Source organism: Anabrus simplex, chromosome 10 (assembly GCF_040414725.1).
Source record: "Anabrus simplex isolate iqAnaSimp1 chromosome 10, ASM4041472v1, whole genome shotgun sequence".
Classification (NCBI taxonomy): Eukaryota; Metazoa; Arthropoda; class Insecta; order Orthoptera; family Tettigoniidae; genus Anabrus; species Anabrus simplex.
This window is the reverse complement of record NC_090274.1, coordinates 20,963,688-21,252,045: the sequence shown is the minus strand read 5'-3', so window position 1 is coordinate 21,252,045 and position 288,358 is coordinate 20,963,688. Positions and strand designations below refer to the sequence as shown.

Sequence of the window (288,358 nt, the reverse complement as noted above, 5' to 3'; positions counted from 1 at the left end):
ATTTTCTGGTTTGTGACGAAGCCACGCTGTGACGAAACCGTAGGTGATATGAAACAATTCAGGTCAAATCGGGAATCACTAAGAACAAAATCATAAGAATCACCTATTAACGTTAATTTTTTTGTTGATCTGTGTAAACAATATACATTAAATTGCACAAACATTGGACATCGCAGGAGGCGACTTTCTTTCAAAATCCTCCGGTTTGAAATGGGTTGAATATATTGTGTAGGTAGTAGAATCGCAAGTATTATCTCTTCGGCCACAAGCTATACACAATTTACTGCAAAAAAAACTCACATCTCGAGAATGTATCAAATTAAGTATTTATTTGCCAGCCAATTGTATGCAGCTGATTTGTGAGTATTTTGGCAACACAGAGGAGATTAATATAAATATGTTGGGTATTTATTTTGTAAACTGAATTATTAACATGGTGAACTTAAAAAAAATATTTTGTATATTCCACATAATTGTCAGGTTAGCTTTTGTATTTATATGTAAGCACAAACACTTGTATGTTCAAGTGTCTATTAAATTTCAGAATTAATGTAAAACATAAATATCCTGTTTTATTCCTCAAGGGTACTTCATTGTGTTTCAAACCTGTATTTGTCAGATAATTTGTTTTAATTCTGTAAATTCGAAGCATATTTGAAATCTTTTATTAATTCGCAAGGTTAGACTACTATCATTTTTCAATTATACTTCCCATGAAACTAAATTTAATTCTCACCTTAGGTAAAATATTCACCTTGACTTCAATGGTTGTATTTTCGATTAGTTTCGTGGTAATAAATCAGCAATCTCGACCTATAGAAAATATTTTTGATCCTCATCATTCAGGATGGAACTTAGGGGTCTAAGTTAATGTACTCACTCTCACTTTTATTATTCTTATTCTTAATCTTTCTTTCTTAATCCGTTCACCGTCTAGTGTTGTTTTCCCTCGGATTCATCGAGAGATCCCACCTCTACCGCTTGAAGGGTAGTGGCCCGAATTGTGAGACCTTTGGTCGCGAATACAACAGGGAAGGAAGACCAGTACCTCACCCACGCCGCACCTGCTATACTGAATAAGTTGGGGTAATGGGAAGATTGGACGTTATATACAAGGAAGAGGGAAGGAAGCGGCCGTGGCCTTAAAATGGGTACCATCTCGGCATTTGCCTGGATGAGAATTGGGACACCACGGATTACCACTTCGAGGATGGCTGAGGTGGGATTCGAACACCCCTACTCTGAGCCTGAGTGGAACACGTTCCAGCCCTTGTACCACTTTTCAAATTTCATGAACAGTTTAGTATTACCTATAAATGAATCAAGAGCTGATCAATGCAGAATTGTGTCAGACACACATTTCTCCTCTTGCATGGTGTCGATCACAGAGATTTTCACGAGCAGTGCACGTTATATGTATGTTCAGTCCGTCAGCGATTCCGCTGGTGGGATCCTCAACAGCTCTGCCATCAGCTGTCATAGATGGCCTAGGCATCACTGAAGAGGCGTATTAGGGAAATGAGGTTGTTTCCCGTTGCTCTCCTCACTGAGCCAGACGTTGCTATTACATATCAGTCTGCCAAGCCCACTGGAATGCATCCACCAACCGACCCTATGAGCAACATTTTCACACCATTCATAGTAGGGACTGGCTGCATAAGGATTGGCATTACTAGCATCGCTCATACCTCAGTCACATTCACATTGTCAAAGCTAAGGATAAGACAGAGACAGATTTATGAAAGTAACAAAATTGCTCTAGCCTATACCAGAAGACATAGTGCACTGTAAACACTAGGTCCTGCCAGCAAAGGCATAGTGTACGTTGGGCGAATGGATATAAGATTTTGTGATTCAATCCGTGTATCTTGTAACGAGGTATTGTAAATGGATTCTGTCAATTGCTTCCCGATCAAAGAAATGGTGGCCTAGAAGTCGTTCCATTTCTGTCTTCTTCCCGTAATGACCATGCAGTAGTTCTCGAAAAGGGGGTTTGAATTGAAGTGGTAGCTGGAAGTGTAGTTCTTCCAAAAGCATCGGTTCCCTGCATAGTTTCACATTAGCCTAAGTAACATGTAGACATGGTGAAGGACAGCGCCATTTACATAAAATTCGCCTTAACGTTTTTCACTATCCTTCATATTGGACTTTATTATCTGTTTCTATATGACCTGAAGGTCACAGCTAATCACTGGCTGTAGCTTAATCATGAATACATCGATTGTTGTAATCACAAACAAGATAATTTGAGCAGGTGTTGAATGGTGGAAATTCCTAGCACCGACGCATTGTGAAAGTGGTTCACTGGGAAGCAAGGTTCACGCTTAGGTATTTAAATCTGTTTACTGCCATCAGTAGACACTGGATTCTTAGGTAGTAATAGGTTACAATGCAAACTAATTTGATTATTAGAAACTGTGCTCTATCCCATCAATAATGTAGCGAGAGTAACAAATTCTAGGAGTTCTGATGGGCCGTACCCCTAATGTTCATGCAAAACTCAAAGCATAACCGTTGTGCAGTCTAGAGCAGGGCCTCTCAAACGCTAAAAATCTCACGCGTGCAAACCTAGGCGCAGAGGTTCTGTGCACTGTGCATCGCGCCAGCGTTTTGTCTCGCGACAACACTCGGCTAAGCTCGGCTCAACTCGGCGCGGATGGTGGAGCCCTGCAGAGCGAGTGAGGAAGGGAGGGAAATGGTGAAGCGAGAGAGAGAGAGAGAGAGAGAGAGAGAGAGAGGCGTTGGGAAAGTGATGACAAAGCAATTGCTCAAAATCGAGGAGTGCGAGATCTGCACTCTGGTCAACCTGGCGAAGACTTCTTATCCACTTTGCGCCACGCAATGCACCGGTACATGCCCCCTGAGAGGCCCTGGGTTAGAGTATACTTGTTACCTGCTTCAGCAAGTTTACATTCTAATCTACCCGTATTTATGGCTAAACTCCCGGCTCTACACATCAGTTCTTCTTCTTCAGCGGCAGAGTATATTAGCATAAAAATTATTATTTACATAGAAATTGACAAAGAGAGCGAGAATGTGGAAGAAACATTAAAGCAACTGACAAATAATTTCATCAGAACAGTCCAAGGCCACATGAAGTTGAAAGTTTGAATTTCGAATTTCGAATATTCGACACAGCTCATATAGCCTGGTAATCATACTCCAGTTCTAAAAGTGCAGCAGTACATTCAGACGCATGTGGACCACACTTGTTGAGCAGAGTGTATAATCGATCATGTTTGAATACGCAATTTATGATATGTTTAATGAAATGGGGTCGATAGCGTGACGGCTAACAAGCTTCCCTTCAACTGGTATTAGCGGTTCGTGAATATAAAGGAACTGGCTACAAGTACTTCATGCAGACTATTATGGTCGATAAAGGGAAAAAAATTAAATGGCGTATGGATTTTAGTGCCGGGACTGTCCGAGGACAAGTTCTTTTCATTTGACTCCCGTAAGCGACCTGCGCGTCGTGACGAGGATGAAATGATGATAAAGACGACACACACATCCAGTCCCTGTGACAGCGAAATTAACTAATGAATAAAATTACCGACGCTACCGGGAATCGAACCTGAAACTCCTGTGACCAAAGGCCATCACATTAATCATTTAGCCATGGAGCCGGGCGGTCGGTTAAGGAAGTGAAAGCAGTGTCACCACCGTGTGGTATGCGGCAATTTTAAGGTGAGAAAATTACTAAATCGGTCACATGTTTTATTATTTACGCCAAATCTCCATGATAGGAATATACGCAGTTGATTGAAGAAGTCAGAAAGTTCGTAAAAAGATTATGATGCTTGTTTAAAGGGGAATAACATCTATATTATCGGCTCTTAATGGTACGAAGTGGAAAAAAATGATATGATAATTAAAATTTTAAAATGTATCCCTTGACTAGAATTTAAAACAAACGATGATGAAAAATTATGAGTTTTAAATAATCAGTGAATATAATTCGCATTGTCTTATTTTCTAATGAAATAATTAAAAAATCGATTATGATAGAATAAGGCAATGATATATATTATTGTAATTAATATTAAAACACATTAAAATATACAAACAGACAAAAACAGAGTCAATAGGATAAAACGTATCAAACAATAATATAAAGATTAACTACGTTTATATGCTAAAAACAGCCCACTATCCCTCATAAAACGGATGACGAGGTCTCCTGACTGCTCGTCATCTCGTAGGATGAGGGAAATGCTACTCAGGAGTTTTAGACTACGGCGCAGATCGTTTAAGCCCACGCAATCCGTAAGGAAATGTACCAGGCTAAGAGGACCGCCACAAGTACGCACAGGGTGGGGGCGGGGGGGGGACTTCACCCTTCAGTACGTACGAGTGGGTCACTATAAATTGGCCGATCCGAAGACGACATACTACCACTTCTTCCCTCCGAAAAGCCCGAAGGGAAGTCCTCCATACCTTCGTAGTTCCTTTTAGCGCTCTCAGCTTATTTGGCAGAGTGGTGGCCTGCCACTCCATCTCCCAATGGGACACAACAAAATGCCACAGCTGAGAGCGAAAATCGCTGGCTGGAACTTTGTAATGCATCGGATCCATGTAACAGCCTACGTGGCAGCCGTATCACCTAACTCATTTCCCACATAAACGTGATTCTGGCACCGGCATCCGAACACCCGACCCGCAGTTCCTGGATCCGCTGCACCAGAGGGTTCCGAGGGAAACATACATCAATATATTTTAGAAATAATATTGCATATAATAAAATAATTGTAACGTTCCATTCATATTAAATTTCTAGACATAGATAACTTTTGACATTTTGACATTTTTTGTCATTTGTGACAAAAATAGGAAGGAAAAAATGGTACAGCTGATATTTTCTGTGGAACTGAAGTAGTACGCACTTTCTTCTATACCACGAATGTTCGATAAATGGAGGTATATTTAGCCTCCACGATCATTTCGAGATATCGAAGTGCGACTATATTCATGCTTTATTTCTTCGAAGCGTATGTCCTATTCACTTATATTATGCAGAATAATGTTCTATGATCTCTAGGAGAAGGTAGTGTTGGTCTGAAAATCTGTAGTTTTAATACCTAACTAACATTGGATAGTTTAAATCTGAAATCACCCACTGTAAATCCCACCATCTTTCGAAACTTTGCTTTGTCGAGGGTAGAAATAAGAAATCATCGGAATTCTCCTCCATATCGTCCTGCACATCCCATCCAACAGCGGCTGCTCTACAGCAAGAACTTGTATATGTCACATTGTTGCAATGGCTGGTGAATTGCTCGCTTATGAAGTGAAACCTCGCTTTGTAAGAGCAGCTCACCATCAGTTCACTTTCAGTTTAAGACAGAGGTCTGTCGTTACCCGTAACTATCTACATTCTTTGAAGGGTGACAAGTTGTTACCGCTCTCCAGACCTGAATTCTACTTAATTGCTATAATCTTACTCACTCCCTTAAACTTTATATACCACAATGTACCCCTTCAAAATCGAGACGAGAGTATTCCATTTATTTCATTCTGTAACATTACTAAGAAACTTGGAGTATTTGGCAAATAATTTGAAATCCGTGTCACATAATTAATTAAAGGTACAAGAAACGTAGCTGATGTGCACCGCAACACTGCCTGTTGGCACTCCTGGCGGTTGCCAGCCTAAACTGCGACACCGAAGAAAATATTGAGACAGACAAGTGACGAATTATGTTGTTCGTAGTAGACGCTATCATGGAGTCAGCATCAAACCGACTGTGGTGTTGCTCATTTCATGAGACATAGGAAAGAGAGCTGAAACTTTAATTCTTGTTCCCGGCCTTTTGAATTATCTTGCTTTGGGATGGGTTGCTCCGCTTATACATATAATTATTTTCATTGGTAAATATTATTTGTCCTGTGACAGTAATGTTTGGTCCATGGATCGAAACCACGCTCTGCTACCAAAAATTGATACTTAACCTACAGCTATTACTTTACGCACTCTTTTTTTAGAAATCGTCTCTGATTGATTGAACTCAGATTCGAACTAATGTAGAAACGGAGAAAGGTATTATGAATCACTGAACACAGTTAACCTTGATGAATTGTTCCAGGCCCTAACGTTACGCCTCTGGGTGGTGATTACATAAAATACCACTGGCCCGACGAAGCCATGTGCAGATTTAGCAACACCGCCTCGTTAAGCGCATTTGAATATTCACCCGCGAACCGATCTGACTGTCTAACACCAGCGGCTGATAAAATGACAATCGGGCGAGATACCTATGTATTATTTTCAAATTACCTACCACTATGCAGCAAGAAATTCTGCAACGAATGATACCCGGAAAGACAGGTGATGGCAACAGGAGACGAACCTCTACCGGGCGACTTGGTCGTGCGGTTAGCGGCGCGCAGCTATGAGCATGCATCCGGGAGATAGTGGGTTCGAACCCAATTGTCGTCAGCCCAAAAGACTGTTTTCCGTGGTTTCCCATTTTCACGACAGGCAAATGCTGGAGCTGTACCTTAATTAAGGCCACGTCTGCTTCCTTCCCACTCCTAGGCCTTTCCTTTCCAATCGTCGCCATAAGACGTATCTGTGTCGGTGCGACGTCAAAACAAATTTTTAAACAAACAATCAAACAAAAAAGACGAATATCCTAGCAAAAACAACTTCAGCGACAGGACTCAAGACATTGGCAGACTTATTCCAAGCGACTCGCAAGAGACAAAACACAGCCATGATGGCTGCCGACATCCGGAACGGACAGGAACTAGAAGAAAATAAAAATAAATAAGAAAAGAATAAAAATGAAAGATGATTGACGATAGTGAAGAGGAAGAAGAATAATAATTTGTGTTAATGCACTTTACCCGATTGAAATTCTACTCCTGAGACTTATCAAGAACACGCTATTTCTTAAAAATCAGTAATCAAAATTCCTGGTACGAATATTTAGTTATCACAAGTGAGTAGAGCCGAAAAAATCTTATAGGGCGGGGTGAAAAATGTCAAAAACTGGCTTAATGTTTTTTATCGCTAATCCACCCTATTCGGAATCATTACGACACTATGCGTGCCATAGCCTACATAACAGCGCGTCGTAGTTATACTCAATATAAATGCCTGTATTGGAGAAAACCGCTATCCATTGCGACATGAGATGTGTCTGCTGATAATTTGCGTACTTCAATTACCTTTACGCCGTCCGCCCTATCATCATTCCTTGGGGTGATGTTTTTTTCATTTCCAAAGTGTATGTGGCGTAGGTAATATGCCCAAAGCTATACCACTACATATGCATCAGGACTTAATTACTAATGAACAATGATGTTGAAAATGGATTAATTTAGAAAACAGTACGTCTTTTTTAAGCTTAATTACAATTCTAGCTGTTTCCTGTCCTATTTTATAGGAGAAATTACCTCACAATTCTGAGTTACAACTCAGACTAATGATCACCAACGGGCACATGAAATGTCCCGAGGACGTTATTTCTATAATTAAATGTTTAAGTTTTAATGACTGGTTGTTCTAATTTCATTTTTATTCTATGACAAAAATGATAGGGATTTCTAGTTTTTGAATTTATCTAACGAGGGAATCCACCAAGCATAACAACGCGATTTGCCAGAGCTTCGATCGATGAAAGAGGATCGAAATAAGTGAACACATGTTTCGTCTTATCCGTAGACACTCGAACGTTTCCGAGAAAATAACGGGCGTAGTTCCCGACGTGCTTTACGTAACTTTTAGAACACAACAAGTTCAACTGACGCACTGGCGCAGTGGCTATCTCCGCAGATTTACAATTTTGCACCCATGCTCAAACTCAGATTATTTATTTATTTATTTATTTATATATATATATATATATTTATTTATTTATTTATTTATTTATCTTCTTATGTCCATTCGCCCATTACTACACGAATGTTCCTTATAAAGTTAGTGGATACAAGGGCGTTATGTTGATTGTAAAATTAGAACTGGATTTCAAAATAAGTGTTATGTATTTATTATATTTATGGGATTACAATGTTTTGTAACTTGATTCTTATATTTACGCTTCAGGGAGATGCGGTCCATTTCATCAGATGATACCGATCGCAGAAACAATCGAAATATAGAAATTTCTCACATCCCTAGCACCTACTCCTAGTCCTTTCCTATCGCATCGTACAATATATATCTGTGTTGATGTGACGTAAAACAAATTTAAATTTTAAAAAGGTAATGGTCAGTGGCTCAAACTCTCGGACACGTGTCTGTTTATTTTTGACTCATTTAATCTCAAAATGTTTGAACGACATCAGCGGTTCGTTAGCTGTGGCCTTTGGATCAATGGATTCATGCAAATCCTTAAATCACTTTCATGGGTTTCCTCACAGTGTTTTGGAACAGAAAACAAGTGAACAACGTACTGTAATAATATTGCACCTCAGGATGACGACATGAATAGAGGTACGTTGTCTAACACCTCTTTCTTTTCTCCTACAGTTTGTTCCACGTCGCTCCGTCACAGACAGGTTATATGACGATCATGGGGTAGGAAAGGGCTAGAAAAGGGAAGGAAGCGATCATGTACAGCACCATCATTTTCCTGATACGAACATGGGAAAGCGCGTACTCACTCTCTCTCGGTCTCGTCTAACATTTCAAGGTGGAGACTTCAATGCGCGTTTGTGTCAAAGGTCGACCAATTATTATGTAGAGACGTGCCCATTTTTATTTTCTTTTAGTATAATAATTGAATAGGATACAATAGAACAGAATACCCCCATCCCTTTGTTCTGGTCACCTGACAATGGGGAGAGGCCATTCCTATATTGCAATTCAGTTTTTGTACATTCATGTGATCTTCTTTGATACATTTTGTAAACTTTTATCTGTTACTACATTAAACTGTACTTAAACTCAATTTTCTTTGTTACCACTACTATGTAGAGTATGTCTACAATTATTTAACACGTATATAGAAGAAGCCATAAAGGATTGTTTGGGTGCTAACATGATGACGAGGATGCTTGTTGTTTAAATGGGAGTATCATCTAGGTAATCGGCCCATAATGGTACAAAATGAGACGAAATATAATAATTTAAGAAACCAAAATCATCCAATGACCAGAATACAAAACGTGATGACGAAGAATGAATGAGTAAACATTAATTAATGAGTGGATCCGACCCGCAATACCCCACATTCTCAAACTATCGTAAAGCAATAGTATTACTGATCAAGGGACTGCTTTTAAAGCACAATCCTGAATCTATGATGCTTGTCTAAAGGGGTCCAAAATCCAGCTCATCGGCCCCACTTCGCTAGTAAAGTGAAACCATGGCATTTTGTCATATTGCGGTACTAATCAAAAGTGAAGTAGACTCACGGTATACCACACATTATGGTACTACTCACAGGTAATGTAATACGCTCATGTGTATTCCTCACATTGCGGCGCCACTTGCAGGCTACGCAAACCTATGGTGTTCATCACATAGGTCTACTTATCCCAGGCAACGCCCAGACCCGTGTTGTTTCTCACATAATGGTACTAATTACAGACAACGTAAGCCCGTGGTGTTCCGCATCTAGTGATACTAATCACGGGTACTGTAAATCCCACCATGATTCACACTCTGTTACTAATACTCACAAACCTATTGTGTACCTAACATAGTGGTACCACTCCCCGCGTGATTGTACAAATTACTAGGAATCGCATGATTCTAATTCGGTCATCCCTTGGTCGCCCCTTTTAGTCGCTTTTTACGACAGACAGGATATAACGTGGGTGTATTCTTCGCCTGCGTCCACCAACCGGGGGGTGTTTGGCTACTAATAATCATGACATACATCTCAATGGGATATAGATGATATAGCACTGATAACTTAAATGAAAAGGATATGGAAAATGCACTAAATCACATGAACGAATTGATGAAGAATAAGTGGGGCATGAGAATAAACAAAAGTAACACCCTGTACAAGGGATACTTACCAAATTGCCAATATGCTGATGGATGGAGTGAAACTAGGTCAAGTAAGGGAATTCAAATATCTAAGAAGTCTGATAATATCTGAAGAAACATGTACGAGAGAAGTAAACGTCTAGATTGCACAGGCGAAGAGAGCTTTCTCAAGAAAAGTAATGTTTACTAACATCTAAGAGCATCTGCATTGCGGTATGAGGATACCTTGTATTTGTAAGCTATGCTAAGAAGCATGGGCCCTGCAAAAAGTGGAAGTGATGAAACTGAAGGCCTTTGAGATGTGGTGCTGGCGTCACGAATACCTTGGACTGATAAGAATCACAAACGAGAACGGTCTCAAAAGAGCAAATGAGACACGTTCCTTTGTTGAAACCTTGAACAAAAGAAGAAATAACTTCGTTTCCCAACTCCTTCGTCATTCTGACTGTTTGAAGGGAAAATGGAAGGTAGAAGGACAAAAGGAAGACCTACAGTGCAATTTATACATGATATTAAAGGCAGGAACACCTACTGGCACTTGAAGCTGCTGGCCAAAGAATGAATATGCTTGGAAGACATGCATGGCACCCACCAAACTTAGGATTGACGAGAATAAGAAAAAGAGCTCTACTACTACTACTACTACTACTACTACTACTACTACTACTACTACTAATAATAATAATAATAATAATAATAATAATAATAATAATATTTGTTTTACGTCCCACTAACTACTCTTTTACGGTTTTCGGAGACGCCGAGGTGTCGGAATTTAGTCCCGCAGGAGTTCTTTTACGTGCCAGTAAATCTACCGACACGAGGCTGACGTATTTGAACACCTTCAAATACCACCGGACTGAGCCAGGATTGAACCTGCCAAGTTGGGGTCAGAAGGCCAGCGCCTCAACCGTCTGAGCCACTCAGCCCGGCAAAAGAGCTCTACTAGTGATTATTAGTTTGTTTCTGGGTGTTCAACAGAGTTATATATTCTAGGACAAGCATGTATCCCACCCTTATTTGATTTATTTAGTGCTAGTTTTGCTGGCTGAAATTACCTTCGCTCACATACTTTTCAGAAAACAAACATTTTGCTGTCCTTCCCGGTGCAATGCACTCATTATTTCTGTTACCGAGTTTTGGTGGTAGGTAGAGGTGTAAGAAGGTGCGGGCGTGAATGGGTCTCAAACTACGGAATCAAAGTTAATGTAAAAGTTAACAAGGTTATATTTCCTTTTCAATATTAAGTAATAACAAAGAACAGGTACTTAGTAGCCGAAACACAATTTGAAATGTACAATTACAGGGATTACAGAGTTTGGGCTTCGAGCCCTGAGTTCACAATTTTTGAGCAACTAGCCCAACTTTCCGATATACAAATTTTAACAAAGGGGCAGAAGACCCCAATCAAACCCTGGAGCACTTGCTCCAAATTACACAGAAAAGCCTCCGCGAGGCATACAACACTCCGTTTCCAAAAGAGCCACACACTCTTTAATTTAAGCCTCTCCTAGGCCACACCAAACTCCACCTTCAAGTTGTCCTCAACGGACATAAACACAGGGGTAAAATACCCAATCTACTGAGGTCTATTAAATGAAAAGCAGGTTAATTGAATGACCTCTAAAACAATTTGAGAGGAGGCGAACTTGCACTCCTAATACACTTTGATTTTAAAACCTACTTTGGCACTAGGCCGTTATTACAAGGGCTAATCCCATACTACAGAGGTGACTTAATAGCAATTTACATTACATTACGGAAGAATTGGTTGAGAGAATAAGTTCACCTCAAGACGATGTGAGTGGGAGCTCGAGAGGGTTAAGCACTCTCTATCCCGATATGTCGTTTTAAAATAGAATAGATACCAGTAGTTTTTACATTTTAGGAAAAGGTTACATGGTTGAACGCTTAGAACCCGCCCCGAAAGTTAAACTGCTGAGCAAGAAAAGAAAAAATTTATTAATCGGCCATTACCTTATTGTTGACCGCCGCCGAGGAAAGAGGCGCTTCCCGCCTCCTGCTATGTACTTAATACACTGAAAGATGGAACAGAAGTGGCTCGGAGACCCTAAAATCAGCAGTTTATATACTCTCGCGGAAGTTTCTAGGCGTTAGGGGAATGAAAACACCCGCCCACAATGTTTTTATTGGATAGGACCCCGCAACAGATACAAGTTGGGGGAAGATACACCAGATTGGTCAGAAATTACTAAAAGAAATTCGGGATTGGATAAATCTAAAACAAGGGGAAAAAGAGGGGTATACAGCCAACTTAAACAATAACAGAAAGAAATTTAACAAGAAACAAACTTTTGAAATAAAATTTTCTCCAACAAAATAGTTCTTTGACTCCGCACTAGGGTGCGCTATTGTTGATCTTCAGTAGTGTCCTCTAGAAGAGAAAGTTCACACTTCTTACTTCAAGCGAAACAAAAACACATCAAAAGTGATACAGTTCAAAAACTCAAAATTTTCCACGTGGTGACATCTTCTGAGAAAGTAGAGAATTAATAGAGTAGATAAAGTTCAACCTTCCTCCAGAAGAGGAGTTTCAACTGGCGCAACTTTTAAATAAACGGTGTAGAGGTGTACCGCCCGGTACAATTTCAATACATTTTTAAATTGAATGGACTTCTCTCTTTCTACCTTTACTTATATTCATTACCCAGATAGTTAACCCTAAGCGAATCAGTCTTCCTAAATGCTCTCAATTGATGAGCCTCTTAGATTGACTCACTACAGAATATATACCGATTTTCATCATGTTTCTCTCTTAGAAACTTATTCTTGTATTTGCCTGTTAACCACCACACCATTCCTCTAACTTCCTCATTCGTAAGCCTTTCTTTCTCAATTGACAACGTTTGGATAATTTCGCAGAATTCTACAGAATTCTAATGCCTAACGGGATTCTCAATCTATATAAAGCTCAAAGCACGGAAATTAATATTAATGGTACTACAAGAGGACCAAAAATTAGAAGAGTAGTACGACAAGGCTGTCAACATATCTCTTTACCCTGTGCATAGAAAATGCAATTAGAGAAATGAAGGGGTGAATTTTAATGGTATTCAGGTGCACAGTATCCGCTTCGGAGTTTATATTCCTATCTTAGCTTATTTTGAAGAGCATACGAGTAAGATGCCAAGAACATCCTGCAAATGCTTAGAAAAACTTATACTAAAATAAATATAAATAAAGTTCATGATAGTAGAAAAAAAGAAGCCTACTTGTAGAAAAAACTTAAAATTAAATAACAAAAAACAAGTCACCTATTTCGGTTTTGTAATTACCTATGATAAAAGGTCTCTTTCAGAAATCAATAAAAGCTAAAGAAGCCTTCCGGAATAAAAAAAAACGTATTGCTAAACAATCATCTCAGTTTGGAGACCAGTAAATTATTTTTCAAGACCTTTGTTTGGAGTGGCCAGCCCCGTGGTGTAGGGGTAGCGTACCTGCCTCTTACCCGGAGGCCCCGGGTTCGATTCCCGGCCAGGTCAGGGATTTTTACCTGGACCTGAGGGCTGGTTCGAGGTCCACTCAGCCTACGTGATTAGAATTGAGGAGCTATCTGACGGTGAGGTAGCGGCCCCGGTCTAGAAAGCCAAGAATAACGGCCGAGAGGATTCGTCGTGCTGACCACACAACACCTCGTAATCTGCAGGCCTTCGGGCTGAGCAGCGGTCGCTTGGTAGGCCATGGCCCTTCAAGGGCTGTAGTGCCATGGGGTTTGGTTTGGTTTGGTTTGTTTGGAGTGTGCTACTCTATGAATGCGAAACCTGGACATTAGGAAAACAGGAAGAAAAAACTTTAGGCAGCAGAAATGTGGTTTTGTAGAAGAACTACAAAACAAATTGGATGGATATGAACTTAAAGAACGTGAAGAAGGATCGGTGTTTATTAAATACAATGAAGAAGAGGAACGCAAAGTTCCTTGGATACGAAATGAGATATGACTCTTCTCCAAACTATCATTGAGAAGGAGACCCCAGCGACGACCAAGGATATCATACATCAGGAACTGGCAAGTGGTTCATATAGCAACATGAAGAGGCTATCAGAAGAGATGTGGCTACAGCAACAAGGCATTGCCTTTAGTAGATGATGGTGAAGAATGGGCTTCTGAGCCAGGAGTGTCCGAGAAAATCCTCGGTTCGCCAATTCTCTAGGTGCTTTTCTGGTACACCCCATTAGTGCGAGCTAAATGCACCGCTGTGTGAGGGTATTGTCTGTAAGTGTAATTGTACAGGATGAAGTAAGCGGCCGTGGTTTCGAGAAAGGTAGCCTTCTGATAATTTGACTGGAGCTGAAAACCATTTCGGCCGACGGCGGGGCTCGAACCTAGTTGTCTTCCCAGTACGCAGCTATGAACCATACCTGGTCGTACCCAAGCTAACATGATCGGTGTGCCGAATTTAGCACAGTGATGGAGAGAACAGCCTCTCACCTTTAAGTGCTCAGGCCGAGCGCTTCATGCGGGCACATCGATCTCTCATTCAGCTAGTAGCCGGATGACGGACGTTGTCAAACAAGAACGTCCGCCGTCCGAGATTATCCCCAGCTATGAGTCTGAGCAAACAGTTGTTAGTTTGGCTTTATTAGCGTGACGATGGTACACTGTGTTCCAAAGACGGGTGAGAATCTCGCAGATAGTTTGCTGGGATTTAACACACATACCACGAGACGCAGATCCAAATTATTTTCAGTTTATGCGACGACTCCTTGAAAGTGAAGTCACCAAACCGAGAAGTAGTATGTTTTACTATCCTATACATTTACTGAAATAGACCGATTATTTACTGTTCATCTAGAGTTCTCTCGTGTTTCACTTTTTCACTCGACTTAAGTTTTCACTCACGATCGTAACTAGAGCCCGTAGTTCTAGGTAGTATTAAGTTAGAACGAAAACTTACTGAAGCGAGAAACAAGTATAGCCTAACCTGCACAGCGATCATGCTATGAGTTTTGCATGAACATCAGTGTTACAGCCCATGAAATATTATAGTTACTCTTGCTACATTACGGAAGAGCAGGCTGGACAACACTTCCTAATAACCAAATTAGTTTACATTCTAACCTATTACTGTCTAAACATCCGGGGTACAATCATAACACACTGAAACACACACTCATTCGGACGATCACTCTGCACACCAGCGTCTCAAAATCCTGTACCCGATATGCCTTCTCACAGGGCAACACTGACAGAAGGGCAAACCTTGTCGATCTCCACCTAGCCGTCTGACGGACTCGCTTCCAGTGAATGACTCGACACGGACTTGCGACTGACGCACTGAAGAGGGACTCTCTCCAGAATGAATCCAGTCAGAGTGGTATGCGTTAGTTGCCCGCTTTATAACGGCCTATAGTGATTCTTGTAGTTCCTAATTTGAAATCAGTCTTGGTGTCGGGTCCTGTCTTAATCAATGCAGCTCGGAGTTTTAGGCAGAATTAGTTTAGACTGTAAATTTCATGAGGCGACTAACAAGTACACTCTAGTCTGCACAACGACTGTGTTATGAGGTTTGCATAAATCTTACGATTACTGACAATTAGAGACCCTAGAATTTGCGTTACTCTCGCCGCAGTACGAAAAAGCGGTCTATAAGACATTTCTTAATAACCAAAATAGTTTGCAACCTAACCTATTCCTGCCTAAAATCTAGTGTCTATTAAATCAACTTCCTACTTCTTCTAGGAACTTCCTTGTCGCAGACCTCAAAAATTCGCCGGTGCTATTGTTTCCTCGCTGCTGGCTTCATCCACGTTGTCATTGCTGCGCTCGTCTCTCGCAGGCATTTTTTCCTGCCGCCCCTAAATGTATGCAAACCTCATATCACAATCGTTCTGCGGGCAGAGCTACGGACGTGAAAATGGGAGTTTGTGGTGTGAATCATACTGGTGTTCGCTTGCACATTTTAGTTTTTTACTTACAATATGTTCAACACGTACAATATGTACGAAACGGGATGTAATATGTTTGAAGTTTATTTCTATTAGAGTATACTTGTTAGTCGCCTCAGTAATTTGCCATTCTAAACTATTCCTGCCTAGATATCCGGGCTGTACTGATTATGAAAAGACCAGGCACCCAGAATGATCCCCAATTAGAAACTACAAGACGTGTGATCCCGTATTTCTCTGCGTACAAGATTCGTTGCTTAATTCACGCGAAATATAACACGTTTATTCGTACTGTTACACGTTGGTCAATACATATAATTCCATCTTGTGGAGAGCTGACCACAGCTATGATAAGGTGGTTCTGTTTCCATGGTTACGAACTCTGCAATTCAACTACCTTAGGCCGACTACCTACTCTCATACGTGACCTAGTTCTCAAGTTACAGAATTTGAATTCGTTTAAAGCCATAAACTGTGTTCTTCTTGCATAATGCATGGATGAGTGGACTTTGTTTGCAAACTGCCTTGCTTTCAGGACATAACATACACGTTACATTACATTAGGTGTATAGGAACAATTTGAAATTGTACTGATGTATCAATTAACGAAGACACTTTGGTGACATATTACCGTTTTATACGAAGAAGCAGACTTGTGCAACACAAATAAAATATTCATTATTGAAGCTCTTTTACTCTGTACAAAATGAACATTTACTTACTTCTTTCTCTGAATGTAGATTAAATCCGTAATTTGAATAATCTTGAGGACGCCTTGGAAAAATGATACATACACACAAATCTAACATAATATGTACAATAAGTTTCTCATTGCCAGAACACAATCCAAATCAATATCCCTATAATTGACTGCCTAAGTTTATCATGAGGAGATTTCTAGCAGAAGACTATGCAAGTTTACAATCTTAACATGATTGATGTCAGTAAAGAAAAAATATCAAGTGATAGAGCCTTGCAAAGCAGATAGGTTGAGGCTAGGGAGTGAAACTTCCGGGCTAGGGTTAGTCCACCAGTTCGGTGCACATTTTCAAGTGGCGTGACCTCCGTGCCTGACTTGCGGTGTAGGCTTAGTCGTTGGACAGCTGCTATAAATTTGGTAATGTCTCTTAAATTATAGCAACCAAATATAGTTGTGAACTTAATTTTCAATCGAGTGGGCGCAGTCGTCGAATCGCTGTGTACAGACATCCATTTGCATCCAGCCATCACAATGCAATAGGGTAAATGGGGGTATTGATTAGTCGTAACGGGAATATTAGCCGTAAACACTCAATGGCCCGTTCAGCGCGAGTTAGCCAGTCCATTCAACAGTGACGTGAGGGACCTCTAGTGGAGAGGGCACGAACTATATTGTGAGTGGAACGAGTGACACAAATTAATGGCCACAATCAGACGCCTCTTCGAATGCAGTTCAACTGCATTCATTTATTCTTCTTCTTCTTATTATTATTATTATGATAGTCAACATTAACACATCTAATGTGAACTGACAAATGTTATTGCTTAATTCATCAAATGTTTTTTTTTAAATGATCAAGTTATAATGGTCGTTTAGGCGTTGATTCTGTAGTAGATCTGATACCGTGGTTATCTGGTTCGAGGTTCGATGGTGGAAAAATAAATCCTCAGACTGATAGCCGATAGTGTAGGAGAGACGTTGGTAAATGATTTTTAATCAGAAGACTGTGTGCCGAAAGCCAGGCTTTAATCCGAAGCCATCCGCAGTGTACATATGGAGTGAGGGCGTATGACGCTATGTATGGTGATGTGTCATTCGGTTGGGGATGTGAAGCCTTGGACCTTTGGTGTTCCTCAACAGGACTAAGTTATACGCCGACATCGGATTTCACCCTCTCTCTATCTTATTAGCCAACGGCCGTAGCAGCGTTGAAACACCGGATCCCGTGAGATCTCCGAAGTTAAGCAACATTGGGCGTGGTCAGGAGTTGGATGGGTTGCCACGAGCTGTTGGTGGTGGTAAGGGAATGGAGGAGCGGAAAGGAACTGGCTACTCTACCGCACGTAAACTCTGGCTCAGGAACACCTCTGCGGAGGTTCGGACCTGCCTTCGGGCAGAATAACCCTTACCTAACCTATCTTATTATCACGATCATCAACATTACTCGCTCAGAGGCGCAGGTCACCCAAGGTAGTCAAATAGAAAGACCTAGAAAAGGCCTCTCCGAAAGCAACACAACATCAATCAATAAATCAATCAATGGTAAAATAATACTGTAACAGCACAGATGCATGGCGTTCAAGATATCACCGAGGTACCAGTTGTATGCATAAGTCTTTTCCGGTATCAGTAACAGATGGCACCAGCGAATAGTACGCATAGTACGAATTTGAGTCCGCCAAATATTAGCGTCTGTGTTGTATCGTTCAGTGATCATGTCTACCATTGTTCTTGGAAAAGAAAATTTGCGGCACTCACTTGCTTTTCTTATATAAAGGCTGTGAAAAGTCATCGTTTGCTGTTAAAAACATGTTGTGAACGCGGTCTATCGATTAGAACATGTGAGACATCGTTTAAACATGGTGATTTCAATGTGAAAGGCAGTGCGTGCTCTGGTAGACCACAAAAGTGCGAAGACGAACAATTCCAGACGAAACCGTTAATGCACAACGCTATCGCCAACAAAAGATTAATTTAAATCACGTATTGATCGAAAGATGACCGGAATGGGCCAGAAGACATGGTCAAGTGAGTTTGTATCACACAGAAAAACCAATAAAAGACACATTGACATCGCTTGGATTCGACATCCTTCCGCACCCGCCGTACTTCCCTGACCTGGCACCATCTAATCACCTCTTTGCATTAATGGGGCACGCGCTCGCAGGGCAGCAATTCAGCAATTTCGCGGTAGTTGGAAAATGGCTCGACGAATGGTTTTCCGCAAAAGACAAGCAGTTTTTCCGGCTTGGTATTTATAACTTACCTGAAGGATGGGGGAAGTGTGTAGAAACCGATAGCCAGTATTAAAAATGAAATTCCCTTGAAAATTACGTAATTTATTTACCACAAAACCGGCATACACCTGATATTTGCACTTTGGTGCAATGAAGAGACACTTACAGCAGTTAAATTTCATATAACAGTTCATAATGTAAAAAAATCGACCGTTTTAAATATATTTACGGCTACTGAAAATATGTCAACTACAAAACTGTGTCTTCCGGAAGCTCAGTCTTATGGCTCTACATGCCACTGACCGGGCTCGAAATCCGTTACCCACGAACGTTTACGTCTTCATATACTACACTTGATCTTTATTATGTTCCACAATTACTTCTAAGCAAGTCATATTCCGACTTGTTTAAACAGAGCAGTGTTGTTATTCCTACCAATGCACGAGGCTATTTGAGATTCCCAGTGTGATGGGATCAGATACCAAGAAAAATGAATTATCTACAATCCGTAGAAAAATCGCCCTTCTGTGACAAGGAACGGAAGCAATATTCCGGAAAATCCGAGGCATGGTTGCAGTTTGTCCTCTCTCCTTTTCAGTGTTTATATAGAACATACGCTAACGGGAATTGAAGAGGATTTCGATGATGAAGATGATGATGCTTGTTGTTTAAAGGGCCTAACATCTAGGTCATCGGCCCCTAATGGTACGAAATGTAATGACAAATTAGAAGTCCAAAATCCTCCACTGACCGAAATTCAAAACGTGACAGCGAAGAGTGAATGTATGAATATGAATTTACAACAATTAGTGGACCCGTACCGCAATGCCACACATTCAGAGAAACTGACGTAAAACAATAGTATTACTGACCAAGGGACTGCTTCTAAAGCATAATATTGAATCAGTGATGCTTGTACTCTAACGGAGTCCAAAATCCAAGTCATCAGAACCTCATAATGGTACTTATCTCTAGTGAAGTAGAAGCATGGTGTTTGTCAAGTTGCGGTACTAATCAAAAGTAGCGTAGACTCACGGTATTCCACGCATTATGGTACTACGCACAGGTAATGAAATTCGCACATTTAATACAAACCTATGGTGTTCCGTACACTGCGGCGCCATTTACAGGCAGCGCAAACCTATGGTGTTCAGCATATACGTGTACTAATCACAGGTAATGTGAAAGCCGGCAACGCACTCTGTTGCTATAATCACAAATCTATTTTGCACTTAACATTGTGGTATACGCGCAAGTAAAAGCCACCCATGGTGTTCCCCGCGTGGTGGTATTAATCACAAGTAATTTGCTAGTGGCTTTACGTCGCACCGACACAGATAGGTCTTATGGCGACGATGGGAGAGGAAAGGCCCACAAGTTGGAAGGAAGCGGCCGTGGCCTTAATCAAGGTACAGCCCCACCATTTGCCTGGTGTGAAAATGGGAACCCACGGAAAACCATCTTCAGGACTGGCGACAGTGGGATTCGAACCCACTATCTCCCGGATGCAAGCGCACAGCCGCGCGCCTCTAACCGCACGGCCAACTCGTCCGGTCACACAAGTAGTTTCATGGTTCTAATACAATCATCCCTTGGTCGCCCCTTTTATTCTTACGACAGGCAAGAGATACCGTGGGTTTATTCTTCGTCTGCGTCCCCCACCCACAGGGGGTTGTGTGTTTGGTCCGTGAGACGTAATTTATTTTCCTCAAGTCCGCCGGCAAACCGGTTATGACCCCCCCCCCCGTCCGCCACCTGTGACGCGCCACGTGGGAGTATCACCTCTCTCCCCCCTGCTACGCCAGCGTAGTAGGATCGTGGAAGAGAAATTCGGAACTGAATCAGAATCCAAGGAGAGGAAATCAGAAATCTGAGATTTGCCTCTGGCATTGTTACTTTATTTGAGTCTGTAGAATATGTGCTAAATGATACGGACACAAACTTTAAACAGGAGTAAAAGATGAAAACAAATATTATAAAACATAAATATAAGAGTACTGTCAAACGAAGTCAGGTGATGCAGGAAATATTAGATTAGGAAATGAAGTATGAAAGGAAATAGATTATTATTATTACTTGGGTAGTAGATAACTAATGATGGAAGAAGAAAGGAAGACATGAAATGCCGGCCAGCACAATCGAGGAAAGCCTTTCTTAAGAACTTTTCTCACTTCGAAAACTGATATAGGATGGTTTGAAAAATTTCGTCTCGCGCGTGGCGATGTATGGAAGTGAAACATGGACAATACTTAGTTCAGAAAGAAAATAATCAATGTATAGGATGAAAATTATAGATTTCCATTTATTTACTACAAACAGAGAACTAGACTTAATTTGAGACACTGTGTTAGTTAACTTTGTTTATTAATCTCAGATAAATTTCTCACACAGTCTCTCGTTCCACTCACACAGATACCTTGCCGGAAGCACACAACGAGGAACTGCTATTGATTTATTGATTGATTGATTGATGTTTGTTGTTTAAAGGGGCCTAACATCGAGGTCATCGGCCCCTAATGGTACGAAATGAGACGAAATGAGATGACAAATTAAAAGTCCAAAATCCTCCACTGACCAGAATTCAAAGCGTGAGGACCAAGAATGAATGGATGGATGGATATGAATTTAAATCGATCAGCGGAATCGACCCACAGTGCCTCACAAACACAGAAGTCGGCACAAAGCAATACTAGTACTGACCTAGGGACTGCCTCTATAGCACGATACTGAAAAGATGATGCTTGTAGTCGAAAGGAGTCCAAAATCCAGGTCATCGGCCCCTCATATCGTTAGGAAAGTAGAACCATGGTATTTGTCATGTTGCGGTACTAATCAAGAGTAGCGTAGACTCGCGGTATTTCACACATTATGGTACTACTCAGAGGTAATGAAATTCGCACATGTACACATGTATTACAGACCTACTGTGTTTCGCACATTGCGGCACCATTGTCAGACAACGCAAACCTATGGTGTTCATCACGTAAGTGTACTAACCACAGGGACTCGTACTATCCCGTGGTGTTCCTTATATAGTGAGTACTACTCACAGGCAAGCCAGAACTATGGGTTCCCCCATCCCATGGTGTCGCACATATAGTGCTACTAATCACAAACGTAGAGTGTACCTAACATAGTGGTACTACCCGCAAGGTAAAGCGACCCATGGTGTTCCCCGCGTGGCGGTACTAATCACGAGTAGTTTTATGGTTCTAATTTGATCATCCCTTGGTCGCGCCATTAGTCGCCTCTTACGACCGGCAGGGGAAAACGTGGGTGTATTCTTCGTCTGCGTCCCCCACCCACAGGGGGGTGGAACTGCTACTAAGAGTATTTAAATGTACTCTTTTATACAGTATCATATGATTTTGAGGAGAGTATTCCATTATCCGGAAGCGGTGACAGTGAATGAACGATGATATATGGTTGTTCGGTGGACAGGTATTTCTAGGAGTGACATTGAACGATTGTTATGGACATGTAAAGAAGGTAGGTGACGAAAATTTCTGGAGAGATGGTCAGGAATGTCTTTCTAATGCCCCTGGCAGACAGAAGTATTTCCATGTAGTTTACGCCTGTCTTCTAATCTTGGCCAAGACAGTTGTTTGTAGTAGGGAGAAGCTCGAGCGTATTGTTTAAAACTTTATTCATTTGCTTTACTCGTATCTAACAACATATTTTCGTCGCACGAATTCCATTTCCTGTTCGATATCGTATGGGAGATTGTGGTCTGTCTTCTTTATTGAGACAGTTCTCAAATCTATGACGTGTGAAGATTCGTCCCATTAGCATATGTCACTTCCGAGTGTCGCAGTGCGGACTATAATTGGCAAAAGGTCAGAACCACAAAACACTTTCAACTTTATCACCATATGATATTAACGCTTTTCGATCTGTGCAAGACATTGTAGGAAGCGCAAACGTTGTGGTCACTTGTTCATAAACTTCAGAAAATTGGTCGCATTGCCCTACAGTAACAAAAACTCCTCCATATGGATTTACAGTTTTATGCGTTTGCTGTGGTAAGATAAGATTAAAATGACAGATTTATATAATACTATTTGATGAAAATGAGGGGCACCAACAGTGAGAAGCATGTGTAGTGTGGGGTGCAGTTATTTCAGGAATATTGGGATCACAAAGTACATCCAGCCTCGAGCCAAGTGAATAAGTGAATTGGCCTTACGAGATTAAAATCTAATCGGTAAGACAGTATCAGAACACTGAATATTCCGCCACGGAGTCAGAAGTTGTCAAGATTGGAAACTACCGACGATCACCTTAAAGATTATCAACGGTTGGAGTTTTCCTTCGCTTTTACGTAGATTATGGTTTAGAAAACGTAGTACGGCCAAAGCTGGTCTGAATAGCTCAGAGGATAGATCGCTGGTCTACGGAACTCTAGTTGGCGGGTTCAATACCCTCAGTTCTGTGGTATATGAAGGTAAACACAAGATTTACAAATAAAATCTCCTACAAACACTTTCCACTTCCAATATATTATTCTACACCTGTGTCATAGATATTAGAGGATGACTTTGTCAGCAAACAGTAGTGAAATTTTAGACATTAACACTGGAAATCTTATTCCGTGTCCTACAAAGAAGAACATTTATTGCGACCAAATGAATTACAAGATGTCAATGCATACAGGGATGATTATTACAAAACTTGAAAAATACCTCAGGAAAGCGGCCATTTCCAGATGTTTGTAAACTAATCTTTAAAAGGTTAACCATCACAAACACGTTGCCCATCAAAACTCCTTCCACTCCCACTTGTGACACCGCTAACATCGGTAAACTGTAAACTGAGCCGTCTTTGCTCGTAATGTTAGCTTTAAAAACCGAATGAATCTGTAAACACAATTCGTTCTGTGTGGAACCAACCCAATGACTACAAACACATACAGCCCCATTGCTAATATACTTCTGAATATTTCCCTTTCCATCAGCGCACCAATGATCGTGTTTATTTTTCCACAAATGTTTATTTGAATATGCTTGTTGACAGACGAGGGCAGTACCAACGAGTTTTAAAGGGGAAGCATGTTAAAGAAAAATGTTTTATGAATAACAGAGTGGGAAAACTGTGTTTCCAATTCAGTTCGTTTCTATTCTATATTGGAACAACATAGACTTCATGCATTTTTGTATGGTTTCTATGGTCCTCTATCCTGTAAGAAAGTTCTGCTGAGAGCCTTACTTACATATTGGGAGTTGGAGTGCTTCTACGGATGACGGACGCCATTTCTTTCGTTTTTTTTTCTACTTGCTTTACGTCGCAGCGACACAGATAGGTCTTATTGCGACGATGGGACAGGGAAGGGATAGGAGTGGGAAGGAAGCGGACGTGGCCTTAATAAAGGTACAGCCTCAGCATTTGCCTGGTGTGAAAAGGGGATACCGCGGAAAACCATCTTCAGGGCTGCCGACAGTGGGGTTAGAACCCACTATCTCCCGAATACTGGATACTGGCCGCACTTAAGATATTTCTTCCCTGCCAGGGATAAAGAGTATAAGACAAAAGTAGCTCCATTTCAGAATATAATGATGTCTGTCATTTAAAGGGTCCTAAAAACTAGGTCATGGGCCCCTAATGGTATGAGGGGCAAAGAAATGAAACGATAATTAAAACTTCAAAATATATCCACTGACTGAAATATAAAATGAATGATGGTGGAAAAATGACAATGAATGCAAAACAATCAGTGGATCCAATTCAAAAAGCCTCATATTCTTATATGATGCTTGTTGTCCAAAAGGGTCCAAATCCAGATCACCCGCCCCTCATTGGTACTGATGATTTTGTTTGTTGTTTAAAGGGGCCTAACATCTAGGTCATCGGCCCCTAATGGTACGAAATGAGACGAAATGGATTGACAAATTAAAAGTACAAAATCCTCCACTGACCAGAATTCGAAAACGTGAGGACGAAGCATGAATGGATGGATGTGAATTTAAAACAATCAGTGGATCCGACCCACAATGTCTCGCATTCACAGAAACTGACGGGCAATAATTGTATTACTTTCCGAGGGACTGCATCTATAGCATAATACTGAATCTATGAGGCTTTTAGTCTAAAGGGGTCCAAAATCCAAGTCATCAGTCCCTCATAATGGTATTTATCGCTAGAAAAGTTGATCCATGGTATTTGTCATGTTGCGTTACTAATCAACAGTAGTGTAGCCTCGCGGCTTTCCATAAAGTTTGGTACTACTCACAGGTAATGAAATTCGCACATGGAATACAGACCTATGGAGTTTCGCACATTTCGGCGCCATTTACAGGCAACGCAAACCTATGCTGTTCATCACATATGTGTACTAACCACAGGGACCCGCACAATCTCGTGGTGTTCCTCATATAGTGGGTAGTAATCATAGGCAAGCCAGAAACATGGTGTCGCTCCTAAAGTGGTACTAATCACAGGTACTGGAGAAGCCGACAACGCACTCTGTTGCTACTAATCACAAACCTGTTTGGTACCTAACATAGTGGTACTACGCGCGAGTAAAAGCGATCCATGGCGTTCCCCGCGTGGTGGTACTAATCAAAAGTAGTTTCATGGTTCTAATCAATCATCTCTTGCTCGCCCCTTTTAGTCGCCTCTTACGACAAGCAGGGGATATCGTGGATGTATTCCTCGTCTGCGTCACCCAACTACAGTAGGCTGTGTGTTTCCCTCAAGTCCACCAGCAAGCCGGTTAGGACTCCCCTATCAGCCACCTGGGACGCACCACGTGGGATTATCACCTCTCCCCCTGCTACGCGAGCGTAATTTGTTCGTGGCCTCATAGATACTAATCACTGGTAAAGCAGAACCATGGTGTTCCTCACATAAAATCGCTACTCACAGTCAACGCAGACCCATAGTTGTACCAACCACGGGCAATGCACAATCCCGTTGTGTTTCGCACTTTGTAATATTAATCACAGGCAACGTAGAACCATGGTGTTCCTCATATAATGGTACCACTCACAGCTAACGCAGACGCGTTCTGAACACAGGGGAACCAACGCAATCCAGCGTGGCGCACGGCAGCTCCTCCCACACGAACGACAGTTCGTGATGCCGCGCGCCCACTCCCCTGCCAATAGACACGATGGTACAATCGCGATCAGAAGAATTATGGGTGGGAATGAAAACAGGTAACTTTTGGGTGGAGATTTTGGCCAACCCTGAGGATGAAGTGGAAGTAAGCGAGGCAACGACACATGTGTTCGTCTTCCAGGAGATGTGGCTTGTGATGTTTAAGCACTCACAGGTCACTCCCAGCACCATTATCTCGGGAACTGGTTAAGATGTTTATATGGTTAAACATTTTGGCTATACTGACCTTTCCTAATCAAGCTGCAATTTAATTCTCAAGAAATGTGCCCCAGTACGTATGGCATGTAGGTGTTTGATCAGCGCTGACAATAACTCCCTAGTAACGGTTTTTCAAACACCCTTGCATCTCCCATGATCATAATTATTTAATGCCAGGTTATTTATACTTTGACCGAGCTCGATAGCTTCAGTCGCTTAAGTGCGGCCAGTATCCAGTATTCGGGAGATAGTGGGTTCAAACCCCACTGTTGGCAGCCCTGAAGATGATTTTCCGTGGTTTCCCATTTTCACAGCAGGCAAATGCTGGGGCTGTACCTTAATTAAGACCACGGCCGCTTCCTTCCCACTCCTAGCCCTTCCCTGTCCCATCGTCGCCATAAGACCTATCTGTGTCGGTGCGACGTAAAGCCACTAGCAAATAAGAAGAAAATTTATACTTTGGTTGTTGAGGATAAAATATGATATCGCATTATAATTATTGTTTTAAGTAAAACTAGTGGACTGTTTATGATTATACTCTACTTCCCTTTTTTTTAAAAATGGGATAATTTTCGAGCGCAGGAATCGTTCATTTTATTTATTTATTTATTTATTTATTTATTTATTTATTTATTTATTTTCTTACAAAATGCACCCCTTTGTTTCTTTCAGGACAGTTTATTATGATATTACGAGAATAACTTACTTTTCTTCATTACAGCTCACCTATAATTATTCACATTTTTGAGATTGTGAAGAATTTTCATTTACAAGGCTTTGTAAATGGAAGCATTGTCTCTCGCTTTTCACATGTCAATTGTCTCATTTACATAATTTTATTAAGAGAAAATGATGGTATAATATTTCAGTAAAAGGGTAAGCTGTAGGTCATTAAATGAAACCGTTCTCTTCTTTCATCTTAATAATCTTGCGTTCCAATTTTATATCCAAGTACATTTCAGTGCAAAGTATATTACCTCTTCTTTTTACAGTGCTTGCAAGAGTATTAAAGTAGTTTAGTAGGGCCTATATTGACGAAAATAAGGGTCATTATTTCTTACAATGGTTGAGCGCGAAGCGATTTGATAATAAAGTCATGGTCGAGACCGCTAACTTCTCAGCCAGACTTCGCACACAAAAATTACAAAGAAACTAGAGAATTTGACCCTCAATGAGTTGGCATACACAGTACGTCTGTTACCTTGAAAGAGCCGTGTGGTTCTTCCTCTGAATCCCCTCTCTCTTCATTATCGAGCCAGGAGAATGCTCTCTCCACCTCCCCTCTCTCTTCAGAAGTGTGATTGTGTTGTGCGTCTAATAAATGTGACCAATGAGAGAGGGTGTGTAAGCAGGTACTGTGCTGTACTTATTTCTTACCTGAAATGAATATTTCTGGCCACGAGATACAAAAGATGTCGTGTATACTAATCACAGGCAATGCCCATAGCCATGGCTCACTTAATGATACTATTCACAAGTGATCTTATAGTTGAAATTCCTTCTCGATTGCCCCTCTTATGGCAGGCAGGGGATAGCGTGGGTGTATTCTTCATTTGAATACCCCACCCAAGGGGTTTTCAGAACATAGGTTTGAAGTTTTAAAAGCAGATTCAGTGCCTGGTGTGAAAATGGAAAACAACGGAATACCATCTTCAGGGGTGAGGCAGTGGGGTTCGATCCCATTATCTTCCGAATACAAGGCCGCAAACCAAACAGCCAAGTCGGTCAGTGACTATAACTGAACTCTGATTTATAAACGGCCAGCGCTGGCATGCGACGTTGACGGCTGAAGATCTACCGGCACCTTTCATGAACGTATCGGAGATGGTCTTATCACTGATTAGAAGCCATAAGACTGGAAGCCAAATTCTGTGATATGGTTCATTATTGGTCGCCGTCGCCCATACGTACTAAGACCCGGAAACCACTCTCGTCCGGCTCCATGGCTGAATGGTTAGCGTGCTGGCCTTTGGTCCAGAGGGTCCAAATTCGATTCCCGTCCGCGTCGGGTATTTTAATCTTAATTGGTTAATTCCAATGGTTCCGGGGGCTGGATGTGTGCGGCGTAATCTGCATTAGAAATCATCCTAGGTAGGGCCTTCATCTTCAGAGACATGCAGTTCGCCTAATAGGCCGTCTACTATAAAAAGACCTGCACCAGGCCTCTCCGGAGGCCAAACGCCATCATTATTGTTCCTACCTGCAACCATACGCTCCTGGAATTCTCTTCTATTTAGAGGGAGATGTTGTAAATGGTACATAGTATTCATTAATTAGTATATAATGTAATATTTCTTTATAGTTACTCTCAAAAATTTACCTTTTGTTTATAAGTATTTCTAAGTTCAATTTGATAATTAATTATATGTAATTAAGAAAGTTAAAGACTGTAGTTTGTATAGTATAGCACATATAAGATAATATATTATACTCGAGTCGAAAACATACAAATTTATAGTTAACGTAAAAGTACACAACATAACATGTGAGATCATATTACTAATGCCCAGTATTTTGCAATATTCAATACACTCTGAGTGGCTTGCAGGACATCATCGTCTGTGCAAGATGTTCGGCACAGAGGGGACTTTGTCTATTCTTATCCACATTTAGACCTTGTATCACTTGTGCTGAACCACCATTTCCTCAAGTTATCCCTCAATCTTCCCACTTCTGACCGTAGGCTGTTCAGAGACACCCATACCAGCCAGCTTTCACTATGTCCAGGTGGTAACTGATCTGCTGCTGGCATCCATTCTTGGAAGTGAGGGGTGTTCTTCTTCCACAGCTCCAGTCTTGCGTCGTGTGATGAGACAGTAAGAACTTATTGTAAATGTCCTCAGGAAGGTCTTCCAGGATCTCAGCATTTGCTAAGGACTATGCCCATGTAGCGCTGTTTGTGTTCCACTTTACGCCTCTCCCTGTTGGCAGCTCTTCTATCCGCACACAGGATGGCGCTATTGCAGCTTTAAGGAACCTGTAATCAATCTACAAGTTTCATTGTGAGCCACATCTACCTGTCTGGCATGAGACGAATTGTACCAGACTAGGGAAGCATATTCGGCAACAGAAAAACACAGTGCCACTGCTAAAGTTCGGATTGTTTGAGGATGAGAACACCATTGTTACCGTGCCAGTTTGCGAGTAAGATGGTTTCGTGCTGAGATTTTCATTATTACTAATACAATGGGTCTTGAACGTAAGAGCTTTATGCAGGCTCACCCCCAGTTTTTTTGGAGTTTGACAGTGCTGCAATTGGATACCTGACCATTCTAGACGTAACTCACGATAAGGTTCCCCATTCTTTAAATGGAAGGCACATACTTGTGTCTTAGAAGGATTGGGTCTAGTAACTTGACAGATTACTAAGAGCAGCTGTCAGATTTCTCTCCGAGGATTCAAAACTTGAGCCTTAAGCGCTAGATCATGTGCATATAAGAAGCTTCTTGTGTTTGACATAACAACAGGCTTCATCGCCTGAGCCACGCCACATGAAATAAATAAATTATAAGAAATGTTAATACATGAAAATAATATTTAGAAAAGTGTACTCCTGAATGACAATACGCATGCGCACGAACAATGGGGTGTTTAAAGGAGAGATCGGCCCAGTGCTTTTGTAACTATTCAAATGTTTTTCGGTATATATACCAGTTCTAGGGCTACTTATTGTAACATTGCTGACATACACATCATAACAGGTTCCACTTGAATGCTATCCATCGTAAAAGCAGTGCAGATGAGTGTGAGAGAGGGCCTATAGTCTTAACTTCACAACGAACAAACGTGTTTATCTATTTATCTATCTATTTATGGATAATTCATTAAAATAAGCAGCTGATCATATTTTAGCTTACAAACAACATCAGAAGAGAGACGATTCTTTCCTCCGGACTGGTATAACAGTACGTCGCAACTCAGAGTTAAATAGAAAGGAAGATGTCTTCGAAAATGGGACAGAGTAAATGCTCAAGGACATTCTTTGCATATGCTCACTGAACATAATCGCTAATCGAAACCCTTTCAGTACATGCCTTCCTTACTTCCTTTCCTCCTCTTCCGCTTCGAGGAACAATAACGGAAAAGAATCCGATTACATTTCCCATCCTCTTTGCTCGCATTCTTGTTCGCGACAGACAAAAGCTGCATCCTCTGGCTATAAACACAAATTGCATACTCGAGTAAAAATATTCTTTTTTTAAGAATTGTTCCTGCGTGTGCAGTAAAGAAAACTTATCAGGTGTAAGATACTGCAGCAGGTGGGAGTTACGTATCAATTGGAGCTCGATAGCTGCAGTCGCTTCAGTGCGGCCAGTATCCAGTAATCGGGAGATAGTGGGTTCGAACTCCACTGTCGGCAGTCCTGAAGATGGTTTTCCGTGGTTTCCCATTTTCACACCAGGCAAACACTGGGGCTGTACCTTAAGTAAGACCACGGCCGCTTCCTTCCAATTCCTAGGTGTTTCCTGTACCATCGTCGCCATAAGACCTATCTCTGTCGGTGCGACGTAAAGCAAATAACAAAAAAAGAGTTATATAAATAAATATGAATGTATGTATGAAAACTTGATTTACAAGACCCCTGTGGAATCTGAGGAAGAGTGCGGCGGATGTTGGAGGGCCAGGTATTGATGATCGTGGTACGAGAACATGATATATAGGTACCGTCCGTGTCTGTGTTGATGTCGGTGGTCGTCACATCGAGCCCCGCCTGTAGTTGGACCCAGACGACAAGCAGCAGAAGTCGGACAGAGTGCCGAAAATGCGGGAGCTGTGAAAGTGTGCCGTGGTGGGGTTTTGCGGGTTGCGGGAAGACGGTACGTTTCCGGACACAAATTCCTATGATAAAAACCGTCTTGGTCCCCGCTGCTTGCCCTCAAAGTATGTATGACCAGGAGTATACATTACAGCCTTCTAGACCAGGGTCAGCCAACTGCGTGTACGTGTGATGTCAGGTAACACGTCACACACTCTGCTCGGGCAGCGAAACGAGGTACTTAGTACTGTAACTGAGAAGTGACGGCTAGAGGGGCGAGGGGAATCACACCGTCATTCGTAGGGGGAGGCCCAAGGTCTGCAGGTACAATGCGGTATCTGTAGTACATATTTCTCTCTACATATTTTATTGTAACGTGACTTTGTTATGAAGTAGCATAAGAGTTATAAAGCAACTTTATTTCTACACATACAAACTAAACATTTAGCTGTAGCATTGCTATCATTTTCAACAAATAAATATAGATCTTCCCATAAAGATAAAATGATCGGAGGGGTAGGTAGCTTGTCGCACCGTGATGTGCCCGGTTCATCCATACGTACTGTAACACTACGTGTGGCACTGCACGTGTTTGCTACAAAGCGAGACTGTCTCTTCGTATCACTCTTCGACAACGTCTCCCCACCTTCTGCGCTCATACGTCACATGTGCTCTCCGACGTCACACGGGCCCTCTTACACCACACGCCAGCCAGTTGACTGACCCTGTTCTAGACGTATCCTGGGTAACGTTCCATAAAGAAAATATGCGTATTCTCTGTTTACCATGATAGTTACTTCAAAATGTAGGCATGACGGGATAATCGCACCGGATATTTAACTTTTAATGGCACTTCGGATGCTATTCCTTCAGTGAAAATTTATGAACTCTTAGTCAATGAGTTCTATTATAAAATTAATATTATTATATTATTTTATCCTTTTTGAGGGTACGTTGAATCAATGTGTGTTGTTCTTTCCTTAGTACCCAGTACTTCTCCATTCTTTCTGATCTTCGTTTCTTCTCGTCTTCCGAGATAACAAGTTTGGCTTTTATCCTGGAACCTTATACTTTCGTCTTTAGTTATTACTTTATCTGTTCGATCGAATAGTGAATTTTCTGTAATTTTTAATTCTAAAAGGTATTTTCAGTTTCTTTAAACCAGTTCGGTTTGGTTTTGCGCATATGGAAGAAGTTTGTTTGCTTAATCTATTAGAGTTAATTCTGAGAAAATTACCCTAAACATTTATCGTTTTCTGCATAATATCTGAGAGCTATTCAATTTTCTTGCAGAGTGTTTCATTCTTGTTATCATGAAATTTTGGTCTTACCTTTCTTAAAACTGTCTTTCCTTTTAGCTGAATTTTCTCCATCCGGGCGTTGAAATTCATGTTTCTGCTTCGTATAGTGCTTCTGGCTTAATCACTGTTTTTTTAATATTTAATTTTGCACCCCCATGGAAGGGATTTCTTCTTGTATGTATCCCTTGTTAGTTGGAAGGCCAGTTCAAGTTTATATTTCCTGGATTCCATTGCCTTGCATTCCACAGCATTCCAACTAATCCATTCTGCGAGATATTGGAATTATTTTACGCTTCCAATTTTTTGTTTTTGGAATTTACAGTTTGTTGATCTTCATAATTTTGTTTCTTCCAAAGGGATGCAGCGACCTTGTTTCTCTGGATGAAAAATTAAAATGTAAATAAAAAACTGATATTTTCTATTCATTTCCTGTACATGTCCCCTTTCAAAGAGATGATGATGATGATAATTGTTGTTTTAAGGGGCCTAACATCTAGGTCATCGGCCCCTGATGGTACGAAATGAGACTAAATGCAATGACAAAATAAAAATCCAAAATCCTCCACTGACCAAAGCGTGAGGAAGAAAAATGAACGGATGGATATGAAGTTAAAACAATCAGTGGAGACGACCCGCAATGCCTCACTCTCAGAAACTGACGGCAAACAATAGTAATACTGACCAAGAGACTGCTTCTATATCTCAATACTGAATCGATGATGCTTGCAAGCTAAAGGGGTCCAAATTTTGGTCATCGGCCTCTCATAATGGTACTTATCGCTTGGAAAGTAGAACCATGGTATTTGACATGGTGCGGTACTAATCAAAAGCATCGTAGACTCGCGGTATTCCACACATTATGGTACTACTCACAGGTAATGAAATTCGCACATGTAACACAGACCTATGGTGTTTCACACATAGCGGCGCCATTTAGAGGCAGCGCAAACCTATGGTTTTCATCACATAAGTGTACTAACCACAGGGACTCCTACTATCCCCTGGTGTTCCTTATGAAGTGCTACTAATCAAAAACCTATTTGGTACTTAACATAGTGGTATTACGCGCAAGTAATAGCGACCCGTGGTGTTCCCCGCGTGGTAGTACTAATCACAAGTAGTTTCATGGTTCTAATCCAATCATCCCTTGGTCGCCCCTTTTAGTCGCCTCTTATGACAGACAGGGGATACCGTGGGTGTATTCTTCGTCTGCGTACCCCACCCACAGGGGGTTGTGTGTATGGTCCGCGAGAGGTATTTTATTTCCCTCAAGTCCGTCCCCCCTATCCGCCACCTGGGACGCGCCACGTGGGAGTATCACCTCTCCTCCTGCTACGCCAGCGTAGTAGGTTCGTGGCTTTCAAAGAGAGAAGGACATCTTTGCACCTTCGTTCACTGCCGCCTCGTCTACTACACCGTAGCATAGCTACTGCGAATATACTTGTTCTTGTTAAATGTTGTTTCTTTAGACATCACTGGCGTTCTATTTTACATTTAATATAAATAATATAAGGCAAATAAGCAAGCTGGAACCATATAAACAATACACTGGACCTTCTCAAGGGACTGATGGACTGAACGAATGATTGATACCCTGAAAGCTACCTACCGTACAGGCGGGTGTTCAAGTAAGATCAGTTGAGCCATAAATTTGGCGCAAGCTGGACCAAACATGACTGTAACTTAAGCATGAAATTGCCAGTACATCATTTCAGACTGTGTGTGTAATTTATGGCCAGGAGATGGCGACTGGCGAAATTATGTTGCAAATCGTCAACCGGCACAGTCAGGATTGCCCAGTGGAACCATGGATAGGGAGTTCAATATACATCAGTGAGACTTTTATACAATTTCTTCGATCTGTTTACAAATACAATAGGGCTGTTATTCTTAGAAGAGCTCTCAAATAGTTGAGCTTACAGTGGAAATCAAGTTCCCACTGACCATAGAATTGCTTACACGTACTACGTCAGAATTCACTACTATGTTTTGTTTATTTTTTTAAATATTCTCTTTGGAAGCTAAATACTTGAGTAGTGATTGAGACAGAGTAGTCATTTCTCGTAGAGAAGGGAAAGATACTTCCAGGATATTTAACGGAGCAGTAGAAGAGACAAAGTGGTCAGTTGTAAGTCTGATAATCTTTTTCCTAATAGATCAGTCGAAATTAACCCCAAAACTGCCAGATATTGCGCTTGCGATGCATAGTACATGCATTTAAGACAAAGCTTGAAGTCTTTCATCACACATTCCTCACTAGCCGCACATGACTCAGGCTAGGTCAGAGTAGGTATAAAGTGAGCTACCCTTTCCTGATCACCCTGTGGTCTCATTTGCGATGTATCTTCGCGTTCAGCCGTTGTTGTTGTTGTTGTTGTTGTTGTTGTTGTTAGTTTCTGTGAATACATTTCGTTGTCTTTCGACCGGGTATTGAGTTTATTTTTATATTGTTTCTTTTGAAATGCAATTATGGGATGCAGCACTTCTGGAGACCTATTAGGGCTGAGAACTGCTCGGGGCCTGACGGAAGTGTGGGCAGCTGGGAACCCTTTTTTTTTTTTCACAACTGGCTTTACGTCGCAGCGACACACATAGGTCTTATGGCGACGAGGGGATAGGAAAGGCCTTGACCTTAATTAAGGTACATCCCCAACGTTTGCATGGTGAGAAATGGGAAACCACGGAAAACCATCTTCAGGGCTGCCGACAGTGGGCTTTAAACCCACTATCTCACGGATGAAAGCTCACAGCTGCTCGCCCCTAACCGCACGGCCAACTCGCCCGGTCGAAGCTTCTAATTATTTTCTGTTTTTGTTTCTGTGTTTTGAGTGTTTTGTATATAGTAATTTAAAAAAATGAGTATTTCTTATCCTGAATGGTGTGTTTGAAAATATGAAAAACAGAAACTTATTTAGTTTTCCAAAATGTTGATCATATTCTTTGCTCTGGCTTGGCTGAATTGTTAAAGACCCGTTAGTATAAAATGGTTTTAATCTAGAAATGAAAAAATGAAAACCTACAACCTGGTTGTCCAGTCTTTGACCGGGTCAGGGATGTAATGAATGAACCATATATAGACTGTTGTTACAATGGGGTCGCCACTCCCAAGGTGATTATTAATGACTGAAAAATGTGATGAAATGATAATGGAGAGTGTTCCTGGAATGAAGACAGGGAAAACCGGAGTACCGGAGAAAAACCTGTCCCGCCTCCACTTTGTCCAGCGCAAATCTCACATGGAGGGACCAGGATTTGAACCACGGTATCCAGCGGTGAGAGGCCGACACGCTGCCGTCTGAGCCACGCAGGCTCTAAATCTAGATATAATAATGTTTATTTATGTATTTGGTAAATGACAGTGAGCCGTCAAAACGTACAAAGTACGTTCATTAATAAATTGCAATTATTTGATAGTTTTATCACAGATGTTCTGCATTCGCTGGGCGGTCACTCATTGCCGAGATCCAGGTGTTGTTCGTGTCGTGACACGGCGTCGTAAAGTCGCTTAGAGTATGCGACGCTCTCCTTCTTAGACGCAATCCGCAGCTCAAAGAGTCAGGTAATCTGCTCTTATTCGACCGGTGAGTAAAGAATCGTGTTCCAAGTGCTCAAGGAAGGACAAAGCGAGATGTTTCTACACAGACAGAAAGAGACGTCTGTGTTCACACAGGAAATCTCAGACGCACTTTCATTAATGAAACACTACCTACATTACCTTCAGACATATGTGAACCGCACCACCTTAATCTACAAATATTGTTTGTGAGTTGACAGCCAGTAAGTTTCCCAGCACAGTTAACAATTTAACTCTGGTTTGATGGCTGTATCATTGAAAAGATATTTGAGAAGTGTTGCAGGTGCAAAAACTAATCTTGAGGCAAAACTACCTATTGTTTTCTGTAGTTACTTCACTACCAAGAATATGAGAAATCTCTGACATCCCAAATCCCCATGAATAGAAAGGTGTCAAGATTTAAAACTGACCATCCTATCCCACTTATAATAAACTACAGGGTGCCCCAAAAGTGTATTAACATTGGACGAGATAATACTTCATAGAATATTGGAAGTAGAAAGGTAATAATTGACACACCTTTTTGGCATGACATGGGACTTTATTGATATCAAAATAAAAGTACACAAAACGAACAGAAGATGACGCTACATACGACAAATAATAATAATAATAATAATAATAATAATAATAATAATAATAATAATAATAATAATAATAATAATAATAATAATAATAATAATAATAATAATAATGGCGTTTGGCCTCCGGAGAGGTCTGGTGCAGGTCTTTTTCTAGTAGACTGCCTATTAGACGACCTGCATGTCTGTCAAGATGAGGGGCCTACCTACGATGATTTCTAATGTTGAATACGCCACACACAACCAGCCCCCAAGCCATTGGAATTAACCAATTAAGACTCCTGTACGATATAAAAGGAGCTGTTGTGAGAGAGGGCGTCAGATGCGTCTGAAATCGCGGCATGTCCATGTAGGTCCAATCGAACCCAGGACCCTCTGAACTGAAGGCCAGTACTCTGACCATTCCGCCAACGAGTCGGGCATTAACATAATAATCAAGGTTTAGCAAAGGCGATGTTCTTTATAACACTTGCTCAAAATGTCGGCCGTCATTCATCAACAATACCTGTAGTCGAGGGACAAGATTGTGAACAGCACTGTGCAGCATATCACAAGGTATGGTGAGAAATTGCCGTCAGATGTTGTCTTTTAGCATCCCTTATGAGGTGGAACGATCGCGATAGACTTGCAACTTCAGGTAACACCACAACCAATAATCACACGGATTGAGGTCAGGAGACTCAGGAGGCCAAACATTACATGCTGTGATTGTAGACTCATCTGACGCCCTCTCTTACGACAGCTCCTTTTATATCGTACACGAGTCTCATGCGGCATCACAGATGTGTTGCTGTCCAGCGCCATCTGTTGGTCATTTTGTGCACTCGTTGTCAGTGTTAACAAAACCCCACTTCATGACAGACATGATTGGCCATTTGTACTTGACGTTCTGCTTTCCAGCGCCATCTGTTGGTCATTTTGTGCACTCGCTGTCAGTGTCAACCAAACTCCATTTCATGTCGGACATGTGTGGCCATTTGTACTTGACGTGTTGCTGTCCAGCGCCATCTGTTGGTAATTATGTGTACTTCATTTTGGTGTCAATAACAACTCCATGTCATGTGTGTGTTAATTATTACCTCTCTACTTCCAGTATTCCGTGAAGTATTGCCTCGTCAAATGTTAACGGACTTTTGGGGCACCCAGTACATTTAGAAATCTGCTGAGCGTAGGTCCAAGACTTGTAAATTGTTTCAAAACAGAACCGTTCTTAGAATTCATTTCAATATATCGTAGTCAGGGGAGCTGCCCACCTGGTGGCCTGACTATTAAGGCGTCTAGTCTATATGGTCTGACACCGTGGTTAGCCGGTTCGAGTCCCGTTGATCGAAAAGAATATTTCACCATCAGAATCGTGCTAAAATCATGGATTATATTCCAACCCTCAGTGCAGTGCTCACATAGAGTCAGGGTATTTGACGGAGTTGATGGTGATTCGTCCCTGGGGTGGGGACGTAAAGCATTGAGCAGACCCTTGGTGATATTCGCCACCCTGTTTCGCCCCTTCCCTTGCTACTATCATATATCACGCCATTAATTTCATCTCATTACCCCCGTGATGACGACGCCAGGAAGGGCATCCGGTCGTAGAAACTTGTCACGTCACATCATAACCGACCCCGCAGAGAAATGGAACAAAGGTTTGGGTTACACATAGTAGCCAGGAGAACATAAGGATAGCCCGGCTGCCAGGCGAGTGTTGTAGCTCGCTTAGCGACCTTGAGGGGTCATGTGTAATTTCACATTAGACCGGATGCCCTTCCTGACACCAACCTCAGTTGAGGAGGTAATGAAATGAATGTGAATGAAACTAGATAAGGAGGTGGAAGGAATCGCTTGTGGCATATTCATATGAACTATCCCGGCATTTGCCTGAAAGTGAAAAGGGAAACACCGGGCGAGTTAGCCGTGCGGTTAGGGGCGCTAGGCTGTGAGCATGCATCTGGTAGATAGTGGGTTCGAATCCCACTGTCGGCAGCCCTGAAGATGGTTTTCCGTGGTTTCCCATTTTCACACCACGCAAATGCTGGGACTGTACCTTAATGAAGGCCAGGACAGCTTCTTTCCCACTCCTACGCCTTTCCTGTCCCATCGTCGCCATAAGACCTATCTGTGTCAGTTCAACGTAAAGCAACTAGCAAAAAAAAAAGGGAAACCATAGACAATCATTGCCAGGACAGCCTACGTTCAACATCCGGGATAAAGGCATAAGAGTGTAAGCTTAACCTAACAGACTTCAAGTTCGACACCCGGACTAACTGCACAAAATTGCAGCCCGGGTATTTAACGTGAGTCTTTTATGTTAAGCTTGTATTCTTAGGCTTCGAACTAGGGTCTGTACGGTTATTATCCTTAGGCCTGGGGTCGAATGCGAGGTATGTAAGGATAAGCCTAGACGCATAGCCAGCATAAGGTCAAGCGAGGTTAAGAGCGCGCTCTTAGCCAACCACCCTACTTTTCAAATGAAGCCATGTAAGGTTAAGCATGCACTCTTAGTCAGTACATTCCGTGAAGCGGAGGTCTCTCTCCCAGGGGCGTGTGGAGGTGCGATGCCAGGACCGTCCAAAATTATACTACTGAGATGATACACACAAACAATTGAAGTCCGATATCCACGTATCTTCACGGGCAATGGTATTAGAGAAAATAGCATCAATCACTTTAACGAAGTGCCAGTTTCAATCCAATGATCGATCTATAAATGATAATACCATTCATTACGACTTACCTAAATATAAGTGTGTAAGGAAACAGCTTACCTGAAACAGATAAAATTATTGCTATTATTATTATTATTATTATTATTATTATTATTATTTTAATTATCTAATTACTTAAATATAATAGGTGTGATTTCATTTTTATTTATTTTACGCCGTACTCTGTACACTCCTACTGATTGCTACCTCCAGAAATACGAGGGTCAAGTCATAAGTCATGGCAACTACTTTTTCTTCTCGCGAACAGGAGACAACACCGAAAATCTAAGATATGCATTTGGAAATATAGGGCATGTACTTATGCATAGTACATGAAGACAAATTCTGACCAGGAGATTCTCGTAGGAAAGTGATAGAACACAGGCCATTGGTAAACATTGTTTTATTATGGTATAGACAGAAAATACACACGACCGGGCGAGTTGACCGTGCGCGTAGAGGCGCGCGGCTGTGAGCTTGCATCCGGAAGATCGTGGGTTCGAGCCCCACTGTCGGCAGCCCTGAAGATGGTTTTCCGTGTTTTCCCATTTTCACACCAGGCAAATGCTGGGGCTGTACCTTAATTATGACCACGGCCACTTTCTTTCAACTCCTAGGCCTTTCCTATCAATCGTCACCATAAGACCCATCTGTGTCGGTGCGACGTAAAGCAACTAGCAAAAAAACAACAAAAAACACACGACTACGTACAAAGGATAGGTCTCCACTGGATACAGACCTTCGAAATAATCACCCGAGGTTTCCACTGTGCGTTGCTAGCGGTGGGGCGGGCGCTGAATACCATTCACTGCATGTGTATCGCTAACGTGTTGACATCTCTCTCCGAAATGCTGTTACGATGTCCTCCTTGTTAGCAAATCGCAGCTCTGCATGGCGATGGCGTGCATTTCTGCCGTGGAGAACTGCTAATTTATTATACGATCGTTGCTCCTGCTTGTTGACTTCCAATTGTGACCCTCTCACTCACACACTGAACTTAGGGGTATGCTTAGACCCACACTGTTGTTTACATACACCATCTAGTGGCATCATACGCAAGTAGATACCGTACGTCTCCAAATGCATATCTGAGATTTTCCGTGTTGTCACCTGTTCGCGAGTAAAAATATAGTTGCCATGACTTATGACTCGACCTACTTACAACTTAACAGAAATAGACATTATTAGACATATGTTGGACGCGAGGGGTTCCATTGCAAAGTAATTAATTGGTAGGCACCATCAGACGTCACCGAATCCCTATCAACCGTTTACCTGTTCATTCGTTAAATGATTTCAAAAAGCTTGATAAATTACTATAATCCCGAGCTCTTCTTCCTATAAACGAATGTATGCCAAAATGTTTCCTCTTGAATTCCAATTTTATTTTCATATTATCATCTTTCGTACAATTAAAAGCTCCGCTCAAACTTATTCCCCTAATCATGTCATTCTACGTCATCGCACCACTGAAGGGTCGTAACGTACTGTTTAGTCTCCTTACTCCCAAGTCTTCCCAGCCCGAAGTCTATAAACGTTTTTGTAACACTACTCCTTTGTCGGAAATCTCCCAGAAACAGTCGTGCTGCTTTCCTTTGGATCTTTTCCGATTCACATATCAAGAAACCCTGGTGTGGGTCTTGTTGATTTAGTTGTAGTTGTTGCAGGGTAATTTTTTAAACTTATTTTATTACTGTATCACCTGTAATGTTAAGCTAGAAGTAATCTAAACTTATAGTATGATGAGCCGCAGTGTTAAGCACTGAAAATACTTAAGTTATCTGTGAATTTGTATATGATGATACAGGATTTAGAATCTTAAACTAGTACTATTCCTTGTAATATTTTCTCTCCATGGAATTACTTGTTGTACTTTTGTTATTATTGTTGTAGGGTAATTCTATTTTAATTTTACTCTACTACCACACTGCTGCAAGTGACCAGTGCCACCGGGATATTTTCCAATTACGATGTATTTCTTAACAAGAACAATAATAATTAAAAATACACTGGAACGATGCTTTAATTGGAATCCTACCAGAGATTTACACGGTATAACCTTTACATCCTGACTAAAAACCCCTATATACCCTTCGTAACTATACGAAGAAACGTGCAGAGTGTATTTACGATATTGTTGAGGCGAATTACCCCGTGATTTCCAAGTAATAAATAATGAAACAAACATCAGTTGGGGAGTACGCACTCTAAATGGATGCATCTCCATCTTATTACACCACCTCTACGCTCTTGTCACATAGTTTTCTGGACGAACACACTTCACATTATACGATTTTACCTGCAGTGTCACCAGGAATAAAGTGATGGAGTTAAGAACCTCTGACACGGAACAAGTAACAATGCTGTTATCGGTGAGGACAACAGATATGCTTCCAAAATAAATAAAAGGGATGCAATTTGTTAAACAAGATTCCCAAACCAAGAAAGTTAATTTAACAAGCAGGCATACGGGCTTGGAAACAAGGAAGGCTTTACAAAATTCCTTCGTTTGGACTTCTTCATTGCCGTGAAAGCTTTAGCTCGGCCTGACGCAGTAGAAATGTCGATATTGAGTAGGTTCAGCGGAACGAGCTGCAATTAAAAGAAATGAAATTATTCAAATCACGAATTATGATCAAAGGTATTATTATCATCATTATGATTAATTCTTAGAAGAGGCGAATGAAAAACGGACACTCATTAAACGGAGGAAAATAAAATTTGTATTTTATATTTTCACAATGCATATTAAAAACATGAAAAGTTCCGTATTCACAGATCCCAGGATACTTTTATGAAACACAACATACATACTAATCGTTGGGAAATGAAAACATTACATTAATTGTGGAAATTGCCTCTAGTCGTCGACCGCGCATGAGTATGCGGCTATGAAGCTGCTTCGGTAGTACAACTTCGTATCATAGTCGAATTATGTTCCGATAGTGTGTTGCTACCTGGTATTTTTTAATTAACCGCAAACACTGTGGAATGTGTTCCAACACTCTGCTAACGTTTGTAATACGTTGAAGCAGATATATAAGCACTAGAATTCAGCACCGTACGGCGTACCTCGCTCGTCTTCAAAGTGATACACCGAAGACTTGGTAGAGTACAGATACAAAGAAATGAAAATAGGGGATAAAGTTTGCAGTGAGAAGACTTCTAGGCCTTTAGTTACCGAGGATGATGATTATGACTAGGGCCCGGATTTTTATGCAGTAACCGTTTAGATTGCAAATTAATTTGGTTAGTAGGAAGTGTCGGCCACCCGCTCTTCCATAATGTAGCAAGAGTAACATAAATTATAGGGGTTTTGATGGGCCGTAACCCTATTGTTTATGCAAACCCCGTAGCATAGTCGTTGTGAAGGTAGACTATACTTGTTACTCGCTTCAGGAAGTTTGCATTGTAACCTATTACTGCATAAACATCCGGGCCCTAATTATGACGATTATAATTATGAAGTGGTTATTATTATTATTATTATTATTATTATTATTATTATTATTATTATTATTAATGATCTCTTATTATCATTATAAAGCAATGGATAACGTTTACATACACTACCTCTCGACTTCGTTGAAATTAGATTGCCACAAACTAAAACGCAGTAGGCAAAACTACAGCCAACTGCGCTGCGCATCCACTAGTCATAAAATCTATCGACGAACATTTAACAGAGTGCCACAATAAACTCGTTAACGATCAGACTGTAACAACACTGTATATCGCTGTGTAATATCCCAGGAGCAATTTGCGATTTATAGCGTTGTATTAAAGTCATTTTCATGGCAGCAAGATATAAAATTCGGATCTGGCTGCCTGACCCGCATTATGCTTTACCGTTCAATGTTTACTTGTAATGATTCTATTGTATGAATTATGAAGTAATCTATATTCCACATATTTTAAGAGAACAGTAAAAATTGGAAACTAAATGCTGTATTATACTCCCCATATATAGTTGCTGGATTCTTTCCCACGTCGAATATTCCAAGGCTGCTTCTCCAGAGTGAAAGAAAGAAGAGACAAGGGTTGGGGGAACCAATCATTACCCCCTGAATGTCACCACCCACTGGACGTAGAGGTCGTGTTGAGTTATGGTTAGCTGAATATGTTGTATGTTTACGCAGTTTCATATTCTCTTTACGAATGGTTTGAGGTAGTAGCAACGCAGACAGGTCATTTGTTGACGATAGGAAAGGTCTTACACTTGAAAGGAAGTAACCATGGCTTTAATTAAGGTACAGCCTATAACGTACTATCAAAGCCAAAGACAACATAGGGACAGGTAATGAAAGTAACGTTTTGTTATTATGCCACTTTATAATGCCGGTAGACCACAGACTGCTTTAATAGTTAATTTTTGAGCATTTAAAATTTTCCCCAAGTGCCAGTGGAAGATGTTGACACAGTCATTATTATTAATGGAGAATGCCTTAGCAATATTCGATATGGGGATGTTACACTAGTGTTTGCAAATAGTAGGGAGGGCTTGTAGATAGTAAGAGTTATCGAGAGACAAGGCAGAATTATGGGCACTCGATCAACATATAAAAGACAAATATCTGACAGTTTCGTCATCCTCCTATGTCAAGTTATGTATTCAGTACTAGGTGATACCCGACGAGCGCTGCTACACGTAATAAATAAAGTAAGTAAAGGTGTATTCTGCCCGAAGGCAGGTCCGAACCTCCCCAGAGGTGTGTCTAAGCCGGAGTTTACGTACGGTAGGATGGCCAGTTCCTTTTCGCTCCTCCATTCCCTTAGGCCCACCAACAGCGTGTGGCAACCCACCCAGATCTTTACCACGCCCTATGTTGCTTAACTGCGGAGATATCACGGGATTCGGTTTTTCAACACGGCTGTGGCCGTTGGCTAATAAATAAAAGGTGGGTTTTAATTAATTATTCTTAATGCCATTTTTATTAACATTTATCTTCATAATTTTTGGTTATTTTGTTTTGTATACATTGTTTTTACATTTTCTTATGATTTCACTAAGAAAACGAATACAGTAAATATGTTTTATTTTTTAGATGTCTATAAATTGGATCAAACTGTTTCTATTTGCTTACAAAATTGGTGATTTATTTGGTGCGAAAATGAACAGATTCGTTGGCAATGAGTTGCCTAGTTACATGAACGTACAACCGGAACACGGATTGCTATTTCCAAATAACAGGCAGTGAGTTGCCTAGTTACGAGAACCTCGTAGCAAGAAGGTAGTTCATAAAATATGGTGGCGTGTTCCCATCCTCCTATATACAACATTTCTTACCGGACTATCATAATACAGTCCGACTCGTTGGCTGAATTGTCAGTGCACTGGCCTTCCCTTCAAAGGGTCCCGGGTTCGATTCCAATGGCTCGGGGATGGGTGTGTGTGGCGTTTTCAGAATTAGAAATCATCTTAGGTAGGGCCCTCCCCTTCACAGAAATGCAGGTCGCCTGACAGGCCGCCTATGAGAAAAAGACCCCCACCAGGCCTCGCCTAGTGACGATCTATCCATCAAGGCCGATTCAAATCTTGATGCGGCTTTGTGATTAAACACATATATTTCCGTTCACTTTTCAAAAAATGCAAGATTTTTTCCTGTACCACTGAGACGATTTGGAAGATATTGGTACAAACCGCACCTTTTAACACCCTCTGTTTTAAGAGCTTGGGTTTTGTGAAACATACGCCTTAGCGTTATATACATATATAAAAACTGCATGCTTCTGCAGTGGGTGGCAGGGTTTTACGTTGTATACAGACGTGGATTAAGACAATCACTATCACCCACTCTCCGAGCTAGAGGAATCAACAAAACTCCTCGACCTGGCCAGGAATCAAAGCCGGGAACCTCTGAACCGAAAGCCACCATCTTGACCATTCAGTCAAGGAGATGAATTCTGTAACCGATGATATATGTAGTGTATTTGTGCGGAACTTTGATGCACTTAATAATAATAATAATAATAATAATAATAATAATAATAATAATAATAATAATAATAATAATAATAATAATAATAATAATAATAATAATAATAATATGGTTATTAGAAGTGTCATCTAACACACTCTTCCGTGATGTAGGCAGGGTAACAAATTCTATGGGTTCTGATGGGCCGAACCCCTACCGTTTATGCAAAAACTAAAAAGATAACATGTGCCCCTAATGTATATGCAAATTTCATAGGATAATCGTTGTGCAAGCTGCAGTATACGTGTTACTCGCTTCTATAAGCAGGCATTATTACCTATTACTGCACAAACATCTGAGTTCTAATAATAAATTTTATTTATTCATTCGTATTAGATTGCGCTGACTATTTAAAAGGAAACTCATACATATTTCATTATATCGATAGTCTTATTCTTCTTCTTCATGTGCCATGTCCTCGCAGAGCGTTGGCGTTCAGTATCATGATCTGTTGTTTGTTCATAGCTGTTCTGAACAGAGTAAGCTTTGTCACCACAAACCACTGGCTGAAGTTGCCGAGCCATGATATCCGGACCACGTTTTCCATTAATTTTCCCTTGGAGTATCACTTACAGAAGGCGGTATTTACTCTTCCGCATCATATGACCAAATAATTCTACCTTCCTTCTCTTGATGGTAGTGATAATTTCTGGTTCTTTGTTCATACGATGCAAAACGTCTATATTGGTCCAAGGTATCTTCAGCATCCTTCGGTACGTCCACATTTCAAATGCTTGCAAATTCTTGCACATGGTCTCAGTTAGTGTACATGCCTCAACGCCGTATAACAGAATGCTGAAAACATAGCACCGGAGTAGTCGTGTCCATAACGTCCTGGAAAGGTAACGGCGTGTCAGAAGCTTTCTGAGTCTCTGAAAAGAAGTTCTGTCCTGGCCAATTCTGCATCGGAACTCATGAGCAAGGTCCCAGTCATCATTGATCTGTCATCCCAGGTATCTAAACGTTGCCACTCTTGCGGTCTAGTCATTTGCTGCTGCGAGATTACCTCGAATGGCATCTTCTTTTCTACTTATAACCATCCACTTGGTCTTCTTTACATTAAACCCCAAGCCCATGGCGCTGCTGTAGATCATGGAGATTGGTTGCAAGTAGCACAGTGTCATCAGCATACGTGATGTTATTTATGATGAAACCATCAACCACAACTCCTTGAGTCTTTCCGTAAAGGTAGTCTTATACAAACTTCCAATTCATCTAAATATATTTCTAGTATTTGCTACTTGAAATGCTCACTATAATGTTGATAACGATAAAGAAGTTGATTCTAATTTGCCGAAGTGGTGTCGAATGTAATGGATTACAATCGGCAGCCATGTCCATACTATTTTACAGTATCATAATTCGATCGATCATCCATCAGTGATGGAGAGGCATTGCCGAACCTTCTTCAGAATAAAACAACATGAATAGGGGAATCCTTTCAAGAGATTTAATTACATTTATGTCAAATATTTAACTAATGAATCAATGACCAATTCGGTAAAGAATATTACGATGATCAACCAATCTAAGCCGGCTATCGACACAACGTCATCGTTTTGCTTCCATGACCTACATTTTATTACATCTAAGTACATTTCTTTTTATGTAAATTCGCCAGAAAAGATTAGCTTATGTGGCAGCGTGCCGAGTTCCGTGGTTCAAATCGCCATCACTACATGTGAGATTTGTGCTGGACAAAGTGAAGGTGGTACAGTCTTTCTCCGGGTACTCCGGTTTTCTCTGTCATCTTTCATTAGAGCAATACTCTTCAATACAATTTCATCTGTCAGTCATTACTCATTGACCCACAGGAGTGCGACAGGATTCGGCAGCCGTCACAATTCCTATCCTCGCCGCTAGATAGGGGCTTCGTTCTCTCCATTCCTGACCAGGTCGAATGACTTGGAAGAAGTTGTGAAATTTCATTTTCACCAACACAGCACAGTGAAGAAATCGTATTTTCTTTCGTCTAAAATCAATTGTCTTCAATAATAAATTATTTGTCTACAGAACGCACAGTCAACTTACCATTACACTGCCATATCGGTAAGCCTGCGGTCAGAATACTTCAAATGTAAAAATTAAACCGTATGTTTCTGTGCTGAAAGTGCAATTCTCTAAACGAATCAAATAATTGTGTTCTTTATTTTTTTCTACAGTAGTTCACTTTTATTACCATTACTTGAATTTAAAAATCAACAGCATGTTTCCAGTCATTTCACCGGATCAGGAATGGACTGAATGAAGCCCCATCTAGCGGCGAGGATAGGAACTGTGCCGGCTGCCCAAGCCTGTCGCACTCCTGTGGGGCAATGATTAATGAATGACAGATGAAATGAAGTGATAATGGAGATTGTTGCTGGAATGAAAGACGACTGTGAAAACTGGAGTGCCCGTAGAAAAACCTGTCCTGCCTCCACCTTATCCTGCACAAATCTCACATGGAGTGACCGGGATTTGAACCACGGAACCCAGTGGTGTGAGACTGACGCATTGCCACCTGAACCATTACTTGACCTCGGATGTTTATGCAGTAGTGTGTTTGTGTTACAATGTAAACTAATTTGGTTATTAGGAGGTGTCGCCTAGCCCGTTCTTCCGTAATGTAGCGAGGTCAACATAAATTCCAGGGGTTGTATTGCGCCATACCCCTACTGCTTATGCAAAACTCATTGCATAATGCAGTTTAGGGTGTACTTGTTATTCTCTTCAATAAATTTGCATACTAACCTGATACTGCCTTAAAAAAATGCGAGCTTTAACCATTACTTACTTAACTTTATATTTCTTCCTAAAGGCTCCAAATATATAAATAATCCAAACTCATCTTTTTTAAGGATAAATTCTGAAGATGTCGTTATATTAATATAGTTAAATGATACAGACAGTGAAATTATATTGACCGTGACATTCTGCAATGAGTTCTTACAAGATGCAAATGCTGAAAATGATCAAGCATTAAAAGTGAGTCACAATATACCTCTGTGAAATCTGAGCACAGGAGGGAACAGAGTTAACTCCGCACAAATAAGCAATTAATACGGCGACTACGAGTGTCTGGAGAGAGCTAGGAACACTGGCGCTTGTAATTGGACTTTCTCTACAGGAGCCAGTCCCCCGCTGCAGGGATTACTCTTAATTCGGTGTCGCGAGAGAACGGAGACTGAAAGAAAATACCATTCAATGGACATTTAATGCCTCATCTATATTAAGAGAGTTTTGTTCTATACATAAAGTGCTTTAGCAGTTCGCAGTTTCTTTTGAAGACGCTCAGGTGTCGCTTTACTACACCGACAGAAGAATATAACATATAGGACGTTCACTCTCCCGTCTTGCATCCGGGAAATAGTCGGTTCGAGCCCCACTATCGGCAGCCCTGAAGATGGTTTTCCGTGGTTTCCCATTTTCACTTCTCTAAATCTTCACGAACTTCCGTCGTTGTCTTCTTGTTCCGCAGGTAGTCGAATAACTGTTTGGTTAGTCGGCTTTTGTCCATTCTGTACAAATGTCCGAGAATTATAACCTTATCTTTTTCATGGTGTCCGAAATTTTCTCCACATTTTTGTAGATTTCATTGTTGTTCCGAAGTTTCTAGCTGGTTTCAGTCTGGATTGGGCCCAAGATTTTCCGTACTATTCTTCTTTCTAGGAACTCCATCTTCTCTAATTTGTAATTCTTCGAGAGGCATTCGTTGGCATAGAGACGTTCTGTTTTCACTACAGTGTTTAATGCCTTATTTTGGCATCCATGTGATGCATTTCTTGTTGTATAAGTTTTTATTCAGTCTATAAGCTCTCTCCATTTTTGAGATACGATCACCTATAACAGTTTTCTCTAGCCCGTTCCCTTATTACATGATTTCACCAAGGTATTTCAGCTTTTTATACCTCTGAATCCGTCCAATCTTTGTTTCAAGGAATTGTGGTCCATGTGTGTCGTTCATCATGAAGTTGGTCTTCTCTTTCGAGATCCTAAATCCCATATTGCTAGCAGTATTTTCTATGGGTTGATCCGTATGGCGGCTTCCCGTAGGTTTTCGGAAAGTAGCTGTTATTATTATTACTATTGTTTTGCTTTTGTCGAACATGGACCACCTTAATTGGAATTCAGCTTCATACGTTTCTTCCTCGTCCAGTACTCCATCCCTTCAGTCTGCTATCACCTTTCTTTTGTCGATGGTGCTTGGGTACGGGATATAACGTTTTTCTTGAAACTTCTTGCTCCTCGACTTGTAAGCATCCTTTTTTCTGAATTCTGTTCCTTGCATTCCAATTTCTTCCAGGTCCTTCCTCACCTCGTTATACCAGCACACCACAATTTTCCTGATCTCAAAAATTCTTATTATCTGATTGGTTAGTCTTCACGGGTTCATTCTGTAGAAATGTCCGAAAATGATTGATCTTTTTCGGACGGTATCTGAGATTTAATTATTAGTTTTCCTCCTTTCTGTATAATCCATCCTCTATTCTTTGGGGTCCCAGTATCTCCCTGAGAATCTTTCTCCCTACCAATTCAAACTTCTTCACCAATCCTGATTTTATCAGATTCGAACATTCAGGTGCATATAAAGCCTCCGGACGGATGAGTGTCTCGTAGTGTCTAAGTTTTGCATTGAGCGAGATAATCTTCTTGTTGTACGTGTTCATTGTTAGTTTATATGCCAAGTTCATCTTGTTGATTCTCGATAACAGTGTCTGTAATCATACTAGTAGTAGTGGTTATACAGTGTTATTTTACGTTCCAACGACTGATTTTACGATTTTCGGTGACGTTGTGTTGCCGGAATTTTGTCTTAAAGGTGCCCTTTTACGTGTCGGTAAATCTACTTACACAAGGATGACGTATTTATCACCTTCAAATACAATTCGGCGCAGGCGGGACCGATCCCCGACAGCTTCAGCTCAGAAGGCCAACGCCCTACCGCCTGAATTACTCATCCCGGCAAATATTAAAGTATTTCATGATAATAATAATAATAATAATAATAATAATAATAATAATAATAATAATTCACTTGACACAGCCATAATCCAAATAAATCAACTTCAAATGCAAGCAAGTAAGGCAGGTCTCCAGATTTTATTATTATTATTATTATTATTATTATTATTATTATTATTATTATTATTATTATTATTATTATTATTATTACTATTATTATTATCAACAAATTCATCGCCATTGGGAAAATACCCCCGTGTCAATGATCACCTAGAGTAGTGTGATAATAAAATAAAATTAAAACATAATTTGAAAAACTGCAATTCATAAACTCAAGATAGTTCCCAGAAATCTAGAAGCCAATCAGGGCAAAATAAAACGGGCAGAGAAATGCAAAGTACCTGGAAGAACAATTAGAAGCCAAATAAAGGGATATTCTAAGAAAGACTATAGGCCTAACAAAAGAAAATGGAGAATACATGAGAAGACACAATCATGAACTATATCTGCATATGGAGAAAATGACGAGACACTATTAGGAAAAGCAGCATTTTTTCTATGGTCATTTAATACAAATGAGACCAGAAATATTGTCCACACGATTATTTGCCTACTTTCTCAATAAGAAAATTTAAGAGGTCTCGTTCATCGAGGTGGAAAAGAATTTACAAAAACTGGGATCTTACGTGATGGTATCTTGCAACGTGAGCCTCTAAAGAAGAAACTTGATGGTCTACAGAGTTTTCGAACGAAATCTAAAATGAAGACAGGAAAGACTTGGAGAGACGAACGGAAGAAAGCTCACCGAAGAAGGATGCACGAGTAGGCTACTGGGCGGGTGCTAAATCTCAAAACAAAAAAACGTTGAAATAGCGTGGTCCATAACTATTCGAAATGAAAGAATAAATAATCTTGACTCATGCAGGACTCTTTTCAGTTAGATTTGTAGTATGTTTAGGCAGAAAGATACCGATATTATTTTATCAAAACAGATAAGTAGAGATGTGGTACGGTCGGTATTAACCATATCAGTACTTAAATTTTATGCATTTAACATTAAAAATGTAAAAAAAGAATATTTCTAAATCTGAGCATGTAATTACTCTCTCCGCCACGATCGTCAGGCTTCACGTTTGAAATATATTTTTCGTATGTCTTTATGGATACCATTACCTACGGATACTTTAAGGTTCTAAAAGGTCAGAGTTAAACTGATAGTCGTTTTTCTGTAGAGATGATCAAATATATATTTGTTCAACTTTATATCACCACATGAATTAATTAGTTCACATACTGCAACAAATGCACATTCTTGTAAACAATGCGGCGATATAAATACTTGCCCAGTAAGAAACAAGGAAAGGAAATTGTGATGATGATGCTTGTTTAAATGGGCCTAATATCTAGGTAATCGGTCCCTAACGGTACGAGGGGAAGAAAATTACATTATAATTAAAATTGTAAAATGTATCCACTGCTTAGAATTTAAAACAAGCTATGTTGAAAAATGGTTAGTTTAAAATACTCAGTTGATCTTATTCTTATTTTCTGATAAAATGATAAAAAATATGTATTACGGTAGATTAAGACATTGCCTTGGAATACAGTAATATATATTATTCAAATTAATATTTTTTAAACACATTAAAATATAAAAACACCAAGTAAAACAGAGTCAATAGAATAAAACTTAGTAAATACTAATATAAAGACTAATAGTAAATACAACGTTTATATATGATAAAACCGCCCACTATCCTTCATAAAACGGATGACGAGTTTTGCTGACTACTCGTCATCTCCTAGGATAACTGAGATGGTACTCGGGAGTTTTAGACTACGGCGCAGATCGGCCAGGTCCATACAATCCTTAAGGATATGTACCACGGTGAGATGACCACCGCAAGTACACACCGGAGGGGTTAGGGTGTTCTTCCTTACGAAAATATCAATGAATTGTCATAGACACTAGGTAATCGCCAGATAGAGACCATGTGCAATGTGTACACCTTAATTTTGTCTCTTGCAGGGTATTGTTACCAGGGGCCAGCATATGTCGTAAAGTATTGTTCAGAAAGTAGGACAGTAACTCAACAAGGAGAATATAATCAACTGAGCTCGCAATACCTAGGACCGAAAAATGTGTTCATAAAAATGGACATCATGTCTCAAAGAGGATATGGAGTGAAAACCCAGGTAACAAATTCTGAAAATTTACGAAGCGTTGGTTCGTTTATGTTAGGACATTTTAAAGTAATCTTGTTTCATAGCAAAGCAGGACAAAATATTTGGGGTGCACTTTACGATGTATCGTAAATGAAGAGAATGCCCTTTGTTGTCCGAACTACTTCCCTACACAATGACAAACATTCAAGCTGGGGTATCAGCCCTAAGCTGGGTCTCATCTCCACTATAAATGAAGTATTGAAAGGCAAGTGCTGTTGCTAGGTAGCTGGATACTAATGAAGTCGTCGTACGCCATGGGGAGAGGACAAAAACAAGAGATTGTTATCCGATCTACAGAATGACTCTGTTAGTTGAGAAACTCACGCAATAGCCTCTTATCACACTCATCAATCACAACAGATTCATAAACACTCGTCAATTAAATGTGCGAGCTGTAATCGTGGTAAAACACACGGTCTATATGCTTCCTTCATCAATGATTCACGAGTGCGTGTATGAGAACACATTTTACAGACACGGACGGGCACAAACGGAACAAATGCTAAATGGGAAGCATTACTCTTTTATATGAAAATCCCTTTCTTTTATTGTGAATAATGTCTCAAGTTCCTTTGCCAGACTGATCAGTGAATAGCAGAGAATTATTCCAGCTAACAATATAGAATTAAGCTCCTTTTCCTTATCATTTCTGCCTTACAACTATGCCCGCCGACAATCTAAAATGGCATCAATTCCGCGTGCATCATATTTTAGACTTTCTTTCTTTCTTTCTTTCTTTCTTTCTTTCTTTCTTTCTTTCTTTCTTTCAATCCGTATACCCTTTAGAGTTTGTTTTTCCGTCGGACTGAGCGAGAGATACCAACTCTACCGCCTCTAGGACAGTGTCCTGTAGCGTGAGACTTCGGGTCGGGGATACAATTAGAGAGGAGGGCAAATAACTCACTTGCTATGCTGAACAGGGGCCATATGGTGAGGGGGATGGGAACATCGGAAGGGAATAGGCAAGGAAAAGTGAAAGAGGCGGCCGTGACATTAAGTTAGGTAATATCCCGGCATTTTCCTGGAGGAGAAATGGGAAACTACGGAAAACCACTTCGAAGATGGATGAGGTGGGAATGGAACCACACTCTGCTCGGTTGACCTCGCGAGGCTGAGCACACCCAGTTCCAGCTCTCATACCACCTTTAAAATTTCGTGTCAGAGCTGGGAATCGAACCCGGAACTCCGGGAATGGCAGATAATCATATATACTAACCTCTACACCCCATAGGCATATATGTTTTATACACTTAGGGAAATAATCACAATTATTTTTATTTTTATAGTGGTTCGACGTTGCACTAACACATTGAATGTTTTGGACGACGACGACGACGCAATGATGGAGAAGGGCTAGGATTAGGAAGGTCTTAGTCTTAATTAAGGTACAGCCCCAACGTTTGTCCGGTGTGAATATGGAAAATGATGGAACATCATCTTCAGAGCTGCCGACGGTAGGGTGTGAACGCACCGCCTCCCATATGTAAGCTTGAAGTTACGCGGCCAACTCGCTCTTCATCGATCATTGTTGACAATCAAAGTTGTTTAGAATAAGCCAGATTTAGTTTTACATCATACAGCACCTATCTGCACATTGACCTGACTCAAGTCTCGAAATGGCACATCCGTCTCATCGACGTGTGTTCCCCCACCAGCTTACAAGCTGACACCTCAATATGTCAAAGAAAATACTCTGCTTTCTCTCCCAGTTTTTCAAACTTGTGAACTCTATGGGTGGGGGAAAAGAGAAAAATCGTCGGCTCGTTTCTTTTCCTTTTAACATTAAACTCTGATTTATGACTGCTGATCTTCAATGATCCCTGAATTCATTGCAAAGTTTGGGTTTATGCAGCTATCTTTTTTTTTTTTTTTTGAAACATAATGTATAGCTGTGATTACTACCACCGAGAATGCTTGCCACTATAGCGAACCGTCTTTATTGCCAATTCAGCCATATATCAGATACAAGCTCCATCTACACAAAGTACTTCAGAGATTCCGCGTTTCCAATCTTGAAGTATAAAGTAGTTTGGATCCATGCTGACTGATCATTTGAGGGATTACTTGAGTGTAGACAACCGGAAACACATCCGCGTTTGTCAGTGTCGCCATTCCCCCTGTCGAAAAACGGACAGGGTGTGCAGCACCTTGTCTTCATTTCATGGTGAGAAAATAGCAAGAGAAGCCAGTGATATGTTCTGACCTTAGATCTCTTTTGAACAACATAAGCTGTCTTCAAGATTTCCAAGATTAAAGTTATGTCAATAAGGAAGATACATAAGTGAACTGAATTCCAGGTTGGAAATACAAAACAGAACAGGTAATGGTAAAAGAAACTGAATTAAGTTGCAGCAAAGCTAATACAGGTGAGCTGAGAGTTGCGCTCAACATTATTCAGTATGAAGGAAGTCAGCTCCTGGACGATACTATATTTACACCAGTCTTTTTCCAGACCAGCTTTGCTTTACGCGAATGAAATCTGGAAGGAAACAGGATAGCTTATTCATAAGTTAGAAGTAACAGACATGAAATTAATAAGAATTGATGCTAATACAAGAAGGTGGGAACAATGCCAAGAGGACATTCAGAATGAGGAGGTAAAGTCTAGTTTATGTATGTAGCTTCGATGGTCGTGTCATACGAGGCGAATGGAGGAGAATAATGGACTTTATTATGGAGGTAAGGAAAGTAGAAGTGGACTAGGACGACGATGGTTAGACTCGGTTTCTAATGATTTAAGTATAATAAGTATGGAAGTAAACGAAGCTACAAAGATAGTTAAAACAGAGGTTAGTGGAGGCATTTAATAAATTCACAGCGGCTGGTAGACTAAGTGGTATGTTCCGAGCTGCCACTGGAGAGATGGCGTTGAATGAAATTAGTAGACAAAGGTTCAATTTAGTTTTTACGGTAGGAGTAGGAAAGATCACAATAGTCTCCTTTTCGTACCGCTTTCTCGCACACCCGTGGGGTCGTAGGTGCGAAATGCGTCGCGCATGTGGATTTGGCCCTGTTTTACGGCCGGATGACCTTCCTGATGCTAACTCTATGTGGAGGGATGTGAGCACTATTGCGTGTTTCTCTGGTGGTTGGTAGTGTGGTACGTTGTCTGAATATGACGAGGAGAGTGTTGGGACGGACACATACACCCGAGTCCCCGAGCCCAAAGAATTACTCAGAAGCGATTAAAACCCCGACCCGGCCAGAAATCGAACTCGGTACCCACTGAACCGAAGGCCAGTACGCTGATCATTCAGGCAACGAGTCAAAGAAGTAGGAAATATCATAATATGAAGATTAAGTTGGGATCCTAGAAACTGGGGATATTATTCGTTTATAGAAAGAGGGATGAGGAATTGGAATAATTTACAAGGGGAAATGCGCGACAAATTTTCAACTTCTTTCAAATAATTTAAGAAAAGTCAGACTGACAGACAATATGCTACCTGAACGACTGCAGATCATTGGTGATTGATTGATTGATTGATTGATTGATTGATTGATTGATTGATTGATATTTGTCTTGACGCCTTTTTATCATCGGTATTGAATCTCTGTCTCTCTCTCTCTGTCTCTCTCTCTCTCTCTCTCTCTCTCTCTCTCTCTCTCTCTCTCTCTCTCTCGCTAGTCATCAGCTGTAAGGCTGGATGGCAGCAGCTCTCCATTCTTTACGTTTCACTGCCTTCCTTTTCAGTGCATAGTAGAAATCGCATTTCATGCCATCTAATATTTGTGTCTAATCTTGGTCGTCCTCTATACTTTTCTCTCTCTACGGAACCCTCTATTATTTTCTTCAATAGAACATAATGTCTATGCATATGGCCTATTAGATGATCCCACCGTGCTTTTATTTGTGTCATAAAACATCTTCTCTTTTCTAAACCCCTCTTCATTCGTGTACATTGATTACTGGACGGAATTTTTCCTACACTCTGTATAAAGGTATAAAACTCTCTCAATGTGAAGCCTTCAATTCCTGTATTTTCTGTTACCCTAAATTATCAATTGTCCGCTAGATACCAAAGGAATTTTTCGAAGATCATGTGAGCTGATTTTGATGTATTGTGCTCGCAGCATGGATTCAACAAACCAAGTTCTCCAACTTTCAGTTTCAAAAGTTCGCAACAAGAAAGGCGACTCTTGTTACTCTTTAGAACTTTTACAGTAGTACTTTCCAAGTTTCATTCCTTTGAAGTAAGATGATATCCTAGCAGCAACTTTACTAACAATCTAACAATGGCAATTATTTGTACTTTAAAAGTATAAATCCTAGCAGTTAAAGGCATGTTATTGATGATATTAACAGTATTGATTACGTATGATATCTGCTTCACAATATTGAGTATACAAAAGTGCCGGATGAGAGAGCAAGGTAAGGAGAATGAAACAAACTGCATAACCGAATACGTGAGTCAGTCGTCTAAACGAACTATGGCGCGCGATGTTCTGGCAGGTCGGCTCGAATTTTAGAACCAATGGAGATGAGTGTAAAGTAATACTATCCGTATATATAACAGCAAGTCGGTCTGGAGCGATGTATAAGAAAATTTATAAAAATTTAAATAGACGTGAATTGATGAGGTACTTCCATAAATCTCAGAAATTTGACTTAGTACCGGAGGAGCTGATGACCCCAAGATTCCTAGAAAAATCGAAATTCTCAAAATTGCCTGAAGGGGCACGCTGGGAGGCCTCAAATGTTGGGCTCAGCATGAGAACGCAGTCGTATAATTTATACAAAGCGACAACCTGTAAGTTTCGTTGGCTTAAAAAAATTTCAGAAATTTTTAAATTTTCATCCCCCCTTTCCCCAAATCAAGATGGCGGCGCAAACTTCCAGACGAGGTAGAAATTTGAAATTTGGAGAAATTATAGCATTTAGCCCCTAACCGACGGAAAAATTCCAAGATGTTCAAATTTTTCACTTCTTATCCCCAAAGATATCGAGATATAGAGGCAATTTTAATGACAGTTCAGACATTCTTTTGAGGTATTTTTTGACTAAACGATAAGTCTATCACAACACAGATGTCCCAGTCTCTGTTCAATTTGGAGTGATCTACAGCTTTGGACCTATGCCTCTTCGTTGTATCTCTTTCCCTTATACCTTAGATTTGGCCGTATTTCTGGATTGTTCGTATATTTGGTGATTTTTACACGCATATTTCATTGTTTGACACACTTATAGGAAAGGGTCATCAAGTTTGGTGCGTGCATTGTCACAATAAAGGGCCATGTGTGAACTAAACTTCATGATTCTAGCTTATACATAAGTATTTAAAAGTAATGTGAAGCGTTAAAACTCTACCCAAAATTTCACCCTATTCAAATTTTCGGACAGAGTTTACCCCCTAAATATGGGAGACACGAGGAAATGCTTTAGTAATAAACATGTAGAAGGACAAAAGGGGCGTCTGATAGCGCAAACTGTTTGTTAATATCATATGACGTTTAGGAGTTGTGAATCTGTGGCGTTTAGGAGTTTTGAATCTCGAAGTGGAGGTCTGCACATTTAAACATGCTTATGCTTATCCGTCATCTACACAGTATACACTAGAGTCCCGTTAAACCGAACCCCGTTAATCCGAAAGTCGGGTTAATCCGAACTGAAATACTCAATTTAAAAAATTCTCCTTATTGAAATGAAAGAAAATATTATAGAATGAAGATTGCATTGTATTAGTCATATTTTACTAGAATAACTTAATGTAAACATAATTACACATCATAAACCATCAATCACTGGTCGTTTATCTTTACACAGTATGTTAGTTTCTTGTGCAGTAGTAATTGGGACCTACTCGAAGATGCAGTGTTAAACCAGCGTCTCATAAACATCACATCAGTGGGGGTAGCAGCGGTGTGTTACTCGACGTAGCGTACGGCAAGTTCTAAGGTGGCCGCGGCATCTGAATGTGACACTAGTTGTTCATTGTGGTCTTCTTCGTCGTCACTCTGTTCCTCATCAACTCCAGATTCTTTCTCCACCATAGCTACAATTTCCAGGACTGTTTATAATTGATGACAGTCAGCTTCCATCCACTCGCTAATGTCATTTTCATTGTCGTTTTCTCCTCTACGGGTTCTTAACTACCCTACTGTAATTTTATACAGTATTTTATTAATGCAACTGCTAAAGAATGTACATTTCAAATTACAGCATGTGCTGTACTGTATTGTAGAAAATATTTTCCTCAGACGTTTTAGGAGCTGGCCTTCCGACCCCAACTTGGCACGTTCGATCCTGGCGCAGTCCGGTCGTATTTGAAGATGCTCAAATACGCCAGCCTTATGTAAGTAGATTTACTGGCACGTAAAAGGACTCTTGCAGGAGAAAACCCTGGCACCTAGGCTTCTCCGGAAACCGTAAAAGTAGTAATAATATTATTTGTAGAAAATATTTTCCGGTTATTCCGAACAGACTCTGGTCCCAATTAGTTCGGATTAACGAGACTCTACTGTATATAAAAGCAAGTCGGTCTGGAGAGATGTATATATAATTATACTGTATAAAAATGAAAATATACGTTTATTAATGAGGCACTTCCAGAAATCTCAGAAATTTGAAACTTGGTACGGGAGAAGCTGATAACCCCATGATCCCTAGAAAAATCAAAAATTCTCAGAATTCCCTGAAGGGGCACGCTGGAGTGCTTCAGATTTTAGACTTAGCATAAGAACGCAGCTATTCAGTGCTATGCTATGCAACTTAATACCATCTCGCTCACAACGTGTACACTAGAATTCCGCATACAATGCAGAATTCCGTAGCGAAGCACGGGCACATCAGCTAGTAACGAATATAAATGAAATACAGAAGCCTTCGTGGCTCGGGTGGCAGCGTGTCGGCCTCTCACCACTGGGTTCCGTGGTACAAATCCCAGTCACCCCATGTGAGATTTGTGCTGGACAAAGCGGAGGCGGGACAGGCTTTCCTGCGGGTACTCCGGTTTTCCCTGTCATATTTTATTCCAGCAACACTGTCGAATATCATTTCATTTCATCTGTCAGTCAATCACTGCCCCAGAGAAGTGCGACACACTTCGGCAGCCGGCACAATTCCTATCTTCACCGCTAGATGGGGGCTTCATCATTCCATTCTTGACCCGGGCAAATGACTGGAAATAGGCTGTGGATTTTCATTTTCTGACGTATCCATTTTCAAAGTTGAAGTCTCTGACACCGCTTTGTCTATTTAATGACAATTAGAAAATCGAACAAGTTATTTTAAATATCTTTTTATAACTCAGAAAGGAAATTTGTAATTTACTTATCATTTTAGGTCGAATAATTAAATTGAAGTTGTTTACTAAGTTATGGAGATATAGCTAGAATATCAGAAATAATTTATCTTTATGATGTCTGTCTCTATGCTTGCCTGTTTAAACTTCTGGTCTAATTCCATAAAAATTTACACAATCATTCCCAGAGGAAACTGTCGCATGACTACGTTTTGTTTCAAAATATGAACTAAAACGTGTATTTTTGAAATTGTAAAACGCCAGGTGATGGCTAAAATGAAGATGATATTGTTTTTATCCGTCAATTTTGTCATTACAGCTGGACGAAATGAGCTTAAATGTGGTTTGCATAGGTCTCATATTTATTTCAAGCACAGGTCTATTCTAACTGTGCAATAATAATTTGATAATTATGTTTTACATGAGGAAATCAATTTTAAACTTGTATTTTTGCACTCTATATTGTGTTCCCCTTATTCATTCAGTAGAATGAATAGAAGATCTGATTCCGTTAAGTTGCAGTTACTTACTTATGCATGTTCTCTACTCTAAAATCCAAAATAAAGGTCATATTTTAAGCTCTACCACAAAAGAAAGCTTAGCGGGTTCACTTAAAATTCAATTTTCTCCAGAAAATTCCTAGACATTTTCATCGTAATGGTAATAGCTCCCGCAGAAATTACCCTCGGTAAGTTTTCAAGGAAGTATTCCCGAGCGCTCTCCACCCGAGCAGTTCTCGGCTAAGTTTTAGCCGTTTATTGGTACGTCCAGTTTATTCACTAGAAGAATATACAGTTTATACGTCGACCACGGGTTACTTCTGCTAATAAATAATCAGCAGTATGGTCTCGTGGTACGAGCCAAGCCTTTCTGAGATTGCCCCATAGTTAAACATATTAATATGCGTCAAAATTTCAGCTGTATCTAAATGTTTACGGCAGCCGTATTGTCCCTGTCTCATCGTACCAGGAAAGCTATCTGAATTTAAGTGACGTTAAAATGCTCACAAAGTAAACAAAAATGCGCATTTCTCTTCCTTCAGCCAAGCAACTCTATGCTGGAAACATCCTAGGGATATGAGCTACGAATTTTAGGTAAATAGAATATAATAAAGTATGGCAATCTCTATTTATTTTCGTAGATTACAAGCCTTTTCTTAATCATTATTATCCGGTCGATTAGATTAGCAGTTTACCTTTTTCTACCACTACGAGCGCTAATGTGAGTTATTATAGTTTTGTTTAAGCCCTTATAACTACATTCTGCATGGAATATTTAAAAAAATCAAATTAAAGCTTCAGGGTATTGAACCAAGGAACACATTACAGAAAGAATTATGTAAATACGTTAATTTTGCTAGAAGTTTAATAAAAACGAGTAATGAAACAAGAGATTTTAGGTCCTTTTCCGGAACTGCATTCAGGCCGGAAGTGATTTTCAAAATTTATTTTTAGAATCACAATTTGAAACCTTTCGTATTCCTGTAGCCTTTAAACTTCCAGCACAATTGAGGAAATTCCTTAATTTTTCGTTACTAAGAAATGTTTTCAACATTTTTTAAAACAAGAAAGGAAGGACTGTAACCACTTCCACAATCACCTTTGGAATTTATGGCATCCAAGTGAAGCTAGCCGAACACTACGGTATAAAGGGTTGCATAACCGACAAGGATTGAATGGATCCACATTTAATCTCCAATTTTCGATTAGTTAAAAGCATTCGAACAAGAATGTTGAATTACCCACATTTTTATTACTTCACCACAAAAATTATTACTGATCACGCTTACAGAAGTGGATTTGACTCACCTGCCACGCGAAATTTATAAAATGTACAGCCTCCCCCCCCCCTCTCCCCAGTGTGCCATGAGGAGGCTTTTAAGGGAGAACGGAAACGAGTGCTCTCCATTAAATGTAATTATGATACATTATCTCAACAGCAGGAGGGTGCTATTTCCGCGAGGCCGGAATAAAAATATCCTTTCAATTAATTCCATTAAGTTTCAGTGTTAATGTCCATAATACGTTTAAAAACAAAAAAGTACAACTCTTGAAAAAATGAACAGCCGATATTTCCATTATGGCGGACGTTAACACATTGGAATGTCGCGGGACAGCAATATGAAACTTAAGGCTAAGGTACTCTACCATCCCTCCAAATGTACGGAGTGTTTCCTGTGATAATACAAATATTCGCATGGTCTCATACCAAATTTACACAGGATGCAGGACACTGAGTTTGAAATGAATGACACAAAAGAAATGTCAAAATAAGAGGAGTTAGGTAAGGATGTCCTTTTTCTCTCCCTCTCCCTCTCTCTCTCTGTCATCTCCTCAATATGTTCACAATGTAGAAAGGGAGAACGAAACGTGATAACACTTCACGGAAAGGAATTAGGAGTATATTACTTTCGCTACCTAGGGATCACCTTATAGGAATATCCGCGACAGAACAGCTGCTGCTATACGAGGAATATATAGTACAATGGACCTTCGAAAACTCTCACTAACAACATAAATGGAAATATTCAGGGCAAAAAATAATGCCGATAGTTACATACGAGATTGGGCCAATATGGGAAAATCTTAAAACGTCAGAACTTACAGAAATAGACTCTGTCAAAGAAAGATATCTAAAGCTAACCTTGGGTATACCAAAATCAGCACATTCACGATTAGACTACGAGCTAGCAAAGGGAGACTTCTTTAGAGGGGACAAAAAAGAAGTTACTACCATCTACACCGCAGACAACAGAACATATCCTACAGAGATCCGAAATTATTGACGAATTCTACGCATCGGATGCATGATAAAAGTTGCATGGGTCTCAACCAGGAATTACGAAGCGTCATCACAGGAATGGTTGTGCACGTGTTTTACCGCATGTTCTGTGAGAATCCATACTTGCATCAAACGAACGAAAAATGTATTTGCAAATTATGACAAAGAAAATGTGAAAGATATCATCTTGAAAAGTGCAAACATCGTACAAAGTCTTTGAATGAATACAATAAAGGAAAGTACTGAACCTCCATAAACACCTCTTGTGTAGCTATTAAGCTGCAAGAAGAGTAGTATTATTCAACATATTCATTGAAAAAGTCCTCACAGTCTGGGATTAAAATTAATGGTAAACAAGTACATTCTATAAGATATGCAGATGATATTGCCATACTAGCAGCAACAGACAAAAGTATGAAGAGAATGATCAACATACTAGTAGAAACTTTGGGAAAATGGAATTTAAAAATGAAGGCAAGGATAAAAAGAACATGACAGTGCGTAAATCCAAGAAAACACCTATAACAAACATCAAAATTGGCCCTAAAAATAGTGAACAAGTGAAACAGTTTTGTTACCTAGGAACCATAATCGCGAGTGATAATCCGACCATGTCAGATGTCACGAAAAGAATAGCAGTGGCAAAGGGAGCCTTCGAAGATAATTAACATCTGCAGGACTACAAACATTCAGATATTCAAACTCGGAATCCCTTTGCAAAAACCTTTGTACGGTTGCGATAGCTGGACATTGGGAGAGCAAAAAAAGGTAAGACTAGAGGCAATTGAAATGTGGATCTGGAGAAGAAAGCAAAGGATAAGTTGGACTGAAATGAAGAGCAATTCCTTGGAGAGAGAGGAGAAAAACGGTATCTTGTAACTGAAATTGAAAACCGGAAAATAAAGTTTATTGGTCACAATCTGTGGTATGGGGAGTTCCTTTGTAACAACAGTGAAGGAAGAATTGCCGGGAAAAGAGGAAGAGGACGAACCAGAGCGCATTATTTGAAGAACCTGCTTCTAAGTTTGAACTACAAGGCCTACACTGAGTTGAAAAGAATGGCTCAAGATAGACACCTATGACTGCGGCGACAAGCCTTAGCCTTTAGAAGATTATGGCCTCATTTACTCTGCGCTAACATTTTTGCCTATTGACTGTCTGCAATTAAATTCCAATGATTAGTTTTGATCCTTTATATAGCAAAGAAACCTGAAGTTCTTAATTTGTTGGAAAAGTACCAAACTTATCACCATACAACATTAACAGGTCGACAGCGAACGGCATGGGAGTGTAGTGTGAATTCGCGAATACGATGACCACAGACAAGCTTGAGACCAAGGCCATGCGGTCAATATGCCAAACCTGTACTAACAATTCACAGAGAGAGATGTACAATACTAAAAGGTAAATTACTTGAAAGCAAATTCAATCTTTCATTTAAGGTACTAATTCGACAAGCAAGCTCGTCAATGGTAAACGGGCTGAAAATTCAGGTTTTAAGCACCAGGAGAGAAATCCTCTCAGTTTCAATTAATGTGTTGAAGGGGTGTCAGTAACTCATGGGGACCACTGTAAGTGCCTAGAAGTACAAGGGCATATCTTCATTGTGGTAATCACATAAACGTTATTGTAAATGAACGTTACAGATTTCTTCATAGTTATAACGGGCACTTAGGGATTGTTGTAAAGATGTAAATGTAAGGGCGTGTAAGTCACTGAAAAGACTGCAGTCAGAGAATGGTTCTAGAGTATAGCACCCTCACCATGATTACTTGATTTGAGAACTAGAATAGATCCAAAAGAAAGTAGCACGATTTGTTCAAGGTGATTGTCGTCAAACGCACAGGGTTAAGAAAATGTTGCAAACATTGGGCTGGGAAGACTTGGGAGTAATGAGACGAGCTGCTCGACTAAGCGGTATGTTCCTAGCTATCGGTAGTGGGATGACTTGGAACGAATTAAGTAGACTAATAAGCTTGAACGGAGGTTTTGAAAGTAGGAATGATCATAACATGAAAGTCAAGTTGAAATTCAAGAGTATGAATTGGGGGGAAAATACTCGTTTATAAGAAGAGGAATAATGGATTGGAATAATTTACCAATGTAGATGTTTTGAAAATTTCCAATTTCTTTGATGTTATTTAAGAAAAGTCTAGGTATACACACAATAGGGTGTCTGCTGTGAGGGCGACAGCACTAAGTGGCTGACTGATGATACTTCCCTGGTCATGCCACCTAAGGAAGGTAAAAAATAACGAGTGTTAACGTCACATGCAAGCTATTTGAATCGATTTATTGATGAAAGAGGCATTACTGTATCAGTTCCTTTGCACAGGCCAAAGTAAAGTGCAGTTTTTACCGATATGTCAGCATCATTTTCTGTACGACTGTGTCTCTATGGAAGCTACTAACTTATAAATTGTGCTGAGATATGAAATTAAGGGCACTAATATTGCATTTGGATGCGAGAGAAGGTGATTCTTACAGGGTTTATGGTGTTGCAGCACAGTGGCAAATTATCTCACTACTCATTTTGCCTAATATGCCACCATTTGAAACGCGGTCCGTTTTTGTGGGCATGAAGTGGAGAATGAACCCTTTTTTTCTGATATTTAATAGTTCAAAACATTTGTAAGTTTTGAAACTCCGAGTCTGATATTGTATTAATGATACAACGAGGAAATAGGGAAATTTCAAATTGTCAATGTAATTGTCACTCTGCGGGAAGCTACTCCATCTACTTACAGTTAATCAGTACTAATATTTACTTACAGAGTCCGGATTTTTAGGCAGTAACAGGCTGAAATGCAAAGTTAGTGAAGGAAGTAACAAGTATAGTCTAACCTGCGCAACGGTTATGCTATGAGGTTTGCATGAACAGTAGGGGTACAACCCATCAGAAACCCTAGCAGTTATATTACTCTCTATCCATTACGGAAGTACGGGCTAGACAACATTTCTTAACACCCAAATTAGTTTCCATCCTAATCTATTACTGGCTAAAACTCTTGGATCTATACAATTCTAGGCATACACGTTTCCGCTTGTTTACCGGACTCTTCAGCGCGTAATCATTTTGCTCAACAACCAATACAATAGTGCATTGCAGCCGTATATTAAAGATAAACCACTTTTCCCTAAGCTAAAATCAAATGATCATAAGTACGTCTCCCGGTCATGGCTATTCATCAACGGCTGATTATTTCAGATGGCAACCTGCCATAAGACATAACCTGCACGGTTGCTAGGTAACATTGTCTGACCGCCCATCCATACCTTATACCTTACTGCCTGCACGGTTGCTATTGTTACATTTTCGTCACACATTTTGTCGCGTCACTTTATATGAATTTAAGGATGACCCTCTACCGTAAGACATATATATGTCAACAACCAAATCAAAGAAATCTGAAATTACGTGTATTAATTTTATACCACGCTATTTTATGTATCATAGAGATATTCTATTTTGGTACTTGTTGATCATGCACTGAAGAAGTTTAAAACAATGTGAAACCTGTCTTCTTTTGCTACCGCATTTTTCCCATACCTGTGGGGTCGCGGGTGAGAACTGCGTCGCACACGTCAATTTGACGCTGTTTACGGCCGGATGCCCTTCCTGACACCAACCCTATATGGAGGGACGTAATCACTATTGAGTATTACTGTGCTGGTTGGTAGTATGGTGTGTTGTCTGATTAGGAAGAGGTGAGTGTTGGGATATACACGAACACCCAGTCCCGAAGCCGGAAGAATTAATCAGAGGCGATTAAAATCCCTGATACGGCCGGGAATCGAACCCGGGACCCTCTGAAACCGAAGGGAAGTACGCTGACCATTCAGCCAACGAGTCGGACAAGGTGAAACCTGTCTGCTTCATTAAATAATGTTTAAATAGTATTTATTAGCTGTAGGAATATTCTTTGTCTAAGAAAAGCTTAAACAATCCTCGCTAGTTTTATATTATTAGTCTTTATTTGTTTCTTTCCTTAATTAAATTTTCGTCATTTGTATGCACGTCTGTAAATTGGTGGGAGTGATATCGTAAATAAAGTATACATCTGAAGTCTAGAAATGTTATCCACCATTAATGTATTGTACAGTGGGAGGGTTCAACCCAACCTCATTCAGGTATTAGCTCCTGTAAACGTTCCAGGAAGGAACAACACGTGTATCCTCCTCTCGTATGGTCCTGCAGTATCGTAAACATAATTCTCTCTGAATTGCTTGTAATTACAACAGTCCTTGCTTTAACTCCTAATGTCCGTATTTATTGCGTTTGTTGTTTAGCACCGTGAGAAGGAGAGCGTGTGTTTACTGAGCGGGCAGTAGGAGATGAAATTTATATTTCCTCGCCTCCTTTTTAATGAATAAACGGAATGAGTTGGGACAAACAATATGTGCCTCATTGTACACAAAGTAGTATCGTCTTCCCTGGTTACTAGAATGATAACTCCGCCGCTAGCAGACAGCATGTATTTTCGAGCGCCAATCTCAAGTCTAGATGAAGGAGGCTGTTAGACGTCAGTCATCACAATAATTCGGACCAGATTTCCTATCCTATCATCCCATCACCCGAAGATATTCTTAACTTTATTTAACACATTTGTGAGGTCCAGGCTAGACTACGGCTCTATTAAGTGCAACCCAGAGACCAACAAGAACATCGTTCTTTCGAAAGCGCTGAAACCGACGTATAAAGTCGCAAGCAATTACCGAGCATTCATAAATTACTCAACTATACTTAAGAATCATGGTGTTAATAGATTGAGAAATTGCAAATATTGACCTGTATAAAATAATTAATCATACATTTTATGATTCAAGTATGTTGCAGTTAATATCTTTCTATCCAGCACAGAAACCAAGTCGTCCTAGAAACATCTTCAATATTTCAAAGGTTAAATCTGAAATGTATAAGAATTCCCCAATACCAGAGCAATGAGACTGTATAAAAACATTCATTACAACGTTGACATCATTAGTATGACCAAAGCTACATTCATTTCGTCATGTAACACTGTAATTGTCAGCATAACTGAAGAGTTATGAAGAAATTTAAGAATAAGCATAAGTATAAACGTTGTAAATCTTATTATTCAATTTATTACATTCCAAGTGAAATATCCTGTTTTATTAATTGTTTTTGTATTATATTAAAACTTAATTACTATTTATTAGTCTTGTAATGTAATATTAATAACATTATCCTTAATGATTCTTATATAAGTGTGACTCGTGTGTCACTGACAACTTAAGAATATTCTAGCTAATGTTTTAACTCTAAATACTTTAACAATTGTCATGATCATTATAACTGGGATTCGTAACCTCATATAATCACAAAAAACTAATAGTTGACACGGAGAAGGGAAATTACGCTAATGCTGGATGCCGAATGCTGGGGAATATTGCTCCTCAGCGTAACCTATTGATTATTAATCTACGATTTAAAATCAAGCCTCTTTTCAGCATCATCACAGCCAAATAATTTATTAAGCGTTGTAAAGTTCGTGATCAAGAGCAGTTTATTTACTACGGAGCCTTGTTTTCAATCGTAGAATGATGTCAGTTTACAAATACGATCAAAAGCGAAAGGATGTTGATGGGGTGACAATTCAGGGAACGTGTTGTGACAAACAAACCCTGTGGTGGAAGTTAAAGAAAAATTCTTTCATGTAATGTATCCAGACCAGGACTGAAAATGACTTACTTATGAGCTCATCTCACCCGTCAAACGAACGGTTGTAGATGCCAAGCCTCAGTATTGCAATGAAATACTAGAGCGTCTAGGTAAACCTGAAGGGAGAAATTAAGTGTAATTGTTAGCATTATTTTGTCATCGTGGAGCGATGAACATCAAGCATATTCTTGGATGTGAAGATATTTAGTTCTTCTGGGTTTAACGGTACATTTATTGTACATTCTGTACTGTTTTCCGACGTTTCCAACACATTGCACTAATCATCGTCAAGGTTACTGAAATACCGTGGTAATCCTGCTCCCAGGCAGCTATATCAACTACGAGTGTGGTCATTGTGCTTCGCGTTTAAATAGCCTTCTCGCTCTCTCTCTCTCCCTCTCTCTCTCTGGATGAGGTAAGATCCGCTGGGCGTTTCGAAAAGTCTGGAACGTGTATGTCACTTGCCAGGTAGCTGGGAATTGCTAGTGCAGTTACGTAACTTGATTTGTCCTATATGCTCATGCTGTTACCTGCGTTTTGTAATCAATGAATAATAGGCATGCAGGAATTGCCGATTTTGTATTCTTACTGTACATTCACATTGTTCGGGCTTTTCTTAATTTCGATAGCCTCTCTGCTTTTTCCTCCAAGATTTCAGGGTTTAGCTGCTAATATCTTGGTTCTGTCAAATTAAATTCCGTGTCTTGTTTCGCATGAATGCTTGGATACAGCTGAAATAGCGCTTTCTTGGTTCTTGCTATGACGGATACGTTCTTTAAGTGGGGTAGAAATCAGATGTTCCTGACTGTTGGCAGATGACGTGAGAACTTCCGGAGTGGTTTATAGATAGTCATTAGTTCATATTTGTTTAGTATCGTATCGTATCTTACCAATCCTTCTCTGTTCTCTTCCACGGCGGTCTTTACTTTGTATTCTGATAATTTTCTGAAAACTCGTCTGATGTTTGAGTAGCTATTTCTCCTTAGGGTTCCCGTGAAGTGTTTCTTCTCTTCTTGAAGGTCTTCTACGTCCTATATCGCTATGGCCCTATCAACAAGTGATTCTAGACAAGCCTGTTTTAGCGATGGGTGGTGGTGAGATATTTTGTTCACAAGAAAGGTGAAAATGATAGCCTCCTGCTAAAATCAAAGGATACACGCCAGTGTTGGGGTGATCACTTATCTACGATTTGCAACGAAGAATTTTAGCATGTAATAATTCCTTTTGGACATCTAATTTATGGTCCAGCACCGCCTATTACAACTGTTGATGTCATAACCACTGTAACTTCTTACGCCACGTTACCAATTACATTTAGAAGCACCAATAGAATTGTAAAAGAATTATTCTTATTTTTCTTTTTCCTCCTTTTTATTCTTACTATTCTTATCATCGTAACACAGATAGAAGTACAGGTTATCTCGATCACAAAGTCTTGTTCTGAAATCTATAACAAACACAGTCGCTCTACGAATCGATAGGGAAATCCTCCCACGCGGATGGAACGCAAAGGGAAATTATATTTCAATAGAAACTGAAACACAGCATGGCCTGGAGTAGACGGTAGCTGTACTATTAAAAATTCACAGAATTGTTTCTTATTCAACAAGATCATCCGTCTAGACTAATTCGATCAGAACACGATTCTATTCTACGTGAAAGTATAGAGAATAATTTCGTAAGCAGATGTCTTTATAAATTTTGGTCTTATGAAATATTTAGTGTCGTGTATTTGTTATTTGCCTTACAAAATATGTCAAAGCAAGTATCAAAGGAATCAGGGAGTATGTAACTTTCTCCCAAAAATGCCTGCTCATGGTTTGTAATCGCCATGATGTTACAGAAATATAAGCTCCTATTACCGTGAAAAATATTACTTGGAGGGCACATAAATCAGCTTGCATTGTAATCCACACAGCAGGAATATTCAGCCTAAGGATGCCACAACCCGCTCTTCAGCAGCGATAACACACTGTCCTTGCCCTGGAATGGCTAGGGGTTAAACCGGCAACTTGTCCGTCCACGCTGTTAAGTGGATAAGCCTACCTTTCAGGCGTTATAAATGACGATACGAAAAGACGAAAGTCATTATAATAGATAATCTGAATTAATAAACAGATAAAAACTGTGGATCTCTCTCCACGCACCCTATGTTTTGTCAAATTTCTTTCCAAAATTCGGCAGATAATGTTTGTGACATTTCAAAAAAATCGAAATTTTTAAAATTCTATATATCTCATACTATTTTCTGCAATGGTACTAATACCTATTACCGATAAGTTCGGAAATATTAGGCATATAAATACATCAATTTTCGCAATATTTTATTGCAGTGGTCATGTAATCGTTGATTCAACTAATGAACAAATGGGTAAGTTACAACGAACCATGGACTCCTGCATTAGATTAACATTATTTACCGGGCGAGTTGGCTGTGCGGTTGGGGACGCGCAGGTGTGAGCTCGCATCCGAGAGATACTGGGTCTGGACGCCACTGTCGGTAGCCCTAAGGATGGTTTTCACACCAGGCAAATGCTGAGGCTGTACCTTAATTAAAGCCACGGCTGTTTCCTTCCCACTGGTAGACCTTTCTTATACCATCGTCATCATAAGACCTACGGTACTTGTGTCTGTGTGACGCAAAGCCAGTTGAAAACAAAAATTAATCTGCTACGATAATCAGGTCACAACATACTATGTGAAATGTGCCTTCCAAAATCTCAACAGTAACTGAGAAATCTTCGTATAGCCTTCTTCGTGTTCAGATCCCTAACTGAGAGATATACCAATTACTTGTCCTCTTATCACCAGAAAAATACACGCCCTATTACGACCCTTTCAAAAGACACGCACCAGTAAACTAATACTTCGTTATCGTAGAAATTCTAAAGATCAACAAATAATGCAGACTATACAGGAAGAAAATAAGAAATAACCGTCTCATAATATTTGAATTCGAGTCTCTAGCTCACAAGGAGTAAAATACAATTCAACCAACGCTATTCAAAAGAGACTAAACAGATTAATACAGGGATAATGGCCTGGTGTTAATTCCAACCAAGGTAGTATTATTCAATGGAAACACATTGCAGTATCTCTGCAGCAATTCTGACTAGCCCCAGTTATGATAATGGCGGGTCACTTGCCTTCAATTGTTCATGTATTGTGACGGCAGCCAGATTGTAGAACTTCATTCAGAACAACATTCTCAAACTGAATTATTTACAGAGTCTCTTTTAGATAGTAAGCAGGTTCAGGATATAGAAAGTAAATGGGTGGCATACAGGGATGCTGTAGTAGAAACAGCAAGGGAATGCCTAGGAACAACTGTGTGTAAAGATGGGAAAAGGCGAACATCTTGGTGGAATGATGAAGTGAGAGCAGCCTGTAAACGTAAAAAGAAGGCTTAACAGAAATGGCTCCAGACAAGGGCCGAGGCAGACAGGGATTTGTACGTAGATGAAAGAAACAGAGCGAAACAAATAGTTGTTGAATCCAAAAAGAAGTCATGGGGAGATTTTGGTAATAACCTGGAAAGGCTAGGTCAAGCAGCAGGGAAACCTTTCTGGACAGTAATAAAAAATCTTAGGAAGGGAGGGAAAAAGGAAATGAACAGTGTTTTGAGTAATTCAGGTGAACTCATAACAGATCCCAGGGAATCACTGGAGAGGTGGAGGGAATATTTTGAACATCTTCTCAATGTAAAAGGAAATCATCATGGTGGTGTTGCAAACAGTCAAGCTCATGGGGAGGAGGAAAATGATGTTGGTGAAATTATGCTTGAGGAAGTGGAAAGGATAGTAAATAAACTCCATTGTCATAAGGCAGCAGGAATAGATGAAATTAGACCTGAAATGGTGAAGTATAGTGAGAAGGCAGGGATGAAATGGCTTCATAGAGTAGTCAAATTAGCGTGGAATGTTGGTAAGGTACCTTCAGATTGGACAAAAGCAGTAATTTCACCTATCTATAAGCAAGGGAACAGGAAGGATTGCAACAACTATCGAGGTATCTCATTGATTAGTATACCAGGCAAAGTATTCACAGGCATCTTGGAAGGGAGGGTGCGATCAGTCGTTGAGAGGAAGTTGGATGAAAACCAGTGTGGTTTCAGACCACAGAGAGGCTGTCAGGATCAGATTTTCAGTATGCGCCAGGTAATTGAAAAATGCTACGAGAGGAATAGGCAGTTATGTTTATGTTTCGTAGATCTAGAGAAAGCATATGACAGGGTACCGAGGGAAAAGATGTTCGCCATACTGGGGGACTATGGAATTAAAGGTAGATTATTAAAATCAATCAAAGGCATTTATGTTGACAATTGGGCTTCAGTGAGAATTGATGGTAGAATGAGTTCTTGGTTCAGGGTACTTACAGGAGTTAGACAAGGCTGTAATCTTTCACCTTTGCTGTTTGTAGTTTACATGGATCATCTGCTGAAAGGTATAAAATGGCAGGGAGGGATTCAGTTAGGTGGAAATGTAGTAAGCAGTTTGGCCTATGCTGACGACTTGGTCTTAATGGCAGACTGTGCCGAAAGCCTGCATTCTATCATCTTGGAACTTGAAAATAGGTGCAATGAGTATGGTATGAAAATTAGCCTCTCGAAGACTAAATTGATGTCAGTAGGTAAGAAATCCAACAGAATTGAATGTCAGATTGGTGATACAAAGCTAGAACAGGTCGATAATTTCAAGTATTTAGGTTGTGTGTTTTCCCAGGATGGTAATATAGTAAGTGAGATTGAACCAAGGTGTAGTAAAGCTAATGCAGTGAGCTCGTAGTTGCGATCAGCAGTATTCTGTAAGAAGGAAGTCAGCTCCCAGACGAAACTATCTTTACATCGGTCTGTTTTCAGACCAACTTTGCTTTATGGGAGTGAAAGCTGGGTGGACTCAGGATATCTTATTCATAAGTTAGAAGTAACATACATGAAAGTAGCAAGAATGATTGCTGGTACAAACAGGTGGGAACAATGGCAGGAGGGGACTCAGAATGAAGAGATAAAGGCTAATTTAGGAATGAACTCGATGGATGAAGCTGTACGCATAAACCGGCTTCGGTGGTGGGGTCATGTGAGGCGAATGGAGGAGGATAGGTTACCTAGGAGAATAATGGACTCTGTTATGGAGGGTAAGAGAAGTAGAGGGAGACCAAGACGACGATGGTTAGACTCTGTTTCTAACGATTTAAAGATAAGAGGTATAGAACTAAATGAGGCCACAACACTAGTTGCAAATCGAGGATTGTGGCGACGTTTAGTAAATTCTCAGAGGCTTGCAGACTGAACGCTGAAAGGCATAACAGTCTATAATGATAATGTATGTATGTATGTATGTATGTATGTATGTATGTATGTATGTATGTATGTATGTATGTATGTATGTATGTCTCTTTAGAGTTTTCATGTAGGGCTGAATAGCTCAGACGGTGGGGCGCTGGCCTTCTGATCCAAACTTGGCACTTGCTCATTCCGGTGAAAGTTTGAAGGTGCTCAAATACGTCAGCGTCGTGTCAGTAGATTTAATGGCAAATAGAAGAACTCCTGTGGGGCGGGAAAATATTTCGTAACCTCGGCGTTACGGAAAACCGCCAAAATAATTTATCGGGCCGTAGAAATCAATAATAATATTATTATTTTAAGTTTTCATACAGAAAGTACCTCTTATACGCCTAAACCATTAGAAGTGAATCGTTACGATGCAGCGGCGGGGAGTGTGTGAATTGGGTAATTACATTTCATAAATATTAGTTAATACGTATTTTATCTTCTGGTATGAATATATTACTGTAACGTCCTTCTTGTCTTATTATGTAAAATGTGGTATTATTCAAATTATTTTTCTCAATATTCAAAGATTTTTATTTATTATCGTAAAGAGATACGTGTAAGAGAGTCGTAACTTCGATAATACCAACGACAAGTAAATGAAGGTACAATATTTACTGGTCCAACAATATATGCAACCACCCATAAATCAGTATATTGGAAATTAGGAAATAGGAGGTTAGTATCGCGCAATATAAAATATTAATGTTTTCTAAGGTAGAAATCCTGCGAGTAGTCAAATTTATCTTATTATGAGAGTTCTGACTGAATTCATGACATTTATCAGCAAAACAGGAAGAGGATGCCCCATCTCTTTAAAACTAAGAAACAATTATCCTGAGATTTATTTCCGGAGATAAACACCGAGAGAAAAATTATAGGCTCATAAGTAATTTCAGATGTGCTGACGGTGCGAACTGTATGTAGGCAAAAGCGAAATATCTTCCATTTCCACCTCCATAAGTATCACTTTTGAAATCCACATAAAACAACCTAAATACAAAAATAATCTGTACTGTAAATGACAAGCACGTCTGGCTGACAATGACTGGAGCTCCTCTACCGGCAAGGGACTACAGGGAAGTCATCATGTGATGATGTGATGTTTGTTTCTGTTTTGTAACATCGCAGTATGGACATTTTCAAGAAATGCTTACTTTCGGCTCTCCACCTGTTTTCGTGCAGAAATACTCCTCTGTGCGTCAGCAGTCCTGAAGATGCTTTTCCGTGGTTTCCCATTTACACACCACACAAATACTGGGGCTGTACTTTAATTAAAGCCACGATTACTACCGCATTCCCTACTTCGCCGAAAATCTTCGGATATGACAATGCCACGTTAAACAAGTAGCCAGAAAATAGATCGGTCAATGTTCATCATTCCCATAATATTTTCCAGGGAGCGGACATTAATGCCATGATGATATTCCATTAACAATTCACTTGACGTTACACCTGATGTAGCCCACATCTAAGTTCTGTATATGGGAAGTAGCATACGTCGTAGACACCATGAAATAGTGTACCCCGTATATTTATGCAACTTTTTAAACAGGAACGTTTTGTGGCCTGGGCGACTCTTAGAATCGAATCTGTTTTAGCATACAATTCGTTCCCTGTATCACAGAATGCCCGCTCTCAGGTGTGGAGAGTAATAATAGGAGAATGCAGTACTGAGCAAAGAACTTCCGAGTCTCGCTATACTCCACTTGATCCGCTGCAATTCATTAAGCTCCTTGTTTTAACCGCTAAACAACGTCATTAGTGCTAGGATTTCTCCCTGCTCGCTGTAACAAAGACTTCATTTTTCTCGGCTACGTAATTTAAAAACAGAGCACGTTTCAAAGCGGAAATGTCCCCAAGTCATGGTAAAAAGGAACAAGAATAAATGACACATTTCAAATTAAGCCTATGATCTAACAGGCAACACGCACATCTCCCGGTACAGTGAGTGGCCTATATATTAGGGAGAGGAGCAGTATTAATTAAAGGAAGGAAAGCGGATGTACTTTTTATTATTATGCAGAATAAAGGTAAGTCAGCGAAATAAATTTTACTCTTTACGTGTGTTTCTTTAACAGCCACCTTGCATCTGAATAGGTCAATGGTAGAACATTAGTAATATTCTTGATGGGAGAGTAACTGTAAGTGATAGTGGTACAGTGTTTGAATTTATAGTTTCCCAAGGATAGTCACACGAGGGATTAAAATGAAATTAGACAAGGAATGAGTTCTAAATTCCACTCAGATCTAATTTTCTGCGTGAAGAGCCGTGTTGTAGAAATACATTTTATCCAAATAAATTTACTCATGTTAGTTGTTAAATAGTTTTGCTCCGGTATTCGAGAGATAGTAGGTTCGAACCCCACTATCGGCAGCCCTGAAGATGGTTTTTCGTGGTTTCCCCATTTTCACACCAGGCGAATGCTGGGGTTGTACCTTAATTAAGGCCACGGCCGCTTCCTTCCCACTCCTAGCCCTTTCCTGTCCCATCGTCGCCATAAGACCTATCTGTGTCGGTGCGACGTAAAGCAACTAGCAAAAAAAAAGTTTTGTTGAAGTACGAACAACAACAAAGTTGGGATCATATAGAACAAGATGTCACAAGAAAATAGCACAGGAACCCAGACATGGATCTGGAAACTTTTACATGAGACGCAATAATTGAAGGCGTCTACCTCTTTATTATGTATTTTTCAAAATAGGAATTATTTGTTACTTCATTGGTACGTAAGAGTTCACTGAGTTTTGGTGTTACGGGGTACAAATGCTCACCAATATGTAGGAAACAGAAGTTGATTTGGATGTAGGAGCTATTTGCATGTAAGTATATTATGTTAATTGCAAGCAGAATTATTGTTATCTTGTGTCAAGGAAAAAGTAAAGGACATTAAAAGCGTTAAAGCTCAGAATTTCAAAATTCAGCATTGCATGTAAAATCCAAATTCAAATCATGAAATGAATAATGAACGTTGGAAAAAATGTTAACATAAAATGGTTGGGCAGGGTACTGTTTTGTAATATATCAGAAAAATTTGTGTGATATTTATTAACTCTAGACAGAGAAAAACAAGAAGGATAGTCATCGTGCAGACGCAGGTTTATAATAAGATTTTCCAAACATTGTGTTTTGTCGTTCCGTAAAAATTTTTACTAACACTTAAGAAAGAAATTGTGAGAATATTAATGGTAATTGGTGTTTTTTAAATTCGAATTTTAAATAGTATTCGCATGAAATGGATAGAAAATACAGGTAAATATTTAGTGCGGTAAGATAAATAGTTTCTAACTTTTCTACTTCAATCACAGTTATCATTAATGCGATATAAGTTTCCTATACAATATCGTTCACTTCACACCATCCTGTCAACTTTCCCACGACTATGAAGCGCCAGATGCTTTTGTCTGAATTATAGTTTAGACTGATTCCCAGTAGCTAGTTTTGCGTGACTATTATCCAGGCAATTTCTCAACGCAAAATCTTGTTAGAAAATTAGGATGCGGTAGAGTGTAGAACTGCAGATTCGAATCTAGCGGGATAAAACCCCGAATATAAAGTCGTATTCTTAAAGTGAGAGGAATGGGGGAGAGAGTCATTCGACACTCCATATCGTACTATGTCGGCATGTGAAAGATTTTTGGTGGCGCATCTGCTGTTTACTTAAAACTGAGGCACAGAGCCCCAGTAGAGATCCAGTTAACCCTGCTCTATGGTAGAGTGAATCAGAGCGTGAAAATAGACGCACAGACAACCTAAATGGCGCTAAAATTTCTACAAATGGTAGCCGAGGCCATATTATTATTATTATTATTATTATTATTATTATTATTATTATTATTATTATTATTAGACTATGCAGCACCGGGCGAGTTGGCCGTGCGCGTAGAGGCGCGCGGCTGTGAGCTTGCATCCGGGAGATCGTGGGTTCGAATCCCACTCTTGGCAGCCCTGAAGATGGTTTTCCGTGGTTTCCCATTTTCACACCAAGCAAATGCTGGGGCTGTACCTTAATGAAGGCCACGGCTACTTCCTTCCAACTACTAGGCCTTTCCTATCCCATTGTCGCCATAAGACCTATCCGTGTCGGTGCGACGTAAAGCCCGTAGCAAAAAAAAAGACTATGCAGCCAGTGTCGTTGCATTCTCTCCCTGCCAGTCAGTCTCCTTTCTGCTGCCCAACCGCTGTTCCGGTGCTCTTCTTCGCAAAAGCCTGTGAAGTTATTGATCTGGTGTCGGTACTTGCTTCTGTTAACAATGTCTTCACGACTTAGTCCAGTTTTGTTACATGTGTTAGGTCTACTATCGAGTATGGTAACAATTTTCTTAGTCAGCCTCTTTTCATCCATAGACGACGATGATGATTATGATGCTTGTTGTTTAAAGGGGCCTAACATCGAGGTCATCGGCCCCTAATCTTACGAAATGAGAAGAAATGTTATGACATTTTAAAAATGCATAATCCTCCACTGAGCAGAATTCGAAAACGTAAGGTCGAACAGTGAATGGATGGATGGATGTATGTATGTTGGGTATTCAGCCCAAAGGCTGGTTTGATCCTCTGCAGCTCCGCCAACAGCTGTCATAAATAGCCTAGGCGTCACTGAAGAGGCTTAATAGGGAAATGAGGAGTGGGGTAGTTTCCCGTTGCTTTCCTCACCGATCCAGCCGTTGCTATTACATATCAGTCTGCCAAGCCCACTGAAATGCATGCACCAACCAATCCTATGAGCGATATGAAGTTAAAATAATCAGTGGATCCGACCAGCAATGCCCCACATTCCCAGAAACTAGCGTTAAACAATAGTATTACTAACCAACGGACTGCTTATAAAGCACAATACAGAAACGATTACGCTTGTAGTCGAAACGGGTCCAAAATCCAGGTCATCGGCCTCTCATAATGATCGCTAGGAAAATAGAACAATGCTATTTGTCATGTTGCGGTACTAATCAAAAGTAGCGTAGACTCGCGGTATTCCACACATTGTGGTACTACTCACAGGTAATGAAATTCGCACATGTAAACGCAGCCCTATGTTGTTTCGCACACTGCGGCGCTATATACAGGCAACGCAAACCTATGGCGTTCCTCAAATAAGTGGACTAACTACAGGGATCCGCACTATCCAGTGGTGTTCCTCACATAGTGGGTACTAAGCATAGGCAAGGCAGAACCATGGTGTCGCGCATATAGGGATACGAATCACAGGTATTCTAAAATGCATCCTCAGCCACACACTGTCGCTACTAATCACAAACCTATTGTGTACCTAGCATAATGATACTACGCGCAAGTAAAAGCGACCCATGGTGTTCCCTGCGTGATGGTACTAATTACCAGTAGTATCATGGTTCTAATTTGATCATCCCTTGGTCGCCCCTTTTAGTCGCCTGTTACGACAGGCAGGAGATACCGTGGGTGTATTCTTCGTCTGCGTCCCCCACCCACAGGGGGTTGTGCGTTTGTTCCGCGAGAGGTATTTTATTTCCCTCAAGTTCACCGGCAAGCCGATTAGGATCCCCCTATCTGCCACTTGGGACGCGCCACGTGGGAGTATCACCTCTCCCCCTGCTACGCCAGCGTAGTAGGTTCGTGGGTGGACATAGAACTTGAGCCGTCGCTTCTAGATAGATTCCATCAGTCGTTCCGTTTTCTAATATATTTTTTCTCATCCTCGCAACCTCCATTGTCAAGCCACAATTTTTAGGTCCCATTATCTTTCGAAAGATCTTCCTCTGAAAATTCTCAGCTTCTCTCAGACCATAGAAATATATTTTGAATATGAGAAGTAATTTATGAAATGCTGAATGACAGATGAAAACTTGTATTAACATTAATTTGATCACCAAAATTCTGTACAGAAGTATAGAGGTTCTACTGAAAAAAAGGGCGAGGCCCTACTACATATTACATTTTTCCCATATCTAGCGAATCAAACTCATTGCAATTTCAGAAATGTACATACTGGTTATTATGTTATGTTATTTAAACACAAACCCACGGGAAGTTTGACAATGTGGTCATGGCCTGTAGATATCCAGTTTCCCGTATTTATTTATTTACTTTTTATTTATTTATTTAACGCATGGTAAATATTTCATTACCATATCATTCAAAAATATCTATCTACTCCATCATATAACAATTAAATTATTACTGGAATTTAAACTGAAAAAAGTACTAAGTTAAAAGTAAATGTGTAAATTACAAACTTACTCGGATTCTTTCTGTTGTTAACAAGAATTCAATTAGATCATCTGGAATCGAGCTTGAAGGACACGACTGAATAATGTGCTGAATTGTTTCCCTACCTCTAAAATGGTCAAAGTTTGGTGGTGTTGTATGTCCCTATATATGCAAATTCCCTCCGTATCTGCCTTAGTTTATGCTATTACTATGAAAATCAGACTAGTATAGGCATTTTCTTCCACTAACAGTGGATTGGTTGTGATAATTATGTTCCTTGGACACGTAATGAGACATGACTCTTCTCCAAACAATCACTGAAGGTAAAGTACTGGGAACGAGACGCAAGTGACGACCAGGGACATCATACATCAGAAACTCTGTCGGTGAACTGTCATATGGTTCATATAGCAACATGAAGAGGCTAGCAGATGATCGTCAGATGTGGCTACAGCGACAAGGCATTGCCTTTAGTAGACGACGATGATGATGATGACCAGTGGAATGGTTGTCATAAATTACTTGATTATCCCACGCTATAATGAATATTCCTTTGTTTTCGTTATTTAATTTTGTGACAGGAGTCACGGATATTTTACCTTTACTACTAACCCTACTTACTTGGGGACAGGACTGGTGAGAAAGCAGGGTGCGCTGCATTAGCTGACTCTCAAGGCTGTTGTTCTGCATTCCATTCTCAACAATATCCCGATATATTTTTATTAGTACCTGCATATTATTGTAGGAAGGGTATTGAGCTTCCAGTCAAGTCTACAATTAATCCCAACTGCAGTTCTCAACCCAAATGAGGGGGAAACTAGGGTATAAATAAGTGAATGGTAGGCAAGTATTGAGGTTTGGAAATTACACCAATAAAACGACAGGCAATGGAATTCGAACCCAGGTCATTTCTCAGTTGTCCTCGAAATTGAGAATTTGTCTCCATGTGTCTCTCGTACATCGGTTTATAACCTCTGCAATTGAAGAAAAATTGATCGCACCTACAATTCAGAAATTATAACATAATTATTTTGAATATTCTAGTATGATCAATAAACCCCAGAGTTTTAGACAGTAATAGGTTAGAAATCAAATTCATTTGGTTAGTAGGAAATATCGTCTAACCCGTTCATCCGTAATGTAGCGAGAGTAGCAAATTCTAGGGATTTTGATGGGCCAAACCCCTAAGGTTGTGGACGATTATGATAATTGTTCATCGTTTCAGTAAGTTTAAATGCCTAAAACTCCGTGCTCTAATGATCAATATTATTTTTGCTACGTTTTTGTAAGATGAGAGTGAATTAAATCTATACTTTCATTAACTTTGTTTTATTCAAAATAAATAAAATAGATTTAATTATATTAGATTTTAAAAAGTCTCATTAATCAGTATATGTCCATAAATATTTTTTCTACAAATGACACGATTTCCATGTAGAATAGGCAGAATAATTCAAGGAGAGGTATGTAAAATATTGGGTATTACTTTTTAAAATTATAAATAACTCTTTCACATGGGTCAATAACGACCCACTCAACACACAGGTTATCATTAAACACACATCAATGAGCGATTTTCATTAAGTTAATTAAGTAATCAATTAGTTCATTCGTCTCTTGTGAATTTTCGGATATAAATTACAATCGCTGCTATTATTGAATAACGGTTAAAATCACTGTAGGTTCTCGTTGGAGGTACAGTACATCACTCAAGGTATAGTTGGAAGTATTATTCATGCCGAGGCACCTCTCAAATCTTGAAGACTTTCGTGGTTTTGGTTTGACTTTTATAATATTTGACAGTTATATATTCAGCTTCGTGAACAAATGTCCAACGTGCGCGTCGTTTCACATTTGGAGTTCAAGGATGGTTAGATCTGAGCAAAGCCGTTCCGATTCTCCTAAACGAGAAGCAGTACTGCGTCTAAACTTAAGGGAGCCACTATTAATGCCGCATGATCTTGAGGAAATAGGAGCATTCTTCACTACAGCATCCAGAAACCATAACATGACAGATGTACCATCTTTTACCCCTGATTGAAATTCGATAGGTTGAAACGTTAGCATCCAGCTCATCGACACTACCAATGAAAAAAACATTATTTGTATTTCGCGTCATTCAATGACGATCTGCTCCAATTAGCCTCTGTATCCTCATTCCTCCTCAGATTTAAAACAATTTCTGCTCGAGCCAGGGGTGGCGAACCTACGACATGCATCACGTCAGACAACATACATATTTGAATGTTTTTAACCTGGGATATTTCAATATTACGCGTTAATAAGGAAGTATGTATCAATTATATGGCCCTATTTTTTACAAATTTTATTAGGTTAAAGCAAAAATTTACCTGTGTTTTAAAATAAATTCTCGGTGTTTGCAAAATACAATCATGAAACATTCAACGGAATACCTATTTATTTATTTATTTATCTATTTATTTATTTATTTATTTATTTATTTATTTATTTATTTATTTATTTATTTATTTATTTATTTATTTATTTATTTATTTATTTATTTATTTAGCATATGGCCCATACAATCAAATAAGTTATATATATATTTACGTAACAAGAAAACAATTAACAAAGAAAAGGCTCCTTACAACTGAATGTCAAAATCATTGATCCACTGTATTTCTTCTGGAGTTGCCATCAGAAAATCCACTTTGCTGCCTGTGTACGCCCGCGTTTCAATATGGTGTATGGTTTGTCGTGCAGCTCCACAACCACACGCGGGTGTCGGAATCTTGTTCCATTTAAGGGGATACGGAGCCGCCTATCTTACCAATGTTAAATTTGTTTCATTCATGTTCCTTTTTCTCAGGATCTAATCAAGTCATGAAAATGAAATTTATGTCACATTTGTTCAAAGCTTATTTGACATACTGACGGAGCGTTTTTGTAATTGGACTTAACGGGACTTAGATTGATATTTTTTAAACAGTCAATAAATATAATATTTTTTACTAAAAACAGCCAAATCTCAAACATTTTTATATAAATCAGGAAATCCCTCCGTTAAAATGTTAACCAATATGAGACAAACTAATGATAAAAATTACACATCTCTGTGATAAATAGTCACCTAGGAAAAGGAACATACATTTGAAAAAAATTCGAAACTGAGAAAACTGCAGTTAAAACTTTCCACACATATGATTTTCTCATTGTTAGTGCAAGTTTAAATTAAAATTGTGGCAACGTTTAATTGTTAAACTATAATGTATTATACATCATTTTAAAGAGCAGACTTCAGAGATTCATAAAATATAAAAAAATATAAAAAATTATATTTTTGACCATTTTAACCGTTCCGTATCCCCTTGAACAACATGCCTCTGCATCTGCCATGGCGTGTTCTTATTCTGTTCAGAGCAGTCCATCTTGGGGGTTTATGTTGCTCACGTCCGTAGGTTTAACCTCAAAATACCCTACACGTGCTTAGTGAGCAGCACTATATATTTGGTAGCCAGTCTATCACTGCGATCGCCTGGCAATTACATACAACGACATATCGAATACCTAAATGAACTGAAATGAGGGGGTTTTATGACGATTTTAAAGGAAAATAACCGGTGACACACTGGATAGTAAAAAGAAATAAACAAGACCTTCAAATGACACGCTAGTGCGTAAAGGTTTGCCATCCCTGTGCTAGAGCCTCTGGCTCAACTCACTGTCTGGGTAATTTCAGTCATCCTCTCTTTGTGCATTCCAACTTTATCTTCACAGAATTCGTCTACTTGCATCATGAGATGTGTGCTGCGGGTCAGTATTTCTTCAACAATACTATCACATAGCAGATTTCGCAGGAGCGATGTCGATACACGCCAGTCTCTCCTACATTATCCTCCGATGTAATACTTTCCAATTCCTCAAGAATTTGGAATAAGGTGAGATTATTTTGACCAAAGAAACATTGGATATTTTATTAGGACTGCATTCATAACAGAAGGCGTTTCAATGTTTAAATTGATTGATAAATAACATTATTTTGAATGATTTCAAGTTAATGTTAATTTTTCTGCTTAGCGCTGATTGTGCTCAGTCGGTAGTTAGTGACCTACTTGAAGTTCGACTCTAGATTTACAGCGTACATTGAGTATGTTTTAAAAATCCGATCAATATATTAAAAGGGGCTGCTTGGCCGAGGCGGTGAAGGTGTGTTCGGTTCTCCTGGAAGGAAATTGATTCTATTCCCGGTCAGGAAATGGAAACATTTAAGGAACGAGTTTTCCACTTCCGGAGGTAGACATGAGCCTGAGGTTCACTCAGCCTACATAACAAATGAGTAGCAGGTTAATTCCTGGAAGCAAAGGCGGCCGGGCGTAGGGCTAACCACTCTACCCCCACCAAGTACCGAGGTTACGGATTATATAAGCCTTTACCTTCCACCCTTGAATGTCCTGTATGGAGTTGTCCAAGATCCTGGATGTATTACCATCAGTATTGTCAGATTCACGCTTAAACATTAATGTTACTAACACCAGGATATTATTTGTGATTAAACATCCTGAACGAATTCACGCGAACATCAAGCTTACTGACAAGATAGTGGAACTAGTCACAAGTTTCCCTTAGCTAGGAAGCGTGATCGCCAGTGAACAGGTGCAGCAAAGAGATTAAAAGGCGAATAGTGCTTGACAAACAGGTGTTTATTAATAAGAAAAATATTTTAATCAGTGCAAATTTAGATTTTTAAATTAGGACGCAATTTGTGATTTATTTTGTATGGGTGTGCGAATCTTGGACAATCAGAGATTAGGATTGGAAACAACTGAAGCATTTGAGATGTGGGCCTGGAGACGAATGCTAAGCATTAAATAGGTCATCGGCCCCTGATGGTACGAAATGAGACGAAGTGCAATGAAAAAATAAAATCCAAAATCCTCCACTGACCAGAATTCAAAGCGTGAGGACGAAAAATGAACGGATGGATATGAATTTAAAACAATCAGTGGAGCCGACCCGTAATGCCTCAGTATCAGAAACTGACGGAAAACAATAGTAATACTGACCAACGGACTGCTTATAGAGCTCAATACTGAATCGGTGATGCTTGCAAGCTAAAGGGGTCCAAAATATAGGTTATCGGCCTCTCATAATGGTACTTATGACTTGGAAAGTAGAACCATGGTATTTGTCATGGTGCAGTACTAATCAAAAGTATCGTAGACTCGCGGTATTCCACACATGTAATACAGACCTATGTTGTTCCGCACATAGCGGCGCCATTTACAGGCAACGCAAACCTATGGTTTTCATCACATAAGTGAACTAACCACAGGGACTCGTACTATCCCGTGGTGTTACTTATATGGTGGGTACTAATCATAGTCAAGCCAGAACCCTGGTGTCGCTCATATAGTGCTACTAATCACAGGTACGGTAAAAGCCTGACCGCGCGGTGCTCCTGATTGCTATTAATCAAAAACCTATTTGGTACCTAACAAAGTGGTACTACGCGCAAGTAATAGCGACCCATGGTGTTCCCCGCGTGGTGGTACTAATCACAAGTAGTTTCATGGTTCTAATCCAATCATCCCTTAGTCGCCCCTTTTAGTCACCTCTTACGATTGGCAGAGGATACCGTGGGTGTATTCTTCGTCTGCGTCCCCCACCCACAGGGGGGTTGTGTGTTTGGTCCGCGAGAGGTATTTTATTTCCCTCAAGTCCACCGGCAAGCCGGTTAGGACTCCCATATGCGCCACCTGGGACCCGCCAAGTGGGAGTATTACCTTTTCCCCTGCTACGCCAGCGCAGTAGGTTCGTGGAAACAGAAAAGGGAAGAGAGAACTGATGCTAACGACGCAATGGAGAAGAGGCAAATTCACTGGGCATATCTTGCGACATAGCAGCTTCCTTACCAGTGGGCAAGAAATGTTGAGGACAGTAATGAATGGTTGCGAGGCATTGCCTTCGAACACTGATGATGATATCTTACATAAACAAAGTTGTTTTCAGAAAGTATGAGTGGTTAAGAACATTCATTAATAATGCAGTATCACCAGATTCAAATCAAGTCCAAACAAAAGCGTCAAGAATAAGAATAGTTGTGCCTACGAGTCCAGTGACGAATTTCATCAGGAAAGAAAATGTTATGAACACACTATTGTTAATGAAATTTGATTTTTAATTATATCATTGAAGTTAATGGGTCGACAAAGACCCACTGGACATAGAGTTTGTATTTAATTTCAAGTATAAATATTCATGTTGCTAGGAGCATGCATATGATTCTATTTTTTTCAGTTTGTTCAAATTACAAACCGCGGTGTATAAATCATTGCACAGATTTCAGTGAAAATTCATGGTCAACTTTCCTCTTTGTCATTAATTTCACGTTTATGCTCATCATCTCATTAAAAATGTATCCGTAACTGATTCTGTGTTGTAAGAAGGATAAATGATAACGGAAGCAAAAATTATAACACAATTAAAAAATTCTGTAAAGATTCTTCCTCTTCTTTTCCTACCCGTTTTTCCCACACTTGTGGGGTCTCGGTTGCGAACTGCGTCGCACATGTGGATTTGGCGCTGTTTTACGGAGTGTTGGGGCGGACACAAACACCAAGTCCCAGAGAAGCAATTAAAATCCCCGACCCGGCCGAAAATCGAACCTGGGACCCTCTAAACCGAAGTCCAATACGCTGACCATTCAGCGAACGAATCGGACAATGATGTAAAGATAATTTCCAATATTATATGTAGCCACCTAGGCAGGAGCGAGTAATTCTAACCCACCAATACAGGCAGTATTCTTACAGAGATAGGTAGAAAAATAAATCGATAGACTAGATCGATACATGAATCGATAGATAGAATAATGAAGTGTATATTATTTCTGTTCGGTGACTCATTTACTTGTAAGTATTGTAGGATTGAAGAGAATGACATTGCAAGGATGTTTTTCAGTTTTATGCTTAAAATTAAATTAGAATCATATTACGTTCTGATATAAATAAATGATATAATTATCACTAGTTTATATTTCAAACACAGTATTTAAATTATTCCTTACAAGTGAGTTAAGTATTCCATTAGTCAATCAAATAAAATTATTGAACAAAACGTTTATCTCTTTGAACAAGGAATGGTAGAAAAATAAGTATATTCTACATTTATGTTTACTGTTTTTGAAATCAAGTTGAAAAAGTTATAAATGGCTCAAACAAATCTACGCCCAAGTTTCATACAAGAAGAGCTTTGTAGCCAATGGTTTTATTGTTTTATGTTTTGCACTCCAACTAAGCCTCATTCATAAAAAAATGGAAGCATGTTTTGAGGTACTCCACACTCTTTAGGCATTGGTGTACTTCATGCATTTCTTCCCTCTCTCTTAAATGAACACATATTGCACTTATTGTGAAAATAAATAAAAAATATATATTTCCAGGTTACTCGATTTTACCACGTGGTTACGATGTAACTAGAGGTTATTCTGTAATACTGAAGCATGCTATAACAAGATCTTCAGCTTATCATACGAGTTATGTTAGAATATTCCACCCTGTGGAGAGCCAGGTACCATAATATCTCTCCTATTCACACCACTGGTAGGACACTATAACCCTCGAACAAAATCTCAAGGTCTTGAAGCCTCTAAGACGATAACGCCTAGAGAGTTGGCATAAATCACAGGGAATTCAGAGTGACTGTACTCCGTCTTGCTCAATACCTTCAACAGAAAGTTTCTGTGGGTTGTATAGACTTGAAAACTTCCAACGTTACCACTACGAGTGAATGGCATCTATGCCTTACTTTCTTAACCATGCAGATTCAGTGTACTTCTATCAAACGATTCAAATCTGTTTGCAATTATAAATTGGTTTATACGTGTTTGTAGACTTCTTGCGATTCAGTAATTAACATGTGAACGAAGTAAAACGAAAATATGCATGAATAGCAGTTTTTGGACATGCTGATGTGTCACTGACATCTGTGCAATTTTTAGGCAGCTAACTCATACTCTGTTGCTCCGTCTGAATTGCCAAGAACCGGCAAAATATTCAGCCGAACAGCGCTCGACCACTTATGGATATGTGATATACAAAATATAAATTACTACCAAGAGAACTATTGTTAAGAACAGAATGTTAAACAGAAATGAGGCGCGTTAATAGCATGATAAAACACAGACGTTTTATGCACCACGCACAGTAAACACGCACCTTGAAGGCACATAGTTCTTCATAGTTTTCCTCACTTGTTCGAAAGCAATATTTCGCATGTACTTCGAACTTGGGATATTTCTCCATTGTGTTGTGAACCACGAATAATTAAACATGTCACTGAACAGTGGGGAAGGAATTTGAAAATGAATGAAGAATTGCATTTTCAATAGGCTCTTTCTCTGATAAAAAAACCAGGTAGATGTCTTCACAATGAGGCATACTGTATGTTGAACGGCGATAAAGCCTTCCATTACCGGAAAAATAACTCATCCAAAGGCTGTTTTTTCCCTGTAGAGCCGGGAGAAATTTGGAGAATTTCTATTCTGTTACCTGGAGGAATGTCTCCAAGACAGCTTTTATCACTAGAAGTAGTCCAGGAATCATTTGTCTTCCCTGAATGGTGAGAAGGTCGCCGCTAGATGGGGCTACATTCATTCCATCCCTGATCCGCTCAAATGACTTGGAAACAGGCTGTGGATTTTTTTCGAATAGTAAGAAGGCTTCTTTAAACCAATACTTCAATTCCATTTTCTCCCACATTCTCTGATTTAGTGGCTGTTACAATTATTTTCAGGAGAATGTATTACTTATGCACTCGGACCGAAAGTTCCAGTTGCCTCCTGCAGCATAATAAATAATTTCTGGTAGAGAGTACCGGCTGTACTAACTGTAGGTATAACCGTGTACTGACTGATAAACGGTTTTGTATGTTTCTTTCCAACAAACGATGGAGTCCTTTTTGGCCTTTTGCGCATGAAACCAATCTACTCTGTATTGTGTATTGAGGAAAGGCTCTAGCTGTTACCATAAATTCATTTTCAGCTTTATCTTTTTGCTTTTCTTGCAGATACGCACGGAAAAACTATTTCGCGATTTTTCTACCTTTGAATGTGTTCTTTTCCTTGAAATGACCCTACCAACCAGTAGATGCACTGAAATTACTTCGTCCTGTTAAATTCTCTTGAAATCTCAATTGAGGTTGGTGTCAGGAAGGGCATCTGGCCGTAAATGCATAGGATTCAAATTCATGTCACCTCATCCCCGAACTCGTATCGAGAAACGAGAATAAAGGATATATTAAGGAAATCATTTTTATCCTTACGTAACGCCAAATTTCATCAAAATATATCAGCTTGTTAGGAAACAAATTCTAGCCTGAAAGGGTTGAGTAATACGCATCATCTTCTTCAGATACTACCGGTCATTTTCTGGAGTGTGTTCGAAGTCACGACAAGAGACTTTAATGAAAGAAGAGTTGCAGACAATGAAACAGCTGGCGATAAGAGGCCACACCCAGTCTCACAATGTAGATACTGCCTGTCCCTCACGTAGCAGTGGGTACATTAACAGTCAGTTTTACGAGTTCGACTGTGCCGGTAATAAAACGGCACTTCATCAGTCGAAGAGCTCGAGGCCCATTACTGACAGGTTGCCATTCACGTTCACACTCTTCACCTCCATCTCCCCAATCACAGGTAAGTGCTCCGTGAATAGAAAGAACGAATTGTTTAATTTTTCTAGTAGTAATTATGAGACACCAGAATTTTAGGTAGTAGTAGGTTAAAATGGTTACAGGAAGTGTGTCTGTCATACAGCCCACCTGCTCTTCTGTAATGTAGGGAGAATAACATAAGTTTTAGGGGTTGTGATGGGCCATACCCTTAATTTACTCATGCCTTCTATGTTAATTTGAAGGACTCTTAACACAGGGCCCAAGGGTTTGGTTTATTGGCTCTGAAAAGAGCTTCTGTGAGCTGTCATTTGTTTGTGTACCATTGGTCAGGCGATCTCAAGAGACAGTCTGACCGCCAAGTGCTGATGTTTAGTTCAGTAATGGAAATTTAATTCCAACTACCTTAGCAGGAGTTTATTTGTGCTTCTGACGGGGTTGTACAATGATTGGGCAGTTTAGATTTTAGTTTGTGATCTGTTCCTGAGATTGGTTGATCGTTTGAAGTATTATATTGTTTGTTATATTTTTTAATGTTTGTATGTAGAGTTATGTACTAGCCATAAAATAAATCTATATATATAAAATAAGAGTTTTGTCTGTACATTGCTCAGAATTTGAAAATAATGGTATTTCTGTATCGATTATGTCCACAGTAACAAGAAAATGCAGTTTTTACTTTTCCGTAATGTCTGTCTGTCTGTCTGTCTGTCTGTCTGTCTGTCTGTCTGTCTGTCTGTCTCTCTGTCTGTATGTATGTATGTACACGCATCACGGAAAAACGGCTGTATAAAATTTAATAAAAACCGGTATGTAAAGTCGCTTGGTGAGCCGCTACAATCTAGGCTATAAATCATTTTATTCACGTTGAGTGAACTGGTAGTTTAGGGGAAGGCCTAAAATTATTTCTCAAATTTTTATATTATTAGTGGTCATATCGATAAATACTACATAACTAAAGTTATATAGAATTAAACTTCCGATCATTTACGCCTTATCTATTTTTACCGTACCGACTATGATAACACAGATATTCATGAATTTGGATTTTTGTTGCTAAGTCCATATCAACGCCGAGCCCCGAGAAAATGGGTAAACAGAATTTAATGAACATCCGTATATAGAGTCAGCGAATAAGAAACTACAGTTTAAACTATAAACAATGTTATTCACCTTGGGTGAAATGGTAGTTTAGGGGAGGACACCTAAAATTTAATTTTTAAATACCTATGTTCTTGGTCCTATGGAAAAGTACTACATAACAAAAGTTACAGGGAATACAATTTCCTATCACTTATGTTTTATTCAGTTTTACCGTACCGACTATGATAAGAGTGGTATTTCAGGACCGGAAGACAATTAATAATGTGAAGGCCTACAACGTCGAAAGCGCGTAACATTGATCAACAATAACATTACACTGACCGTTGTTTGTTGACATGTTATTTGTCTCTTATGCTGACATTCAACGCCGATAGATGGGATTACTGCTGCACACCGGGTATAACAGCCTAACTGAGTACTGGCGGGAAATAGCTGAGGAGTTAGATAACTTTCTTCTTTAGCATGCCAGTCCTCTGGTTCATACATTTTCTGATACTGCTGGTACGTAACACACTGGTTCATCATAGTATTCCAGCTATTCGATACCTACTTTGACGCGCAGTTTTGAATGAGCACTGTGCGCACTTAAGTCAGAGGCTCAGTTAGTAGTAGTAGTAGTAGTAGTATTATGAACTGGTCTAGAATTACAATTTAGGCTTATTCCAAATTATAGTACCACAATTCAATAAATAACTCAAAAATCAACCCTGAAAAGAGACGTTTCTTAAGAAAAGCTTCTTCCTCTTCACTTTTATTAAATCTACATTCATTTTATTCCAAATTAGCAGCGGAGATGTGGTTTCTTCTCTGGCTTGGAGGAAAAATTGCCTCCACGTCTGATAGTTCTTCCCCGCCCCCCCGCCCCAGTGTAGTGAATTGAGATTTTCCGACTCATCGGTTACTCCCAGGAAACAGATAAGTAAACAGGCGTAGTTTTTGCCCTGGGACTATCCACTATTCGAACCCCCCCCATCGGAAAAAGGACGAAGATTGTTCACGGATCACGGATGTCTGCGACTTGGTGATTCCAGCTCTGTAGCTTTGGACTGTTAGTTCGGCAGCGTAGTACTGTTCGTTAAAAGTGAGAAAATGTGTGTTTTTTCATTTGATCGAGTATTTCATATGAAAGCATTGCTTTTAATCGCGCCATTCCTAATGACGTCATTGTAATGACTCATGTTCATTTCAGTTGGGAAAACCACTAAGAGAGTCTTTCTGAGAATCTATAAAGACAGGCGGAGAGTGAGTGACTGCCATTATAATGAAAACTCCCCAACTTGATTGTGACTGACGGTAGGCAAGCTGGCCTACCATTACAATGAAATTTCCCTAACCCAGTCTTCATACGAGAACAGACGTTGGTGACTTCCCCGTCGTGTTTCTACGGCAACGTTAAGAGCTAAGTAAATACAATCTTGCTCACAACGTTTACACTACCTAACCTAGAATTCTGTATACAATTTAGAATTCCGTAGCGAAGCACGGGTACATAAATAAATAAATAAATAAATAAATAAATAAATAAATAAATAAATAAATAAATAAATAAATAAATAAATAAATAAATAAATAAATAAATAAATAAATAAATAAATAAATAAATAAATAAATAAATAAATAAATAAATAAATAAATAAATAAATAAATAAATAAATAAATAAATAAATAAATAAATAAATAAATAAATAAATAAATAAATAAATAAATAAATAAATAAATAAATAAATAAATAAATAAATAAATAAATAAATAAATAAATAAATAAATAAATAAATAAATAAATAAATAAATAAATAAATAAATAAATAAATAAATAAATAAATAAATAAATAAATAAATAAATAAATAAATAAATAAATAAATAAATAAATAAATAAATAAATAAATAAATAAATAAATAAATAAATAAATAAATAAATAAATAAATAAATAAATAAATAAATAAATAAATAAATAAATAAATAAATAAATAAATAAATAAATAAATAAATAAATAAATAAATAAATAAATAAATAAATAAATAAATAAATAAATAAATAAATAAATAAATAAATAAATAAATAAATAAATAAATAAATAAATAAATAAATAAATAAATAAATAAATAAATAAATAAATAAATAAATAAATAAATAAATAAATAAATAAATAAATAAATAAATAAATAAATAAATAAATAAATAAATAAATAAATAAATAAATAAATAAATAAATAAATAAATAAATAAATAAATAAATAAATAAATAAATAAATAAATAAATAAATAAATAAATAAATAAATAAATAAATAAATAAATAAATAAATAAATAAATAAATAAATAAATAAATAAATAAATAAATAAATAAATAAATAAATAAATAAATAAATAAATAAATAAATAAATAAATAAATAAATAAATAAATAAATAAATAAATAAATAAATAAATAAATAAATAAATAAATAAATAAATAAATAAATAAATAAATAAATAAATAAATAAATAAATAAATAAATAAATAAATAAATAAATAAATAAATAAATAAATAAATAAATAAATAAATAAATAAATAAATAAATAAATAAATAAATAAATAAATAAATAAATAAATAAATAAATAAATAAATAAATAAATAAATAAATAAATAAATAAATAAATAAATAAATAAATAAATAAATAAATAAATAAATAAATAAATAAATAAATAAATAAATAAATAAATAAATAAATAAATAAATAAATAAATAAATAAATAAATAAATAAATAAATAAATAAATAAATAAATAAATAAATAAATACCCTTAATGCCTATGCAAAACTCATAGCATGTCCGTTGTGCAGGTTAGAGCATACTTATTACTCGCTTCAGTAAGTTTGCCTAAAGATCCGGACTCTACCAATGTAATGGACTCCAGACATCCTGTGCATGAGTTTCGTATACACCTACTTACTATGTCTTCAGTATCTTAAAAAATAAACGTAGCTTTCCGTGCTATAAGTTAATGATTATAATATTAACCTGCATTTTTTTCAGTTTGTCAACATGTTGTACACATTCGAGGCATATTTACATGACCGCCAATTTGTATCCTTAGTAACTCTCATGCCCAACACGAGCAGCAGCTCGACTGACTGGGAATGGCTCAATTAGATGTTGGCTGGTGGTCACGGGTATTTGGAGCTATACTGCCCGCACTGCATCCCAAAACTGCTTGAGTGTGAATTACCGATGATCTATAGAGCTAGCACGAAAAATAGTTCAAGTCTGGTGAATAATGCGGCCATGGAAAGTGCTCGGAATTTTTTTATCGCGCTCCTCCTACCACTGTCAGACATTTAGGTCGTGTGGCATGTCGCATTGTCTAGCTGCGGTAACAATTAGACTACATGTTTGTACATGGTCTGCAAGAATAGACTCTTAAACAAAAATCTCATGTGTGTATTTCGAATGGATAAATGGTCCAGGATAATGCCACGAAAGCCATTATCGAAATCATAATTCTACAGCCACGACGCGGTGTTGCCTAGCAACAGTACCTTGAGACTTCACAGACCATGGATCTGTATGTCATGGCCAATCATCACAGCCTGTACGGTTGCTAGGTAACATCACCTCACACATTTTATTGAAAGACATATCCCAAGCATGGGATGGAATATCAGACTGGTTTGAAAAAATGAGGGAAGTCCAGCACGGAAGTGCCTTGTCACTATTCCTATTCATCATTATCACGGATCGGATCATAATATCCATCAAAGGACAGAACACTATTATTTACATTTTATGTCTCATTTGGGAAGAAATGAAGCAAACGAACAGTTATAACTAAATGTTTGGAGTGACAAATTTAAGGATTATGAACTAAAAGTCTGGACAACACAAACCGATGAAATAACTATCAACATGTAAGGCATAGATACAAAAAAATTCTAGGGGGAACTGGGTTATAATCTTTTTATAACTGAAAATACCTTGAAAATATCACTTCCAACGATAACACAATAAAACATGAAATACTTAAGAGGACTTAAAATGCTCCTCAGTTTTATTTTCAAGAGAGAAATATACTGCGGGAGGATAAAATGCCACATAAAAGAAAACTGCCCATGCATCTTTTCTACTCCATTCCAATTCTAACCTATGGACTTGAAACACGTAGGCTACACAAAAAAGGTTAGTCCAAAAATCAAACCACATAGCGTAACAGCCCCGAAGGGCTATGGCCTACCGATCGACCACTGCTCAGCCCGAAGGCGTGCAGATCATAACGTGACACGTGGTCAGTACGCCGAATCCCCTTGCAGTAACTTTTGGCTTTAGAGGTCGAGGCCGTAATCTCGGCCTCAGATAGCTCCTCTATTGTAATCACATGCTGAGTGGACCTCGAACCAACCCAGCTAAATAATAATCACTAACCCGTTCTGGAACTGAACCCGAGTTCGGGCAAGAGACAGCCACGCTAATAGCAAAATCCGGTTAACAAATGAAATTCATCAGAACAATGAAGCGAAGGACCAATAAAGGTAGGAATAAGAATGAAGCAAAGAGGAAGGAGGCTGCCATCAAAATACCTGGTACCGAGCTTTTAGGAAGACGCAAGCTACAGTGGTTTGGATATGTAATGGTGATGGGCAGAAGGAGAACAGCAATAAATTACTTTGACAGAGAATTTGGAAGGAAGAGACAAATAGGGAGGCCAAGCAATTGTGGATACACACAATGAAATCGGAGGTCGGCAAAAGGAATATCAAATGGGAGAACAGATACCATATTCTGACAGCAACATGTGAGGAGCGCTTGTACACATATGCAGAGAAATGGTGTTCCGATGTAAACAAAGCACGGCGTCCCCTTTCACCTCCTCGCAGGTAGACCGCCCGCTACAAGACTGTTGCGATTGAAATTAACACAGTGGTGGATGCATCACATTAGCGCTCGTAGTAGTAGAAAAAGGCAAAATGCTAATCTAATTGACCTAATAAGGATGATTAAGAAAAGAATTATAATTTTTAGGAATAAATGTAGAAGATATTCTCATAGATTATTACATTTTATTTACCTAACATTCGTAGCTCATATCCCAAGGATATTTTCAACATTCCAACATTGTGTTGCCTGCCTAAAGGGCTAGAATTGTGAAATTTTTGATAATCCTTCGTATACCCACATCGTCGGTTTAAGTCACACGATTCCCTTCATGGAATTCGCGCTGCCGACAGGAAATGTAGGAAGTGATTACAATATTCCGATTCCACTATGTCTTAAGCTACCGAATTTTGGCACAGTATGATAGAAAATAAATATTTTAATTGAATATCTGAAGTGTGTTTATTAATATATCTGGAAGGTCATAACAAGGCACAATGATGCTGAACGTGAATGCCAGTTCTCCGTTACATCGGCTGGCAAATTGACAGCGTAATGGTCGGTCTCTAATCTCGGAGGCTCAGCGCCGTGAATTAGTGCGACTCTTGGCCTCGCTCACAGAGGTCGGTACAGAATTTACTGAACTGTAGCCATAACTCAACCGAGAACAGGTGCTTTGTTTAGGGACAGGGATATCTCCAAGTCTGAACGTATAACACATTCTCAGAAGGACCGCCATTTATCTGAACAATACTAAAATACACTTATTCATGTCTGTAAAGTGTAAAAAGCTAGTTCTTTTACTCTGCGTACTCTAGAAAGTTTGTGAGATAGCCATATGTACCAGTTATGAACCCCTATAAGGATTCATTCACTGGTTGGCGTAAGGATTTATTCGTTCCCGCAAGTTAATACATTAATTATATACTGTACTACTCAGTGTAATGAAAATGTTGCAAACTTTAGAATGGGAAGACTTAGGAGTAAGGAGAATAGGTGCTTGACTAAGCATTCGCAACCATCACTGGAGAAATGGCATAAAATGACATCAGTAGACGAATAAGTCTGAGTGGATATTTTAAACTTAGGAAAGATAAAATGGAGATAAATATGGATATCAAGAGGACAAACTGAGGACCCGTGCTACTAGTGCGACAGGCTTCGGCAGCCGGCACATTTCCTATACTCGCCGCTAGATGGGGCTTCATTCATTCCATTCCTGACCCGGTCGAATGACTGGAAACCAGCTGTGGATTTTCATTTTTATTTACACCCGTGCTGCTACACAGAATTTCTTATAAGTAAGTTAGATAACACGTATTTTCATGCCTGTCATAGCCATATTGTTTTACCTGCCCTTTTAACGTGGTTTTATGAACGTTTTAAAACAGGTGCATAATAATATTATATAATATTTATATTAATTATATATTATATAATAACATTCATTTATAGGAAGGGGAATTAGGGATTGCATAACTTACCAAGGGAGATGTTCAATAAATTTCCTATTTCTTTGAAATCATTTAAGAAAAGGCTAGGAAAACAACAGATAGGGAATGTCCCACCTGGGCGACTGCCCTAAATGCAGATAAGTATTCATTGATTGAACTGATTCATTCGTAATTTAGTTTACAATACATCTTTGCATTCAATATTGTCTGTGCTTCGACCATTCGGTCGTATCTGGATCTTAACATTTCCATTTGCCCGAGATAGTGCAACAACCAATTGGCCTTGGATGAATACTGTGTCGGATAATTAGACTGCACACTTCCTCAAACGTTTGTTCCTGCGTTTTATTAATGGTCATACAGAGGGCTAGTCGACTTGATACCTTCCAGTCTGTGCTTACACAGAATGTTTCCTCTTAACTGCATGTAACTTATTAGGAACGTTCTGCCATCTGTTGAGTAAATTCAGAAGCTGGGGAAGGTCAGAGAATCAAAGACTATCTAGCAAAGTAGTGTGTTAGTCGCTTAGCAACCAGCTAAGTACCGAATGTATTGTGGGTTAGGCTAATCCTTCGCCTGCAATTGTTGGAGTGATCATTTGATGATTTGATCTTTAAAATATATTTTCGTTGATATTTAATAAAATGCAAGATTTTCCTCCAGTATTGAGATGATTTAGGAGATTTTGGTACAAACCGCATTGGTTTACTACCTTGAGTTTTGTGAAATAGACACGTTAGCGTTTTATACAGATAGATAGGAAGATAAATTAAAGAATTGTGTAATTTATCAAAAGAAATGTTCTATAAATTTCAAATTTTTCTGACATAATTTCAGAAAATGCTAGGCAAACTAATGACAGGGACTCTGCCACTAAGGCGACAGTTCTAAATGCAGATCAATAACGATGGATTGATTAAATCGATCACCGTTGTGTAGGAATATAAAGAAACCAGGAAATAAAGGTTTGCAGGCCAGTCAAGGGATTTTAATTCTGGACAACCGGCTGGAATGCTCTTCATTCAGCTTTGAGAAGCTAACTGATAAGAGATGTAGTGGAATCGGTCAGGAAATCCAAGTAATACGGATGAGGATGTTTCTAATTTTGTATAAAGTTTGTTTTACGTCGTACCGACACAGATAGGTATTATGGTGACGATTGGACAGGTATGTCAAGTAGTGGCAAGCAAGGGACCGTAGCCTTAATTGAGGTGCAGTCCCAGCATTTGCCGGGTGTGAAAATGGGAGACTGGGGAAAACCATCTTTAGGGCTGCCGACAATGGAGCTCGTACCCACTATCTCCCGAATGCAAGATCATAGCTGCGCGCCCCTAACCAAACGGCCACCTCGCGCGGTTTTACTGCTATTATTATAATTATTATCATCGATAATATATACGGTATTTACGCGAATAAACCCCGCCACCAAATAATCCCCGCACCCTAAGATTAGGAAGGCTGATTTTGAAAAAATGCCAACATTGACGCTTCGTGCCTCAATTTTTTTTAATGCGGGTATTATTCGCGTAAATACGATATACATATATATATGACAAACTGCTTTACGTCGCACAGACACAGATAGGTATTATGGACACGATGGGATGTGAAAGGGCTAGGAGTGGAAAGGAAGCGGCGGAGGCGTAGTGTGAAAATGGGAAACTACGAAAATCCGTCCTCATGGCTGCCGACATCAGGATTCGTGGCCCGATCCTAACCAAATGGCCATGTTGCTCGGTTATTTTACTGTGCGATGCTCAGCCGAAATATTATAATAAAAATGGAACTTAAAATATATTTCAGATTGGTTTAGCAGATCTCCACTGAGCAATGTTTTCTTTAAAGAAGACAACTAGTGATCTATTTGACTAATCGCATTAGCCTGAGAGAGCTGTGCAATTCACTAACTAGCTATGCGCATGGGTCGTAATGAAGTGATACCTCTTCAATTAACAACAACACAGTGGATTAATTTACTCTGCCTCTGAGTGGGGAGATACACATAGTATTACACATACCGTAGGAGCAAAACGAACAAAATTATTATTAAGCCAGTATGAAATGGGCTGAAGTGAGAATTGATGGTGGAATTATTTCTTGGCTTTAGGCTCTTAAAGGGGTTTGACAAGGGTGTACACCTTTGTTGTCCCTAGTTTACATGGATCATCTGCTGAAAGGCATTAAAGGGTTCCAGTGTCATGTATCTTTCCCAAGCAAATTTTACAAAGTTCATTGCACTTTTTCTCATAAACCAAGCATGGTGAATTTATATAAAACTACGGTTGGCCCATGATAATACTTTAACACAGGGATTTCTAAAATGTATCAATTCGTTTCCCAGAATTTTTTGTCTCAGAATTACTCCATTGTTTTGAACCTTGTAAGGTGCTCTCCATTCCATAATTAACTAAGTACGAGGTGTAATACAATATCCCTATGTTAAAATAGTCACAGACATGTACTTTCAAAGATGTAATAAAGCAAAGTCAGGCCATAAAGGCCCTTGGAGGAGTGGAAGGTAAAGGCTTCCACCATTGTTAACCTCGGCTCGTGATGGGGTAGAGTGGTTAGCTCTACGCCCGGTCGCCTTTGCGCCCAGGAATTAACCTGGTACTCATTGTTGGTGTAGGCTGAGTGAACCTCAGGGCCATATGCACCTCCGGAAGTGGAAATCTCGTTTCTGAAATTTTACGACTTCCTGACGGGGATTCGAACCCACGTCCTTCCGGCCGAACCGAGCACGCCTTTACCGCCTCGGCCAGGCAGCCCCTTCAAAGATGTAATAATTTAAGCAAATTCATGTAACTAGTTTTCAAGAAAAGGTAAAAAGTCTCAAATAATGAACATACAGGAAACTGCTGTCAAAGATTCAGTGCATTCCAGCACCATAACTTGGATCATCTGGATCGTACTTCTAAGATTTTTCAGACATTCTCTTTAGTTTTCTTCTCTTTCTTCCTGCATTTTATTTAACTTCCTTGAATGCTTCTTCTCGCCGCCTCTGTGGTGTAGTGGTTAGCGTGATTCCCGGCTCTGCCACGAAATTTGAAAAGTGGTACGAGGGCTGGAACGGGGTCCACTCAGCCTCGGGAGGTCCACTGAGTAGAGGTGGGTTCGATTCCCACCTCAGCCATCCTGGAAGTGGTTTTCCGTGGTTTCCCACTTCACCTCCAGGCGAATGCCGGGATGGTACCTAACTTACGGCCACGGCCGCTTCATTCCCTCATCCTTGCCTATCCCTTCCAATCTTCCCATCCCCCTCCAAGGCCCCTGTTCACCATGGCAGGTGAGGCCGCCTGGGCGAGGTACTGGTCATACTCCCCAGTTGTATCCCCCGACCAAGAGTCTGAAGCTCCAGAACACTGTCCTTGAGGCGGTAGAGGTGGGATCCCTTGCTGAGTCCGAGGGAAAAGCCGAACCTGGAGGGTAAACCGATGATGATGATGATGATGATGAATGCTTCTTCTCACACCCTTTTACGGTGTGATATTCGATGGTGTGAAGATTGCCACGCCCACACACGCATCCTTATAAATAATTTATTATGGGTATTTAAAGGTAACAAAGCTGTATGTGTTATACACCAAATTAAGGAGGACAACTCAAAGGTCACGATTCAGCACATTAAGTGGCAGAGAGGGATTCAGTTAGCATTTTAGCTTATGCTGACGAATTTGTCTTAATGGCAGATGGTGCCGAAATCCTGCAGTCTAATATCTTGGAGCTTGAAAATAGGTGCAGGGTTTATGGCATAAAAAGGTTTTTTTTTTTTTTGGAAGCACTAGAAGGAAAAGAGAAGGGCATCGTTTTTAACTTAATCACAATAAATAATCTGCACTGTTCTGCTTGTAACAAGTCCTGAAACTGTGCTGACGTTACTAAAATGTGAGGTCGAACACAGTAGTGCAGCAGGTCTGCGTTTAAACACGAAAAAGACCAAAGTAATGGTCATAAGCTAACATATCATTCAACCTGTTAACTTGATAAAAGCTGGCTTATCACTGGAGCAAGTCCAGCGCTTTAAGTATCTCGGCAGCGTAGTGAAACAATGCAGCTCAAATTAGACCCTGGATTGTACAGTCAAAAACTGCATTCAAGAGAACGAGCAAACTTCTCTGTAAAAGGGTATTTAAGATCAATCTCCGTCTTCTTCGATATTACGTAATTTCTGTCTTACCTTATGGTGCTGCGACTTGTGCGCTAACAGAGGACACCACCAAAAACACTTCGATCCTTTGAGATGTGGTGTTACCATCGCCTGCTCAGAATATCACAGGTTGACAGAATACGTAACGCTGAAATACTCCAACGCCTGGACAAAGACCTAGAGGTAGTGCACAACATCAAAAAGGAAGAAACTTTAGTACTTCGGTCAAATCATTCGAAATGATAAATATTGACTCCTTCAGCTTATCTTGCAAGGTAAAAATGAAGGAATTGAAGATTGGGGATACAAAGCTGGAACAGGTATTTAGGATGTGTGTGCTCCCAGGACCGTAGCATAGTGAGTGCGATTGCATGAAGCTTTAGTAAAGCCAATGCAGTGAGCTCGCAGTTGCTTTCAACAGGAAGTCAGCTCCCGGGAGAAACTATCTTTACACTGGTCTGTTTTCAGGTCAACTTTACGTGAGTGAAAGTTGGGTGGACTCAGGACATCACATTCATAAGTTAGAAGTAACAGACATGAAATTAGCGGGATGATCGCTGGTACGAACAGGAGGGAAACAAAGCCTGGAGGGTACTCGAAATGAGGAGATAAAGGTTAAGTTAGAAATGAACTCGATTGAGGAAACTGTACCCATAAACTGGCTTTGGTGGTGGGATCATGTGAGGAGAATGGAGGAGGATAGGTTACCTAGGAATATAATGAACTCGATCATGAAGGGTAAGATAAGTAGAGGGAGACCAAGAAGTTTATGGTTAAGACTCAGTTTCTACAGATTTAAAACTGTATAGATCTAAACGAGGCCACAGAACTAGTTACAAATAGAGGATTATGGCAGTGATTAGTAAATTCACGGAGTCTTGCAGACTGAACGATCAATGTATAATGTCTATAATGAAGATTTATGTATATATGTGTGTGTAAAATAGGCTATTGACAAGAAAATATTACTAGCCTATCCCAGGACAGATGACAGTTGCAGAATATTTAGCAGCTGGATGTCATGAAGACTGGTCTGTCTGGACGGAGGTCAGGAGTGGACAGATCAAATGTCAACCTAGCAAGATGGGGCTATATCCATGCTAGCGACATCAAATGGGACTGTCGCGAAGAACAAACTATGCAACACATGCTCTAACGTTTATCGTTTCCATCTTACTGCACAGAAGATGTTTTTCAACAGAATGCACTTGTTGTTGACAGGTTCTGGTCGATATTGGTGTGAAGCGCTTTGATTTTTATCTGAGTTATAGTTTGTTATATAGTTTAGATGATGATGATGATGATGATTATTATTATTATTATTATTATTATTATTATTATTATTATTATTATTATTCTTTAATGGGCCCCTAATGATACGCAAGGAGACGAAATGGAATGACAAATTAAAAGACCAAAATCCTCCACTGACCAGAATTCAGAACGTGAAGATGAAGAATGAATGGATTGTCATGAATTTAAAGCAATCAATGGATTCGACCCGCAATGTCTCGCATTCACAGAAACTGACGTAAAACAACAGTATTACTGAACAAGGGACTGCGTCTATAGCATAATACTGAATCGATGATGCTTGTAGTCTAAAGGAGTCCAAAATCCAAGTCATCGGCCCCTCATAATGGTACTTATCGCTAGGAAAGTAGAACCATGGTATTCGTCATGTTGCGGTACTAATCAAAAGTAGCGTAGACTCGCGGCATTCCAAACAGTATGGTACTACTCACAGGTAATGAAATTCACACATGGAATACAGACCTATGGTGTTTCGCACATTGCGGCGCCATTTACATGCAACGCAAACCTATGGTGTTCCTCACACACGTGTGCTAACCACAGGGACTATACCGTGGTGTTCCTCACATAGTGGATACTAATCATAGGCAAGCCAGAACCATGGTGTGGCTCCTAAAGTGGTACTAATCACAAGTAGTTTCATGGTTCTAATACAATCATCCATTGGTTGCCCCTTTTTAGTCACCTCATACGACAGGCAGGGGATACCGTGGGTGTATTCTTCGTCTGCGTCCCTCACCCAAAGGGAGTGTATAGTTTAGGATACATATTTAAACTGTGTAAATGATATTCATGATACGATGTTAATAATAATAATAATAACAACAACAATAATAATCGTTTTGTCAACTGACATTTCCATCATGCTAACATGATCATAGTGGGGAGATCAATCTAAGTCGGTCTCAGAGTTAAAACTAAGACTTAGAGGTTGCTTCAAGATGTTTCCTGAGTGTTATTTTACGGCTTAAAGCTAACAATAGGCGAAAAAAGAAAATACTAAATCTCGCAGTATCTCTAAAAATTTACAACTGGCCTACAGAAATAAACAGAGATCTTCAGGAAATTGGTACAAATGAATAAATCTTGCAAGACAGGAAATAAATTCAGAAATCTCATAAACTAACACAAATTTGACGGTCAACCGAAAAGACAAGCTACAGGATGGACGGAAGAACGCAAAAAGCAACACAGTGAAAGGATGAAGAGATTTTGGGAAGAGAAGAAGAAACGTTGTGCTAAATAAGTTCACATGCGCTCCTTAGCTGGGCATTTCCAATCAAAATAATACTACTACTACTACTACTACTACTACTACTACTACTACTACTAATAATAATAATAACTAGAAGACCCGAGCTGCTCCATAGCATTCGTAGCAGCATGTAAGTTGTTAGGAACGCTGTGCCATCTGTTGAATATATTTGGAAGCTGGTAAAGATTAGGAAATCAAAGAGTATCTAGCATTGAATAGTATTCTTCCGTGATCAGAAGAAGTGTATACTCTCTGGCATACCAGGTAGTAATCAAACATGACTGCACGCAATGACATTACTAAGGATGAAAATCACATTGTCAGAATATTAATGAAAGTTGCAGTCGCTTAGCAACCTACCTGCTGAGTACAGAATATCTTGCGGGTTAGGGTACCCCTTCCCCTGCAATTATTAGAGTGATTATTTTATGATTTCGTTTAATGATTACTCACAGTTGGCTGAACGTAGAGACCTCTTAATGTATCATGATTCCCCGGCAGGTAATTTCGGAGGGAATATAACAAAAATTGGTCAAATAGAAAGGACGGGAGGATTTATCAAACTGTTTCTTGTGAATTCTTAATGCATGTTATTATTATTATTATTATTATTATTATTATTATCATTATTATTATTATTATTATTATTATTAACAAATACATTGCAAATGGGAAATATCCCGATGGCAATGGTCATTTACAGAAATGTAATAATAAAGTAAAGTTAACATAATTACCAAAAAACAACAAACAAACAAACAAACAAACAAACAAACAAGAGTACAACAAACAAATCCATGGAAAGAAAATATTACAAGAATTACTACTTGTTTAACATTCTAAATTCAGTTATTTTAAATCCAGTTAATAATAATAATAATAATAATAATAATAATAATAATAATAATAATAATGTTTTTGCTAGTTGCTTTACGTCGCACCGACACAGATAGGCCTTATGGTGACGATGGGGCAGGAAATGCATAGGAATAGGAAAGAAGTGACCGTGGCCTTAATTAAGGTACAACCCTAGCATTTGACTGGCGTGAAAATGGTAAACCACGGAAAACCATCTTCAGGGCTGCCGAAAGTAGGGTTCGAACCCACTATCTCCCGGATGCGAGCTCACAGCTGCGCGCTCCTAACCGCACGGCCAATTCACCCGGTAATAACAATAATATAGTCGAATTGAACCTTTTCATGTAGCATCTCTCATCGCATAATGAAAAGCGTGCCTAGTAAGTATACTTCAGACAGCTTTACAATGGCTAGCCCAGTGTTACTACTGCTATTATCGACCTGGACCATGTTGTGTTACAAGGCAAACTTTACCTGCATTATGTACATGCCCTCGGACCTGCTGTTGTATTGCGCCGGGAGAGCATCGGCGCTCGACGATACAATCAACCTTAACAGCATACTGTTACATCTAATAATGTAGTGGAGATAGAAAATATGTAGTCATATTTAAGGTACCAGCGTTCTTGGGGTCACTGCCGTATGGAAAATCCCTTGTTTTAATGTTGACTGGTCCAAACCTTTTGAGATTCCGAAGGTTATTTTGAATCATGAAGACGACACATACACACAGACCCCGTGCCATAGAAATTAACCGATTATGGTTAAAATTCCCGACCCTGCCAGGAATCGAACCCGGGACCCCTGTGACCAAAGGCCAGAACGCTAACCATTTAGCCATGGAGCCGAACAGTATATGCAGTGAGAGCCTCCGTGGCTCAGGCCGCAGCGCGCCAGCCTCTCACCGCTGGGTACCGTGGTTCAAATCCCGGTCACTCTATGTGAGAATTGTGCTGGACAAAGCGGAGACGGGACAGGATTTTCTCCGAGTACTCCAGTTTTCCCTGTCATCCATTCCAGCAAAACCGTCCAACATCATTTCATCCGTCATTCATTAATCATTGCCCCAGCAGAGTGCGACAGGCTTCGGCAGGCGGCACAATTCCTACCCTCGCCGCTAGATGGCGGCTTCATTCATTGCATTCCTGACACGTTCGAATGACTGGAAACAGGCTGTGGATTTTCAATAATATCCAGTGCTTAACATTACGGCTTAAAATACTATAGATAGAGCTTAATACTCGCTTAACATTACAACTACCCAACAACACCGCTACAACAACTAGAGTACAACAAGCAATTCCATGGAAAGAAAATACCACAATAAATACTAATAGTTTAACATTTGAAATCCAGCATAATATACTTTCTTAACTGTATTATTTTCGTCCTTAATTACGCCGTATGTACGCGAGTGCTACAAACTACTGGATGTATTTCCACCAAGACTCATATTTAGAATACACCTGTCCTTGATAGGTTTTAGGGCAAATATTGTTTCTAAATCCCTGAACTGACTGGGGGTTTATACGAAACCGAAACAGTGATTTTGCACTTCCACAAAATATACACAACCAACGTTAATTTAAATCTACCTGCCTTGGTAGAAATTAATTTCTAAACCTTTTTTCTCATGTGCATCATTTCGATACGAGGATTAATAAGGGAGATATCATTAACGGACCGTTTGTTTGTACAAGTCCCATCGGACTTAACTCACGAATTCACACACAACTTGTAACCAACCTGCAGGTTTCATTGAGAGCCGTCTGGCATAAGCTGAACTGTACCTGACTGGGGGGAGCATATTCAGTAGCAGAAAAAGACCGTTCCATTGTTTAAGCTCGGATTGCTTGAGGGTAATAATAAAGCTGAAAGTACAATTCAAAGTAGCCGTTGACGTCGCCGGAAAATTACGTCACAAAAAGTTACCGGCAAAGTATCCAGCTGGACTGACTCCAATTACAAAGCGTTACAGCACATCGCACTATTTTCTGGACTAACAAGGAGAGAGAACGAACTACAGCACATCTTAATTCAAATAAATTCTAATTTTTAAGTATAAACAAAATTTAGACATTAGAAATCCTACATTTCTAAAACATTTTCATCAATTAAAAAAGTGTGATTTGATAGAATCTGATGATCTTTTAAGAACAAAACATGTCATCTTTTGTTTAATATGCCATTTTTGCAGGTATGTTATGGCTGTGATATTTAGTGTTCGACGTACTATTTTTTTTTTTGCTAGGGGCTTTACGTCGCACCGACACAGATAGGTCTTATGGCGACGATGGGATAAGAAAGGCCTAGGAGTTGGAAGGAAGCGGCCGTGGCCTTAATTAAGGTACAGCCCCAGCATTTGCCTGGTGTGAAAATGGGAAACCACGGAAAACCATTTTCAGGGCTGCCGATAGTGGGATTCGAACCTACTATCTCCCGGATGCAAGCTCACAGCCGCGCGCTTCTACGCGCACGGCCAACTCGCCCGGTCGACGTACTATAAAAGTTTAAGTTACACCAACTGAGTTGACACTAACAAATATTACTGCCTTTTTAACGAGTGACATTTTTACGTGAATGTTAATAGTTTCAAAATTTCATACTAAATTCACAGAAACTTCACGCTGAATTTGATGAAAATGTTCCTTGGTAGACTTGAACAAGACGAACATTAAATCGAATTAGGAATTTGGAATATTACACAGGTGCAGGAGGAGGAGAAGGAAGAAATATTTCCTTCACTCCTGCTGAAGCACTTTAATGCGCTAATGTGATTTCATGAGGAATCTTCTTAGCACCCACCACTCGTCCTCAACAAGATTACGCCGAGCACACCTCCAGTAATCGTTCTACTAACGCGATGATAAATTGTGAGTTAATGCCAGCCTCAGGCTACAATGTGATGGAGAAATTTAAAGTTGTTAAAACTAAACTATGTGATTACGGGAAACTGTGTAAGGAACGGGCACACACTTGATAACTACAAAATGGATAAGTTATTCTCTTGTTGTGATATGAATAAATAAACAAATACAGTATATATCCCTTCTCCTATCCTTTGCTTACCCGCTGCGCCGAATTAAGCTTGAAAGTATCACGCACTTAAAATATTTTTCTTAGATATCCTACGCATTTACGTTATGACGGATAGAGTTTCCCATACTAAAAATAAATGTCTAGGCTACGACCTCAGCCATCCTTGAAGTGGTTTTCCGTAGCTTCACACTTCTCCTCCAGGGAAATGCCGGGATGGTACCTACCTTAAGACCATGGTCGCTTTCTTCTACCCCTCCTATCTCTTCAAATATTCCCATCCTCCCACAAGGCTCCTGATCAGCATAGCAGATGAGGCTGCCTGAGTGAGGAACTGGTCCTTCGTCGTAGTTGTATACTCGACATAAAGTCTCTCGCTCCAGAACAGTGTCATTGAGGTGGCAGAGGTAGGATACCTCAGTCCTAGTCCTTCAGGCAAGCAAACAATGTTGTAAGCATCCTAGGGATATGAGCTACGAATGTTATGCAAATGAAATATAATAAATTTTCTGAATATATTCTTTATTTATTCCTAAAAATACAATGATTTCCCTTAATCATAGCTATCCGGCCGATTAGATTAGCAGCTTTCTATTACTGTGAGTGCTGATAGGCGTTAATGCAGATTTTCACTTAAGCCCTTATAAATACACCCGGTGTGTACATTTTTCAAAAGTAAAGAATCGCATGAGGGTATTGAATCTCACACATTACAGTAGTAATTATGTAAATAAGTTCATTTGGCTAGGATTTGAATAAAAAAAAGAAAACTAGTAAAGAAACAAGCTCTTTTAGGCTCTGTTCCCGGAACTGCATTTAGGTCGGACGTGATTTCCGAAATTTATTTGTTGAATTTGGTAGAGCTATCTAAGACTGAGAATTTGCAATCTTTCCAGGCCAACTTTTGGCACAATTGAGGAAACTACTTAATTTTGCGTTTCTCGTAGTATGAGAAACCCTACTTTGTTTGTTAAGATATACTTACAACATTAAAACAACCCCGGACGGTAAACGGAATAAGGAAGAAGAAAGAAAGAAAGAAAGAAAGAAAGAAAGAAAGAAAGAAAGGAAATAAAAAAGAAATAAAGGAAAGAAAGAAAGAAAGAAAGAAAGAAAGAAAGAAAGAAAGAAACACAATTCACCACAATAATAAATAAAATATTGTACACAACACACAATACAGTGTAAGGTACATTAGTCGGATCGAGATTCCACCCGAGCCACTTGCAGACGGTGGGATTAGAACCCACCATCTCCCGAATGGAAGCTTACAGCTATGGGACACTTAACCACGAGGCCAACTCTCTCTGTAAAACAGCCTAAGTTCTTCCAAACAGTACCGAGGGCGACAACCTATGAATTTTAACTATTTAAAATGTTGCAAATGAAATAATTTATCTACGAGAGGTCAGACCATGGAAATCCTATTTTCATGACTTTTCAATTTCCATTTTGAGTAGTGTGTTTAGGAGTACTATTACTGAACAAATTCTCATTTATATCAACTGATCTCGGCATAACGCGCGCTTTAAATGCAAATAACTGTGCAATATGAATATCGAAATGGACTGTGAACAAAGAGAGAGAAGTTGATTCGCTCGAGCGAATATTTACCTGTCTGATCGATCACCGCAGAGCGCTGTGGAGTTCGCCTAGTTTCAGATGAATATAGATACTGTGCATTTATGTGAGTATACGTTCACTTTGCAAATGAGAGATAACTGGTGTTATTTACGGCAGTAATAAAGATGTATATGGATAAAAGGTAGTGTTTGTTATAGAACCTTACACAAGAAAATATCAGCCTGAAATCAGAAGAAATTTAGAAACACGTGAATGAATCGTAACTTTAAATCTCATCTTAGAGGATAGAATTCAGAAAGACACGGAATTTGTAGATCTAGAAAAGGCATTCCGTATAATGTTGATTGGACCATGTTATTTGAGATTCTGAAGGTGATCTGGATCAGATACGGAGAAAGAATGAATTAAGCTCACCGGAAAAAATTAGTCACCTTAGTGCGCACACGAACAGATAGATTGTCAAGCCTGTACAAATGGCGCAGCGAACGAGTCACGTGCTCAACCGCACGAGCACTGCCTCTGCGTGAGGATAAGGCAGTATATTGATGTTTCAAGCGGACAGTGTAGGTCAACATGGGTAGATGTAAGGATGTGACAGAGTAGCAGGAAGGTGCAATCGTGTTCGGCCGTGCCAATGGCCATACGATGCGTGAAGTTATTGGATTTCTTGGTGTTTCGGAGCGAACTGTTCAACGTGTCTACAAGCACGTGGCCACGAAACACGCTGTCCGAATTGTGATCGGAGAAAGATCATGACAGATGGACCAGAGACGCTTCCAAACCCGCCAGGAATCGCCGCAGTCAGTAAATGAAGGTCCCCTTCAATTTAACAGAGAGTGAACGTTGCGAAGGGAACTGCATGCAATAAATACTTGGGGTGTGTAACCTCGCAAAAGGCCATCGCTCACGTCTTCAATGGGTTCAAATTCACAGAACGTGAACAGTAGTTGACTGCCGGAACGTAATCTGGCCTGACGAATTAAGTTTTTGCCTATATCGCAAAGAAGCACCGAAGGCCAAATGAAGTATTTCACCCTGGATGTGTGCAAGATCGGCTACAGTACAGAAGTGGTGTCAGTGATATTTTGGGGGTGTTTTCGGTATCATGGCTGGACCCGCTCAAGGAGGTGACCACTAACATGAACCAGAATATTTATTTAAACATTCTGGAAGATCAGGTGTTGCCTTTCGGTCAACATCCGCATCATGAGTATGCTATTGATACCCCGATTTTTTAAGATGACAACAGCAAGGTTCATCGGTCTGCACGCATATGTGACTATTCTTATGATCATTCCGCCGCTCTATTACATCTCGACTGGCCTACAAAATCACCTGACTTGAACCTCATTGAAACTGTTAGAACATTGAGTAAAATGCCGACATCAGCATCACTGCAATTTAGCGGAATTCTGTGACCAAATCCTCAGCGAGCGGCTTCACCCGGGTACTACGTACCTGCACAGATTGATCAATTCTTGAGGCAGAGTTACAATGTATTAAATTGTGCTTGTAATGGTTCTCTTGTGTGCGCTGAGTTTATCTACAATCTGTACAAAAGTCAGTGCGCCGTGGTAGGAATCGAAGGCTAAGAAGAAGAGGAAAAAGCAATCCAGATAGGAGTAAAACGAATTGTATATGGAATAGGCGGCGAAGGAAATTAAAGAAAAATTCGAAAACGAATTCACAATCGAAGGAGAGGAAATAAAAACCCTCAGATTTACCGATGATAGTTATTTTATCCGAGTCCGGAGAAGATCAGGAGAAATTTCTGAAGGGCATGGACACAGTCTTGGTAAATGTGAACATGATGGCAATAAAGGAATCCAAACAAAAGTAATAGAGTGCAGTCGAACGAAGTCAGGTGACGCAAGAAATATTAAATTAGGAAAATATATCGTAAAGGAAGTAGATGAATGTTTTTATTTGGATAGCAAAATAACCAACGATGGCAGAAGTAAGGACGATATAAAATGCAGACCAGCATTGCTCACTTTGAACACTGATATAGGAATTAGAAGGATGATTTTGAAGAGTTTCGTCTGGAGCATTGGGTCGTATGAAAGTGAAACATGGACGATAACTAGTTGAGAAATAAAGAGGATAGAAGCCTCTGAAAGGTGGTGTTACACACCTAGGTACTATAAAAGTCGTAAACTGAAAGGACTTCTCCTCTAGGTGAAGCTTACAACCTGACTTCCCCCACGCCCATTTACTGATGCACCATTGTCTGCTGTCCATCTTAACTATTGGGTTCATTTTTCAGTCGCTCACAATCTTTTAACTTATTTATCAGTCTGTACAATATAACATCATCCAAAAAAATGCCTTGTCTCTGGTTCCAGTTCTTCACTCATATCATTTATACAACCTGTGACAAAGTTCGATGTATGAACTCAGAACGGTCGATCCGGCAACACTGGCGACACACAATGCTGCACCTGCGTAGCAGCAGGTTTTGACCACCTGCTCCCAACGTTGTTCAGCTGAGCATCGTGCGTGTGTGTCGTGTAAGACCTGTTTGACACAGTGCGTGTTTAGTGCGTTGGTTCTGAGCTGCGAACAAGGACATGAACGACCAAAAGATCATTGTACACTTTTCTTTTAAACTTGGCAAGACACCGAAAGGAACGCATGCGATGCTGGTACGTGTTTATAAAGATCCAAGCACTGTCCTTAAAGTGTGTGTACGAGTGGTTCGCCCGTTTCCGAGGAGGCCGGGAAAGCGTTTCTGACAACCCCCGTGGCGGAAGACCGGCGACCTCCGTCAATGACGAAAACATTGAGAAGGTGAGGATATTAATCACGAACGATCGGCGATTGATTGCGCATGATAGCGGATGAACTTCAGATTAACTGTGAATCCGTGCGACAAATCGTAACACAGAAGTTAAGGAAGAGGAAAATGAAAACGTGTTCTCGTCTTGTGCCACATCACTTGACTGACGATCAGAAGCAAGCACATTTAGAGGCTTCACAGGATTTTGTCAAAACGGCGGATGCGATACCCACGTCGGAAAAAGGTCAGAGCAGAAAAGTCACGACTCAAACTCGCTTTCAAAGGAAAGAGATTTGACGGTATTCCTGAGATCCAACGAAATGTGACGAGGCGTTTGAACACCGCAGCAAGCCTTCTTGAAAAGGTTCCATGACATGTATCGCCGATCTCAGCAGTGCATAGTTATGGGAGGGGACTATTTCGTAGGACAGTAAGGTCACTGTCGTGTACTGTTCATCTATGTTGATAGTACAGGGCTATTCAGCGAACTTTATTGTCGCAGGTTGTGTATGTAAAGTATCCGTTGGTTCTTTATACTGTATAATAAAACCCATCCTCTTTAACCAATTTATGATATTCGTAGTTCTTACGGATCCCACACCGAGTTGGAGTGTGGAGTACTTGTGGAGTTCGGATTACTAAAACGAATTTATCAAGTGTGATGTCTAATAATAAAAGCTAAGGTGTTCGTGTTATGACACATGGAAACTCGGCACATCGCGTGAGTTGTGACGGCTTTATCGACCGCGTGAGTCCACTAGCACAGACATCTCAATATACAGTATTGTCGGTATAGCTAACAGCCCTAAACCGGATCATGACTGATTTCCGCCCATAAAAAGTCTGTCACAGGGTGATCGGAAACAACATGAACTGGGAATATGAGCGTTAGATGGTTGGTCATACTGATATATTCCTTTTAATAATTCAATATCTTGCAACATCTTCACTTCTCCAGTTGCTGAAGTTAGCCAATCAGTTCACTTCGCGAGTGACTTGAAACGGGCTTTGCGAGCACATATGGAAGAAAAGCTTCGCCAGGCGAGGGATTTGAACCCGGACCCCGCACCGTAGCAAGTACGCTAAATTGGTATATTTGTATTTGACGCTGAATTCTTTCGCTTTGTAGGCGGTATTAACCCTACACTGCATATTGCAGCGATTTCGCTTACATATTATTATTTTCCTTTTAGTTCAGTCACATGCTAAAAGATGACAAAACTCCAGAAATGATGCTGGAGGAGGCTGTGGGCAATAAGTTTCTCCATCTATGTGATATGTTATCTTTTCCTGAGCAAGTGGAGATGTGTCATGGCAGCTATATAGGTATGAGTAGCATTGAAATATATTTCTAGGTGATTGGCTGATGGTTGAAGTTTAACAAAAATAATGCTCTGTCCATAACGTATTTATATTTTAGAATGAATGTCTAATAATGTTCATATTACAATATTTGTTACTAAAAAGTAATGAAATATGAATTTAGGGTTCTCGATACATCACGCAGATAAGGAATTTATTTTCAGATGCATCTTTGAAGGTTAATGCTGCAAGACTTAAACACTGTTCTTACCGACTACACTTCCCTCAAAAACCACCTGCAAAAGTCCCGGGTGTCTTAATATGTGCCCTATCATTTTGCCTCCTCTTCTGGTCAAATTTAGCCAAGTCGGTCTCCTCTCACCAATTCTATTTAGTATCTCTTCATTCGTGATTCTATCAACCCATCTCACCTTCAGCAAACTTCTGTAACACCACATTTCAAGAGCTTCCACTCTATTCGTTTCTGAGGCTGTTATCGTCCATGTTTCACTTCCATACAATGCCACGCTCCAGACGGAAGTCTTCCAAAACGTATTTCTAATTCTTATATCAATGTACGAGGTGAATCAATTATCTTCTTTTCTTAAGAAAGGCCTCCCTTACTTGTGCTAGCCTGCATTTTATGTCCTCCTTACTTCTACCAACATTAGTTATTTTTCAAATTAAGTAACAATATTTATATACTTCCTTTAGGTCTTAATTTACTAATCCAATATTTCCTACACCACCTGATCTTGTTCGACCGCAGTCCATTACATTTGTTTTGGGACAATATGGATGGTAAATTAATGAATGAAATCTCCAGTCAGGCAAATCAAAAAATATGTATGTTGTGAGTATCCACAAGGATTGTACATACTCGGAAGTTTAATTCTAATTATTATAAATATTGCACTTAAGTGTTTAATGAGATAAAATATTCAATATCGTGCCCTCACTCATTTTTGAGCGACTGTACATTTAAAAATTGAGAATTAAACTGAACCAAATTTTACGAAAATATACTTCGTTGCTTACATGTTATGAATTTGGTATCAGGTAAGGCTGTTTTTCCTATATTTAGACGACTAATATATGTGAAGAAGGGAAAAATTCATTTCATGGAACGTCGTTTTCTGGAGAGTGTCGTGGTTAAAATGTGACAATTATGTCGTGAAATGTCAGAAAGTTATTAACGTCCTATTACTGTAGGTACAAGTCCGAGCCTGTCAGTTATGCAATGTATCATACAACGGAGTACCTACAGGAAAGAATGTATTCTCCTTATAAATCGTAAAATATCCTTCACGAGGTTTAATACTTCATTTGTCATAATAATGTATACTATGAATTGAATCATTATGAGAAACTGCTGAAGTATGCCGTAGTAAAAGTGATCTCCAGTGTGACAAACAGCGAACTCATTCATAGAATACATCGGCGCGACGTCTTGTCTTGCAGATCGAATTCTTCGACCTCGATCATAACATTCACATTTTATTTTCAATTTCCTGCTACTTCCATTCCCAGCAATGCCAGCAGTACTTCATTCTGACTGAAGCGAGAGAGTTAAATGACCCGAAAACGCCGCAGACTCCCTTCATTCTGAATATGAAATGATCGGGGAACTCTCGTTCCAGAATAGACACCATGAATATTATCGTGGACTCCTCCCTCCATTTCTCTTGTTAGCGGCGTTAAGAAAATAAAATTCTGCATAGAGATGCGTGCAAGGTTTGTTTACGTTTATGAGCTTCAAAGCAGCATGGAATGCACAGTGAAATAGTAGTAATAATAATAATAATAATAATAGACATATTACTCGATAGACAGATACTTTTCCGTGTACTGGAATATTTCAAAGTAGTCAGATAAACAAGGGAATTAATCATGTAAACACTAACAGGCTCAATTTCAAAGGTTACATATTTAGAGGAATTGTCAGAAACATTTGATGTTAAAACAAGTATCCGACAAGGAGATAGGTTTGTTTAATTTTTTTTTTGGAAAAAAACTTAAAGGAATAACCCTTGGAAGATTACGTGAAAACAAAGTTAATTTACATTGCTTGGTCTTCGCTGATGACTTAGGAGTTTTGTCCAATAGCAGACAGGAAGCGATTCCTTCCACACAAAAGGTCCATGAAATTGCATCAGGCACAGGACTGCAGTTCTCATACCAGTAAACTCACTACCGGTACATGGAAGGATCTCTTCAGTACCTAGATGGACAACGTATTAAAACCCGTATGGCGAAATACCCCAAGTGTCTGAATTGAAATGCCTGGCATAAGTCAACCAACCTTCAGGACGGAATCGTGAAGAAACCAAAGATAGGACTTCCAAACTACGATATCATCCAAACTCACATGGAACAAATATATTAAGAAATCCATATTCAAAAATACAAAAAACAACCAGTTTTGCAGCCAGTGACCGGGTCACGGATGGGATGAATGAAGCCTCCATCTTGCGGCGAGGATAGGAATTGTGCCGGCTGCCGAAGCCTGTCGCACTCCTCTGGGGCAATGCCTAATGACTGACGGATGAAATGAAATAATATTGGAGAGTGTTGCTGGAATGAAAGATGACAGGAAAAACTGGAGTACCCGGAGTAAAACATGTCCCGGCTCCGCTTTGTCCAGCACAAATCTCATATGGAGGGACCGGGATTTGAATCACGGAATCCAGCGGTGAGATGTCGACGCGCTGACGTCTGACCCGCGGAGGCTTTAGAAAATTTAGGTATTACAACACTTTCATCAAGCCTGAAGCACTAAATGCATCTGAAACACTGGTCATTGGTGGCAGATCATTTATTCAAGTTGTAGAAAAGCAAGGAAGAAGAATATTAAAAGAAAATTTGGACCAGTCTGTACAGGAGGAATCTGGATGAGAAAATCCCATACAAGAACATTTTCTCAGAATGAATCAGAGACTGACCAAAAAAATTCTGAACCTACCTCTACCAATGAAAGTAAAATAGAAAAAAAGAATTGTCTGATCGGAGTTGGAAAAGATCTTCAGGAAAGCATTATAGATGACACTATATTAGACAGATCTAAGCTCAGAATATTAGTTGACAATCACCGCTTTACATACCATCCAAACACTGCCACCAACAAAACCTGGAAAGAAGATCGCAAGAAAAGTCACAACGAGATGATGGAGAGATTTTGGGAGAAGAAAAAGGCAACATCAGCTAAATAAGTTCAATCTCAATCCTTAGTAGGGCATAACGAAGAACTATTAATAATAATAATAAACCACGAATAAATTAGATTGGTACCTCTTTTCTTGGTCTGTCCTAAGAGACAGATGCAAAAACGCGACATTGATCTAAGTATGGCAATAGGCAGGGAAAATCAGAAGCAATAAAAGCTACCCTTAGTTATGAATAATAGGACAAGTACACGCTCCGTGCATTCACATTAACTTACAAACTGATAGCTGAATAGAACAACTTAATGTAATAAAAATTATTTGTGCATTTAGACCTATGGAGAAAAAATAACTACAATAACGTCAAAAATGTTATGATTGAATACTCTGCATATATAGGGATCTAGCGCTCTGTTTGTGAATGATTTTTCTGCTCAGTACGATGTGCATGAGGGAGGGTGGAGGATGGACATAATCAAAACCTGAACACGATTTTTATCCACATATATATTAGCTCATTTAAAACCTCATTTCAATAGCTGTCAGTTGGGATAATCCCACTGACAAAGTGAGATGACTCCCAGCGCACCCAGCGAACACTTGATAGGGTGGGTGGGGAGCGCTGAAGTGGAATGTGCGCCTATGGTCCGCGTTGTGACGTGCCTGTTGACAGCATAAAACGTGGAGTAAAGCCTGGAAAAATATTTTGGATAACGAATACTTCAAATATAACCTAGTATAATTTCATTAAATTCCGTTTTATTTATTTATTTATTTATTTATTTATTTATTTATTTATTTATTTATTTATTTATTTATTTATTTATTTATTTATTTATTTATTTATTTATTTATTTATTTCACACATGGAAAACATTGTGACAAAGATCGAGATTGCGGCCGGGAATGGGAGACGTTATATTTCTGGCAACAGGCAACAATGTAGGCGGAGCGGCGGTAATATGAGTAACGTCAGCTGCGAGAAAAACTGTAACCCCGGCGGAATGTTGATATTAATTTGTGTTTGAAGAAGCTGACTAATAATCAAGAAGGCGACCAGAATGATCTGGAGGTGGAAATTGCGAGGATCATCCACTGATTTATATAAAGAACAAAGTCTTGAGAGAGTGAGTCTTCAGTTATTTCACGCGGGTATTAAAAATTGGGAAAGAGAGTTGAAGAAAATATCAGACTCCTTGGCTGAATGGTCAGCGTTCAGGCCTTCTTCGCCAGTTGCTACATAACCCTGAGAACAGCGTAATTTCTCTCACCTGCCTAATTTGGTGGTCGCGGCTATAGTTGGCCATAGTACTGAACTACCACTGCCTTCTATTTCAACACACACTATTTATACAAATCTACATCCCGTGCACTTCTCAAGGTCACTGTCGCTAGGTAAAACATTGTGTTAAGTCACTTCTGTTACACAATCGTCCGACTTATTGCCTTCAGTTCTGAGGGACCCGAGTTCGATTCCTGGCCGGGTCGGGGATATAAATCTCGTCTGAATTATACTTCTGGCTTGGGGATTGGCTGTTCGTGTTTGTCCCAACACACTACTTTTCATATTCAGAAGCGCTCCACACCACCAACCACTAGAGAAATACGCAATAGTGATTAGATCCCTCCATAAATTGTTGGAGTCACTAAGGGCATCCGGTCGTAAAACATGTCCAAATCCACATATGTGGCGCAGATGTAGAAGAAGAGTTCAGGAAAATATTATAAGTAATATATTTCACCCTAGAACGGTAGCACTCGCCTCCGCGACGAACACGTGATACACTTAAGCTGCCCCCGATTCTCCCCTTTATTCTATCCATACTTACGTCTGGCAGTGCACAGCGCAATGTTTAGCCTCCTTCCTACAAATAGAGAGAGTGGACGGAAGGTTGAGGTAAGTATTGTTTACGATCAGTTCTCTCTATATATTTTATTTACAAGTTGGTTTACGTCGCACCAATTCAGATAGACCTTATGTCGACGATGTGACACCCTCTTAAATCGACAATGAAAAATAACACATCATAAAAACTAGTAAATGTGTACGAGTCGTCGCACCGAAGAAACGTTACCGATAACAACATTGCGAGTAGTGCTACCGTTCTAGGGTTAAATACTCAGTAACTATGGATTACGTCATTATAGATAGGCTAATACATAGATTAATAACTAAAGTATGTAAGAAGAAAGAAATCTACCAATATTCTAGGTCACTTGTATAAATAAGTAAATAAACTAAATAAGAAGACTTGATATAACCAGCCCTACAGCCTAGAGATAGCGAATCTCTTTCTACCGGGAAGTACCAACTTCTATTCCTGGCTAGGTCTGAGATAATTTTCTTGATATGAGAGCTGATTATAACTCTTCTATGACAACGTGACAACATTTGAAGATCAATATGACAGTGGTATAGGATCTCTGGGTCTGAAATACCCTCCTTTCCAAAAATTTGCCAAGTTGATTCATCATCGCCTTCGGGCTGAACACCGAACTCTTGACCGGTAAATGCGTTACAGAGTTGAAGCAGGATGGAGTTATGTTTGGTTTTGTTTAGGTTTAAGTATGACACATGCTACTGCGTCCCCAATACTTTCATTTCAGTATTCGGGAGATAGTAGGCTCGAACCCCACTGTCGGCAACCCTGAAGATGGTTTTCCGTGGTTTCCCATTTTCACACCAGGCAAATGCTGGGGCTGTACCTTGATTAAGGCCACGGCCGCTTCCTTCCCACTACTAGCCCTTCCCTGTCCCATCGTCGCCATAAGACCTATCTGTGTCGGTGCGACGTAAAGCAACTAGCAAGCAAATACTTTCATTTGACACAATTTAGGCTACCTGCACGTCAATTTTGAGGTCCCGAGACCCAAATACTGATAGGTGATCTATGCTTGAGTTCTAAATAATTTTGTTGCTTGATCACCAAGTATGTAACCAGATCTCGTTTACATGCAGGTTATCGAGTGTCAAATTTCTATTCCCCCCCGTCAAAATCCTCACAGCCTCTACTGGACTTTAACCGACGATTTTGGGATTCAACCACTGATTCGCAAAAGGAATACATTACCATATTAATTGAGTTCTGTTGTTAAAAATAAAATCGAAATACTTCTGATTACCTGAACGTAAAATACAAACTTCATATCGTGATAATAGCCGCAGGACGTCCCGTTTCATATGTAATCTCACACATAAGAATGTGAGTTTTCATTTAAACAATCCAACACGAATTGCCTGTAATTGGAACCAGGCTTACCTGAGCGTCACACGGTTCATGACAGTATATTCGCACTCCAAAATGTAGCATTTCTGATTTATTATAATATCCCTATAAAACCACTATAATGCACAGAATTTAACGTAGCATTAATGTAGCGAAAACAGCGTAACATTATTTTATGGCTTAGTTGACGCACCCAGTGCGAGAAACAGTGAGGCAGCGGCCGCCTAGCGCATCTGCAATCAGCGGTGCATGGTTGTTCCCCGCTTTGCATATGTCACAGGCGTTTATGAGCTACTGCGTTTGCATAGCGTAGCCCAAGATAAAACACCGAGAGAGAGCGAGAGAGAGAGAGAGAGAGAGAGAGAGAGAGAGAGAGATATTATAACCTCAGTACTGTGTGTGTTTAAAGTACTGGAATTCAAGCCCACTTCACGTAGCGCAAAGATTCGTAGATACAGGTCATGAAGTTCGAAATTACTATATTGTTTTCAAAACGTTTTTCATAGGAGATTCGATGAGCAATATAAGAAGATATTTTACAGGTTTAATATTACCGACACGAGCAGCTATAACACCATTATCCCACACGGACTTATCTCGTTTTGATAACCATCTTTTTGACATGAATGTGTCATCTGAACATTTGTGTGACGTGACAAAATCTGTAACGGAAGTCTGTGTCGCGAGTGGATTTTGCCCTGTTTCACGATCGGATGTCCTTCCTGACGCCAAACCTATAAGGAGGTATGTAATCACTATTGCGTGTTTCTGTGGTGGTTGGTACAGTAGTGTGTTGTGTGAATGTGAAGTGGAAAGTGTCGGGACGAAGAAAAAAACCTATTGCCACGGACAAAATACTCGTAATTAACCAGACGCAATTAAAATCGCCTAACCAGCCGGGAATCGAACCCGGGAACCTCTGAACCGAAGGCAATGAGTCGGACGAGTGTCTAACGGAAGTGACGTCACAAAATGATTTACGTAGCAACAGTGTTTAAATAGAAGGCACAAGCAATACCACGGCCAACTAGATCTACGCTGCATCAAGTCGGCCGTGGTAATACTAACTTTCAGATCCATGGCCTTCCTCTTACGGTGCTCAGTGTAGAGCTAATATGTAAATCCACAGCCTTCTCTTATGGGCGGCGGTCATCTGAAATTAGCAGCTGTTGATGTTTTATTTAGCAACAGTGACCTCGAGAGGTGCACGGGCTGTAGATTTCTATAAATAGATTTTGTTGAAATAGAGAGAACTATTGTAGTACAGAAGAAACTATGAGACAAGGAGGAGGTCCGCATGAATGTTGTGTGTAGTAATTACTTATTTTATCGAGGAACTGTGACATAAATAGGTGCAGGGGCTGTTATCAATATTTGAGTTTTATTTATTTAAAAACATATGAATATCTTTATTTAAACAATGGAAACTTTTCTGATTGCAGAAAGCTAAAGTGTTTCAGATTGTTTATAAATGTATGTATTCAATAACTAGTTTGGGCAGACTGAAAAAAACTAACTTTAACTGAGACTAAAATGAAAAGGGATAGCTTTAAATATCTGAATGTATATTTTGTGTAGTGGCGTCGCAAACAATCCTAGCATGAAACCGGTCATGCAAGGTAAACAAAAACAAGCGACGTGTATAAGACCTACCGGGCGAGCTGGTCATGCGGTTAGGGGCGTGCAGCTGTGAGCTTGCATGCGGTAAGTAGCGGGTTCGAACCCCACTGTCGGCAGCCCCGATTATGGTTTTCCGTGCTTTCCCAGTTTGACACCAGGCAAATGCTGGGGCTGTAACATTATTAAGGCCATGGCAGCTTCCTTTCCATTCCTAGGCCTTTCCTATACCATCGTGCCAATAAGACCTATCTGTGTCGGTGCTACGTAATGCAAATTGTAAAACAGGAAAATGGTCGCATCAAGTCACGGATGGCAAACCTTTACGGACTAATTAAGGTCCTCTGTATTATTTTTAATGTCTAGTGTGCCATCGGTTATTTTCCCTCAAAACCATAATGAAACCCCTCATTTGACTTTATTTATGTGTTATATTGCATTACATATAAAACTGAATGTTTCATTAATTTATTTTGGAAAACTCACTGAAAATTACATTTTAAAAACAGGTACATTTTAAGAATACATATTTTTTTGCTTTAACCTAATAACATTTGTATAAAATATGGCCATAGAATTTGTACCGGGCGGTACACCTCCACTCCGCTAATTTAAAATGTGCGCCAGTTGAAACTCCTCTGCTGGAGGAACTCTGAACTTTATCTACGCTATTAATTCTCTACTTTCTCAGAAGATGTCACCACGTGGAAAATTTTGAGTTTTTGAACTGTGTCATTTTTGATGTGGTTTTGTTTCACTTGAAGTAAGAAGTGTGAACTTTCTCTTCTAGAGGACACTACTGAAGATCAACAATAGTGCAACCTAGTGAGGAGTCAAAGAACTATTTTTTTGGAGAAAATTTAATTTCAAGAGTTTGTTCTTTGTTAAATTTCTTTCTGTCATTGTTTAAGTTGGCAATATTTACCCCTTTCTTCCCCTTGTTATGAATGTAACCAATCCCGAATTTCTTTAATTAATTTCTGACCAATCAGGGGTATCTTCCCCCAACTTGAATCTGTTGCGGGGTCCTATCCAATAAAATAATTGTGGGCGGGTGTTTTCATTCCCCTAACGCCTAGAACCTTCCACGAGAGGATATAAACTGTTGATTTTTGGGTCTCCGGGCCACTTCTGTTCGATCTTTCAGTGTATTAAGTACATAGCAGGAGGCGGGAAGCGCCTCTTTCTTCGGCAGCGGTCAACAATAAGGTAATGGCCGATTAATAAATTCATTCTTTTCTTGCTCAGCAGTTTAACTTTCGGGGCGGGTGCGAAGCGTTCTACCATGTAACCTTTTCCTAAAATGTAACTACTCTTTTCCTCTATTCTCTTGTAAAGCTACATACTGGGATAGAGAGTGCTAACCCTCTCGAGCTCCCACTCATATTGTTTTGAGGTGAACTTATTTTTCTCAACCTATTCTTCGATAACGTAAAACAAATTGTTCTTTTCTAAGTCACCTCTGTAGTATGGGATTAGCCCTTGCATCAGTGGCCTAAGAGCCAAAGTAGGTCTTAAAATCAAAGTGTATTAGGAGTGCAAGTTCGCCTCCTCTCAAATTGTTTTAGAGGTCATTTAATTAAACCGCTTTTCATTTAATAGACCTCAGTAGATTGGGTATTTTACCCCTGTGTTTATGTCCGTTGAGGACAACTTGAAGGTGGAGTTTGGTGTGGCCTGGGAGAGGCTTAAATTAAAGAGCGAGTGGCTCTTTTGGAAACGGAGTGTTGTGTGCCTCGAGGAGGCTTTACTGTGTAATTTGGAGCAAGTGCTCCAGGGTTTGATTGGGGTCTTCTGCCCCTTTGTTAAAATTTGTATATCGGAAAGTTGGGCTAGTTGCTCAAGAATTGTCAACTCAGGGCTCGAAGCCCAAACTCTGTAACCCCTGTAATTGTACATTTCAAATTGTGTTTCGGCTACTAAGTACCTGTTCTTTGTTATTACTTAATCTTGAAAAGAAAATATAACCTTGTTAAATTTTACATTAACTTTGATTCCGTAGTTTGAGACCCATTCACGCCCGCACCTTCTTACACCTCTACCTACCACCAAAATACGGTAACAAGTGGTAGCAGAGCGTGGTTGAATGGGTCTCAATTTAGCCCCTTTTGACGGCTACACATTGTTTTGATCCGAACTCTAACCATTTTCTCAGTTGCTGGAATTTTTTTGACTTGTTCAAAATTGTTCTGTTATCATGCCAGGCCCTCGCGATGTTCTCCATCTTAATTATTTGCGCAAAGAGGAGTTGATCTATGAATTAACTATCAGAAATGTGCAATCTGGAGGCACGGTTGCAGTAGACACTAACAAGCTTAGAGAGTCCCTTGATTTGCCCATTTCCATCCCCAATTTGGGAGAGAAAGAAATTGATGACTCTCTTTCCACGATCGTCGAGAATATTACTGGGCTAGCTTCTGTAGTTAGTTTTTTGATGAAAATGATCCGCTTCCTAATCAAATTAAGCGTGTGCAAGGCAGGCTATATCATTTTTCGAATAGGGTTAACGATCTGTTGTCTCTAAAACTGAATGACGTTCAGAGGAAGGAAGCTAGTACGCTCCTGGAAAATATTTCCGAATTATCTAACAAGGTCACTCAATTGTTAACGGGGGAGTTTCCTCCCAAAACTGATCAACCCGTCACGGTGAATGTAGGGTAGCGAGGAAGAACCTGCTAAGGGAGAAGTAAATAGGAAAACCATCGCTGCTCAAACTATCTCTGCCCCATTGGACAACGAGTCTGAACGCCGTGCATCGTTGAGTAACATCCGTTCTGAGTTAACTTCCTTGCCATTGAAACCTTTACCTACTATGTCACCTGGGTTTAGCAGCTTGCCTCATCCATTGGCAATGTTGCTCAGAGGCATTTCTAAGTTTTCTGTTAATACCACCAGTGATGTAATTTCATTTTTAAGATTTCTAGTTGAATTTCAGGATCATGCACTTGTGTTTTCTCTTTCTCCATGTCAAATTTTGCAAATTATTTATCCGTATGCTATTGGTATTCTCTCAGATAAAATCGTAAGAGCCATTGCCGAGCAATCATCTATTGAGGATTTCCATGCCCATTTGCTAGCTAATTTCATCCCGGCTAGGGCCAGGTCCTCCCTTATTCAGAAGTACTATTATCGTGTACAGCGCTTGGATGAAAACTTGGCTGATTTCATACAGGACATTAAGTTTTACACTAGGGTGTTTGCCCTTCATTTTCCTGAAGATCAAATTGTACAGGCTATTGTAGAGGGAATTTCACCTCCCTATAGGTCATATTTGTGTTTCGCGGCGTGCCCGCAAACTTTCTCTGAACTTGAAGCATTGGCCGTTTCAGCGGAAGGAGTTAGATACGCCGATTCTTTGCGTGTCGCGAAAGAACCCCCGCCTTCCTTTAGTAACACTCGGCCTCCACCTCGCCGACCAGTCAATCCCCGTAAATGTTATGCTTGCGGGTCGCCTGATCATCTGCGCAACAAGTGTCCACTGATCAAGTCAAGTGGGACGAGGAATGGAGCCGGGTCATCACCAGGCTGTTTTAAGTGTGGGGCCTTCTCACATATCGCCAAGAATTGCCCAAACTCGAATAGCACCCCCTCCTGCTCAACTTCTGGTGCAAATTCCACCTACGCCAATAACAAAAAGTGACTAGTGGCTTCGGCTGAGTCGACTAATCCATCTTCCCGAGACTCAGCCCCTGGCAAACAGGTTGTAAATTCATAGGACGATCAGCCTTCAAATTCATCTTTTGAATGCCCTAAAGAATGTCTTAGGATTGCGGCGGATACCCCCGCACCTGTTCCTTTTCTTAAGATTGAGTTAAATAACGAGCCTATAACAGCTCTCTTAGATTCAGGCAGTGTTTGTTCGATTATTTCGGCTGAATGGTATTCTAAATTGAAAACGGTTTGTAAACTTCCTGACTATGTCTCTTCTCCTGTTCAATACGTTTCGGCTAATTCATCTCCATTAGAAATTCTAGGTTCCTTACTGGTCAAAATTCGTGTTTTTAAGTTTACATGGAAAGTTAAATTGTTTGTGGCCAAGCAATTGTCTTGCCCCATTATATTGGGAGCGGACTTTATTTCTCACACTGGTCTTGTGCTCGATCTCCAGTCTAGGTCGTGCACATTCAAATTTGCTTCTAATTGTAAAATCCCACTATTAAAGTGTAATTCTGTGTCATGTTCTTCTATTTCGCCTACCCAGGATGAGATGTTGTTAGACCTTAGACATCTACCTGAGGAGCAGGCTGATAGTATTCGCAAACTGTGTCAGTCGTTTCCCGAGGTGTTCTCTGAGACTCTTGGTGTTACTGACCTTATTGAATACAAAATTGAGGTCACGGATTCGATTCCTGTCCGTTTTCCACCTTATAGGCTATCTCCTCCTAAAATGAAGGCTCTGAAAGAAATTATCGATCAGATGTTGAAGGATGGTATTATTAGGCCCTCTAAGTCGGCGTATTCATCGCCTATTTTTCTAGTCCCGAAACCCCAAGGAGGCTTCAGGCCTGTCATTGATTACAGGGCTCTCAATCGGAAGGTGGTGTTGCAATCTGTGCCCCTTCCTGACCTTCATTCTTGTTTTTCATGGTTTCGTAAGGCCAAGTTCTTCACCATCTTGGACTTGAATCAGGCCTATAATCAAATTCCCCTTGCCGAAGAGTCTAAACATCTTACAGCGTTTGCTACGGACTGGAATTTATACGAATACAACCGCGTGCCTTTCGGGCTCCCCACCGGAGCAGCTGTACTCACTAGGCTACTAGATAGGGTCTTCTCCGACATCAAATTTGAGTACTTATATCACTACTTGGATGATGTCGTCGTATTTTCAGAGACTTTTGAAGAACAACTAGATCATCTGCGAGAAGTTCTCGATCGCCTTCGTAAGGCTGGGTTAACGGTTAAGTTGTCCAAGGTTGCCTTTGCTAAGCCCTCTATGTCTTTCCTAGGGCATATTGTGTCACCTGATGGTGTAGCAGTCGATCATTCTAGAACACAGGCCATTCGTGATTTTAAACCTCCCAAGGACATTAAAGGTATCGCCAGGTTCATTGGTATGGTGAATTTCTTCAGGAAGTTTATTCCTAACTTCGCTAATAGAGCGGCGCCCTTAAACCTTCTTCGTAGGAAAGGCATCAAATTCGAGTGGGGACCCTCTCAACAAGCCGCTTTTGAAGACCTTAAATTAGCACTTTGTAATGCCCCTGTACTTGCTATGCCTGATTTCTCGAAGAAATTCATCGTCCAAACCGACGCATCGTCGTCAGCAGTAGCTGCAGTCCTTCTTCAAGAGACTGAACTAGGGAGGCGACCCATCGCCTATGCATCTAGGACTTTGTCGGCTCAAGAAGCCAAGTATTCCATCTATGAGCTCGAAGGTTTGGCAGTCTTATTCGCCTTAGAGAAGTTCCGTCTCTATCTGGAACATGTTAAATTCGACCTGGAGACCGATAATCAAGCCTTAAGCTGGGTCTTAGGTAGGCCGCGTCGTACTGGTCGTATAGCCCGTTGGGCCATCCGTATTTCTGCCTTCCAATTCGATGTCAGGCATATCAGAGGTACTGAAAATGTTGTTGCTGATGGACTCAGCCGTATGTTTTCAGACGACGTTGATAACCATGAACAGGTCGACAGTTCATCACCTCCCGAGTCCATGCTATCTGAGGTTAATGCCATCCTAACAGATGCTCCCATGCTTTTTAGGGATATCGAGAAATACCAACATGAAGATCCGACGCTGGCTCCGATAATGGAAACCCTTTCTTCTGGGGAACATGTCGTCCCTTATGTTCTGAGGAATGGTGTTTTATGTTGCCCTTCGAGGCATGACAAGATGATGAAAGTTGTCGTTCCAGCGGTTCTGGTGCCTATGATCTTCAAATACTATCATGAGACCCCATTAGGGGGGCATCTTGGAATCTTTAAAACCCGTGAAAAGATTCGTGAAAGGTTCATCTGGAAAGGTATGGACGGTGAAATTCGTGAACTTGTAAAAGCTTGTAAATCGTGTTTGCTCAGTAAACCCACCATGTCCACTAAAGTAGGCCTTTTGTCTTCTCATCAAGCGTCGCGCCCCATGGAACGCCTGTATATTGATTATGTAGGACCCTTCCCCCAGTCGAAGGGAAATGCCAACAAATTCATCCTTGTATGTGTAGATGGTTTTACCAGATTTTCTTGGTTATTTCCGACTAAGCTGGCTACCGCTCAGTCCACCATTACCTGTCTAAATTCTATTTTTGCTTCTTTTGGTCCGTGCCAATATATTGTATCTGATAATGCTAAGGCGTTCACATCAAATCTTTTTCGTAAATTCTGTTTTGACTTGTCCATCTCTCATGTAACCACTTCTGCTTATTACCCTCAACCATCTCTGGCTGAACGGGTTAATCGTAATCTCAGGTCCGCACTTATCGCCTATCATCATGAAGATCCTTCCAGGTGGGACACGTCCCTGCATTGGTTAGCTTTTGCTTTGAATTCGGCGGTTCATGAATCTCATAAGTTCACTCCAGCTTCCTTGATGTTCAAGTTTGTTCCCAACACGCCGCTCTCTAACCTCTGGTCTCTGAGTGACATTCTACCCGAGACAATAGATCCGGATAATATTAAAGATCTTTGGAAGAAGGCTAAAGCCAATCTTCTGGTATCTCATGAAAAGGTTAGGGAAAAGTATGATCGTGGACGGAGACCCTCCCCTTTGAAGGTAGGTGACCAGGTGATGGTCAAGAATTTTGTTCCCGCGGGCAAGCTTGCCCCCAGATTTCATGGGCCTTCTATCATTCTCGATTTTCTTACGCCAGTTACGTTGTTAGTAAGCAATCCAGCCACCGAGAGGATATTTAGGGTTCACCTGTCACAGGTGAAACCAGTGTAAATTTTGTGTCAACTTGCTTCATATAATTTGAAAGGAATATGAGGGTTATATTTTTTTTTTGAGTTCCACTCTTAAGGCATTCTGCTCCTTCTATTTTATTTTATATGTAAGCATTTCTTGTAAACCTCCCCCGATTGTTAAACTGCCATCCTGTCCTTGTCACGGCCATTACCACGCTCGCGTCTCCTGCTCCACTACACACAGTGGCTGGCTTAGATGAAACGCCATGGATATCTCCACGCCGCTGGCCCCTCAATCTCTCTACATGCCTGTGCCCTCAAAAGATACATGATGGTCCAACACAATTCTGCCGCCTAGTTTTAATGTTTCAGTGCCCCCGCAGCCGCGCGGCGCCGTGCAGCAACTGGGCCCGAGGACGGGCCCCCTCGGCCCCAGCGAGGACGACATGTGCACGGCGAGCCGGAACTCTCCTCCCGGCCAAGGCTGATGTGCGGCGCACGACCTGCTACTTGCCCGCAGCCTGTATATGTTCACCGCGGGCGCGGCGTGTTTCAACACCTCTGCTCCCCTCATAGTGCGGGCGAGCGGTATCTCAGGGTACTTGAGGGGTCCGAGCGGCTTCCTTTGGACGCAAGCTGTAACGGCCGGTCTGGCCATCCAACTTAGCCTACATCAACTACATAGACATTCCTGTTCAACCTTAATACCGTTTCATGGGAATTCAACAGCAATATTTGGTGGACATTGCAAAATTTTTCATCACTTTTAAGTATTAAAAGTTTATCCTCTGAATTCTACTTCTACAAACTTAAAAACTATTCTTCATCTGCAACAACAAAATTTTGAAACTAGAACAAACCAAATTAAGAAAATATCATAAATGCTTCTGCAATCTATCTTCATATTCACATCATAACTTGGAACTTGTTTCAAACTGACTTCATGTGTCATCCCTGGAGGAACTTTTGGGGGGGGGAGGTCTGTACCGGGCGGTACACCTCCACTCCGCTAATTTAAAATGTGCGCCAGTTGAAACTCCTCTGCTGGAGGAACTCTGAACTTTATCTACGCTATTAATTCTCTACTTTCTCAGAAGATGTCACCACGTGGAAAATTTTGAGTTTTTGAACTGTGTCATTTTTGATGTGGTTTTGTTTCACTTGAAGTAAGAAGTGTGAACTTTCTCTTCTAGAGGACACTACTGAAGATCAACAATAGTGCAACCTAGTGAGGAGTCAAAGAACTATTTTTTTGGAGAAAATTTAATTTCAAGAGTTTGTTCTTTGTTAAATTTCTTTCTGTCATTGTTTAAGTTGGCAATATTTACCCCTTTCTTCCCCTTGTTATGAATGTAACCAATCCCGAATTTCTTTAATTAATTTCTGACCAATCAGGGGTATCTTCCCCCAACTTGAATCTGTTGCGGGGTCCTATCCAATAAAATAATTGTGGGCGGGTGTTTTCATTCCCCTAACGCCTAGAACCTTCCACGAGAGGATATAAACTGCTGATTTTTGGGTCTCCGGGCCACTTCTGTTCGATCTTTCAGTGTATTAAGTACATAGCAGGAGGCGGGAAGCGCCTCTTTCTTCGGCAGCGGTCAACAATAAGGTAATGGCCGATTAATAAATTCATTCTTTTCTTGCTCAGCAGTTTAACTTTCGGGGCGGGTGCGAAGCGTTCTACCATGTAACCTTTTCCTAAAATGTAACTACTCTTTTCCTCTATTCTCTTGTAAAGCTACATACTGGGATAGAGAGTGCTAACCCTCTCGAGCTCCCACTCATATTGTTTTGAGGTGAACTTATTTTTCTCAACCTATTCTTCGATAACGTAAAACAAATTGTTCTTTTCTAAGTCACCTCTGTAGTATGGGATTAGCCCTTGCATCAGTGGCCTAAGAGCCAAAGTAGGTCTTAAAATCAAAGTGTATTAGGAGTGCAAGTTCGCCTCCTCTCAAATTGTTTTAGAGGTCATTTAATTAAACCGCTTTTCATTTAATAGACCTCAGTAGATTGGGTATTTTACCCCTGTGTTTATGTCCGTTGAGGACAACTTGAAGGTGGAGTTTGGTGTGGCCTGGGAGAGGCTTAAATTAAAGAGCGAGTGGCTCTTTTGGAAACGGAGTGTTGTGTGCCTCGAGGAGGCTTTACTGTGTAATTTGGAGCAAGTGCTCCAGGGTTTGTTTGGGGTCTTCTGCCCCTTTGTTAAAATTTGTATATCGGAAAGTTGGGCTAGTTGCTCAAGAATTGTCAACTCAGGGCTCGAAGCCCAAACTCTGTAACCCCTGTAATTGTACATTTCAAATTGTGTTTCGGCTACTAAGTACCTGTTCTTTGTTATTACTTAATCTTGAAAAGAAAATATAACCTTGTTAAATTTTACATTAACTTTGATTCCGTAGTTTGAGACCCATTCACGCCCGCACCTTCTTACACCTCTACCTACCACCAAAATACGGTAACAGAATTAATTGACAAAGCATAATGTTTACATATGCTATGTTACTAAATTTTCGACCTATTTATTACATGTTAAATTCTTTCAAATATGTCAGTATTTGTGCGGCGCATCACAAAAGTCGTGTTTTTCGTATTATGGTACTAATGAAAAGTAATCATATGGTTCTAGTATAATCATCACTTGAGCGCCCCCTTTAGACGCCTCTTACGACAGGCTAGGGATACCGTGGGTATATTTTTCGCCTGCACCACCCCACTCACAGGTGGTTGTGTATTTGGTCCGCGAGAGCTATTTTATTTCGCTCAAGTCCGCCGACAAGCCGGTTAGGACCCGACTATCAGCTACCTGGGAGTATCATCTCTCCCCCTGCTACGCAATGTTCGTGGATTCCTGATTTCTTCCAACTGGTTGAATAATTTCACTTAGATACATACATCTATCTATTTGGATGATTTTTATGAATTATTACTATTATTAAATCAATCACCACTAATGTGCATTTACCGCAGTCATCGAGTTGGCAGATTTCCTATCAGCTTTTACTTGGTCTTTCTAATTTAAAAGAAGTTGGACATTTATCGCATATATCTACTATAGTTGGGCCCACGAGAGTTGAACTCTGAATTTGAGCGGCGAAAGCGGCAACTACGAAGTACGCTGCGTTGTCATAGTTACCTCAACCTGCGGCATATCACCCTTTTATAGAGGCTGAATATTTGATCTACTATGTTGGCTTAATACAATTCAATAACTTTTGACCCCTTCCTAAGCTCGTGCTAATAATTTAGGTATTTAAGACAGAAAACGTCATTGCCGATAAATATGAGATTTTATATTCACTAAACTGCCAACAACCTCAAGAAATGCACATGCTAAATAGAACTGTACAGCTAGCCACTGATTCTTCTTCTTCTTCTTTTCCTGCCGCTTTTTCCCACACCTGTGGGGTCGCGGGTGCGAACTGCATCGCACATGTGGATTTGGCCCTGTTTTTACAGCCGGATGCCCTTCCTGACGCCAACCCTCTATGGAGGGATGTAAGCACTATTGCGTGTTTCTGTGGTGATTGGTAGTGTAGTGTGTTGTCTGAATATGATGAGGAGAGTGTTGGGACGGACATATACACCCAGTCCCCGAGCCAGAAGAATTAATCAGAAGCGATTAAAATCCCCGACCCGGCCGGGAATCGAACCCGGGACCCTCTGAACCGAAGGCCAGTACGCTGACCATTCAGCCAACGAGTCGGACAGCTAGCCACTGATTAACTTACAAAAATATCCTTACAACGAATATAATATTCAGTAAACAAACACTTAAATTATTACATAAACCAGAGACAACTAACAGCGACACATTCCTTAAATGTGGCATCGCGGTTATCGTTGCCATAGCAACACACCATTTTCGAGCAACGCTAGTCAATTTTTTTCGCGGGTGGCACTAAACGTCAGGCTTCAATTCCCGTGGGCCCAACTGTAGTAAACTATTACAATACCGAATTCCTCTAGACTGATCCATGTCCAAATGTGTCACCAGAGATCTTTTACATACTACATCGCACATGTAGTGTGACATGGCCTGTATTACAGTACACTGTTCAAAAATTCGACTACATCTTCCGGGTTTGAACCCGCTACCTTGGGATCCAGAAGGTGACACTACAACACTGGTCCACAGAGGAAGTTTCAACCCAGCCGAATCCCTGTGCCGTTTAAGCCTAGACGGTGAAAAATTAGCAGAATTAGTTGTTTCCTTTGTAAAAACACACTTCTGGATTTCGGATTGCGGTGTTAGTTGGATTAACAATTTGAATAGATGTTCTAAAATCAGTGATTGATACGTGACACAGTACACGGTAACAAGATCCTAGTAGCATGATAATATAGGAAGAGCAGTTGAGGAAGTGGGTTAATATGTCCATGCAGCGATGGATTACAGGGCGCAAGGGCTGAACGTGACGTACTAATAGCCAACATCCGTCCAGGGTGAATTGCTAGTTAATTATAGTGACGTCAACCCTGTCGCCTTGTCGTAAATCACGTTTGACTCGCTCCGTCTCCCGTACCAGCACAGTATCGACCTAAAACATGGAAAATGTTGTACACAACCAGAGAATGAGCTTTTACTCGAAGAATAATAACAACATGTCTGTACACTTCTTGACACAAACTGAGGGGAATCTGGGACATAACTGTCAATGACGTTTGCGCCATCACTCCAAATGGTTGTTTGATGCAGCATCCTATCCTGTGCTAATCTTTTCATTTCTACTCCATTCTACATCTACTTTAGTCTGTTTGTCATGTTCACATATTGGTCTACCTCTACAGTTCCTACACCCTACACTTCCCTCAAAAAGCAACGGAAAATGTCCTGCGTGTCCTAAGATGTGTCCTATAATTCTACACTTTCATCTTATCAAATTTAATCAAATCGATCTCGTCTCACCAATTAGATCCAGTATCTCTTCATTCGTGATCCGATCTACCCATCTCACCTTCAGCATTCTTCTGTAACACCACATTTCAAAAGCTTTCACTCTATTTCTTTCTGAAATAGTTATCGTCCATATCTCACATCCATTCAATGCCATGCTCCAGACAAAATTCATCAAAAACATCTTTCTAACTCCTATATCAGTGTTCGTAGTGAGCACATTTCTTAAGAAAGATTTCCTTACTTGTGCTAGTCTGCATTTTATGTCCTGCTTACCTCTGCCATTGTTAGTTATTTTACTACACAAGTAACAACATTCGCCTACTTCCTTTCAGAATCCACTTCCTAATCTAATATTTCTTTCATCAACTGCCTTTGTTGACTGCACTCCATTACTTTTTGTTTTGGACTTCATCTTGTAAGGTAAATGAACCAGCCTTGCCTCACTTCTTTCTAGGTGCCTGCTGCTTTTTCAAAGCCCTCGGTTCTTATCACTTCAGACTGATTCTTAGACAAATGGTAGATAATTCTAATCCCGATCACCTTCAGAATCTCAAATAGCTTGGTCCATTCAACATTATCCAATGCCTTTTCTAGATCTAAGAATGCCATGTGCGTGGGTTTGCCCTTAATTGGTTCTTCTAAGTTCAAACGTGAAGTGAGGATTGCTGCACGTGTTCCTACTTTACTTCTGAAGCCAAAATTATCTTCTCCCAACGCAGTTTGAACTTGTTTTCCCATTCTTCTGTAAATAGTACGTGTTTAAATTTTGGATCAAATCTTATATATTTCGTCCCGCGCTTTGGTCCTCCTTTCTAACACCCATATGTGGAAGTCGAACTATAGGTTTTAACCTTCTTCTTCCTTTAGTCATAATTACAAATTTTCAACATACTTCTGTCTTTTGTATTCGTAAGATTATAATGTGAGAATCTCAATGCACATTAAAATAGTGGCAATGAGACAACGATATGGTCCTTCGCCTTCAACAGTTGCTTAGTGCTTAGTTCCTTGTGCTTGATTCCTTTTCGTCGCACCGACACAGATAGATCTTATTGTGACGATGGGATAGAAAATGGATAGAAGTGGGAAAGAAGCGACCATGGCCTTATTTAAGGTACAGCCCCAGCGTTTTCCTGGGGTGAAAATGAGGAATCATAGGAAACCTTATTTAGGGCTGCCGAAAGTGGGGTTCGAACACACTGTCTCCTAAACGCAAGCTAGCATACGTGACCGAAACCACGCAACCACTTGCTCAGTGCATCCCATGTACAAATACCTTTTGCCACCATAGCAACTCCAAGATATCACTGTCTAGACATTGGCTGAAAACTGGTTGATGTAAATAGAGACCTTCTCGTCCCTTGACGTTTCTTAAATTATGTTATTTGCTTTACGTCCCACTAACTGTTTCTTTCGCAGACACCGAGGTGTCGGAATTTTGTCGCGCCGGAGTTCTTAGTAAATCTACCTAAACAAGGTTGACATATCTGAGCACCTTCAAACACCACCGGAATGGACCAGGATAGAACATGCCAAGTTGCTTGAGGTTTATTGATCGTGATAAAATATGCTAAACGAATTGGAAATGTATGTCTCTTGGAAGAAAATAGCAGTGTTTTATCAGATGTTGTGAAGCTCATTCGAGGGTTTAGAGCTCTATATCCTGATTTATCTCCACTTATGATTTTCAAATCTAAACAACTTTCATACAAACTTCTTAAAATTAGGCCTGGTTCCGTTTAAGAGCCGTTGGAAAACGTTCCGATTTATAAGGAGCATAACTATGGCTCCAGTTTCTAGAATAAGAATATTTGGAGGCAAACCATGCATTCCAAGGAATATATGAATTGTGTAGCAAATTGAAGTAGCTAGCTTTCATCTTTAGTGTTAATCTGTTGACGCTAGTATATGATTTTGAACTACCGAGTATGAGTCTAACTAGTCTCAAATTAATTAAGAATGGCAACTTTCCAGAAAATGATGTCATCTTTCGCAGAAGTGAGCATTTTCCTAAAAAATTCCAATCACGATACCATCATCTTGTAAGATTCTGGCTGGCTGTTCAATAACACTTGATCCGTCACCGGACGAACCTCCCCGTGTTAATATCTGCCGGTTGCTTCCGAGTGAAGTGGAGGCAGGACTTTTGGATCCTCAAATTTTCATTTCTTCAGATGAGGCCGTTTCCATCATCTTCTGTGATGTTCATTAACAAGAGTCAATCCAGCGTCAGGCTTACTGTGAATATTCTCCGGACCAATTCAATTTTTCCTACCCTGTAAATAAGTGCCAGTGCACTTCTTAGTTGCGCATAAGGAATCAAGAATACGAAACAAAGTCCAATGTGCTGTAGTCTTGTGAAGCATTGGCTCACAAAGCGATCGTTGCTCAGCCAGAAGGCCTGCAGATTATAAGTAACGCGTGGTCAACGCAATGAATATTGTGGACTGTTATTCTTAGTTTTCCAGACCGGGGCCGCTATTTCACCGTCGGATAGCTCCTCTATTGAAACCCTCCAGCTGGGAGTTAAGCTTGGTTCTTTGCAATACACAGCACTCGATAATAATTCTGATAAAGCAGTTCACACTAAAATTCTTATACAATTAATAATAGAATTGAGACAGAGAAGGCAAGAGAATAGTAGTCACGCGCTTAAGTCAGTGGCTTATGATCACTCCTGAGAGCTCTAAGTTCTCCCTCTCTCTTCCCATTGTCTGTTCAAGAATCCGATATTGTGCTGAAGTCTATTTTCTTTTTATGTTCCCTCCCCGGTACGAGCACAAAGGCTGGACAAAACACCGAGTAAGAAGAAATTGAAACACGATAAACCTAGTGACGTCAGCAGTATAAACCTCCTTGGAATGAGTAGGAAATATAGTTGTGCAATAGCCAAGACATCTAGAGAAGAACCGGTATGGATGCAATGTTGAAAGTCAAATCAGGAAAACTTACTGAAGCTAACTAAAGTGTAATAATACGGCAATTATTTCATCACAATCGAATCGCACAAGAATAACTGTGTGGAACTCAATTTTCGGGCCCTCGGTCAGACTTTGCTCTACGAGAGTGAAAGCTGGGTGGACTCGGGATATCTTATTCATAAGATAGAGAAGTAACAGACAGAGTGGTGTAGGGTGATAACATTACAAGCTTGAAAATACGGGACACTTACACTGCCGTTGATTATTAGGCCCTATTCAAAATTAGAATATAATACAAGCCAGACTTCACAAATATAATTTATTTACAGAAAACAACTAATTATTATTATTATTATTATTATTATTATTATTATTATTATTATTATTATTATTATTATTATTATTATATCTGTTTCACCCAATTCGGGGTTCGATAGATCTATCAATGGTTAGTGAGTCGTGTTTTCCTGTCCGCCCAGTACTTTTTCATCTTTTCAGATCTTGCCTTCCTCGCTTCTTCAGAATTTCTGTATAGTCGTTTGGGCTTCACCCTGTCCTGAAACCTCTTTATTTTGTTTTCTTCGCGGATCCATCTACAAGCATCTCTTCTGTAACTTCGAGCTCTAGTAGGTCCTTCTCAGTTTCCTCAAACCAGTTTGGCTTGGTTTACTTACTGCGGAAATAGTCGAAGATTCTTTTAGTTATCCTTTTCGGATCCATTCTTAAGGATGTGGCCATAGAAGTCAATTCTCCTTTTCCTTATTGTGTCGACAATCCTTTCTGATTTCCTATATAGGATTTCATTGCTGATGTATGGAAGTTCGTTATTATGGAATTTGGGGCCTAGGATTTTTCGTAGTAATTTCCTTTCCTTGATCTCCAACTTTTCCATTGGACCATATGTAGTTATAGACAGTGTTTCTGCAGCGTAAAGGGCTTCAAGCTTGACTACTCTATTACAATGTGTGATCTTGGAATTCCAGAGGAGGGATTTTTTTGTTATAGGCGTCTTTCGTAACCTGGATGGCTGTTTCTATTTTGGTTCGTCGAGATTCCATTGTTTTCTTCTCCAGACCATTCCGACTGATCCACTCACCAAGGTATTTGAAATCCCTGACGATCTCTATTTGTTGTTACTCCATTTTCAAACATTTTGGAACATATTCAACCTTGGTTATTATTCTGGTCTCTCCAAAGCGATTTCGAGAGACCTCTTTCTTCTTCAGCAGTTCGATGCAATTCTCCTTGAATTCCTCCCACGTCTCAGCTAGTATTATTATTAATATCATAATTCTTAAAATGGAAGTGGTGCAATTCTATTACATAACGTGTTGGAAAATTTACAACTTTCCCTATGCAAAAAGCTAATGATCATGAGTAAGTGTTTCAATAAATGAAGCTCAAATATTGATAAAGAACGATTTATTTGCATCATATCACACAGCATCTTTGGCGACCAAGGCCTACGGTAACGATTAAAGTGACGTCACTGACGGTACACATTTTGCCACGTTACACAAATTTTTGGATGACCCCAGACATTAGATACATTCATGTCAAAACAATGTCCACTATGCAGGATTACAAGTTGCCATTGTTACATGTTATGTCAGTCTTTCTCATTGGTTTGTTACATTTAGTGCCACCATACAAACTGTTATTACTTTACACATACATCAGAGCTTTGTGATAAATAAAGTTTAAAATATATGGGACGGTTCACGTAAAACAGGAAAAAAATACATCTCATATATTTTTTGCCGGAACAACCTTAGAGAAGGCAATCCCGTAAAATAAGGGCCTTGTGGTCACCCTAAAGTAGTGAGACGGATTGTTGGTACAAACAGGTAAGGAGAAAGGCAGTAGATACTCGAAAGGAGATAAAAGTTAGGTTATGAAGGAAGTCGATGGATGGAGCTGTTCCGCATCAGCCGTCGTCAGCGGTGGGTCATGTGAGTCGAATGGAGGAGAATGGATTATCTAGGAGAAGGGTAAGGGTAAGAGAAGTACAGGAAGACCAAAGCCAAAATGGTGTGATTCTGTTTTTAATTATAAGAGATGTGAAATAATAGTTACATTGTGTTATGATTTGTTTGAAGTTCTTCACTGAAACTACAATATTTCCGAAATTATTTTTTAAAATCTCGCAACCGTTAAAATAAGAGGTAATCACTTCAGTCCTTTCTCAGTTACACCTGATCTACTGAACTAATAAAGCTGAAATTTGGTGTAAAATACCTCAATTACCCAGTTTCTACATAAGCCAATTCTAACTGTTTAATACATAACCTTCTCTAAACGAGTCATTAATTAGCAGGTATTTACGGACCTTGGGCGTGTATTATCCTCCATAATGTACCAGTAAAAGAGCCCGACTCTCAGATTAAATTTTCAAGTAGCATGAATATAGTTCTCAGGGCGAAAAACTGGATTAATTGTAGCTAGGGCTCGGTACAGGAGGTAGGTCCTATCTACAGAAAAACTTTGACTCTGATTGCACAAGAGTTTATTCAAATAAGTCATGAATTGGCACATCACCTCTAAGTAGAAATGGATTGTCTTCCTCGTATTCCAATAGTATGGCTCGGGTTCTCCAGCTCACCAAGCCAAGCTGGTTGAAGCACGTTCCAGAAGACTCCAGGGATTGCAGGGACTCCAGATACTCCAGACAGAGGCAGCTGGACTGTCTGGATTGACGGCAAGTAGAGATGTCTCGAACTCTGAGGCCCGGGTCGAACCCCGGTGATCCAGGCGATGAGGCAATGAGACTGAGAGGATTGATGTTCCCAAGGTCACTAGTAGCACTGAGTCCATGAAAACTTTGGATGATCAACTTATAAGCAGAGTTCTTGATAATTGTACATCAAGACTTCCAACACTCCTAAAACGATATGAGTGGTATTAATAATTTTAGAGTTCATCACTAGGAAAATTCCCTTCCCTGAATAACCTTTGGCAACGAAAAATACAAGTCCCTTCTTGTGAAATTATAGTTAAACTCAAAGTTCATTACTGGCGAAGGTGCAAGTCTTTGCCTAAACTCCAATGAAAACACACGTCCATTCACTTGGAGGTTTGAATTTATTTAAAGTTAATCACTGGTGAAATTCATAAAGTCTTTGAGTGACCACTGACTGAAACACAAGTCCTTCCACATAAATAAATTCACTGACGAAATTTATAAGTCTTTTAAACTAACACTGGCAAATGTGCAAGTCTTTGAGTAAATGCAAGTGAAATCCTAACTTTGTTTAGAGTCGTTGGAAAGTTAAAGTTCATCACTAGCAATGTTAATCAATCGCTGACTATTAGAAGGATGAGATCATCAACAGTCGCAAATATTCCACGTAAATAATACAAGTCCATTTCACGAACACTTAGAAAAATTCCGATCTCGAATACTCGAAAATAATACAAGTCCATTCAATGATCACGTAGAAAATTTCTGGTCTCGAACACATGAAAATAATACAAGTCCATTCAGTGAACACTTAGAAAAATTCCAGCTTCGAAGACGCGTAAATAATACAAGTCCATTTAGTGAACACTTACAAGAATTCTGGTCTCGAACCCATGTAAATAATACAAGTCCATTTCACGAACACTTAGAAAAATTCCAGCTACGAAGACACGTAAATAATACAAGTCCAAACACTTAAAAAAGTTTCAGTCTCGAAGGCACGTAAATAATACAAGTCCATTTAATTAACACTTGTAAATATTCTAAGTTCATTTACGAAGACTTAGAAAATTTTCTACAAACTCGAAGTCTTACGAGTCCACTTACAGTACTTGGAAGAATAGTCTTCCCACACTTGTATAACGACAGAGTTCCACGATGATAGTAACAGCAAGAGTGTCCCCGCTGACTACTCAGCTGAGACTGTGTGAATAGGCTACAGTAGGTCCTCCTTTTATTCAATCCGGGATGTCTACGACATAATACGGTTTGATTGAATATCTCCCGAATCCCTCGATGGATTTGCTTGAAACTCGAGCATTGGGACGTTTAGGTGATCCCAAACAAGATGACATATCGCTCGATTCGCTAGCATCATTATTATAGAAATTTCAAAATTTTCTCCATCGAACTCTCTAGAACAAGTGACGTGGAATCCAGAAAATACCAGTCAAGGCTGGTAACACGTGTTGAGACGAGCGGACGGTCTAGCTAGCCCCTGTGGCTACGTCACAGCTCACAGTCGTCATACACTCGCTAGCTGGTCCTCGCTGCTGGTAAACAAACCAGGCGCGCTCGGAACATTACGCGTGGTAAATAAACGTAACTTATGCTCAAAAAATACTTATGTACAGGTCGTAACCGGTACAATAAGTAAAAAATGGAAAAATGTTGAGACCTAACGCCAAATACAGCCCAAAAATGTGTATTTAAGCTTTAAATAAGAAAAGTATTTAAGGAATTATTTGTCAAAATAAATATGTTTTTATGTTTGGATCAGTCAAATTGTTAAGAGTTTTCAAAGCTGTACGATTACTGTGCCTGCCACCACATTTCAATCTTAAGGATGTCCTTGCTCACGAATTTTCTGAGGTAAACAGTTTATTTGTATTACGTTAAATGTTTAAAGTTAACACTTCGCTCCAGCTGATTAGCAAGAAAAGTTATAAAATAAGAGATTGTTCATTTTTAATACAGTAATGACCCCTAGCGAGTTCGTCTGCAAGGTAAAAGTAAATGAACACTTGTAAACTCGTCAAGTAGATATAACAGCAAGTAAATTCTCTGCAATGCTGTGCATTTAAGGGTTAACACTTGGTGTTCTATATGAAAGTCAAATGCATTTCTTATAACTACTTGTTCTCCACGAAATTCGGTTTCATGTTTTAAACACGCGTTCCAGAGCGTACGCTGTTCGGCTGGGTATTTTACAGGTTCTTGGAAGGTCCTACTCATTCAGATTGGTCACCAGCGTGTGCTAAGCTCGCTGATTAGAAATAACATTAACACAAAGGGTGAAAAGAGAAGTCATAGACCTCAACCATTGGCCTGTAAACGGCGTGTAGGTACGTTTTGCTATTTATACAGTGTGTACTAATAAGGTAGGCAAAACATTCGTAAACATTAACATCATTTCACACATACATAAATGTTGTTCATTTCCGTGTTAACAATATTTCTGTTCCTATAACACAATTTTCCTACAATTACATTCAAGTTACATATTTCCTCAATTACGTAAATCATGCCAGTATAGCGGTTGTACACCCCTAATGTTAACAAAAAGGAAATATATTCAAGTTGTAACATTTTATGTTATGTGAAAATAACTATTTTAAATGTGTGCAAGTTCCTGTGATGTTTAAAACGATCATAAACATTAATTAGAGTCTACTTGTAAAAATGGCCTACCCAATGGTGAAAGGGTAGTGAACATCACTGTTACTGGGTAGTCTCGCGTTCGATTCCCGGCCACATCAGGGATTTTAACCTGGATATGAGTCTTATTTCTAGATCCACACAGTGTAGGTGAGAAAATTTGAGAGGCTATGTGACAGTGATGTTTGCTGCCTCTGTCTGGAAAGTCAACAATATCCACCGAGAGGAGTAGTTGCGCTGGCCAGGCATCACATCGTAATCCGCAAGAGCGGTTGCTATGCAGATCGAGGCAAAAAAAAAAGTGTCATAGAGTTTTTCGGTCAGGGAATTATTCACCGGTGTTTTCTTGTATTCAGTTGAGTTTTAAACAGCTGAAAACGTGTGAACGGTTTTATATAAATGAAATTTTATCAATGATTAGCTTCTATCTGTGAATTCTGTACGTTTGGAAGACAACCAACACGGGAGAGATTAATAAGGAATGTAAGACAAAATCACTCACCAATAGAGCAGACGTGATCAAATGGACACTCACCTGAAAAAAAATAAAATAATGAATGTCACAATTTCTCCTTGGCAAAAATTTAACATTCGCAAGTAACAGCCTACAGCGGTTGTAGATACAAACCCGCAGCACACAGCACACACACTGAATGTATAAGAATTCCGTACCCATTTTTGTTGAAACTGTGTCCATCAATCGTAATTTTTGAAAGATCACAAACAATGTTTTGTTAAAAGTATAATAATAAAAATCAGTAGAATTACATAGCGTACATAGCGATAATTGAATCATATGTATCTACGGGTTTATAATAAATACAGTATTTTTTTTACAGTATTTAAAAACATACTAACAAACTCTTACTTTAAGACATCGCTTTAATTATGAACGTTATTGAAGTAACATTTTAGAAGATACATACAGTAGTGGAACAAGAAACATACCTCCGTTAACACCTTTGGGAAAAAGATCATTAGTCTCTTCTGTTTTTTACTGTTTCGCTCCTTTTCTTTCATATACTTTTCAATAACTTTTATTGCTGGGAGAAATACTACCATTGATATTCGACTCATTCTGTATGCAGGTTCGAAACCAAGCAGCCAAGCTTCGTAACTGGAACTTGTCATCCACTATTTCCGGGGTTGCTTTCGTACGTGACCGGTAATGAATCCACAGCCGAAAAACAACGAGGCTTCGGCGATTTTCCGATCACTAGAAGTTTGTTTTTAGGTTTCCGTCATATTAGCTCCCAGCATCACTGTAACCCTTTCTTTACTTGTTAACTGTTCCTCACGAACTACAAATGCTGTATTGCACAGTCAATGTTGTACAAAATTCCAGGAAGGAGATCTTTGCTTCGAGAAATCGAGAGATTCGTTTAACAAAATTTCACGTAATAGATAAATAAATAAACTTGAAAAATAGGACAAACGACAGGGAAATTTTGTTACTTCGGGATACTGAAAATTCGAGTAGTGAAGGTTCGAGATATCGATGCTCCACTGTATTTAAAACAATTATTTTTATGAGAACTGAAAATGGAGTTTAAAATGTTCGTCTTCTTCAGTAAATATCGGTATCTTTCAAAAACTCTTCTTCTACCGCTGTCCTCACACCTATGGGTCGAGGGTGCGAACTGTGCCACACATGGGGAATTGTCCATGTTTTACGGCTGGATGCCCTTCCCGACGTCAAACATCTGTGTATGGATGGAAGTATTTATTCACCATTGCGTATTACTGTGGTGGTTGGTAATGTGGTGTGATGTATGAATATAAGGATATGGCCGGGAAACGAACCGGGGACTCTCTGAACCGAAGGCCTCGATGCTGACCATTCAGCCAAGCAGCCGGAAATTTTAGTATCTCCCTTTCTTCCATATTTAAATAAACTACAGTTTCCTTGCTGATAAATCGTAGGGAATGTTTGTGGGAGAGGTATACATATAGACGAATTTTCATAACGGATTTGTTATCGCTTATTTTAAGTTTGCAAGTTTATGTGAATGTTACCTACAAATGGCAGATGCCGCCCACCCTCATCGGAAGGTCTGCCTTACAAGGGCTGCACTCGGCTAGAAATAGCCACACGAAATTATATTATTACAGTATGGTCTCCAAACAGAGTGGTATAAGGATCACCATCAGTGAACATATGTTCTTAATTGTTAATCCCGCTGTGAGAGTGTGAACTCACCTTATTTAACTACCTTAATAGTTGAGACTAGTGAGGTAACAGGTACGTGTTACTTCAGATTGTCAGCTTGCTCAAATTTCGAGTGATTTATATTTTATTCTCTAATAATATAACTCTGCTCAAACAGCATCATTTTAAAGTTGACGAGTTCTAATTCAGAGTATAAAAAATACAATTCAGTCATTTCTCATGTTACTACTACGAAACAGTTTGGCCTATAATTTAAAGATCCTTACCACGTTTCTAGACTCTGTCTTGCATCATTAATATCTCCTTCCTCAAAATTTCTGAGTTAATGTAATAAATAAGTACAGTAATTAATAAAGTCAAAGAGTAATTAAGGAAATACGTAAAAAAGGCAAATTAATAAATTACTAAGTTAATGCATAGTAACACCAAATAATCTGAATGAGACGAATATTTCCGGGATTTCACGATATTAATACACGGAAAAGTAAAACGAAAGCATCCTTTTCCACAGTTATGAGCTAAAATATGGATACGAACACTAATGTCAGAAAGTCTACTTGGTGTTAAATCAAGTGAAGAATAGAACTCTGTGATCACAAGTGAGCGAATGAGTTTCGAAATATTGGCTATTGGATTATGCATGAACCTTAATTCTGATCTAGAAATTTGGAAAAATTTCGGAATAGCTAGAGTACCTTTAGGGAAAATTAACGTAACATTTTCTTGAATGTAAAATTATAACACTTGTATTAGGTAATCATGGTAGACTTGCGACTTCAGGTAACCTCACAACCAATAATCACACGGATTGAGGTCGGGAGACCGCGGAGGCCATGACGGAAGTGGCGGCTCATCACGCGATCCTCACCAAATGATCTGCGCAAGAGATCTTTCACAATGGTAGCAATATGGGGTGGAGCGCCATCCTGCATAAACGTCGTACCTTCCAGCAGGTGTTTCTCGGCCAGGCTAGGGATGATGCGAATCTGTTGATGTCAATAAAACACAATGACTTGTCAAACATTTGTGCTCATTTGTACCTGTTGTGTTGCTATCTAGCGCCATCTGTTGGCCAGGTTGTGTACTTTATTTTAGTGTCAATAAAACCCCATGTCATAGAAATCATGCGTGTCAATTATTACCCCCCTACCTCCAATATTCCATGAATTATTGCCTCGTCAAATGTGAACGGATTTTTGGGTCACTCTGTATGTGGACTAATCACTTTTTGGAAGTGGAAATAGCACCTTTCGAGCAGACACGCTTCAATTATTATCCGGTATAGTGAAATATGCTAGCACCGCCCCAATTGCTAAGTCAGTAAGAAGAGAAATCTTGATAAACTTGAAATAAATACGCTCTTAGCGGTTTAAGAACTTAGAAACCTGTCAGATTACCCCAGAGCCTATTTCCAACTCAGTGAACTCAGCTGTTGTGTGCGTGTGTGCTTGATGTCTTTCTCTGCCATTAATACCCTCTACGAGAAGGAAAGTGCCGAGGCGGAAGACGTCGGATGACGTGACGTATTGGGACGTCATTGCAGGCGGCGCACGTCGTTAATCGATGTCCACAAGAGAGACGGGTAGAAACTGGAACCGTCATGGGAGAGCAAAGTAGGAAATTGCGATGTCGCAGTCCGTGAAATATGTGGAAAGAGACTCTATAAATATTAAGTGGAAACTAATTGGACTGAGTACAAATTTACGCCATTGTAGAGAATAATATTTTCAGAATTACCGGTTTAACTTTCATCCGGTCGCGCGAACGGCAACTTTGCCGCCCATCAAGTTTTATCATTTTTATTAAATGTCCGACTCGTTGTCTGAACGGTCAGCGAACTGGCCTTCAGTTCAGAGGGTCCCGGGTTCGATTCCCGGCAGGGTCGGGGATTTTAATCTTCATTGGATAATTCCACTGGCCCGGGGGCTGGGTGTTTGCGCTGTCCCCAACATCCCTGCAACTCACACACCACGCATAACACTATCCTCCACCACAATAACACGCAGTTACCTATACATGGCAGATGCCGCCCACCCTCAGCGGAGGGTCTGCCTTACAAGGGCTGCACTCGGCTAGAAATAGCCACACGAAATTAAAAATTTTCATTAAATTTTCCCACTTCAACCACACCGCTCCTAAATAATCAGGACTGCAATTGTGAAAATTCTTTACAAGCACAGCTTGACCAAAGAAATGTATTAAATAATTCACATAAATATTCCGCAGAAATCTTCAAAATGAATATATTTCTTCTCATATTGTTCAAAAATTTAATAACTCGGAAACAAAATTACCGAAGATGTAAGAAGCAAGAAGGAAATGAAAAGTAGAATTTTACAAGCCAAATCACAATTTCACAAAAATAAAGTTACATTCATTACAAATTCCATTAATCTTAAAACAAGGAAAGGTTATTGAAAACGTATGTGTAGAGTGGACAGTTGGAAAACAAGAGTAAAGGAGGTTAAACTCTTTTGAAGACCGGTGTTATAGAAGAATGCTAAAGACGAGCTGGACATAAAAATAACGAATGCTGAAGTATTTAAGAAGGTGGAGGAAAATTATACCTTATGGAAAAATATAAAAAAGAGGACGGATAGGAGCTATTTTGAGACACGATAGCCTGTTGAAAACGGTATTGGAGGGAATGGTTGAAGGCAAAAGATGTTGAGGAAGACCGCGCCTACAGTATGTACAGCAAATCATGTCTGATGTAGGATGCAAAAGCTATGAAGTGATGACAAGGAAAGCTATGAATAGAGCTGACTCGAGATCTACCGCAGACCAAACCATGGATTGAATACTTAAGAAGAAAAATATTTTGGTTAATAAAATGATAATATATTTTCAGTCCTTCAATTTTATTTTATATACTACTTTACTCAAAAAGTAGGTCTATGTAGAAGAAACATAATACATAAAGCAAAAAAGAGGTTTCCGTTTATTTATGTACATGATTTACATTTTTCATTTAACGTAATAACACAAATCTAGAACTGTTACTCCTTCTTTCTCCTTCCCCAGTTACTCCTATATTCAAATAATATCTTCGGAATCGGTGTATCGTCGAGCCCTTAACGAAATAGTAGGTGACAATGTCGGTAAACTCATCGTCAGTATTTTCTGGCAAAAATATACGAAATTACTTTTCGACGAAAAAAAATGTATGCCACAGTAGTTTACCGAAAGAATAATATAATTCCGAAATACTAGCATAAATAAGTAAATATTTACTTACATTTTCTGTTGAGGAATGGGGAAAAAAAAATCGTAAGAATTCAGTCTGGCCTTCACCGTCAGCTTTCGGACTGTACTGAGATGGTAGAGAGTGGTGGACGGGCTGAAATTGAACTCCGGCTAGCGACGAGATGGCTAACTAAGGAATACCTGCCCCTGCCAGAACTTTCTCAACTCTCTGGCGAGAAATGTGCGACATAATACGAAACTGCGGCCAACCTGCCGTCTGCGCGAGGGGATGAAGATTAAAGAGAGATGCTCTTTTATGGATCAAAAAATGGCATTTCTCAGTATAATTTGTATCTTTCAGGTTGTTCTTTATGTCAAAACTAACTTATGAAATTATAAAAAATAAAATACCTGAACAAACCAAGCATATAACAACAGATTAACTTGTATCTTATTCATGTATTTTAAATTTTATTTGTTCATGAAATAGTTTCAGCAGACTGATGATAAGAAATGGTTTGCACTGCAACAAAAAATTCTGCTTTTCTTGTCGAATATAGTTTCTTTTCTAAGCTAGAGTAAAATATTTTCTCCACAACTTCCGGGCAAAATTCTGAGATGAAACATTTCACAGGAGCAAATACGATATGTACATACAATCTCAATATGTGCCAACATTTAGCAAGCGAGATCAATGTTTTCACTCCTCATTGAATCAGATGTTTGTGTCTGTTGGATTAACCAGCATGAGATTTATAAATAAATATTTTAATTTTTACACGTTTTGCAATATTTTGGTGACATTTCGTCTTTAACCACTTACGTTTTAATTAAACGTGACAATTCTCCATTATGTAAGAAGAATTCTGCAAAATAAGTGTATTAGAAATATGAGGTCAAATAGCATTCTAGATTAAATATTGCAACTCATACAACAAACGTCATGAGAGATAAAGACCAATGTTGCTCTGATATTCCACTTTGAATGGAGCTTACTCTACAATAAAAACCAATGGGAAAACTTTCATGAAAACTAGCAGATTCAAAAGGAAATATGATTTATCAAATGAACCTTAAAGTAGAATTGCATATTGTTTGAACAGATGTACGGAAAGAAGTGGATAGATAACGTTTCCTTGTCATTACTGTTTTCCTTCTAATACATTTTCCACAGCTGGACTGAGTGGCTCAGACGGTTGAGGCGCTAGCCTTCTGACCCCAACTTGGCAGGTTCGATCCTGGCACAGTCCGGTGGTATTTGAAGGAGCTGAAATACGTCAGCCTCGTGTCTGGAGATTTACTGGCACGCAAAATAACTCTTGCGGGACTAAATTCCGGCACATCGGCATCTTCGAAAATCGTAAAGGTAGTTAGTTGACGGAAAGCAAAATCATTATTATTATTACTTTTCCCACACATGTGGATTTGGCTCTGTTTCACGGCTGGATGTCCATCCCTATGCCAACCCTGTATGGAGGGATATAATCACTAACGCGTGTTTCTGTAGTGCTTGGTAGTGTAGTGTAGTGTGTTGTCTGAATATGGAACAAAAATAAACAACCAGTCCCCGACCCGCAAGAATTAATCAGACGTGATTAAAATCCCCAACCCTGCTGGAAATCGAACCCGCGACCCTCTAAGCCAAAGGCCTCAACGCCTGAGATTGAGCCAAGGAGTCTGCCAAGTGGACAGATAACGTAATATCTAATATTTTAATGAAAATATACGGACTTGCCATATCACTAGACACAATTTATGCAATGTTATCAATAATAATATCTAACAAGGAAAACTTATGCTACATATATGATTGCAAAACTGTGTCATGAAAATCTCAGACCCTCTTCTCACTGGAGTTTCATTCAAACTATCAATCAAAGAGGAGAAAGGGATTTTATGACTGGGAGGAGGATGACGAACTTTATGAAAACAAAGAAATAACGTGTATTTTCTCAAATAGAATAGAGTTCCGTTACCGAGAAACGGTAAGCCTTCCTTAGCATTCAGATTTAAGGTAAGTGCTGTGGGTTGCATTATGTAGGAGCGAGCTGCAGATAGTCGTAAAGAGGAGCTCAAGGGAAATGTTATTGTGTGCATTATGTAGTAAGACATCTTGCGTCCTCCAATATTAGCCAACGTCACTGCTCGCCATAAACGTATACAGAATTCCCTACGATAAGGAAACAGAAATTCGTCTCTGTCGACTTAAAAATATCACAAATAGACAACCTGCATAGCTATTAATCCATATGGATCATATGGTCGCTGGCTGCATTGCTGCAACTAAACCATACAAAGCGTTCTGGATTGTGAAGTAAAGTTCCTTTTATTATCATAATACGGAACAGATCTGTCGCAGGTTCACGTTTAGCTTTCACTCCAATTTCTCATTAAACATTTTTCAAAGGAAGTAAACAGTGTTTTAAAGTAGCGGTACTCAGAGAGTGGGAAGGTCAAACTCTACAGTATCCACACAATTTTTCTGCCTTCCTCTCTGTATCCCTTCATCTGCTTTACTGAGATGTATAAATACATGTAGTGTGATGATCGTCTCAGCAACTATACGATCTATCCTAGATTAAAACCTGAAATAATAATAATAAAAGTAATTTTAAGTTCAAAAGAGAAGACCAAGTTCATGATGAACGACAAACATAGACCACAATTCCTTGAAATAGAGAATGGACGGATTCATAGGGTTAAATAGTTCAAATACCTTGGTAAAATCATACAAGAGAACGGACTAGAGACAGCTTCTGTATACGATCGTATCTAAAAAATGGAGAGAGCTTACATGCCGACTGAAAACATCTACAACAAGAAATTCATCTCATGGAATGCCAAAATAAGGTATTACAACACTGTAGTAAAAACAGAATGTCTGTATGCCGGCAAATTTCTCGTCGAATTACAAAGCTGGAGATCCTAGAAAGAATACTCTAGAAAATCTTGGGCCTAATTCAGACTGAAACCGTCTGAAAACTTTCGAACAACAATAAAGTCTTCAAAAATGTGGAGAAAACTTCAGAGACCATGAAAAAGAGACATTTGCACAGAATGGACAAAACCAGACTAACCAAAATGGTATTCGACCACCTGTGGAACAAGAAGACAACGACAGTATGGATTAAGGAAGTTCGTAAAGATCTAGAGGAGTCCAACATCCATGAAGTACAGATGTTAGACAAGAAAATATTTCGGACTATGATTCAAAATTTGGAAGTGTTTAAAGTCGAAAGAACTTCAAAGACGGAAAGAGCCTGGACGGATGAACAGAAGAAACAGCATAGCGCCAATATGAAGGAGTATAATGGAGGAAGAGGAAACTTTACACGAAGAAAAATTAAATTTTAGCGTGATCATCAGTAGTCAATTCGCAAATAAAAATAATAAACTTGACGCCAAAGAAAGGGAGATTTGGAGAAAGATTTTATGACCCATCAAGGACAATGAGGAGTACAGAAGAGGGTATAACGACGAACTATACACCCACGTAGAGAAGATTACCGATACCATCCGGAAAATAAGAATTACCTGTTATGCGCATGTGACACGAATGCACGAAACAAGCCTGACCAAGCGCATCATTACCTTCTTTCAGCAGACGGAAACCAAACGGGATTGGTTCATTCAGGAGTCAGAGATCTTGAACAAATAGGAATCACACGTAACGACATCCAGGAGCGTGTACCGCTTAAGAAAAATATTCAAGCGTTTCGGAGTTTCCGACACAAGCCAAAATTAAAGGACATCGAGAACGCATGCGGAAGTACTGGGCAGACATCAAAGCCGGAAGTAGCCAGTTGAAATGATGTAGTCCAAAGTTGGCCGATATGACATGGATAATTGAATTATTTAATTAATTCATTAATTAGTAATACTTACAGTGGAGTCTCGATTATCCGAGTCTCGAATAACCGAGGTTGCATGCTTTCTAAGGCCGATAAGAATATTAAATGGCGACTGTATTTCCATCAGAACCAAACAATTCAATTGTTTCATGGCTAGAGTCTAACTGCTCTCTTGTAATCGATATAGGAGTGAGCGCAACGCAACGGCTCCATTGTTTCGCAGGCTCGAGTCATTTGTCACGAAACGCAGTTCAATTGCTTGCTGGCGGCTTGATTTCGTCAGTACTCTAATCACTAATTTGGCTGCCAGTTAAGCGAGTGGACTTAATCCCGAGGCGATGGAGCACTTTTCAGGAACATACAACAATAGAGGTAAAACGCATGACAGCGCTCCTGCCGCTTTGAAATCTTTGGCAGTACCGGGAATCGAACCCGGCTCCCCGAGAAGGGTAGTTAATAATACTGGCCGTTTCGCTATGGAGGTGGACTGACTGTTGGTAAAATAAATGGCAAAACAAGGCATGTGATGTTGTGAGGTACAGAGTGACGAGGTCTTTTTTCAGCCTGGTATTCCAAGGTCCAAATAATGTCCAAGCAAGTTGGCCATGCGGTTAGCGTCAAGTAACTTTGAGCTTGCAGTCGGGAGATGGTGGGTTCTAGTCCCAACGTCGGAAGTGCAAAGGATGGTTTTCTATGGTTTCCCATTTTCAAACCAGCCAAATGCTGGGATTGTACCTTAATTAAGGCCATGGCCGCTAGCTTCGAAATCCTAGCCTTCGATTTGTTTCTGCGACATTAAACATGTAGCAATAAAAAATTCAAAATGATGATCAATGAGATGACGGCCTAACTTATGTAGGCCTAGAAAGCAAATATCAGTTATACTGACGGTTTGAATGTGATAGACAAACACTGCTCTACACAAAACAGCTGGATGGCATATCTACGGTGGGCATTATGATTAGACTCCGAATTTTAGGCAGTAATACGTTTGAATGCAAACGAATTTGGTTATTAGAAAGTTGACTGTGTTTCTATTAATGTATACGCATTATATACTATAATTATTTATAAATAATTTGTTTAATATCATAAATAAAGGCTAATTTTTAAAAAATGGCACTTTAAAATGCAATAAGCAAAACTGAATGAGTTGCTAAAAGTACTTAAGTCAGTGCATTTTAAACATAAAAATTGTATAAAAAATGAACTCATATTCAAATTTTGGAGTTTTATAGGTCGGTCAAAGCCAAACTTATTACAAGAGGTGCTTGCTTCCTTAATGCAATAACGCAGGACACACACACTTTTTCTCAGTTTTTTCAGAACTAGGTTCAATGGACTTACGCCCTTTTAAGAATTCATTATTCAAATGTGTCCTGAAACTTTGATCTACATTATTGTTACAACCTGTATAATTTTTATTAACTTACGGTTTCTTCTCTCTGTTTGTCTGAGGACTCTGACATTCCTAGACTTGTGGTTTCACTCTAGGAATTGCTCCGTAAATCAGACCTGAGATTACGTCCTATTCCTCACAGCTCATAAAACTAGAAAACCTCACCATCCTCATATGCTATGACAGTCGCCGTGGTAATTACATGAGTGAATCACTCTGAGTTCGCTCTCTGCAGACAAATTTATCTTTGTAATCCTAAGAGATTCACTCGTAAAATCTAATTTTCTACTCTCTAGTGTTTCTGTTTTCTGTGAAGGACTTTTATAGTCTCAACCTTGAAGCACAAAATGTATTTCAAACCTTCTACATTAAGCCCTACCCCACAAATAAAATCACGAGTGTTATGACTAACAAGAAATAATATTTCAGATACGAAATAACGTATTTAAACGTTTTTAACTTTACTTTTTCTTGTAAATACTGAATTATATTACGTATGGAATACTCTTCCCCAGTGTAATACAATAATACGAAAAACTAAATATATGACTGAAATAAAAATGCACCACGAGAACTTATCATTAGCACTAACAAAATCTCGAGGGTGAATGCATTCAAATTGGATTACAGAAAATTGTAATGAAAGGAAATCCATAGCTTCAAGAATTCAGAAGATCGGAAACTGCTTTCCAACTAACACGAAGCTGTTACAATAAACAATGTATTTAATGTAACAATAAGATACGACATTACAATGCAGTAGTTAAACCAGAAGCACTCTACGCTACGAAAACTCTCAACCTACAACAAAAGGGATTAAAGGAACAATTAGAAATTTAAAAAAAAACATGATAAAAATCATAGGACCAAGAATTATAAACAGAACTCATTGCCCTAAACCTCAGTGAAATGTACAAGCACATTATTTTCCCAAATGTCCGACTCGTTGGCTGAACGGTCAGCGTACTGGCCTTCGGTTCAGAGGGTCCCGGGTTCGATTCCCGGCCAGGCCTGGGATTTTAACCTTAATTGGTTAATTCCAATGGCACGGGGGCTGGGTGTATGTGTTGTCTTCATCATCGCTTCATCCTGATCACGATGCGCAGGTCACCTACGGGTGCCAAATAGAAAGACCTACACCTGGCGAGCCGAACCCGTCCTGGGATATCTCGGCACTAAATGCCATACGACATTTCATTTCATTTTCCCAAATTACAGATGCAATTGGAATGTGACGAATCCAATTTTCAGGGCATTTGGAATGAATGAATCCTAACAGACTTTCACATCAAATTTATAAGTTTCTACAAAACAAGGCCACTAGACCAAAGTGGTACAAGTTATTTCATAAATACCTTACTGAATTAGGATCGCCAAATCTACAAGATCGAAAGGAAATACAAAACATCATTCAAACACGGGGATTTGAGGAACATGAAAGGAAACCCACACGATCGGCATGGTCGGAGGACCAGAGACGTGCACAATCATTGAAGATGTAGAACCACTGGGCAAAAGAGGAGGCCAAAAAATGTTGATTCCACCTGGTCCTAGGTGACCTATTTGCGAATAAGAAGAAGAAAAATAGGAAGGTTAGAATAGTTCAGATATTAGGTCGTTAGGCTAAGTTGAAACTCGTTGACAAACACATGTAAGTAATTTCCACTGTAACTGGGACTAGGAATCCTATAGTACGAAATAAATAAATAAATAAATAAATAAATAAATAAATAAATAAATAAATAAATAAATAAATAAATAAATAAATAAATAAACTTAAATAGAATTGCTCTTAAATAGTATTTTGATTTTCATCTACACAGTAAAGGTGGACGTAGCACATAATGAGACCTGTTACAACATCAGAGGCAGCCTACTGTCCACGCCTTAGGTTAAATTGCATTGCTTTGCTGGAATTGCACTTCTTGACATCTGTGAAGAGCGATAAGGCAAAAGCTATCCCATTTGAAGCTCACCCTCTGTATGTCCACCATCCAGCATGCCCTTACCTAGCTTCTAGAAATTTTTTCTTCAGAATAACAGATTCTTGGCGATTTGACGAGAACATGCGCGGAACTTCCTCTTAGTTGTACAGTATGATGGTTGACATGAAAAGTGCTCCAAAGACAACGCTTAGGTGTTGCCAGATGAAAATCTAACTTGTTGAAGGGGGGTTTTCAAGTAGATTCAATGTTATGTGAATGTGGGTCACCGCAGACAAAACCTTATCATCTTCTTCAATGCAGACTGTGCACAAAAACATGCGCAATGCTTGTTGTTTACAGGAACCTAACATTTAAGTCATTGGCTCCTAATGGCACGAAATGAAACGAAATGTAATGACAATTTAAAAGTCTAAACTTCATCCACTGACCAAAATTCAAAACGTGATGATGAAGAATGAATGGATCCAACTCACAATCCTGAATGTTGAACATAATTCCAAAATCGATCCAATGACTAGAATTAAAGAAATGTGAGCAATGATAAGGGCCTTAAAAACACTCTTTAGATCCGACCCGCAATGCCCCACCTCCACAGAAATGATCTTGAAACAATAGTCTTCTGACAAATAGACTGTTTCCAGAGCACAATTCTGAATCGATGTTATTTGTTGCCTAAACGGGTCCAAAATGCAGGTCAACGGACCCTCATAATGGTACCTATAGCTAGTAAAGTAGAACCATTGTAATGCCACGTTGCGTTATTAATCAAAAGTGCCGTAGACTCACAGTGTTCTACACATTATAGTACTACTCACAAGGATTGTACGTCGCACAGGTAACGCAGACCTATGCTGTTTCTCACATAATGGCGCCACACAAAGGCGAAGCATACCCGTGGTGTTCCCCATATACGTGCACTAATCACAGGCAACGTAAGCCCGCGGTGTTCTGCATGTAGCGGTACTAAGCACGGGTACTGTAAACTCAAAGTGAACCACGCTCTGCTGCTACTAATCACAAATCTATTGTGTACTTAACATAGTGGTACTACTCGCAAGTAAAGGCGACCCATGGTGTTCCCCGCGTGATGGTACTAATCACAAGTAATTTCATGGTTCTAATTCAATCATCCCTTGTTCTCCCCTTTTAGTTGCCTATTACGACAGGCAGGGAATACCGTTGGTGAGGATGGAATTTCTTATATGAATGCAACATCGGACTGTCTGAATGACGCTATTAGAGGTGAAAAGTGAATACTACGACAAACGGAAGTAGGAATGTAGAAGAAAAGGATGAAAGTTGTGACAGAGAAAAGGATGACGAAAAAAGGAAAGTAGGAGAAACGCTGAAAATTTAGAATGTGGTACGGATAATGCAACTATAAGCTTGCTTCTGGAGGAACAGGGTTAAATCCTCACTGACGGTAACTCTGAAAACAGTTTTCCACGGTATTTGCGTTTCACTCCATGCAAATGCTATAGCTTACATAAGGCCACAGCCACTACCGACAAAGTTTCATCCCATCGCCCCCGATAATTATAGCACAGATTTTAAGCAGTAACAGTTTGGTATGCAAATTTACTGAAGAGAATAACAAGTGTCATGCGCAATATTTATGCTACGAGATTTGCATAAAGGTAGGGGTACGGCCCATCATAACCCCTAGAATTATATTACTCTTGCTACAGTGTGTTGGATGACATTTCCTACTAAAAAAATTAAATTGCATTACAGTTATTACTGTCTAAACATCTAAGGTCTGCCGATAAACTCTCTGTTAGCGGACGTTCAAACGTAGCAAATAATAGAAGATAAGAAAGAAAAGAGTGCTAAACGGAGGAAGGAAAGAGATGAAGTATAAGAAGACAATAAGAAGAAACAGATTACTTTTTCCTCAAGTTCTTTAACGTTATACGAACTCGAATTTTCGGTGACGATAGGATAGGAAAGATCTAGGATGGGAGAAAGAAGCAGCTGTGGCCTTAATGTACAGTCCGGCTGAAAATGGGAAACCACGAAAATGTATCTTTCTAGAATGGAAACTATAATCATTAGAAAATAGAAGTACTAGAGAAGAGGAAGACAAGGATGAAAAGGCAAGAAAAGAAGGAGGAATGAGCAAGAATATGAGTTATGAAAACGGAGATTATGATCACGGTGGACAGGAGGAAGAGAGAAATTAAGAAAATAATAAGGAATTGAAATAGAAGGAAGGAGGGAAAGAAGAGGAGAGATAAATAGGTGACAAAGAGATGATGGACCAGGAGAGGGGGACGAAATATTGTCGGAAGTATAACAAGAGTAAAGACAATGAGATATCAGGAAGTAATTGTTGTGGACTGTTGGTACATCGTGAACAGTTAGGTGCATCACATAACATGCCAGCCCCTCCCAGTGCTACACTAACACTCGCACAATTGAGAGTGCTGGCTGAGAGATCCCAGGACAGTTGGAGGGGAAATTACCCGGGGATCGAAGGGGAATAAAGCAGTAAGGCTCTGCCACACAACTCCCGTTCAATGACAGACAAAGCGTTTTCTGTATCAGAATCAAGTACTGCACTTTCATGATGGCAATTTACTTAAACATACAACACAAAGCCAGGTGAACACTTATAGTTATATTTAAGGAGAATCTTACTTCAGAATATTGTACATCATTCAGCGCCAATATGATGAGCCTGGCATATTTTATCCGTACTGGATTTAACACACACTAAATTTGTGTAATATTTAGGCAACTCAATTAGTATCAGCAATATTGCTCTAATTGTCTTTAGGTTGAATCTATGGCGTTGTGTGCTCACCAGTCGCTAGATGGCACCGTTGTCTACGTCTGTGGTAGGTTTCAGCATTATCGGGTCATACCTGTTAGGTGACCCTCTCCCAGACCGATTCTGATGATGCCCTTAGCTTCTTTTTCGAATGCTAGTACTGTACCGCGTACGGTGAGCCATCTGGTGACGAATGAGCGTACAACCTACACTTCTGTTACTAACGTCTAAATTCAAACTTTCATTCTTCTTTAAGTCCTCCTCGCGAACACTCAAGATTTTCTTTCTGAAGACACACAGCGATGTTCTCTTCGAAACGTTAAGAATTTCACCGTAACTTCTCGACGCGTCATAAGCCCAAAACGCTTGTACCATGTCTGTAAGTACGGGCCGTGGAAGCATCAATGGTAGCATTATTATTATTATTGTTATTATTATTATTATTGCTATTATTATTTCTATTAACGTGTAATAAATGCTGCAATAGATTTTTGGAAACTGTTAACTAACGTACCAAATGTAAGTTTACTAACACAACTATATAAACAGAATATTGTAGGTCAGAACGAACATTTTGTCAAAGAATAAAGTCGGTAAGATGTCATATAAACATTTAAGGAAGGATATTCGTGAAGGATGAAGATGGAAGAATGTAGCCTACCATGGATTCCATAAGAAACATGGAGCGTACTCATAAATTCTCTGTTACACCTCATATTTGTAACTGTTGCATTGCTAAAACTTGTATTTAATATGTAATGCGGCTGGTCTGGCTAAACCTTCCACTACTGTTCGTCTAGCATTGCAATGCATGAGCGAAGGGTGTAATAGGATCTTTCCCCTCCTGTTCGAGACGCAAATGTACGCGGTCCAGTTTGCCTCATTGTCCCGGGTTCCCCATGCGAGGGAGCAGCAGGAAGTGAAGTGCACACGGCGGTAAGAATGGCACTTCACATGCTCTCAACAAAGCCAGGAGAATAGATGTGAGCATTTCATATGGCAAGTGGTTTGGTTAGGGATACGATAGCAGGACCTACGCCGCGCAAAGCTGAGTGCATCGAACAGTAAATGGAGAGTAAATAAGTCCACATCGTTGTATGTACTTCTGAAGCCCTCAAAATAAAATGAAACAAAGTAAGTTAGTCAATTAATTGAGCTAAACAACTCCATTTACATAGATCTCAGGAACATTCAGGGTTTAATTTTTTATTTTGGACATAGATTACAACTCGCCAGAATGATCTGACAAGATTTCTTAAAATAATTTAAATGATAACATCTTCGTCACTATACATCGCACGTTAGCACCACACGCATTTCTTCTCTCGGCAGGAGTGCTCTTTTATTTTAGCCCGCTCTCATTCACCTGTGAAGTCGTCCGGCATTAACCCTTAAATCGGCAGAGAAAGAGAATGTTGTACACAAGTGGTTTTATCCTTTTTATATAGATGTTTAAGAAAAGTGGGGAAATTATTTTTAAAATGTTTCGAATTCCATAGACGTAGGTTTGAATCCCCGTCAGGAAGTCGTTAAATTTAAGAAACGACATTTCCAGTTCCGGAGGTGCATATGGCCCTGAGGTTCACTCAGCTTACACCAAAATGAGTACCAGGTTAATTCCTGGGGGCAAAGGGGGCTGGGCGTAGAGCTAACCACTCTACCCCATCACGTGCCGAGGTTAACAATGGTGGAAGCCTTTACCTTCCACTCCTCCAAGGGCCTTCATGGTCTGTACGGAGGTGTCTTTGCTTTGCTTTGGCTTTGAATTCCTTAATTTGTGTGTGAATTTGTGTATGATGATGCCGGGTTTAAAATGTTAAACTAGTGGTATTCCTTGTAATTATGTTTTAACTTTATTATCACACTGCTGTAAGTTATCATTGCCACCGGGATATTTCGCAGTTGCGAAGTATTAATTGTTATTATTAACAGTGAAAAACACCACAGAGGAAGTATGTCAGTTCCTATAATGTATTGATGTCCATCATGACTCTGTTGCACACTTCCCAGTTTTCACAACGAGGAAAGCAATCCAGTGTACCACGGGCGTCCCATACATAAAGACTCGTGTACGTCACAAAACCGAAGGGAAGCAGCAGGGGCAAAGACTGCCGATCATTCTCTCACACCGTAGCTGTGACCACAGGGAATACTTGATGGCATGGTTGTAAAGAAAACATATGCTTCGTAACTTAACCTACAGATGAAGTTATAGAAATTAATGAAATATCAAAAGAAAAAAGAAAGTTTAGAGATATCGCCACGACCTCGATTCCGGAGTAAAGTAAAGCAAGGGGAACACATTCCTTCACACAGGTATGTTACCCCTTGTGAAGGGGTTGCATATAATTGGAAAGCGCGAGAAGGGTTTGCAACTAGAATGAAGGGAAGGGAGAAAATTTAAGAAGTTTTCATATCAGTAGGAAAAGGAGGGACTTAACTATTTTAATGAAAACCTTTGAAGATTTATCTCCCGCCATATTCCCCACATATACGAACTCCCCCTTGCAATGGAGGCAGGGAGCTTCTACCTGCACTATTCTGGGGAAGGGACTCTTCAAAGAACTTCCTTAGGGATAACAAAATCCCAGAAATACACTCCATATTTTCAAACTACTTCTCTATTCCATGCCGTTGAAAAGTAGTATTTCCTTCAGTAGGTTTTCGGCGTTTCTAATAAGGAAGTCGTGCAAAAAGCATTATTATTATTATTATTATTATTATTATTATTATTATTATTATTATTATTATTATTATTATTATTATTATTATTCTCGTTTTGGCCATCTGAGGAGCATGTCAATTCGTATTAACTTCGTTTCTTCTTGTACCGGTACAATATTCTTTCTTACATTCCCATACTTCGCAAACTTCTTCTGTCCATGACTTTGTTCTGGGCCTAGTTCTCTTCTGAAAACCTGTGCAAGTCTGAATTCTTTATTTAAAATCAGTCTGTTGTATATCTCTGATTCCTGCATTCCCATTTCTTCCAGTTCCCTTTGTACCTCTTGGATCCAGCGTACTTTGATTCTCTTGTTCACAAAACCTATTATTTGCAGTGTTAAATGCACGTTTCCATCTTGGCCAGTATTTCTAACGATCTAGTAAGAATTTACCAACAGTTCTAAGTATGGTTTCACGAGGCTTTTCACACACTTATAGCTCATTTCACCTTAAGGAAACAGTATTGCTTTTATGGACGTATTATACGCACACATTTTCGTGATGGATTTTTGTTCTGGGTTGAGTAGTACAGAGGAAGCACTGCTGGTTCCGGTGATACTGCCAACTGTATGGAAATGAAATCTGAATTGAATCTATAATAAATCTATCGATATACATTTTCTAAATCTTTATTATCTTAAGCCAACAAATATGTCACACACACATTATATAACATTTCTCGATGTGAATCTTGTTCCTAGCATGAATTATAGAGTCTGGCTTTGCTGTGTAAATAACAACGGTACGAGTACTTAAAGCGTACGCCAGATGTCGCACAGCGATGCATAAGCGATACTTAGTTTGTGTTTCAAAGATTGCCAGTACGAATCTCGAAGATAACCGAGGTCGGCTGATTCAGCACTAGGGTGTTCATCTATTACAACACAAGGAGTGAACACACACCCTCTGAGACACCCCTAATTCCTCGCGATTAAGGGATATTATATTGTACGTTGTAATGTATTATGAAAGATGGATAAAAAAGGATGACGCATTTTTTGCCCGTGAGTTATTAAAATAACTACATAACATTTATTTTCCATAAATACTTTCGTTGGGAGGAAGCACAATTGCGGCAACAGGCATCGCTTCGTCGCATTCCTCAATTTTCCTTCTTCTGTGTTGCTCTGGTACAAGCCTCGTGTAGTCCTTGATTCTATGAACCGCCGACAGCTCACTTCTGTAGTGAAGCCATCTACAGTATTTACTTGTTGCGTGTGTGTGTTTCAAGCTTTAAATCAGCGCGTAATTTTCTTGTGATGAGTGAGAGTTATGTGATAAGCCTACATGTGTGATTTGTTTCTTTTGTTTTGGCTAGTTTCTTTACGTCACGAGTTGGCCGTGTAGCTGTGAGCTCGCATCCGGGAGATAGTGGGTTCGAACCCCACTGTCGGCAGTCCTGAAGACGGTTCTCCGTGGTTTCCCATTTTCACGCCAGACAAATGCTAGGGCTGTACTTTATTTAAGGCCACGGCCGCTTCCTTCCCAGTCCTAAGCCTTTACTATCCCATCGTCGCCATAAGACCTATCTGTGTCGGTGCAACGTAAAGCAAACAGCAAACAAAAACTTAAATTTCGAATGGGCATAAACATGACGTAGGTCCTAAAATATGAATGGTTTCTTCATCTGCCATCGCGGTCCTACACAGCGAACGTCGCTGCCCTGAGTGGAGATTTGTTCGTGATAAATGGCCTCCATATTTTGAAACAGTTGAAGTTACCACTACCTCCTTCCCTTGATCCTCGTCGTTAGTCACGATCCCACAGGAGTTATGGCTTGTAATGAATCACACCGCCGCTGCATCTGCTTAGCGCTTCATGCGACCACTTGTCACATATGAGGCGTTCATTTTCCATAAGCGTAATGGAAACCTTTTACTGATTATGCAAGACATGTATTTCACACACCTGTAGAATAGTCCACTGGGAATGCACGGGTTAAAAGTTTAAACACATTTCACCATTTGGTACATTAATTAATCAATTAATTAATTTAAACGTTACCATTTACAGAGGTTACTACCAATTACAAAAGTCAGTACATAGTACATACACAGAGTATTTCAAAACAACACGAAAATTTAAGGTTAGAAATAGAATAAAATACAAGAGAACAGAACAAAACAAAGTAAATAAAATTAGTGTCTCGCTGACAAACAAACCACCTTCGTGTACAATGATAATCAGTTTTTAAGTTATAATAACTGCATTAATCAATATTATCAGTGAAAAAGAACTACAGTAATATGATATACTCTACTAATAAGACAACGTTTTCAATGAGAATGTGCAGTATAGAGGGTGATTCAGTAAGTTGTCCACCTCAAATATATTTCTATTCATCAAAGATATAGACATCCTGTTTCCAAATTCTTAAATTATATTAAGAGGATCACAAAATACTGTCCTAATCCTTTCGATCACATACGCTATGACCGAGAATCTGGTAGAAACTTTCTTCTTTTAAATGGGAACATACTAATTTCACCGAATAATAATGTCACCCATCCCATCGTACGTATAGCCTATATATTGTTCATTCATAACATCCCGGACCCGATCAAAGACTGGAAAACAGGTTGTAGGTTTTCATTTTCAATAATGTCACCCAATTAATAATAGAGCAACAAATTCAGGGATGTGCTTACTTTACAAATTGGACGAGTACTTATGGAAATATTTAAGGGTTTCAAATGTGTAGACATTAGACAGAAAGAGATGAGCTACTCGCCTTGATGTCGGACGCGTAGTTCTCGTGTTTGACTCACGCTGTGTTGATAACACACATCTCGCCAACATCTCGATGGGGGCCGGAGTAAAAAGCAGTTTGATGCAGGCCTACAGCATTTCGGAGTTACAAAGCGTTTCTTTCATTGCCTTTTAATCAGAAAAAAAACAGATAACACAGTGAAATTGTAATAATTTAAGTGCTTTATTGTCCATCCCATGAGTACTGTATATAATACATGATATGAAATCGAGAACTTCAAAATCCAACGAATGACAGTCATTGGGAAGAATGGATACACATTTAATGGACAACGTTATGTTTGCTCTCATTTGTCCTCATCAAATCCAGCACATAAGATAGATGTACGTTAGCAACAGACAGTGGTCGAGGTTAAATAATAAGCACTGTACTCTTTCAGTATTGGCGAACCTGAGAAAAATTCATTTAATTTACACATTAAAATTTCAAACAAAACTCGCGCACTTAGCTTCTTGTGAACGCCATCAAACATTTTGACTGCACAATTCCATCACAATATGCTATGTATGTGTGTCTATCAATAAAGCATGAGTCATGCAGGAGGACAATACACTGGACATCACAGCGAGTGGCGCATAGCATTCCGTCTAATACCCACACATTTTAAACCATTCAATATGTACAAAACTACTCGTTTCATTCGCAAAGTAATCACATGACCAAATTTGTCACTGTGTTATTAATTGTTCTATTGGGTGACATTGGTAGAGTCCCATTAAAGAAACTAAGTTGCTGCAAGTTTATCGGTAATTACGTATGTGGTGGAGAGCGACAGGGTAGTACTTTATGAGCCCCATGATACAATGTAAGAATTTGAAAGCAGAATGTCTATATCTTTAATGGATCAGAAGATATTTGAGGTGGACAACTTAGGCGAATCACAGTGTATAGTTTTTAAACTGTAATAAGTCCATTAATTTATACTAACACTGCATAAGAACTTCATTAATAGGAGATACTCTACTCGTAAGACAAAATTTACACTGAAGTTGTGCACAGTATATTTAGTAAGGACAGCTCAATAATAATAATAATAATAATAATAATAATAATAATAATAATAATAATAATAATAATAATAATAATAATAATAATTTTTGCTAGTTGTTTTACGTCGCACCGACACAGATAGGTCTTACGGCGACGATGGGACAGGAAAGGGCTAGGAGTGGGAAGGAAGCGGCCGTGGCCTTAATTAAGGTACAGCCCCAGCATTTGCCTGGTGTGAAATTGGGAAACCACGGAAAACCATTTTCAGGGCTGCCGACAGTGGGGTTCGAACCTACTATCTCCCGAATACTGGATACTGGCCGCACTTAAGCGACTGCAGCTATCGAGCTCGGTAATAATAATAATGATAAGAAGAAGAAGAAGAAGAAGAAGAAGAAGAATAGTAATAATAATGTTATTTGCTTTACGTCCCACTAACTACTTTTACGGTCTTCGGAGACGCCGAGGTGCCGGAATTTAGCCCCACAGGAGTTCTGTTTACGTGCCAGTAAATCTACCGACACGAGGCTTCGTATTTGAGTACCTTCAAATACCACCGGACTGAGCCAGGATCGAACCTGCCAAGTTGGGGTTATAAGGCCAGCGCCTTAACCATCTGAGCTACTCAGCCCGGCAATACTAACCATAAAGAAACTTCACAAATCAGATATGTGTAAAACAATGTGACACAGAAATTCGCAAACTGGCAACGCAGAATCAATATTATTAACATTCAAGTCTATTTGATTGAACAGTTCACATATTCTAGTCAATGGTGAATTTCGCTGACTAATGGACATGGAACGTCCGCAGTTGAATGGTTGCTCTGTTTGATTAGGCGACAACTGCGGAGAGGTTTGGAATTTAATCCAGGCTTTTGGCACCTGATCTAGTGATTAAAAATTATATACCACCTCCTCTCCCACCCTGCCGGCCAACTTTCTGATGGTGAAATATTTTTTCGACCAACGGGACTCGAACTGGCTAACTAGGGTGTCAGAGCGTATATACGATGATGCCCACCCCGATGCAGTATATTCTCTGTGTTTGAAACATCTTTGCCTGTAACAGAAGTGTAACTGGGGACCATATGGCACATCCTAGTTCACATTCTCTTTTTGCATAAAGAAGTGGTTCTTCCTCAACACAGATACATGACCGTCCTTCACTCCAGCACGACTCTCGGTCGTCAGTGCAACGACGGTGTGGAATGTAATTAAACCAGCTCGACGTCAAATGAGGTCACATTCGCCTGGTGAAGGATCTGTCTACTTGCCTGCCTGTCTGTCAGTCTGTCGGTCTGGTTCGCGTAATGCGATAGATAGCATAACATTTCTAACGCAGTCTCGGTAGGTTATGTGTCACGGACTGGGCCAGGGAGGAGATGTAACATTCCACACGAACTTGACCAACCCCCTCCCCTTCGTCTCTCTGTTCAGATGTCCCTACTGCCACTAAGTAACAGGATTAATTGATATTCATAATGATGTTCTTGATTTATACAATAAATAGTTTACTAAATGTGAGAATGTCCATATCTTTAACGCATCAGAATATATTTAAGGTGAACAACTTAGGTGAATTATCCTGTATAGATTTTAAATTATAATAAATGCATTAATGAACACTAACAGTGAAAAAGAACTAAAGTATTATGAGATACTCTACTCATAAAACAAAATTTACAGTGAAGTTATGTAGAGTAATGTGAATATTTAGTAAGGACACCTTAATACTAACCATAAAGAAACTTCACTAATCCTATGTGTAAACCAATGTGATAAAGAAATTCAAGAACTGGCAATGAAAAATCAATATTACAAATATAAGGTTTCCAAAAGGAAATCATAATTTAATTTCAACGATTGCAAATGCTAATTCATTTAAGCTCTTTAGGCTTTTTCAATCGTGAAATTACCAAGCGTTTCGCCCCAGTGTAGCGGTGGACTCATCAGTTGGATTGCCACACCTTTCCAAGGCTCTGGCTCTAGTGCGTCGTTGAGACACCACTGCAAGCCTCCTATGTAGGGCAATGCAGTGATGGTGCACTAGGGGAAGAATGTGCCTCCACTTGTATAAATTCCTGCCTTTGGCCATTATATCAAAAATAAGGTTCCCATATGGAAACTATAATTTAATTTCATCGATTCCGAATGTTAATAACAGTGTAGCTACACTGGAGTAAAACGCTGGTAATTTCACGATTGAGAAACCATGAAGAACTTTAATGTTTTATTAACATTAAAGTCTATTTCATCAAACTGTTCACATATTCTAACCAAGGGTGAATTTCTTTGAGTAACCTAATTTTGAGTAACCTAAAGACCAAATTGGAAAACATTCATGTTCTGAGTAACAGTGATTCAAAGTTTAAAAATCGAATGATATTAAACTGAAATTTTCTAATGGAATTTGCCTTTAAAATATTTCATAAAACAAAACGAATAGTATACCTGCTTAATTAAAGCTGAATTTATCCGTCCGCTAGGCAAATAATACGCAAATAGCGTCAAATGATTTTATTCCAGTTATATTTACAGCATAATAATTAATAGCACAGAATTATAAATATAAATTATTCTACCTACTGTAGTTCTGAAGTGCTACCCATATTTATCCATTAAGAACTTTTTAGTCCGTCTCTGTGGTATAGTGGTTAGCGTGATTAGCTGCCATCCTCGGAGGTCCGGGTTCGATTCCCGGCTCTGCCACGAAATTTTTTGAAAAGTGGTACGAGGGCTGGAACGGGGTCCACTCAGCCTTGGGAGGTCAACTGAGTAGAGGTGGGTTCGATTCCCACCTCAGCCATCCTCGAAGTGGTTTTCTGTGGTTTCCCATTTCTCCTCCAGGCAAATGCCGGGATGGTACCTAACTTAAGGCCACGGCCGCTTCCTTCCCTCTTCCTTGCCTATCACTTCCAGTCTTCCCATCCCTCCACAAGGCCCCTGTTCAGCATAGCAGGTGAGGCCGCCTGAGCGAGGTACTGGTCATTCTCCCCAGTTGTATCCCCCGACCAAGTGTCTGAAGCTCCAGGACACTGCCCTTGAGGCGGTAGAGGTGGGATCCCTCGCTAAGTCCGAGGGAAAAACCGAATCTGGAGGTAAACAGATGATGATGATGAACTTTTTAAAGGAACCTGCCTTTCTATAAGCCACAACCAAAACATACAATATTGTTATTCCAGGTAAATGTAGACAACTATGAATACACTATCTCTTAATACGGGAGCTACATATACATACGAGGCGTATCCGTGTTGATGTTACATACTTTCAAGGATGATGGGGACGGCAAATGGATCAATTAGAGATAAAGAACCATATTCCGGAAACGATTGAGTCAAAAGCTAAGCAAAATTCTACTCATTTATGCCTATTCTGCTCGTCGGGATTGTCTGTCGTATTGTACTCTTAGCCCATGTAGTGTGCAGTACAGTCGAAGGTTTCAGACCGATTTTTGCTTTAACTTTTGATTTTTTTTTTTTTTTTTTTTTTTTTGCTAGGGGCTTTACGTCGCACCGACACAGATAGGTCTTATGGCGACGATTAACTTTTGATGACGGCCGCAGTGGTGTAGTGGATACTGCGTTGGTCTACTAATCCCAAGTTGACGGATTCAAACCCGACTGAGGTAGGTGGCTTTTAAGCGTGTTTAAAGGTGACAATCCCATGTACACAAAAACCTCGTATATCCGGGCTTCATTTATCCGGATCGAAAATAATAAAAAATTGTTTTTAATTGTACAGTACAGTATTTCTTTCATTCTTCTTCAATGTCTTTTCCGCCAAGGATACCTACGGACATGAATTGGAAGTAAGACGGCCGCGGTCTATCAAAGATACAGTCCCGGCATTTGACTGGAATTGAGAATGGGAAACCGTGGACTCTTCTGAGTTATTTGACACATTTGCACGCATTCCCGGATGCTTGGACGTAGATGTGAACGATGTAAATGACTGGTTGAAAAATGACTGTGATTGAGGCTACCGCATAATGATAGATGAATAAATTATTGCCTCTTCTTCCTCGGGTGGTAATGACGAGAATGATAGTGAATTCTAAAATGAAACCGACCCTCCATCAGAAGAAACAATTACTCATGGAGAGGCAACGATGCAGCTGGACAAACTGATGGCCTATTTAGAATCCCAGACTGTAACCACACCGGCAGAACTAACACTATACAAATGTAAAACAGAAAAGGCTCACGCATTATTTTAGTGTATAAAACAGAGTCGTAAATGTAAGAAAAGTGTTCTTATAATTTTTTGTACTACTAAAAAATGATATTACTATACAACTTATGTTAATACATTATATAACATGTATTGTACTAGTTTCTTAGTTTTTCCTGATAATTCGGATTTTCGATAATCCGGATCAGTTCCGGTCCCACTTAATCCGGATAATTGAGATTCTTGTATACTTATCTTTCGGCAGGTTAAAGAACTCTTGTGGGACGAAATTCCGACACCCAGGCGTTTGTTAAGAACTGAGGGACGTTAAACGAATTGGATTATTGATAACTGTTGAGTCGAATGTTTCCGGACTAGGGTTCCTTATCTCAAATTGATCCATTTGCCGTCGTCCATCAGCCCTGAAAGTTGGTACCATCATCATGGGTATATCCCATATTATTAACTTAAACTGAGATTTACGGTTTATAGCTAAGCACATGGAAATTTTTCACGAGAAAAATTTACCGTGTTGACTGGTGTGATGTTATACTTTACAGAGTAACAAATAAGTTAGAAGACTGTGAACAACTGCAAAAAGACCTCGACAATATTGTGAGATGGACAGCAGGCAATGGTATGATTATAAACGGGGTTGAAAGTCAGGTTGTGAGTTTCTCTAATAGAAAAAATTCCTCCCAGGTTTAACTACAGCGTTGATGGTGTGAAATTTCCTTGTGGGGATCACTGTAAATGTGTACGTGTTAATATATGACCTTAATTGGAGTAATCACGTAAACGGTATTTTAATAAAGGGTACAGATCTCTGCACATGATTATGAGGGTGTGGCAAGGATGGAAAACAGAGGGCGTATAAGTCTCTGGAATGACCCTAACTAGAGTATGGTTCCAGTGTATGGGACCCTCACCAGGATTACTTGATTCAAGAACTGGAAACCGTCCACACAAAATCAGCTCGATTTGATCTGGGTGATTTTATAAAAAAGAGTAGCGTTCCGAAAAATTTGCAAAGTTAGGGCTGGGAAGTCTTGGGAGAAAGAAGACGAGCTGCTAGACTAAGTGGTATGTTCCGAGATGTCAGTGGAGAGATGGCGTGGAATGTCATCCGTATACGAATAAGTTTCAATGGTGTTTTTAAAAGTAGGAAAGATCACAATAAGAAGAAAAAGTTGGAATTCAAGAAGACAAATCGGCGCATATATTCGTTTATAGGAAGAGCAGTTAGGGACTGAAGTATTTTACCAAGGGAGATGTTCAACACATTTCTAAGTTCTTTGCAATTATTTAAGAAAATGCTTGGCAAGAAACAGATAGGGAAGCTACTACCTGGGTGGCTGCCCTAAATACAGATCAGTGATGATTGATTGATTGATTTATTGACTGTATATAAAGACTTCGTAGAATGCTACCAGAAACCAAACAAAACAGAAATTAAAACATATTCGTTACTGCCTTTCAAAACATTCATCAACCGATCAACACCCGTCTGTCAAAGATCATCCAACTCTTCTGGTTATTATTTTTCACAATTTGCATTACGTCGCACTGGCACTGATAGGTCATACGAGGACGATCAAGGAGGACAGGGCTAGGAGTTGAAAGAAAGTGACGGTGGACTTACTTAAGGTAAGGCCCCGGCATTTGCCTGCTGTGAAAATGTGAAACGATGGAAAACCACTTTCAGAGCAGCCAACAGTGGGGTACGAACCCAGTATAGCTAAGTGATCGAAATTGGGCAGTCACTTGCTCGTTTCTGGAAATTGTCAGCAAAGGTCTGTTTAGGAATCAATCGCAGAACGGTTGTCAGACGGTCGATTTGACGGTCTGATGCAGATCGCTCCATTATCGACAATAGAGGCACGTATTTCGTTAAAAAAAATCACCACGTGGTTACTAGGAGGCTTCTTGAAGCAAGTGGCTTACAGTTCTATTCATACCGGGCGGAATGGCCGTGCGGTAAGGGAGCCGCAGCTGTGATCTTCCATCCGGGAGATAGTGGGTTCGAACCACACTGTCGGCAGCCTTGAAGATGATTTTCCGTGGTTTCCCCACTTTTACACCAGCCAAATGCTGTGCCTGTACCGTAATTAAGGCCATGGCCGCTTCCTTCCCAGTCCTAGCCCTTTCCTGTCCCATCGTCGCTGTAAAACCTATCTGTGTCGGTGCGACGTAAAGCCAAAGCAAAAAAAAATCACCACCACCACCTGAGGGGAGAAATACTGACCCGCACTACATGTATTGCATAATGCTATACATGATGAAACTCTGAACCTTAGATGAAAGAACATTTTTGGACAGAGTTCTAAGCTGAAATATGGCGTTATTTTCCTAGCAGCAGCAACGAAATATAAACCAGGGCCTTTAAAACGCCCAAAATATCATGTGTGCAAACCGAGGCGCAGAGATTCTGTGCACCGTGCATCGGTCTGACTCGGTTATGTTCGGACCAGCGTTTTGTCTCTGTGCAACTCGGCTAAGTTTGGATCAACTCTCCTTGGATGATGGAGCGCTACAGAGAAAATGAGGAAGGAGGGGACAGGCAGAGCGAGCGTGACAGTTGTAGGGAAAGAGAGAAACAGCGATATTTCTTAAATCCCAGGAATGGAGGTTCTGCCCTCTGGTCAACCTAGCGAAATCTTCTCTTGCACCTTACGCTACGCAATTCACCGGTGCATGCAACCTGAGAGGCCCTGGTATGAACATTGCGAGCAGTAACGTCCCCCCCAAAAAAGCGAAACAAAAAGGAGAATGAAATTGGGAAAATACTAGTCCCTTGATCTATATTCCATGAAAAGAGCAGCTCATCAGAATTCCTGAGAATAATTCCCTTTTTGATAACATTGACCACGGCAAGACCACGGAATGGAAGTCGAAGCAAACAGATGTCCCACAGGGATCTGTCCCTGGACCTCTTCTGTTTACTCTATATTATATCAATGATACATCTTCTCATTTCAGTAACTGTAAGTATCATTTATATGCAGATGATCTACAAATATATTATAACTGTAAAGCTGGTGATATTGAGTTTGGAATTCATCCGATGAATTCTATTTTATATCTAATTAGCTCCTATTCTAATAAGAACTGTTTATTAATTAATCCTAAAAGGACACAAGCTATTATAATAGGGCAACAAAGGTAGGTAGATATCCTTCATAAGAAGTTATTGCCTTCACTTTTGCTCTGTGGTATAGCTATAACATTTCAGAAGTTGGTAAAATATCTTGGGATTACCATAAGTGACACACTAGATTGGAGTGAGCACATAACAAGCACCTGTAGGAAAATTCACTCGTCACTTCACCCTCTCAAAAATCGCCAATCACTTCTTCCAATAAGCATGAAAATTAAACTAATCCAGGCCCTCATATTTCCCATAATTAATTCTTGTGATATTGTAATGATAGATGCCACCATGGAACAAACATTAAAATTACAGAGGGCAATGAACTCATGCATTAGGTTTATATTTTCAATTAAATTTTCAACTCATATCTCCCCTATCATAAAATTCTCTCCTGGTTAAAAATCGATGAACTACCATATCTTCACATTGCAACTCTCGTATTTCGTCTGTTTAATGAATCTAAATCCGAGCATTTATCCTCAAAGTTTAATTTATTCTCCTCCCCTCATGAACATAACACACGATCGACTACTACACTTCAATTCCCGTGCATCGCTCAACTTCATTTAACCACTCCTTTCAAGTGTCTGGTACAAGGCTATGAAATTCCCTTCCAGTCAGTGTTAGGAATTGCACTTCTTTAGCTTCCTTCAAGCGGTCTTGCCGAGATTACCTATTAAATGTATAACCAGCTTGTATGAATGACAGTATGAATGGAAGGATGAATGAGGTTAGGATTTATATTTTGCTGTATTATTTCATTATTATGTCTTACGAAGTTTATTTTAGATAATATGTGGTTACGTTTAAGAGAGTGCAGTGAGCCTTAACTTCGCCATAAATAAATAAATAACAAATAAATAAATAAATAAATAAATAAATAAATAAATAAATAAATAAGCCGAAAAATGTTCTAGGTTAGTTTCTTGATGAATAATTTCGACAAGGCGCGTGCAATGAAGCGAAGAAGTATGTGAATACTTGCTTGGATATTGACTAGGGCTCACTTCGCTTCTGCTGGTCCTGCGATGTAAGGGCCGTGGTCTACAAAGCGACCACTGCTCAGCCCAAAGTTTTGCAGATTACGAGGTGTCATGTGGTCGGCCCAACGAATCATAATCATTTTGTTGGCTTTACGACGCACATACTGATTTTATGGGTTTTGAAACCACCAAGGTGCCGGAATTTAGTCCCGCAGGAGTTCTTTTTACGTGCCAGTAAATCTACCGACACCAGCCTGACGTATTTGAGCACCTTCAAATACCATTGAACTGAGCCAGGATTGAACCTGCCTAGCAGGGTCAGAAAGCGAGCGGCTCAACCGTCTGAGCCACTCAGCCCGGCGGGACGACGAACCCTCTCGGCCGTTATTCTTGGGTCGCTGTCATAAAGTCAGATAACTGCTCAAATCGTAATCACGCTGGTTGAGTTGACCTCGAACCAGCAATCAGATTGAGGTAAAAATCCCTGAGTTAGCTGGGAATCAAACCTGAGACCTCCATGTAAGACACAAGCACGTTGCCCGTACATCGCGGGGCCTACTTCAACAGCTCCACTGAAGCTTATTTTCCACTCATGTCATTCCACGTCATCTGAGTGCTGAACAGACAATCCATTACTTCTGTCGGACTGAAACACAGGACTTCGAGATCCAGAGGTCAGCACACTATCCGAGATCCACAAGTTCTACAGCCTGTTTCCAGTCAATCGATTGGGTCAGGAATGGAATGGAATGAATGAAGCCTCGATCTTGCGGACAGGGCAGGGATTGTGCCGGCTGCCGAAGGCTGTCGCACTCCTCTGGGGCTATGATTAATGACTGACAGAGGAAATGATATTGGAGAGGTTTTCTGGAATGAAAGATGACCCGCATAATAACCTGTCCCGCTTCCGCTTTGTCCAGCACAAATCTCACATGGAGTGACCGGGATTTGAACCAGGGAACCCAGTGGTGAGAGGCCACTGCGCTGCCACCAGAGACACGGAGGCTAGGGATGCACAAGATATGTCTTGCATTTCGGATCATCATCATTACCGCCAGGTTATCCACACAAATTCTCGCGTGAGCTTACATTTTCCGGGCTTCTGGATATGGTACACGCACAGGACAACTGCGCAATCCAGTACACCACAGTGAACACAGTGAACGCCTGCCATCGTAGTGACGCAACCCACCGAACTCCTCTCCTCCAGCGAGGTCAACACATCACCAAGCCCCGTGTGTTATATATCAGTATTTCACCCTCCCTGACACTGACCTCTTTGATGTCGTCGTATAGGATACACACGGACTATAAATATAAAAATGTACGAGTCATATTTAATCATCCACATATATTAAAAATAACTGACAAGGGTGCGCGCCACGTGGGTAGACAGATACACTCTGCGTTTGAATAATTGATACAGCTGAGCAGGGATGAGCTTTACAGCTGCCGTCCTGCCTCTCTCATAGACATGAGCAAATAGAACGCAGCATCTCAGATGCACCATCACACTGCTGACTGGTATGCTCGTTGATATAGTTGTCGTCTAGAACCTAGTGTCCAGTATCTTCACCGTCCTGCACAGGACATTTTAGTGTCGAAAACCAGGTGGTGGCCATGATCGCTAAGGAGTTAAGTAAATATTGTGTGACACGATGGTTAGTCGGTTCGATTCCCGTTGGTGGAAAAAATTCAGAATATTGAGCGGCAAGATGGAAGAGGTGGTGGTATACAATTGTTTAACCACTAGATTGCGTGCCAAAATATGGATTCAATTCGGAAACTCTCCGGAGTGTTCGCATTGGATGAGGAGCTATGATACTGTTGATGGTGATTCGTCCGTCGGATGGGAACGTTAAGCCTTGAGCAGATTTATTTGTATTTTAAGTTATCACGTCATTCATTTCATCTCATTTACCTCTCTGATGAGGGTGACGTCAAGAAGGTCATCAGGTCGTGAAAACTTCCCACGAAAATCATCTGACTTTATATTCGACCCAGTAGAGAAACTGGATAACGTTTGGATACCCGCAAATGTTAGGTGGCAGGATAGGAAAAAGGGTGATACCAAGTGAATGCGTAAGTTTTTGCTGGTTTCTGTGGTAAAGAAAACGCGTAATTTTAAAGAGAAATTCATTTCTTGTTTATTCAAATCATTGGCCATCTGCTTCTACATGCTTTGTCCATCTTTCAGGTAAGTTATGAATACCATGCCAGAAAAACTGCTTGTCTGTTGCGGCAAACAATTCTTCAAACCATTTTCCAACTTCCTCGAAATCGCTGAAGTGCTGCTCTGCGAGCGCGTGCCCCATTAATGCGGAGAGGTGATGTTCAAATGGCGCCAGATCGGGGCAGTACGGCGGGTGCGTAAGATGTACTTCACTGGTTTTGCTGTGTGAAATGGCGCATTGTTACGAAGGAAAATCACTTCACTATGTCCTCTAGCCCATTCCGGTCGTCTTTCGATCAATGGGTGATTTAAATTAATCATCTGTTGGCGACAGTCTTGTGCATTAACGGTTTCGCCTACAAGTGCTTGTCTTCGCACTTTTTCGTCTACCAGAGCGCGCACTGTATTTCACATTGAAATCACCACATTTAAATTGTCGAAACCATGTCTCACGTGCTCCAATCGATGGAGAGTGTTCCCCATATGTTTCTACCAGCAAACGATGACTTTCCACAGCCTTTTCCTTTTGCTTAAATAAGAAAAGCAATGCGTGCCGCAAATGTTCTTTTTCAGGCACAAACGTCGACATGATTACTGAACGATAAACGCAGACGCTAGTGTTTGGCGGACTCAACTTGTTTGTGTTTGTAGGTTAATGTAGACGAAGAAACTGACGTATATGTCAAATTCATACGCTGCGAACTGTTCGCTGGCGCCATCTCTTAGCGAAACCGGAAAATTACTTAAGCATACACCAGGTATACAATTTCTAATCCGTAAAATACGTGCCAAAATCCTGCACTATATTCCAAACCTGACCGTAGTGTTCATATGGTCTAAACGCACATTACAATGTCCATGGCGATGCGTCCGGCGGATGGAAACTCCATACTGTTATGGTACAGAAGTAGGCTATGTGCCGATACCGGGTTTCACACTATCCCTATCTAATTATCACCATCACCATCACCATCACCATCACCATCACCATCATAATACAATATCCAGACGCGCAAGACGGTTATGAGGACCTAATGGAAAGACCTCCACAAGGCGAATTAAACATGTCCTAGGACACTATCGGGACAGCAGGTCGGTCTACACGTCGTAATAACCAAATTACTTTGTTACGTCATCACGTAGTTGCTATAGGGAGCCGATGTTACTTGCTCCGCTCGGGACGGCTGTCAGTCACGTGACAAGAGAGCAGCAGTCAGGCGGGTTGCATACCGTGGCCGTACTGTACTTGCGCCACTGGCCTTCAGTACATACTACGTCATGCACTTCCCCTACTTCTTCCCCTACTTGCCCGCTAAGGTGCTCTCGTTCCTCGAGAGCGGGGAGCAAACTGGCTCCGAAGGCATTTCGCTCTCGACTGACGATGCCTGTTATAAGCTATTACTGCCTAAAATTTCAAGATCTGCACGTGAGACTTCACCGCGCACGAACGTGTTTCAAATATCAGGTTACAGTGGCACACAAGAGGCTTCAATTTCAGAAACGTACTTCTTGCGATAATGGTCCAAGTTTTGATTTTTGAAGAACTGTGAAAATTATTAGACTCTAAGGAGAGAAACATGTCTTAATTCCCTCCTTCTAATTTATACCACGAGACTCCCTGTCTATCAGTCAACCAACTAAATGTGAGGGTTACAATGTTATTAGATTTTTAATATTACTTTGAAATTAAGACTTTCTGTTTGATCTGATGACAATACAAGAACACCACTTTCCAAGAGTTTGGCTAGTAAACAGTACAAAAAACAGTGACAGCAAAATAGCACAAAGACATGTCCTTCAATTCCGTTGTATGCTATTACATTTAAAATAGAAATTTAAAATCATGAACAATGGAGTTTAATATTCATATAGGAGCGTAAATTACCTAGAATATAATATCTGATGTAACTCAAAGAAAATATAACTTATGTTCTACAATTTATTTTAAACAGACAAGTAATACGGGAATGAGATCCATTGCAAGAGCAAAAAAAAGGATTTATGATCGACGATGCCGAAAAATTAGTATTATATGTTAGAAAACTGAATCTTAATGAGGATGAGGCTCATTATAATTCAAGTTTCATTATGATACAACTGTTTAACCAATTAGGTAAGGATAGCAAAAGCGAACATGTCGGACACTCATGTTAACATCATTGCACTTTCTACTTCTACTATCCCTCATCCACACGGCGCATTCCCACAAAATTCATTTCACCAACTGTACAATAAGCAATTTTTATTTGAAATAAGGCTAGATTACGATAACCGTCTATCAAACCTTTGAAATCATATGACATTGTGAATGTCTCTGATCCAATCACGGAAAATCAATTACCCGAGCGCATGCGCTCTGCGCCTGTTCAGTAAACTCAACTGCCAAGCGACATCTCGACAGAAATTTATTAATATTTAAAAATAGAGTTATAATTAAAGTCCGGATTATTAGGTACTAATAGGTTAGAGAGCAAACTTACTTAAGCCAGTAACAAGTATACCCTACACTGTACAACGTTGATGCTATGAGATTTGCATAGATATTAGGGGTACAGCTAATAGAACTCCCTGAATTTATGCTACTCTTCCTACATTATGGTACAACGGGTTGCATAACACTTCCTACAAACCAAATTACTTTGCATTATGGCCTATTACCACCTACAAATCCGAGGTATAGTTATAATTATCGTCGAGCATAATCAGTCGTATGCAAAAATCGTATAATAATTTCACTCGTTTTATAAACATAGTCCTGTCTTAATTATTGCCATTGTAGGCTTGTTGCGTAATGTACTATTATGCTCATGTTTATGGGTAGGGAGCATATCTTCAACGGAGATAATCGAAACTAAACGCTGAATATAACAATTTTCATATCTCTGTACATCCAAACTAACAAGGCGGCATTCCCTACTCGTCACCACCGATTTCGCTCAAATTTATAGAATGTGCAGGGCTTGGCTACAAATTCAAGTACCCGACGTGGGAACTCCAGATGGCTAAGCGTATAGAAAAAAATCATAATGTTGACGCGGTTCTCGCACCGTATAAGCCACTTACGTTACTGCGCACGCCGAGCAGTTGTTGGCGTAGCGGTAAGAGCTCGGACTGGTAATTCGATGTTCGTGGGTTCAACTCCCCGTGTTGGGACTGTTTTCTTTTCTGTCAACTTTTATATTATTCATTTTCCAATTAAGCAAAGAGGTGAATAATTCATTTTATTTATTTATACGCAAAAGACATAGAAAAGGTAAAAAAATGGGGGATTTAATTGTCAGACTTTTTTCAGCCTGCGCCAAGAATCTATTGTTTGTGTACAGCCGCCAGGACCAACCTTCACTTGTCAGGTGGAAACTAATCCTACAGCGAAACGACTATTCACGTTTATGGCACATTCCCCAAGGAGGGGAGATAGCCAACAAAGGATAAAAAAGAAGAATTTGTTTGAACACGTTGGGAAAGTTCGCAACTCCAAATTTTCTACAATTGTGCGCTCATTAAAAAAATAGCGTCCTATATGTCTTTTTCATACAAATAAATAAAATAAATTAAAATAAATAAATAATATAAAAATTGAAGAAGTATTCTCCACAGGCGGAGTCGAACTCCCGACCATCGAATTACTAGTACAAGCTCTTACCACTAGCGCAACTACTAGTCGGCGTGCGCACTAACGTAAGTGGGTTATACGGAGCGAGAGTCGCGTCAATATTATTATTTTTATTTTTATTTTCTATACGCTTGGCCATCTGGAGTTCCCACTTTGGGTACTTTAATTTCTGGCAAAGCCCTGCATGTTCTAAAAATTTGAGCGAAATCGGTGGTGACGAGTAGGGAATGCCCCCTTTGTAAGTATTTGAAATGTGACGCCCTTTCAATGGACTTACTCGCTCACTCACTCATTGATGACATTGAAAAGGAATTGAAGTACTTTAAATTATAAACAAGTATCACATTGCAACCTTCACAGAGGGTAGCGTTCACTTGCTTCGTGTTGCACGTTAATGAATTTATGAACCTCATCAAGAAAATTCGAAATATAGCTTCGGAGTTCAAGTCAAAAATGACTTGTCTCACATCTTTTCGTATGTTGATCCCTCGAGTAATCTTAACGCCTTTACTACTGGGGTCGTTTCATTATGGAAGTGACTGATAATAGATTTCGAAGTTAAAGAAAAAAATAAAGACACATAAATCAATACACATCAAAATGGACCATTTTCCGGAACAAGCTTATTGTAACTCAGAAATGAGGAGTACAGGGATCCATAATTATAAACGTTGATGGCAGTGAACATTTCGGAGGCAATAGTTGGTGTCAAACTGCTAGACGTACTTGGTGTTGTGGCGAGGTCATCGCAAGGTTGTCGCCAAATCTGCGAGTAGTCGACTTCTTTCATCTGTATTCTTAATGAAATCCAATAAAGCAGATGGAAAGGAGGGCGAGGAGATAAAACTGTGGAGTTAACGACACAGAAGATTAAAGCGTAAATTAGCGAGCTTTAAGCTCGAATGGATTCTAATTAACTAAAAACAGTTCCTTTAAATTAAACGGCAAGACATATAGATATAAAAAAAAACTTGCCTGGCAGGTTGACTAATTGGTGAGTGCGCCTTCCACGCAGTATCGATTAATCGAACGGGATGATGGTGGTCGCAAGGATTAGCTTCTTTGTGTGTACACACGGATTTAAAAAATTGTATCTGCAGCCTGGAAGTTTTCCCTTCACTTATCTGCAAGCTGGCTAATATTTCAAAGTGATATGCTCACAATGCCCCTGAATAGCAAACGGACTTCTCGACTTACGAGAAAACTGCTTGGGTTGGATCCGATAGATTCAACAAACCTTAAGTGAACGATCACCAGACTCCTTATTTTCTGGCAACAATAGCTTGGACTTCAAAATAATTTAGTAATTGGAAAGTGTCGTCTAGTCCTCTCTTATTCAATGCAGCTAAAGTGACACAAATTCTAGGGGTTCTGATGGACCACGCCCCTAATACTTATGCAAATCCCATAACATAATCGTTGGACAAGCCAGTGTATACCTGCTATTCACTTAAGTAAGTTTGCATTCTAACTTATTACTGTATAAAATCCGGGCTCTTACGACCAATTAACGAACGGTTGCCAGTAGAACAGTCAGGTGATGCAGGAAATATTACATTAGGAAATGAAGTCTTAAAGGAAGTAGATGAATATGGTTACTTGGGTAGTAAAATAAATAACGATGGCAGAATTAAGGGGGACCTAAAATGCAGACTAGCGCAAGCAAAGAAGGCCTTTCTTAAGAAAATGTTTTGATCACTTCGAACATTTATATAGGAATTATGAAGATGTCAGGGGGGTGGTATTGTATGGAAGTGAAACATGGACGATAACTGGTTCACAAAGAAACAGAATAGAAGCTTTTGCAGTGTTGTGTTACCGAAGAGTGCTGAAGGTGAGATGGATAGATCCAATCACGAAGGAAGATATACTGAACCGAACTGGTGAAAGGAGATCGATTTGGCTACGTTTGATAAGAAGAAGGGATAGATTGATAGGACTTTTGAAGTTGGTTTTTGAGGGAAGTTTATGTGACAAGAACGGTAGGAGTAGACCAGTGCATGCATATGACAAGCAGATTGGAGCAGATGTAGGATGCAATAGTTACGTAGTTTCGTCGTCAGCGGACATTGATTTGATACAACCAATTATTCAACTCAGTCAAGAGGTCAACACAAGCCAGCCTTTAGTGAATGCTCCATCACATCTGCAGCAACAAACAACTCAAGAGCAGCAGCAATTACAAAGACGAGAACAACATCATGTAATTTTATAACTTATTAATCAATATTCTGTATCTTTAGCCCTTTCACAACCAAATGAACTTACAGAACATAAACGTGCGCACGAAACTATTGCTTCTCGCAGTCCTCAATTAAAACAAGGCGATGATTTTAACACTGCATGCATCGATGATTCCTCATTAACACCTAAAGTGAATGTGACACCAATCTTTCTCCACGAAGAAAACAATTATCAGCAAATTATTAGAGACATATATACTGTAACAAGCAGTGATTACACTACACTAGAGCGCGGCAAAGTTCTCAAAATAAATACTACCAGTATCAGTGATTATCCTTCTGCAACCAAATTTCTATAAGAATCTGAATTTCAATTTCAAACGTTCCACGACCCTACAACCAGAAAACTTTAAGTAATAATTCATAATGTTTCATACTTTCTTAATGGCTCGGAATTTTACTCAGAGTTAAAAGAGATTAATTTACTCGTATGTAAAGTTACTCGCCTTATTTTCAAAGACATGCAGCCCATGCCCCTCTGCGCCGTTGAATTGGACAACACAGAAATTAAAGAAATAATTTTTGAATTAACACACATTCAACGTGTCATTATTTTTGTCGAACTTCGTCACAAAGCACAAGATATCTGACAATGTACCTGATGTCAAAGGTTTGGTCACACTAAAAACTTCTGCAGGTTAAGTCCACGCTGCGTCAAATGTCCTGAAATGATCAGTACTCAGCATGCAGTAAACCAAGACAGTCTAAATATGAAGAACAAAATCAGGCGTAGATGTACTCCTTTTTTAAACGCTGTTGTTCAATAGCACCAACTTCAGCAGTATCGCCTCTCCACCACCAACTAATAATGCCACAAACTTTCCTTTGCGGCCATCTCATCCTTCACTAGTTCAAACCCCACTAAACAATCGCCACGACAACGCCCAGTTTTTCAATTTATCTGCATACTCCAGTATATCCTGCTCAGAATCAAGAGCATAATTCTTCTCAATCTGAAATATCTTCCAGCATTGTCCAATAGGTTACAGAATTCCTTAAGCCATTCATTTTCCAACGAAATCATTCATCATAAAATTACTGCCAGAACTTCTTAATAAAGGCTGTTAGCTCCAATCTTCTGTTTCCCCATCTTACGTTTCTAAACTGAAATGATAACAGTTTGAAGGTTTGAATCAGATTAGAAGCGATTGAGGGTACTTATCTTATTCTTCGCAGGATCAGGGTATTTCTTGAAATCCATACGCCTACTAATTGAAAGTGCATTATACAAACAATTTTTACTAGTTATTTCCTTTATTTTATTTACACATTATGTGATGGTTTCCATAACTTTCCTTGTAAATTACGTTTACTAGATATTCCATACAATTTTGACAACTCGTTAATTTGGAGTAACACAAGAAATACAGTATTCCTATTTAATCTCAACGTCAGACGTGTTGCATATCTCTCAGGAGAAATGAGTCCGTCAGATTCACTTGTCTCGGCTAGTATAAAAGATCAAGTGATAGTTACACGAAAATTAGGCTGCTCGCGAAGGAGTTTTGAATGCCAAATTAAAATGCTAATGGTGTAACATTTTTCTTGCCTGTCGAGAACTTCTTGATGAAGAAGTAAGGCAGGAGATTAATCTCGGTAGGAATTGAATTAATGTTTTGCGAGAATTAGAAAGAGAGTAAAGGAAAAGATTGAGTGTGCATTTACAATTGATATAAATAAAATAACCTGTGCTATTTTGGAATAAATTTACTGTAACTTCACTTCTGATCTCTACTTCTACATAACACGAAAGTGGATGAAAACACAGTGTTTTCGTCACTGTTCTGCTAAGAGTAACTCTAATGAAATTCCTGTATTCTTCCAGAAATATTCCAAGAAACTATGGGAGATGCAAGCTTGTTATTTTTATCTTTGAGATTGTGGTTTTATTTATTTATTAAATTTATTTATTTGTGTATTTGATTTATTGTTCAACAGGCGCTTCTGTCCACTTACAGAAAATTTCCATTTCTTATTTCTAATGAAACCTAATATCATACTTATGAGCTGTAGACAGTGGTAAGTCCGTGTTTTAACTTAATATTTTAATTACCTGGCGAATTGGTCATATGGCTAGGGCCGCGCAGCTGTGAGCTTGCATCCGGGAGAGAGTGGGTTCAAACCCCAAATGTCGGTAGCCCTGAAGATGGTTTTCCGTGGTTTCCTGTGGTTTTCGGTGGTTTCTGATTTTAACACCAGGACTTAATTAAGACCACGGCCGCTTCCTTCCAACTCCTACCCCTTTCCTATCTCATGGTCGCCATAAGACCACTCTGTGTCAGTGTGACGTAAAGGAAATTGTAAAGAAATACATTTTTAGTTTAAATTTAAGGACTAAACTATTCATGATACACAAGTAGCGTACTCTATTTCATTTTTGTCTTCTCTCTGTGTGAGTTCCCTTCTGACTGACCTTAAGGAGACACTCTGGACATGAAATATGCCAACGTTTGGCATTGTATTAATTGACTGACATATGCTGTTTAATGGTGAATTCATATGGTGAGTTGTGTGTGAAATTTTAATAAGGAAAGTGAAATTATTTATGTAACTTCCAAATAGTGCATACAGGTTTATTTCATTGTCGTAACATTCAAATGAGTTGACAATAATAAATTGCACATTGTCACTTTAATGCAATTCACAGGTTGCCGAGATCATTCGTGGGTATCTTTTCGTATTTGATCTTGCGAAGTAGGTGTGCGTTTGAATTGGATTGGCACGAATACGTTTGAGATTATTGGATTCAAAATGACACATCGACAAATTTATTTTGCAAGGTCAAGATTGATCTCAGAGGGATTACAGACTTAACATTTGTGGGCAACCGCTGAGTAATTTTAATTGGAAATTCTTGAACTTTAATTCCTACGATAGACATTTTAGAAATTAAAGATACAATACTAATGCACAGATTAAAGATTAGCCCACTGCAGAGATATACATGTTGCATTCAACAAGGCTAAGAACTGAGCGCTCACAAAATTGAAACCTGAACACTGAGGGGAAAATTTGAGGGAAGTAAGCAGAAAAGTTTTCACTTCCGTGTAGTGCTAACAGGGATCAAAATATGGGATTAACAAGAGCTCACGTTACAAGGCTTTGACTCTCGGTAAGTACATACAGACTATAGTGTGATATCTCAATCCAATTATATCTATATAAATCGTAACTACGGATACTTCCGCGTTTATTTAAGTACCTACACCGTCCTCTCTTTGCAACTAGCTCTGTGGCCATGATTAGCTCCATATCACCTTTCTTAAAATCATGAAGAACAGATTACACCTACCGTCACCCTTGATCTCCCTCTGCTTGTCTTACCCTCCTTGGTCGACTCCAGTATTCTCCAAGGTACCCAATTCCCTTTTAACCAACTCACAGAGACCTACCATCGAAGACAGTATATGGGGACAGCCTCATCTATTGATGTAACTCCTAATATAGTCATACATCCTCCTTGAGACTACCCTACAGCCATTGTTCTCACCTGTGCGAATTAGCAATTATTGTTACTACTTCTATCTATGAAACCTCCAATTAATTGATAACGTACCCTGATTCTAGACAGATTTCACTGCCATACAAAACCGATAATCTTATTTGTATGAAATCAAATATTTTCGTGTAATATAACACACTGCAATTCTAGGTATCAAATAAGGATTGTAAAATACAGCACAAATAAGGATATAAAATCTCAAAATAAAACTATCTGAACCATAAATATGCCAATAGGTCAAAATCTTGATGGATGACCAATTCACATTCACATACTTGTCTTGTAGTACTATGTTATGTGACGGATGGTCTCTGTCAGCTCAACAGTTGCATTTTGACAGCGTTATTTTACTCCATTTGCAGAGGGAATATGCCATGATTATACCCGTAATAAGAAAAGAAGCATTCTGACAGATAGGATTAGAGGGAGGAAGATCGCACATGCCACTGCACCGTGTTGCTACATTCCTTTCTCCTTCCCCTCACTTGTTCGTTCGTTCCGCTGTATTCTGCTATAACTTAACACATGGGTGACGGGCCCCGAGAAATCTCGTAGTACGCTCGCCAGCGGTAGGTGACGGGCCCCGAGAAATCTCGGTTTTATTCACGACATTGTTTTCGGTCTTACTGTGACATCTCTTGACCGTATCTTGAACTATTTTGGACGTGCACATTGAGTAGAATAAATCGTCGATGTATATCTGCCACTTTTATTCTATTCACGGCCTCTTTTATTATTTGATTTAGTTTCGAAACGTCGACTTTCTTTCTGCCGGTTCAGTCAATTACAAGATGGAGCGCCCGCGGAATGCGGTGTTAGCTGACGACGATATTTTAGAAGAATTATATGGCAATGATCGTTCAATTGGAAATAGTGTAATGAATTAGTGGAAACTGAATGTGAGAGTGATAGCGGAAGTGATATTCAAGCCTCTACAGGCCGTAATTTACCTAGTGTACTTTTTTCCAAGTGATTCTGACGACGACAACGATGTAAACATTAATGATGTGTTAGGAATTGACGCTGAATATGGTTTTGTAAAGGCAGATCCACTATTACTAGGGGCATTGGAGAGTACCCATACCAACTTTAAAGATAAAATATTGACTGGTTTAATATTTGTTTACGTTTTTATAATCAAGTGCACCCTAGTATGCTTAGTAGAAAAATGTCCGGTCCACAAGGTATGTGACAAGCTCAAGCATCCGGTCAGCAATGTGTAAAGTCAGAGGTTCGGCAACTCCAAGCAACACCCGGTGCCCAACAGGTTTATCTCCATGGCAACCGCAGTGGACCCACCCAGGTTTTCATGGCAAACATACCCTACTCGTTTATTCCCACCCACCCAGGCAGGCTGTAAACGGACCTCCTCCTAAGAACTGTAAAAATGCTTATTCTGGTATTACGGCCTTAGTATGTATTCTGTTTCGGGCTGACCAGATTCTGCGGAAGATCGAAGGCAGATAGTTAACTTAATCATGCATCTCTTTTCTAATGGTTTAACGTTGTACCAATTACATCGAAGGCTAGAATTGGAAAAGTAGCAGCTGTGACCCCAACTAAGGTCCACCAGGTGTGAAAATGGTAGACCAAGGAAAACCATCTTCAGGGCTGCCGATGGTGGGACTCTAACTGAACGTCCCAAGAATGCAAACTCACACCCAGGCGGCCCTAACCGCATGTCCATCTCGCTCCTTATTAAGAATGTTCATGGACATTCAAACATACAAAGCGTGTTGTAATACGAATCTTGATGTATCTGTCGCGGCTTCTTTATCAACTGTGTAGACAATCTTCATCGAGGCATGAGAAGTCATCCCACGTTAGACAGCCGACAGACTATTTGCAGGGTGCATCAGAATTATAACGATAAAAAACCAGGGAAGCTCTTCATGTTATGACGAGGACGATGGCGTAATCGGATTGGCTGAGAAAATGAGGTTAATTTGTTACTTGCAGGCACGCGATTGTCCTTGACGAACTTGGCGAATTTGTTATGCCAGCCACTGCCTTGCTGTGCGTCAGAATTGGGAAGTGAAGGGAGGGTAAGTGTGAAGTGGGAGATAGGGGTAATGTACGACTCACCACACATCCTAGAGAGAGTCGAAAGGTCGCTACTACACGGTTGTGACCTGTGCATCGAAGTAGGAGTGGGGGAAGGGCGGCAGCGTTGCATCTTTGAGCATGTTGAATAAAAACAGACCAGAGGGAAAACGATCTGGTGCTTTCCTTGACTAAGACGTGTGCCTTAATTACGGTGTATTCTTGCACTGTGAGGGCAGTTACGGCTGTTTAACAAACGAACTGTGGACATTGCCTGTAAGACACAAGAACAGCCCTGTGTGAGTCGACGAGGAAACTTGTGCAACGCGCGGAACATTATCCCTGTCTCCATCATACACCCCACTTTCCCTCCCTCCCCTTCTCACCTATGAAGCACGCCAGCGGCTTGTGCTCTAGCATAGCAACCACGACAAATACGTACGCGTACCCTAAATTAACAAAGTAATCACTAAAACCTTTATAATGAGGTGGATTTGGTTAGTAGGAAGTGTCAGCCACCCGCTCTTCCATTATGAAGCAAGCGTAACATAAATTACAGGGGTTCTGATGAGCCGTACCCCTAATATTTATGCAAACCCCATAGCATAATTTGTTGTGAAGGTAGACTATACTTGCTACTCGCTTCAGTAAGTTTGCATTCTAACCTATTAATTCTCGAAATGAAAACATTTTCTCCGCCAATCCAATTGTACCATCATTCTTAATGTAACACGAAGAGCATCCCGGATTCCTTTTGTTGGTAATAGTTCTGATACATCCCGTATATGGTACATCAATCATGCAGCAAAAAGGACACTAAGAAAAGAGGTAGAGAGATAAATCACTTATTTATCCTGACAAAATTCAGACCATCTGTCTCTTTCTTACACTTATATGGCAACAGAATTAAATCGATAAATAATTGCATACTTTAAAAATTAAGCACTCAATCTCATACTACGTAGAATTACTGAATTACAACTAAGGGTACGGGTGTATTCTGACCGAAGGCAGGTCCGAACCTCCGCAGAGGTGTGCCTGAGCCCGAGTTTACGTACGGTAGGGTGGCCAGTTCCTTTCTAATCCTCCATTCCCTAACCCCCCACCATCAGCGCGTGGCAACCCATCCAAATCTTGACCACGCCCAATGTTGCTTAACTTAGGAGATCTCACGGGATCCGGTGTTTCAACACGGCTACGTCCGTTGGCAATTACAGCTAACAGTAACTATTTACACATTAAAACAGACTAATTTGTGCTTACATTTCTCATCTTCTAAGCTAAGTACACATGGTAAATGTCAAAATATTTGAGCATCGTGTACTTGAATGCTTTTATCAGTACACACAGTTACTGGTCCATCTCCTATTAGTGTTTCAATCCTTAATCGGCAAACTACGATGAAAGGGTGGGCAGAATGCGACATCTCAGGAAAAATACTCACTTCAATTACAACTACTGCATTTAATATTTGAGTTAACACATTGATGCAGTATTAAACGATAAAATATATACTGCTCGCCGTGCTGATTGATATGTCATTCTGTTTAATACTCCCGCTTCATTTACTATTCCACATTTAATTAATTGACTTCGTATTCCAATATCGTATACAATCAATATCAGTATTGAATCAATAATCGTTCAGTTTGATTTTCCATTGGTGTGTTCACGGCAAAATTATCTTCCTGTCTCTCAGTCCAATCCTAGGTAAGAGTATAGCGGCATCATGGAGATCCATGGTGATTGACGGCGTATGTCCAGGCCTGTCTGCTTTATGCATAGCGATTTATTTTCTATAGCCTCACCTCTATTAGTCCCTTTATCTAATCAGTCCATTGTGATGCGCCAAGTCCTTCAGGTTTTCGGCTGTAAAATGCACACCCTAAGGCGAATATTTCGATCGTCTTTGCTCTCCTGCTAACGTCACCACAGTACCTGAACTTTCCCAGATCGCTAATTCAAAAATGGAACAGATAGCTCATTTTAAGAACTTAGGATGTGTGTTCTAAATAATGATTTTTACGTTCCACTGACTACTTTGTACGGTTTTAGGAGACGTCGAGATGCCGGTATTTAGGCCCTCAGGAGTTCCTTAACGTGGAAGTAGATCTATAGACACGAGGCTGACCCACAGGACTGAGCCAAGGTGGTGTCAGGAGGCGAGCGCAACAATGACCCACTCAGCACGGCGATTTCTGTTCTGTAGTAAGTAGTATACTGTAGTATGTGATACTGAGTAGTAAGTAAGCTCCCTGACTAAACTATCCTTACACTGGTCTATTTTCAGACCAACTTTACGGGAGTGAAATATGGTTTTACTCAATATGTATGTATGTGTATGCCAACAGCCGTAGCCGTGTTGAAACACCGGATCCTGTGAGATCTCCGAAGTTAAGCAACATTGGGCATGGTCAGAAGTTGGATGGGTTGCCACGCGCTGTTGCTGGGGGGATAAGGGAATGGAGGAGGGGAAAGGAACTGGCCACCCTACCGCACGTAAACTCCGGCTCAGGAACACCTCTGCGGAGGTTCAGACCTGCCTTCGGGCAGAATAACCCTTACCTTACCAATATGTATTACTTTTAAGTTACTCTTCGGAGCTCACTTAATTGCTAGGCTGACAAATGTGATCTCCGAAAACGCAGAGTCAGTCAGTCTGACTGAAGCATAGGCTCATATTTATTCTCCGCCATTAGTAACAACAGGTCCTAGGCCTGCTCGCTTAGTAGACCAATGCCGGATGATTCGTGGACCATGGATTGCGTTATCAGGTCAAGGGTCCTCGGCTACCCGAATTTTCCTAGCTGTCAGATTTCTCAATTACCATTATTCCAAAAGGGGCAGATATTAACAGGAATTTTCTAGTAACGGTAAATTTATTGTGTAAAATCAAAATCAATGTCAGGATAAGGAATATGATAATGGCGTATGGCCTCCGGAGGAGACCGGTAAAGGTCTTGGGAACTGGCGCCTACAGACGATTTGCGCCTCAGTGAGGAAGCGGCTCTACCTATCATTAATTCTACTGCTGAAGACGAGAGAGAGAGATACCATTCCAGAGTAACTGAATCTCTTATGCCAGAAACGTTTTTGGACAAAATATTTTTTATGCACATATGTTAACATTTCATGTTCAGCAGAACCTCTGTTAACCGAAAAAAAGGGGGAGGAAGGTGGCTTCGGATAATGAACATTTCGTATAGTAATTAAATATTTTTAATAGTTAAGGAACATTTTTGTTGTTTTAGATTAAACTACCATGAAGACAATACAATGCTAACAAAGCATTTCAATAAACCCTGACTAATGTATATTTTTACAACAAACTTCCTTCCATAGTGCTTATACTGTACATATAGCACTATTTTTCTGAAAATGTCTTCTACTTTCTTTCGATTTTTTCCGAGTACTTTTCTAGCCGCTATGTAACACCATCGTTTCATTATCAGAACGTCAGAAGGCTTTGATTCGTCTCATCACTAGAGTCCGGTTTATTAGGTACTGATAGGTTAGAATGCAAATTTACTAGCCAACAGCAAGTATACCCTACACTGTACAACGGTTATGCAATAAGATTTGCATAGATATTAGGGGTACAGCCTATAGAACTCCCTGAATTTATGCTACTCCTCCTACATTATGGTACAACGGGTTGCATGACACTTCCTACAAACCAAATTACTTTGCATTCTAACGTATTACCACCTACAAATCCGAGGTATACTCATCACAAACTGAGTTCGAAATAGAGAAGGGAAGGAAGCAGTCAAGGTCAGAATCCACGCATTCCATTGCTTATCTCCTTTGTCATAACATGAATATAACCTAACAATGTCCCTTCAATTCGTTTTTACCAAAAATATTTATTTTCGGTCGTTTAGGATAAACGGTATTTCGGTTAAAATTGTTCCGGATAACAGGCATTCTACTGTATTCCCATTTTCATACAGGAATCTTACATCAACCTTAACCTCATGGCCTTGGCTTACCAAGCGACCGCTGCTCAGCCCGAAGGCCTGCAGATTACGAGGTGTCGTGTGGTCAGCACGACGAATCCTCTCGGCCATTATTCTTGGCTTCCTAGACCGGGTCCGCTATCTCACCGTCAGATAGCTCCTCAATTCTAATCACGTAGGCTGAGTGGACCTCGAGCCAGCCCTCAGGTCTAGGTAAAAATTTCTGACCTGGCCGGGAATCGAACCTGGGGTCTCCGTGTAAGAGGCAGGGGCGCTACCCCTACACCACGGGGCCGGCAGAAAGCGTACATATCCACCTCATTATAAAGGTTTTACTAGGAGCTTCATAATTTCCTCCTGGCCTGCTGTTAATAGGCAGGACATATCTGAGGAATTTGAATAAGATGAATGACAAGACATTCTTTTGGCGTTATTGCTAACAGAGAGGATGTGCCTTTTTAAATGTAATAAGAGATATGGGAAAGACGGACAATTTTGTAAAATGTTCTGAATGATTCATTTAATGTTGTATGAACGGAAAATTGAGGATGAAACATAATTACATAATTAAAGTGTTATTAAATTTTGGTAAGCATTCAATAACCTTATTTTGCAATGTTTTTTCTATCAAGACTGTATTTCCTTGAAAAATCACACATGACTAGTAACTTTCAGTCCCCATATCGTTATTTATTTGGAAACTTATTTTTAAATTATCATAAATATTACAAAAGAACTGATTAACTATTGGTGTAAAAAACAGACACAAATTCCGAACACTGGAGGCTGTGGGCAGTTTTTTTTCCACCTTTCCCAAAACTAGTAGTAGTGGGCATGTGTGCTTTCTCAAGTAACAGATTCAGTTAAGCAGGTAATATTAAAATTGCCGAACTGGCGGGGAATATAAACCGGGATCCTTGTACCACACAGCCACTGATCCGGACATGCGGAATGTGATATGCTCTGATATAATCTTGAGAAATATCTCTTTATTATATTTTCAGTACAATGTTCTACCGTCCCACAAAACCACTACATGTAATCGCATGAAAATGCTCTTACCTGCTGGTATGTCCCACTTTGTTATTTCACCAGTACATGACTCTACTATACATTTAACGCCTCCAGAGTTACAAAGCTTTTGCCTTACTGACCAGCGCTGGCATATGGCAACTTCACTGCACCAACCTTCCGGGGATTTATGTATTTTGAATTTCATGTTGTCATTTTTGTAATAACATAACATACGCCTGTTTGGACTCACTGTGTGTTGGACTTAGTTGTTTTATAATCTCTTCGCATGAATGATTCAATATACCAGGTACGCCCCAGTGCCATACTTCCTACTTATGAATGTTCTGCATACACCTATGATAAACGGAATGTCTACTACGTGATTTTCAAAGGGACACTACTGCCAGGAGGCAGGTTACGTCAGAATATGAAGATATAACAACCAGATGGTCGCTCGCAGCATGTTCCTCCGCGCTACCCGTCTAGTCCATCCCCTCGCAGTAGTAAACCTGTTTTTGTCCGCATAGGACTACACTGGTATATGGTACAGAAGCAACAAAATGCTAAAGAATTACAACAACGAATTTGCGAGGCTTGTGCTGCAGTGATAACTGTAATGTTGAGATGTGTTCAGCATTGCCTGCACCATTAGGGACATATTTTAGAGTATATCTATTGTGAGTGGCTGTAGACAGAAACGTTCTCTTAGATCCAACCGTGACATTTTACGTCTCAACTTTGAAGCTGTAATAATATGTATTAGTTTCTGTTTCATACAGACAAGTCTGTTATACAGTGGAATGTCGGCACGTGGTGTATAGGTGAATACGTTATTACATATTCTCTTCTGCATCCTTGGTGTATTTACAAATGCATCCTGTTACAAAAGGTGTGTAGTAAAATGACTACCATTTGTTTCACAACATACGAAATACAGCACCTTGTAGCGCTCCTTTGAAAACAAGTGATTAGGCATCCCATGCATCACTAGTGCATGCGGGACATTTGTAAATAGGAAGTAAGTGTAGATTATGGCAAGAGAATAAGGAGGGGAAGAGGTAAGTAAATGAAAGGAAGGAGGAGGTGGTCCACGTCAAGATCGATACCTTCTTAATCAATCTACGCAGTTCATAATGTGTCCTCCTCCTCTATCAACATTAGCCTCTCAAGTTCCCAACACGATCGATCAAAGTGTCCGGACGCAGTAAGATTACCATGCTTCACCGCCTGTGTTGGGATACAAGTCTTCCAGCCGGCTTCACACTATGACATATTGTTAGGGAGGGAAACGCAGTGTGTTATTGGAAGTCATAACAAGGAATTCAAGCTATATCGAAACAAAAGATTGTGAATAGACTTATGGCTGTCAGAATTACAACCTCCATTCAACAATCAGATCTCGTAGCCTCGGTCCGTCAAATGTTAATTACTTTTAACGACGAATCAAGTTTTCTTAATAGCCCTTAAATGTTTTGAATGCTGAAAACTGATTACGTCCATCCTCCAAGAAATATTACAACTACCTGTCTAAAAAAGAGAGAAGAAATTAGGGTTATTTAGGTCACAGTGGTAGACAATTTTACAGCAGATAAATGCTCTGAGGTTGCTCAGGAATGATGAAAACGATTTTGTTTTGAACACCAGGAACCTCGAGAACGCTACTGAACCTACAACCTGATGCCAGCACATTCAATTCCAGGAACAATTATCTCAATTACAGGAGAATCAGAGCACCACTCAGAGGCCAAGAATTTCGAAAGTGGTGTAACATCCCCTACAGGGGCAAAGGTGTCATTTTGTTCAAAGAACATCCGATTTCCAACAGATGGATCAGCAATCATTGTGGGCTGTCATGCAGTGAGTTGGGAGATGCTCTAGAAATAACCGGAAACATAGCATCAGTTCGTGCTGTGCCCAGCAGGACTAAGGACGGCAACCGTTTTTTTAGGCATTGCCGTAACAGGACCGAAACGCTTAAACATGGTCACTGGGAGCACAGTCAGACTCTGCGTAAAGACACCACACGATAAGATGATGATGATGATGATGATGATGATGATGATGATGATGATGATGATGTTGTTTGTAGTTTAAAGGGGCCTAACATCTAGGTCATCGCCCACTAATTGTACGAAATGAGACGAAATGGTATGACAATTTTAAAATCCATAATCCTCCACTAACCAGAATTCGAAAACGTGAGGACGAAGAATAAATGGTTGGATATGAAGTTAAAACAATCAGTGGATCCGACCCGCAATGCCCCACATTCCCAGAAATTGAGCGTTAATCTATAGTATTACCGACCAAGGGACTGTTTCTAAAGCACAGTACTGACTAGATGATGCTTGTAGTCGAAACGGATCCAAAATCCAGGTCATCGGTCTCTCATAATGGTACTTATGGCTAGGAAAATATAACCATGCTATGCGTCATATTGCGGTACTAATCAAAAGTAGCGCAGACTCGCGGTATTCCACACATTATGGCACTATGCACAGGTAATGAAATTCGCACAGACCTATGGTGTTTCGCACACTGCGGCACTAATTACAGGCAACGAAAACCTATGGCGTTCCTCACATAATGGACTAAATATAGGAACTCACACTATCCCGTTGTGTTCCTTACAGAGTGGTTACTAAGCATAGGCAAGACAGAACCATGGTGTCGCTAATCCGATGGTTTTGCACATATAGGTGTACGAAGCACAGGTACTGTAAAAGCCGCCAACGCACTCTATTGCCACTAATCACAAACCTATTGTGTACCTAACATAGTGCTACTACGCGCAGGTATAAGCGACCGATCGTCTTCCTCGCGTGGTGGTACTAATTTCAAGTAGTATGATGGTTCTAATTATATCATCCCTTGGTCGCCCATTTTACTCGCCTTTTACGGCAGGCAGGGGATACCGTGGATGTATTCTTAGTCTGCGTCCTTCACCCACAGGGGGTCCAAAAGATAAGATCTTCGATAGCTCAGGTCTTGAGAGCAACAGGCTTTAGTGTGCATGAAGAAACCCACGGTCTGACTCATACAGGAAATACTCGTCGGATTGGTATCTTGACCTACAAGGACATCACAGGCTACATAATTCGAATCCTGTACTAACCAGCCCGACCTCGTTGATCAGTAACAGGAAACACATTTACCAGCCAACTATTCCGTTCTACAAGAATTCTTATTGCTTGCAAATGATCGAAGTTACTGATCTGCTACTTGGAGCCAAGGACACAATATCAAGGAAATTTCTTACATCCTGCCATACTTTCCAACTTCCCAACTCGCTGGTGAATGAAGTGGCGCTGACTGCTTTAAAGCTCTCATTCAACATTCTATGCGACTTCCTTAGCTTAGACGCTTTTTCGTTTTAGATTCCATTCTAATCCTTTGGACATTCTTAAATATTATACTTGATTTTCAACATTCAACTTTGCCTTTAGGCAGCCCTCATGTGGGGAACGTGTTTGCTAAATTCCTGTAGTAAATATATATTTACTATTTTTCTACTTCTCGACAACTTTACAGTTGCTTTTGGGTCAGGTCTGCATGTGGATTTGGCACAGTATTTCATTTAGATCCCCTACCTGACGCCTACCATGGTTGGAGGGATGTATTCACTTTGTATGTTATAGTGTTGCTGATTCGTGATTTGTCGTATGTAAGATTTGTGTTAAGACAAGTAAAACACCCTCCTCCGTGCCGGAGGAATTAACTGAACACCCTTGACCTTTAGGGCACTAGACGTACCATTCAGTCAAGGAGCTGTACTATTATATCATATAATTTAATAATAACTGAATTTTCATGCTTTTGGGAGAGATCTCACAATAATTTAAAATCGGTGTTAGAATGGGCGACGGACTTACTCAGATTATCTTCAACAGCGTCTTGAAAAATGTAGTAAAGGTGTGGAAGGCGGAACTCAAAGGCAGAGGATTACATCGCCAGGTCAGACAGCGATCAAAATTCAAGAATCATTAAGTTTATCTAGTGTCGCTGTAATGCACTACAGAGGAGAGTTTGAACCACAGAGCTGACGTGACAGTCATTCGCTAGTCCCAACAGGACAGTATTGCAAAGGGTAGTTGAATGTCAATGACGGAATTTGAAAAAATATCGTACTTTCAGCAACTGGAGAATTTCAGATTCTACCGACTATTAGACAAAAATTCGCTAGCGAAATATTTGAGATGATCAAATCGAAATCGCCGGAATCACCACGACAAATAAAAGACGCGAAAAAGCAGATCAGAATACTATGTGATCCTCGAACTGCTTGCGCCACACCACGAACATATTGACTGCACTAAGTACACAGGTGTACATGGTGTTGCCTGCACTGTAGGCACCGGTCACAAACATACTGACTGCTTGGCTTACGATGACGAAATCGCAACCTTTTCCAGAAGTATAGAGGCACATCAGAAAATCTCAACCTTCTGAACGAAGTCGGGAGGAAATTTGGAAATCAAGTATCTTTTGAAAAGTACAAGTTCATGATCAACATCAGCAACGCACTTACAGTGTTAAGAATGGAAGATGGAAAAACCGACGAAGTAGACAAATTCGAGTACTTACGTGAACTAATTCGAACTAATGTACTAGACAAGAAAACCAACAAAACAAGAGCGAACAAAACTGACCTAGTGTACGAACTGTCTATGGATATCTTCAAACAAAACTAAAATTAGGTATTGCAATACACTAATAAAACTCCAGTCAGTGTCTAGGCTAAGGAATCTCTTTTTTCTCCTTCCTTAATCCGTGGAGTCTCGGGTGCGAACTGTGTCGCACATGTGTATTTGACCATTTTTTGCGGCCGGATGCCCTTTCTGACGCCAACGTCATATGGAAGGATGTAAGCACTATTGCGTGTTTCCGTGGTAGTTGGTAGTGTAGTGTGTTGTCGGAATAAGAAGAGGAAAGTGTTACAACAAACAAAAACACCCAGAAGAATTAAACGTGAAAAAATTGCCCGATCCGGCTGGGAATGGAACCCGGGACCCTCTGAACCGAAGGCCTCAACGCTGACCAATGAGTCGGACTACGATAAGGAATGCATGTTCGCTATAAAATCAGGAGAAATTGAATATACAGGAAAAAACGAGAGGAAGACTGATTATAAAATCAGGGTCCACAGAAAAAGAAGAGTTTTAGTACTAGAAGTACGAATATCTCTGTAAGAGTAAAAAAATGCAAGAGGATGTCTGATCAAATCAAAAATACTAGAGTTAAATGTGTTGTCCAGATAATGAGGATGAACTACAGAGGTCTCGCTAAACAAATTTCTAAACATGCTTATAGGAGTAAGAGTGGGTTATAGGGATAGAGCTTGCTTGTTATTTAAATGGGCCTAAAATTTAGGACATCGGCCCCTAATGGTACGAAATGAGACGAAACGTAATGACAATTTAAAAGTCCAAACTCATCCACTGGCCAGAATTCAAAACGTGATGATGAAAAATGAATGGATGAATTCATTCATTCATATCCTAAAGGCAAGGCCTTGTCGCTGAAACCACATATTCATGGTTGCATTACGAGGGATAATAATACAGTGGTTTCCCGTTGCCTTCTGCATCCGAATGCCGTTGACCAAAATAAGTAGGTTCATCCACCTTTAGGGGCAACTTCTCACCCCATGGGCAATAGGGTGCCCGTAACCTCCACCCGCTCATCCACCCCACGAAGAGTGTGTTAGCACTTGGCGAATTTAAAATAATTAGCAGATCCAGCTCACAATATTGAAAGTTAAAAATAATTCCAAAATCAATCCACTGACTAGAATTCAAAAATGGGTGAACGACGAACAATGATTAAAAGTTAAAACAATGAGTGGATTCAACCCGCAATGCCTTATCTTCCCATAAACTATCTTAAATATTTGATAAAGTTTGTGTTGGCCAAGGGGCTACTTCCAAAGCACAATCCTGAATCGATGATACTTGTTGTCTAACGGGGTCCAGAATCCAGGTCAGTGTCACCACATAATGATATTTATCGCTAGGAAAGTAACAACCAAGGTATTTCTCATGCAGTGGTACTAATTATTAGTGACAGTTTGGTACTACTCACAGATAATGTAATACGCACAGATAACGCAGACCTCTGGTGTTTCCTACAACAGGGCGCCACTCATTGGCAACGCAAACCCAAGGTGTTCCTCACACAGGTGTACTTATCACAGGGACTCGTAATATCCCGCGGTGTTTATTACATACTGGGTACTAATCATAGGGACCGCAGACGCACAGTGTCGCTCATACAGTAGTAATAACATCAGGTAACGCAGTCCTATGGTGTTCCTCACATAGGTGTGCTAATCACAGGAACTCGTACTATCTAGCGGTGTTCCTCACATAGTGGGTACTAACCACAGAAAACCCAAACCCATGGTGCCATTCATATAGTGGTACTAATCACAGGTACTATAAACCCGTAATGAACCACGCTCTGCTACTACAAATCACAAACCCATTGTGTACCTACCATACTGGTGGTACTCGCAAGTAAATGCGATACATGGTGTTCCTCGCGTGATGGTGCTAATCATGGTTCTAATTCGCTCCTTTTAGTCGCCTCATAAGGCAAGCAAGGGATACGGTGGGTGTATTTTTCGCCTGCATCCCCAACCCACAGAGGGTGAAGGTATACAGAAATGGGGATATTAGAAGACATAAGGCAGGACCGAACAACATTTAGGAAACTAATACAAGATTAAATGAGCAAGAAAGTAAGTTACATCTGACGGAAGTGCGGTTCAAACAACAAAGCGAAAGAATTAAGAATTATTCGTGAGCAAGAAAAGGACCAGGAATTAAGTAACGAAAATAAGTGCAATGAGATACCAAATTCCAAAACGGAAGAAGATAAATTTTATCACGATATGGTATTATTATTATTATTATTATTATTATTATTATTATTATTATTATTATTATTATTATTATTATTATTGAAGTATTCGGCTAATTATAGACCGCTTCATACCTAAGACAATGGTACAGTATTTTTCTTTTCTTCCCAGAACTTCTTCATACTTCGGCTGATTGCCAGCGTCTGTTCCTCCGATAACACTCCGATAACACTCCGAAATTGACGACGAATTTGCAAAAGCGAAAAATCCGCAGAAGTGATCTGTCACCGGAAGGACACTCTGTTATTTATTATGTCACAAGCGATCTTCAGTCTTTGTAGATCCCTTCGTATCTCTCCCAGCCAACGGGTAGCCTGTTTTAAATTGGAGATATTCTGAAAAGTTTTCATCGTCTGTCGTTCATTCTGTCAAAACTGTAGTCTTCGTCTTTTCGTTGTGTCTGTAATTTTCTTTATAATGTAGTAGGGGTATTTATTTTCTATTTTCATCAAGATATCTCTAACCTTTTGGGGGTTTCAAAATTTTGTTAAATATTTACCTTTCTTCCTTTTCCTTTCTTCTTGTTCACCTCTTTCGTTCAACTTTAAACATTCTGGTCCATATAATACCTCCAGTTTATTTAGAGTTTCACAGTGCCTGATTTTCGCCTGGAACGATAAGCATTATTATTTTTATTATTATTATTATTATTATTATTATTATTATTATTATTATTATTATTATTATTATTATTATTATTAGACAAATTCTAAACAATACGGTCCAAAATTAGGCAGTAACTTGGAAAACAAAAACCGTGCAAGACTCGTCCTTCTATCGTATAACTAATAAATCCCACTTGCATCAATATTTCCTCTTGCGACCCCTCCGTCATCAATCACAGTCTCCAGACGTCATGCAATTATGACGCCTCGCTGACTGGGGAAGCAGCACCACGTGTTTTCTAGTTGAGCGCGCATAAAAGACAGACACTCAAATATCGGAAGTAATAGCGAGGATGTCAATCAACGACGGGTTTTTGTAGAGTAATACGTTGGTCCCCAATCTTAATTAATGAGTTGTCAAGGCACTATTGTCCACAATGTAGTGCTGTAAATTGACTTGAATGAAGAGTAGAGCATGGCCTTCTAATACCCCTGTCATATATGCAAATTGTTCTGCAACGTCACGACGCGGGAAACAGTGCCCTTATACAGGATGGGCAAAATAAATCAGACCCGGAAAGTATTTACTATAAGACTGAATCGTAATTGACCCTTGTTACTGAACATCGAAGAAGATGCTAGAAATGGCCCCATCTTAAGAAATTAAAAACTGGATCCGCGAAGGTTCGTCTTCACGCTTTAATGCATGCACAACAGTCAATTTGTAAGGATGCAGGTGCACTTCCTCTTTGTTGATATTTCGACAGGAGGAACGCTTAATTGCCACTTGCACAGATAATCGACGATGAGATTTCGTCGGACTTCGTTCCAGACTTTCCTTAACTCGAGCAATGTTTCCTGGTATTCGAAATGTTCTCGGATAGCTACAGTTTTTATTCGCTACAGAGTGCTTTTCACGCCATTTTGCCACTAAGCTTTGCATTGCAGACTTGGCTAAACACTTCCAGTCTTAAACTCTCGCACCAACAGTTCCGCACAGCTTCGCGTGGCAGTCGACAATGAACACGCGCTATTTTATCGTGAGCATCATTCTGTATTGCATGAACTGGTCACTAAACACGTCTGCTCCCCTCACTCAATCACACGTAATAACACTGACACGTACTCGAAAGATGCGCATGCGCAGACATGTGACAGCAACCGATTGGTGCATAGAAATCACGGTTTCCAGCATTTCCTGTGATGGTCAGTTCTCCTGTCAGTCTTATAAATATTTCTCGGGCCAGTTTTATTTTTCCCACCCGGTATCTGTTAGGGAATTGAAGTTCGTACACCCTAGAAACATTCAGCCTGGAGAGGCCACGACCCGCTCTACACCACTGGTAACACAGTGTCCTAGCACTGGAATGGTAGGAGTTAAGCCGGCAACTTATCCACACACGCCGTTAGGTGGCTCTGCATACCTTCCAGGCAATCTTAATGGCGGTACGAACGGACTCTTGTCCCCGACCAGATAAATAGCTAAGGAGAAACTACACAATTGAGGGTAAACGAAGTGCGTCCTCGCTTACAATACAGTATTTCCAAGAAGCTAACAATATGATGTACCTTCAATTATAACCAAAACAATCGAACGTGGCTGAGCGGGGTCACAATCACAAGTTCTAACTTGGAGGAAGTACCCCGTGATAGGCATTGTCGAAATAAAGCACCTAGTCTGCATAGGTTTGAAATTTCATTGTTAGGACTTTACCTTATTTCTTAATGAGTAATTTGCACACTTCTGCACCAAGATTTACTAATACGTTTACACTACTGAAGCTGTAGACGTGTTGTTCTGGAGCTTCAGTAGCGTGTAACTTGTCTGAAAGAGCTCGATTGTCTTAGCTTCGAGACGTTTCTCATAAACATTCTCACGCCCGACATTCGAGATGGTGAGAAGATAGTGGCGACATCTTTCAAGCGACCTTTCCTTTAGAAGCACCTTCCGATAGAAGAACCATCAAACTTCTCTTTTGTCTTCACAAAATCGATCGCTCCTTCCCTCCACACGCACTATTCTACACTCGTTCCCTTCGTTGCGCTGTTAAACTGGACACAATATGTTTATTTTCGTGAAGTTTGAGCTGTAGAAGTAGACCCTCGTTCCCTGGTTGCGTGGAGCGATGTTTATCTCCATTGCTTTCCCAAGGGCCAAACTTGGGGCGTTAGTTAATTTGACTTTATGTCTCATATAATTTTCAGTTAAGCAAATAACTAGGGCCGCACTAAAGTGACCACAAGTTCTAATAGTTATTCATGATGCATCTGATAAACGCACATCGAAGTCAAGAAATCCACAGAAATTATAATAAACACATAAATGCGGTTGATCGTGCCTTCTCCAACGCGCAGCCTCTGTGAATATCCTTTCCTTCAGCACCGTACTATACTTGTGACTTGGCGATTGATAAAATCGTGCAGAATAAATATAGACCTAAAGGATAAAAACGCAAGCCTGTGCATCACTATTATATAAAAACTGTTGTTGTTTGAGTCATAAAACTATAATACCCTCCCATATTTTATTGAGGAAGGGAGGCACACATACTCCTCTGTTTATCACTGTTCATTGTCAATACAGAAAAAATGAAGTTTATTATATATGAACCTATATTTTGCTCAACGTTTCATTTATACCTAACTACTACATCTTACATCTGCACTAATCTGCTTGTCATATTCGGATCTTGGACTACACCTATCATTCTTTCCGGATACACTTTCCTCAATAACCAACTGAGTAAGTCCTGGATGTCTTAAGAAATGTCATATCATTCTATCCCCTCTTCTTGTAAAATTTAGTTACACCGTTCTCCACCCGCCAATTCGATTCAGTATCTCTTCACTGGTGATTCCATCTACCTGTCTGAACTTCAGCGTTCTTCTATAAGGATTAGATAACATAAATTAATTTCAAATTCTGTTCGATTTCATCACACATTTTTTTCCAGACTTATCAGGTATTTCTACAGAGATCATGACAAGAAACTAGAGTAGTAAGGAGTAAATTTTGTAAAAAATAGGAACGGTATTGATATGATCCTTGAACAGTAAATATTTGTACGTTCACAGTCGTAAAGCAACAGTGTTTCAAACATGATGGGAGCTGAATAAGCATTTTCTCACGGGAATTAGGTTACACTGCGGCTCAGCGATCTCTATCATGCCATGACGTGACATGACAACGCACTCCAAGAAGGAGCCCAACACTTACTAATAGAAGATAAGGAAGGCACTTAGTTCATTGGGGAGAGGCTTTCAGACTGAGCGCGAAAATGCACAGGAAAAAATGATGAAGATATAGAGGTAAGTAGTAAAAATTAAATTAGGTTCACTTGCTCATCAAATTTTGAATAATTTCATTGTTATCTTCTCAAGCAACGTAGGTGCTTTAGTAAGATGTTCGAGCGCGTTCAGAAATAATGTAAAATATTATAAACATGTAGAAAATTCGAAATACTATGACCGACGAGAATTTTCAATTAAACATTCAATATCTTCTGTAAATAGTGTCATCTCATGCAGATCTACACAACAGACAACTGTTGAATTCTGTACATACATGAAACGCTTCACCATCCCGTCGATGAATAGGACAGAATACGATAGCGGACGTAATAAGGCTTACCTGAAACATAGAACAAAAATCCGATCATAATTAACAGACAGCGAAGAAAGTACTTTACACTGTTTCACTGCATGTAGTGTTTCTTTACAGTCTCATTCACATGAATGTATAGAACCACATATCGTAAGAAGCCCACACCTACAAAAAAACCTGTAAATTCAAAACAACATATACCTGTATTTATAAATAAGACGGGCGTCTCAAATTTATGTTTCTCAATACCATACACGGTGTTTGCTGGTAATTGTTAGTGTTGTGAATACATATGACACCAGGACATTTGGCTGTACGGATTGGGTCGCATAGCTGTGCGCTTGCATTCGAGATATTGTGGGTTCGATTCTTACCGTCGGCAACCCTGAAGATGATTTTCCGTGGTTTTCTATGTTATCATCAAGCAAATGCCGGGGCTATAACTTAATTAGGGCCACGAACGTCACCAACCTAATCTTATCGCTTTCCCATTATTGCATCGCAGAAAACCTGCTATGTGTTAGTTTGACACTAAATACATTAGCAAAAACGAAAGACCGAGCTCGATAGCTGCAGTCGCTTAAGTGCGGCCAGTATCCAGTAATCGGGAGATAGTGTGTTCGAGCCCCACTGTCGGCAGCCCTGAAGATGGTTTTCCGTGGTTTCCCATTTTCACACCAGGCAAATGCCGGGGCTGTACCTCAATTAAGGCTACGGCCGCTTCCTTCCAATACCTAGGCCTTTCCTATCCCATCGTCGCCGTAAGACATATCTGTGTCGGTGCGACGTAAAGCAAATAGCAAAAAAAACCAAAGAGATGACGTCAAAATGATGTATTATTTCAGGAAAAAAAAATGATGTCTAAAATGTTATATTTGTTGCTCAGGTAGTATTAAATAATGAAACAATTTGAGGCTATACTTTTTAGCATGAAAACGTTCGCTTCTTACACGTAGAAACGTTTTCAAAAAACTTACGCATGCACATTGCCTGAAGCATGGTACGCCGGGTGGTATAAGTCGAGGCGCAAACGAGGCTACTATCCACCTCGCAAATATCATGCTCTACTTCAAGCTCCTCACTCTCATAAAACATTCGCCACATTTAAAGAAGTAATATTTTTCGAACAGTAGACATTCTTCCCTATCTACCGTAAGGTACACATCTCCCAAACATCCTGTTTATTAGTTTGTACACTCCACACATCGTACACTGTGTTCTCCTCTTAGTGCTTCATTCCCCTATGGTGATTGAGGCATTTATACAACCTTCGGACAAACTGAGTCAACGTCTCGGCGCTCCTCTGTATTCATTACTATCAAATCTCCGTCGGAAGGAGACGAAACTCCCTACTCAGTTGTGTCAAATGTTGTGGTTTTGCCACTTCACATACACTCTCCTGTTGTCAATTCTCCCACTTATAAATTTAGAGCACTATTTTACCACATTCTTACGACTCATCACAATTTAGCTATAGATACGCTTCAACCAACTGGCGATAAATTTCCACACTGCCACGTTCTTCGAGTGGAGAAAGAGATTAACAGCACGAACTTCCTGCTTGGATCAGTGTTCTACTCAATCCTGTACCTTTAACTGGCATTTGCCACTTATAAGGTCGTCTACAGTGCTACCAATATACACGAAGTTTCACTATAACTGCAATGAGCCTAGCATAATTTGTATAGTTCATAAACTTCACATAGACTTACTTCTGGGATGCTTCTCCTATGTAAAAATACATTTTCTCTCTCTACTTTTCAAATACTTACGTGATACTTCGTTCTCGTTTTAGACAGCGCAAGCTATGTTCAATATAACATTGATATATTACAGTTTATAATTCCACGTCATACTTTAGAGTGTTCAACTATGGAGACTTGACGTGGACTCCTGGTGTGCCAGACCAAATGACAAGCGATAATTTTGAAATGTGGTGCTGGGTGAGGAATATAACGCATATCTTGGGGGAGCATTTAGTCCATGGAATGACAGTATAATTATTGTGCGAACAGAGTTCACCGATTCTTTGTGCGGGAAAGGACAGCGATAATAATTTATCATTATCTACGTGTGAGTGGTCACGTGAAAAGTGACTTGAAGGGAATTATTCGTTTCATACTTAATACCAATCATCTGAAGGTATTTTTTAATGTTTGTATCTATATATCAGTTTATGCTCCCAAGACTGGAAAATTGCTGGACATATATCAACCGAACTCCGAATTTAAAATCTATATATGGTGGATTGTCTTGGCAGGTAAATAAAAATTCCGGCTCATCGCATATATAAGAGTTTATAGGAAGATCAGAACTTTATTTTTTAAATATCTCCGTTAGTATTATGTGTGTAGTGAGTCTCCATAGCTTAGGAACTAGCCACTCGCCGCTGGGTTCCGCGGTTTGAAATCCCGGTCACTCCATGTAAGATTTCTGCTGGTCAAAGCGGAGGCGGGACAGTTTTTGTCCGGGTACTCCGGTTTCCCCAGTTAACTTTCATTCCAGAAAAAACTCTCCAATATCATTTCATTTCATCATTCAGTCATTAATCATTGCCCCAGAGATGTGCGACAGGCTTCGGCAGCCGGCACAATTCCTATTCTCGACGTTCGATGGGGTTTTCATACATCGCTTTTCTGACCCGGTCGAATGACTGGAAACAGACTGTGGATTTTCATTTTCAGTACAATGTGTACAAAAATTATATATAGTATAAAAAGGTGTAGGAAATGAAATTTCCGATCATATGTGGCATATTTATCGTATAACAGATACTAATGGAGATATTTAGGAAAATGTGAATTTTAGTGGAAATCCCGCGAAACTACAATTGTTTATAATTGATAAGTAGTTGCAACAAGTTTAGACAAGAAACTCTACCGTACCAAATTCGGGAATCGTCCCCATTTTGTTTCAGTTTAGCTCAGCTTTACGTGTAGAACTTCACACTGCTCCCACATGCTTTCAGACAAAGTTATCACCTGACCCCGATTTTGTATGCATTAATAGGTTAGACTGCAAACTGATATGTTTATTAGGATGTGTCGCTTAGCCCGTTCTTTCGTTGTGTAGCGAGATTAACATAAATTCCAGGGGTTCGTATGGGCCGTGCCCCTAGTGTTTATGCAAACCTCAAAGCACAACCGTTGTGCAGGTGGAGTTTACTTGTTACTCGTTTCACTAATTTTGCATTCTAACCTATTACCGCATAAAAATCCAGGCTATCAGTTTATAATTGAACCACGGTAATTATCACGAATTCAAGGAGAAAAATTATCTTCCATTGCAGAACTGTCATTTGAAGAACGGGTGAAGGATGTAACTGTGCTCAGCTTCCTCGTGCAGCTTGTACAACAGCTTCTTTGGAGATCACAAAACTCAAATGAAAGTACTATTTTGATTGTTTTCAGGGAATTAGACTTGCCGGAAATTTCTTCCGCGCGATTCCTTGTTAGCTCCAGGGAACGTAGCGACTTTAAGTTGGCGTAATTGACTACTTTCAAATAACACCGAATTGTATCAGGATCAAACGCGACAACTTTGGCTCATAAGACCGTCGGCAGATGAATTGTTTGATGAACGTTAGACATCACGAGATTTTATTAAGAGTGTTCTTCGTATGAGTCTTGTGTAATTTGGGCCACTCCTCGTGCAAATCCCTTGCGTTATTGATCATCGCACCCACAGTTGCCTAACCTGCTTACTAAAAGCTCAATCCCGTCTATTCATTCTTTATTTAGTTTCCCGTAATTCCACTCTTTCCTTCTCTTCTGTGTTGACTCTTCCGGCCTGTGACAGCGCTCCCAAGTAAATACGACGCTTTTTCTAAAAAAAAAAGAAACACGCTGGTTCCAATTAGAAAAAATAAACAGAATTAAATATTAGAACACACGGTTTGAAGTAGCCAGCAGAAGAAGGTAGAGCACAAGCCAGTGTGTTGCCTCGAGTTGTTTAACTCGATTGCTGTGTTCCGCAGAGACACACTGAGAGGTGCTGTTTGCTCACGTGGCTGGTGTAACGTGCTGAATTGACAATGTCGAAGCTTAATGAAGACGTGCGCACTCCGCAGGTATTACCTGATACTTCACAAATGTTACCCATAAATCAGTTCATATTTTTCATATGGGCACTTCGGTGTATTCGTTAATAGCCTGTCTACCGATTGTAATATATCGGAGGAAAATAATGATAGTTATTATTCTAATTTATAGTGCGAAGGCTGGCCTTGTGCCACTTAATTTATCCGCACGCCATAATCATTACCATCTCTCTTCATGAGACGTACTTTTCCGTGTCCATGTCCTGTAAGATCTGGTTTTGAAAGATTTCCTTTGGCTTTCCTCAAGGTATCTGTCCAAAATTATAGCCTTCTGTTATAACTTCAGTTAACACAGTGCTAGAGTATAAGCCCTACAAAGATGGACGTAATCTCTTCTTTAACCCTCGAGGGATCACGTGGGATGATATAATTCGTTTGGTCGTACAATATAATTCTAAAACATATAATTTCGATATGATTTATATTTAAGAGATTATCTTTTAACGAGTAGCAATCTTCTTCTAAGCCAAACACGAACGTCTTTGTTTAAAGGGTTGCATAAATAATTGGAGAAGAAGCGTTTAAAACCCCTACAATTTATGCAACTATTCCAACTGAACTGATGTACAGCTAGAAGGCCCTTGTTTATTGTGTATTCAGCCAGAACAGTGGTTGGTTCCTCACCAGTTCTGCATCATCTCTGATAGATGGCCTTTGCATCACTGAAGAGGCATACTAGAGACATCAGGGTAGAGGTTGTTCCCCATTCTTTTCTTACCGAACCAGAAATTGCTGTCATATCAGTCTGAAAAACCCACTGAAATGTACTCTAAGAACGACAATTTTACGTCATATAATGCATAAAGAATTGTAACGCTTATACCTCAGTCACTTTCGTATTGTCTAAGCTCAGGATGAGGAAGGCAGGTCCTTGAATGTAAACGCTTTGTGTAAACTACCCTAGAAAGACACAGTGCATTTTAAACACTTCGTCTCGCAAACAAAGGCATAGAAGACTCTTAGAACCGAATAAATATTAATACATCATGACTTATCCTGTTTCTGAATAGGTGTCCCCTCCAAGTTATAAGAAATTTCACGTTATGGAACTTCCTACAAATGTATGGTTTCCATCATTTCAATTTAGAATTTTTTGAATTTGGTACATTTATAAAATAAGTTTCACAAATGCGCTCCACATTTTAAAGTCAAGACGACACGATTACGTGAAATTTAATTTTAACGATCAACCAATGATAGAACTAAGATTCTGAAAAGCGAATTTGTGTAAAATTATTTTAATATGTGCTGATATAGACTGCTTTAATTTATATAAATTTAGTCAAATTTGCCAAGGTATTAAGAACTTGTAATCTCAAAACTTAACAATCTTTATCCTCGTCTTTACATAGTGTCAAAACTCGCGTGTAACTTGTCCTCCTTCTTCTTCATATACCTATATTATCCTCTTAATATAAAACCGCGATTTTTTGTTTTCTTTTTGGCAAATGAATGTATCATCAAATTTACAGCAGAGTGCTTGACCTGTAGTTATTTCCAACGAACATCTGGTCGGCACATGCATTAGAGTATCTCGTATATCGTTATAAATATGTAACGTTGACCTTTATAAACAATTCGCAGAGCTAATTATTAACACTCCCACGAACAGATTGTTTATGGAGGTCTCAATGAATAAATCAGTACAGTAGCTAGTAGCTAACAAGTGTTTTTCACCGTGCAGATACAAAATATCTCTCGCACGATACTGCAGATTATCAATCGAACCCATTTTACAACCATAATTTCAGAGAAACTTGAAAAAATTATTACCATAATTGAGATTATATTTAAGATTTATATTGAATACAATTACACCGTAAAACATAACTAAGTTAATCCTTCAGTCTTCGTCCTATATTAAGTTTTACAGTCTCTTTGAGGCTCCACAGACAAGTTTCAACTCACACTTCAGTTTCAAACAAGATGCCAACAGTTCACTTTCGAATGTCTATCTAATAGAGCCGAGGGGATGGTATTATCGATGGCGTAATTCGAAATGTATTATAGGACAGCGGTTGTGTTGATATACTCATAAATACTTCATTACTAGAATGTGGCAACATCCAGCATTAGATAGTATAAACCTTGGTAGAGTTCACGCATACATTTCATTCATTATTCGTCATAATTAACCAGTCGTATGTCTCCTCACTGGTTGCCGTGTATCTAATTATTATCAAACGTATTTGGAACTTCATATTTGACTGTAGAGTGACATGCAAACAGCAGCAAACTCCATAGCCTCTTCGAAATTCTGTATGGTAAACTCATTTCAAATGATATGATGTCGCTCCAGTCATGCTTAAATGCCGCAATTATTGATTAGACAAATTTAACAGTATTCATGTTACGCTATCATAAACTGAAGTTCACGGTGTGTACCAGCTGATAATTCTCATCATATTTTATAGCTCCTGTACCAAATGCATGCGACTTGTTCGTAATGGGCTCACTCACTTCTCAGTACACATTTTCAGAGGCTTATCGGCTTTTTGGACAAGTCTGAACTCATGATTTAGATTGAAATGTAACATAGCAACAATTTGTATCAGCTAAGATTCAACCAGTAAACGTAGCTGAAATTATAATGTCACTGCCAACAGTGCAACAGAAAACATATCGTGACATATGAAATGCGATTTTATGGAATACAAAAAACTGACTGTTGAACACGTGAGACTTATTCCACTCTCAGTTTGCATTTAATTCGCGCCGAGTAAGGCTATTACTTAACAACTGATACACATCCCACATTCATAATTCTTAATAATCATTCTATTATACTCTATTAAGTAGTTTATAAATTTAGTAGATTCTTCAGAAATCCTTAAAAAGGTGTTAAGTTCCCACGGTCCGTTAAAATACTATTCCTTAATTCTTCCTGGTTGAACTGTGTTATCCTAAATCATTCTCAGCTGATTTACGAGACTGATAATCTCAGGTCGAATAAGAGCACATTATTTGCTTGGACGGAAATACTTATGTATTTGCAACGTCGGCAATATATTTCTTCTGATAATGCCAGAATGTTGATCACTTTCGAGTAATTTCTCCTCCCTTGTGTTTCATAGATCAGAGTTGCCACACCGTGAATATCAAACCACTGTCAGAGGTTTCACACCCAAGACAATCCTCTCCGCCGAAGTCCACGATTTCCACCTATCTTTTCGCCTATCATCGGTTGTATAAAGCTGTATTTATCATTTTCAAACATATCAGAGAAACAGGATGGCATCCTACGTTTTGCGAGAGTCAGAACTTTACTTGATTTTCCGGTACGATGGAGTACCTATATATTATAATATACTGTAAAAAGTGTCCGAAATTTATGCAGAAATAAGCTGATTCAAGGTAGGGATGAATGTCAACAGTTCGTAAAATATATTTAGCGATTGGATTGTCCGAGGGAGCAGCTTGAAGTAAAGTGCGATGTTTGCGAGGTAGGTAGTAGCTTCGTTTGCCCTTTCGCTTATACCACACGCCGTACTACGTTACAGACAGCAGGCATGCATAAATTGTATAAACACGTTCTACCTAGCAGAAGCGGACGCTTTCATTTTACATTAAATACTACCTGAGCTACAAACATCAAGTTGTCATTTTTTCGTGCATTATATAGGACATTAACTTATTTCATACTTTGAGGCAATTGCCTTCTTCCCGTACTCAAATGAATACGGAAAATTACACTTTACCGTGCTGTAATTAATTTCCACACTGTTTTATTGCAATTGGCTTGAACTCCGCTTTAGATTAATGTAAGCACGGATAGTAAAATGGATCATGAATCAAGGAACACCAAATTTAACCTTGTTGAATTCTTTGTCCACCTGATAGCAACACCGTGGTTCCACACACACATTCCCAGCACAAGTAAGCTTCCTCCATCACAATACTGATAGATTCATCCGTTTCCAACAAATGAATACCGCATGAATCACGGGATATCATAAAGCTCGTACTACCTTCCTATATCTAGGAGCAGATGAATATGTTTACGACTCTGGTAGCTTATTGGATTGTTCGCTGCTTCAAATAATGTTTATATTTTATTACAACATAACCCCATGTACATGCCTCTTACATTTCACAAAACAAGAAAAATTACATGCATGGATCTAACCTCGACCGCATCGCGATGAATCAGAATTATTTATAATTAACCCGCGAGTGGTTGCACGTGAGACTTTCTCTCGCCTTAAACTTCCCATTTAAAGTAACTGCATCTCCTACAATTTTGCGGGGCGTAAGAGTGAAATGAATTACGGAAATAAGACGTAAAGACTGCGATATACATTTTAGATAAAACAAATTATTATCCTATCTTACAGAACCAAAATAGTCCTTAATGGTAATTAGTCATTAGTTCAGTTACATGTAAGTACGGTCGATCCTGGCTCGCTCCGGTGGTATTCGAAGGTGCTCAGACACGTAAGCTGTAGCTTTACTGGCATGTAAAAGAACTCCTCTGGGACAAAATTTCGGCACCCCGGCTTCTGCGAAAACCGTAGAAATTAGTTATTGGGACGTAAAACCAGTAACATTGTTAATATAGAACTTTCTGACAGTCGCAATACAAATGCAATAATAAAGTACAATAGCTGGAGTTTGTAACATAGTTTATTTCCCAGCATTCTTCCTCTACTCAATTTTTGAAGACTCGTTTATAAGTACTTCCAAATGGAGAACGTTACAAGCACGAGTTAAGTCAAATACTAACGCCTACAACAGGAGGAAAGTTTCCTTCTCGTCTTCAACATAACACCAACGCCACTGGTCGCGCGATGAGAGAAACTCTGACACACGGCGCACGAACTCATACGAATCTTTGTTCCGACTAGACGAGGGGATACTTACCCTTCAAATGTGAATCGCCTTCCTCACGACAGTTAACAACTCAGAAGAGGAAACAGTCCCCTCCCTTGCATCGCTGAGAAGTAAACTCACAATACAAAATAATGTGAGAGAAAAAATAGGCGTATGGCTTTTTTAGTGCCGGGAATGTCCGAGGACAAGTTCGGCTCGCCAGATGCAGGTCTTTTTTTTATTTGACCCCGTAGGCGACCTGCGCGTCGTGATGAGGATGAAATGATGATGAATACGACACATACACCCAGCCCCCGAGCCAGTGAAATTAACCAATTATGGTTAAAATTCCCGACCCTGCCAGGAATCGAACCCGGGACCCCTGTGACCAAAGGCCAGCACGCTAACCATTTAGCTATGGAGCCGCACAATGTGAGAGAAAATCTCACATAGCAACCCCTAGCGGCTTAAATTAATTTAATTTCAAATAAGCAAATTCGCCATAGTATGAAATAAAATATTGTACACAGGAGCAACTAAAGTGACAAGTTTGCGGCAATGGTTTCGCGCGCGTAATGTAACTGATCACTTTCAGTGACATTTGCGTAATTAACTATTGACTTCATATGCATTCAGGGCCCTAATAATAACCAACGGAAATAATATGTGTACCTACTAGGGCTGTAAATACAGTAATAGCAACATAGTTCAGACACTCACAGCAGATCGGTCATTCGCAAATAGGGAATGGGAGCGGTCAGATGGGGCTGTTGTCGGTGTGCAGTGTGCATCTGATGGGTATCCAGTTGGGAATGTTGGTAATGTGTGGCGTTGAATTGAACAGTGTAGATTTCACAACTGTATTCCAAGTTTTCAAAAAGTCATCAGGGCTTGAGGATTAAAATGGAGGTTGCTTGTGGCAAGGATGCATCAGAATATTGAATTTTCACGACCGCATTGTAATCGAAACAGACTTTCAACGTATTAAGTCGTGTTACGTACATGTAATACGTGTTGAAGAGATGTTAAGTACAGAACAAAAATGGCCAGCCGGATCCCAATTGTTCTGTACTTAACATCCCTTCAACACGTATTACATGTACGTAACACGACCTAATACGTTGAAAGTCTGTTTCGAAAGCATCAGAATGTTATCGAGGAAGCCGTGGCGAAAATGCATTACCGTATAGGACGGATCCACGATGGTTATAGAAATGTTGTGCAGTTCGGAATGAGATTTCCATAGACCATCGATGGACTGCCTAGGAATTATCCGCTGAGGCTAGTCTCAGTCATCTAACTCTGTGGCATATACTGAAGAAATTCGCATCTATCCACCGACGTGTAGTAATTGCACCGGTATGCAGTGGCTGCCATCCACCTGGGCAAATACCGCAACGAAGGAGACGCATTTCTGCAGCGTATTGTCGCCATTGTTGAGACGCTGGCAAGAGCTTACGAATTGAAGTGTCAATCGAATGAATGGCCTCACCTTGGAACCCATTCAGGTGAAGCTTATGCCGATTGTGGCATACAACTACGAGGGTTTTATTCTTACGCATGCTATGCGTGAGGGACAAACCGTCAACACTGACTACTACTGCAGATTTCTGGAGCGACATCTGCGTCCAACTATCCGATGCAAACGTCCATGTTTATTGCGGATAAAGTCCCGAAAAGATAAATACTTTGTAGTGTATTATAATTATAGCCCGAATATTCATGCCATAACAGGCTAGATTGCAAACTAATTTTGGTTAATAGGAAGTGTCGGCCACCCGCTCTCCCATAATGTAGCAAGAGTAACATAAATTACAGGAGTTCTGATGGGCCGTACCCGTAATGTTTATGCAAACCCCATTGCATGATCGTTGTGAAGGTAGACTTGCCACTCGCTTCAGAAACTTTGAATTCCAACCTATTAATGCATAAAAATCCGGGCACTAATTATAATACTTCAGCATTCGCAAACAACGGCAAGCTCTTATTGCAACGGTGGCATTGGAAGGTCTTGTAACAGCCTCCATACTCACCAGACGTGAGTCCTTGTGACTCCGGCCTGTTCTCGATATTGAAGGAACCCCTCCGAGGCCACCGATTTCGTAACGTGGCATCTGTACTCTGCGCAACCGGGCGCTCCGTCGCTTTCGTCAACAAAGGACGCTTGCCAACGGTTTCCCGACAGTTGGCAAACGGTAAGAGAATTTGCAGGCAACTACATTTAAGGAATTTAATGCAATTGTACTTGTCAGTTCATTAAATATTGCGTTCGTTCTTTCGTTTACAGTCCTCGTGTCTCCCAAACACCCTGTATATTACAGAACAATACGTTCTCATTCGTAATTCAAGGTAAAATACTTGAACCAGAAGAAGAGGGAATTGAAATAGTTTTACAGAATTTGTTAATAAAAGATTTTGTCAATCTGTGTTGCATTATATTATAATACTTCAAAAAATCGTTTATTAGTAGTTTGCAGAGTAATTCAGCTTCTATTTATTTCTAGAGAACAAATTATTCAATACATTATGATTTACGGTGTGCATTATACCAGCGACTTTACACAGTCTCTCTGTCAATAAACTGAATATCTGCTGGGTATTTGCTCGTGATATTTGCAGTGCCGATATGAAACCAATTTGTTTTTGTAAAACACAGTCTACTGCTGTGCACTGAATTGATGCACCGTGGGAAATCATTTCAATGGATACTATTGTCAATTTAATCCCATCATACCCTTTAAGGAAATAATCCTGTGCGGCGTATTGACGTGAATGCTTTTGCTGATGTACTACTATTGTCATAAGGCAACGCACAACTGGATTTCGTGTTATCGTAGACAATCACGCAGTTGTCAAACGTAGGCCTGTAAGGGTTTTTTTAGTTACATTAAATCTACGATTTTCTTGTTCACAATACTCATTATTTATGAAGAGTCGGCATAAACACAGGCTACACTTGTCTTATGTACATCCAAACAGTATATTGGTGGCACAGTCCACTGTTATTCCTTTGCCTTAAGCACAGCTACATAAAGGAATCGATATCAACATAACAAAATTAAATATCTTCAGTTACATAAAATAACCTAATATTTACATCACTCCCCTCCCCCAGTGTTGACTTCACTCAAGAACGTCTGCAAAGCGCACAGGAATTTTAATAACACATCCTGTGGCATATTCGATCGCACTTAATTTTGGCCGTGATTAATGGTTGTGGGTCGGCCAGTTCACTATCACATTCCTTCAAGCTAAACACCGGTTTGAGCCTATCTATTGAAATGTTTGTTTACCCCTAATCATCAGTGTGACGAATTTTGGAGTACGCTGAACGACTTTATATGGACCTTCTTGAAGTTTTGTGAGCCCAGTCTTCATTCTGCCGACTCTCACAAACACATAGTTTGTCATTCGGTCATCATGGATGAATGGTGTTACTCGATTTTTATGATGACACTGAACTGGTTTGAGGTTATTCATCTGTTTCTTAAGGGAAGTGACAAATGTTGGCAAGTCTGCATCTGCATTGAGGTCAGAAACTTCAAAGAAATCGCCAGGTAGCTTTAGGATTCTGCCGTAAACCATTTATGATACTGTTGTGTTAGCCTCTTCTCGAAAAACACAACGAAGTCCCATTAGGATAGTTGGAAGTACATGAGTCCACTTTGTTATAGCGTGGGCACGTACTGAACATTTTAGTGTACGATGAAACGTTTCCATTTGATTGAGAATGGCATGCAATTATTCTTCATTGAAATTGCATTCCCTGATCTGTCACTACTTGGCGTGGAGCTGCAAATCTAGTGATCCAGGAGTTGAAGAATGCTTGAGCTACAGTTTCGGCTTCTGCATGACTTCTGCCCGGTTCGTAAATCTGCCTATACATGTAAGGTAATTGGTAAATTCATCTGAGGCTGGTAAGGGGCCAATGAGATCAATATGGACCACCTGGAAACGTTCATTTACAATGGTAAATAGTTCAATGGGTGCTTTGGTATGTCTGGACATTTTACTTTTCTGGCAAGTTACACATGCTTTTGCCCATTGTTGAACGTCTTTCCGTAAGTTCTGCCAAACAAATCTAGAAGATATAAGGCTCACTGATTATCTCACACCTGGACGCACCATTTCATGGTAATGTTGAAAGATTGAAAATCTGAATGGCTTGGGGACATATGGCCGAAAATTGTCTGTTGACACATCACACCATCAAGCGTGGTGTGAAGCTTGAATTTAAGTGAAGTGTCAGAACTTAATCGGAGTTTCTGAAGCCCTTCATCTTGTCTCTGTAAAAGCACCATTTTTTCATAATTGATTGACACTAACTTTTCCATTCGTCAGTGAAAAATTGCCTCCATTTTGGGTATAGAAGCCTGATATTTGGTTTTGTCAGGCTGAAGCATAATTTGATACGCCGGTATTAAAACAGAAAGTACGAAATGTAATTATTTACTAGCGCAACTTGAACCGCGATTTGTAGAAAATATCTAGGACTTTCTTAACAGTTCGGAATCAAATAAATATTCATTGGCGAAGGAAAGACTCTTGATAACATTCAAAGAAAGTGAAGAGCAGTAAATAAGGAAGTTGTTCTTCTTCACAATACTTATTATTTATAAATAGTCGGTATAAACACAGGATACAGTGGTATTATTTACATCGGAAGAGTATATAGGTGGCACAGTTCACAGATTAAGAAAAGTTATCACACTATTATTCCTTTGGTCTTAAGCATAGCTACATAAAAGAATCGACATCAACATAACAAAATTAAATGTCTTCACTTAAATAAAAATAACCTAATATTTTACATTTTATTATTTACATAAATTGTTATCCTTGTTCACAATATCCCTACAGACCTACTACAGATTCTTATGTTCCCTTCTATCATATTAAGGGGAGTTAGGGTTGAATTCTTAAACTTCTAGCAGTTTTCATCGCATTTTTACCAAGTTTAGTCGTTGCATTTAGCTACAAGTAAACACATATTTCACCAAATTAGACTATTGTAGCTGTATTGGTTGAAATGTTACTTATTTATCTTTTACTTGAAAGAAAGGTATTCCCTTAAAAAGGTCAGTCCCTTGTGTAAGTTTTCGTTTTATCAAGCTTAAATGTTGTTGATATTTACCTAAAGTATTTATAATTTCCATTTATTTAGGAACGACACCCGGTATTTACACGCTGCCGCAAAGTACCAGGTAAAGAATAACTTTCTGAACAGTTATACTAATTGAAGAAAACTCTAAATTACTGCATAAATAAACAGTATAATTAGTGCGGAATTTCAGAGCTGTAGAGGTGGTGTCTCAGGATCTTGATGGAGCCTTGGAGGAGGAGAGTCCCGATTTCGGGTATAAGCTTCATTGAAAGTTGGAAGTGCTTCCACGTGGCGACAAAGTGACGAGGAACGGTGACACGAGCTCGGACCATTATCCCTAGTATTTCAGTTTCGTGAATGTGGTATTTAGATTTGTAGCAATTATTTAATATTTTCTAGACTAACCTCATCTGGCTGACCGCTATGGTACACGAACCTGGCAGTCGGATCTAAGATGATTCCTTGAGAACTGTTATCTTAAGAGGCTATTATGTCAATAGAAATAGCAATGGGTTTTAGTATCAGATGAATACTGTTATATCCAGAAATACTTAAAATTTTGTTTCTAAACTCCCTTTGAATGGTCAGTATTTATCGAACAGTGAATATCGACATTGATATTTAAATTTAAAATATTTTAAAACCCATTAAAGATTTAAATACTTGTATCTTTCAGAAAAATATCACCAAGTTAAAACAAATTCTGATAAGAAAAGCATTGCAAGGAGCATTTTGTACAGAGCAAAACATTTAAAAATTGCAAAGCGTGAAAAAAGTTGAAGAACATCTATTAATTTCAGAACTGCCCTGCACCATATGTCTCACTTTCAGACCTTTTAATTCTTCCTTCCTGGGACATTTTCTGCCATTTCTGATGGCTTCTCATTTTTTTATTGATCACGACATCTATTTCTGCCCTGAGCCACAACTTCATGACATACTGTGTTGCTTCAGGGCGTTTCGTAGGCCTTTAAATACATAGCACTCATTTTAAGTGGCCACTAAGGGCTTTAGAAATGGACGACCAACAATTCATACCATTATCTGATAGAGGAAGCAATGGACTATATCTTTACGAGTAAGACCAAATATGTTCTTGGCCAAAAAATCAAATATTTAAGTCATAACTCTCTTTAAAGGATTGTAACAAAACTCCTCTAATCGTTTACCGTATTATCCTCTTAACACAAAATCCCGAGTACTCTTCAGATTTTCGCATTCTAATCAGCAATTATTTTAAAATCCCTGATGTATTCCTTTTTTTGTGTTTCTTCATATTTGCGCCAGATTTTAATATTTCCTTTAGGTTACTATTTTCACCAATAGATGTCTCTAACTCTGCCGCCAGTATATGTATGTGAGAGTGACGAAGAGTTCGATATTAATTTAGGGGCACGAAGGAATCCATACACATGTTCAAGGAGCGCGATGTAGCATTGTGTGTTGATCCTTTCTCTGGACATTTCATAGAAAAACTAACATATAAACAATGCCTTTATTACTTAATGTCAGCATCTTGAGACCTTAACTCGTCAACTGTTCAGCGCTGAAATGTTTTGACTTTATCCATTTTACTGCGAATTAAAATGGACCTTTAAACAATATAACGGCTATAGTCAGGACTTTAAAACAAGAACTTTTTAAATGTCGATACTACATAGTTACATTCATAAAACTTATTTTCATGCTTATTGTAATTATACATTCCTAGATAGTCCTTTTCATCAAAAAGTGGATAAAAGCGAGCACAATTGTGTAAATAATCTATATGTTAAGAGGTTAAAAGTTTCCTTCTACTGTGGTGTATTTTGAAATAGATTTGTTAAAAAACAATATATGCAGAATAATGGGGAACGAAAGAGAAAATCAGTTTATATCCGTATGTATGTTAGTTCTTTTAATGGAAGGAACATAAGGAATAATTCTTCATTTCTTGAAGCTCTCCTCGAATTTGTCTCACTAATAATCCCTATCAGTAGTTTGTTCACCATATTTGTAAACATCATGCTCTTAGGAACTTCTTTGAGTGAGAATTAATACGTAACCATGTATTCTACGCAACAACAGACAAACATAATTTAATTTGACTCTTGTCCAGGCTCTTGATTGAATACGTGTTCTGAAAGGTGTGTAGAACCGGACATAATAAATGTGAATGACAATACGTAGATACTCGGAAATTATTTCTGTTCCGAAGTGTTAAATATTCAAGGGGACTGTCTGGAGTATCGTAATCATTCTTTTAAAATTGTGTTTCATATAAGTCTTATAAATTCTGTTTGAAATTTAACAGCGGCTTACTGAAAATTTATAGAAAAGAGCGTCATAGAAATGTTTCATTCAGGCAATATTTCTAAATCGGTTGTCGAATTGTCCATGTGATTGTGATTGACAATCGGTCAAGATACGTGATTTTAACACAGGAATGATTCAAAATCGTTCTTCTATAATTTTTAAGAACAAATGCACGAATTCTGTTCCACACAGCATCGATCAACATATTATACATTTTGGAAATGAACACTTAAATCACTCAAATGGTCTGTATCTGGTTGGGTTAATAGTCCGCTCCTATCGGCACATAGAACGCCCGGAAGGTAGGCATAGCCACTTAACGACGTTATCGTACAAGTTGCCGGCTTAACCCCTAGCTATTCCAGTGCAAGGACGCTGCCTTATCGTCGGTGTAGAGCGGGTTGTGGTCTCTCCAGAATGAAAATGTCTGCTGTATGTATTACAGTACGAAGGGACTTATGTCCCCACCAGATACCGAGCGGATGCCTTTTTATATAGCCACAGCCGCAGCCCTGTATAGACACGGGGATACGTCAGGGCTGGAGCCGTCAAATGCTGAGTTGTCATGGCCTATCCTGAAATACAGTGTAGCACACCTGTGTGTTGTTTGTTACCAGAGGCTGAATGTTTCGGAGGTAATAAGTTAGAATGCTTACTGACCTAAGTATAGTTTAGCCCGCACAATAGGTCTGATATGAGATAAATATAAACATTACACAGCTTATTAGAGGACACGGTAAATTTAGAACTTATTTTTAACAGTTTAAAATACAATCATCAGACAGATACCCTTGTAAGTGCCAATCAGGTGCAATGAAAAACATTCCCCGCTAGTTTCTTTTATTTTTGTGAAAAGGTATTGCACTTCAGCATTCGTAGGTTTCTTAAAAAATGTTTTAACTCATTGTAATATTCCTTACAGTATTTTTCGGCGAGGTAATGCATTAGTGATATTTAATTTTGAATTGTTTTAAACCATAGCTCTAACATACTTTTAGACAAAATAGGGCTACCTTCCAGGTAGAATAAATGAAAATGAAAATCCACAGCCTGTTCTCAGTCATTCGACCGGGTCAAGAATGGAATGAACGAAGCTCCCATCTAGTGGCGAGGACAGTAATTGTGCCGGCTGCTGAAGCCTGTCGCACTCCAATGGGGCAATTATTAATGGCTGAGAGATGAAATTAAATTATATTGGAGAGTGTTTCTGGAAATGAAATCTGACAGGGAAAGCCGGAGTAGAAAAAACTCTCCCGCCTCTGCTTTGTCTAGCACAAATCTCACGTGTGGAGTGACCGGGATTTGAACCACGGAGCCCAATGGTGAGAGGAAGGCGCGCTGTCACCTGAGCCACGGAGCTTTCACTTGCAAAATAAAGAATAATAAAACAATTCAGGGTGTAGCAAAACTCGATGGCAAAAATTTAGGAACGAATTCCTCACATAGAGAGGAAAAAGAGGTTATGAGAACATGGGTCCGGAATCGTATACTTACAGATTTATTCAAACTTTGTGACACAAATTAATTTTAGTAATAATTTACATGTCCTCACGCAATCATCCAATCGTTTCATCAACAGAGGTTTGCCATTAATATTTGTGCAGGTATTGTTGGTGATTCCCTATTGGGACCCTACGTTCTTCCCAATAGGCTTACTGGACAGAACTAAATGAATTTCCTGCGTACTTCATTGCCTGATTACTTGGAAGACATGAGACTTGCATCCCGTCGACTAATGTGTTTTTCATGAATGATGGTCCTCCCGCACATTTTAGTCTGCTGCCCGCAGGTACCTGAATACCCACTTTCCTGAGCACTGGAGAGGTAGAGGAGGACAGATTGCATGGCCACCACCACGCTCTCCTGACTTGAACCCCCTAGACATTACCTGTGGGGACACGTTACGTGTCTCCTGTTCCTGATGAAGCAACTTTATGTCAGCGCATTGTGACAACTTCTCAGGCAGTACGCACTACACGAGGCATTTTTGATCGCGTGTGTAACTCTATGCGACGACGAGCGGAGGCTTGTATTCAAGTTGAAGTTCGTCACTATGAACATTTCCTCTTAGACATGCTCAAAGTGTTTCAGCTGCCCTTACAGACGTACGGTGTAAATGTACACAAGTTTGAATAAATCTGTAAGTATGCGTTTCCGCACCCATGTTGTCATAACCTTTTTTTCTTCTCTCTATGCGAAGTATCCATTCCTAAAATTTTTGCCGTCAAGTTTTGGTACACTCTGTATTAGAACTCCTGGACTTTATGTTACTTCCACTACAATATGGAAGAGCGGCCTAGATGAAATTTAGTATTAACCGATTTAGTTTGCATTCTAACCTATTACTGCCTAAACATCGGGGCTCTAATTATTACATAGGGCGGAAATGAACAATACGTGTGAAGGGCACGATAGCTGAGTCACATCGTCACTGGTTTATCACCACTGCGATCGTGATCCTAATCCCGGCCAGCGCACAGGAGAATTTTGTAATGGAACTTCACATTCCTGAAATTCATATTCTACACAAGGAGGAGATACCTGGGCTATGATCACGTTATCTACAATGATGTAAAATTTTAACCTTTCATGTGAACAGTTAGTTCACCTGCCAGCACAGACTCATTATTTTTCACTCAAAATTCACAGGTCAATGAATAATTTTATGTTAATCCCTGTAAAAGTATGAATAATCTCACGAAAAATAATGAATCGGGCTGGTTATTAATATTCAGCATGCAGAAGCAGGTGGTCTCTCAAATCTCAATCCATCTCGGCGTACTGTTCAAGAGCAGACGAAAGAGCAGAGGGATGAAAGAAATGCAGAAGGACTTTATCGGCTTTGCTAAGCCGCCCGCGTTTCTACTTAAGAGCGAGGGATATTGAATTGCAAATTGGCTGATGTCTGAAGCTCACTCCTCATCTAAAACTAGAGTATAGGCGGCCAGGGGGGACCAGCAGTAGAGTATCTAAGTGTGGGTTTAAAATAAGTTGAACGCGGAAAGTCGTATTGCAAACAACATTCCATTACGTTAAATTTTTCATCCCTAGATATAAGAATAATGAAAGGCGTTTGTTCGTCTGCTTCAAGAGATTTTGGACACACATTCTCAGAGGGTGGGATCTATTACAAGATTATGCTTACAGTCTAATAGAACCTCTGGAGTTTATGCTACCCTTGAATGGTTTGTCAAATTAAGTATGAAAAAGCGCGTTAGAGCTTACTAACTTAAACCAGCTGTCCTACTGGACTTCGCTCGGCTTAACGATCTCAAATGCTCGATACCTTTTTTGCCTTACAAAATAGCACATTCTTATTCAAAGGGCAACGTCTGCCTGCGAAAGTTGTTTATCCAATTGATTATGATAACTAGTGAAACACAGGACGGGAGATTTCGATGGAAGTTCGACCACACCATCGGCGCAGGTATTTAAGCTAGAAATTTGTCCGTCTCCCCACGGATCGTCTTCCTTCTACTTTCCCCTCGATGATGAGTTGCAGAAGTTCTCATGATGTACCTGAACTCTCGTTCCTTGACGAACGTAAGAAACTCTTTTCTTTTATTTAACAAGTTGACGACTTCCTCTACAAGTACACTTCTAAAGCTTCAGTTCGCCTTTCCAGCAAAGGACTGACGGTGCAGCCTCAAAACCATGCACAAGGACAGGGAAAACATAGAATCACAATATGCGAACTCTGAGCTGAAGTTTGAGATCTCTACTGGTAAATACGGTCCTCATACTGTTGTACACATTCTCGGCTTTTTCCAATTCTAGGTCAGAGTTCATTCTTGGGTTCGCAATGCTCAGTCACTATAGTCCCAAGATATTTTAAAGATGACACTTGTTGAACAATTGTGCTTATATACAGGGAGACCTGCTAATGTGTTTTCGTAAATACAGTCGGCTTGGTTTTGCCAATATTCATGAACAGACCAAATGCTGCACTGAGGATCAACAAGATTACTGACTAACAACGGTGTTATCAACAAAGCGCATCTTATTTATGATATTTCCATTTTTCCTGATCCCTAGGTCAAATCCTGGACAGCTTCTCATGACACAGCCTCAGAGTAGATATTAAAAAGGAGTGGGGCCAGGACACAGTCCTGATGCACGCCTCTATGTATAGCTATTTCCTTAGTTGTGTCTGCCTCGGTTGTTTGGTTCCAGTAGACGTAAGTGATCATACTTGGATCACCAGTATCAACACCAGTAGTTTCTAAAACCGCAGCAAATTTTGCATGAGATACGTAATCCAAAGCTTATCGGTAGTCGACAAAGCATTCACATATCTTGTCAAATTATATTGCATAGAATTCAAAATGATATTACAGGGTCATGTGTAAATAATTAAAGTAGGGATGATCTAAGCCGGAGATCAAGATCACAACTGGCTGAAACAATGAACCTAGACAACACAGAAAAAAGCTCCTATTCATACATTAATTTTGGTGACGGATGAAAGTTAGTTAAATGAGCAGTATGAAGATATTTGGTAGAATACAGGAACATTGACTGATCGTATTGCTGTAAGCGACACATATGTACGCAGAACAACATCTCACCGTATCGGTGTAAATTAGATAACTGTGTATTAAGTCTACAGAACAAATTTATAATTTTATTTTATTTTATTTTATTTTATTTGAAAGCTGTCTCCCATTGGAGGTAGTCCCATTGGACTCCGTATATTCTCAATTATTTTTTACGATGTACAAATTTTCATTTATTTAGGTGATGGACAAAAATTTGACACGATTTCTTCAGCATCACTGTGACAATATCGTATCGTAAAGATTGTGGCAATGAGAATTTCTTCCGAAACGATTCAAAGAATTTCGGAATAACTCTGCGAAACTCTACTACCCGTAGAAGTCTTATTACTTCTAGATGTTACAGATTATATTTCTCCTTCAAATATTTAATTGTTGGCTGGTATATGTTCTTCTTTTCAACATTTAATTCTTCTGGCTGATTTCTTCCCGTTTCAAATCTAATTGTTGAGTCTATAATGAATCCATTTCTGGTGACCTGTTAATGTGCCAAGATATCTATTCATCTAGTGTTGCCGTTTGCTGGAATACCGGATACTTCCTCCTCAACTTCCCATGATTTGTCTTTCAATGCTGATGATATTAGTTTCCTTACTTGATGGTGTTGCTGAGTAACAAACCACGGTTACATTAACCTTGACTGTGATGCTGTTTGATATATCATCTTATTTCATGCTATCTGAAGAGGAAAGTCGCCTATGTAGACTAAGACAAGGTTTTGTTGAAGATATTCCTTCTATTAATCGGTCTTGTAAATAGCGAAAAGCACTTTGGTGCAATTCACATCATTATGCTTGTAAGAGTCTGGAAATGTGGATTCAGAAACAATGTCGCGGCAGATTCACGCTGTCTATGAGTTTAGAATCTCTCGTTGGTCTCAATTACACTCACAAAAGTACCTACTTTGAACCACAGGCCTGTATTGTCGGTCATTTCTTCATCGTATCCCTACAGTAGAAGTAGTGTGGTGCTAGTATCTTGAAATCTGTTGCCTTGAGGGCCTCAAAACACGGTTTTACCGAGTTTTGTTCTTCGCGTCATGAGGCTTAAAATTGGTATTTTCTCGTCCTTCTACGATAAGCAAATAATTTGTTTGTAATACATGGAATGGTAATGGAATTCTGTACCAAAGTTTCAAATGAAACTCGCGTATTTTGACATATTTACTAACAACTTCATTCGATTGGAAAGAAAATTACTGTCGCATATGAAAAATAGCACACGTAATCACAGCAGAATAGCTCTCGCTTATAATTCGAATTGATTCCGATAGAAGCACTATTAATCATCACTAAAAACCTGACCAAGAAGGAATGAGTGCGATGATCCACTCTGTAGTGCATGGGGACATTCGTGGGAATCACTTTCGTACTATAACAGTCCACAATCCATTCTAGCGCATCTGTAAGGGTCGTTTAACGTTAAACGAAGGATATATCTCGGCATTTATAGTGCGTGGTTTTTCTATTAACCACTATCCTATATAAAATGTTTTCGAAGAATATTGATTTTCACCCAGCACATCAAAGAAAAATGGGTAGCCAGAGTTTCAGATCGATGGCCCGCCCTGTTCAGTAAATCCATTGAAGCTGGACTGTTTATATTTTAAATAGAAATATCAACTTAGCAATATTCTCTAATATTTGATGTAAAATTTCAAAAAGCCATTTCATTTTAACCATCAACTCTTTCAGAACTAGGGTGTAGGTGAGCATGCGTAATGGCCATGGGCTCGTTCAGATTTTTCGCATTGCTGGTAACTTCTCAAGACGGCACGTAACAGAGAGCCCAATTATTCCCCCCTGTCTCAAGAGGTTGTTCTGAGAGTGGAGCAGTGCGCGGTTTAATTATCGCCTCCGTGTTGCTAGGCAACACGTTCTACACCCAGGTACGTACAGTTGACTATACTATAGAGGTGCATGGCCCCTTACAGACTTCTATGCGATTAACTAACTGAAGACTTTGGATGGAGAAGAATGGCGGAGTATGGTTCATCAGTTAGATTGCTGAATTCTGACAGTCAAGGCTTTACATCCGTGAGGCAAAACGATTAACGAATATATAGCGTACAATAAAACTGTGTTTTCTCAAGCTTTTGTCTTCTTGCTTCCGAATTTGGCCAACTGTGGACCGCGTGAAGCTTAATGCTTTCAGGCCAGTCTTCTTTTCTCTTCTCAGATCTTCTTCATTCGTTCACTCCTTATTTTTCTCTGCTCCTCAGATATTACAAATTTGGACCTGTTCTTCCGCCGCTCTTCATGGAATTTGTGGTCATCTACTCGAGTTCTGAACTTCTTCCTATTGAGGATCAATTTTGATGTTTCTTCTGCGTCCTTCTAAACCTCTTCCGCCCATTTCGTTGTCCTCCTCAATCCAATTATATATTTAAATATTCTTTTAGTCGGGCAGTTGTCATTCATGAATCTCATGCCTTCATCCCTGATCATTTCCCGGTACCATACCGAAGGAGTAATTTCAGGTATACTGTCTTATTAAATTATATGTAGTTTTGAAAATTATGAAGTTAGCTAATTTTGAATTTTTTCGAATTCATTTCAAAATTACAAATAAACTGACGTGATACAGAATATATCAACACAGATGCGGATTTAGGGCACTTTCATTAACAAGAATCAGTAATATTTTTCCTCGTAGCAGGAAGAAATTTTGAAATGCATATCAGTGTTGTTAATATAGAACAACGCCACATCCTGCATAATTTACCTCAGTAAACAATATATTTTTGCTTCAAAACTGATTTTCACTCAGCCATCATTACAGAAAAGGCACGCATTATTTTATCTGCCAATTTATCAAGTAACCTAGCCACAACAATCAAAACTACGGGTCAAGACACATGCATTTAACATAAAACTCAAGACTGGCTCTTAAATCAGTGTCACGTGCTATTTCTTAAATGATTTCTTCAATTAAACAGGGACCTTTTTTACAGGTGTGTTTTAGTGTAAGATATATACATTGAACGTTTCTTCGACAGACTGAAAAGTTTTAAAGTCACATTTATTCTTAAAACTAATCATTTAATTTCTTTTGTGTATCGGTCAGATAATATTTACGCCACTTTTGTGCTATGAACTTAACTGAATGTGTTTAACTTCTATAACGTAAGACAAAGTAGAGGAGAAGGAAGATGATGATGATGATGATGATGATGATGATGATGATGATTGATGGTTGTTCTTTAAAGGGGCCATCAAGGTCATCGGCCACTAAGGGCACGAAATGAGACGAAATGAAATGACAAATTAAAAACCCAAAATCCTCCACTGACCACAATTCAAAAGGTAAGGACGGAGAATGAATGGATGGATGGATATGAATTTAAAACGATCAGTGGAACCGACCCACAGTGCCTCACATGCACAGAAGCTGGCGTAAAACAATAGTATTACTGACCAAGGGACTGCTTATATAGCACGATACTGAATCAATTATGCTTGTAGTCGAAAGGAGTCCAAAATTCAAGTCATGGGCCCCTCATAATAGCATTTATGGCTAGAAAAGTAGAACCATGGTATTTATCACGTTGCGGTACTAATCAAGAGTAGCGTACACTCGCGGTATTCCACACATTATGGTACTAATCACAGGTAATGAAATTCGCACATGTATTACAGACCTAGTGTGTTTCGCACACTGCGGCGCCATTGACAGGCAACGCAAACCTATGGTGTTCATTACCTCAGTGTACTAACTACAGGGACTCGTACTATCCCGTGGTGTTCCTCATACAGTGGGTACTCATCATAGGCAAGCCAGAACCATGGGTTCCGTCATCTCATGGTGTCGCTCATATAGTGCTACTAATCACAAACCTATGTGATACCTAACACAGTGGTACTACGCGCAAGGAACGCGACCCATGTTGCTCCCCGCGTGGTGGTATAAATCACAAGGAGTTTCATGGTTAATCATCCCTTGGTTGCCCCTTTTAGTCGCCTCTTACGACAGGAAGGGGATACCATGGGTGTATTCTTCGTCTGCGTCCCCCGCCCATAGGGGGTTGTGTGTTTGGTCCGCGAGAGGTATTTTATTTCCCTCAACTCCGCCGGCAAGCCGGATAGGACCCCCCTATCCGCCCCCTGGCACGCGCCACGTGGGAGTATCACCTCTCCTCCTGCTACGCCAGCGTAGTAGGTTCGTGGGGAAAAGGAAGAATTCGAAATTTACCAGCGAAAGTACGCTTTAATGAAGACAACGAAGAAAGAAGAACAGAAGGCGAAGTACGTGCTAAACGATGATGACGTTCTAGAAGACAATGGGCATAATTCTGGAACCGTAGAACCTGCAGACGAAGAATATTCGACTACGCTCCAAGCGTTTCCTTTGTCGGTGCGAGATATATATATATTTCTAAACTTACTTTACGTCGCACCGACACATATAGGTCTTTTGTCGACGATAGCATAGGAAAGAGCTAGTAGCGGTAATAAATCGGCCGTGGTGTTAAGGTAAAGCCCCAGCATTTGAGCGTTGTGAAAATGTAAAACAGCGGAAAACTATTTTCAGGGCTACCGGCAGCGAGGTTCGAACCCACTACCTCCAGAAAACAAACTGATAGCTACGTGACCCAAACCGCGTGGGCATTTACTCTTTGCACGGATTTCAATGAGTGTAAGAGACTGATATGTAATGGTGAGGAAAGCAACGGGAAACTACTTTACTCCAACCAGCCTTCGGGCTAAGAACTGAACATACATACGTAATAATAATAATAATAATAATAATAATAATAATAATAATAATAATAATAATAATAATCATAATAATAATAATAATAATAATAATAATAATAATAATAATAATAATAATAATAATAATAATAATAATAATAATAATAATAATAATAATAATTTAAATTTTATAGACGCACGGTGTTTACTCGAAGCAAGCCTTTATGTAGTTCGCCTTTAGTACCTAGAACGCTATAGATAACGCGAAGTATACTTGGTCTTTGTTTTATCCACGTGACTCCACTTCTGTGCCCAGAAAACACTGTAGCTTCCTGCGATAGAGTAATTTCTATCCTCTTCCGTCCCTTAACGACTCATCGTTATTTACCTCTTAACATTTCCCTTGTTACTACCCTATTCAACGTCTTCTTTGTACTATATCCTTAGATGGAACTGTCTTAGACTTCATTTGTGTTCTTGCTGGATTGCATGCGGTCTTTTTATTGTAAAAGAAGAAATAGGAGTAGTTCTTAAAAGTGAAAATGTTGAATAGCATTAAGGACCAGGTCGAGCAACATCGAGCTTGTCTTAATGAGGACTGAGGATGCACTCTTCTCATTCTAGTTTCATCCCTCCTGCTGCGTTCTCAATTTAACCAAGAAACCAATGACGCGAATATTTTCAGAGATAATCTCCAGTGACTTCTTCTAGCTTGCCACTAGGTTACACGGGATCACATTCTCGACCCTATCGATGGATGACTGAAAGCCTAGGTATAAGAGCTGCTTAAAATAAGTCTAGTTTAAGTCCCAACCTCGGACTTTATAGACGTAACCTAAACTCAACTCGACCCCTAAGGTATGTACCGAATTTTATAAATTTTCTTAGCTTCATTTACATTTCTTCGTGTAGTACATAAATTATGTTTGTAACTTCGTACTTTACATAATATAATGGACTCATCAGGGATATATATTTTACGCCATATAACTTGCGTTCATGTCAGTTTTGACCTCCCATTGTACTTTTTTCAAATAGCACAAAGCGGACCTCAGTTGGTTGACCGTACGACTCGTTGGCTGAATGATCAGCGTACTGGCCTTCTGTTCAGACAGACGCTAAAGGTGTTAGGATAGAACTTTCCTTATTTTTTCATCCAGAGGGAGCTAGGAAAAAAAATAAATAAATAATTGAAGTTCCTTTTCTGGGTCATTAGTAGAATATCGGCATCGGAATAATAGACACGCGAGTTCAATCCGGCAGAGGTATTCAGATTTTTGAAGGGCGTAAAATTTTCTCCTCATATCGCAAGATGCCTGCACGCAAAATAAGGAAGCATTGTACCACATTTGGTTTCCATCGGAATGAAATATTCGAATCTCGATTGCAAATCAGCGAACAGAAATACGATTTGCTCCGCCATCAGTAAGGTAAAACGGAAAAATGAAATTGAGAAACGGGAAGGTAAATGGCGTCAAATCATTATGCCCACACATGTAGTGTGGTCGACGAAGTGATAAAATAATAATTATCTTCTTCTTCTTCTTCTTCTTCTTCTTCTTCTTCTTCTTCTTATTATTATTATTATTATTATTATTATTATTATTATTATTATTATTATTATTATTATTATTATTATTATTATTATTATTATTATTATTATTATTATTATTATTATTGTCCTCTTCTGTGGTGTAGCGGTTAGCGTGATTAGCTGCCACTCGCGGATGCTCGGGTTCGATTCCCGGCTCTGCCACGAAATTTGCAAAATGATACGACGGCTAGAACGGGGTCCACTCCGCCTGGCGGAGGTACTGGTCCTCCTCCTGAGTTGTATACAGCGACCCAAAGTCTCACGCTCCAGGACACTGCCATTGAGGAGGGAGAGGTGGCATCCCTCGCTGAGTCCGAGAGAAAAACGAAACCTGCAGGGTAAACAGATTAAGAAAGAAAGAAGGAAGAAAGAATTATTATTTTTTTAAACGAATAAAAATGGCAAGGAGGGATCCAATTTGGTGGAAATGTAGTAAGCAGTTTGGTACATGCCGAGATTTGGACTGCGCTGTGAAAGCCATCATTCCAACATCATGGAATTTGAAAACAGATGTAGCGATTACTGTACGAACATTAACATTTCCAAGGCTATAGTGAAGCCAATTCTTAAAATTACCTGTGAGAATAGAATACCAGGTTGGTAATATGAGCCGGGATGATTGGCTCGGACGGCTGAGATGCTGGTCTTCGGACCCCAACTTGGCAGATGCGATCCTGGCTCAGTACGGTGGTATTTGAAGGTGCTATGATACGTCGGCCTCGTGTCCGTAGATTTACTGGCAGGTAAAATAACTTATTTGGGACTATATTCTGGCACGCCGGCTTCTCCGGAAACTCTTGAAGTAGTAAGTGGGACGTTATTATTATTATTATTGAGAATATGAAAGTGAATTAGGATGTGTATTCTCCAAGGAAGGTAGTATTCTAATGAAATTGAATCAAGTTGCGGCTAAACTAATGCAGTCAGCGGTATTCTGTAATGAAGAAGTCGGCAACCGGAAGGAACTCTCTTTACCTAGGCCCGTTTGCAAGTCGATTTGACTGTATCGGAGTGAAAGCTGGGTGGGCTCAGGATATCTTATTCATAAGTTAGTAGTAACAGACATGAAAGTAGCGAGAATGATTGCTGGCACAAAAAGGTGGTAACAAAGTCAGGTGGGTACTCGGAATTAAGAGATAAAGGATAACTAAGGAATGAACTCGATGGATGAAGAAGTAAGCATAAACTAGCTTCGGCGGTGGTGTCATGTGAGGCGAACTGTGGAGGATAAGTTACCTAGGAGAATAATGTTCTCAGTCATTAAGGTAAAGAGACGTAGAGGAAGACCAAGACGATGATGATTAGACTCGGTTTCTAACGATTTAAAGATAAGAGAGATAGAACAAAACGAGACTACGGAAAGAGGATTGTGTATCTGGTTAGTTAATTCACAGAGGTATAAAGGAGCAAATGCGGTAAATAATGTTAATTTGTTTAACGTCCACTATCTGATTTTACTGCTTTCCGAGACGCCTAGATGCCGCAATTTTGTTCGCAAGTGTTCCCTGGAATCTATCAACACGAGGTTGACTATGTATGCCCCTTCAAATACCATCGGAACCGGCCCCGTGGTGTAGAGGTAACGTGCTTGCCTCTTACCCAGAGACCCCGGGTTCCACTCCCGGCCAGGTCAGGGATTTTTACCTGGATCTGAGGGCTGGTTCGAAGTCCACTCAGCCTGAGGACAGTCAGATGGCGGGCCAGGTTTAAAAAGCCAAGAAAACGCCCGAGATGATTCATCGTGTTAAACACACACAGCACCTCGTAATCTGCAGGGCTTCGGCCTGAGCAGCGGTCGCTTGGTAGGCCAAGGTCCTTCGAGGCTGTTGCGCCATGGGGTTTGGTTTAAATACCAGCGAACTGAGCTACTTGACCCTGCAGTGTATTACGTAACAGCAATACGTGTTGCTAAAAACGTCAGCTTCTCACACAGAGTTATTCAACTCTGTATGACCTTATGGTCAAACTAATGCACTCAGAGCCCTATAAACGAAGACCTCGAGTAAATTGCCGCAGTTATGAAGGCTGTTCAATATTGCACATGGTTGCCCAGTTCTACTTCCTCTTAAAGCAATAAACACGACCACCTGTTAAATGTAAAAGTCCATCTAAAGGGCACGAATTCTGCTGGTGTGTCCAAGGAACATTAGATCTTCAATCTCTCTGTAATTCAACTGAGTTATGGCATACGATTACAGAAGAATAGATGGAGATGGCAAAATACATCCTTCGAGTTCGAGCCGTACGAAAATCCTTACCGTACTAATTTAACTTGGCGGGACGTGCACCCTCATTGGGGGAAATTGTATTATTGCCAGAGTGTATGTGTGTGCGAGTTTAGAATCTGCGGCGGGAGCGGGACACGCAGAAAGGGAGAATTCAATCTAATATGCCTTTTGTCACGTCTGGAATAAATACGCATCTGTTAAACAAATTTTCAACCTTCTCCCCTTCTAGCCAGATGACTCTCTCCCGCAGCCGCTGCTACATAATGTACATGCTGATGATTTCCATAATTTCGACTTCAGTCTCTCTGTGGGAATGAAGACGAGAGGGCAATGGTAAATAAATAATCCGCCTGCCGAAGTCAGCTCCTGAAATTCAGAGCAAATACATGCTATTCTAAACAAGATATCCGGAATACAGAAGGTCGTTAGGTTTACATCTGACGAATTGCATGAAACCTACGGTCACCTGCTGAGTGACCATTGGAACTGCAGTTCTGTTATTGTGAACAGATATTTGTATCGATTTAGAGTGCCGGGAAATTGAGTCGATCATCAACCGTTATTAGGAAGAGAATGCTCTCTTATAATCCTCTTATCACGTTGATTTTCGTACACAAGTATAGTGAAACAGTGTCGGGAGAAAGAGTAAAATAAAAATAGCTCTTCAGGAAATCAACTCAATGTTGAAAACACCCCAGGGATTTGAGCTATAAATTTTTAGGTAGCTAAAATATAATAAAGCATGAGAATATATTCTTTGGAGCCTCCGTGGCTCAGACGGCAGCGCGACGGCTTCTCACCGCTGGATACCGTGGTTCATATCCCGGTCACTCCATGTGAGATTTGTGCTGGACAAAGCGGAGGGGGTACAGGATTTTCTCCGCGTACTCCGGTTTTCCCTGTCATTTTTCATTCCAGCAACACTCTCCATTCTCATTTCATAGCATCTATCACTCATTAATAACTCACTTTGGGAGTGGCGACCCCATCGTAGTAATAGCCTATATCTGCTTCATTCATTACATCCCTGACCCGGTCATTGACTGGAAAACAGGTTGTAGGTTTTCATTTTCAATATATTCTTTATTTCTTCCTAAAATAAGGGAGGGTTGAGGCGCTGGCCTTCTGACCCCAACTTGGCAGGTTCGATTCTGCCTCAGTCCGGTGCTATTTGAAGGTACTCAAATACGTCATCCTTGTGTCGGTAGATTTACTGGCACGTAAAAGAAATCCTGTCGGACCAAATTCCGGCATCTCGGCGTCTCTGAAAACCGTAGAAGTAGTTAGCGGGTTCGTTAAGCCAATAACGTTATTATTCCTAATAATTACAATCGTTTTCTTAATCATTGTTATCCGGGCGATTATGTTAGCAGTTTGTCTTTAATACAACTATGAGCACTAATGTGAGTCAGAGCAGAGTTTCACTAAAGCTGTTTTAACAACATTCGGTATGGAGATTTTTCAAAAATTCGAAAAACACCCAGGAACACATTACGGAAGGAATTATATAAACAAGTTAATTTGGCTAGAGTAAAAAAACAAGCGATTTTAGGCTGATTTCCGGACGTGCATCTAGGGATATCCAACACTCAGAATTTGAACACTTTTCTTGGCCCCTTAGCCCTTCAGTTTAGGTTTTTTGTCGTATGTGATGATGATGATGATGATGATGATGATGATGCTTGTTGTTTAAAGGGGCCTAACATCGAAGCTCATCAGCCCCTGTCGTATGTAGACCCCGAACTTGTCTGTTAAGAAATGTTTTCAACTTTGGAAATTGCCGGTAGGCTCTCACTATTGTAACGGCCGAAGAGTTTTGAAAGTCAACGCAGCACCATCTTACAAGAGGGTATAGATGTGACGTCACATATTTAGCACCAGACTTTCTTTTTTTTTTTTTTTTGCTAGTTGCTTTACGTCGCACCGACACAGATAGGTCTTATGGCGACGATGGTATAGGAAAGGCCTAGGAATGGGAAGGAAGCGGCCGTGGCCTTAATTAAGGTACAGCCCCAGCATTTGCCTGGTGTTGTGAAAATGGGAAACCACGGAAAACCATCCTCTGGGCTGCCGACAGTGGGGTTCGAACGCACGATATCCGGGATGCAAGCTCACAACTCCCCCGGTGCACTAGACTTTGAAATGCTATTTCATGATACGTTTCAAATTTTCAATTGTTTTTGCAACAGGTACCATTATATTTTCCTTTGTCAATTAAGTACTCTCAGCGATAAGCGCGCTCTATCCAAACACTAAAAGCAACTTAACATTTTTCTTTCCATTTACCCGTTGTCGAGGAATGTAAGTCTGCGTTAAAAAGAATACCTTGGTGAAACTTTCACCCAAGAAATTCACCAGGAAGAAGGCTACCGAAAAATGTGTCAACTCGCAGTCTTTAGGGGAATTCGGCTATTCGAGTTCCAAGAAAATCCACTTACCCAATGTGGCAAGTTTATGATACAAAAGGTTGAAAAAATTCGCGTGAGTACATCTTCTCTGCAACAAGGAAATCCATAGATTGATGCTTTCGGTGTTACAAAAATAAAAAGCGAGTACAGATTCGTTGGTTGTTTTCCCTTCTCTCTTATTAGCCTCGGACGACATGCACGGTTACAAAAGAATGCATCCTACTTCCACTCCACCCACACGAGAAATAAAGAGTTCTCTGAAATCGAAAGAAAGCTGAGTATCCACAAAACAATAGAAAGGCTCGTGAACTGGGAGAAAAAGAAAGACATTCTAGACATCGTTATTATTACTATTATTATTATTATTATTATTATTATTATTATTATTATTATTATTATTATTATTATTATTATTATTATTATTACCTCCGTGGCTCAGACGACACCGCGTCGGTCTTTTACCGCTGGATACCGTGGTTCAAATCCCGGTCACTCCTTGTGAGATTTGTGCTGGACAAAGCGGAAGCGGGACAAGTTTTTCTCCGAGTACTCCGGTTTTCCCTGTCATCTTTCATTCCAGCAACACTCTCCATTATCATTTCATTGCATCTAACACTCATTAATAATCACCTTGGGAGTGGCGACCCCATTGTAATACTAGCCTATATATGTTTCATTCATTACATTCCTGACCCGGTCAAAGACTGGAAAACAGGTTGTAGGTTTTCATTTTATTATTATTATTATTATTATTATTATTATTATTATTAGGCAGCCCTCAGTTGTAAAAGTAGCGTGCCTGTTTCTATTTCCAAGGCCCCGGGTTTGTTTTCTGGCCATTCCAAGGATTTTAATTCTGGACTGAGAATTAGAACGGGGTTCATTTGATACGAGCTTTTCTCAAGCTCTTAGTTACAGGAAGGAAGCGCACAGTGAGAAGATGTCGCTACTGACCTACGAAGACCGGTTGCCATAGTGACAAGGGTGTCGGGAAATTTAGGATGCTAATTCCAGCTACACCTCCGACCAAGAACAATCCATATTTAAAAAAACGTGAAAGTCAACGTTGAACTGTTTTCTTTCTTTCTTTCTTTCTTTCTTTCTTTCTTTCTTTCTTTCTTTCTTTCTTTCTTAATCCGTTTACAATCCGCGGTTGGTTTTTCCCTGGGAATCAGTGAGGAATCCCACCTCTACCACCTCAAGGGTAGTGTCCTGGAGAGTAACACTTTGGGTCAGGGATACAACCGAGGAGGAGGACGAGTACCTCGTCCAGGCAGCCTCGCCTGCTATGCTGAACATGGGCCTTGTTGGAGGATGGGAAAATTGGAGGGATAGACAAAGAACAGGGAAGAAAGTGGTCTTAAGTTAGGTACCATCCCGGCATTTGCCTGGAGGAGAAGTTGGAAACCACGGAAAAGCATTTCTAGGATGGCTGAGGTGAGAATCGAAACCCCTCTACTCAGTTGACCTCCCGAGGCTGAACTGACCCCGTTCCATCCCTCGTATCACTTTTCAAATTTCGTGGTAGGGCCGGGAATCGAACCCAGTCCTGCGGGATTAGCAGATAATCACACTAACCAGTACACCACAGAGGCAGACGAACGTTAAATGTTTATTCAAATTTCATAACAGAATCGTCTTGCTGACTGTTGAACACTTCATTACCAGTAAGAAGGTTTTTATTCTGACTTACCACTGTAAATGATAGATAGATAAATAGATAGATAGATATTTTTTTTTTTTGCTAGTTGCTTTACGTCGCACCGACACAGATAGGTCTTATGGCGACGATGGGACAAGGAAGAGCTAGGAGTGGGAAGGAAGCGGCCGTGGCCTTGATTAAGGTACAGCCCCAGCATTTGCCTGGTGTGAAAATAGGAAACCACGGAAAACCATTTTCAGGGCTGCCGACAGTGGGGTTCGAATCTACTATCTCTCAAGAGATAGATAGATAGATAGATAGATAGATAGATAGATAGATAGATAGATTGAATGATATAAATAACAAAACTTCATAAAACTCTGTTAAATCAAGTTGATAAGTGCATTCATTACAAGCATAAAGTCCTGTTGCGGGTTAAGTTTTAATAAATTAGTCACCTAGAAGAGAAACCGAATTAGGACAGTGGCTTGCTTCAGTACCAGTGTTATCGTTATCGAAATATCATACCACTGTTACCCGCAGATTCACTCTCGAGCATGTCGTTCCTCGGTACTGCACCAAGACATTATCTGAAAATCCCTTAAGTATAGAATTCACCGAAAAATTGCGTCTCATTTACCCCAGAACCTCTTTGCAAACCACATTTGTGGTATTGCCTTTTCGGGAAAAGATTACCAGGCAGAGCTAAATCTGCAACATGCGATATGGGAATCTACATGTGAGAAACAGTCCTCTCTCAAGTCGAAAACAAAAAAATGAACGTGTCTTTTCGTTTTTAAGGAGATTCCAAATACCTGTTTCCATGTCTGTAACATCTTCAGTTTTTGAGATATAAGTATTCTCATAAACAGGAATCAACTTCTCCTCCACTTATTTTCACCCCTGTTAAGGGCTTTTCCAGAAAAAAAACACCCGTTTCTTTATTTTTAAACGATATTCCAGATACCACTTTTCATGTCTTTAAACTGTTCCATTTTTGAGATATAGATATACTCATTTTGAAAATTCACCCCCCCCCCACTTTTCACCCCCATTAGCGACGTAATTCCCAAACATCCTCCCTTAGTGACCAGCTACACTGTAATATAAAAATATCCCCTAAATTTTTTTCTTTGTGACCAGTAGTTTTGGCTCGACGATGATGAATCAGTCAGGACATGTTATTACATGTAAATATCTCAAGGATTGATTCCTTTTCTTAGGGACAAATTGCAACAGTCCGCACCATTTTTTAAATCGATTATGTTCGAAGGAACATCAATAACTTGCATACCTATGAACACATTATAGAATTGAACATCCATAGACTGTTTCCAGTCATTCTACTGGGCCAGGGATGGAATGAATGAAGACCCCATCTAGCGGTGAAGATAGGAACTGTGCCGGCTGCCGAAGCGTGTCGCACTCCTCTGAGGCAATCATTAATGAATGACAGATGAAGTGAAATGACACTGGGGAGTGTTGCTGGAATGAAATATGACAGGAAAAGCCGGATTACCCGGAGAAAAACCTGCCCCTTCTCCGTTTTGTCCAGCACAAGTCTCAAATGGAGTGACGGGGATTTGAACCACGGATCACACCGGTGAGAGGCCGGCGCGCTGCCACCTGAGCCACGGAGGCTCTTACATTATAGAATAATACGTGGAATTGGTCATTCCTATTTTATATTTCCACAAAATACTAGTATTATAGATTTTTGTATGCTTGAGTTCTGTCCCAGAGGAGTATAACAGGCTTCGGCAGCCGGCACAATTCCTATCCTCACCGCTAAAATGGTACTTCATTCATTCCATTCCTGACCAGATCGAGTGACTGAAAACAGACTGTGGATTTTCATTTGTATGCTTGCACTATTGAGTACAACATATATTTTATTCTTTCACGAACGAGGCATGATTTATAGTGGTCCACAAACCTGTATGGATGGGTAGATAGATAGATAGATAGATAGATAGATAGATAAAATGGTTTTTCACTGCAGCTGCCTTGGTAAGAAGTGAGAGCCAATATCACTCACCTACTACGTTCCATGGACTAGAGCATATTTGTATTCTAATTGCATTGCGAGAGGTTGGAGTGCAGACCCTCATTCTGTCCAAATAGAGAGAAATCCTTGACACAAGCAATAAGCCCTAAACCATACCCCATGGCGTAATACCCCGAAGTGGCATGCCCTACCAATCGACCGCTGTTCAGCCGGAAGGCCTGCAGATTATGAGGTGTCGTGTGTGGTCCTAGACCGGGGCCGCCAACTCACTGTCAGATAGCTCCTCAATTATTGTAATCACATAGGCTGAATGGAGCACTAACCAGCCCTCAGATCCAGGTAGCTAATTTTGTGTGGTTATTTCTAGCCGAGTGCAACGCTTGAAAGGCAGACCCTCCGATGAGGATGGGCGGCATCTGTGTGTTATTGTGGTGGAGGATAATGTTGTGTGTGGTGTGTGAGTTGCAAGGATGTTGGAGACAGCACAAACACACAAACACCCAGCCACCGAGTTGTTGGAATTAACCAATAAAGGTTAAAATCCCTTACCCGTCCGGGAATCGAACCCAAGACCCCCTGAAACGAAGGCCAGTACGGTGACCAACCAACGAGTCGGATAGATCCAGGTAAAAATCCCTGACCTTTCCGTGAATCGAACCCGGGGACTCCGGGTAAGAGACATGTATGCTAGAATAATTACAGCCGCAACCAGGAATCAAACTGGAGTAAATAAGATGGTTAAGAAACTTCTTGAAGACGGCTGACTGTATTGATCTTCTGAAGAATGAATAATTGCCTGCAACCTTGACTTAAATTCGAAGAAAGAATTTAAATTTAAATTTACCTACCTGAGTTGAATACGGCTGCTTGCTCAGTCGGATGCCATCGTGCGCGATCGTCTCCTTCAGTAGTACTTTGAGCTGCAGTCTCGGGATCCTGACCAGTTCCGCTTTGCCCTCCTCATATTCATCCAAATACTTCCCCAATTCCTGAGCGCTTTCTCCGGAAGACGTGGCAGGACTACGTTCTTTGTCAGTAGAACCTTGATTTCCTGAGGATGTTCTTGACGAGCTGCTCTCACACTGACTTTCAGTCTCTTCGAGAGTAAAATAAACACAGGCAGCTCCTTCTTCCCGTAAAGTACGCACTGACTGGAGCAGCCGATTCCTATGGGCCGGATTGAACACTCCTATAGCATCTAGATCTGGATCCCCTACTTGTTTACAGATCTCCAGGTCGTCGTAACCGTTATCGATAAAGGAGTCCGCGTACTGTCCTAGGTGCAGAGACTTCAACCACTCCACCACGATGTTACCACTCGACATACTGTAAACGCATCACACTTTTAACCACAGCACAGTAAACACTGAACGAACATCACCAGCACGTAGCGGCCACGAGACTGGCTTAGCATGGGAAGCCACCATCCCTTCGCCCTGAACTCGAGCCGCGCGCACCTCGTATTGACATTCTGTAGGGGGCTGATCTGCCGACAAGGTGGCAGCACTAACCGGGAGAAAAAACGTGGGAGCGCCAACTTCCACTTCATAGTTAGGAAGCTGACGACTGCAAATTCTTCAGATATGATTGTATTCTCGCTTGCTGGACCTCAAGTATCTACTGGCCAGCGACAGTACCACGCTTCGAAGAAACTGTTACGGATTGACAAATTTTCTAAATTCAAGCAATTCAGCCCCATCCCCTTCCCTAACCCCTCAAGATCTCGCGGGAAAATTTTTCCCTCATTTTTATGAAGACCAAAATCGAAGTGACAGTATTTTACCATTATTAAATGCTCTTATAAAAAATATATTTACTCACTTCAACTGAAAAAGAATTAAATTAGATGGACACACCTTGAGCTTACTTGCACCAAGCAGTTTCGTCCTCCTAAATTTGCTGTTTCAAGATTCCTCTTTTATTTCTTAAATTAGCTTTCTCATTCTTTATCAATTCAATCAAGCGTTAAGTATGTCTGTCACTGTGGTCTATATTTAAGCACTTCATTACGAAGATCCTTTGTTTTCAATTTTTATAACGTCCTGTTTATTTAATCCAAGTAGCAGGACTTCTCAGAGATGTATTTCTTTTTCCTGTATTGGATTTTCATTTCCCATCGTAACTGGGGGATTCTACTCCTGCAGATACATGAAAGAATGCGTCAATACTTGCCTAACATAACAAGGAGATTAAAATTATTATAATTATAATAATAATAATAATAATAATAATAATAATAATAATAATAGTTTTGCGTCCTACTAACTACTGTTACGCCGAGGTACCGGAATTTAGTACCACAAGAGATTTTTACGTGCCAGTAAATCTACCGACAAGAGGCAGATGTATCTGAGCACCTTCAAATACCACCGGACTGAGCCAGGATCGAACCTGCCAAGTTGAGGTCAAGAGGCCAGCGTCCCAAACGTCTGAGCCATTCAGCTTGGATGGGATCTTAAAGGATCAGACCTTATCACCTCTCAATAATAATAATAACAATAATCATAATAATACTTCAAGCGTTCCCAGACATGTTAAACGTTTGTATTAATATTCATAGACATCTTAATCTTAATTCTCAGTCCGAAGATTGGTCGGCAGCAATTCTGCTCCTCCGCTCCTCTCTGTAATCTGTTAATTTCTTCATTTCTTCACGAGCCTGCTCCTACATCTTCTCTGCTCTGTCCAGAGTATTGCAGTGTAGGTCTTCCTCTTTCCCTCTTGGCCTGAATCATACCTTCCACGACATCAACTTTAAAACCACTGTGCCTGTAGAGATTGGCCAATTAATTGGTTCTTTCTCTTTCTTATTGTTGAAAATATCTTTTTTATGTATTCTGCTAAGAATGTATTCTTTTCTAAGTTTTGATGCTCACGATATATTTTCTACTCTCTTCCAGCAACACACATCAAACGCCTCAAGAAATATGGGCCAGAAACCACGGATTGTAATCAAACCCATCAAAATCCTAGGCAATTACTGGTCACCCTAAATTATTTTGAAAATTCAATCAAAAAGTTTTACCACACTGTTCCATTAGCGGCACTCTCATACAGTATGGATAAAACAAGGAATCATTGTGTAATATTTGTTCTGGTCTGCGCACAATGGATGTGAGTGTAGAAAAATATACGGCACGCTACAGTGTATCAGTAAATTTAAATTCGCTGTCCATTATAAACTAAAGTACATCCTTGTTAAATCACTCGCATTACCTCATTTCAGTGTGCACGGAATTCTATTCTGCTGGCCATATCACACCCTCGTACACATGACTCGCGTGGCTTCGCTTGCAGGAGCACCGCACTTTTCATCCTCTCTGCTTTTTCATATAATATTCTTAAAATTTCTCAAACAGTCCATCTCCATGATCGCATCGAACTCCTCACCACAGACCGTAACAAAATACCCGGTCCAACTGCACTGTGTGTACAGTGAACGAAAATAGAAATAATTCACCGTTTCCTCAGCCCGACAATGGAATCTCCTGCCAGTGGACGTCCAAAGCACGTCCAGCAGCTTAGTTTTTAAACATGCCTGTGTCGAAATACTGGAAAACATTCATGAATCAACTAGATGAGACCTCAGAACACAAATTTCCAATTTCCGAATTCTTTAAAATTATTTATACAACGGATGGGTGAATTGCCACCAGAGTGACTGCCCTAAGCGCAGGTCAATGGTGACTGAATGATTGAGTTTCGACTTAAAAGAGAACTCAACGCCGAAGTTCACTATCATCATAACGGTGGCCCCTAATGTATAGTAATGAGAGTGTATTTCACATTCATAAAAGTACATGTATTCTGTACTTTTCGATATAAAATACTCCTAACTTAAACAAGTGATTAATAATTCAGTTAAAAAATAAAGGGTTTAGTTACACAACATTTTAATGGTAAAACATTCTTAGAAGACAAGGAAGGGATCCCCGTACTACGATAAGGTAAGGGTATATTCTGCCCGAAGGCAGGTCCGAACCTTCGCAGAGGTGTGCCTGAGCCGGAGTTGACGTACGGTAGGGTGTCCAGTTCCTTTCCGCTCCTCCATTTCCTTACCCCCCACCAACAGCGCGTGGCAATCCATCCAGATCTTGACCACGCACAATGTTGCTTAACTTCTATGACCTCACGGGATCCGGTGTTTCAACACGGCTACGGCCGTTGGCCCCATACTACCGAAAACGTAAAATTAAGCAATTTTCTCAATTGTGCCTAAAGTTGAAGGGCTAAAGGGTCCGGAAAGGTTTCGAATTGTGAGTCTTAAACAGCTCTATCAAACTAAAAAACAAATTTAGAAAATCGCTTCCGGCCTAAATGCAGTTCCCGGAAAACTGCGTAAGATTGCTTGTTTCTTTACCAGTTTTCTTTTTTTTATTCAAATCCTACCCAAATTAGCTTATCTACACAATTCTTTCTGTAATGTGTTTCTTAGTTCAATATCCTCACGTAGATTTTTTATTCTTGAAAAATTTCCACACCGAATGTAGTTGTAAGTGATTAAGTGAAACTCTGCTTTGACTCACATTAGCGCACGTAGTGATAGGAAAAGGCAAACTCGTAATCTAATCAACGGGATAACAATGATTAAGAAAATGATTGTAATTTTTTGGAATAAATAAAGACTATATTCTCATACTTTATTACATTTGATTTCCCAAAAATTCGTAGCTCATATCCCTAGGATGCTTTCAACATTGAGTTGCTTGCCTGAAGGGCTAGAACTGTGGATATTATACAGAAAGAATGTGTGCAATGATTTTCTCCCTTTCCATCAGACAAAAATATTGACATAAATAGGACTTAGCACTGGGGTCATGAAACGCGACAAAATGTGTGACGGAAGTGTAACCCTGGCAACCCTGCAGGCTGTGATGTAAGGTACTGTTACCTAGCAACTCTGCAGGCTGTGATGCAAGGTATTGTTACCTAGCAACTCTGCAGGCTGTGATGCAAGGTACTGTTACCTAGCAACTCTGCAGGCTGTGATGTAAGGTACTGTTACCTAGCAACTCTGCAGGCTGTGATGCAAGGTACTGTTTCCTTGCAACTCTGCAGGCTGTGATGTAAGGTACTGTTACCTAGCAACTCTGCAGGCTGTGATGTAAGGTATTGTTACCTAGCAACCGTGCAAGCTGTGATGCAAGGTACTGTTACGTAGCAACCCTGCAGGCTGCGATGTAAGGTATTGTTACCTAGCAACCGTGCAGGCTGTGACGAAAGGTACTGTTACGTAGCAACCCTGCAGGCTGCGATGTAAGGTATTGTTACCTAGCAACTCTGCAGGCTGTGATGTAAGGTATTGTTACCTAGTAACTCTGCAGGCTGTGATGTAAGGTACTGCTACCTAGCAACTCTGCAGGCTGTGATGCAAGGTACTGTTACCTAGCAACTCTGCAGGCTGTGATGTAAGTTATTGTTACCTAGCAACTCTGCAGGCTGTGATGCAAGGTACTGTTACCTAGCAACCGTGCAGGCTGTGATGTAAGGTATTGTTACCTAGCAACCGTGCAAGCTGTGATGCAAGGTATTGTTACCTAGCAACCGTGCAGGCTGTGATGCAAGGTATTGTTACCTAGCAACCGTGCAGGCTGTGATGCAAGGTATTGTTACCTAGCAACCGTGCAGGCTGTGACGTAAGGTACTGTTACGTAGCAACCCTGCAGGCTGCGATGTAAGGTATTGTTACCTAGCAACTCTGCAGGCTGTGATGCAAGGTATTGTTACCTAGCACCTCTGCAGGCTGTGATGTAAGGTATTGTTACCTAGCAACCGTGCAGGCTGTGATGTAAGGTATTGTTACCTAGCAACTCTGCAGGCTGTGATGTAAGGTACTGTTACGTAGCAACCCTGCAGGCTGCGATGTAAGGTATTGTTACCTAGCAACTCTGCAGGCTGTGATGTAAGGTATTGTTACCTAGCAACCGTGCAGGCTGTGATGTAAGGTATTGTTACCTAGCAACTCTGCAGGCTGTGATGTAAGGTACTGTTACGTAGCAACCCTGCAGGCTGCGATGTAAGGTATTGTTACCTAGCAACTCTGCAGGCTGTGATGTAAGGTATTGTTACCTAGCAACCCTGCAGGCTGCGATGTAAGGTACTGTTACCTAGCAACTCTGCAGGCTGTGATGTAAGGTATTGTTACCTAGCAACCCTGCAGGCTGCGATGTAAGGTACTGTTACCTAGCAACTCTGCAGGCTGTGATGTCAGGTATTGTTACCTAGCAACTCTGCAGGCTGTGATGTAAGGTATTGTTACCTAGCAACCCTGCAGGCTGCGATGTAAGGTACTGTTACCTAGCAACTCTGCAGACTGTGATGTAAGGTATTGTTACCTAGCAACCGTGCAGGCTGTGATGCAAGGTATTGTTACCTAGCAACCGTGCAGGCAGTGATGCAAGGTATTGTTACCTAGCAACCGTGCAGGCAGTGATGTAAGGTATTGTTACCTAGCAACCGTGCAGGCTGTGATGCAAGGTATTGTTACCTAGCAACCGTGCAGGCTGTGATGCAAGGTATTGTTACCTAGCAACCGTGCAGGCTGTGATGCAAGGTATTGTTACCTAGCAACCGTGCAGGCTGTGATGCAAGGTATTGTTACCTAGCAACCGTGCAGGCAGTGATGCAAGGTATTGTTACCTAGCAAGCGTGCACGCTACTTACGGCTGATTGTCATCTGAAATTAGCAGCCGTTGATGGATGGCCCTGACCGGGAGGCATATTTATGATCATTTGATTTTTGCAAAGGGAAAAGTGGTTTCTATTTTTCAACAGAAGTTAGAAATGCACGTGTGTTTCAATCTGAGAGGGTAATACCGCCCACACAGTGACAGGCATTTCTATTGGGCTGTAGTCTCCACTTACTGTGATGTTTAACGGTGGAGAACAAGACACGGGCGAGTAAATGCAAGACAAATTACTAGTACGAGGTGAATGAATGGTCCATCACTTGCTCTTGCAGTTCAAAGTCCGTAAAGGAACAGATTGAAGAGCTGAAAAATTATGTTACCAACGATATCTCACTCTCTACACAGCAAGGCAGCCAGTTCTTTCCTTCGCTAATGCATACCAACTTCTCTCTACTTCACCTCGAGTGAGAGAGCTGTTATTTGTCAATGTTTCACAACACTGCCTGGCAATCCAAGTCAGGTACTTTATACATTTCAACTAAGACTTCCAGGAGCGCGAGCGTGAAGTAATGTGGATATCATTATCAACAGAATGCTTTGTGTTCTACAGAAAGCCTCAAAATTCGTTTTCACATTAGTTGCCATCCGCAAAAATGGAAGAAATATAAGAATAATGCATTCACATTCATCTGGTGCGAACATTCTTCTAGCCCATAAATAAGCTTCATTAAAAATGTATGCAAATAGAAGGGGGCTTTAAAAGGCAAAATCCTTAATATAATGCTACTCTCTAAACACAGGTGTTTTGCTGGGCTGACGATACTACTACTCGTCGAAATCCGAGTTTTACTGCAAAATGCACTCCTTAGAATCACTGCATTGGCAGAAAATTAAGTAGTTACCTAGAGGACCCATGATGTTAAGCAGTATTCAGTCAGGTAACTTGTCTTGATATTGCTATCTTAGTCATATTGTTTTTCCTGTCCTTTTGAATAGTTTTATGAACATCTAATAAGAAGCGCATGATGGCGTTCCGCAACTCGTAGTAATAATCCATCCAATCTGACATCATACCGTCTCTTTTGTACCGGTAACGGCGGTACAGACTAAGTCCCCGTTATGAAAATCTTAAACTTACGTGTTATGCTCCGGAACGCTTACGAAGAACTGACTAGGCAGCGAGCAACGGCTGCGCGCGGGTGACGTAGTGAGCGGGTGACGTCACAGCATGCCTCGCTGCACTACAAAGCCTGGATTGATGGAGAATGTTCTACGAGTTTCGGATCAAATATAAATACGTGCTGCTTCGCTCAGCAGATCAGTGAACGTGAGTGTGTATTGCAGCATGTTATAGTGAGCAGCAGTGCGCTGCAGAATGTGATACCAGTTCGTGGCCGGGATTTCTATAAGCACATTAGACTGTAGTATTCGCACCGTCAGTTCGCGGGTGTGGTAATCGAGCGTGAAGCCGCTGCTAAGTTTCAAGTTCGTGGACTTTAATATAGTCACGTTGAATGTGGACTTATTCAGATTTCCTTATATTGTGACAACCTTTTACTCCGATAGGACGTGAGGTGAATTGTGTATCGTCTGGACATTATTTATTGACTGTTACTCTATACGAGTGTCCGAGACCCGCAAACATTTTCGAGTGTTCGAAATTAAAAATTTATGGACTTGAATCTGATTGCTCCTTGCCGAGGACTCGATACTTTAAGTTATAAACCGTGTTTAATCCAAATTTAATTTACCAATCCGTAAGCTGTGGTCATGAACTGTGAACTGTGCAGGTGTGAACAGCGCATCTCTATTTTAATGAACAGTGCATTTCCATTCTAATGAACAGTGTACATTTAGTTTATGGACAGTCAAACCAAGGACTGTCAGTACTCAGTTAATTTCGTCTTTTGGTTTCAACACGTGAACGAGTTTGATTCACGAGCGGAACATCTTTATTTCATTTAAATTGAACAGTGCTTCAATGAACTTACTTCATGTTGTCATAGGTGCAACAAACTTTAAGTAACTTTAAACTGGACAATCAGTTCCGAGTGGACTTTATTTTGTGAATGTTTCTTTCACTTGACACGTGATAAAGTTAAGTGACATTTCACCGAGACATTTGTGTTTGGACTTTGTTAAAAGCATTTATAAACACTCTATCATCTGTGCAGAAGCAGCCTTTGCACTAACTCGCCCAGAGCTGAACGATGTTCATTCATGTTCACCATTTACAAGGACTACCTCGACGCCACGGATCTTCAAAACACCGAATAGATCTTCTAGAACTTCCATCGGGGGACGAATGGTGGTTCGCTGCTATGGAAAATGGAGCTACCGGAATCTAGGGACATCGCCAGCCATAAGACGAGGAACGTTTTCAACTGTATACGCTGTACAGAGGTGATATTAATTTCAATTTTTAATAAACTCTGAAACAAAAGTTTTTAGGATTTCTTTTAAACAAAACCCTCTCCCTCTGTATGCACTTCAACGACTGGTACACGCCCTGCGTCTCATCTCTACCAAAGTACCAAATTTACTGTTACAGAGGAGAGGGGTAGAAATTGGCGCCCCAGTCGTATCGGGGCCGATTTGGAGTGCAGTAAAATTAGAAATTAGCGCTTCAGCAATATCAGAACTTAATTATGAGTGCAGTAGACATTAAATTGACACTTAACCATTCTAGACTCAATGTTGAAGTACTAGTAATAATTAAGAAGTGCAGTGATAGACAAAATCGCACTAAATCGTGTGACTTAGTAATTTAATTCAGATACATTTCCAGTGCTTTATGTGGAATAACTATTAATATTACAGTGAACTTTCTAACAAGATTTAACTTCTCTATAATAAGAAGTGTTATTAATGATATGGGATCATTTTTGTGTGTTAAATGTCTTGGAGATTTTTCTTTTGAGAATGTTTGAATGACTTTGAACATGAACTTTAACCATTGGACAATAATGGTGATATCTGAATTCTTTTCAAGTGATTTATGATTTTCTTGTTGCTTGGTTTAAATACATTACCGTCAAAATGGAAAATATTTTAGCTGCTATTGAAGCTCTTAAGATTAGCTTAAATGAACGTATCGCCAAATCGCATGCTCAAGTAGGTGCTGATTTACAAGCTCGTATTACTGAGGCCAATGCTGCAACTGCTCAAGTAGGTGCTGATTTACAAGCTCGTATTACTGAGGCCAATGCTGCAACTGCTCAATTAGGTGCTGATTTACAAGCCCGTATTAACGAGGCCAATGCCGTAACTGCTCAATTAGGTACTACTTTAGAATCTCGTATTACTGAGATTAACACTCGTATTAATGAGATTAACACTCGTATTAATGAGACCAGTACCGCAACTACAGCCAACTTAGAAAGTCGTATTACACAAGTAACTAAAATAATTAATACCAAGTTTACCGAAGTTAATGCTAATTTGGAAAATAGGCTTACTAAAGCTGGTTCCGAGATTGAAAAACGATTCTCAGAAACTAATGCGAAGATTAATTCTAAGTTTACGGAAATAAACGAACGCCTCACCCATGACTTAGAAACAGTAAAACAGGACCTTAAACTACAAATAGTTGAAGACTTAAAAGCTTCTTTTCCCACCTCACATCAATTGATTAAGGAAGTTGAAAGCCTAAAGGCAGAATTTAAAGAATCTCATGGTCAGTTATCACAGGCACAAGCAAAAATAGCCTCTATTCAGGATAACATCCATGAATCTTTTAAGAATAACTTTCAGAAAATAAGTAATGAAGTCAATTTACTTAAAACAAGGCAGGAGGAAACAGATAAGCTTGTAAAAAACCAATTAGATAGCGCACATACTCAAATCATTCGCATAGGCCGCGATGTAAATGAAGTGAAGCAGGACCTCGAAAAGGAAGTCCAGAGCGTGGAAAACTCCATCCGTGGGCAAGTTAAGACTATCAAGGTCGAATTGCAAGGAAAAATAGAGACAATTGATAATAGAATCTCTCAGGTGGAGAAGGAGGTGTCTACACACCAGTGTCAAGGGTCTAGTGGAGATACTTCTAGCATTTCCACAGTTTTAAAATTATCAGACGATAAACCTGCAAAATTTTCCGGAAAGGAAGAGTACACAGCGAAAGAATTCCTTCTCAATATTGAAGAGTACTTTCAAGAGAATAAAGTACGATCCGATCATCAATTGAGGATAGCTTCTAGATTATTGGAGGGGAAAGCACTAAATTGGTACACAGCATTTAAATTTAACATTAAAACCTATGATGAGTTCAAGGAAGCCTTGTTGAAGAGGTTTTGGAATTCGGAAATTCAACACTTGATTAAGTTACAATTATACTCTAGGAGATACAACACAGCTATTAACTCTTCACGATATTCTGATTTTCTCATTTCCCAATTAAAGAAGATGCAATTCTTTGATCCTCCTTTGCCAGAACAGGAGTTAATACAGGTAATAACTTTACAATTTCCGGCGCATGTACAAGAAATTCTTGTGGCAGCCAATGTTCAAGACCTAGAACAACTTGATGATTTATTAAGGAAACTTGACACTGCCCATACACAAAATCTACCTAGGGTTACTAAGACGAAAGAGGTTGCAACTAACCATGTCGAAGTTAATAACCCGCCAAGATCGAATCCCGAACCCCGTGAGGAAGTAGAACCACGGAGAGATCCGTTATCTCATTTCCGACGATTCAGGAGACGTCCATACAGGCAAAGTGCGCCTTATAGACGTAATCAAACGTGGAAGAAACCTACCGAATCACTTACTCGAGATAGAGATTCGCCGAGAGCCGAGATCGAAAGAAGATGGAGAGAAACTCGCGAATATATCCAGAATCGAAACCGGGATGAAGGATTACCTGGCGCTACCTCTTTAGAATATCAAGAGCATGCCAGAAGACAGAACACGACGCCTGCGACCAACCTCGAATCGACAGGCGCAATTAAAAAAAAAACTTCGACAACACAACAATAAGATTGCCTGAAAACCGTAGTAGAGGGGAAATAATTTGTGTCACTAATATTAATTACTGGTACTTGGATGACTCAGATCTCTTGTATGAAGATCCCACTCCTACAACACCGAAGGTCCAATGAAGCCTTCCAGTTATTAATATTACTTTGGATACCCTTTATGTAACTGCCTTAATCGATTCTGGAGCTCAAGCTTCATTAATGTCTGAGAGGTTAATTGAAATGTTGAAGGGAGGAGAAGACATGTTATTGATACCAGTCGCACAGATTAAAATTAAAGGGATAGTACCGGACAAGCATATCAAATGTAAATTTCAAGCTTTTGTTACATTTGACATTGAAGGTGTCCAGTTCGAGCATATATTCCTAGTTATTTCGCCAATGAAGTTCAACGTCATCCTAGGGTCAGATTTCCTAGCCAAGTATGGGGGAATCATTGATTATCCTGCCAACGTCATACGATTTTTTAATATCGACTCTGTAGAGTTGCAGCTGGTAGACTGTAATAATTTGAAGTGCCAAGGTCTGGGTACCCCATTCATAGAAACCGGAGGCAAGATGAGCGATGCTTTGCCTGCCGATGAAATAGATTGCGAAGAGGGTAGACCCGGTCAAGAGGGACCCGTCGAGGGCCAGGAAGTGCCCATTGTTGAGGATGTGTTCGACGAAGGTCGTGATCACTTCATATTTCTCACCAGTGCGGCTGAAAGCCCAGAGTTCGATTCCCGTGTGGCAAAAGCAACTCGACAAATATTTGAGAAATTCCCTGAAGTTTTTGACGACAAACCAGGCGTTATTAGAGATTTTGAATACCAATTGAATGTCAAGGACACCTCTCCTTATAAAAAACGGCCCTATCCAGTTCCTGAGAAGTACCGAGAAGAAGCCAGGACTGTGATAAAGGAAATGGAAAATAATGGTATCATTTCTAAATGTGTCACTCCGTATCTAAACCCCTTGGCTATTGTAAAAAAACCGAATGGCAGTCTGCGTTTGTGCCTAGACGCGCGCATGCTCAATGACAGACTTGTATTGGAACATGACCACCCACCTTCACTCAGGGATGTCATCCGGAAATTTAGAGGCATGAAGCTCTTCTCTACTATGGACATGACGTCATCTTACTTTCACATTTTATTGGCAGAGGATAGCAGGAAATTCACAGGCTTCATTTTCGAAAACATTACATATGCATTCAATCGTCTCCCTTTCGGGATCAAAAATTCAGGGGCAGTTCTCATCAGGGCTCTTGAGAATCAATTATCCGATGAGATTAAAAAAATCGCAACGATTTATGTTGATATCCTGATAGCTTCGGAGTCCTTAGAGCAACACATTGAAGACGTTAATAAGGTACTCGACGAACTCAAAACCAAAAATTTTAAGATAAATGCCTGTAAAAGCCAGTTTTTTAAGACAGAGGTACTGTTCTTGGGTCACCTCATTAGTGGAGACGGGATCAGGCCTAATCCGGCCAAGATCCAGAGTATTTTGGATTTCCCGAAACCCACAAAAATTAAACATGTGAGACAATTTCTGGGACTATGTCAGTTCTTTGCACAGCATTGCCCAGATTACACCAAAACAGTAGCACCCTTGCAGCTGCTGCTCAAGAAAAATAATAAGTGGAAATGGTCAAAAGAATGCGAGGAGGCTTTTTCCGAAACAAAGAAGATGCTTCAGGAAAGCGTACAGTTAGCATATCCTAACTTTGAATGGCCCTTTTGCCTTGAGTGCGACGCCAGCTCCGTAGGCATCGGCGCGGCGCTATACCAAATCGATCCTGAGAAGCCTGATGTCCGCGTCTTTATTTCATTCATGAGCAGGAAGTTGAGACCACATGAGAGGTCCTATACTATTACGGAACTTGAGGCTCTTGCTATTGTATATTCCTTGTTGTACTGGAGGAAGATTATATATGGGTATCCCGTGACCATCTACACGGATCACAAAGCCCTCACATTTATCATGTCTTCTGATCTAACTAGCGAGAGAGTAACCCGGTGGGCACTCTTTATTCAGCAGTTCAACATAACTGTTATCCACAGACCAGGAAGGAAGAACATCCTAGCTGATGCTTTAAGCCGCAATCCGGTCGATGTCGTCACTAGTCATCACATAGAAGTCATGAGCAACGAAGATGAGGAATTTCTTAGGAAATTAGAGTACTTACCTCAAGCACAGGGGAGAGATAGGAAGTCCCGAGAATTGATTAGATTTTTTAAGGGTTTGATTCCTGCAAATGACGATGACTATTTTCGCATCTCAATGTTGGCTCAATCTTTTTGCTTTCATGATGGATTACTGTATAAGTATCTTGATCATGCCAAAACCAAACGCCGAATTTATGCTCCTCCACGCTTAAGGTCCAACATTATCTGGCACTGTCATTCAATATCTGGACATGCCGGCACGGATAAAGTAATGATGATCATAAAGGAAAAGTTCACTTGGGAGTACATGAGACGTGATATTAGAAACGTTCTCCGAACTTGTGATGTCTGCCAACGAACTAAGCCTAATAATAGATTGTTGAGGGAGTTTCCAAAGCCACTTCTTCCCGAAAAACCTGGTGAAATATTGGCTTTAGACCTATATGGGCCACTCCCCAAGGCGAACCGCGGCAACAGGCACATTGTGGTGGCAGTAGATGTCTTCTCTAAGTATACGATGCTACTGCCCATACAGAAGGCTAATGCTGGAAACATCCTCCGAAGGATCAAGAAAAACATTATTCCAGAGATGGGAAAACCGGAGTTCCTACTCACCGATCATGGACCCCAATTTACATCTATGGAGTTCCAAACAGTACTTGAAGAACTCGGTATAAGACACATTATGAATTCTATTCGACACCCAGAGGCTAATCCCGCTGAGAGAATCATGCGTGAGATTGCAAGGTTTTGCCGTTTGAATTGCAGAACTCAACACTGGAAATGGATCGAAGTCTTACCCGTGATGCAGCAATGTGTAAATTCAACTGTTCATGAGTCTACGCAGGACATCCCCATGACTGTACATAGAGATGTCATGCCTGACAGGCCATGGGACCAAGTATTACCATCACCTCAAGATCCAGCAATTACTCATCAGACTCGCGTGGACGCAACAAGGGAGAAGCTCAGACACGCTGCTAGAATCAGAGAGAACCGATACCGAAACCGCGCGTTTCGACAACCACTTAGGGCCAATGATTATGTTTTGATAAGAAAACCAGCTGTTTCACATCCCGAACTTCGCATTTATGCAAAGTTTTGCCCGCTTTATGTAGGACCATATTGGATTGCAGAGGTTCTCGAGAACGGGGCATACAAAATTAAGAAATTGGATGGAAGCATCGAGGGCATTTACAATGCAGCCAACCTAAAGAAATATTTCAGGAGAGAATATCATTAAAAGAAAATCCTATCGAATTTTCTTTTCCCCAGGAGGAGGGGGAGATGTACCGGTAACGGCGGTACAGACTAAGTCCCCGTTATGAAAATCTTAAACTTACGTGTTATGCTCCGGAACGCTTACGAAGAACTGACTAGGCAGCGAGCAACGGCTGCGCGCGGGTGACGTAGTGAGCGGGTGACGTCACAGCATGCCTCGCTGCACTACAAAGCCTGGATTGATGGAGAATGTTCTACGAGTTTCGGATCAAATATAAATACGTGCTGCTTCGCTCAGCAGATCAGTGAACGTGAGTGTGTATTGCAGCATGTTATAGTGAGCAGCAGTGCGCTGCAGAATGTGATACCAGTTCGTGGCCGGGATTTCTATAAGCACATTAGACTGTAGTATTCGCACCGTCAGTTCGCGGGTGTGGTAATCGAGCGTGAAGCCGCTGCTAAGTTTCAAGTTCGTGGACTTTAATATAGTCACGTTGAATGTGGACTTATTCAGATTTCCTTATATTGTGACAACCTTTTACTCCGATAGGACGTGAGGTGAATTGTGTATCGTCTGGACATTATTTATTGACTGTTACTCTATACGAGTGTCCGAGACCCGCAAACATTTTCGAGTGTTCGAAATTGAAAATTTATGGACTTGAATCTGATTGCTCCTTGCCAAGGACTCGATACTTTAAGTTATAAACCGTGTTTAATCCAAATTTAATTTACCAATCCGTAAGCTGTGGTCATGAACTGTGAACTGTGCAGGTGTGAACAGCGCATCTCTATTTTAATGAACAGTGCATTTCCATTCTAATGAACAGTGTACATTTAGTTTATGGACAGTCAAACCAAGGACTGTCAGTACTCAGTTAATTTCGTCTTTTGGTTTCAACACGTGAACGAGTTTGATTCACGAGCGGAACATCTTTATTTCATTTAAATTGAACAGTGCTTCAATGAACTTACTTCATGTTGTCATAGGTGCAACAAACTTTAAGTAACTTTAAACTGGACAATCAGTTCCGAGTGGACTTTATTTTGTGAATGTTTCTTTCACTTGACACGTGATAAAGTTAAGTGACATTTCACCGAGACATTTGTGTTTGGACTTTGTTAAAAGCATTTATAAACACTCTATCATCTGTGCAGAAGCAGCCTTTGCACTAACTCGCCCAGAGCTGAACGATGTTCATTCATGTTCACCATTTACAAGGACTACCTCGACGCCACGGATCTTCAAAACACCGAATAGATCTTCTAGAACTTCCATCGGGGGACGAATGGTGGTTCGCTGCTATGGAAAATGGAGCTACCGGAATCTAGGGACATCGCCAGCCATAAGACGAGGAACGTTTTCAACTGTATACGCTGTACAGAGGTGATATTAATTTCAATTTTTAATAAACTCTGAAACAAAAGTTTTTAGGATTTCTTTTAAACAAAACCCTCTCCCTCTGTATGCACTTCAACGACTGGTACACGCCCTGCGTCTCATCTCTACCAAAGTACCAAATTTACTGTTACACTTTGTCTATCCATATATTTGCGTTTTTATCCTGAAGTTCTTGATGTAAAGCTTGGTATTGTGTCTTAGAAGGTAATTTTATTTTTAATCGCATTGCCTTGTGAGCTCATAGGTTATTCTCGAAGGAGCGTCGTTTTCCACGCGGAAAACGTTAAGATACATGGCCTTCATTATTTCTAATGCAGCTAGGTTATCCTTCGATAGGTGTTCCCAGATAATGTCTAAGTCGTATGTCTTGGTGGGGTCTGTTTGTACGTAGACTTTTTTCTTTGAGCAGCTTGTAAGCTATTAGGAATATCCTGCCATCTGTTTAATATATTTGAAAGCTGGGAAAGGTTAGATAATCGAAGAGTAACTAGCAGGGAATAGTATTCCTCTGTGATCAAAAGAAGTGTATGCTCTTTGGCTTGACAGGTAGTAATCAAACGTGGCTGCATGCAATAATATCACATATATAAGAATATTAATGAAAGTGTTGGTCGTTTAGCACCCTGCTAAGAACATAATGTACTGCGGGCTAGGGTAAGTCTTCGCCTGCAATTATTGGAGTAATAATTTAATTATTTGATTGTATGATTACTCAAAGTTGGTTGAACTTAAGAGACCTGTCAATGTCTCATGATTCATTGGCAGGTAATTACGAAGAAAATAAAACAAAAATGAAACAAATCGGTCCAGTAGAACGGACGGATGGATTTGACAAACCTGTTTTTAGTTAACTCTTAATACATTAAATACAGTAAATATTCGGCTTGGATTGTGAACTGCAAACAGTTTCCGCAAAGCAGGTTTCAAAAATATAGAAACCCATGCAGAATTTGTCGCTTATGATGTGTATGCAGCTATTGAAACTGAAGTTACATTTTGTGGAGATCCTACAGGAAACTATATTATACCAGAATTGCTACAAAACTCCACTCCATCCAGTGATGGAGAGGAAAACAGTCGCGACGCCATAAGAGAGACTGTACCGATCACGACTGAAGCGTTCCAAATGGTAGGAAGTTTAAGAAGATCTCTTGCAGCTCAGTCAAATGGTTAGTATGATGCGTTTCTTCAACCAGGTTCGTCGATAGAATTAAAGCCTCAATGCTCTATGATTGGCATGCAGATTCTGGACTGTACGGCCGTCGAACGGAAACTTTTTTATCGTCCCTTGTACATGCATCAGATTTTCAATCTAACAACTACAGTAGGTGTCTGTTATTGTATTAAATATTACACTTAAACTTTATTCTTTATAGCCGTTCTACTAATTATTCCATTTCACTCTTTTCTGCCCTGCATTCTACATATTCTAGGAAAAACATGCATGCTACCTTCCTTCTCTCCTGTCGGTAATTATTTTATCTTATTTTCTTTCGACTCACAATTTTTTGCTGTCAGTCCCGATGCAATGCCCTTTTTATTTAATAATTTTACATTTGTATGGATTTCTTTCTCTCTTTGTATTAACTTAAATATTCACTACCCAAGTATTTAACGCTGCGTGAATCTTCCTAGATACTCCTAATAGACACTCCTCTTCCATATTTCTCCACAGAGTTAAACAGCGATTCTGGTCCCAAATTTTCTCTTTGACCTTCATTATTATCCATCTATTAACCACCACATCGTACCTCTTACTTTTCTATTCATCTTTCATTCTTTGTTTTCTCTTGACAACATATTTAAAATTCCGCAGAATTCTAACAAATATTCTTTTGGTCTTACATTCTGCCATAACCATCTGCTGCAACAACTAGTGTGCGCTGTCACTGCAATAAAATCTGTGTATCCAGACTCGGACTGTTCAGCTATCTGAGGCGGCACAATTAATACGTCCAAATGACATTGTATATATTTACTATATATTATTTGACTAATAAATTCCTATAATGATTATTATTGCCAACTCATATAGTGCATTGGAACGTGTTCATTCGTTTCATGACTTTCACCTTCCTATTCTTCCAAAATCTCTTCATCAGTTCCTTGTGTTCTCTGTTCCGTTCTCCTAACCACTTAGTACCAGTCCTGCTGCTAGTTTTGACCACAAATATATGTTTATTTACTGAGGTCCTGAATACTTTGGGGAAGACATCATGAAAAATCGCAATGTTCAATTCATTCGGTCTCCGCTTATTTCTTTTTTGTTTTGCTACTTGCTTTACGTCGCACCGACACAGACAGGTCTTATGGCGACGATGGGACAGGGAAGGGCTAGGAGTAGGAAGGAAGCGGCCGTGGCCTTAATTAAGGTACAGCCCCAGCATTTGCTTGGTGTGAAAATGGGAAACCACGGAAAACCATTTTCAGGGCTGTCGACAGTGGGGCTCGAACCTACTATCTCCCGAATACTGGATACTGGCCGCGCTTAAGCGACTGCAGCTATCGAGCTCGGTTCCGCTTATTTCCTCCGGTCACTTTGTTCTCCTGTTTTGGAAATTTATTACCTTGAATAATCATTTTAGTCTATTATTATCCATACTAAAAACATGTCCACAAAATTTCAATCGTCTCCTCCGTACAGAATCGATAAAATTATCTGTGTGACTATCGAGATCTGCAGTTTGCCTTTTGATCCAAATACGATTTTCTTGTATGGGACCGAAACTTTTCCTAAGAATTTTGCGTGCTTGTGTTCCAATATCTAAAATTTTTGAATGAGCTCCTAAACTTAGGCTGAGGTTTCTGACGCATACACAGATTTATTATTCCACTGATTTGGGGTGTCTTACAGTCCTTGAATATGCTCCGAGACACTAACATTGGGGCTGGTTGGTCCACTTTTCCTCTGAGCTTCTGGCCACAAGCCCTGCAAAGCCTCCACTTAATCGTTACAATGCGTCTTGTAAGGCCTGTCAATCTCCTTGCAACATGGACATATCGAATTTTAAGAACAGGAGCTTTAAACCCTGGTCAAAACCAAAGTGATCCTAGACGGCTGACTAGGATAAGCTGAAGGAACCTCAGAACTTATACTATGAGGACCACTGTATGACAGTCTATCAAGGATAACGTTAGGAATGTTCCCAGAAGACATCAAGAGCATATTATGTCCATTATCATCATATTTATAGACTTTTCTGGTTCACGTAAACAGAAAAGTAATGCTATCGATGTGTATATATATATATATATATATATATCAGCCGGGGAACAAACTTCTTTAACAGTACCACGAAGCTGGTCTATGCTGACGATATGTTCTAAATGGCAGACTGTCCCGAAAGCCTGCAGTCTAATATCTTGGAACTTGAAAATAGGTGCAATGAGTATGGTGTGAAAATTAACGTGTCGAAGACTAAATTGATGTCAGTAGGTAAGAAATCCAAGAAAAATGAATGTCAGATTGGTGATACAAAACTAGAACAAGTAAATAAGGTGCAGTAAAGCTAACACACTAAGCTCAGTTGCGATCAACAGTATTCTGTAAGAAGAAAATCAGCTCCCGAATTAAACTATCATTACTTCGGTCTGTTTTCAGACCAGCTTTATGGGAGTGAAAGCTGGGCGGACTCAGGATACCTTATTCATTATTTAGAATTAACAGATATTAAAGTAGCAAATTTCTGGTACAAACACGTGTGAACAATGGCAGGAGGGTATTCGGAAGGAGGAGATAAAGGCTGATTTAGGAATTAACTCGATGGATGAAGCTGTACGCATATACCTGCATCAGGGGTGGGGTCATGTGATGCGAATGAAGGAGGATAGGAGAATAATGGACTCTTATAAGAGAAGTAGAGGGAGAACGAGACGGCGATGGTTAGACTCAGTTTCTAAAGATTTCAAGATCAGAGATATAGAACTAAATGAGGCCACAGTACTAGCTACAAATAGAGGATTGCGGTGACATTGAAAGTCATAATGGTCTATAATGATTATACCTCGGATTTGTAGGTGGTAATAGGTTGGAATGCAAAGTAATTTGGTTTGTAGGAAGTGTCATGCAACCCGTTGTACCGTCATGTAGGAAGAGTAGCATATATTCAAGGAGTTGTATAGGCTGTACCCCTAATATCTATGCAAATCTCATAGCATAACCGTTGTACAGTGTAGGGTACACTTATTACTAGCTAGTAAGTGTGCATTCTAACCTATCAGTACCTAATAATTCGGACTCTAATAATAATGATGGATGGATGGATGGATGGATGGATGGATGGATGGATGGATGGATGGATGGATGGATGGATGGATGGATGGATGGATGGATGGATGGATGGATGGATGGATGGATGGATGGATGGATGGATGGATGGATGGATGGATGGATGGATGGATGGATGGATGGATGGATGGATGGATGGATGGATGGATGGATGGATGGATGGATGGATGGATGGATGGATGGATGGATGGATGGATGGATGGATGGATGGATGGATGGATGGATGGATGGATGGATGGATGGATGGATGGATGGATGGATGGATGGATGGATGGATGGATGGATGGATGGATGGATGGATGGATGGATGGATGGATGGATGGATGGATGGATGGATGGATGGATGGATGGATGGATGGATGGATGGATGGATGGATGGATGGATGGATGGATGGATGGATGGATGGATGGATGGATGGATGGATGGATGGATGGATGGATGGATGGATGGATGGATGGATGGATGGATGGATGGATGGATGGATGGATGGATGGATGGATGGATGGATGGATGGATGGATGGATGGATGGATGGATGGATGGATGGATGGATGGATGGATGGATGGATGGATGGATGGATGGATGGATGGATGGATGGATGGATGGATGGATGGATGGATGGATGGATGGATGGATGGATGGATGGATGGATGGATGGATGGATGGATGGATGGATGGATGGATGGATGGATGGATGGATGGATGGATGGATGGATGGATGGATGGATGGATGGATGGATGGATGGATGGATGGATGGATGGATGGATGGATGGATGGATGGATGGATGGATGGATGGATGGATGGATGGATGGATGGATGGATGGATGGATGGATGGATGGATGGATGGATGGATGGATGGATGGATGGATGGATGGATGGATGGATGGATGGATGGATGGATGGATGGATGGATGGATGGATGGATGGATGGATGGATGGATGGATGGATGGATGGATGGATGGATGGATGGATGGATGGATGGATGGATGGATGGATGGATGGATGGATGGATGGATGGATGGATGGATGGATGGATGGATGGATGGATGGATGGATGGATGGATGGATGGATGGATGGATGGATGGATGGATGGATGGATGGATGGATGGATGGATGGATGGATGGATGGATGGATGGATGGATGGATGGATGGATGGATGGATGGATGGATGGATGGATGGATGGATGGATGGATGGATGGATGGATGGATGGATGGATGGATGGATGGATGGATGGATGGATGGATGGATGGATGGATGGATGGATGGATGGATGGATGGATGGATGGATGGATGGATGGATGGATGGATGGATGGATGGATGGATGGATGGATGGATGGATGGATGGATGGATGGATGGATGGATGGATGGATGGATGGATGGATGGATGGATGGATGGATGGATGGATGGATGGATGGATGGATGGATGGATGGATGGATGGATGGATGGATGGATGGATGGATGGATGGATGGATGGATGGATGGATGGATGGATGGATGGATGGATGGATGGATGGATGGATGGATGGATGGATGGATGGATGGATGGATGGATGGATGGATGGATGGATGGATGGATGGATGGATGGATGGATGGATGGATGGATGGATGGATGGATGGATGGATGGATGGATGGATGGATGGATGGATGGATGGATGGATGGATGGATGGATGGATGGATGGATGGATGGATGGATGGATGGATGGATGGATGGATGGATGGATGGATGGATGGATGGATGGATGGATGGATGGATGGATGGATGGATGGATGGATGGATGGATGGATGGATGGATGGATGGATGGATGGATGGATGGATGGATGGATGGATGGATGGATGGATGGATGGATGGATGGATGGATGGATGGATGGATGGATGGATGGATGGATGGATGGATGGATGGATGGATGGATGGATGGATGGATGGATGGATGGATGGATGGATGGATGGATGGATGGATGGATGGATGGATGGATGGATGGATGGATGGATGGATGGATGGATGGATGGATGGATGGATGGATGGATGGATGGATGGATGGATTCTAAATAGAAAACTTGATTGGATATCTAACCGAGCGTCATCTGGGAACGCTTCAGTACTTCCCAATCTAAATCCAGCAGAGACCTGCACCTCGCACACATTCGCACGTAGTCCTCTCTTAGCAGGTGATGAAGTGGTCTTTTATTAGCCAGAAAGGTAGGTCGCGCTCGTAAAGACCCACAGTGCTGACCCCCTAATGGTCTCCACTACGACGTGAGAAACAGCAGTTACATGGCCTCGAATGTTCAACCTCTGACAGTGAGGGCGTGGGACAATGAATTCGTAAAGCAGAATGAAGAGAAATTAATTGATTTGTAGCCACCGTCTTCTAGTTCCGTTTCATTAAACGAAACAATGTCCTTCTATTGTCCGCGGGAAGTAGTATGCAAAATACATTTTATAGAACGTATAAAATTTCCCTTCAGGCAAGCAAAACAATGTTGAAAACATCCTAGGGATATGAGCTACGAATTTAGGTAACTAAAATGTAACTATGTATGAGAAAGGATTCTCTAAAAATGACAATCCTCCTCTTAATTCTAGAAGTGCCGAAGGTTGATTTATTTCGACGAGGTGCGCCTGCCCGTAGTAAGAGCATCGAAAAAAATTAACGTCCATATAAGTCGCGCTGGAGTTACCTTAAGTGGTATCTACTGACATAAGACACATGCTAGCATGGTTTGAAGTTTATTTTTACCGCTGCAAGGAGTTACGTGTCTAATAAAATATTCCATCCTCTTTGGTTTGGAATTGCAATCTAGTCAAGACGACGACTTGACATTGCTAGGAATGCGGAATTAATAGATTAAGGAAGTGATTTTAGTGATGAGAAGATACAAGTAGTAACAGTGATAGGCCTGATGAGAAAGAGGAGGAAGACAACCTGCTTTAAATGTCCACTTTCTGTTGTAACCCTAATTTTACAAATATTGCAATAATTTGTATATATTAATAGTAGATAAGTGTTTTTCTGGCAATTTTGTCTTGAATTTTGAATTCTTTTAAATTCTATTTTTTAAGATATTAAAATGATTGTTAGCTCTTTCCATTTCTTGAATAAAGTTATGTCCTACATAAAAGTGAAGTACAGAATCTGCGCTACAAATTCATATTGATGATGATGATGCTTGTCGTTTAAAGATGCCTAACATCTAAGGTCATCGGCCTCTAATGGTACGAAATGGACGATATATGATAATTAAAATTTTAAATAGTTCCCGCTGACTAGAGTTTAAAATAAATGCTGATGGAAAATGATTGTTAGATTAAAATAATCAGTGGATCTAACTCGCAATGTCTTTTCTAGAAAAAATTATAGAAAATGCATGCGACAATAGAATAACACATTTCCTGTAAGTACAGAGATATATATACAAATTCATTTTTGTAACGTCCTTTTCTGAATGAAAAGTGGTATTTGTTAGCATTTACTCCATATACAAAAATTTGCAGTTTTATATGCTAGCACTACAGAATATAAAGCTGTTACTTGTAGGCTTACATCAGATTAACAGTTTGCCTTTTTTCTACCACTACGAGCACTAATTTAAGTAAATCGTCGCTGCCGGGACAGAACCTTCTATGTGAAATATTTTAGCTTAGAACTTTAGCTAAAATATTGTGCAATATTGTGTGAATGTGGTCAAGCCATTCTCGCTCTTAATAAAGTATGTGTTGCGGGTCAGTGTATCTCCAAAATGTTATCACATAGGAGGTTTTGTCCCGGCAACGACGAAATGCAAAGTTTCACTCAAGTCCTTATAACTACATTCCGTGTGGACGTTTTTCAAGAAATCAAGAATCGTCTGAGGTTATTGAACCAAGGAACACATTAGAGAAAGAATTATGTCAATAAGTTAATTTGGCTAGGATATGAATAAAAAAGAAAACGAGTAAAAAAACAGACGATTTTAGGCTGTTTTCCGGAACTGCATTTAGGCCGGAAGTTATATTTTGAAATGTGTTTTTGTAATTTGATAGAGCTAACCAAGACTCAAAATTTTAAACCTTTTCAGGCCCTTCTAACTTCGGCACAATTGAGGAAATTTCTTAATTTTACGCTTTTCGTAATATAGGGACCCCTACCTTTTCTACTAAAAATAAAGCTCGCGTATAGAGTTTACCTCCACTCTCTACCACATTTGAACCTAGAAATGAATCTCATATTTTTCTTACAATTAAAGACCTCCTCGGAATAAGGATTAACCAAAAAAATCAGTAATTTTTCAGAAGAGAGAAAAATCATTTTGGGGGGAATATTTTATGGTATACACTAATTGCATATTGAAGTGTACAAATGAGTTCTATTAAAAACAATATTTTATTGCTATACCTAAAGGTTTGAAAACTAATGTTACAGGTGTTACAATAGAAGATAATCTGCAATTATGTCCTACGTCTGTATATTACAGAAGAAAAAACGTTTCCATACACTTGGAACAACAATGACAGCAAATAATGTTAGTGTAATAATAAAAAATCAACAGAATTTCGAAATAGAGATGTGATTCCGTCTAAGGCCTTTAATGATATATTACACCAGGTGATGAACCAACTCAAGAACTGAGTGATGTTCCATCCTTACACCGCGGAGCACAAAGTTCTGCTGGCTGTAAATCAGCGTTCATATGTAAGACATAATATGTCACCAAACATAGAGCCGTGATGATCATACATATTATTTCAATAGTGTAGATCACTTTTGCGGCGCTCACAAGTAACCGATCGTGACAAATGGGCGTTCAAAAGAAAGAGAATATACAGTATCAGTGACGAATTATACTCTCATTTCATAAATATCGATAATTCCTTTCAAAAATAGTTTAAAATATTGTACGAAGTGCGCGATTTGCAAATACTGTCGCTGTAGGAAAATACGCGCCATCATTGCTGTTCACTTTACGTTTGGCCGCTCAGACGCCTGTTTCATGCCATTATAATGTGCTTTAATTTCCAGTTAAGAAAATAATGAGAGTAAAACCGAAAATTACTTTCGAAACATTAGTCAGTATAATAATGTACTTGCATTTGCTTCCGTTCAAATGAATACCATAATTCAAAGATTACACTAAGTGGCAAGTAAGACTGTCTAACATTGTACTGATTTGTGTATTCCTTAGTTCACCAGTTGTTCACCAGGAGATACTCCACCACATACTTTATGAATATGGGAGATTTCGGGGAAGTCTTCCAATTTTATACGTCACACCGACATAGAAAGGGTACGTCTCACAGTGACGATGGGAAAGAAAAGTGCTAGGAGTGGGAAGGAATCGGCCGTGTCCTTGCTTATGGTACAGCCCCAAATATTGCCAACTATAGGAAACCACGCAAAGCCACCCTCAGGACATCCGACAGTGGAGTTCGAACAGATTACCTCTTGAATGCAAGATCGAAGGTACATGAACCAAACCGCGCAGCGAGTCACTCGAAAAACCTCGTGTTAATTCCTGCTGTAGGCACAGCGTGTCTCAGGGCCAATGTGTTAAGTGCAAGTCTCGTTATAAAATTTTCCTTTTCCTGTCGGCAGATAGAACGCACGTCTTTCTAGGTGAACCAAGCATTCATTCACCGCTTTGGCGAGGCAACCCCTCAAAATCCCCGTGCTATTCCGTAAAGTAATATACTGCACACAAATTTCTATTGACATACACTGACTGACAGAGCAAATGCAACACCAAGAAGGAGTGGTCAGAACTTTATGCCAATTGCAGGGTAGACTGACGTCACTGAGGTATGCTCATGATGTGAAATGCGCCGCTGTGCTGCGCACGTAGCGAACGATAAATGGGACACGGCGTTGGCGAATGGCCCACTTCGTACCGTGATTTCTCAGTCGACAGTCATTGTAGAACGTGTTGTCGGGTGCCACAGGACACGTGTATAGCTAAGAATGCCAGGCCGCCGTCAACGGAGGCATTTCCAGCAGACAGACGACTTTACGAGGGGTATGGTGATCGGGCTGAGAAGAGCAGGTTGGTCGCTTCGTCAAATCGCAGCCGATACCCATAGGGATGTGTCCACGGTGCAGCGCCTGTGGCGAAGATGGTTGGCGCAGGGACATGTGGCACGTGCGAGGGGTCCAGGCGCAGCCCGAGTGACGTCAGCACGCGAGGATCGGCGCATCCGCCGCCAAGCGGTGGCAGCCCCGCACGCCACGTCAACCGCCATTCTTCAGCATGTGCAAGACACCCTGGCTGTTCCAATATCGACCAGAACAATTTCCCGTCGATTGGTTGAAGGAGGCCTGCACTCCCGGCGTCCGCTCAGAAGACTAACATTGACTCCACAGCATAGACGTGCACGCCTGGCATGGTGCCGGGCTAGAGCGACTTGGATGAGGGAATGGCGGAACGTCGTGTTCTCCGATGAGTCACGCTTCTGTTCTGTCAGTGATAGTCACCGCAGACGAGTGTGGCGTCGGCGTGGAGAAAGGTCAAATCCGGCAGTAACTGTGGAGCGCAATACCGCTAGACAACGCGGCATCATGGTTTGGGGCGCTATTGCGTATGATTCCACGTCACCTCTAGTGCGTATTCAAGGCACGTTAAATGCCCACCGCTACGTGCAGCATGTGCTGCGGGCGGTGGCACTCCCGTACCTTCAGGGGCTGCCCAATGCTCTGTTTCAGCAGGATAATGCCCGCCCACACACTGCTCGCATCTCCCAACAGGCTCTACGAGGTGTACAGATGCTTCCGTGGCCAGCGTACTCTCCGGATCTCTCACCAATCGAACACGTGTGGGATCTCATTGGACGCCGTTTGCAAACTCTGCCCCAGCCTCGTACGGACGACCAACTGTGGCAAATGGTTGACAGAGAATGGAGAACCATCCCTCAGGACACCATCCGCACTCTTATTGACTCTGTACCTCGACGTGTTTCTGCGTGCATCGCCGCTCGCGGTGGTCCTACATCCTACTGAGTCGATGCCGTGCGCATTGTGTAACCTGCATATCGGTTTGAAATACACATCAATTATTCATCCGTGCCGTCTCTGTTTTTTCCCCAAATTTCATCCCTTTCGAACTACTCCTCCTTGGTATTGCATTGTCACTGTCAGTCAGTGTATTATCAAGATGATCATATAATCCCTTGTCTAAAAATCATTTAAATGATACAAATATACCGTGTTTTGTTTTACTGTTTTTTATCACATGGAAAGGTATATTCTAGACTTTTATTCTCTTTTTACAGTCTGCTTTATGTCGCACGACACAGAGCGGCGATGGGAAAAGAAAGGGCTATGAGTGGGGAAGAAGCGGCCGTGACCTTAATTAAGGCACAGCCCCACCATTTGCCTGAAATGAAAATGGGAAACGACGGAAAACCATCTTCCGGGCTGCCGACAGTGGAGATCGAACACACTACCTCCCGAATGCACGCTGATATATTCTAGAATTGGACAATATTAATTAGAAAGAAACCAACACCTCGTGGCGAACATTCTTGGAAAACGCATGTCAACGTCTAACCAATGACGTATTCGTACTGAAACTAAATCGATAAATATAGTTCATATAAAGGAATCACTGGCTAGTGGTTGAATATAAAAGTGTCGTAATGACTGAGGGTCATCGGAAAATTCGCTTCACGAAATTATCACTGTGGAATGTGAGACGCGATGGTACCTAGCAACCGTGCGGGTTGTGATGTGAAGTACTGATGATGGCCATAACAGAAACATATAGAATGATCTGTTATAACTGGAATGGATATTTTCTACGTGTAAACGAACACTTGCAGAATCTTCTTCCTGGCTCTTTCCGAATTACATGAGGTTGGCCCTTCGAGTGGATTCAGCATTTTTACGGTCCGATGCCCTTTCTGACGCCAACCCTACACGGAGGGATGTATTCCTATTGCGTTTCTCTATGAAGGTTGGTACTGTGGTATCTTGTGTGTATTTGAAGAAAATTGTAATATGAAGAACGCAAACACCCAGCCACCGAGCCAGAAGAAATAACTATACGCAGTTAAAATCACTTAAACTCCTAGAATCGAACCCGGAACCCATTCACCATTCACTCAAGGAACCGGGCATGTACTTGCAGAACGAAAACAATAGAAAATATGAAATCGTGAGACAGTATTATATATGAAATGATGGAACCATATTTTCACTTATGTTACTTGTTCACACGACGAATTACTCTAGGGGGCTTTGCTGTGGAATGTTTCCTCGTCTTCGTGTATTATCCTTTGAATATTATAGCGGTGACGTCTCCATGACTACGCACCTGTCTGAAGTGCAGCCAAGGTTAATTCTTTATGCTGATATCTGGTCTTGAGTGTTACGTGTGCAAGTTCTTGAGGAGACATCTCATTTGTAGACACTTCATCATTCTAGAACACGCACGACAACAAACGTCCATGTACGTTGGATTATTTTACGGATATTACATTCCCTGCTGTTGGTCAAACACCTTCTGCTAAAAATAAAGAGGGAATCCCGTTATTGTAACTCTAACAAATATTCCACTTTCATGTTTTTCCAGTCAATGACTGGGTCAAGTGATCTAGGTGCAGCCAGTGTCCATGTATAGGTACACAAGAGTGAATTAATTTTTCCATGCAAACTTAATATCATATAAACACAAATTTTAACATTACATCTTCGATTTCCTTATTAGTTAAAAATATCCCTCGTATTGTGATGTGATATTAGAATTATGCTATATTTCATGCTGTTTGTAACCTTATCCGTGTACACTGGAGAAAGGTTTACAGAAATTTATAGAATTGTTAATTATTTTACATGTGTGTAACAGCTGTTATGAACATTGTATCTGTGGTTCATGGCCTGCTTCCTGTCCGGACTTTTCAAATATTAATCTGACACCCGGCTACTATACCGTGAAGGAAAAATAATAGCTTGCTTCACGTTCAGTGTAATTTTTCTCTGTTAGAAGATCAAGAGAGAACGGATTGGTAGATTTTAATGAAACTTCGTACATAAGATTAGGAAAAAATGAGAGGGATTTCAGCTATAATTTGTTAAAAAATAATTCAGCAGGAGGGTGGCCTGGGAGAAGGCCTTAAATATAAAATTCGGTGCATCACTTTTACGGTTAGTAGTAAGGGACAATTGCTCAGGACAAAATTTAAGAATACTCTTCGCTAACTTTCATACCTTTAACTAGTAAAGTGAAAAATAAAGGAGATATCAGTGCCAGTGGTGAGAAAGAGCCGTGCGAATCATCCTAGCAACGTTCAAAGGCTTCTTACATCTATCATTGTTCAACGTTTTGAACATAAATCACATAACTGGCACCTGTCTTGGAAGGAAGAGCCAAAGCCAGGAGCATTAGTATCAAAAAGGAACAAGCCGCGAGGAAGCGAGTACGTCACGGCAAGCCACTGAAAACCGCATGACCACCTACGTGCCTTATAACATCAACAATAACTTCCGGGTTGGACAAAAAATGTAATCATGCACATGTTAAGTAATGGCTAAATATCCAGTAAATAAATAAGAAAATTCATGAACGAGGGTATCTCACTCAACCCAAACAACCCCTCCCAGTATATATATCATTTGTAACAATAATTACCTTTTATTCAGGTTAATAGGTGTAAATCCAAACACTTAGCTTCTGACACCTGCTCGCTTGGACCACTTACCTAGAAAGAAAAATAAATAAATTAATAATAATAATAATCTCATTAAAATTGTCCTAATTGAGAATTTAAAACAAATGCAATATCAACAATGAAATCATTCTTTTCTTCGGCAAGGTGATCCACAAGAAGATTTTGAAACAGGTGTTATAAATAGAGCCCGGATTTTAGGTGCTGATAGGTTAGTATGCAAACTTACTTAAGCCAGTAACAAGTATACCCTACACTGTACAACGGTTATACTATGAGATTTGCCTAGATATTAGGGGTACAGCCTATAGAACACCCTGAATTTATGCTACTCTTCCTACACTGTGGTACAACGAGTTGCATGACACTTCCTACAAACCAAATTACTTTGGTTATAAATATGATAGGCTTGACATTTGCCTACCGGTACTTTCCGCAAATAACTGAATCGCTTACTAGTAAGCGGGGCAATTCGTCGAGTTTGGAAAAGTAGCTCAAAAATTTGTTGTTATTGTTGTTAAAGGAAAACTTTTTTGTTTTAGAATTTGCATAACGTCGCACCGACACAGATAGGCCTTATGACTACGATAGGATAGGAAAGGCGTAGGAATGGGAAGGAAGCGACCGCGGCCAAGTGGGAAACCAAGGCAAACCATTTTGAAGACTGCCGACAGTGGGGTTTGAACCCACTATCTGCGAATGCAAGCTCACAGCTGCGCGCCCTCAACCAGACAGCAATCTCTCTCGGTGTTATTCAAGTTAATACGTGTAAATAATCCAGACATTTTCTGACACCTGCTCGCTAAGATCACTTACCTACAAAGAAAAAAATAATGAAATAATAATAATCAGCATCAGTGCTTCATTAAAATGTGTCTGAATTGAGAATTTTGAACAAATAAATACATTTTCAACAATGCAATCACTTATTTGTGGGAATTTCTTTCTTCAGCAAAGTGTTCCAAAAGAATTGTTTTGAAACTGGTGCTATAAAATGATATGGTCGTCATTTGCCTCAAAATACTTTCCCGAATAACTGAATCGCTTAGAACTAAAATGGAATAACTCCTCGCGTTTGGACAAATCACTTGTAATTTGTGTTTACTGTTAATAGGGGAAAACTCTGATAGTTCCGACGTTAGAACTAAATGTGTGGCAGGTCTGGAATAAAAATCTGGAAAAATCAGTTCCTAGATAGTGCAGGCAGCTTTCACGTTTTGCTCAAAAATTATGGACTCGGGACTGTAGAAGAAGTAAGTTTGTTTCGTCACTACGCAAATCGTCCGTATTTGATCCATATATTGACTTTTTTGTTTTTCGTGTCTTGCTATTGACGGTATATGTGGTGTGTACATATAGCTATAAAAAATAATGTTATTTTGAACAGTCCACTAAACTACCAGAGTGTTAAACATGGTCATCTGGTTCTGGATTAATGAAGGTAATACGAACTTTATGATATATGCGATATTTGTTGGAAATGGATTTGCCTACACATTAGCCAATATTCTGATGGTGGCAATTACTAAAGCAGGCAATGGAAAGTATCCACTGTCTGTGTAGATGGGTATGTAAGCACGGTGACTCAATCAGGCAGAGAAACAACTCAACAAGGTTAAGTTTGGTGTTCCCCGATACACGATATCTTTGATAATCCGTGTTTACATTGCTGTGAAACGGAGTTCAGAGACGATTTCTAATAAAAACAGTGCGAAATGTAGGTAAATTACTGTAAAGTGCCCTTTTCCGTACTCTGAGTACGTAAAGAAGGCAATTAGTCCATTAGTAAAAAATGAAGTTTCATTGCAAGTTTTATTCATTTCCACTCAGAAAATTTGTCACATATACTGAAATCAAAGTCGTGCATGTATAGCAAAGTACACATAATACATCTCTGTCCAAAACATATGGACTCCTAGAAACTGTCACTAAATGTAACGCAGTAATTAGCTCTGCGCCCGGCAGGCTTTCCCTCAGGACTTGACCTCGTACTAATTTCTCGAGTAAGTTGAGTGAATCCCAGAGCCACGTGCTCCTCCTAATGTGTAGGTTAGATTTTTCTGTATTTTACTTAACTTTGACATTACAAATTGAGTTAATAATGCGAAGATTAGTTCAGTCAGTGTTCGAATGCAATGCTGACGGTTGAGGGATCAAGTCACAGCAGTCTTTACTGGCATGCGAGAGGGCTTAAATAAGAGGTAATATAGTCATATCATTTTGGAGGTACGCTCCAAAAAGCCACTTCAGTCTAACATTCTGCCATTCCAACATGCCTTAAACTATGTTAATAGTAATTGAACAGATATTAGAAACATTGAGGCCTTCGGTTCAGACAGTCCTGGGTTCGATTACCGGCCGGGTCAAGGATTTTAATTGCGTCTGATTAATTATTGTGGCTCGGGGACTGGACTTTGTGTGTGATCGAACACTCTCCTCTTCATGTTCAGACAACACACTACATTACGAACAACCACAGCAGCGCCCAAGAGTGATTGCAAGTAGGACAAGTGGTAGAAGATTATTATTATTATTATTATTATTATTATTATTATTATTATTATTATTATTATTATTATTATTATTATTATTATAGCGCTATGCCCATCTGTAGACCCCGATAGAAATTATTTAGCTGATGATTTTTTTCTCCCAAAATCTCTTCATCTGGGCACTGAACATTTTCCTCCGTTCTTCAGTCCATGATTTATTGGTACTGGTATTCATTTTTTTTCTGAAAAATGATGGTTGTTGACTGCCTTTTTGAACTGGAATCTATCTTTAATAATGTCCTGTGGGATGACAATTTCCTGCAGGTATTTTTCTATTTCGCTAAGCGAGTTCTTCTTGACTTTCATTGAGAGAGTGAGTGAGGTTGAGAATCCGTTCGGTGAGCCTGTCATTGTGTCCATAGGACTTAAATAGTCCTTCCCTGATTGTGTCTGATCTTTTCAGACTTCAGACTTCCGTTACATTCATATTCCCTCTGAGTGGACTGGACCAAATATTTTCCCCAATACTTTCCTCTCCTCTTTCTCTAAGTTTTTAACGATAATTCTTATCAGTCTGTGTTGACTAAAGCAATATAAGTCTTCTCTGCCATTGTAAAGAATAGAAAGCGCAAGTTCTATAACCTGTCTATACAGCAGGTTGATAGAAGTGTCACCGCTGCCAGGTGACAGACAGCTGACCTGAGCTTCCATCATGGGAATGTAAATGGACATTCCCACCCTGAATACCGATACTGTCTGCGCTCCTTCCGTTCCAGCTCATCTCCAAGTTCTCCACACCCAGCGCAGAATATTCAAATTATTACTGACGATATGACCAGTCTCAGAGTTATCATTATTTATAGTGCTGATACCTTTTCTTAAATTTTTCATATTTCTATATTAATCTTTGCGTTTGCTTCTCTATCGGTTTCATGACGAGTGAAAGTGCTCAGTAGAGCCGATTTTTGTGCTATAGAACTAATTAAATCAATTAACAAATAAATAAAACGAATCCAACTAATTAACGCGGCTGAATGAAGCAAATACATACTATACGGAAATATGTAAATAAATGACTCACTATGAATATAGCCAACGGCCGTAGCCGTGTTGAAACACCGGATCCCGTGAGATCTCCGAAGTTAAGCAACATTGGGCGTGGTCAGGAGTTGGATGGGTTGCCACGCGCTGTTGGTGGAGGGTAAGGGAATGGAGGAGCGGAAAGGAAATGGCCACCCTACCGCACGTAAACTCCGGCTAAGGAGCACCTCTGCGGAGGTTCGGACCTGCCTTCGGGCAGAATAACCCTTACCTACTATGAATATACGCTATCGAAATGCAATCACGAATAAATACCAAACACCGTACAATCAAAACAGTTCTACAATATAGAAGAAAGGACACTCTTATGGAAGGATCCGTAATGCCTGCTAGAAGACGACTGCGAACACTAATTTAACAATTAAATGACTTTGAGCGTGGTCGTATAGTGGGGCTCTGATACGATGGCGGGTCGTTCTACAGAACTGCCACTCGCTTGGGGTGTTGGTGATCCGTCTGTGTTCAGTAATGAGGGTCGTTTCTGTCTTCGACAAAATAATGACCGTACGAGTGAGTAAAACAATGCATCGTTTACTCTCAAACACCATATCGGACCCACACCTGGCAATACGGTATCGCCTCTGGTGATCATTCAGGTGAGCATGACTAGTGTGTTTAAAATCCGTGACGTTACCAGTCCTGTGCTCCGACCAATCCTCCGGCGAGATAACGCGTGACATCATTCATCTGGCCAACACAAGGTGCTGTGAATGTTGGAAACATTTTACTCTGGCCCACTCGATCTCCAGACTTTACTCCCATCGAGCATGTGTGGGACATGAAGGGACGTTCACTCTGTCCCCAATAACGACCACCGCCTTGTTACACTAATAAATACAACGTGCATGAGATACCAGACATCACAGGGACATTCAACAATACTTTAAGAATCACTGCATGTGTGGCCGCACGAAGGGTTGCATACTTTATGGAGGAGTCTTCTGTATACATGCCATGCAATGCTATGGATTTACAAAGGATCAGTCCAACATACCACCATCTTCTTAGGGACAGATACGTGTATTCTTACAGGGTGCTCTTCAATGCTTTAATATACGTGTATAACTAACTAACGATAAGCTCAGCGAACAGAGTCACCGCTGGAGAAATCAATACAAGAATCATTTAATACCTTGCAACTTCGCCTCTGGACTTGCTAGGTGCCTGGACTCTGTTAGGAAGTGAGTCCACTAGGTTGTGCAGGTACGTCTCATCCAGGTTAAGCCACTCGCTGAGGACTTTATCATGGAATTCCACCAAATTGCGGGGATTCTGATGTCGGCCTTTTACCCCCCCCCCCCCGCCAACATGTCCCACACATTTTCAATGGGGTTCAAGTCAAGTTCAAGTGTTCATAAAACTAGTCACATAAGCGTCCAGCACGACGAACTTTGCTGTTATCTTTAAAAAATTAGGGTATTTTTTTGCAAGTTGCTTTACGTCGCACCGACACAGATGGTCTTATGGCGACGATGGGACAGGAAAGGTCTAGGAATGGGAAGGAAGCGTCCGTGGCATTTATTAAGGTACAGCCCCAACATTTGCCTGGTGTGAAAATGAGAAACCACGGAAAACCATTTTCAGGGCTGCCGACAGTGGGGTTCGAACCTACTATCTCCCGAATACTGGATACTGGCCGCACTTAAGCTACTGCAGCTATCGAGCTCGGTAATCAGGGTATCAATAGCATACGCATCATCATGCGTATGTTGACTGAAAGGCAACATGTGATCATTCAGAATGTTTAGATAAACATGCTTGTTCATGTTAGTGGCAGTGGCGGCTCGTGGGTTGTAAATTTGGTGCAGCCCAGCACTCGCATCTGCAGTAAATGTGTAGCCTACATTTTGAATAGGTGTGTTGGATAATCTAGCTAGGAGGAAATAAGGGATCGGGGAGATTTTTTGGTATGATAATGGTCTACAAATATCCGCTGTGTAATTTTCATGCAATTAGGCCTACTTTAAAAAGCACAATGTAACTATAACATTAACTAAAAAACAAATATTACATTCGGTAACGTCTATTGCTTGTACGTTAAATCTATCCTTCGGTCCTTTGAAGCAACGAACTTATCAATGATGTCATCGTAAAAGGGCATTGTATCCATCAAGTCGCTGAGCAGTGACTTCTCCAGGGATATGGTTGCCAGCGCATTCAACCTCTCCTGCGATGTTGAATTCCTTAAGTAGGTTTTTATCCGCTTAAGGCACGAAAAACTTCTTTCTATTGAGGAGCTGGTAGACGGTATGGTAAGTATTAATTAAAATAATTTATACGCTTCTTTGAAAACGTCCATTTGAGCGACAGAATTATTTCCTCCAAACTGGTATTTTTGTAGGTGGAATCAGAATAGATAAACTGAAGTTCATTTTTTAACCTGTGTGTGTCAAATTTCGTGGGATCCTGTTATTTTCTGATATGTCAACCTACTCCTTCCATTTCGAAAACGGAGTTTCTCTTAAAATACGAACTAAATCCACGGAGGGTTCCATGTTAAAGCACGCTTTGGAAGAAACACTATTCTTTCACACTATAAGAAAAGATTTAAATACTATAATACTACATATTTATATCCCTAATGAATTTCAAACGCACTTCCTCTCCAAACATCTATACGACAATAATTATTCTACGCTTCACACAGTAACTATGAAAACGCCAAGAGCTCACCGTGTGATCTGTGCTATTAAATGCTCTTCAAATGTTATGTTATTTACAGTTCACTCACAATTAATCCGCCACACGGCCACGATTCACATTATAACAACGGACATTTATTTTCACTATGAAAGAATACTCCGTGCACCACACGTTCAAATTTATAACAAGCTTCTTGTTACAGCTGGTGTAACAGTAGCCACAACTTTCGCGACAAAATATACTAGTAAATGTGTCTTTGTTTGATTGTGTTTTAGCGTGAGATTGAGATACCAATATTGGCAGCAATGCTGTAGGAGCCCGCATGTGTGTTCAACCTAAGCAGAGAGGGCGGGTTACACGTTCGGTTGGGTTCGGATAATATCGTCCCAGCTCGGGCCAAGCAGCCGAATATCCCAGAGACTCGCTGGGCTGCACCACACCAAATACAACCGTATGCGTACTCATGACAGTCTTGAGCGTTGTCATGGCAACCGTTGTGTTACACGTCACAAGTCAGCCCGCACTGCTTTGAGCATTGAGAGGGCTGCACTCAGTCCGCAGCACTCGTAAGTGAAGCGAACAGCGGTGGTTGCTTAACTATGAGCGCTACGCATGTTGAGTAATCACAATATATAGAGCGCACTCTTCGGTTTTTTTCAACGAATATGTTTAAACAGAAAATGTAGGGATACAGAAAATGATAGACAATTGTTTTGAGAAATGTTAGTGCAGCCGGGCTGTACCTGATGCACCTGAAAAGCCGCTACTGGTTAGTGGTCATCTCAGTGAACGGGTTCAGCCATGTTACCGAAAACACCCCAGAAACATCACCGACCCACCTCCGGCTTGAACCTGACCTTGCACACATCCAGGATGAAATGCTTCATTTGGCCTTCGGTGCACTCGACAAAGTGCGCCATTGGAATGCAGGCAAAACCTTGATTCTTCAGACCACATTACATTCCACCACTCAGCTACTGTCCACGTTCGATGATTTATAGCCCATTGAAATCGCGCACCTTTATGCGCTTGTGTAAGCAATGGCCTACTGCGAGGTAACCGACTCTAAATGTTCATTGCATGCAGTTCCCATCGCAATGTTCTCTTGCTAGCAGGTTGGGATGGACCTTCATTCACTGATAGCAGAAATTCCTGTCGCTCTCTGTCAGGATCCTTTTCCGGCCACAATTCTGACGTCGTGTTTTGTGGCCACGTGTAGTACACCAATGCTTATATACACACTGAACAGTCCGCTGCGAAACACCAACAAATCCAGCAACTTCGCGCCCCAAAACACGATTGCCCCTTTTGGCCACTCTGTCACATCCTTACATCCACCCTGTCCGCTTGAAACATCAATGCCTCAGTGATCGACACTGCTTTATACTTACGTAGAGGCAGTGCGCGTGCGTTTGAGCATGGAAGTCGTTCGCTGCGCTATCTGTTACCAATGTGCCTAATTTTTTCCGCTCAGCTTACATAAAACTACGAGCATGTAAAAAATGCTACATAAATAACTATATATATTTAAACTAAATAAGTAAATTAAATAAATCATACTTCCGTGTGGACTGAAAACTGAATATCCCGTTCGTTCATTTTCATTAATAGCAGCCGTAAAGAATTTCTGCTCTTCTATGTCACAGAAAAATAGTTTCTCCGAGTACTTTACAACGCAATGTTCAGAGGATGCTATGAACTCTTACTAGAAATAGCAATTTCATTTCTGCTCTGCAAACAAAATGAATACATGTCATTAGTGCAAGTTGCTGCACATCTTATTCGCGGACATATGAATTAGAACAGGAATTTGAAAAACGAGACAGAGGAAAAAGAAAGGAGGAAGAATATGAATAGCTCAATTGCCAGAGATTCTGTGGCAAGTTAATTTCACGCCTCATAAAGATTTGAATGTACGACGCCTTCTTATCACAGGTGACGCTGCAAGTCTGGTTGCTTAGCAACACACACATACCACTTAGAAATGGTCATGGGACTCCCTCGTGGTTGACGATATACTATAGAGTAAAATAATATATTATTATTGGTCCACCTTTTCAATACAAAATGAAAATTACATAGGGACTAGTTTCGACCTAGTAATAGGTCATCATCAGCCTGAAGTAAATTAAAGCGTAAATATCGAAGAAAACATAAACAATGTAAACACAAGTACAGTCTTTTTAAAGGTACATTGCCCGAGATTCTGTGGCAAGTTAATTTCACGCCTCATAAAGATTTGAATGTACGACGCCTTCTTATCACAGGTGACGCTGCAAGTCTGGTTGCTTAGCAACACACACATACCACTTAGAAATGGTCATGGGACTCCCTCGTGGTTGACGATATACTATAGAGTAAAATAATATATTATTATTGGTCCACCTTTTCAATACAAAATGAAAATTACATAGGGACTAGTTTCGACCTAGTAATAGGTCATCATCAGCCTGAAGTAAATTAAAGCGTAAATATCGAAGAAAACATAAACAATGTAAACACAAGTACAGTCTTTTTAAAGGTACATACCATGTGGGAAGTTGAGTAGAGATATATTAAAAATAATAACTCTTCCAATTGACGAAGCACTGAGCGGAAGTTATGTAAAGTTCTGTGCGCCGTATATTATAAAAGACCACTGTGCACTAAATGATGTAATAAAGAAGAATAGTAGGTTGAATGCTGGCTGTACCTTTAAAAAGACTGTACTTGTGTTTACATTGTTTATGTTTTCTTCGATATTTACGCTTTAATTTACTTCAGGCTGATGATGACCTATTACTAGGTCGAAACTAGTCCCTATGTAATTTTCATTTTGTATTGAAAAGGTGGACCAATAATAATATATTATTTTACTCTATTGTAATCACAGTTCAATACGGATCTATCATTATGAAACTTATTTCTTTTAATTAATGACGATATACTATAACACCGTAAGAGTCCTAGCTGGTGAGTGATTTGAAAATATCTAGGAATGACAGAAGATACTTCCACGACACAATTCACGAATAACTCATCCCACTTTGAGCTCGATAAATCACAATTCTGGTAAGAAAATGTCGCACGACTCCTACAACACACGCACAATATTTGCCGGTAATGGAAAACAGTATCCACGGTAGAAAGAGAACAAGTTGATTATCGGGTTTTGCATGAAGTATACACGTGAAAGCAATGATATTTGTACTCTGTTGATCCAGGAGTATTTTCACAACTTATCATATTGAAGGGTATTTCACGATGAGAGAGTTCGTTTATGATTTAGACGGAAGAGTTTAGGCTTTATTTGAATGTGTTGAAATGAGTAACTTTCGTGACTTTATTACTTTTCTTTCTTGTTGGTGGCGTGTCTCTGTTTTTAACGTTTCGCAGATATCAGCTAACCTGCGACTGTTTTGATTGCCAAGTGAAACAGATGACGATCATGATTATTAGGTGTAATTACTCTTGATGTTTCATGAAGACCAGTCATGAATGCTGTGTCTTCAGAGAGTAATTAATTTCTCTGGCATTAATTTGTATATATTTTACCGTGATTTTTCCGTACGTCGATGATGATACGTTCTGGTATTTTACGCAATTAATATTATTTTGGTGATTAGTTTCTTAAATGTGTGATATACAGTGTTGTGTTTCTTGAGACTGGTGTTATCGTATTATTTCGTCTTCACATTGACGTTTTTAATTTTTGTTTAATACTGACTCACTTAAAAGTTACGTTTTGTTCGTTTAATTCTTTTAATTTCATTCTCCAAAACATTTTTATTAATGTCTCTCTATCGGATTTAATCTAACTCTGATACTTAATTTAGTAGATTCGGAGAAACTGCACGCAAAGACCGATTTTAATTATTAACCGAGGTTTTCGTGTAGAAGATTTCGAAGAATTCGATATTCATCCAAACACTTTAAATACGGAAATACTAATTTTCTTGAAATTATTAATTTCATGAGGACCGAGCTCGATAGCTGCAGTCGCTTAAGTGCGGCCAGTATCCAGTATTCGAGAGATAGTAGGTTCAAACCCCACTGTCGGCAGCCCTGAAAATGGTATTCCGTGGTTTCCCATTTTCACACCTTAATTAAGGCCACGGCCGCTTCCTTCCCACTCCCAGCCCTTTCCTGTCCCATCGTCGCCATAAGACCTATCTGTGTCGGTGCGACGTAAAGCAACTAGCAAAAAAAAGCGAAGAGAAATGCTCCTCAGGGATATGTCCTCGATCCAACACTTTAGACAGTGTACAAAATCTCATTAATCAGAAAAACTTGCGCAGCTTTTTACCAATTATCTGGTTGTCTTATACTGGTGATTTAATTTGAATTTATCTGCCAGTAAAAGATTATTTTTTGTCAATCAATTTTCTAATTATAATTGTATTATAATTAAGAAGAATAGTAATCAGAAACTATGTTAATCCCTACTATATATCTCGGAGGTTTGAACGTAGTTCGAAGGTTGTTGGGATTCTACTGATTGATATAATTCATGCAGCACGGAAAACTACGTGATCCTCGTCCTCGTATTTTTATCTGGGCTTAGTAAGGGATTCGAATACCCTTGAAGCTTCCACACCGCTTTCAAGGTAAGCGATTCTCCTTATTATTTTTCCTGTGTTTTCCGTTGTGCATTTTACTTATGTTTATTGTATTGTTCTTTGTTAACCCTATCTCTGCTTATTTGTGAACGTTTTCTTATTTCACGAGTTTCTTGTGATCTAAAATGTTTACTTGAGTTTATTGTTGACCTGATCTGGGGATTTTCTCCTTTTCATGAATGTTTCTTTCTTCTACGTGAGTATCCCACTGTTATTTCCAGAGGGGATTACATTGTTGATTCGATTATTGCTCCCCTGAAAGCAACACAACAGACAGAAGGGAAAATCGAGAGAATATGAATTCTTCAAGTACCTGTTTTGAAACTATAGAAACATTATGGGATAGTGCCCACCTTCCTCAATTAATTATATTGCATTTTGGCACCCTTCTTAAATTTTGTGAAATTGTTCTGTTGATTCGGAATAGCCTCTGAATTTATAAAATCTTTATTGTATTATGGATTATAATGGAAATTGAAATATTAAGCATCTAAAACTCTATAATTCCTTCAATTAGATGTTTTTCATGTAAAATTATATTGAATAATTATTAATGTTATTTGCTTTACGTCCCACTAACTACTTTTACGGTTTTCGGAGACGCCGAAGTGGCGGAATTTAGTCCCGTAGGAGTTCTTTTACGTCTACCGACACGAGTCTTGCGTATCTTAGCATCTGGCATTGAGCCAGGATCGAACCTGCCAAGTTGGGGTCAGAAAACCAGCTCCTCAACAGTCTGAGATATTCAGCCCGGCTAAACTATATTCAACCATAAATCCAGGATAAAAGAATGGTGTTCATGCAAAGCTATATTGCCTGTCACACACCTCACTGGCACATTTACTAGCTCTTTTCGACAGCCAGCATCCTGGAGACATTAATGAGCGTATCGTGTCCACCAGCCTGACAACTCTGGTGTTCGTCTGTAACTCAATTTTAGAGTGAAATTTCATTGAATGCGGGCAATTCAGGGCTTTCTGTTGGACTAAATGATATGACGGACAGGTAGGTAATACTCTACAAGGCGACAATAGCAGCAATGGGGGAGGGAGTTTTGTGTGGCTGCCAGTTACGATGGAGTTCCATCTGTCAACACATCATTGGTTTATGGGTGGACATCCCTCCTTTGATTGAAGATAATTTATTTTTTCAAAGAGCAGGGAAGATATCTATTTCATTTACGATTTGTTTTACGGATACATTTTATTGGATAGAAAAGCGTTAGAAATGGGAAGGAAGCGAACGTGACAGTTATTAAGGTATAGTCCCAGAATTTGCCTGGTGTGAAAATGGGAAACCACGGAAAACCACCTTGAGGGTTCCAACCCCACTATCACCCGAATCGAAACTGACATCTACGTGACCCAAACCGTTCTGTAAAGGCATCATTTTAGCCCTCTGCCACACGGTTATATCCCTGGAAGGAAATTCGATTATTTATTTACAGGTTAAGTAATTTTGCAACCAATGAAATTTGAGTTAAACCTCACTAGCAAACATTAAGAAGGGGCGAATACAATTGTTGAATAATGTTTTTAAAATATTTTCTTAATTTCAATATATACGAGGTGCTTATGAGGTGCTTGGGAAACAGGTACAAATAACTTTACGAAAGGCAGGGATGAATGCTAGCAGTTCATAAAATATGACCTTTTAACTACATTTAGCGAATGGTTTGTCGGAAGAAAGAGCTTGAAATAGAGTGAAATGTTGTGATGTAGGCAGTATATTCGCTTGCCCCTTTGCTTATACCACCCTCCATTCCATGCTTCAGGCATTATACAAGCGAAAGTTGTATGAAAAGTGTTCTACGGAGAAGAAGCGAACGTTTTTACACTGGAAACTACTGTCGTGTATGTCAGTAAAATACTCAATTCCTCCGTCATTAAATACTACATGAGCTACAAATATCAAAACTGTAATTTAATTCCTTTTAGTAAGATATAAGGTTTATGTCAAATGTATTCATGGCCCTGGCAATGACAAGTAGAAAAAATGTGTACCTATTTCCGACTGAGGGCTGTAAATTTCCACCATATTTGCCAGGAAACAAGATACTGCCGACGCGATATTGTGGTAGAACAGACAATCATTCATATTTTTACTTCTCGTATGGCGGCTATCGGATAGGAAAGGACATGGAGTGGGAAAGAAGCGAACGTGGCCTTCATAAAGGTACAGGCTTCTGTGAAAATTGGAAAACGCGTAAAACCATCTTCAGGTCTGTCGACAGACGGATTCGAACCCACTATCTCCCAGTTGCAAGCTGACAGCTACGAGACCAAAACCGCGCGGTCACTTGCTCAGAATACATTCTTTCGTATAAATAGAATAGTCCAGTCCTGGTAAACACTGAGCTCGATAGCTGCAGTCGCTTAAGTGCGGCCAGTTTCCAGTATTCGGGGGATCGTGTGTTCGAACCCCACTGTCGGCAGCTCTGAAAATGGTTTTCCGTGGTTTCCCATTTTCACACCAGGCGCAAATGCTGGGGCTGTATCTTAATTAAGGCCACGGCCACTTCCTTCACACTCCTAGCCCTTTCCTGTCCCATCGTCGCCATAAGACGTATCTGTGTCGGCGCGACGTAAAGCAACTAGCAAAAAAAAAACTCCTGGTAAACACCTTCAATATACAGTTCATTCCGAAATATACTCGCTGCAGTAATTATTATTTAGAACAAAATATCCTGCTGTAAATAAATTCACAACGTGCATCAATCTCTTGTACGCCGACTTGATGAAGTAGGAAGTCAATAATGCAAGCCTCTTTCGTAATTAAACGATCTTACTGGATTGAGTTACTTGACAAAATGTCGAACGCACACTCTTCCGCATATACGGAATTTGTCCAAATTTGCAGCCACACAGAGCTCAAAGCATTCATTTCTTTATATGGATTACTCCTTGGGAAACAGTCACTTTGCAGTCCCGCAGAACACTAAGCGCTGCCGGTCGGTTTTTTTGTATCACCATGTATATAGAGAATGTTCCAAAATAGGTGTGAGGTAATTGGGGGCTGAAATTACACCCCAAAATAAGAAAAAATAGCACTATCAACATATGCCCTCCGGTCCATTGTTTGTGAGTTAGACTTTTCAACTTACCGGGCAAGTTGGTCGTGCGGTTAGGGGCGCGCAGCTGTGAGGTCGCATCCGGGAGGTAGTGAGTTCGAAATCCACTGTCGGCAGCCCTGAAGATGGTTTTCCGTGGTTTCCCATTTTCACAACAGGCAAATGCTGGGGCTGTACCTTAATTAAGGCCACGGCCGCTTCCTTCCATTCGTAGGCCTTTCCTATCCCATCGTCGCGATAAGACCTATGCTTGTCGGTGCGACGTAAAGCAAAATAGGAGAATTTTCAACTTGGTACGGGAAGTATTGGTAACAGCCTTACCTGGTATATCTCATATGAAGAGGCTGTCAGCGTGTTGGTGTACAAGAGGGATACTGCATTATAATGGAAGTGCTAGAAGTGTCCTCCATGCGCATGAATGCACGGATGGACTAGCCACCTCACTGATTGTCAGACACGTTCGGATACTCATGGATCAATGACAACGTTGCTCCACACGCTGGCGAATTACTGCAATATCCATAACGGCAGCCCGATTCCAAACATCATCCTAAATATGAATGCAGTATGCGACAAAACGAAGAGTCTTGTAATTACAAACATGCTTTCAACATCCACCAGGTACTGAGCGTCACCGAGTAACCTGCCACTTACAACCCACAGCCACGGGGTTTCACTTGCCCTTTTTGCAACAACATTGAGAGAGCTTAACTTCCGTACCCTACTCATTCCCCGGATCTCACACGCCCTCACATGCTTACATTTAGTACACGCTGTAAGGATCCGTTTTCACGTCAGATGACACACACTGGAATATTTCCTAGCAACGAGAAAAGTTAATCATAGAAATGAAAAGGTTGGCATGCGCTAAGAAGGCAGGGGAACTACAACAAACCGGACTACGGAATTATGATCCAAACAGAAACAACTTAATTTTAACTTTTGATAAAGGAATTTCTTTCTTACCATTCTTGTTCAGTTTCCATATCCTAAATCAGACCTCAGTAAATATTTACACAAATTACGTCACAATTCCTCCTGCTTTTAAACCACTCCTCTGTTCAGAGAGGGATGGTTCAACACGCTGTATATTGGAACTAGACTTGGAAGCATTACAAGGTGAGCGATGGATATATTAGCCTCCATTATAATGAACATGACTTAGCGAGAACCCGAGAGAGGCCAAGTGCGGCCGCTCGCCTTCCTTTGTTTCCGACCATGTCTCCTCAAAGCAAGAGCACCGTAATGGTTTCCGAGCACTGTGACCACTTGACCACAATCAAACTCTCGACAGCCCTGGTCAAGACAATGCCTTCTAACAATACCCTACTTACAGTATGGAGAGTCACTTACATTAGGTGACCTCGTATTATATCTGCCTGCCTTCAAATAGCGTAGATATTAACCTCTGAACTTCCTTGTCATGATTCATCTGCGGCGATGATCTCTGTGCCTCGACAATACCCACCCGACCAATAATTCTACACTAAGCTCAGTTAACTGAGCCATAGCCCTGCTTAGTCTGCTGTATTGTGGCTAGTTTGATTGAAAGCAAATATTCAAAGAATTTGGTGCTCAAAGTCATTGATCAAAATTGAAGATATTACAATAAAAGCAAAGGAAATGTTAGTTTCATGGTTTTGTAAATTTATTTTCGTACGATATATATATATTAATCTATTTTTCCTTATGTTTCCAATCACTTAACTCTGAATAAAAACGTCAAATTTTGTGACCACAAATGACGAGATACTGAACTGAATTGGTGAAAAGAACGAAGTGGCGATATTTGAGCAGAAGAGATAGAACGATAGGGCACATCTTAAAGACACACAGGAAAGTGTAGGTGGTAAGAACGGTAGGGGTGGACCAAGGTATGAATATGACAAACAGATTAGAACAGATGTAAGAATTACGTAGGGTAGGGTGGAGGGCTGCCTCGAACCAGTATATGGACTGATAACAACAACAACAAAATTTATTTACTATCACTGATGGACATTTATTTAATTACCATTGATGCTTTCACGGCTTTTGGGTTTATGTCGTGTCAAAAATTAGGCGAAATGTTTTACGTTTCGCACAGAATTTTGCTTCACGTCAACTGTTCACAAGGAAGACGTTAATAAGAGAAGTGGAAGTGGTACGTTCATTCGTCACCAGATGGATCACCGTACGCGTGAGACGGCATAAGCCCGTATAATGTATATTTATTTATTTTTATTTATTTCTTATTGAGGGAGACACTATGAAACATTTTCTTGTGAATTCATGTTAAATAAACTTTTATTCTATTGATCTATGATAAGTTCTACTGAAAAAGTTGGCCGTACGGTTAGGGGCACACAGCTGTGACCTTGCATTCGGGAAATAGTGTGTTCGAACCCCACTGTCGGCAGCCCTAAAGATGGTTTTCCGTAGCCAACTTCGTTGGTATTTTTTTTTATCGATAAATGTATTAATTCTTCAAATAATCCACTTATTCTAGTACGACTTGTAGGTAAAACCATGATAACTAGGTTTTAAAATAAACCATGAAAAAGTTTGATATTCATGAATGTTATAAGGAAAATGACAAATGCGTGTACATTATAGAGCCGCAATTTTTGATACCTGATTTTCTGTAACATGCATTACGTGATATTTATGTATATAGTCACGTTGGGGAAGAATTGTACATTTTCCTCAATGTTATTTTAGACACCGTTCCAGCAGATGAGAAAGAAGTGGGTCCTTAAGTGTGCTTTTTTATCCGTTACAGGTGTTGGTTCCCCCTTAAGTAAGTTACAGATGCAGCATTTGCCTGGTGTGGAATTGGGGTACACAGAACATCATTAGTTGTTTAAGGTGAGATTCGAACCCACTGTCTTCCAAATGCAACGTTACAGCTACGCGACATGTATCAAACATCCAACTCAGTCGGTGGCAGCAGTCATCTTGGCAGGCCAAGGCTCGAAACGAAAATAGTATTTACATCAGGTAATCAATTTTAACAATAATATTAGTTCAAGTGCCTAGTTCGACTACTCGGTGGATTCATCAGCGTCGAGCCTTCGGTGCAAATGAATTCAGCTTCGATATCCAAGCCAGGTCGGGGTTAATTTCTCAGACTCGGAATGGGTGTTTGATCTAACTCAGCTTCACATTCGCTCAACCACACACTACAAGACATGGAATGGTGATACATCCCTACACATAATAATGGTGACAGGAAGTGTATCCGGCCGTAAAACAGGGCTAACTCGGAATTGACAGCATCGGGGTTGGAAAAAGAATTGCCTTCTACTGGGAAGTAGATCTCTGTAGTGTATGTACTCCCAATACATAGGCAGATCTTCCTACGACACTGCATTCCCGAAAGCAGAACTCGTTAAATATGACTGGATTCTAACCTGATGACAATGTCTTTTCACAATCGTTGTGCCCAACTAAGGAGCGCAATTGAACTTATTTAGCAGAAGAATATGCTTTATTCTCTTCCAAGAATCTCTTCATACTCTCGCTGTGTTTTATTCTTCCGTTTTTCCGTACATGCAGTGCTGTTCTCGTCTTGATTTTTTCAGCAAAATTATGCTTTTTCTCCAACGTTCTAAAGCTAGACCTTTCCCATATAATTTCACCTGTTATGTTGATTTCTTGAAGGTCTTTCTCAATTTCGATTATCCAGTTATTATTGACTTTTAGCCAGGAGGCATAATTACATATATTTTGGTAAGTTTTTCACTGTCCATTCTTTTAATATGGTCATACATTTTCAGTCGTCTTTCCCTAGTAGTGTCCGATATTTTCTCAGAATGCTGGTATAATTCAGGAGACCTCATTTAGCTCTTCTTCCGAGTTGAACTATGCTGTTGTTTTCTATATATACCGAATAATTTGCCGACGTCTCGACTGATTACCTAGGATTGAGTAGGGGTATTTCAGTCGCCTTGACAAAGAATACTGCATGTATTCGAAACGTCTGCATACTGAGCAAGAGATTTTCCTGAATATTTCAGTTTCTTTTTTTCTGATCACAATTTATTTTACTATGTTTTCAAAACTCTCTTTCTCAACCAATATTTTAAGAAAGGAAATTTTACGCGACGTTGAAGCTATGAAACTGGAGCGACTTAAACCTCGCACACACACCAACTAGTCCTGCAGAAATTGTAATTGGGTCATAAAGGGACTTAGCGGCCCAGCCGCAAAGATATTCATCCCCCTTCCACCCACCTCACACTCCTCCTTCCCCGAAGGCATTCCGTATTCATAAAACAAGGATAATGCTATATTTACTGCCCAGCCGAGGGCTGCGAAAGAATAATTGTGCCCGTGTGTGTAACCACGTTCAACAGCAAGATGGAATATTCACAAGAGAAAAACATTGGAATAATAAAACAATAAATGAAGAGACTTGTAATGAAATGGGTAGTGGTGAGATTCTTCTATAGAAAATACAGCGTGTTTAGTCCTGGTTCAGAATGGCTCCGACGGTTTGTTTTCTAAGCCCATGTTCGTGGTTAAGACCAATAATTTTGACCAAAGACTTGATGCTATGATGAATTTTGAACACATTCGTGCATCGTCGTGCACCTCAGTTTTGAATGCATAGTTCGCACGTGGCAATGTTTACATTTCCTTGCGTGCTTTCATATTGAATCGTGTGGGTAGTATTCTATGTGATGGAGTGGTAATATATTGTCAAATATTTTCGGTGAATTGATGGGCAATCTTAAAGGAGAGGTAATTTAGACCTTACTTGTGGAGTGGAAAATTATTCAAGGATGGTGAAACCCTGGGCAGCTTTTAGTTATTACACAGATAGCTATCAGAAGGGCTCTGGTATGTCTTCTCATAAGTGAGTGGAAATTGAATTGCTATGAAAATATTTTCAATTACCATAATCGTGAATTAAGCAGGCTAAGGACGGTGAATTCATTGAACATGTTGACGTAGAATTTTGAACGTGTAGGCATATTCTTGGCATTTTTTCCAATTTGTTTTGGGATAATTCTTAAGAATTAAACGGCTATTCTGAAGAAGGTACGTGCATATTTTTCTTGCAGACTGTGCACCGGTACTCATAATTGGGAAAACCAAGGGCCTAGAATGCGGAAAATGTGGTTAATAAAGCTACGTAAAGCCTGTCTAGTTTTAGGATAATGTATTGATAACTATTTAACCGTATCTCATTAGTAGGGCCCGGATGTTTATGCAGTAATAGGTTAGAATGCAAACTTACTGAAGCGAGTAACAAGTAGAGTCTACCTGCACGACGGTAATGTCGTGAGGTTTGCATAAACATTAGGGAGTTCTAATGGGCCGAACCCCTAATGTTTATGCAAACCTTACAACATTACCGTCGTGCAGGTAGACTCTACTTGTTACTCGCTTCAGTAAGTTTGCATTCTAACCTATTACTGCATAAACATCCGGGCCCTACTGATTAGTACTTTATAAGTACCGTAAGTGTTAATTTATCATTTTTTACATATTTTTCTGGTAAAATAATTGTTAAATATACTATTCCGAACACTATCAAGCCCAAGTCTATAAAATGCTTACAAGTCTGGTATATGGTGTATTTTCTGTTTCCGGGGACTGTTCTCTTAATTTAATTTAATTCTTCAATAACAGTGCAAAATGTGCTCAGTAATTTGTGTAGGCTGTGTCTTTCATGATCAATTACTTGGCAATGGCTAACTTCCCCCTGAAACCTTAAGGAGACATTGTCGGACATTTACCGAGAATTAACGTCTTAAGAACTCCCAGACTTTCGCACTTCACGGTTCATTTTTCCCACTTCAGAAATCTGATTATTTCCCTGTATACAACTTCTGCCTGGCATTTGATTTAAAATTAGCAATACATTACTTTTGGTTCGTGAACTGACAATCTTGTTACCTATTCTGGTCCCTTTTTAAAAAAATTTATGTACCTAATCAGCATTCGTTCTTACCGGGTTATTTCATGTCAGACAAATCATAACATTGACAGATGATTTCATACGTATGTAAATGCAAGTTAATGCAAGTATTCTGTACTATCTCCTCGGTAAGCTCAAGAGTGCCCTCAACATGGCGGTACGCGCGTGAACATCTCTTTCCCAGTCACACGTTACTGCGCGGCCGGTGGTATGGGACCTTGATTTTTACGATGCTCAGATATTGCAACCTTGTGCTGACAGATGGACAAGAGTGGAACGTACTTCCCGTATATCGGCACCTAGAATGAAAATGGAAATCCACAGCCCGTTTCCAGTCATTTGACCGCATGAAGAATGGACCGAATGAAGCCCCCATCTAGCGGCGATGATATGAATTGTGCCGGCTGCCGAAGCCTATCACACTCCTCTGGGGCAATGATTTATGACTGACAGATGAAATGATATAGCAGAGGGTTGTTGGAATGAAAGATGTTCATAATTTTATTGGCTTTACGTTCCACTAACTACTTTTACAGTTTTAGGAGACGTCGAGGTGCCGGAATGTAGTCCCGCGGGAGTTCCTTTATGTGCCAGTAAATATACCAACACGAAGCTGACATATTTGAACACCTTCAAATACCACCGGACTGAGCAAGGATCGAACCTGCCATTGTGGGGTCAGAAGGCCAGCGCCTCAAGCGTCTGAGCCACTCAACCCAGCGAATAAAAGATGAAAGGGAAAACCGGAGTAACCTGAGGAAAAACTGTACCGCCTCCACTCTGTCCAGCACAAATCTTACACGGGATTGACCGGGATTTGAACCACGGAACCTAATGGTGAAAAGCCGGTGAGCTGCCCTCTGTGCCACGAAGAATCCATATCGGCGCATAGTACAAACTATGAAAGAGGTTACAGGAATTTAGTTAATCCGGAACTCCCATACACTTCTGCTTCCTGACTCTCTATATTGTCAAGATATTCCAAGATTGTGACCATGTACATCCAAACGCGGTGACTATCGTTTATACTGTATATTATAATATTTTCTCTGCTTTCAATTCTGCGATGGATTTATTTATTTATTTATTTATTTATTTATTTATTTATTTATTTATTTATTTATTTATTTATTTATTTATTTATTTATTTATTTATTTATTTATTTATTTATTTATTTGATACAGCCGATGAAGGGTCATTTTTCTCTCATAATAGGCTACAACTCATTTTAAAAAGTATAATACCGAGCTCAATATCTGCAGTCGCTTAAGTGCGGCCAGTATCCAGTAATCGGGAGATAGTGGGTTCGAGCCCAACTGTCGGCAGCCCTGAAGATGGTTTTCCGTGGTTTCCCATTTTCACACCAGGCAAATGCCGGGGCTGTACCTTAATTAAGGCCACGGCCGCCTCCTTCCAATTCCTAGGCTGTTCCTCTCCCATCGTCGCCATAAGACCTATCTGTGTCGGTGCGACGTAAAGCAACTAGCAAAAAAAAAAAAAAAAGTATAATAATATTATCAGGATAAACAACGATATTAAGTATCAACAGTAAGTTTACACGAATAACAATATAACAAGTATCGCAACGATAACTGGCGAGGGTCGATTTCAAAATTAGTAAGAAGAAGGGAATGGGTTGGGAGGACGGAAGAAAATGGAAATCTCGGGAGGACTTCAAAGGAATCTTTTAATTTTGTATTTGACGGATGCAAAGAGTGTGACTTTGTCAATATCAGGTCGTGAGTTACCTTGAGTTGGGACACACCATGGAATATAGAGAGTTGTTATAAGGTTAGGCGCAGACGGGACACATGATGAGAATGCCGGTTGCATGCCGGCGGTTGGGGTTTGGGGGGAGGGACGTGTATATGAAAGTGTCTTGGATGAGTATTGCATTTGGTATGGCCGTTGATTATTTTATGTAGAACTGCAAGTGGTTTCTCAGGTCAAGTATACCCAGGCAGTTAAAGATGCCAGATGTATGTTCTTAAAAACAGGATTACGAGTCTTAACACTGGCAGTGAAAAAGTTAAAAGTGCTATTTTGTGCCACCAGATGAGGACCAAACAGAGGAACAAAAGTCAATAATGGGGAGGAGATAGGTGACGGAGTATAATTTTGAGGCGTTAATATCATTAGTTTCAGTGAACCTGTAAAGAATACCTATGCTACGCATAGCTCGGGTCAGTTTACAGTTGCCTATAACACCTAGGACTCTTACCTTGCTTTAGCAATGAAAAAGATAGTGTTGCACTTTTAACATTGCGAGAAAGATTCCATTTCTT

The 288,358-nt window shown here is 40.0% G+C and overlaps 1 protein-coding gene across 1 annotated transcript; it reads right to left on the bottom strand.

Moving 5' to 3' along the window:
- Nucleotides 1–58,028: 58,028 nt before the first annotated feature.
- Nucleotides 58,029–237,262, bottom strand: LOC137502415 (sterile alpha motif domain-containing protein 5-like). Its single transcript, XM_068229498.1, has 4 exons — nt 237,019–237,262; nt 236,786–236,886; nt 143,743–143,860; nt 58,029–58,156 (listed from the first exon to the last, which is right to left on the bottom strand). The coding sequence occupies exons 1-4, from the start codon at nt 237,260–237,262 to the stop codon at nt 58,029–58,031; spliced, it is 591 nt and encodes a 196-aa protein (XP_068085599.1).
- Nucleotides 237,263–288,358: the final 51,096 nt, after the last annotated feature.

Coding starts and splice junctions, on each gene's coding strand:
- LOC137502415 (XM_068229498.1), bottom strand. CDS start 237,262: ATGTCGAGTGGTAACATCGTGGTGGAGTGGTTGAAGTCTCTGCACCTA. Junction 236,887..237,018: donor CGAAGAGACTGAAAGTCAGT/GTGAGAGCAGCT, acceptor AGGAGGGCAAAG/CGGAACTGGTCAGGATCCCG. Junction 58,157..143,742: donor TCTCTTGCGCAGATCATTTG/GTGAGGATCGCG, acceptor TGGAAATTGTAG/CTATGGTGGAGAAAGAATCT.